A 254,101-nucleotide genomic window follows, 5' to 3' on the forward strand; every position below is an offset into this window, starting at 1 on the left:
GTCTTTGACGTAGGCCCTGTAGTAGTGTCGTGCGGTGAGGTTCATAGCTGGAGAGGCACAAAGTGCTCTGGAGTCAGATTTTAGAACCATAATAACCTGAAAAGAGTGTATTTTTTATTCTTTAATTGTTAGAATGCATATTAATACTGGCCACATTTCACATTCTATCGTCAGTCCTGTCAGCGTGATGAAACTTGTTGCAGAGAGTAGCTGTAAAAATGGCACAGTGTAGTAACACAATGATAACAAATTAAATATCCCTTTTATAGTCAGTGACTAATATAAAGTCATGTTATGTAATAGTTGCATTTACAAGTGGAGGGTTTGTCAGTAACATTTAATGCAGATGCACTAGCATCTGTAAATCTCCTTTAACACACAAATACCAGGAGCTGCTCTCTGTCATCACTCCACTCATGGTCTCTTGTTCTATCTATTAACCTTGAGGCTTTCACACAGGGCCGACTCAGCCAGCATCGCTTCATATCTCTATACCTTTTATCTCTGGTGACACACAGATTAAACTTTTCAATTGTATCGTCACACCACATCAGTAAAAATCATAGTCTTCATCTAACAGATCAGATTGAAGAAATTTATTTTACAAAATAATTAGGTTTTGTTGTCAGGCATTGATAGTCACTGAATAGTGATAGAATCCCCAGCTTTCACTGATGCCTCATGAACTGTAGTGATGCTGCAAATCCCAGACAAAACCAGAGGTCGACCACTGCCCAATCTTCTTAGCACCGGCTCCTTGTCCTTCTGTGGGTGGTGTGTCCACATGAGGACGATCCCATGTCAGACGGTGCCTGGTCAGGTCCTGTGGGAACAGGCCTGGCCACCAGGCGCTCGCATGCACAACTATTATCACCACAAGTATTTTAATGGCAGTGTAGTTGCACCAGAATGCTAGTGTCATGTGGAATAAGCGTGTACATACATACACTTTGCATTCAGTACAGACTATTTATTTATTAACTGTTATATTATATATGGTGAATTAATGTCAAGGACAAAAGATAGATAGTGGAAACACATTTAGAAAAAAAGAATATATTCTGACAGTTCAAGTAAGGATGAGAAAAAAACTAAGATACCCATTTATATTAAACATTAATATGAATTATTAATAAATTATATTTTTTTCTAAATATGCTCTTAAAATGCAAAAATAAATTCATATACTTTAAATAACTCATTCATGAATCTCTTACTTTACTTCAACAGTTTTAGCCTTTGTCTGATTGTTTTGATGTGTTGTTGCTGTGAGATGAGGTGACTGTGAATTTTGAATAACTATCTCATATTGACTGTTTGGAGCCACTGTGTGAGCTCAGATTAAAACATAACCTAAATTGATGCATTTCAAAAGCAAACCACAAACTGCGACATGTAGTGTGACAAACAGTCCAACAGTTCACATTGTCCAGACTTATGAAGCATCAAACATTGGAATTTGTGGTTGGTAGTGACTCATGTCTTTGTGCTGTACCCTCAACCTAGTAAACACAAAGAAACAGTTAGGATGAGAAACAAAGGTGAAATAAATAAGTGCACTATAACAAATTCCTCAACCTGTACTATTGTGCCTTTAATCCTTACCCTGTTTTACAGCCTGCTACTTTTTAGTAACCACAGAACTATAAATCACATCCACATCTGAGCATCGCATCTGGATGAGCAAAGACAGGGAGATTTGACTTATATACAAAATAATGACTATATATGACATTCAGGTTGTTTTGTTGGCCTGTATCTTTAACTCTACTATACATTTAATCCTTTTTACCTGCTCTGATGTTCCTTTGCCAGTGTTACTGTATATTACATCACTACCAGCCTGAGTGAAAGGAACAGAGTAAATGTGATGTGCAAAAATTTCAAACACATCACAAAGTGAACAATTACAATAGACACAATGTTTAACTGCATATCAACTGAAAAAATGTAAACATACGGTACAAATAACAATATAGTACACCCAGAAATATTAATAAAAAAATATAAAAAAAGACCTTCACAGAATTCTCAACAGAGAGACACAACTCCTGGCCGTTGGTTTGGGAGCTGGAGTCCAGAGTCTATCAGGCAGAGACATCCAGTGAACAATCTAGGTGAAATGTCAAATACATAAAACAAACGTAACATCAAACATAAGAAAATAATTGCAATAATTAATAATTAATTGGTCTTAGTCTAGTGTAATCCATCATTACTGTAGGTGTTCGAATGCTTGTTCCAGCAGTGAATGAGCTGCCAGTGGTTTTGTAATCGTCTTACCTGGTTTGCTGAGCACACGTCATGCGTGATTCACAGTATTTTTGCGGATAGTTTGAAAATCCCTTTGTGTACCAATGTTTTGTAAGGCAGGCACGGCTTGTCATCAGGCCCAAACCAGACCGAGGACAAGGAGAGGGAGGGGGTTGCCTGGCAGCGACCCAACAGCATTAGCTGCAAGTAGCATCTGTGGAGTCTGTGTAGATGGTAACAGACGCTCCTTCTGCTAGTTTACAGGCTTCACTCAACGACCAACTCTGCAGCCTGAGCAGAGTGGCGCTTCGGCCCTCAGACCAGCAGGGGGCACTCATATCTGGTTGTTTGGTTCTAGTACTGTCTTTGTCTCATTCTTGTTGTTCCAGCCCTGATGTCACTTGCTGCTTTGTTCCATGGTTTAATTGGGTTAATCATGTTGACCTGTGTTTTTTGAGTGCCTTATTTAAGCCCTTTGTTGTGTTCAGTCATTTGTCGGTTTGTTGTTGGTGGTACATGGATGTTGATGTTTCCAGTCACTCCTGTCTTGTGGTTCAGTCCTGTCCTGTGCAGTGCAGACTGCATGCCCAACTTGACTTTGGCCCAAAGCAGGATCTCTAGAGGCGAAGCCATCAACAAAAGGACATGATCACAGTCAGGTACTGGCACCTCACGGAGTGCAAACCTGGTTCAGAACTGAAACACAGTGAGGCTCGCCATCATCAGTGCCTGGAAGAAGAGTGGCTGGGTTTAGCACATCGCACCTATTGACAGTAATGTTTGTTTCAAGCAAGACCTCGTGCATCTAAGCCATCGAGCTGTAGAAATATGTGATGTTTTCTATTCCAAAAGGATGAAAGACACGGTTTGAGGAACCAACAAGGTGACGTCAGAGTAGCCAACAATTTCACGTGAAGCCAGCTTTTTCTGCTGCAGCCAACCTGATTTATCGACCACTGTTTGAGTGAAAGGTCGTGTAGGGTCACAACAGGTAGACCCAGTAGTAGGAGCCGACTGAAGAGCAAGCTTGAGGTCGGTGAATGTTGTTGAGCCTCAGACGTTCACGTGAGAGAAGAAGTGGACGATGGAGACGTCTGCATCAGAACCCTGAGTGGGGCCTCAAAGACTGTAAAGTTAGGAATGAAGTTCCTACAAAAAGAACAAAGACCTAGAAAAAATAAGCTGTTTATACGTGCACGGTTTAGACAAGTTTCAAATTGCTTTAACTCTGTTGGGTGAGATGGATTTACCATCAGCTGTATTTACAATGACCCAAAAAAATAACCTTTGTCTGCACAAACGGTAATTTAGACAGGCTCGCGTTGTGGCCTGTAGCATCCAATGTTTCAGTAACATAGTGGTGTCTGCAGTAACGCCATCTATGGCTTCCTTTCAGATGGTGTTGTTTATCTGGGGTCAAATTTAGGTGTGATGACAACCGGTTCACATCCTCTAATCAAACCTCCATCGTGTGTGTGCATGTGTGTTTGTTTGTGTGTCTGTGCGTGTGTGCGTGTTACAGGAAAGCAGGAACTTCCTGTGAGGCTGTGTTGACGAATAGCACCCCCCCCCCCCAGCAGAGGGATTATTTATAATAGTCGGCGTGAACTCAGGAAATCGGCTGAACCTATCAGTCTGCAACGTAATGCAGCAGTTGTCATTTAGCTGTTTGTTATCATTTTCAAAATCACTGAAATGTTTTGAGCAAAAAGAGAGTCTTCATTGCAAGCAGATAAGCACGTATCAGCTGTAAGTGTGTTCCTTCATTCAGTGCGTGAAAATGTGTGTGTGTGTTTGCGGTACCATCTTCTACACCACGTGAAAAGGAACCGTCACCTTCCCCAACCATCAGTCTAATGTGAGCGTAAAGATAGCGTAAAGATGAGCGTCCGAGCGGGTGGAGCCTGACGTAGCAGGGACAGTTGTTCTTCCAGTGCCCCTCATGACCACAGCAATGACCAACCAGTGTCTGTGACAGAGCACGTCTCCAAGGACAGCAGATGGAGCTCACTCTGCTGTTTCTCTCTCCTTGTTTTCCTTTGCTGAAGATTGTCATAAGCAGGTGTCTGTGTCAGACACACGCGCTTCCTCTTTCCATCCGATGATAGTTTCACGGCCTTCACGGTCTTTGACGTAGGCCCTGTAGTAGTGTCGTGCGGTGAGGTTCATAGCTGGAGAGGCACAAAGTGCTCTGGAGTCAGATTTTAGAACCATAATAACCTGAAAAGAGTGTATTTTTTATTCTTTAATTGTTAGAATGCATATTAATACTGGCCACATTTCACATTCTATCGTCAGTCCTGTCAGCGTGATGAAACTTGTTGCAGAGAGTAGCTGTAAAAATGGCACAGTGTAGTAACACAATGATAACAAATTAAATATCCCTTTTATAGTCAGTGACTAATATAAAGTCATGTTATGTAATAGTTGCATTTACAAGTGGAGGGTTTGTCAGTAACATTTAATGCAGATGCACTAGCATCTGTAAATCTCCTTTAACACACAAATACCAGGAGCTGCTCTCTGTCATCACTCCACTCATGGTCTCTTGTTCTATCTATTAACCTTGAGGCTTTCACACAGGGCCGACTCAGCCAGCATCGCTTCATATCTCTATACCTTTTATCTCTGGTGACACACAGATTAAACTTTTCAATTGTATCGTCACACCACATCAGTAAAAATCATAGTCTTCATCTAACAGATCAGATTGAAGAAATTTATTTTACAAAATAATTAGGTTTTGTTGTCAGGCATTGATAGTCACTGAATAGTGATAGAATCCCCAGCTTTCACTGATGCCTCATGAACTGTAGTGATGCTGCAAATCCCAGACAAAACCAGAGGTCGACCACTGCCCAATCTTCTTAGCACCGGCTCCTTGTCCTTCTGTGGGTGGTGTGTCCACATGAGGACGATCCCATGTCAGACGGTGCCTGGTCAGGTCCTGTGGGAACAGGCCTGGCCACCAGGCGCTCGCATGCACAACTATTATCACCACAAGTATTTTAATGGCAGTGTAGTTGCACCAGAATGCTAGTGTCATGTGGAATAAGCGTGTACATACATACACTTTGCATTCAGTACAGACTATTTATTTATTAACTGTTATATTATATATGGTGAATTAATGTCAAGGACAAAAGATAGATAGTGGAAACACATTTAGAAAAAAAGAATATATTCTGACAGTTCAAGTAAGGATGAGAAAAAAACTAAGATACCCATTTATATTAAACATTAATATGAATTATTAATAAATTATATTTTTTTCTAAATATGCTCTTAAAATGCAAAAATAAATTCATATACTTTAAATAACTCATTCATGAATCTCTTACTTTACTTCAACAGTTTTAGCCTTTGTCTGATTGTTTTGATGTGTTGTTGCTGTGAGATGAGGTGACTGTGAATTTTGAATAACTATCTCATATTGACTGTTTGGAGCCACTGTGTGAGCTCAGATTAAAACATAACCTAAATTGATGCATTTCAAAAGCAAACCACAAACTGCGACATGTAGTGTGACAAACAGTCCAACAGTTCACATTGTCCAGACTTATGAAGCATCAAACATTGGAATTTGTGGTTGGTAGTGACTCATGTCTTTGTGCTGTACCCTCAACCTAGTAAACACAAAGAAACAGTTAGGATGAGAAACAAAGGTGAAATAAATAAGTGCACTATAACAAATTCCTCAGCCTGTAATATTGTGCCTTTAGTCCTTACCATGTTTTACAGACTGCTACTTTTTAGTAACCACAGAACTATAAATCACATCCACATCTGAGCATGAAATCTGGATGAACAAAGACAGAGAGATTTGACTTATACACAAAATGAATGACTATATATGACATTCAGGTTGTTTTGTTGGTCTGTATCTTTAACTGTACTATACATTTAATCCTTTTTACCTGCTCTGATGTTCCTTTCGCGTTGCCAGTGTTACTGTATATTACATCAGCCTGAGTGAAAGGAACAGAGTAAATGTGATTTGCAAAACTCTCAAACACATTACAAAGTGAACAATTACAATAAACACAATGTTTACCGCATATCAACTGAAAACATAAAACCATAACCGTATTGTAGCATAAACATACGGTGCAAATAACAATACAGTACACACAGAAATATTAATAGAAAAATATAAAAAAAGACCTTCAAAGAAAACTTTAAGATTTATTGACACTACAGTATAATTATTACCTGCACTGAAGTTCTTCTCCTGTATGCAACATTACAGTACGTTACTTCATCTTCAGCCTGTTTTAAAGGAGTAAACAACTGTTAACAAACGTTCTTCACCTTTAGAATAATACATTATCGTCCAAAATGAGTTGATTTTAGTTTTATTTTCTAGCTCTGTGTGTGTGTGTGTGTGTGTGTGTGTGTGTGTGTGTGTGTGTGTGTGTGTGTGTGTGTGTGTGTGTGTGTGTGTGTGTGTTATTTTACCTTAACTGTAGCTGATGAATTTACTTTGCGTTGCTCTACAAGGTAAACAATTAAAGCTCATGTTACACACGGTCAGTGTTCAGTGAATCAACTCCTATAAACGAGTAAAGACTTACTGTGTGTCTTCAGTATAAACCAAATAATCAAAGTTATCATTACTATGAAGATTAACAAAGCCAGAGGGATGATGAGGTTCTTCAGGTCAACTTTATCACTGCTGTAAGATACAGTAGTGTGTGTTTTAGCTAGTCGTTATAAATGTACATTATCCTCTGTCTCTGAATGAACATATTTCATGTCTGACCTCTTCTTTTCAGGTCCACATGTGGTAAAGGTCTGGTTCTCTCTAACAGTGGTGTGATGAGTAGTAGTGGACTGATGAGTAGTGGGTGATAATGTGGCTATAAATAAAAAGGACAGTGGTTAGTAAAACAAGAGGACATCAATAAGTTTAATGTAGTTCACAGAGTTATACTGTACTTACTAGTGGAGGGTCTCTGTGTAACTGTTAGGTGCACTGGCATCTGTAAATCCCCTTTAACAAAGTAATACCAGCCCCTGCTCTCTGTCCTCAGTCCACTCATAGTCACAGTAAAATTATCATTGGAATTCTCAACAATGGCCAAATTTATTCCATCCATTGATTTTGATGTAACGATTGCACAAGACCTGCCCAGTCTGCACCACTTTAATTCTCCACGGTTTCTACTGTGAAACCATATTCTCATACTGTCTCCAATAAATCCTGTAATCTTCTGATGATCTGTATAGAGAGTGTGGGAGCCTTGAGGGGGAAATATATACAATTAAAGAAATGTAAAGAAAACCTTAATACCATTTCACTTCCTGTATTTTGTTTTAAAGGATCTTACCTGTGCTGACCACCACATGAAAGAACTCCCTGTGATCTTCTCCTTTATTGATCTCCACAGCGCACCAGTAATAACCAGTGTCATCATTCGTCAGATGATTTATTGTCACAGTGAAGATCTTCTTGGTTTTGTCATCAGAGATTGTAAACTTTCCTGAATCATCTGGGTGGTTTGTTTTGACTTTAGCAGAACAGGACACCCAATACGTTCCAGTACACAAGTACTTTACATGGTTTGTATATTTAGTATCATAATTACATGGGATAGTGATGGAACGTCCTGCTTTCACTGATACTTTGCTGATTGTAGTAATGCTGTAAATACCTGCAACATACAAAAATGTACTATATTAATGTAAATAACTACTCAGCCAACCTGAAATTTATATTTGTTAGATATACATATGATAGTAAGTGATCGGATTGTAAAAAAAAACTTGTGACTTACGTGTAAATCCAAAGATGATGAGAAGAAAGCTGAAAAAACGAGCCATGCCGCTGAGTGAACAGTCAAAGCAACGTGTTTTCCTACTTCCTAATTTTTTTGTTAATGTACACGTGGGTCAGTTCTTCCTCTTAAGTAAGGCAGTTGCATTACATTGGTTGGCTAATTCTGTAAATCTTGCATGAACCCAACAGCTAAATGGATTGTCTGTGTCAACAAAGAAAAGTTTAAAATGAAATAATAATGCAAATAAGAGAAAAAATCCCCATGAAATTCTCTAGTGATTTGTGGAAACACTCAAGGTGGCAGTATAGCACTATGAGAAACTGCTGTTCAGAGCATAAATCATTTCACACATACAACAATTACTACATACTAAAATTTAAGTTATAAGATAAGAAAAACCTTTAATAGTCCCGCAGTGGGGAAATTACTTCTCACAACAGCAGTACAGATAAGCGAAAATACAGCTACAGAACAGTTTGTGTTGTTGGTACAAAGCAGTACAGTACAGTTGGAGTATGAGGTCATTGCAGGGTTTTTGCACAGTAATGTGTATAAGTCTTGTACCAGTTATGCTTAAGAACACTCATACTAAATGAATTTGCATTGCTTTTATATGTCATACAGTATATATTCCTGTACTGGGCAATGATACATTGCACCATGTAGAGAAATGTAGTTGTACGTGTGATTGCACTTGCTTCCAGCTTGTGGTATATTGCAAGAAGACCAGTCACTGTAGAAAACAAGGCAGCTGACATAAAATGGCTAACATGTCAAACAATATGTCAAAAGTGGCAAGAATGAAGTAATTTGAGATCAGTTTGATTTTAAATGATTTAAACACAATTCGCGTAGTTTGGATTTCAAAAACACTGTTTGTAAATGTTTACTCAATCAACCCAATTTTTTAGTTTTCATCATTGATATGAAACTTTTTTTAAAAAAAAAAAAGCAAATGAAGTTTTTGCATTTGGCCTTGGCTTCTTTGATTTGATCAAATGACAGTAGCTCTGCCTTGAAAGCGCTGGTACTTAAAATGAATATAACAGTATGACATAACAACGTAGTAACTGCCAGGTACCAACAGCACTTTAACATTTACCATTTGTACACTTCATGAACCTCATAACCACAGAACACATTATGTCCACAACACTTTCAGTATTAGTCATATGGGTACGAAAGGAGGAACAGATGTCAAATAGTGAAGTGAAAACATTCCGCATTTTAAATATTGCAAAAAGCTTTGTAACAGTTGAGAATGGTTGAGCATCAGTATTTGTTTTTTTAATGTACTTTTACATATTTACATATTATCTTACATTTCAGCTGAATGCAATTATTACTGTCTCATAATAAAAGCAGTCCAGAAATACAATAGCTTGTTATTTAAATGCCGTAATTATAGATTGCCTGTATTATATTACCTGAAATATCCCTTTTGTAGTAAGTGACTGTAATGTAACAATATATTTACCATCATATATTACATAATACAGTAACATTGCATCTGTAAATTTCCTTTAACACACAAATGCCAGCAGCTGCTAATCAGTCCAACACAGAAACATTGTGGGCCTTTCACACAAGGCCCATCCAGCCTGGCTCTAGCATCAATCTTATCATCAGAGCACCTTGGCGAGAAGTGGGCTGCTGGAACAAGAAAGAAATGGCTGAGGTGCGAGAACAAGACCCTGTTGGAATGTTACTTGACTACTCAAGTAACCCTAGTCAGAGGGGTTACATGCAAAGACTGTGCAGTGAATGAGAACGGAGAAACCCACATTCAAGGCTGACGGCGACAACATCCACAAACGGCAACTGCTATCACAACTTGAGATTGACGAGATACAACACAAATGCTACGGCAAGGGGGAGCCAGGACGCCAGGTCAGAGGGGAGTTTTCACCATCTCCCCAACCGGAAATTGGGTACGAAGCCCCAATAAGCACAGATACGCTGAGCGAGGCAGCAACTGACCTGAAAGATAAGATCATGGCGAGATTGAACAGGCAACCCCGAACCCCACTACAACGGCTAAGCGAAGTACCATCAGAAAGTCTCATGGAAGATGTGAATGCAGCATTGAGAGCGATCCCTACCACAACAATCACAGAAACCAATGAGCTGATATACACTTCAGCATCAGTGATCCTAGAGGAGCTTGGCTATAAGAGCAACCATGGGAGCCATGAGAAACAATACCCACCATGGAAACGAAGGTTGGAGGCAAAAATCAAGGCAGCTCGGAGGGAAGTGAGCCAAATGACAGAGGCCGAGAGAGGTGCAATGAAAAGACCAATGCCCAGGAGGTACAGCCAGATGCCCATACCTGAAGCACTCGAAACTGCCAAGCAAAGGCTACAAGCCTTGGCCAGCCGCCTAAAGAGATGCACCAGAGATAACGAAGCCAGACGAATAAACCGGCTGTTCGCAACACAACCTGCGAAAGTGTACTCTCAATGGCAGGGTAATAACAACAGAGCAGACCCACCAAGGCTGGAAACTGAACAGTACTGGAAGGGTATATGGGAAAGGGAGGCATCACACAACAGTGATGCACAGTGGCTGGTGGATCTGAGGGAAGATCACAGCAACCTCCCTGAACAGAACCCAGTGACTATGACAGTGGCAGACATCCAACAAAGAGTCTCAGGTATGAAAAACTGGACAGCACCTGGCCCTGACATGATCCACGCCTACTGGCTAAAGAAGCTCACTGCAATCCATGAACCAGATCAAAAAAAAAAATGCAGATTTGAAAAGAACTGCATTATTTGAAAAGCAGCACTAATAATGTCAAATGATTGGCAGGTGGTTGCTGGATAAAACTCTGATTTTAATAAAGGGTCTGACATGTGACGTTATCTTTATGTCCAGGGCTCTGGACTGTCCTTCAAATCACATCAAATACCACAGTGTATCTACAAAAGGTGCTAATTCATGGCCTCATATAGTTGCAGTCAGAGCATTTTTTCTTCTTTCAGTCAGGTGGGTTGCCTCAATAGAAAACCAGACACCAAGACTGTAATAGTGAGACCAGACCAAAATAACATTCACAAGTATTAGTCTTCAATTAGGACATTATTTCACAGACCGGTCTCTTGTTGTTTTTGTCCACTGTTGATGACGTCATTGGGTAGCGACACACGGGTGGCGCGAATACAAAGTGAAAGATTCAGCCCGGATGAAGAGTCGTTAAACCTTTTCTTATTTCGGGCAACAGCGGTGAATAATTATCACCACCGGTCAGTCGGTGTTTGTTCTACTCTCGCTGACCCACTCGCCGCTTCGGTGATGGAGTACGGAAAGGAAAGAGTGGTGGCGCTGGTGGACATGGACTGTTTCTACGTGCAGGTGGAGCAGAGGCTGAACCCAGCTCTGAGGAACACGCCGTGTGTCGTGGCCCAGTACAAGACGTGGAAAGGAGGCGGGTGGGTTTTTACACCTTCAACTGTTAAGTCTATGAAAAGCCGGATCTCCCAGTTAGCTTACTGGTGTCCGTCTGTTAGCATCATAGCTGTGAGCTACGAGGCCAGAGCCCATGGTGTCACCAGGAATATGTGGGTGGACGACGCCAAGCAACGATGCCCGGATCTGCAGGTGGCACGAGTGCGAGAGTCTCACGGCAAGGCAGACCTGACGTAGTAAGTGCTGGTGATTCCCTGGCCTTTGGTGGATTAATGGTCATTATAAATGTTATGTTAGTTCCTCCACGCCTGTCTAGTTACAGGGAGGCGAGTGTGGAGGTGATTGAGGTGATGTCCCGCTTCGCTGTGATTGAGAGGGCCAGCATCGATGAAGCCTACATGGATCTGACTGCTGCAGTCCAGCAGCGGCTGAAAAGCATGACTGACGGACAAGTGGACCCCCACCTGCTGAGGACAACCTACGTTCAGGGGTATCCACAGACTGCACCGGAAGAAGAAGCGTCTGCAGAGGACCCTGTGTTGGATAAAGGTACGTAGACTGCAAAGCGGACTCTGATTCTTTGATTCGTTACTGTATGAGAACCTCAACATCTCTAACCTCTGGGATGTTTGGTTCTAGAGGAGCAGAGGTCCAGAGGTCTGCGGCAGTGGTTGGCGTCTTCATCTGTCTCCCTGTCAGGGAAACAGGGCTCTGCAGAACTACAGTTAACTGTAGGGGCACTCATTGTTGAGGAAATGAGGGCAGCCATTGAGAAACACACAGGTTTCCGTTGTTCAGCAGGAATATCACACAATAAGGTAGAATGAACTCAGTTTTATTACAGTAATTGTAACCCTTGTAATGATATTTGCTACATGTATGTGTATATGTTATGATATCTCCTCTTTTCAGGTATTGGCCAAACTAGCCTGTGGTCTGAACAAACCAAACCGACAAACTATTTTGCCTCTAGACTCTGCAACAGAGCTTTTTACCTCTCTACCCATCAGCAAGATGTTAGCATAAAATATTACTACTTACTCACAGATGGTTAACTACTAACTGTAATCTTGCTAATCTGCGCTTATGTTGTTTACTACATCCATACAGACGTAACCTTGGAGGCAAGCTGGGTGCCTCCATAGCAGAAACCCTGGGAATAGAAACAATGGGAGACCTGACTCGCTTCTCTCAAGCCCAACTAGGACAGCACTTTGGCGAGAAAACAGGGTAAAGATCTGTGTCATTACAAGTCAAACGGCATAACAAGACAAAGGTTTTAGTATTTAAATTCAAATTAAGCCATTTTTATTTATAATAATGTCAATAAATGATTAGTTAAAACAACATTTTCTATACAATATCTGAAAACAATATATTGTAATATTACATTTAAATTGTTATGGTGTTATTAGTGTTATTTTAACACAGCTGGCGACATTTATTAAGTGTTCGTTGATGGTAGTCGTCCAACTACACAGTTAATCAGCCAAAATAGACATCCCATTCTACTTGTGGCCTGAGGCTTTCACTGTGTGGGTACTATGATTTGAGTCTGTGACGTCACTGACACATTGTCGGCTTTTATGACACATTATGTTGAGTTAGAGGTCCACAATAGCACATCAGAAGCTGGGATGTCTGTATTTTTATAACATTATTTTACTATTAAATCTCCTTGCTTTGTAGCCAATGGCTTTACGACTTGTGTCGAGGGATTGAGTTTGAAGCAGTGAAACCCAGGCAGCTACCAAAGTCTATTGGCTGCAGTAAAAACTTTCCTGGAAAGACCTCTCTGGCTACAAAAGAACAGGTACCAACCATTTGTGTTTCTGTTGTGCTAATGAACCTCATTACATATCTGAGACGGCCTTTTTTTTAACCCAAACCAAGTGAAGATGCCTGATTCTTACATTGTATGGACTTTAGATGTGAAAACTGCTTGCATGAATGAACATTGACGGCAGGGCTCTTAATGTTTTCATGTGCAATTACCAATTTTTAGGTACAGTATTGGCTTAATCAGCTGGCCCTGGAGCTGGAGGAGAGACTGACCAAAGATAGAGACGCGGTAAGAAAAAGAGTTTGTGGTTGTGGCTGTGCAATTCTTTCCTTAGATTAATTTTAACCATTTCTCCTTCTCAGTTTCACTCTCATGTTCTATATGTAACTATGGCTTTCCCTTTTTATAAGGCATGTCATTTCCCACCACTTTACAGAATGGTCGAGTGGCTAAGCTGCTGACGGTTGGTGTGCGTCAGTTGGGAGACAAGAGGCCAAGCAGCTTCTCTCGCTGTTGTGCTCTATCACGCTATGAAGCAACTAAAATATCCAGCGATAGCTTTGCTATTATCAAGAGTCTCAACACTGCGGGAAGCCATCAGACAACATGGTAATTACAGTAATCATTAAAATAACCATAGTAACCATTGCATGAACATATCAATGTTGTGTGACTCTGCATCTTCTTTTAACCATGTCCCCAGGTCTCCACCCCTCACCCTCCTACACCTCTCAGCTAGCAAATTCAGTGACGCTCCATCAGCAGGGGGGATAGCTGGCTTCCTTTCCAGCGATGTCACCTCCACCCAGAGTGGTTTGTCCTCCACTCAGCCCCCATCTCAACTGAAAAATGACTCAATGTGCAAACAGTCTGACAATATTAAGTCTTTCTTTCAAAAGGCAGCTGAGAAACAAAAACAGAAAGTAACAAAAGCAGAAGAGGGGGATGAAGATGGAAACTCCACATCTTCCTCTCACAAAACCTCTGGACCCGACTTTAAGCTGGGGACAGTTTTTAGCCTACCTGCTGCTTCAGTTACACTTCCTCCTCAGTCTAAAAATGATTCCAGCAGCCCTTGTTCTGCCATTTCATCTTTCTTTCACAAGAAGACTCTTCAAAGAAGCATACAGGACTCAGCCTCAACACAGAGCAAGCCTGAAATGGCACCCGAGTCTATCAAAAATGATGACTGCGAAGAAACTGCTGCTCATGTGAAAGACCATACTTCTCAGCAGTTTGCCAGTGCACTGGATACAGATGCTGAGGTCAAACACCATTCTCCTAATGTGGCCAGAGACGACCTGATAAACTGTGAACGCTGCGGCCAGGAGGTGTCGGTCTGGGAAATGCCTGAGCACCACGACTACCACTTTGCCCTGGATCTCCAGAATTCATTCAGTTCATCTGCAGGTTCAGCAGCCACTTCTTCCTCGAGCACCTCCTCCTCTTCCTCTGCATGTCCTGTCAGAGACAGAGCAGCAGGCACATCCCAGTCCTCCCGGGGCAAAACAAAAACCAAAGGCCATTCAGGACCTCAGCCAAAAAGGCAACGCTCTCAAGGTGGAAGTACAGGCACCCTGGATTCTTTCTTCAAGAGACACTAATGATGTGCAGAATAACTGATATTTTTTAATTCTGAAGTAATAAATTACACATTTCTGATATTCATAATATATTACCATCTCACCAATCTGATTGTTTTATAAAAATAGAATATTCTACTGGTTTGAAATGATCAATCTTACTAAGCATTAAAGCAATGTTTATAGCAATTTTTTATAAAATAAAGTGAGATCGCTATAATAAAAATGTAGTGTGATTATTTTAAAATTTATAATTGATAGCAGTGGTAGATGCAATAACCTGTGCCAACAGATGTCACTACCGAGTTGAAAAAACATTTTCCATACCTGAAAACAATATGTTGTAATATTACATTCAAATTGTCATGGTGTTATTAGTGTTATTTCAACACTGCTTGCGACATTTATTAAGTGTTTGTTAATGGTAGTCGTCCAACTACACAGCTAATCAGCCAAAACAGACATCCCATTCTATTTGTGATAAGGCCTTAGGCTTTTACTGTGTGGGTACTTAATGTGTGGGTACTATGTTTGAGTCTCCGACGTCACTGACATATTATCGGCTTTTATGACACATTATGTGAAGTTAGAGGTCTGATCAGTCTGTCTGTATTATTCTACTGTGGTCAAACTATGCATTTGCATGTTGTGCAAAAGAAACAACACAGAGGAATAAGGACTATAATAGATTTGCGTAGTCTTACATCAGATAAGGACGAGGCATATCAAAGCCTTTTATAACTTATTTGTCTGTACTGAGTCAAGACTGACGTGAGGCAGTACAGTACACTCATTACCTAGGTGGAGTTAATATAAAAAAAAAATAGCAACAAAACCCCTTTTAAAGAGACAATAAAAGTTTATTCATATACATAATACGCATACTTGGAATTCATGAACCTAAATGGTGCTTTTAAACGTTTTTCATTGAGAACTATGTCAAGGACAAAAAAGAAAAATAGAGAAAAGACATTTGAAAAAAAAACACAAACACATATTCTGACAGTGCAAGTTCAGAGAGGTGGAGAATTTTTTTTTTAATATTTTATATTATTGTTTCTAAATATGCTCTTCAAATATTTGAGATACATATTTATGAATCGTTTCATTATCTTGGATGTTATATGTGATTACAGTTTAAGTCTGATTGTGTTGTTGCTGTGATACACAGAAAGGTGACTGTGATTTTTGAATAACTCTCTCATATTAACTGTTTAAAGCAATTGTGATCTCAAATTATAACATCCTAAATTGAATGCACCTGCATCTAGTTTTCATGCTATGCATTTAAAAAGCAAACCACAAACTGTGACATAGTGTCACAAAAACAACCCAACAGCTCACATTGCCTGGACTTAGAAGTCAAACATTCAAATTTGCGGTTGGTGGTGACTCATGTCTTTGTACTGTGGCATCTTGACTGTGTGCTTTAACCTAGTAAACACAAAGAAACAGGATGGGAAACAAAGGTGAAATAAATAAGTGCACTATAACTTAAATCCCTTAACCTGTAATATTGTGCCTTTAATCCTTACCCTGTTTCACAGTCTGCTACTTTTTAGTAACCACAGAACTATAAATCACATCCACATCTGTGCGTGACATCTGGATGAGCAAAGACAGAGATTTGATTTATACACAAAATTAATCAATATATATGGCATTCAGGTTGTTTTGTTCAGCTGCATCTTTTACTGTATTGATTAATACATTCAATCCTTTTTTCCGTACCTGCTGTAATATTTCTTTTGCATTACCAGCTTGACAATTTATTACATCACTGCCAGCCTGTGTGAAAGTACCAAAGTAAATGTGATTTACAAAAATAAAATATTGAATTCCCTTAGATGACAAACACATTACAAAGTGAACAATTACAACAAACACACACACACACACACACACACACACACACACACACACACACACACACACACACACACACACACACACACACACACACACCTAATCTAGAGTGCGTAATGCATGCTTTTGGACCGTGGGAGGAAGCTGGAGAACCCGAAGAGAACCCAGGACCTTCTCGCTGTGAGGGTTAGGGTTACTTCAGTATTGACACTGGTGGCTCAGTGGCTCAGGTAGATCCTGGAAGCGGGAGGTTGCCTGTTCAAACCCAGCTGATCCCACTAGGTGTGGCCTTGAGCAAGTCACATCACACTAGCTCCCCGAACGCACCACGTGTGGATACTCGCTGCTACGTCTTGTTTGTTTATGGTTTAAATGCAGAGAAAACAATTTCCCCAAGCGGATCAATAAAGTCTGACTTATCTCATCTTATTACTATAATTATTACCTGCACTGAAGTTCTTCTCCTGTATGTAACATCACAGTATGTTACTTCATCTTCAGCCTGTTTTAAAGGAGTAAACAATTGTTCACAAACCTTCTTTACCCATAAAGGATCACTTCAATTACAGTATGGAAAATCAATGATTTGCAGTTCAGTTCTAACTAAAATGAAACTAGATTGGTAACCACCAAATTAAAGTTATTTACCACTATAACTGTGGAATTATTAAAGTTTATCCTTATTCTATAAAATGAGTTGATTTCATTTTTTTTTCTATTTTCTGTGTATTATCTTACCCTAATTGTAGCTGATGAATTCCCTTTGCGTTGCTCTACAAGGTAAACAATTAAAACTCATGTTACACACGGTCAGTGTTCATTGAATCAACTCCTAGAGACGAGTAAAGACTTACTGTGTGTCTTCAGTATAAACCAAATGATCAAGGTCATCATTACTATGAAGATCAACAAAGCCAGAGGGATGATGAGCTTCTTCAGGTCAACTTTATCACTGCTGTAAGATACAGTAGTGTGTGCTAGTCGTTATAAATATATATTATCATCTGTCCGATAATGTTTTTTAACAATAGATAAATGCATGTCCGACCTCTTTTGTTCAGGTCTAAATGTGGTAAAGGTCTGGGTTTGTCTAGCAGTGGAGTGATAAGTAATAGTAGTGTGATGAGGAGAAGTAGTAGATAATTTGGCTATAAGTTGAAAATAGACAGTGGTTAGTAAAATAATACGGCATCAACTAGTTCTATTATAGTTCACAGAGTTATATTGTACTTACTAGTGGAGGGTCTCTCTGTAACAGTTAGGTGCACTGGCATCTGTAAATCCCCTTTAACAAAGTAATACCAGCCGCTGCTCTCTGTCCTCAGTCCGCTCATAGTCACAGTAAAATTATTATTGGGATTCTCGTTAATGGCCAAATGTGTTCCATCCATTGATTTTGATGTAACGGTTGCACAAGACCTGCCCAGTCTGCACCACTTTAATTCTCCACGGTTTCTACTGTGAAACCATATTCTCATACTGTCTCCAATAAATCCTGTAATCTTCTGATGATTTGTATAGAGAGCGGGGGTGCCTTGGGGGGAAATATATACAATTAAGGAATTTTAAAGAAAACCTTAATAACATTTCACTTCCTGTATATTGTTTTAAAGAATCCTACCTGTGTTGACCTCCAGATGAAATAACTCCCCAAAATCTCCTCCATTATCGATCTCCACAGCGCACCAGTAATAACCAGTATCATAATACATCAGATGATTTATTGTAACAGTGAAGATCCCCATGGTTTTGTGGTCAGAGATTGTAAACTTTCCTGAATGATGTGGGCAGTTTGTTTTAACTTCATACGAGCAGGTCTTCCAAGTCTTTCCTTTACACAAGTACTTTACATGGTTTGTATATTCATAATGATAATTACATGGCATAGTGAGGGAATGTCCTGCTTTCACTGATACTTTTCTGATTGTAGTAATGCTGTAAATACCTGCAACATACACAAATGTACAATGTTAATGTAAATAACTATTCAGCCATCCTGAAATTTATATTTGTTAGATATAAATATGAACTCTTTTTAAAGAAAATTAAAATGAGAAGCATTTGATCAGATTGTTAAAAAACAATCTGTGACTTACGTGTAAATCCAAAGATGATGAGAAGAAAGCTGTAATAACGAGCCATGTCGCTCAGTGAACAGTCAGAGCAATGTGTTTTCCTACTTCCTAATTATTCTTGTGTACACGTGGGTCTGTTCTTCCTCCTAAGTAAGAGAGTTGCATTACACTGGTTGGCGCGAAGCTGTAAATACTGCATAAAGTGCACAGCTACATGTAAATGTGGTTGTGCAAAAAACTTAAAAGTAGTGATTTGTGAAGATGTATAGCACTATGAGAAACTCCTTTAAGACAATCATTTAAGACATAATATCAAAGGGAAACTAGCTGAAATTTTAATTTCAAAAATTCTAAATAAACTGAAGGAATTTGCATTCATTTATATGTCATATATATTCCTGTACTGGACAATAATATGATGCACCATGTTGACCTAAGAAATGTAAGCGTCAAGATTCTCACCCGTGTGGTTGTACTTATTTCCAGCTTGTGGTATGTTGCATGAAGAACAGTCACTGTAGAAAACAAGACAGCTATGATGGCCAATGTGTCAGACAATAAGTCAGAAGCAAGAAGAATTAATTTATTTGAAATCAGTTTGGTTTGTTTTAAATGATTTAAACACATTTCACCTAGTTTGGATTTAAAAACCACTGTTTTAGCTTTTTTCAGGTTGGAACACTCATATAAGACTTTCTTTCAACTGCGCAACAAAAATAAAGTTTTTACTTCTACTGTAAAGTGTCTCGCTCAAGGACATGCCTGATGCCGAGGCAGGGATGGGACCTTTGTTTTCTGAGGCCGACGCTCTACCAACTGAGCTGCCAGGCCACAGAACAATAGATCAGATAATAAACCTGGGTAAGCGATGAGGAGGAGAAGCAAAATGGAGAAGTGAAAACATTCCACATTTTAAATATTGCAAATTACTTTGTAGTAGTTGTAATATCAGTATTTGTTTCTTTTATGTAATTTTATATACTGTATATTTACATATTTTCTTACATTTGAGCTGAAGTCAGTAATTGCTTTCTCATAAAATAAAACAATTCAAGAACAAGATATATATATTTTAAATACTGTAATAATGGATTACCTGTTTTGAGCCCAGAGTGATGATGAAACTCTTGAGGTAAACTGAAATCAATTAAATTGATACAGTAAAACACACACACATGAACTATCCATTCATCCATCTTCTACCGCTTATTCCCATAGAGGTTGCGGGGGGTGCTGGAGCCTATTCCAGCTAACTTAGGGCGACAGGCAGGGAACAGCCTGGACAGTTTGTCAGTGTATCGCAGGCCAACACATCTGCAAAACTCTTCCACAGCAAGCCTCAGTTCACGTTCTGCACCCACAAAGTGAGTACCATTATCAGAGCGCAGGTTGAACTTGACCACGCCTTGCAATGTGACAGCGTAAGACATGGTTAAAGGAATCAGTGTCCAGAGACACAGCAACTTCAATATGTACAGCTCCAATTGCTAAACATGTAAAGATAACTTCATATCGCTTGACAAGACTACAACGCTTGAAGTCAAAAGGGCCAAAATAGTCAACAACAAAACTGAAAGGTGACTTCTCAGAGGTCACTCTATTTTTTGTTGCTGCCCTACAACCCCATGAAGTCATCTACAAATCACAAACTTCATCACAGTCCTCCTTATCAAGGCACCAGCCCCAGGAATCCAGTATTTTCTTGTGTGTGTCCTGTCCAACAGCTCAACAAGCAGCACGTATTAAGCTAAATGTGGTATTGTAATGGACAATTTTGCTTTTACAAGAGGAGTATATAAAAATATATACTCCTATTAGTCCATCCTAAATACAGTATATGGGATGCTGCAGAGTCGGTGGCGGTCTGGGGCGGTGGTTTGGAGGAAACCACTTTATAAACTCCACATCTTCCTCTCACAAAACCTCTGGACCCGACTTTAAGCTGGGGACAGTTTTTAGCCTACCTGCTGCTTCAGTTACACTTCCTCCTCAGTCTAAAAATGATTCCAGCAGCCCTTGTTCTGCCATTTCATCTTTCTTTCACAAGAAGACTCTTCAAAGAAGCATACAGGACTCAGCCTCAACACAGAGCAAGCCTGAAATGGCACCCGAGTCTATCAAAAATGATGACTGCGAAGAAACTGCTGCTCATGTGAAAGACCATACATCTCAGCAGTTTGCCAGTGCACTGGATACAGATGCTGAGGTCAAACACCATTCTCCTAATGTGGCCAGAGACGACCTGATAAACTGTGAACGCTGCGGCCAGGAGGTGTCGGTCTGGGAAATGCCTGAGCACAACGACTACCACTTTGCCCTGGATCTCCAGAATTCACTCAGTTCATCTGCAGGTTCAGCAGCCACTTCTTCCTCGAGCACCTCCTCCTCTTCCTCTGCATGTCCTGTCAGAGACAGAGCAGCAGGCACATCCCAGTCCTCCCGGGGCAAAACAAAAACCAAAGGCCATTCAGGACCTCAGCCAAAAAGGCAACGCTCTCAAGGTGGAAGTACATGATTGTTTTATGAAAATAGAATATTCTACTGGTTTAAAATGATCAGTCTTACTAGGCATTATAGCAATGTTTTTTTTTAATAAATTAAAGTGAGATTGCTATAATAAAAATGTAGTGTCAAGTGATTATTTTAAAATTCATAATTAGTAGCACAGTGGTAGATGCAATAACCTGATGTGCCAACAGATGGCACTACTGAGTTGAAAAAACATTTTCAATACCTGTGAACAATTTGTTGTAATATTACATTTAAATTATCATGGTGTTATTTCAACACAGCTGGCGACGTTTATTAAGTGTTTGTTAATAAAGGTCATCCACCTACACAGCTAATCAGCCAAAACAGACATCACATTCTATTTGTGATAAGGCCTTAGGCTTTCACTGCGTGGGTACTATGATTTGAGTCTGTGACGTCAATAACATATTGTCGACTTTTATGACACATTATGTGGAGGTCCATAGTAGCACGTCAGAAGCTGGGATGTCTGTATTTTTCCCACTGTGGTGAAACTGTGTTTCTGTAGTGCAAAAGAAACACAGGAATTAGGACTATATTAGATTTGCATAGTCTTACATCAGCTGGGGAACAGATAAGGACGAGATACATCAAAGCCTTAATTGTATGTACTGAGTCAAGACCGACGTAAGGCAGTACAATAACATTGGTGGAGTTAAAATAAAAAAATAGCAGCAAAACCCCTGAGAGACAATAAAAGTTTATTCATGTACATAATACACATACTTGGATCTTTTCATAAATATTGCATTTCACCCAAACAATGATCAAAAAAGTTTTAATTAAAAGGAAAACGGGACTAAATGTGACTGCAGAAAATTTAGGGTGTGTTTTAAGAGAGTGAAAAAGTGAATAAACTTTAAAATCTGAAACTACTAGAAATCTATAAAATCCTTCTCAGATGCTTAAGAACTAATGCCTGATATAAATCTTCAAAAAGTCTAAAAAAATATTTTGGTTGAAAGGCATGAGCTTTCCTGTGCTTCAGCACACATAAACTGCACAACAACGACAACAACAACGTGGGTGCAACAAAAACGGGCTCACATCTGAGGTGTCCTTTGTGTCATAGACCGTGGGACAACAATCTATATAGAAATCATATCAAACATGCAGTAACCATACATAAGGCCAACAGCAGCCTTGAACAGAGTATTAACATTCATCTTCAAAGTCGCCTTCTGTTAAAATATTTCTAGTAAGTAGCACCAACCTTTTATCCAGATGTTAAATTTTGGGGTGTAATGAACACAACTCTAATTCCATTAGGCACTATATAAAACCCTATCAAAGTTAGTGACATCAGTAACTTCCGTGAGGAGACGACATCAAGTACCTCAGACACGATCACCTATAAACAAAGCTGTATAAGGAAACAGCTTCACATACTTTACATCTCTTTGGAAGAAACACTAATCTTTTTCTCCTCCAAGCCTGCAGAAACCTCCACTTGGAGGCCTGCTGTGAGAGTGGAATGCTGACTAATAATACATCTACTCCGACCTGAGTAACTAAAGCACTTGAAACATAGGCAGCAAGATCATCTCTGTGTTATTGCACCGTTGTGAGGCATTCTTTGTGAATAAAAGCATAAATCCCACAGAGAAACGTGACAATCACAACATGGACACACTTCAAGTTCTAACTTTGCATACCTCGCGTTTACCTTCATAAAGTGACCTTGTTAGTAAAAGCCTGAAGCGACACGATTTGGCTTCAGGACAGCACACAGGCTGTGTCTGAGAAGCAAAGGTGGATGTCATTGCTTGTACTATTATCTCATGGTTCACTGGTAAGAAAACATTATGATGTAAGACCATCTGAATAGAGTGAGATCTGAGGCTCATCCTCCTCAGTCAGGCACTGTGCTGGTAACATTGACAAGCTGCTCTGGGAAAAGGATAACTATGATACTGGTGAATAAGGATGTATCTAAATGTCAAAACCTTGTTGAAGTGTGTTAGGAGTGCGATTAGGTGTAAACTGTGAGCAGCACACTTACTGATCGCTTCGGTTGACAGCGCTTGTTCCTGTTAGTGCTATGAAAAGCAAAACTTGTTAAACCACAACACAAAAAAACAAATTCAATCATCAGCAGGTATTGAGGAAGTTGGTAACAACAAGGCTTCAGTGTGAAAAGAGTGTGTGATAAAATAGCATTTTCTAAAAGGGATTAACTGTGTAAGGATTGTAGAAGAGAGGCCTTTGGAGAAAGCAGGAGATTATAAAGCACCTTTTTGACAAAGGGGACGGTTTAAACATTTAGGCTTCCTCGTCTTCACTTTGGGATGGCAGGTACTGGGCAATGGGCTTCAACTTGGTGACGTGGCCGATTCCTTTGGTCACACCCTCTCTGAAGAGAACCTTAGCACCCACCTTCAGGTACTCTGGGTGCTTGATGAACTTGAAGAGAACGCCTGCTTTCTCCCCTGTCCTCAGCTCCTCCTGTGGGAAAGTGGTGTACCGGAACAATAGGAACATTAGGAGACAGGATTAAGAATAAACCAAGACAGCACATGCAGTAGGGAACACTCTGACATACAAAAAGCCTAGACTTTAGTAGCACCTCATTTTGAAAAGCACAGTTTAAATGTTTAACTGGATGAACTAACCTTCCCATAGACGGCCTCCACAGTGGCCGTCTGTCTCACGTTGCCAATGTGCACAGTAACTTGGAAGCCTTTGTGGAACGTCTTTGCGTGGAAGAGCAGCACTATCTCAGCCTCGAACATCCAGCAAATAGTCGGATCCATCTCTGGACTCACCATGACCATGCCCTGCAATCACAATGGAACTGCTATTATACACACATGAAAGAAAGCGAGTGACCTGACATAAATATCCAAAGCACAAACAATAACGCTGACTATAATATCTTGCTATTGTTCCCATATTATTTAAAAATCCAATATTCTTCTTAGTTACTGACCTTCCGTAGGAGAGACCGGTCAAAGTTACCCAAGGCAAGTGTGGCAGCCTGTCCAGCCCTGAGCACTCGGCATCCCGAGCGATTCCTCTGAATGCTCCCGACGGTCAGCTTGTGGAAGTGTCCTGAGTCTGTGGGCCCTACTACAAGCTGATCTCCCTCACGACAAATGCCACTGAAGAATAAAAGGAAAATAGTGAGTCAGAGAGAGGATGTGCTGAACACAACTGAAGAGTAAATAAAGCAAAAGAGAAAAAAGACAGCATTTCTATGGCCTCACCTGTACAGAGTACCTCCCACCACAGTCCCCACCTCTGGCACTGTGTAGATCTCATCCACCTGTAATGATAAATACTGCTGTTACTCACATCTCAGCACATGCAGGGGCATTTTAATGCCATAGTTTATGAATGGTATCAATGGACCTGTTAATACACATAGCCTGTTTCTGCCTGTGTCCAGTTTCCTTTTACACAAGATAAACAAAAGGAGCCAAGCAAACAAAAATGCATCACTACATGCTAGTTAAGAAACGACTTGTCCATTGAATGTGGGCGGAAAGAAAAGTAAACACAGAAAGAGGATGTCACTCTATACCAGTTTCTCTAAGAAAAAGGTTGCTATGCTACATGGGACTGTACACTTAGCGTTTTCTTATAACTACAGTAATTATCCTGCCAATATATAAAAACATCACTCAGAACAATGCTAAACGCGCTGGGCTGGATTAAGGTCAGGTTACATTACCACCAGAGACAAAACAGACAGTCTGGGTATGAGACAAGACAACATGAGGTAAAGTTTGTCAGTGACCAAATCTTATCAAGGAGGAAAATGAGCCAGAGATTAATTCAGCTTGGCTGAAGATTGAACTAAATGATTCTCAGTCCTACCTGAAACTCAGTTAGCTGCTGCATGAGCTCCTCCTGTTCCTTGCTGTTGCTGAGAGGAGGAATGATGTTGAAGAAAACCTTGAGTAAGTCTAGACTTTCACCCGACACACTGGACACAGTGAAGATGGGAGTGATGCTGGAGGAAAGATTACACGCACAAAGTGAGGACTCCAGCTGCTTTTTACTCTCTATTGCACAAACTGGCACATGTAACAATGTATGAGTGTTTCCTACTTGGGCGACTGGGCAAACTGTTGTGCTGCTGTGACCGCATCATCTGTACTGCCCACAACCATGGGCACCTTGTTGCAGCCGGGCTGCTTCAACACGCGCTCCAGCTGCCGCACTGTGCGCTCCACGGTGGCCCGCGTGCACAGGTCCACTTTGCTGATGACAATGAAGATTGGCACCTTCAGGGCCATGGCAAGACCAAGATGCTCGCGTGTTGTACCAGCTGGAAAACAGAAGGGGAAGAGGAAGTAGGAGATACCTCATACAAGGTGCATGTACTTCACATCACCTACAGTTACTTTGATCACATCGCTCATCTATAACTAAGGGTCAGGAGACTTATAGACAAGGTAACAGAGGTGTGAAAAATGTACCATTACCTTTAAAAAGGTTACATAAATAGAGAAAGTATGTCAGTACTTCAGAGGTAGCAGTGACCTTGAGGCATCCATGGTGATAAATACAAGCCCCATTTGGTCTGTACCACTTAGGAGTTCAACAGTGCTGACCCATAAACATTTACAGGCTGGCAGACACTGAAAATACCTTTTGCCCTCATCAGCTGATCAGTGGGTTGTTTTCCTGGTTGGGTGCTATTTTCAGTATATGTAACGTAACAGTGGATATCAAGTCACACAGTCCATAAGGCATTACAGGATGACCGCCAGACATTTTCCTTCTTGGCTTGTCACAGATACGAGCTAAGGAGAGCCCTATGCCTTACACAGATCCATTACGTTGTTTCATAATTAAAGCTGCAGCTCTTGAGTTGCAGACACCGTGTCCCTTTCAGTCTACTGCCCGTCTGAGACGGTACTCATCCTTGACCCCATTTACATAGCATCTCGTATGCACACAAGCATAAAATCACCTACAATAAAAGTGTTTAGATCCAAGCATAAATATATTGGAATACAGAATATTAAAGCAAAGGTTTTAGAAAACTTGACTGCAAGATGTGCTTTTTTCTGAATTTAAAGCCTTCAGCTGCTACAAATTGAGTGAAACAATAGAGTCCTTAAAGACATGTAATGGTATTTACTGCTTTTGCTGTCAACAGCACAACTGACATCTTTTAAAGAGAGTCTTAAGCTTAACTAACAATTCTAATCTAGAACCTCTGCTGTGCCTGTGAACCCCTCTCTCTCCCCACCAGTTCCCTGTGTCGCTCCACCAATATGTCAGGATGGCCGAGCGGTCTAAGGCGCTGCGTTCAGGTCGCAGTCTCCCCTGGAGGCGTGGGTTCGAATCCCACTTCTGACAAAACTTTTTTTTTTTTCGTATACCAAGCTGTTAAACAAAGCACTAAAACACACAGTAAAGTATAGTTGTCAGGAAGTTTCAAAAGCTAACTTAATTAGATTTGCTTAAAAAAAAAAACTACTGAATAATCAGACAAACCTTTTTCAGCAAACACAAACAACTGTAAGTATTTGGGGCATAACAATTGATGACTGTCAAATGGCATTTGTGCACCAACAGCTACGTTGGCATATAGTGTAGCCCACTAACCCATTTGCAGTTGTTTCCAGATCCACGTGTGATAAAGCACACAGCTGCTAACAGAGGACTGACATGAATAGATGGTGTCTAAAATATTTTAGAACTAGTAGGGGCAAGCATGGGGGTGGGGGGGAGGGAGTGGGTGGTTGGCTATGGTGGGAAAGGTTGTCAGTTACATAAGCACAGATATCAAATGTTTGCCAAGTGCTGGGTACAGTGTGGAGGTGCGGTGTATATAAACATGCTGTCTGATATATGCAAATCTTTGTTACCAGATTGTGTCCCTGTGACAGATTAGCTTCAAACTTGCTTTATCTCATTAGTCAAGTGCATGCAGAGGCACAAGTTCTCACAAAGGGGTTTTTATACTAACCAATGCCCGTATTTGCGCTGACGATCAGCATAGCGAAATCCGGACAGTAGCTGGTGAGACCAAAGATGGTGGTTTTTAGGTACTTGTGGTGACCGGCCAGATCGATGAATGTGATCATTTTAGAGGCACTCTCACAAATCTCCTCTGCTGTACGAGACTCACTGTAATTCACAACCTAAGAAAGAAGCAGCCATGTGTCAAGATGCACCACCCAAAGAAAAATTCAACAGCAAGAAGTAATTTTAAGATGTCTGGTGCTGGATCATTTCCCACCTCTCCTTTACTGTTGAAGCCAAGAATTTCAAAGCTAATGCTCGAAGTGCGACCAGTCTGGATCTCATGGAGATGCCTAAACAGGTTGAGCCTCGCTCTTCCTCGTCCATTGTCCAGCTCTCCCTGTGTCAAGACACCCAACAAAGTGGATTTCCCGGAATCCACATTTCCCAGTACTGCGACTCGTAGGTCTAAGAACTGCAGGAAACACACCAAACAAAATGTTAAATAAAAAATAGCAGAGGTTCGAAAAGGGAAAAGACAAACAACATCAAACAAAAGAACATATTTTCTCGCATCTTAACTAACCTGCTGGTCATCTGGCACCTTGCGAATAAGCACTTCAGCGATCTTGCGATGCACATCCGCATCATAATCCACCTCTCGCTCTCGTAGAACAGTTATGTCAGCCCCAACTCTAGTGACACAAAACCAATAATTAAGTCTATGGATTGCTCAAGAACAAAAGTGAAACTATACAATTACTTTAATAAAAGGAGAAAGCTATTTTAATAGAACCACCACACTAGGACATTATACATGTAGGCATTGGCTTGTCTAAAAACTAAACAAAGATGCTTTGTGGACTTACTTCTCTGCCAGTCTATGGAGTGTCTTCAGCGATGCCCTCATATCTTCCTCTGATAATCCCACCAGCATACCATTATCTTCAACACCTATTTGATAGACAGCTTCACCCCGACCCTCCTGGAGTCGCCATTTCATTTGCGTTGCTAGGTGCTCAAACCGGTATTGCGTGGGATTCACCAGCTTCAGCTGGACAAAGGAAGGATAACTTCAAAGCTTGTACAACAATATTTTGAAGCAAAAAAAAAAATCACAGGATCAGTATTTCTTGAGACAATAAAAATCTAAAGGTAAAGTATTTGCTTATATGACAGCGGAAGCAGCTGTCTACATACTAAAAAAGCTCCCACTAAACCACTGGTGTTGTATTTCAACAGTAGACCACATGACATTCGTCTTATATGTTCTGACATATCCTGAATGCATTGGTCACTGCTTATTTCAATGACTGACCTACACCTAGAGCATCCAAACTTTTGTTATGTAGCTCTGATGAGTTCAGATCTAAGTCATGGTTATTGCAAAGGTGCTACAACTGAATTCAATGGACTTGCAGCAACTAGTTCATTATTTAACCCAAATACCTTTGAAACTTAACAAAGCCCCTGGGCGACAGCTCATTTGCTTACCTTGTACTCTATATTTCCCTCTTCAGCCTAAAAGACAGGGAGAGAGAGAGAGAGAGAAAGAGAGAGAGAGAGAGACATAGACAAAAACATACCAATATGAGCGAGAACTCAAACAGCAGCTTTCAGACTATAGAGAAACGAGACAACAGGCTATTGATTTGTTGAAAGGCACAAAGGAAAGAGTGAATGAGAGGTCAGAATAATCTGCTACTGAGAGCAACTCAAACTAGCTAGCCTTAGCTTAGCCAGCCTTGATAGACATCTACATGAAGGGCAGGTGTGTGTAAAAAGGAAATGTTCACTTTAAGTTAACTGGTCAAAAGCAACAGCAGTTATGGTCCGTGTAGAAAATCAGCTGAGACAAGTGAAGCCATGGGATATGCTGAGACAGGTCCTGTTAACGTCACCAGTATCATTACAGTGGGAACAGCGTTCATCTATTTAAACCTGTCTGCGCTGATGTTAAAAAACAACACTTAGAACGCCTGCGCTAAGCGCTAATGCGTAACTAGGTAATAACACAGTCGTCGGCCAAACGAACGCCAGGGACTGGAATAGTAACATCTGCTAAAGCTAAGCTAGACGAGGGGAACCCGAGCGAACACCCGCCCCTCGTGAGATATTTACAAACACAGCTGTTTCACTTTTGCTAGCTAGCAAAACAGGCAGCTAGCGTCAGTGTCGCGACGGGTTAGGGAAAAATTTGAATACACATTTAATACGTCGCTATATAAAAAAACAGTGTGAATGAGAAATGCCAGACAAGCATAACCTTCTCATTCATTTCCCCGTTGGGTGCCGACAAGCTAGCGACGTGTCACTGCAGAGTCAAAGTCAGGGCAGCACAGCTAACCCCGACTACAGGAAATGCTACGAAACAGCTTCGCGTGTAAGAGCTGCAATTTTTAAATCATGCAATTAAATGCCCATTTGGCGTTAAGTTAGCTTCAGTATTGGTCACTAACACTAGCTGCGCGTTGGCAGCGGAGCATTATCGCAAGTTGTGCGCGTAGTCTTAGCCCCAGCCTTACCTCTGGAGGTAGATACGGGGTGTTATTGTTTGGCTTAAAGTTGCGGGAGAAGCGAGCCTTAGATTTCTTGTTGCTCTTTGCGCCCGCTTTTTTCGGGGTCACCCCGTGTCCACTTCTCGGCTTGGCGCTGGACGCAACACCTTGAGATGCCGAGCCGTGTCCATTTCCCGAGCCAAATAACTCTGAAACCCGCGTATCCATCAGCCGCTCAACTTCCAACTTGTTAGCTCACCACTACCAGGATGAATGTGGTCCGGTTTTATTAAAATACAGCTCGGTTCAAGCATGCAGGTGTTTCTGTTGGAGTGACACTATCCTGCTAGTGGTAGTCTACGGCCCTGACATAAAAACAAAGCGGTGTCCACCCCGCAAACTCTTCAAACAGAACAATAACAGCGCCCGACTCTGCTGTAGTTTTGAGTTTACAATCTGTCTACGTCACAGCTGAGTGCGCCTGAATTGTTTACCCGGGTAGCGCAAGTAGGCGGTTCACTTTGCCTTTTGGCTAGAACAAGTATTACGTATAATTTTTTTAAACCCCGCCCCTGTAGCTGGACCAGGTGTATAAAGCTTACACACAAACACGGCTTTCAGCGCTTTGCATCAGACGAAACTGCGAATCTTTGCGTCCAAGGCTTGTGAGAATGAAAAGCTTGTTTACAAAAGCTGATGCAACAACATGGACCGTGTCATAACTACAACTAGTAACTTTGTACAATACAATTTCACCTGATTGTTGCCATTTACAGATGGTAGATCCGTAAATATCCAAATAAAATAATCAATAATATTTAAACAAAAAAATCTATCATGTGAAAAATTTGGTGTTTATATTTAGTTTTGCGTTTTACTTCCCTCACTGTGTCACTTTTTATCCCCCCTTACAGGCCTTGCACTGAGTTTAGGTTTGTATTTATCTATGTATTGTGTTTATTATTTACTATGGTGATAATACTATGATGATATACTATATACTATAGTAGAGTTGGTGAAAACCCTAAAAATTAAACAATAGTGCAGCAGACACGTTTCCATGTGAAAACGGTGGTCTTTAGTTAAGGGTTGAAGGGTTGTTTGATACGTACATAATAACATACATTTATCTATTTTATACTATGTCATAAATTACAAAACACGCAAAGATTTTTTTGTATACATTGAATAGTCAGCAGAGCTCCACATACACAGCTCACAGGAACGTGGGAAGCATGTTTATGCAAAGGCTCTGAGATCTGAGTGAGTAAATACAGTCAGCCAGCTCCCCTGCAGGAAAAGAATCGTTCCAGAGTTTAGCATTTCTGAAAGTCATCACTGATTGGCCAGGCCAGCTCTGATGTAGAGGCTCAGCCCAGTCACTGCTGGCAGACAGAAGTGTTTTGGAATTTCCGTGGCATTAAGTTCTTACAAACCTTTCCGTTCACATTCCGACTTGCTTGTTCTGCTGTTTTTGTCAGCATGAAGTATCCAGTGGTGATTCTGCTCCTTGTTGGACTGCACCAAACCTCCGCGGGAGTACGTATGGATAAACTTGCAGACAGCAAGATGTGTGGAGATGCAGAATGCTCATGTAAGTGAAAACACAAACAGGAAACATGGCACTAACAACAATTATAGAGCAGCACAATGCATGTGTTTGATACGTTAGCATTTGTACCTATTTATTTTCTTCATCGGCTTCTGTTCCCTAGATGTTCTTTCCGTGGCCACAGCCTTGGATGACTTTATCGCTCCTGACTGCAGATTCATCAACATCAAGAAGGGACAGATGGTGTATGTGTATTCTAAGCTCGTACCAGAGGAGGGCGCCGGAGTCTTCTGGTCTGGAAGTGTAGGTGCACACGGCATTTGTGACATGTCACTGAGCAGTTTATAGCAGTGGACACCTGCAGCCAGTTAGGCACAAAGGATGTGCAGCAGCCGGGAGCACCAGGCACAGAGCGTCTGGCCTTGACAAGGACACAATGCCACAATAGACATATGGTTACACAAACAAGTTTTATTTGTACCTGGAATAAGCCAGTGTTGTAAATTATGTTCAGTAAGGAAGGTTAAACATAGACAGGATATAGTTCATAATGTGGAGAATGTGACTTTGTCAGAGGCTGTGTCATTTTTGTTGGCAGGTTTACAGTGATCACTATGTGGACCAGATGGGCATCATCGGATACTTCCCTGCATCTGTGGTGAAGGAGATGCTCAAGTTCACAGAAGATGCAGTGACTATTCCCACGGCAGTGAGTTTATTTGTGGGACATTGGTTGCTTTGAGCAGCCTGAGGAGTAAATAGTTATTTTGTTTTCTTTCAGGAAATGGACTTCTTCTGTGACTGAGGCGTGACACACTACTGTATAATCTCCTGCTTCTCAAGTCTTGCTTTTTAGTCACTCAGGCCTTTGCAAGGAAGACTGAAGTCCATACAATAGTCTGACAGTCAAACCTTTGGACCAGTTACTTTGATTAATAAATCTTTTCTTGTCAATTAATGTTGATGTTGTTGGTGTTTACTGTCTTTATTTATTTAATTTTTTTCTGATCTATTGTCAAGACACCTTTTAAAACATGTTTACTTTCACTGACATTTTTAATTCAAGGGGATTCGTTTCAGTTATTAAGTCTCCTTAATGTGCCAGAGCATCAACAAGATACAGAGGTAGATATAATATATCAAAAAACAAAGATGTTTAATGAAAGAAACATTCCTTAGCTTCATGCATATATTTGTGCAACCACTACACACAGCCAGTTTTTACTGGTTTATTCGTCCCTGACCTGCGGCATTCTGAGAAAGTCAGGTTTACGTGTTTAGCAAACAGGGCTGTGTCAGATTACGGTCCGTCTCTGAGCCCAGATTGCTCTAAACCTATTTAGACATTACCACAAAATGCCACTCTGCAGAAACATACCTGGGGCCTGTCTGAAGGTCTGGTGGATAAGCCAAAAGAAAAGAGAAAGAAAGAGATGAGAGGAGAGGAGCATTCCTAAATCATTTTACTTCAGAAAAAGAAAATGCCATCTCTGTCAGTGTGAGTCTATAATAGATGTGAAATTGCTTTCATTACACAGTATGTACAAGGAACTGGATGCTGAATGCAGTGGTAATTTTTAACAAAGCTCTTCATCTTTTCGGCTGATTGCCAATTGCAGTTGTACAGCGGTTACAAAAAGTATTCAGGCAACCACAGACTCTGCTCAACATTTATATTTAAATCCAGGAAATTGGCTTGTAAATACAATTTTGTTTGCCAAATAAAAAATATGCAGCGCAATTAAAGGCATAAGTGAATTGTCATGTCATGGTCTGTCGTTACCCTTCGAGCCATTGTTGAGACATGATTGGGTTTTGCAAGAACATTGTAGCAGAAGTTGAAATACTTGTGTTTTCTGACTCATCACTTTAGCAGCATATTATAACCGTAACTCAAGATGGCGTCTATGTTCGATGAAGGCCTGAATGAGAGATGCTTGGATTTGCAAAGCTCTGTTATAATGTAGGGTTCTTCACGTCACAAAAACAGCTTTTCTTTCCCTGAGCTCCAGGGATGAGAGATGGTTCCTAACAGCAGCTTTCTCACCCACAAAAACCTTCTTGGTTAAGGTTCAGACTGACGTGTGTATATATGTGTATGTTCTATGGATCTCATGCCACACATCACAGCTAGTGGGGAAACATGCGTCTTGTTGTGATACTGTGAAATAAATTCAGTCTAATAGCTCTGCAACAATAACTGTCTTGTCTGGCTTTGAAGTACTGTATACAGCCTAGATGTATTTTACAGCAGATTCGAATTGAGGTGAGGTGGGAATGAAAGAATATTGAGGTTATGGAAAATTTGAACAAACATATTGGTTCCTGGAAATGGGACGACTTATGCGGAATGTTTTTGATGGCCAAACAAGGGGCTTTGTCCTTTTGAGAGAAAGTATTTACCCGAGATAATGATGGACAGATAGGCTTCATGTATGGATGCATGACTGTGTGTGTGTGTGTGTGTGTGTGTGTGTGTGTGTGTGTGTGTGTGTGTGTGTGTGTGTGTGTGTGTGTGTGTGTGTGTGTGTGTGTGTGTGTGTGTGTGACTGAATAGGTAGTGTCCAAAAAGCTTGACTGGCGGGATTTTTTAGCACGGCTTTTCTTCGAGTGTTTCTGAAAATGTCAGCTCACTCTTGCTTTGAACTTAATCAATCAGTCAGCATGAATCAATCACACACGAAGCCTGAGGATCAGCAGGCTCCTTCTCACTTGATTAATATCCTCCTCTTATAAAAATGCATTTGTCAGAGTGGTTTTGTGTCAAGAAACCCCAACAACAAACACTGGTGTGCATTGGTGCCACGTTTTCAAGGATAAAGTAACAATCTGTTTGTCACTAATTGAGGAAAAACTGACATTCCACTATTTTCGTGCTGTATCTGTCTCACTCGCTTCTTCTTTCTCTGTGTGTGTTTTACTCTAATGTATGATTCATGTAATTGCATTGACTGTGATTCCACCCATTTTCTCTGCCAAACAGCCCCACAAAGAAACCTCTGATTTTTATTTCTTGTGTTGGAACAAGGTTCAGTGTAACTACTATTTGAGGGATGAGGGAAACTGAACGTTAGATACTTCTGGTGAACTCTTGGGTTGTTTCCTCTACAGTCCAACTGTTGCCTAGATTTCTGGCACGCCAGAATAAAACCCTCTGTGCAGTTCATCCCTCTTGCAACATTCCCCATCCAAGAGAACCAACTTCCCTCAATTATTTTTCCCCCCTGGTTACCGTAGTTACCAGAAAGATCAGGGAAAGGTTACTTCTGTTCGGGTGAGAGGACAGTGAATCATCATCTAAAAGATGCCTCCTGTAAAACGCTAATCAAGATGCTGCAGTTCAAAGGTCAGAACGTTGAAAGAAAAACAAAGGGAAATGAATCATAGCACCAGGATATTAGGTGCAGTCGTTAGACTACTTTTAATAAATGCAAAATGAAAAGACCTGTTTCTGAGAGTGCCCTGACAAATGTATTAGATGATAAATACAGTACATAATTAAAGGTCTAGCAAGTCCAACTCTAATAATAAAGTGTCAATATCCATAAAATGGTGTGACTGGAAGTGGAAAAGTGGAAATAAATCATCAAAACTTCAGAAATGAATGTTTATCTTATCAGTGGGACTGCTTTCAGCATTAATTAGCCATTTATTTTTAGTATGTTTGCTTGAAGCAAATATTTTACAGGCTATTATGATGTTAGCCAAAGGGTATCCATGACAAAAGTTCTGATCATGTACAATAAAACGCCTTGATTTAAATTTAAGAGCATGTGTCTAGATAACAGTGAAGCTGTTGTCTTTCTATCAGGAACAATTATTTAAGGCAGGGAAGCAAAATAGTACAAAGGTTACAGTGTGATTCTTTGCACCAAGAGGTCCAGAGTCATCAGTCATATAAATATGTGTGACTGTGAGAAGAAAAAATATTACATACAAATATTTATTTTAATAATTAAAAAGACTATTGTATTATTGTCCAAACTCAGCTGGTACGAAAATGCTTTATATAAATAATAAAATGATTAGGTTATAAAAATAATGCATGTGTTAATATAACATGGCTGGAGGAAATCATCTAACTGCATCTTTACTGCACAAAGAGAAACACAAACCCCATTACATGCGTGATTTGTTTGCATCATCGTGACTTTTATGTCTGAGTCACCGCTTTTCTTAACCTTGTTTTTAATATTTCCTCGTTACATAAAGGTAATTAGCTCATGTCATAGAGGCGCACGCTTTACTGCCTCAACATAACAATGAGGCAGAGGCCATTTTTATCACAAGTGGTCTCCCTGACACACTGTTTGCCGAAAACAAAAACAGCGGCCTATGATTTTGTCCGTCCTCTCTATTAGTGCTGTTGAAAGCTTTCATCAGAAATCAAGTGTAGTCTGCGTTCCAATGTTTTGCCGAGGTTTTCCTACAAACCTATGAGCTATGAATAGACCCAGTGTTTGTCATGACAACCAATTAGCCATTACAAAAGCAGTGAGGCTATAAGTGGTGGGACTACAATTCTGCTTCTACACATACAGTACGTGTGTGCGTGAACACACCACAGTGTTCTCCTGTGGAGATTTGCTGTGTTGTGCTACAGCAAATTGGTGAATTTTCATGATTTTTTTAAATCCAGACCTAAAATCGCAAATAATACTTTAATATGCTCCACAACTGTGGCAACCCAGCAGGGTTGTTAATTTACTGACTAATAAGCTGCATATTTACAATGTACAAGCATTGTTATGTTGTTATGAGTGCAGCTTAATATTAAAGAATGGCTGTTTAATCACCAGTTTTGGAGAATAACTATCAATAAACTATTATTCTTAGGTTGTTTTTTTAGCAGTTGTTCTTATGATTGTTGAGGGTCTCATTTCTTTGAAGTTCCATATCTCGGGCTTGCAGCCACCCTAAGCCCGTTTCCATAGAGTGACAGCAATGACGGCAATAGGAAAAACAAGCTGGTGTAACAGAACTGCTCATTACGGGGAAACTGTTGTACCATATTCCATTTGCTAAATGTCAAACAGTATCATACAAACAGCACGTGCACACATTGAGGGTATCACAGCATGTAGGTGGGACATTCGCTGTTCTTGGTATTAAACTACACACGGGGGTGAAACGACGCCCTGCTGTGCACAAAGCACCTGCCTCTGGGCTATGGCAGGTAGGCAGTCACTGAATACATGTTGGTTTGCAGCGCCTGTGGGCAGTTTATAGATGAACCCGGTTTGTTAAGCCTAATGGCCCTTGTATCGATTGTCTGGGGTATCCTCGCGAATCGCGAGGGCAGAATGAACAATGAGATTCTCATTGAGGATCTCTAAATGCATTTCAGCTTGTAGTTTTATTGACCCTCCTGGAGCAGCCGGAGCACGGTTTATTTACACACTTTGCTCAAAGCCTGTTTTTACAACAGCCTGATGGATCAGCGCGAGAGGTGTTGAGCCACGTATTGCGCGTCATCCACTCCACGGTCGACTGGTTATAATAGAAGCCAGAGCCTTTTAATAATATCTGACTGGGCGGTGGTTGGGGAAGTTGTGAAGTGAAAACTATTAAGCTGAATTCAAATGGCTTACCTTTACCCTGTTAAATAAATGAGGCTACACTGAATAAATTAATCAGAGCCGGGAAGGAAGTGCTAATTAGCGGCGCCAGCTTCACAGTCAGTGGGCAGACGGCAGGCTTATCGCTTAGCTGCTGTCGGCTCGCTGCTGTTGCAGCAGCGCAGAGGGACTGTGGCCGCGGCTAATCCCGGGCCGGATCAAGCGGCGCGGCTTCTCACATCTGTGTTAAGAGGCTGATGAATGCGCGTCCGCCAAAGCCGCCGCCGCCGCCGCAGCTTAACGGGAGGCATCAGCTTCTCCAGGTGACACGTGGAAAAGACGCCCGCTCGTATCCATCACGCACATGCGGCCTTGTTTCTGTGCAGACATTTCCCACGTGACTGTATTTAAATGTTAAACGCTTGTTGTCTGTGTCATTCCTTTTTCTCATTTCATTCCCATTTCATATTTGTGAGTGGCATTAATGAGTCATGTAGGGGCTTTGAGCATTGACAAATAGGCAGAGCGCATGATATGTTGCTAATCGCCTGTGGCACAGCCATGTTTACACTGTGCCTCCGTGTGGCCCATGAAAAATACTCACTGTTTGCTTTCTTAATGGACTGCGTTCGTTGACTGCTCGCGTACAGGGCAGCGCTGGAAAGAGGCTTGGAAACCTCTGAGATAGCATTACCATTAGCGCTAATGCTCTTTTAAAATGGAAACAGCGCCAGAGCCCGCTCGGAGACCGCGGCGTCTGCTGTGGAGTCTGCTTGCGTGATACGGCTCCATTGTCATCATATCCTGTCAAGGTCACTTGGCCTGTTCGCTTCCTACAGTCACAGACACAGTAGAAATTAACCTCTCAGCAGCACAAGCTCAAACTCTGTTTCCAGCGCGTCTCCGTTAATTAATATGTCTTTGACGAACTATATCATTGTTTTTTTTCTTCCTGTTGTGCCTCAAATGTCAGCCTGCGTCATCGGACTCTGTATGAAACATGCTCTTTTAAACACAGCATCACACGGCGCCACGGCCTCAGCCGAGTGCAGCTGATAATTGCTCAGGCATCAGATTGGAGGTGGCTGACTTCACTGATGACTTAATGAGCGCACCAAAAGAAAATGGAGAGGTTGGCAGTGCTGTGAACAGCTGAGGCCGGGGTCCAGAAATTAACTTTGAGGTAATGCTTGTCGCAGTGTCCAATCAAAACTATCAGCAGCCAATTTGTTTGAGGTGTTTGATTCTGTTTGATTCATTTATATCATAATGGGACAACACGCTGTAGCTGCTGATGATTATGCTGGGCTTCAAATACAACGTCATATACAGCATGATGATGGTTCAAACATAAAAGAGAAAATTCATGTAATTTAAACAAACCGGTGAAAGGAGGTCATGAAATGTGTCTTTGGATCCACGTATTATTATACAGACAGGCAGGATTTCTGGGAAATGATGAAAGATTTGATTTCTGTAAAAGTCAGATGAGTTTTATAATTAATCAAATAATCAGAGACTGAATGTATTCTCTCCTCTCATTTCTCTCTCTCTCTCTCTCTCTCTCTCTCTCTCTCTCTCTGACCCCCCCCCCCCCCCCCCCCTCTCTCTCAGTGAATGTGATTCATCTCTCATGGTAATTTTTATTCCCTCCTAGGTGGTGCATTCATTTGCGGCAGAATACTCACCTCAAATAAGTAATACACAGAGGGAAATAATTATTGTGATTATTCATAATCTTTGCCTGCACTGTTGTTTTTCTTTCCCAATTAAAGTCGATTTATATTCAGAATATGCTCTGCATATCCAAGCAGGCGCTAGCATCGCTCCCGCTGCCTTGATAACGTCTGCAGGCTGCAATGGCAAACTGTTGCTTTATAAACCATTAATACTACATGGCGAGAATTCACCCCAATCGAGGCTGAGCCTGGGCATCACATTTGTAAAAGGATTTGTAGAAGAAACTGGGCTCGACTGGGGAAAGGAAAATGGCAGCACAGTGATTTTTTTCCACTCTCTTATCTTTAGCACCGAACATCAGCCAGACATGGTTCAGAGAGGAGATAGCAGAGCATGTAGCACCTATACATTTTCCTTAGGGGTTGCTGTAGACTATAAGGTTTGAGATACATGTACTACATGGAACTGATGCCAGATGAATATCACGGGGCAGCTTCCCTGTCATTTTAATGTTATCTACAAACAACAGGGGAGGGATTATGAGGTACAGTACATGAGAAAATCCTTTTCTTGTGTTTGTAACCTGAGCCCCCACTGAAATCATTTTAAACTCCTTATGTCACATTGACTGTACAGATACAGTAGTGCGGTTCTATAAATAGACGTCTTGGCTCGTCCTAAGGTATGACAGTAGCAGACACTGTGCATGTAGGTACTGAGGTAGCATCATCGCACCAGAGCGTGAGCAAACCTCAAGCATTTCAAATTCAGGAGATGAGAGGGGAAAGGATGTAGAGGGGGGAAAAGGGGCAGACGGGTAAAAAAAAGGGACAAGAATCACCCAAAAAGGAGTGTGATGGGTTGAATCTGCCTCCACGCTGAGTCACGCGCCATGATGAATCACGCCGCCCTCCACCTGAGCTGGCCTCGCCGTCTGCCACGTCTCACAGCGCGTCAGCCTCAACGTGACCTTATTTTGTCCCTTTGCTCCCGCTATCTGCTCCGCCAGCCGGCCCGGAGGTAGCGATAGATCAGAGCGCGGTGTCACAGCGCAGCCCGCTCGTCAGAGCACGCATTCTGCAGCTTGGTCTGGAGGCCTGTGGATGGACCGCCAACTTCAGCCCGTGTCTCTTTGTGCTCAGCAGACCCGTGCTGGTTTCATTCACCCGTGTTCATTTGGCCGCCTGCGCTTGACTCTACGTCGAAGGCCAGCGTTAAAGTCAAGGTGAATGATGTGAAGCAGGTGACAGGAGGGTCTGATACTGTATGTCTACGAAGGCCAGCATCTCACTGTACTGTAACTTCAGCCGCCAACTTCACATGAGAGTGAAGGGTGAGAGGGTGAATGAAGCCATCAGAACCAGACAGATCCACGCTGCAATGGCTCATTCAGAGACAGCGCGGCCCATTTGAACTGAAGGAGCAGAAACGGCAGCTTGCATGTAACTACAGGGACGCATAGGAAAGTCCTATCACATTAGCCTGACAACAACACAAAGACCACTTCTCCTGTGAGAGCGAGCAGACAACACGGTCGGGCTAAAAGCCCGGCGGCCGAGGCTGCAGAGGCTTTGTCGTGGTTTCTACCATCAGCGTTTTGCTTTCTGACTGTGTGCATGCCCGATTATCCCAGTATCAGCTCGTAGCTGCCAGTCTAATCTCTCCTGCTGCTCTCGGCGAAGCGCGTCGCAGAAACACACTGACAGGAACCCTGAATCCACCTCAGCCTTGGGCGAGTATGAAATATTAAAGATCGGTGTTTTTCATCTCCTCCTCCAACACGGCTGCAGACAGCGTTTCACAGTTTTAGAGGCTGGCCCTGCAATATTGATATCTGATTACTGAAAACAGCACAAGCTTGGGATAAACTAGATCCGTGGTCAAATATTTAATAAACTATAAAAAAACAGTTTGATAGGATCAAGTAATAGCTTATTAATAAATACAATATATATAGAGCTGGTGTTGACGTGTTAAATAAATTCAGAATAGTTATTCAGTTATTCAGTTTATTGTTGAAAACATCTAAATATCAGTATGTTTTGATCTATAACACTGAGGATTTATTTTCTTTAAATTTCAGTCATACCTGCCTGAAAGTGAGGTGTCAGAGTCTGGGAGTGTTCCTTCACACACAGTGAGTGGCACACAAACACCCACTCTCCTCACAGAAATTGCTAGAGGCGTGCCAGAAAAGCCCCGTCAGTGTCACAAAGCAGCGGCCGGTGCAGTGTTTTTCCATCGGCCGCTGCTTTCAGACGTGTTGTGTGCAGACGTGAAAGATGACGCGGCAAATGCCAATGTCCAGTCAAAGCAGGAGTGCGGCGGAGTCACGAAGGTCCAGCGGCGAAGCCTGGCGTAATGGAGAAGGGACTGATGCTGGCTTGGCCGGGCTAAATAAATAATCCCTGGGCTGCAGGACGACAGGAGCGTGGGAGGAGAGGGCGGGAACGCCGATTAGCACAGCAGATCCACTCATAGAACCTTTTTCCAGGATTCTGCGATAACCTACCTGTGTATGATTGCTCTCATGTTGCTGCATTTACAGTATATAACACTGGATGTTACGATATGTGATTATGCTGGTGGAAGCTCATACATTACGCAGACTATTTTAAAGACAGTAAGTATTGACATGTTGAATCGTGACCAATGAGCTCGCTCCACATCTGCATGCAAGAGGGACCTTGAGTTTTGCTAACTGAAAAAACGGCTGACTCCCTAAATGCTAATGAGCAAAGAAGGACACAGGAGGCGTCTTCATCCCTTCTTAAGCCAGGGCTATAACCTGTCACATTAACCATCACGTCCTCGCGGATGGACCGAGGACAGCGGTAATGATCACTAGCTGTGCAGCTGTGAGCACACACGGTTCTCTGCATAAAGTAAATTAGCGCTGTCACACACGGGGGAACTCGCACGGATCTGTCCACGGGAGCCCTGTACTTCATTCACGCACCGAACAAGCAGCAAGGAAGCAGGGGTTCTTTAATGAGCGGTCCCAGTCAGAGCCGGACTCCCGTGTCCAGTAACAACCTGCTATTCACCTCCAAATGACCACTTCTAGTGCAGAGAGCCTGTTCTTACACTTCACTGTACAAAGAAGGTCAGCGTGGTCACCTTAAAGCGCTCACTGCTTTAAATGTCTTTGTATTGTATTTGATTCTAAGTGGACAGGGTCCAGCGTCAATACAAATCCTATCAGCTCCCAGGACCATGGGAGGAATTGTCCAAGGTGCTGAAAAGTGCCCCCCGGGCTCATCCGACGGAGGAAGCAGCGGGACACACCCGCCCGAGCCCATTGGTACGACGTCACGCGCAGAAAGCGCCCGAGCGAGGAAGGTAAATGAATTACAGATGAGGGGAGGAGGAGGAGACACAGAAAGCTGAGGATGCAGGTTTGGTCCACGGTACTCGAGCCCTCCAGTCGAGCCGCGCATTAGCAGAAGCGGTGCCGCACAGGCGAACTTCCAGCGGTCTCATCACCCGCCGACGAGGAGATGCGTCCGCAAAAGCCTTGATTCGACCTCTTTTCGCATCCCTCCTCCTCTTCCTCCGCTTCCTCCTCCTCTTCCTCCCACCACTAGCGAGGAGCATCCCGCACACCGAGCTCACTCCGACGGGCGGCCAGACGGGAGGATTGACACGAGCCAGACACGATGCGCGGTGGGACAGCCGCGGGATTTATAGTGGTGCTGAACGCGCTGGTGCTGGCGACGCGGGCTGCGGGGGGAGTCTTCACGGACCACCTTCTGGTCCAGTTGCACGAGGACGCACAGGATGAGGCGCACCAACTTGCAGCACAACATGGGTTCCAGAGTGCCCGAAAGGTAGGGATGCTCGGTGCAGTCCTCATGATTTGCCTCTACTAGAACATTTAGCGCCTATTTCGACAAAACCCAGCGTTATTAAGAGCGTTACTATTTATCTGTGAATTCAAAATTAGGACCTAAAAGGTATAAACATCTATGTTCAGACCATATATACATCCATCCTTTTGCCTCGGCTTATCAGGGGAGAGCCCCAGACTTCCCTCTCCCTGGACACTTCTTCCAGCTCTCATACAGAGAATACACATATAAAACAGCCCAGGGGCTTCTCAAGGTTTTGACTTCCTTATACTTTTTGTTAATTCGATGACGTCACACGCACTTAAATGTGCGCCTACCGGGTTGACAATTACCCTTAATCAACTGCAACTGCAACTCAGCGTTTGTCATTGATTTGACAAACATGTAATTTGGGAGCAACGAAGAAAAATGGACAGGGAGCCTTTAGAGAAAGATGGTCCGTTTTTTTTAAAACTACAACCTATTACATCATCAGGGGGTTCTCTCACAGCAAGAAGTTGTGGCATGATGTCATCCTGGAAAAGTGACAGGCTTCATTTTTTTAATTTTCCATTATTAGACTAATTCAGTTGGTGTAACATTTCTTATATTGTTACCTTTATTACGTCACATTTTTACAGCACTTCGCACCTTTTACTTTGTGTACGTGCACATGCAGCGCTTTAACAGGCACAGTCTTCCCCGCAGACGCGCACGCCGCCGCACGTCAGAGGATGGAGCAGGCGTCCACGGCAGCGCGCTGGCGATAATTCCCCCGCGCGCGTCGAGCTTGTCACACGTCAGAAATAAACGTGCGGTGAAATTGGCCGGGGCCTCTCGGCAGCGAGGCGTAGCGGCGGACGGGAGCGGGTCGGCGCTGCTCCGAATGAGGATTCTCTCTTTTGTTCTTGAAAAAAAAAAAAAATACAGGTTCAGTCTGTAACTCATCATGATGTGATGCCTGCGCGGTGGTCGTTCAGCATCGCCGCCTCTGTGATTGCCAGCTCCTTTCCTCTTAGGCACTAAGGCACTACACCCCCCCCCCCCCCCCCCCCCCATCGCCTCTCAGGTTATGTAATCGGCAGCTATATTTGTCTTGATGGGATACGCATCATTAAACAATGTCTGTGTCTGAATTATCTCTATTGTTGTTTAATTAACTAGCCTGGACGCGCATACAAATGTGAGCACGAAGTGACAGAAGGAGGGAAAGACCTCCAGTCAGTACATTCAGTAAATAACCTTGATGGCTACCAGAGCAGTGCAAGTGCAGCGCTGCATCGCAGACACCCGCTTGCACCCGCTTTTAAGGATAAGCAGGAGATTTAAAGAGCAGCGGAGAATCGCAATAATCCCCATCCTGCCGTAGGAATTTCATTTCCACATTAGATCTGACAGGCGCATTTGAAAGCACTTATTTTGAGGGTTGACCTGTACCCTGGCGGTTACGAAGGCATGAGGGGGTCTTTAATGTCTGCACGGCGCCAGAGGGAAAGCTCTGGATGATGCATCTCATTTTCATGCCCTTGAGATTTACTGTGGCTGATTCCAGCAAGCGACGAGTCTTAAAATAGACCTTTAGTGGAACCCAGGGGAAAAAAGGGAGCTTTTGTCCCTACCTGCTGTCCTTCCCCTCCATTTATGATCCACTGTGTTTTCATTCAGCCACATCTGATAGCTGCCCTCCTCCTCGTGCCTGTGTTTTCCCCCCGCTGACCGGCCTCCGTCTTTTGCTCTGGTCTCTTCTTCTAGCTGCCGTTTGGAGAGGGGCTCTTCCACTTCTACCCCCAGGACACTTCAAAGAGGCGGAGCAAGCGCAGCGTCCACAGCAGGGGGCGGCTCCAGAAGGACCCCAGGGTAAGCGCTCACTCTGGGAGAGCTGCATGTACAGTAGCAGGGCGACTCCATCAGAGGCATCGAACGCACCGCTTTATGAGGATGATGCTGAAGTCCAAGGCTGCTCCACTCAGTTTGACCATTTACTGCACCATGTTCTGTGGTAACATGATGACTGTAACTCACAGTAATGTCATGGCTTGCATGGATCAACAACTCCATCTTCTCCGTTTCCCATTTGCCACCGGCGCCATTCTACCGTAAATGCCTGAAACGTTTGGCGTTTTGAACAGTCGATTATCAAAAATGAAGTTCAGCGCCAGCAGTCGAAGCGCCCGGCGCCGGGCATCCGTGTGTGCGGCTCTGCCCACAGTCGGAGGCAGAGCGAGCGGAGGTCCCGCAGCAGACAATCAACTAACCCCTCTAATTGCTGCTGTGAGAGGTGCTAATGAAAACAAATAGGAGCCCACTCCAGCGAGCTAATGTGAGTGACACGAGGTCCACGTTCCAGATGCTGCGTTTTATCAGATGCACCACGTGGTCGCGCACACAACACTCCAGCCATTCACTATGGTGAGGTCAGCTCTGCATGAGTACAAGCTCCCAAATATCATTAAAATATGTTGGCATTTTAGGTTACTTAATCATCCAATAACCTTTAAATTAGCTTAAGAGAGTCTGTAGTGCAGGAAATGGATTTCTTGGTTCTTTGTGCGACTCACTAGTGGAACGCATTGACCCACTTTTGACTCACCCACCATCTTTTTCTCGTATCTGTTCTCTGCGTAAATCTCCGTTCGTGCTTGTCTTGTCTTCTTTACATCTTAAGTCCCACATTGATTTCAGATGAAATGTCTATTCATCCAAACACATGTATGTCCTCACACTCTTCATCCATCTATTACAGTCCTTCCTCCCAAATTGATTACATACAAATAATTGAGTAAACGCCTGTCTACTTAAGGCACTGAAAAGTAGGAGTAAACATACAGTATGCAGAAAGGTGAAGATGTAAGGTCTCTGTGAATGAGCGGCATCCTCTGACCTGAACACTTACTGGAGGAAGCCAGAGGAAGAAACGAGGACGAGGAGGCGACAGAGGCAGCACAGCCTTTGATTCGAAGTGAACTGGAGCGTTGTGAGCTGTGAGCAGGCAGTGATGGTGGAGCACGGGCCCTGTTTGATGTTGTGAGTGGGCAGTATGACATGCTGTCTCGAGGGAAATACCAGCTCTCCTACTAAGTGATGGAATAAATTGATGATGGATGTAGAGCAGGGGGGGGGGGGTGCAGGAGTGAGGTAGAAGCGCTGGCAATTCCTCCACGATTTGAAGGCAAACGTGACACGAAGCCGATTTGAAACCGCTTTGAAATCTCAGGACAGAGGGTAAATATGCAAATGGGACTGTGTTCGGGACACAAGGGACCTGCTGATGTGCTGATTTACAGTGCGCGCTCGCTCCTCGATTGCTTGGAGGGTGCCATAAAGGAAAGTGGAGGACGGATAGGCTGGGGCCCTGAAAGGCCGTCTTAAGTGCTGTTCTCTTCTCTTATCTGTGGTGGTAAACACACCAGACGATGCCTGGTTAAGCACAAGAGGAGCATTTGGGCCACAAGAATCCATTTTGCAACGGTGGCTTTGAAGCTGTGAGCAAAACAATCATTTCAGGTAGAAGCTTAAAATGAAATGAGTGATTTTATCAAAAAGGCGTTTAAGGTATTGATTTATCAAAGTCAACAATCCAACCCAGTTTGAGTTTCGTCATTTAATTGAGCTGTTCCCAGTGACTCGACCTTCCTTTGCCTCCTTTAATCCTACATGTCTCCAACGTGGTTATTCTGTGAAATTCGCCCAAACCCTCGCAGGAAATTGGATTCATTTTCAAATGGCTGAAGCGACGGCGGCTGATTACTGTTGTCATCACAACTGCTGACAGAGATGGAGGCTGTGAAATATGAGCGTGATTTTCAAATTATGATTTCGATGACAGCGCCGCTCCGATCAGGCGCCTAAATGTCAGACACTCATCTCCATTTTTTATTTGTTCTCTTATCTCCCAGTCCCTGGCAGCTTTAATCATTGGCGACGTACAGTCAGACGCAGCTGTTTCATCCATTTCATCGCCTTCCATAATTTAAAAGCTCAAATGTGTGTCTCTGGGCGCATTCGCCGCTGGGCTCTGTCGGCCTGGTGTGTTGTGAGGCAGGTGAGTACTGCAGCTGCACCGCCGCCGATGAGCCCAGAAAGAGCCGCTCGTCTGATTTACATGACGCGCGCCTTTCATCCCACACTCAGCACAGCTGGGCTTCGGCCGATCTGCTGAGCACAGCAGCGGCGCTAGCTTGGATTCCATCCGCCGCCAATCCATGAACGTTGCTTCCGTTTTCTCTGTTCGTGTCGGGGTTCTTAAAGCAGACCGTGACCCCGACCTTTTCCGCTCCCCGTCCTCAGGTGAAGAACGTCTTTGAGCAGGAGGGTTTCAGTCGCCAGAAGCGCGGCTACAGAAATATCAATGACATCGAAGTCAACATGAGTGACCCGCTATTCACCAAACAATGGTATCTGGTGAGTAATCAGCCGAGCAGCTGCCTGCGTGACGCCTGACCTTTAGCACCAGCCCACATTCTCCCACCGTAATTAGAGGCCAGGCATGTTCCCCACCACCTTCTGCATCCGCGTAGTCATTCATCTTTCAATTAGCACGGCCGGCTCCGCTCGTGCCACCTCGCCGCTGCTTTCCGCCTCCCTCGCTTGTTTACCCTAATCGGCGAGTGTGACTTTTACGCCACGGCGAGCTCGCCGTCATTCACCTGATTAATGTCTGATGAATGCGCCGTGCCGCTGACATTTACTTCCTCCTCCGCGCTCACACCCGGATGGGCCTCGTCCGTGTTGTGATGCGGTCTTGGCTGTTGCTGACTTATTAATGGCGGCTCACCTGGGTGCCATGAGTCACGGATGCTTTCCATGTTGTCTGAGTGATCAGATAAACACGGGCCAGGCAGATGGGACCCCTGGGCTGGATCTTAATGTGGCCGAGGCGTGGCAGCTGGGCTACACGGGCAAAGGAGTTACCATCGCCATTATGGACGACGGTGAGCACAACAATCAGATTGTGATGTTTAATGAATCTGTGTAAATAAACCATCTATCCGAATATATGAAAATAAACATATGTTATAGTACAACATAGAGCAAGGAAGACATTACCAGTGTAGCATCAGAATAAGATGTATTCATTTATATTAATATAAGAAAATATGGTAAAATATGATGCATAAATGATTCTCTGTTTGATGCCACTGTTCTATTAAGACCCTGGAGGTCATGCTGTTGTCTGGAGGAACCTTCCTCGTGCACTGATTGCTGTCAAAATCACATTTCAGGCATCGACTATCTGCATCCGGACCTGTCGTCCAATTACGTGAGTACCCTGAGTGTGATTCGGGTTCATGCCTTCCTTCACCTCTGTGCAGCGCCGTCGGACTGCAGGTGCTGCGTCTGATGGCGACAGGTGCTCTCGGCGCCGCCCGCTCTGCGGCCCGGTCTGCGGCCCGGTCTGCGGCCCGGTCTGCGGCCCGGTCTGCGGCCCGGTCCCCGTGCGTTCCTGGAGGACGCGTGTGCCGCCAGACGGCCGGCCAAGCTGCTTAATGTTAGCGCGCGCTGCACGGAGGCCGGCCGATCCGTCACAAGCAGAGATAATGCGAGGGTCGCTGGCAGCGCAGAATGCGCCGCTCTGACGCCACGACGCTGATGAAACCGTAGAGGAGAAAACGCCCGATGTGATCGGGAAGTTTGCAGTGATGCAACTGCATTTTTGTGTTGCAGAATCAAAGAACGTCCTTTCAGAGAGAACTCGGTTCATGACGCCTCCTTGGCTTCTGAAGCACATTTTTATGATCATCTCCACGCTTTGTTAATAAGAATTCCCTTTAGAATTTGCTCCAGTTCCTGCAGTTTTCTCGCTCGTGTGCCGTCGCCCCAGACGCCGTCGTGTCTTTGTGCGTCGTGTGTGTGTGGATCGTCTCCTCGCCGCCACGTTTGCCTGTGAACAGAGACGAGCCTTGGCCCAAAAATAACAGTCAGCCTCCGCCGGGTGATGCAGGAGCATGCTCCACCGGATTGATGGATCACGCTGTGCTCAGATCTAAAGCGTGTGAGTGCATGTGCGAGAGATGGGGACACTGGGGTTTTGTTGCCGTTGTCATGGAACCTCCAAGACGTCCTACGTAAAAGAGATAACAGTTTAGAGAAAATTATTTTATGATCATGAAATGATTTTGGGATGTAGCAGCGAAGGGAGGAGCGTGTTTGCTGTGGAGAACCAAATGTTCTCTTAAGTGAGGGCGTTGGATTATCAGCCTCTTTTTCAAGATTTCCCATTTGGTGCTGATGATCGCGCTGTAGCGGTTCATAAGATGCTGAATTAATTTGTGTGTCTAATTTAGCAGTTTATCTTTATGGTACGTTTACCTGCAAATGCCACAGTTAGAAAAATGAGTGTTTCATTAACAAATACACAGATACACATATTCTAGTTTTGTGGTAATTTGTCTTGCGCTTATTATTAAACCATTAAATTATATGCTCCATGAAGAACTCATTGAATGTTAGAGAGATCACTTTTGTGACTCAGTTTGAGTGTGTGTGCAGGGTCTCTCTTTGTCTTCCTTCCTGCCGGTCCTTCATCGATGCAGCTATCGTGTTTGACGACCCTGAGAACTCGGATTTGTGGGTAACGGCGGCATCGATCGGCGCCTGACCTTTGTCTTTTCCGTCTCAAAGAGAATTGCGGAGGTGTGTTATTGGGTTTTGCGTCCCTTCACCGCGTTACTCGGCTGCACGCCCCGGATCGTTACCATGACAACTTGTTATGATGTCACATTACCATGAAATTCATCTCATATGTTGCTCTGTCACACACACCAGCAGGGGAGATGAGGGAGAGGTGGCACCGCTGAAAAGACATTGGAGACTTTCTTATGGTATTGTTGGCGTTCGTCACATGCTGTGACGGGGTGTGGGCACACGGCATTTGTCCTTGTTTTAATAGCTTTAAAGTTGCTTTTAATGGGCGCTATAGGTTTTTTCATAATGCTTTAAAGCATCTTGTAAAGAACTTTGAAGCAAGGTCACGTTATATAGAAATTCAGCACTGGCTCTAATACTGTAGATTATGGATTAGGCCATCAGCACTCAACGGGCTATTGAAATCAGCCATGCTAATATGATGAATAGCGCTGAGAGGGATAGACCAGGACCCTTTGTCTGGGCTTTATCATAATAATAAGCCACATACAAAACGCTAACACAGGGTTCGCTCTGCATTTCAAACACTAGCCGTGAGGTGAAGGAGGTCCTCTGGTGGTAAATAGGCTCTATGGCTGAATATGTATATTTATATAGTCAAACAATTATTTATTGGCATCATATGCCGCTACCCTTAAATTACATTATCCTCTAAATGATGCCACAGTATATCAGGTCCAGAAAAAAAAAAAACAGTGCACGCCTGCTTTTAGAGCAACAGTTGTGAGTTATTGCACTTTCAAGTGCCATTAGCTCAGAGGAACGGTGCACAGACGGGAGTTGCCAGGGAAAGGTGAGGGGGCCGCGGCTGGGCTCCATCCATTATTCTGACCCTGCTTGCTCACAGGACACCAGACGAAGACCAGCGTCTGATTGATCGCAGAAATATGAGTTTGAGAAGCACAGCAGGTGATTCATGAGCAGCCCCCGTGTCATTTATTACCGGGGTGGTTTTCACTCCATTTAATGAAAAAGGGAGATGGAAACGCACACAAAGACACACACTCCTGTTCCTGACGTAAAAAAACACACCTTTGGAACAGCGTGTTCTTCATCATTAATGTTCTGAATGAAAACAGGGTTTAAGGCCACTTTGAGTTATTAACTAATTCACCGCTGAAATCCTGAGTATTTATTGTTTCTTTAACGTGTTTGTCTGATGGAGAGGAGCCGCCAACAGGCAGCAGTCGCGGGTTTTTCGCTGACGCATCTCAGCGATAATACGGCACAATAGCAGAGGTTTCTCTCCACAGCCACTCCAGCATTAAAGCTAGCTGCACAATAAGCTCAGTGTTTCTGCGCCGGGTCACTGAGCACTGTCTGTTTTGCTTTCTCTTTGTCATCTCTGAATCATCTCATGTAAATGCCAGCCAGCCGAGCTGTGAGGCCGGTGCGTGGAAGCAACCCCTAAGATTGATCTGCTGCGTTCGGGCCTATGACTAATGAACGCGGGCCGCGGCCACTCCGCACTCACGACCGCACAAATCACCTGTCGCTGGCGACGCAAAGTCACGGAAACACGAGGGAGCGGAAGAGAGCAGACTTCAGCAGGTCTGCGTCCAGCAAGACGTCGCTGCTGAATCTGCATAAATGCCTCCAAGTGGATGCGTTTGCTGGGCCTGAGCTAATAGTCCTTTTGTAATAGCTTCCATACTCGTTTTTGCAGAGTGAACAAACTTCATAAGCAGGAAAATGTGAATGAATGAATTTAAAAAGGTGATAATAGTCTCTGTTCAGTCTGGTGTAAATGCTAATCGTGACCTCGACTACTCCACGTAGCCGTGCGCTGGGCCCGAGTCGCTCCAGCAGAGCAGGCTGTCGTCAGCAGGTCACCCTGATCGTCCGCGTCCATCCGCTCCTTTCCCGCCCCGGTGTCGGCGCTTTTGTTTTCGCTAATGCATCCATTTGGTCCTCTCCAGAATGCCGATGCCAGCTATGACTTCAGCAGCAATGACCCGTTCCCATTTCCACGCTACACAGACGACTGGTTCAACAGGTAACGCTCACCCAGCCGCTCCACGTTTGTGTACACACACGTAGTGAGTGTGCGCGTGTGCAGCTCCCGGGGTCGGGAAGCTCTCCGCTATTGATTTGTGTCTCCACGTAGTTCCATTAAGACATAATGACGCAGTATAAACAGCACTGTTGTCCAACAGAACAAAGAAAACATGCTGCCTATTTGTACTGACCCACTTGGAGGAGGTGAGGTATATAAAGGAGGTATAGCACTAGTACTACACTGTGCATCCACAACTATTGCTTCATGTGTGTGTGTGGGAGTGAGGAGGGAGGATTTGGGTTTGTAAGTGCAGCAGTTGCTGACTGTCAGGCACAACTCGCCGGCTAATCAGCTGGTTGTTATAAATAGCCGGCTGTGTGTAGCAAAGCATGCTGGGAAGAGGGGTCGACTCGCTGCAGTGTCCCTGTGGGGAGCGGAGAAATAGACACGCATCACATGGTGCACACAAAACAATGATATGTGCAAACACATTCAGCTGGACTCAGATGGAGGAGGGATGGATGGAGGCGGGGTCACACGCTTAGCGAGCACTCGCTCTAATTTCAGACAGGAAAGGTGAAATATTGTCTTTCTCGTTTTATTGTGACACGCGCACGACACAAGCTGGTGTTGCATTCAATCATAGAATTATTACGGTGTGGATATGGTTTGTAAATTAAAGTGTCCCCTCTGCTTTGTGGCGTCATCAGCCACGGCACACGATGTGCTGGAGAGGTGTCTGCAGCAGCCAACAACAACATCTGCGGCGTGGGAGTCGCCTACAACTCCAAAGTGGCAGGTGTGTGTTCAGGCTGAGAGAGAAATAACAGTGAATATTAACTTATAGGTAATTATGGACGCAGGAGCGTACGTTTAGCAGCCACTTACTGCAGCTCAGAGACAACAGCATTATTCGCCCTCTGAGTGGCACGTGGAACCAACGCTGCCTTTCAGGTATTCGGATGCTGGATCAGCCCTTCATGACCGACATAATCGAGGCGTCGTCCATTAGCCACATGCCTCAGGTGATCGACATCTACAGCGCCAGCTGGGGACCCACGGACGACGGCAAGACGGTGGACGGGCCCCGGGAGCTCACGCTGCAGGCGATGGCTGACGGCGTCAACAAGGTACGACGGCAGCGCTGCATGAAGCGGCTGAAACAGCTGATTCTGCATTCTGTTTCATTCCCCGCTCAAGGACACTTGAGCTCAAAGGCCTGGGCTCAAATGTGGCCCTTCTGGTTAAAGGACAGTCCTGTTACACACACACACACACACACACACATTCACGGGCGCGCTCCGCCTCGCCGTTGCCACGCCAACGGTGCCGCTGCCAATTACCCGGCTGATTAATCACGGTGCCGCGGGCGCCGGCAGGTGTGGGCCGGGCTCAGGCGGCCGAGGTGGCCGAGTGCAATCTCGGATGGTGCAGAAGCAGCTAATCAAGCGGCCGCTCTGCAATCTGCAGCTCACGCGCTAACGACGGCTCGCTCATGATGTGCCAAAACCCCTAAAAAAAAAAAAAAAAAAAGAGTTGCATCTGTGCGGTTTGGAATCGAATGACTGTCACACTGTGCAAAATGAAAGCGCGTTGATTGGACTGCGCCGCATAAATTGGCACGGTGACGGCACGGGCGCCCCCCTCCCCCCCCCCACTCGAACCTTTGTCCTGCGGGTGAACGGCGTCTGACTGTGTCCGCGTCGTCCTAGGGCCGCGCGGGCAAAGGCAGCATCTACGTGTGGGCCTCGGGGGACGGCGGCAGCTACGACGACTGCAACTGCGACGGCTACGCCTCCAGCATGTGGACCATCTCCATCAACTCGGCCATCAACGACGGGCGCACGGCGCTGTACGACGAGAGCTGCTCCTCCACGCTGGCGTCCACGTTCAGCAACGGGCGCAAGCGGAACCCGGAGGCCGGAGTCGTGAGTGTGGCCCAATCGCATTCAGTCCAAACATCAGGGTTGTTGTGTCTAAAACGCTGTCTTTTCCAGACGTGTGAGGACTTTTAAAGCGACCCCTCCCTCATAGAATGAAGTGTAAATGGCTTTATTGACTTAACCCAGCCCTCGGTGTTTCATGGAGCTTTCAGGAGATTGGATGAAAGCTGAGAAGCTGTTACACTGTAATTGCTGGTTGCGTGTGAAAAAATAAAGGTTCCAGCGGAGACGGCTCCCCCCGGACCCGCCTCCCCGGCCCGCGTGGACCGCCGTGCGGCCATAAGTCACAGCGGATGTGCTTTCAAGACAAGACAGAGAAGAGATTGTTTGGAAGCCCCCGAAAAAACCGAGCGCATGAGTCACCGGCGCAAACAGACCACTCAGCACATACCGTCTTTGAATAACGGCCAACTGGAACCCGCGTCCTTTAACAGAGGACTGAGGCTTGACCTTGAGAGTCGGCTTCAGGATGACGAACGCTCCGTCATCCTCATTTCCTGTGGCGGCCGCGTTTGTGTTTATGATTATGCAAATCACCTTTGGCTGTTGACAGAGATCTTCCCCAGGATTTATCTAATTGCAGTCAATCTGTTATCATTTGTAATTAAGCACCAAATTAAATAAATAAGTGCCCAGTAAATAAACAAACACGACTTGACTGCTGACATGTTTATAAAACGAGCTCGTATTTAATATATTTAAGTTTCTTCATTTAATTCCAGTCTGTACTGGTCTGATTTGCTTTACCATTACAATCTCCTGTGGCACCTCATCATTACACTCCCCTCTTTGTTCTCCATTGCAGGCCACCACTGACCTGTATGGAAACTGCACGCTGCGTCACTCTGGAACCTCGGCAGCAGCTCCAGAGGCAGCTGGTGTTTTCGCGTTGGCTCTCGAGGCCAAGTATGTGCTCCACTTCCGCTCCTACTCACCTGCAACAGCTGTGAATATTGATTTAGCGTGGATGGGCTGCCTCCAGGAAACAATGTGCTCCCTCATCCCCCTCTCCGCCGACGGCCGCTCCGCTGGAAAATCACCAGATTCGATAAAGCACAGCTTCTTCGGCTTTAAACGGCCCTGAGCTTTTAAATAACAACCGCACCGAATACACGGTTAATCAGAAAACAATTGAGAACAAATCCTAATTCAATCTGCACAATTAGTCTAACATGCAATACAACTGCTTCTGAAAAGCCAGAGAAGCTCTCTTCTCTCACAGATGCTTGATTTTTCACATTAAAGCCAGCTGCCATCACCTCACACCAGCTAGTGGAGCTGAGCAAAGAAACGCTGTTTGCTTCGCACACACGATAATGATGTTGCTGTTGGGAGGAGCGGATACTCACCCTGTCCGGCGGCAAATAACCCACAAGGCTGTTAGGACGAGTGCACGGCCTTTTTACTGCCCAAACACACTTGAACCATGTGGAGTCAGTGAGTCAGCCCGAGCAAAGCTGTCACCACGCAGCCCGGGGAGTGGAGGGAGACGCGGACAAAGGCGGCCATCTGCCTGACAGCGGAGGCAGCGATATGCAGATAATAAAAACACGGCATTAATGCGAAAGCAGGAGTCACAAAGGCTTGGTCTTTCTCTGTGTTCCACCGCAGCCCCAACCTGACCTGGAGAGACATGCAGCACCTGTCCGTGCTGACCTCCAAGAGGAACCAGCTCCACGACGAGGTCCACCAGTGGCGGCGCAACGGCGTGGGCCTGGAGTTCAACCACCTGTTCGGCTACGGCGTGCTGGACGCGGGGAGCATGGTGAAAATGGCCAGGGAGTGGAGGACGGTGCCCGAACGCTTCCACTGCGTAGCCGGCTCCGTCCAGGAGAGCCAGTGAGTCCCGTTCATACCACAATATCGCGTTGACTCAACGTGCTCCACCGCATCGAACCGCCCCTTGAAAGACGCTCACAGGAAAACGCTGCCGCGGACGAGAGACACTCATGTAATTACTGACGATCCTAATAAGACCTAATTCAATCCACTCTCTGCCAAGGGAGCGTCCACTTTATGACCTTGTCATATTTAGATTAGTTGTTCTGAGGCTCCTGGAGATTTGTCAGTTTTCATTCATCCGCCTCTCATCTTTCATCATCTCATGCTCACGGCCCTCCCATGTTAAGTAGTGTGTCCTCCATCTTCTTCCTCCTCCTCCTCCATCCTTCTCCTCCTCCTCCATCCTCCTCTTCCTCCTCCTCCTCCATCCTCCTCTTCCTCCTCCATCCTCCTCCTCCTCCTCTTCCTCCTCCTCCTCCATCCTCCTCTTCCTCCTCCTCCATCCTCTTCCTCCTCCTCCTCCTCCTCCTCCATCCTTCTCCTCCTCCTCCATCCTCCTCTTCCTCCTCCTCCTCCATCCTTCTCTTCCTCCTCCATCCTCCTCTTCCTCCTCCTCCTCCATCCTCCTCTTCCTCCTCCTCCATCCTCTTCCTCCTCCTCCTCCCTCTTCCTCCTCCATCTTCCTCCTCCTCTTCCTCCTCCTCCTCCCTCTTCCTCCTCCATCTTCCTCCTCCTCTTCCTCTTCCTCTTCCTCCTCCTCTTCCTCTTCCTCCTCCTCCTCCTCCTCCTCCTCTTCCTCCTCCTCCTCCTCCTCCTCCTCCTCCTCCTCCTCCTCCTCCTCCTCCTCCTTGTGTCGCCTCCATCTACATCCTTGCCTTCGCTTTCTAGTCTTTTTCTGTCTCCACGCGTGTCTGTGCTCATGTGACGAAGGCCCCGTTAGCCACCCACCACTCGCGTCCTGAGGCTCTCGGCTCCTGCGTGTGACGCCTGGTGCTTTCCTGTGGCGAGTCCTCATTCTCGCTCCGATTTAGAACGTCAGAAATGGCCCGACGTGGCGTGAAATGGAACCACAGACCGGCTGCAGGGATTCCCGTTGTGGCTGTACGTATGTGGGTGTGGAGGGAACAAAAGGTGGCATCTGCACAGTATATTTGCTTCCCACCATCGGCCCCTCCAGTGTTTAGTCTGAACCGATCAGCGCTCCACAGATGACGCTGTGAACGCGTTCCTGTGTGGCCTCCAGTCGCTCGCTCACCGCGGGCGCGGAGGAGCCTCCATTGTTTCCGAGGGGGGAAAACGCCGTCCCTATTTTTAAAGCCGCGTGATGTTTTGCATCAGCAGCGTCTGCTGCCTCCATTGTGGCACGGATATAATTACATCAAGCCCACCTCTGATGATAGCGTTTCGCCAGAGAAAAGCTCACCAGCACTCGGCTCAGCACCGATTCCAGGGTGTGTTTCATCCTGACTCCTCCCGCTCTACAACCGTGCAGTAATTACCCTCACACAGTAACCGACGGGAACGTCGCACCTGCCGTGCACGGAACCATTTGCTTTTACTCCTCATCATAACTTCAAATGAGCTAATTATAATAGTCAAGCGCAAATTCCATTGCAATGGATTAGGAGCAAAATAAAAGTCAATTGCAAAGTTGTGCAATTATCGTGCCGTTTAGTGACGTCGTAAAACTATTTAATAAGTGCTTGTGTCAAACTTCTCAACGTGCACGTTGGGTGCAGCTCATGAGAGACCCACTGTGACTTTGACTGTTTTTCTGGGAATAGTAATTGGCTTCATCAGCCCCAGGGCTGCACTCACCTCTCTCTTTATTAATCATTTTTCAAACCGACTGCTGCTCCTCACAAACACCCCCCGCCCCCCGTCGCCTCCTCTCCCCGCGCGGCACCGCCCGTGACGCGGCCCCGGCCTCTAATAATGTTATTACTGTAAGTCTCCTCGCAGCCTTCGCTCAACCACACCTGCCCTGCTGTGTTCTCACGCCTTCCTTCCATCACCCAGAGAGGTGAGAACAGCAGCATGTTGGCACAAAGGCCGGGTTTACACAGTGTTCTGAACACACCTGCTAGGACAAAAAGAGAGAGAGAGAGAGAGAGAGCATAAATGAGATGTTTCAAAGCCCTCAGATTTAACGTAGTGCACAAAGACAATGTTGGATACTGTATTTGATAGATTCTCAGTATTATTAAACATTCCCTTGTCTAACCTTCATGTTGTGTTTCTGTCTTGCCAGTAAAATTCAGTCAGGCAATAAACTGGTCCTGGCCATCACCACGGAGGCCTGCCAGGGGAAGGACAACTTCGTCCGCTACCTGGAGCACGTCCAGGCGGTGGTCACCGTCAACGCCAGCCGCCGCGGCGACCTCAACGTCAACATGACCTCCCCCATGGGCACCAAGTCCATCCTGCTGAGCCGGAGGCCGCGCGACGACGACGCCAAGGTGGGCTTCGACAAGTGGCCGTTCATGACCACGCACACGTGGGGCGAGGACCCGCGCGGGACCTGGCTCCTGGAGGTGGGCTTCGAGGGCACCGAGCCCCACCGGGGGGTCCTGCGCGAGTGGACCCTCATGCTGCACGGAACACAAAGTGCCCCTTACATAGACCAGATAGTGCGCGATTATCAGTCTAAACTCGCCATGTCCAAAAAGGAGGAGCTGGAGGAGGAGCTGGACGAGGCCATAGACAGAAGCCTGAAGAGCTTGATGAGTAAAAACAACTAGAATCCCGTCTGCATGTTTCCTCTCTCTGCAAAACCGCTCTATCCTCTCAATCTATCGACACGGCGTCTCCCCGGCCTCATCCTCCTCTCTGTCTACCTCTCTCCCCCACTTCATCATGCTTTTGGTTATGAAGTGTTCCCAATAGCCCCCTCGCCTTCGATGAATGTTTCTCGTAGTCCGATCATGATGAACGTGTAATCTTCAGTAATCTGGCCTATACACAACGCTAACTACGTCAAATTGGATTTCTACTCAGAACTGTGCATACAGTAAGTTCTCCATGCTCTTGCTTTGACTGCCATGCGCCACTCTTCTGCCAACTGTTGTACAGTTTGTGACTGTAAATGATTTTCTGTGTCACTTTACTTAAATATCTTGCAAACAGAGCAGTGATACTTCTTTCTGTTTATATTTTTGTGACATGCACTGTTTATATAAACAACGGAAGGAATGTGTGATTCATTTCGCAGCCTGTGGTCCTCTGTTCATATTTCATAATCTTTGATGTATACTAAATAAATCTATTCAGCTGTTTATTAAAGCACTGGAGTGATTCGCAACGCATTACAATTACAGTATGTAGATCATATTCATCTAGATTATCTAAACAGACAGTAATCTGATAAAGCAAACACATAAAAGTATCGTGTGATGTTTGAATCTTTTTATTACTCAATATATCAAAGCAAATTAATACACAGCAAGATTCTGCTGGGGGCGGGCAGTGGGGTCCAATTAAACAATTGAGCTCAAGGGGCAAAGTTCAAGTTCTCGGACAGAGTTCGGGTGGCACAGCTTCTCAGGTCGTCGTTTGTTTGCTTTTTTAATTGGTGTGGCGGGGTCTCGTTTCTCACCGTCCCAAGTTTTCAGACAGTAAAGGACTCTTGTCGTGGGCGTCAAGTGGAACAACAGCACCCGCAAAACACATTCTGGACACAAAAGCGGTGACTGCAAGCAGATGGAGGAGCGGGAACGTGCGGTGGGTCTCAACAGCTCGGACCTCGAGCTCCGTGGGATTCTGCAGACTTGGCGCTAGTGCTTTTTCTTGCTGGACTTCTCGATCACGGTCTCCACCACCATTGAAGTCTCCTCGTAACCCTTCAGCCTGCGGCCGTCCGCGAACTTCTCCACGGACTCCACCACCTCCAGCTTCTCGTAGCTCACGGCGTCTGGGGAGAAGCTGCCGGAGCTGGAGCCGGAGCCGGAGCCGGAGCCGGAGCTGGAGCTGGTGCTGGTGCTGGCACCGCGGGGCGCGGGCTTCGGAGCGGGCCCACTGGGGCCGCTGTCGTCTCTGTGTTTCTTAGGGGGCTCAGCAGCCGGGGTGGGACCTTTTGGGCCAGAACCTGGACCGGAGGGTGGAGGCGCCGGGTCTTTGTGAGGCTGAGGCTCCATCTTACGCTTGCCTCTGCCTCCACCGTCCTTGCCAGCTCCACCCTTACCGTCATCCTTTCCCCCTCCTCCCGGCTTCGGGGGCACGGCGGGGCAGAAGGGCCTGGGGTCCACACTGGGCTGAGGAGGTGCAGGAGAGGGCGCGCTGGGTCCGTAGGGCTCATAGGGCGCCGCCATCCCATCTCTGATGGTGACGTAGATGTGGCCAGCGGACGGCGTGGAGGAGTGGAAGCAGGGATCCGGGTAGCTGCTGTCCCCTGTGACCAGAATGTACCGGCCCTTGGTGTAGAAGTCGGCGATCGGCTCCGGCTTCTTGTACTTCCTCATTCGGTCCCGCACGATGTTGCACAGCGTGTCGAAGGCTTTGCTGATCTGGGCTCCGTCCGGGACGTCCTGTGGTGACGCCCCGCAGAGAACGGGTCTCTGCTCTGTTCTGGCCACGCTCTTGCCTTGCACGTCCTCGGACTGGACCCCCTTGACGGGTTCCTCTGCAGCCGCTCCTGCAGCGCCATCACTTCTTTCCTCCGGCCCATTGTCTTTCATGTCTTTTGGGGTCAGCTCTTTCTTTTTCAGAACCTTCTTGGCCAGATTCTTCTGACGGGGCTTGATGCTGGTAATATCTTGGATAGCCTGGGTGATGTCTAGACAAAAAGAGGTCAACTTAAAACTGTCGAACTAAGTAGAGACCAGAATTATGCATAGATTGAATAGGAACAAGCTTTGGAGCTTAAGCTCCTCACCTTTTCCCTTGTTCGATGCTGTGTTTGTGTGAGTGTAGCGGAAATTAGTGCTGAACAGGGTGATGGGAGTGTCAATTATTGCTGAATTCAACCTGTAGGGAAGAGAGTAGGAAAATGTCATCTATGCAACGGTTAAACCAGGAAAACCATAAAGAATTGAAAAGGTCAGAGCAGGTGCTGTAGAGGAACGTTGTCAGCTGGTTGATTCAGCAGATCCAAAATCTGTGTTTCAGATGAGGCGGAGGTGCGTTACCTGTTGTCTTCGTTCTCAATGATCCTCTTGTACCTCTCCAGCTCATTCTGCAGGGAGGTCTGGTACATGGCCAGGTGGCGACATTCGCTGGTGAACTTCTCCAGGGACCGCTCGGCTTCTTCGATCTCCTTGCGCAGGGCCTCGATCTGCTCGTTGTGCATCTGGAACTCGTCGTCGTAGGTCTCCTGCGTGCTTTTGATTGCCTGCTCCAACATGGACGTCTGAAGGACAGGACGCAGGTATTTAGTGGGATGTGCATTAACAAAAACAGCATTAGGTTTACGTGTGTAGTGTATTAATATGAGCAAAACACTACTCTAATACAGTGAGATGGCGACGAAGCAGCACTGTTACTAACCAGTAATTATAAAACAGTCACGGGCGACACCTAGTGGTTAGTCAGAATTATGCAAGGAGCCTGAAAATATATAATTTTGTATTGTCTCTATTTATATATTATTATTTATATATAATTAAAGAGAGATTATATCATTATTTTATGTTGTATTATATATATAATTATTTTATGTTGTATTTCATATATATTTATTTTATGTTGTATTTCATATATAATTATTTTATGTTGTATTTCATATATAAATATTTTATGTTGTATTTTTAATAACAAATATATAAATTTTTGGCCTGTATTCTGTCCTGGGCTCAGACGCTTATGAAAACAGAAAGCAATTTTAAAAATCCTCATCGTGCTACAAATTGTGCAGCAGCTGAGCAGACTGCTGTACGTTACTGCTGTTACTATTTATAATGTCCTTAAATGATTTTGACCCAACGGAAGCGCTGCGGGTTCGTCCGACCTCCCGTCGTCATGGCGACCGCGTGACCCACCTCAGTCTGTAGCCGCTGCTTCTGGGCCTGCAGCTGGCAGAGGGCGCTCTTATATTCCTCCAGCTGACTCTGCAGCACTGGCACTTTCCTCTGAGCCAACAGCTTCTCCTGCTCCTGCACACAATTCAAACAAAATCGATGAAGACACGAAGAGAAGTGGTGTGTGTGTGTGTGTGTGTGTGTGTGTGTGTGTGTGTGTGTGTGTGTGTGTGTGTGTGTGTGTGCGTGTGTGTGTGTGTGTGTGTGTGTGTGTGTGTGTGTTTGGGTGTGTGTTTGGGTGTTTGGGTGTGTGTGTGTTCGCAGCCGTACAGTCTCACCTCACACACTCACGCAGCCAGCAGTCAATTCAAGCAAAGCTTCAATGACTGATTCTTAAATTCAAGGGCATTGTGCTGCTCGCGGCTCTTCATCCACTCTTTGGAAATTAACCTGTCATTTTAGGTTTTATTTTCTAACTTTCAAGGATTTTTGGACAGCATATCTTTTAAAATGAAGAACAACAATATTAGCTGTTTTAATGTTATATATTTATATGCTGATATAGATAAACTTAATTTGACTCTTAATGAGCTCGCTGCAGCTTGTGTGTTTGCCTAATTAATGATAAAGGGCTGGTCTGCAGGAAGTGCATCCAGCTGCTAGTGAGTCACCAACAACAGCACGATTTCACACCTTAGGCTTTTAAAGGATGTTAACAAAGAAATCTATATAAATCTAAGTGCAAAGCTATTAATGAAGTCTTTCAAACTTTTTCTGGTAGATGATTGGCATTTTGAAAGGAGATATTTGGACAAATATGCCACACTTTCTTCTTTGAATCTACCATAATTAATATTTATCATGTCCTGTATTTTCCTGTGTAATTAAAATACATCATTATTTTAAGCTGTATAATTTGTGAGTACTGCAGGATCGTAGGACTAGCACTTATCCCAGTATACTTATATTTTCATATATTTCATATTTATATATTGTGTTACAGTCAAAGTAAAAATATTTCCCTGTTTGAGTTTTTTGCACATGCACACAAATAATAACTAACCTCAACTTCTACAGACACGTAACCAGGCCTGACACATGCAAACACCATCGTCTCCCCCAGGGACTTCAGCACACACGCGCACATGCACGCGCACACACACTCACATTAGTGATCTCACCTCAGAGATTCCCACTGACACACTGGGAACCAAAGGAAGAGTCTGGTTGATTTGCTGCAAAATGTTTACGTAGGTCTGAATCTCAGCAAGGTTCTGCGTGGAAATAAAAAGCATGACAAGATGAAATTAAATCAAAATCTAGGAGGAACATTTACGCTTTTCATAGGGATTATGTGATGGGGTAAAGATATTAATACAATATTAAAAAATATTAAGATATTATAGCTTTGATTTCTCTTAAATGTACATACACAGCAAAGGGGGCTTCATTTGAAATCCATTTGCACATGTGTGAGCTCACGCTGCCTAATAAAGGCAGCATATACGTATCTCCAGTTCCTCGAAGGGACACTTCAAAGCACCGGACCTGAAGACTAATATTCCTGTGAGGCGTCTCCCTATTCTTTCCCACATAATACGGTAAAAGCAGCGCCCTCTCTGCTATCTCTATAGCGCAGAGTCACAGATTAATCCATCATCAAAAGCAGAACTGGGGGAAAATTTTTAAAAAGGGAGAAATTGCTCTGGCGAGTAAGTATGTTGAAAGGACGTGTGATGTATTACTGCATGTGCCTGTCTTTTTTTTTTTCTCAGCAGTTTTGCAGCCTTTGCTTTGCACCTTGGAGCCAGCGATGTCCCAGGTTTTGTCTCCCTGTGTGCCGGTGGCTGTGAGGAGCATGTTCCCCACCTCGCTTTCCTCACCCGTGTCACAAAAGATACAATTTTGCTCACGCCCCGGGTGGATAGCGCTCGATTCGACACCTGCATCGAGGGCTCGTGTCTTGTTTTTCACCCTGGTTGATGGCGTTCGAAGCGACACGCTGTCACACAGAGTTTGTAGGGATTTACTCCAATGTGGTAATCAGGTTCTGCTACTTCTACATCTCGTCTTTGATCTCGCTGTATTTCTATCCATTATGTTCACCTGTGAATGTGTCGTCAAAACGTGTTTCTTTTCTGGTTCCTTTATATCGGATTGTTTATCAGTAGCGTCACTGACCTTCTTGTGTCTCTCTCTGGTGGAGTTGATGTCGTCCTGCAGGAACTGTGACTGGATCTGGTACTCCAGGTTCCTCAGTAGCGCGCTGTCAGCCTCCTGCAGTAATGTGAGAAAGGCAACAAAAGCATTAAAAGTGCTGATTGAACTGTAATGAGTTCAGTAAAATCCAAAACCAAGATTGATTTGTCTGATATCGCTATATTATTTTTGTTATTTTGTTTTGCAATGAAATATCAACCATTCGGGTTAAATAGCCATGTAGTTACATCATTACAATAAGTACAGTAAAGTGTGTATATGTGTCTTCATTTCATCCATGCGGTACCTTGTTTAACTGCTCCAATGTTCCCCGCAGGTGTTCCTGATAGTCACATTCATTCCTATATCTGAACAAAAAAACAAATAAAATCATGAGGCAGGAAATAATGTGACATGAGAAGTCGTACCTTGTCTTGTTTTTAGGGTTGAAGGAACTTGGCTGAAGCCACCGAGTCTAAAGACATCAGCCAGCCTGAACTCTCTGATTCATCCCACCTCATTTAAAGTAATGAAGATGAATAGGAGTCTCTTTCAGCATTGAAAAGTAATTACATGGGATCATTTATTTAAAAAATAATCTCTGGAATGAATTTCTATCGGACAAATAGTCCCTATGAAAACAGGGAGTGTTCTGGAGCGTTCACGGACCTTACATGGAAATTCAGAGCCAGCAACAGAACCACGAGCAAATCCATCTGCAACTGTTTATAAATGCTGATAAAGAAGTGCATTTTTGTGTGTGTGTGTGTGTGTGTGTGTGTGTGGGATTTGGGTAAAGGGCTGATGTAGATTTCCCAGAACCCTAATATCATATTCTGTGTTTTACAGAAAAACATTTCAAGATTTGCCTCTTTCATCAAGCATGATGTTCCAGAAGAATTTCTATTGTTCGTGATAATCTACTAACTCAGTGCAGGTGCTGCTCCATGTTCACCACCAACCAAATGGAATAATAATGAGGGATGCTAATTCATTTACAGCCCAGCTCTACCCTGAGTGATGGATGAGGCTGAAGTTGAAATCCTGTTTGTCTTAAGACAATGCAAAAGATTATAGCAGTAAAACTGGACAGCTTCAGTCTGACAGTCTTGATCTGCCTTTTCTCCAACCCTTTCCAACTCAAACCCATCTTTAGCTTTCATTTTATCTCCCAACCCGTTCATTTGTATGGTTTCTACAATCGTTCCGGCTCTGCTGGGTTTCTGGCCCGCCCGCTGCCCGCTCCCTTACTTGCTGGTGAACTCGTCCAGCATGCGGCAGGCTTCCTTCAGCTCCCGCTCCAGCTTGGCGTGGTCGGAGGACAGCTCCCGGATGCGCTGCCTGTTGACCTCGATCTGCTCCGTGAAGGCCTCCTCCAGCCCGCTGGCCTCCTCCATGCGCTGCAGCGTCTCCAGCTGCTTGCGGAACACGGCGTTGCGCTGCTCCAGCACTCGGGCCCGGTTGATGTAGCGGGCGAAGCGGCCGTTGAGCTCCTGCAGGCTCTCCCAGCCCTGGATGGCCGAGGCGCCTGCGGAGTCCGAGTCGGCGGGTTCCTCCTCGAAGACATGGGAGCGCTCGTACTTTTCCTTGCGCACCTCGTGCCGGTAGCTGGTCTTGAACATGGTGCTGCGCTTCTCTCCCCTGGGCTGGTGGTATCCCCTGGAGTGGGTTCCCCTTCAGAACCTTTATTGTGTGAAAACTCGGGTGCTCACCCTCGGCTGTCTCATGCTAGACTAAACAGCGAGCAGCACTGGCCGGTAACCAAATAGCCCCCAAAGCCTCCCCCCGGGCCTGGCCGCCTGTGCCTTCCAGCCTGGGGCCTTCTGGGCCGCATTGTTGCCTTTGTGGAGGCGATTAGAAAAGCTCTGTTGATGACCAAGCAGAACCCCAAAAACAAACAACTGTGAAAGCACTGGGTTGACACGCGCCATTATTGCGGTTCTTAGTCAGCTGCTTTCTAGATCCCTGTTTGATACGGCGTATTGGACGGACGCCCATCACAGGACAGAGGGGAAACTTCGTGCAGTGCAGTTTGTGTGGACTGTGAGGATGGATTCTTCTAAGAGCATCTGTTTGTACACTGCTGTTTAAATATTCCTAAGATTTCAAATACATTCTGCAGAGCACCATTAATTACAGACAACGTTCATGCTCTGAACATGACATGGCTATGCTGAACTATGATCTGAATTCATTGAGAGCGTATGTTTGTGTTTTCTAGGGAAAATGATTCAGAAGCTACAATATTCAACAAGTGCTAAAAGTCAAAATAATATGCATAATTTCTTTAAACCTGTTCCCTGCTTCCATCCATAAATGAGAACATACAAGATGCTGTAGCGTTAGAAGAATGAGGAGGAGACGGAGGTGGTCTGTTTTACATGCGATCCTGTAGTGCATCAGCATCAGACAAAACGACCCTCTGGACAAATCCAGCAATCTGTCTGTGAAATGGCTGAATGGAGCACATGTCAAATAGCTTTACATCAGCATGTTGGCATATTTTGGTCCCAGGACAACCTGTGGCTTATGGGCGGACCATAAACAGTTCAGCTGCAGCGACAAAATGAAGCCACAAAACATAAATGTTAATAGACACAGTGAAGCTGATGGAAGCAAAATATGTTGTTTTCTTCATCCATTCAAATCTATTTACGATCAATACGAGAACAACCTCTGACTAAACCTGATGAAAAATGATGAATTAAACTATTAAATATAAAAGAATGGTCATTTATTATCTTTAATTACATACACAGGCAGCTGGAATAGTTTCCTACAGATGTTAAAGGTCACTTCCAACCTGCAGGCAGTTAGCAAAAGCTAATTTTGACGTGAACATCCTGCAACCTGCCGCCAGAGATAAAATAAATTAATAGATGATAAAGGAAAGCAGGGAACAAATGAGGATCGTGGACAACAAGGACTGTGTTGCAGAGTAGAGCCAGCGCAGCCTCTAAACAGACATAAACACATTTATATTGGCATGGGTTCGGTTTCGCTGCTGCTTATTCCCCCCAAAACACAGCCATCAATAAACCGCCTCGCGATCTGTCCATCTGCTCACACGCGCTGTAGGTTTCGGGTTTGGTGCGTGTTCTCCGGCGGAGGAGACGACGTCAGGATCTCTGCCACCTCGCCTTCATCTGTATTCATTGGTTACCAGTGGCAGTAAATCTGAAGCTCGGGCGAGATTAGAGAGCGGCGCAGAGTCGGAAACCAAAGCCCAGTGTTTATCCGGGGCTACAGGGGCAAACGCTAGCACAGCTGCTCATGTAGCCGCTTTTATTTAGTGGCCAATAAAAACTAATAGAAACATGCAACAGGAGTTCTTCCTCTCTCTCTCTCTCTCTCTCGGTCTGAAAGGAGACTTGTAAATATACTACATCTGTCTTACAGTACCTGTAGTTTGTACAAACTCAGAGTTTCAACATTCACTTGCTTGTCACCCAGAACAGCTATGATTCTAATAATGACGACGAATCACGAATCCTCTACGTGTTCAAAAAGCACAAGACGCAGCGTGATGAATAGTGCAGTTCAACCTGCTGCACTCCATGTGAGAGGACGTAAGTGATCTTGCAGCTATTGATGGACAATTGCAGGAGGCAATACAAAACCAGGAGGGCAGGCTTCCCATCACAATAAGCAATTGATCCCTAAAAGTCATCATCGCCGCCGCCTGTGTGTGTTTATCTGCTGTTCGGGGTGGCTGACCATGGAGATGCGCTGCTGGCAGTTTCCCACACCTCTGTCTGCAGCCCCCACGGAAAGAAGGAGAGGCATCGCAGGCGAATTCACAGCTTGGCTAATTAGACGCTTCAGATGCAACAGGAATCTAGCAGTTTGTCAAGATGCCGCTCATCCACCACAAAATGCCATTAGAATTTAAAGCATATTTCGGTGCAACTCTGCTAATTATTGTTTTCTCGGTGCAGTCAGTGTCAGTAATGGCCGCCGAAGAGAATAACAAAGGCCCGAGACGAGCAAAGAGGAGCACAAATAAAGAGAGAAACAAACAAGGAGGCGCTTACATGACAGGCTGCCTCACACTGATTATGACACAGGCCTGGAAATTAAAAGCCGGAGCACGAGAGACTAACGAGTATTGTTGTTTTTCAGACGAGCTTCTGTAGAAAATGCTGCACTACCAAGAAACTAGGCAGAAGTCATGTATCTGTTGTATGTATCTTACAAGCTGCTACCAGTTCCCTTATATTTTTTCTGCAGTGCTCCCGATTTCGTTTCTACCCGAGTCCCCGTGGGGTCAACAGCAACAACAGGAGCAACTCCGGTCAGGCATTTGTTCTTGTAGGAAAAACCACCCTAAAGTCCACTACTCGCTCAGCAGCACAGGTGCAGAGACGCCGGAGGACACAATAAAAAATTGAGTGGATTTAGTGGAAGCAACAGATGTACAACACTGCAGATGAATTATGGGATTTACATTAATCTATACAGTATTAACGCTGATGTCACCCATCTCTCGGTTTAAACGTAGCAGTGTAAATGATCAGTTTTAAGCTGTAGATCGGATCACCGACGAGCGGAAGTATCGCTTTTGTTGGTTAATCCTTATTTACTACAAACGTCAAATGCTCCTCGTGCTGCTACTGGTGCTTTAAGAGGATTATCGCACGCTTTCGGTGGGATTAAGTGAAGAATGTTCCCCCGCGGAGCGTCAGAAACAGGAGGCTGTAACGAAACCTACACCTCACCAGCTTCCGGTCTCGTCGCACCTGGCGAACGTGTACTAATCACTTTGCTAAACTTTCAGCCCCCGGGGACCGGGCTCGCGCGCACGCGGCCACGCGCGCGCCCCCTCTCGCGGCGTCTTCGAGGCGCGTGCGCCGCCTTTTTCCACCGTGCGTCACCGTCGGAATCGGATTCGTCGCCGGAGGCGGGAGAGAAGCACGCGCAACTTTTCTCTTTCTCCCAGAGATGCGCTCCGGAGCAGAGCGGACTGACGCAAACAATGTGCGGCGATGATGAGAGAGTCGAGCGTCTGCCTCCACTGGAAAAGTCGTCCATTAACTGAAGACTTTTGTTCCGTTTTGCGCCTGTGAAGGAGCCCCCCCCCCCCCCATTTCCTTGCTTGAAAAAGTCGGACAGAATCTAATACATCTGCAGGTAAGTGTGTTCTTTGGGATCTGTTTGTTCTGGGTTTTAATAATAGACGTCTTCCTGTTCCACTCACTGGATGTTTTCTTCTTTTTAATGCGCAAGCCAGAGCTTCCACCTCTGATTTATGTCTACGGACTCAGATGTCTCTCCAGGCTGGAGTGGTCTTATTTGTCCAGCTGAGACTCCCTGCAGCTTAATACAGACGAGTCTGGCGCTTATAAACAACCTCGCAGTCGTGAATCAAAGTGCATTTGGTTTATTTATTTATTTATTTGCTCTAGTAGGTTTCATTGTGAAACTGCTGTGACACCAGGCATTCTCTGCCTTTCAGGCTTTCCTGCCTGTCTCGTTTCTTTGTACCTGTTTAGAATGACGCCAGTGCCAATCACACACCATGTGTGGAATACAGGCACTTAGCACCACAACAGCTCTGTTTATTAGTGGGCAGTGTGTTTGCTTCGCAGGGAGGTTAAATACCGTGCACAATACAGTATGAATACAAATCTGCTTTTAATATATTTTGCATTTAATCCCTTTTTTTTCTGCTTATCTAAAATATTTCAGGGGGATTAAATGTGCTACGACGCTGATAGCACACATTTAATAGCTATCATTTGTGCCCGAGGCTTTCTGTGAAGTGCCAGGCTTCCAATATATCACTGTACTGCACGTAGAGGCTTTTGTTAGATGTGACATCACCCAGAAATATTTCACGTTAGAAAATATCCTAAAAATGTCAAACATGGCAGCTTGATTAGGCCTGAACCCCAGAGCTCATGCACAATGTTTTGATCACGCCATCTCTCTCACACGGGGACTTTCTGCCTGCAGGTCGACGGGACGTTCCCGTTCATCGCCCGTCGCCTTCACCGAAACCACCCGACGCCATGTGCAAAACGCCCTCGCCATTTTCCACCCCCCCGTCAGATCCGGCTACTCCCAAATACAGGCGTTTCTAGGGCGAAGTGGGAGCGCGTGCGGACATGGGCGACCCCAACATCAGCCGCATGGCGGCAGCGGACGCGGAGACGCGGGGGACCCCCGGCCCCGCGGACCACTACATCGACGGCTACGACACGGACTATGGCGTCCCCCCCGACGAGATCCCCGACACCACGCAGGGCCAGGCCTTCTTCGTGGCCACCATCGTCATCGGCGTGGTCCTCGTCTGCATCATGCTGGTGTGTGGGCTGGGCAACTTCATCTTCATCGCCACCCTGACGCGGTACAAGAAGCTCCGCAACCTCACCAACCTGCTGATCGCCAACCTGGCCGTCTCAGACTTCATCGTAGCCGTGGTCTGCTGCCCGTTCCTGGTCGACTACTACGTGGTGAAGCAGCTCTCCTGGGATCACGGGCTGCTGCTGTGCGCGTCCGTCAACTATCTGCGGACTGTGTCCCTGTACGTGTCCACGAATGCGCTGCTCGCCATCGCGGTCGACAGGTGAGTGCGTTATTGCTTTCACAAGTGGGTGGTGCAGTGAGAGTGTCCTTGCGAGCGTTCACAAGAAGAGACAGCTTCAGCATTTGAATCAGACAGATACGGCTTCAAAAAAGAAATACTTTGCTTCCACATTAGGTCTTTGGAACATTTCACAATCTCAGCGAAATATTCCACTTTTTCTAGCGGCATACCATTCTTGAAGAAAGAAAACAAAAATGAGAGCATTCATAAGGTTCTTCAAATGGGTTGCAGTCAATCTGAAATAAAGATCAAGCAAACAATAATTTAGTTTAGTTAGATCTACCGACATGTTCTACTCTCATAGGTGAATTGGAGATAATGTATGTTACACTCATCAATCAATTGCACATATTGCAACTGGGAAATAAGAGGATGGATTGGGTTTAATGTGTAACTCATCAGTGATGAAATATTTGCGATGAGATCATCAGTATTCCAGAGTCTGTGTAAAAACATGCTCTGATGTTGTTTTCAGCACTTAATTGGTCTGGAAGCTCACATATCGTCTTCATATCCTCACAGTTGTACCAGCTACATGTGTTTGGGTTGGAGAATAATTGAGGCTAATTAAAAGATGAGAGAGCAATGAAACGCACAGGTGACACGAAGACACAGGCGGTAATTAAACGGGTAGTTGCTCAAACGAGCAAAGATCAGCCTGTACAGTGTTTGTACAATTAAAGCGACGCGTCCTTCTGGCGACAGCCTTTAAGTCCACACAGCACAGGTGCAGCCGCTGCGCATCTTAATTGGCGCGGAGAGGAAGAGTCGGGTGCGCACAAAGCTAAGCTGAAGTCGCGTCAGACGGAGGACAACGGCCCCCGGAGCAGCAGGATCTGGAATGTGTCCCGCTTCCATTCAAGGAGGACAGGCCTGAAGTCAACGGGGCGCGGCCTTCAGTGAATCTGTTGTTTTCCTGCTTTGCTTGTAGGCGCTTTGTAGTGATCACAGTCACACGGCTGCACCGCTGATGGAAGCTTGATAAATTGTGCTAAAGACTTGGCCGTGCTTCGAATGGGCCTCGGGTAATTAGTGCTACATGGCAGCGCGTCTCCAGCCGACTGACTTGACCGGCACGTTGCGTGCACCTGTGCCCTGAATATTCAGGAGGCAGCGTCCACCTTCCGTCCGTCATTTGGAGACTTTGAGCATTTTCCTGCAGGACGATGGAGCCTCACTTACTTCAAGCTTCATGTTGCTCCTTCCTGTGCTACATCAGAGAAATCCCTCTTTTCTGGGGTTTCTGTCTGTTATTGGTCCGTTTTATCCACCTGAACCTATTTTTACACTTGCAAAGCTCCTTTTGGAAGAAGGATTAAGTCCTACTCCTTCATGGTTGCAATGGATTAACTTTATTTAATTAATCCAGAATATAGTTTCAGACTTAAGGAGGTTATTATTACCTGTAGATTTGTTCCTCTTACTGTAGTAAGAGTAGTACTAGTTTTTTTAGTGAGATGAGTAAGTTGTGAGAGGTGATGTTTTTCTGGTGCCTGAGCTGAACATTGAGGGCAGACAATTAAAAACTGTTGAATCCGTAATTACCCTGACGTTGCGTGAAACTTCTAGTGTTAACGACAACAGCACATAGAGAAGCCGCTGTCCTGCTGCTGCGCCTAATGGCTAATCATGAACCTCCTCGTGGGTGGTGCTGTGCATATAACTAACAGTGAAGTGTTCCAGGAGAGAGCAGATAGCGCTGCTGCATAAAGAATGATTACACTTCACTCTAATGAATTTCATGTGTAGGAAGTGATTTTCAGTTGACATTAAATAATGCAAAACCCTCTGAGGTTTTATTTTGAAGGGGAATTGGTGGCGTATCAGAATCAATTCACAGACAAAGTTTTATGTGCGCAACATAAACACATCAAACATCTTTACAGTCACTGTCATGATAATTATAGATTCAGGCTACAAAACTTTATTTTTCCACCCTGGATGTAAATATCAGTGAATCCACATTCAATAGTTCCACCTTCTGCAGGTTCATGCATTTCTCCGACCTGTCAGTCACGTCACTGAAATCATTTTAGTCACACTCCTTTCATATGATTGTGCCCTAAGAGGTGAAAAGCCTTTATACTTTGTGACTCCATAATTCTACCAGTATGAAAAATTCAGTCGCCTGAATAAAGAAGCGCTCTGTATTGAGCTTTAATCTTCCATGAGTGGCCGAGCTGCTCGCCGTCAGTGTTGAGCTCTCGCAGCACTTTGACGGTTGGGGGTGTGATTTGTGTTGCTGTTTTCCAGCCGCCTCAGTGCACGTGTGTGTGTGTGTGTGTGTTCCTCCAGGTACATGGCTATAGTCCATCCTCTGAGACCTCGTATGAAGTACCAAACCGCCTACGGCCTCATCACCGGCGTCTGGATCGTTCCCATTTTAATATCCATTCCATCCGCCTACTTTGCCTCCCAGACCACGTACCCTCACGGCGCCACGCCGACCGCTCACAAAGTCTTCTGTGCTCAGATCTGGCCTGTGGACCAGCAGGTCTATTACCGGTCCTACTTCCTGTTTGTTTTCGCCGTGGAGTTTGTGGGGCCCGTGGTCGTCATGGCGATGTGCTACACCCAGATCTCCCGCGAGCTTTGGTTCAAGAACGTGCCGGGCTTCCAGACGGAGCAGATAAGGAAGCGGCTGCGCTGCCGCCGCAAGACGGTGCTGGTGCTGATCGGGATCCTGACGGCGTACATCCTGTGCTGGGCGCCGTATTACGGCTTCACCATCCTGCGGGACTTCCACCCGACGCTCATCTCCCGCCAGAAGAACTCGCTGGTGGCCTTCTACATCATCGAGTGCATCGCCATGAGCAACAGCATGATCAACACCTTCTGCTTTGTCAGCGTCAAGAACAACACGGTGAAGTACTTGAAGAAGATCGTGCTGCTGCGGTGGAAGTCGACGTACACGCCTGGCAAGACGGTGGACGAGACGGAGGTGAGAACCTCCTCCCTGCCTGTGACGGAGGAGATCGAGTGCATTCACGTGCGGTGAATGGAGCGCTCGCTGAGATGGGGACTGTTGACGCGCAGCAGCTGATGGAGCGTTGGGGTTTGGTGAAGCACAGAGAAAAGGCCCAAACCTTTGGACAGGGAGTGCTCCTCACCACGACTTTCTATCTGAGGTGTTTCGTCCGTACTGCTGTGCATTCTGTGACTCAGAATACTCTGTATTATCTATATGTTTAAGAAGCTGCTGCCCGTTCTGATCAATGGTGTTGATTTGTATTGGCCACATTTTTTGTCAGTGAGGTGAAATGACTTGATATTACAACTAATTCTGGTCGCTGCTTGTGAAGTTTTGCACATCTTCTATTGTCTTTTATTCATGTTTTGCCTTTTATATTTAATGCTTTTGGTGGAGTATTGAGGAGGTTACCGTGTCGTCTGAATGTCAAAAACGAATACTTCCTCATGACTTTGCATGCTTAGATGAATACATTGAATGTGTGCATATTGTAATAAACAAGGAGCTACTGGACAGTGGCTGTTCTTCATTGAGCGCTTTCTCATTGTGCTGTACTAAAACTTAGGTTGCAGCGATGCTGTGATTTAGCAGCTTGTAGATCCTTGTAGCAGGTGTTAGTACCTCATCAGAACTTCATCATCCCGTCTCTTTCTGGAAGAACTTTGGCTTCATTACACACACGAGAGCTGGACTTTGACAAAGACATTAAAAACATTTTATGCTTTTAATTTTCAGACATTGATGCAAACTAACTGCAAATTAATTATGTTTTGGATCACTGACTTATTCTGATGAAGTCTTAGCTTTTGGGCATAGAGCAGTTTTTTTTATCCTGGAGTTTCAAACCAACTTTACTTTTTCAGGCTTCTTTAATTGTGCTGTTATGGACTATAACATTTAAGATCCTCAGTGAGGCCTGAACTGTCTGACATTTTTGTTTTTTTGTGTTTCTCTGAGCATTTCTCAACCTGACCTTGGGGTGAGTCTGTAACTCTGTTGAAATATTTCTACTGGTGAATTAACTTTAGCTGTAGAAAACATTGGCTTTTACAAGCGTCTGTGCAGCTGTTGATGATCAGTTAATCGTAGGGTAATAAATAGCAGCAGCTGCAACCTGCCACAGTCCTGTCAGTGACATTGAAAGACACTCAGATGAGAAGCCTAAGTTTTGTTCCTGCATCTTTCAGACTAGGGAGAAGCTGCCTGGATTTTTTGAGTCCTCATGAATAATGATGATAAATATTTGTGTATTTCCTTAAAGCACACTGATATTCACAAAGGGGGGGTGGATAGTTTTTTTTAGCAGTATACAGAGAATCAGCCAGTCCCATGATGTGTTGTCACTTTTAGTCCCATTGGTAAAGATGGCAAGTGTTTCCCTTTGTTCCATATTTCACGTTTCCCTCTGTGTCCTGACGCAAGTCGCTGCTGCTTCTTTTATGGCCTACGAGCACTTGCTGAAGCAACTTGAAGTGTTATTGGACACAGATCATGGTTTGCATGTATTGTTTCTTCAGTGTCTCTTCCAGGTGAAGCCTCCACTGGTTGATCATTTGAATGCGATTGATTTACATACAGCATCATATATTGCACACATAAATACAGAGTTAATGTGACACTTTATGCTCCATAGGTCTGGTAATATAGTGAATCAGTCAGAGTTTTGCAGTGTTACCAAACTGATTTGGAGTAAAATATCACACGGTGACATCACTCGAAGCTGTGGCATAAAGCACCATTTGGAAAAATGATGTTTACTTCTTTCCACTTCCTTTTGCTTTGCTGGTAAAATCATTGGGTGCCATTAGACTTCCATTATGAAAGGCATGCTGAGCACCTCGCTGCTTCGAATAGTTCTTTGCTAGAAACCCACAGCGGTGGGTTAAAAAGGCCATTCGCATTCTGATTCACATACAGTTTAACAAGCACTAAACCATTAGCCTGTAAAGCAGGACCTGTAGTAATGAGACATTACGATATGCTGCTGTTGTGGTTTTTCCACCATCAACGTCATTGCGCCGTGTGTCTCACTCATTGTCTCGCGTTCAGCTTAGTCATGTTTCCTTCGATTAGCTCGTTAGGTTACTGTTTAAAATGTTGACATCTTGGAAAGATTTTTGCCTTTTATGCAAATTCAGAGGCTGTTGTTTGACGCGGGGAAACGTTTACTTTGCCGCTACCAGGGTCCTGGCTTATTGCTGCCATTAGTCTCTATGTTCTGGGCCCGGTGGGTGAAGTGTCAGTAAGCGCAAGGGCTTTTTTCCCCCACATGAACCTTTCTTTCCCAGAACCTGCTATTACGGAGGACAAATAAATATTCTCAAACACATCATTTTTGCTGCCAATAAGCAGCTCAGCGTCTCACTGTTTGGTTCCAATGGGCTGTTTCTCGGCAAAGCGCAAGTGTTTACTCATAACCATTTCTCCTTGTGATCGTATTTCCCATTTGACTAGATTCAACATATTTTCCTCCACAGACGCTGAACACTTTCTCATACCCTGTTATTATTTTGTGTAAAGTGTAAAAAAAGCCTTTTATGTGATATGACCTGGGCTCCTGTTAAATAGATCTGGTATGTTCCTAATAGTATTTGAATAATAAAAAGGCAAAAACCTATAATAAATAAAAAAAAAATAACAAAACTATGTTTCTTGTAAATAGTAATAGTAATAAATATATGATGCAGATGTAAATTGCATGTTTATCATGCAAAACAGTCTAAATATGACATTTGTTTACTGATCATTTGTCAGAATAAACCATCAGTATCTAGCAGTGTGTTTATGGGAGCCATCGGATATTTATAGTGTTGACATATTTAGGATATAATTTATGCGCTTGCAGGTTTCAGGTTCTCTTTGGATCCTTTCACTGGAAGAGTCAACAACAAATGCTGGATATTGTGGCAGCAACATTGAATGGAGTCAACATGGAGGATGATGGATGATCTTCACTCAGACAAACCTGTACATTTTAATTTTTCCTTTAAAAACATGAAGATGAAATTGAAGATGCTTTTAATTTGAATTCTGTTACATATTGCTGGAATTAATTTGATCCTATAGAGACTTCGCTGCTGGAGAAATTCAATTTGCAGGTTGACGCACTCCGGCCATAAAGGGACACACCTGACTGGCGGAGATGTCTTGAAGCGATGGAGCAGTTGGAGCTTTTTCTGCTATTATGAAGTGATTCAGTCTTCCATGAAAACATACCTTGTGCTGTTATTGTTAACTTGCACTTTTAAGTCACTGCACAGCACTTTCCTGACTCTTTTTAATGGTGTAAGCAGCAGAAACCTTTTACGACTGTATACATTAACAGGCCTAAACTCACAGCTGTCACGATTCTTGGTTAATGAACTGTCCTCACAAACATAACCTTTAGGAAGTTTAATGAGCCTCTGAGTCCAAGTGGTGAGTCATCAAGTTGCAACATAAGAATCTGTTGCTTCTGACAACCTGACTCCTGTTATTTATTTTCTACTGAGCACAAAATAGTTTCTTGCAAACTGAAATTATCTGTTCGTAATCAATGCAGCTAACGGTTCTTTATTGTGCATTGAAACATACTATAGATTGGAAGAAACTCATAAAAGAGAGGACAATTATGTGATGTTTATGAAAAAATGATTCATTCTTGAACCAGAACCAGAACCTTACCAGTGATTCTCAACTGGAGGGTTGCAAGCCCGTTTTTATTGGGTCACTGGCACTGTAATGTTAACTGGCAAGAAGACCCACATACGCTAATTGAACATGACGAAAGGCAAGCATGACTCCCTAAAAACTGCTATTTAAGAAACTGATTTTTATTTGTATTTTACGTGGAAACACCAACTGACTGTTAAAATGTTGCTAAAATCTTCTGATAGTTGAGAAGTTTCCTGAATTTGGGTCGCAGCTTGTCAATAAGGGATGATGGTGGGTCCTGAAGCCGGACCAGTTGAGAACTACTGGTCTATACTGTACACAGCCTCTAATGAGCCCTAGACAAAAAAAGAGAAGGGAACTAAAAAAGTTTCTGGACCAACAAGACGTGTCTGATGCACGAGATGCACAGGCGGCAGCGCCAGAAACGTGTCCACAGGAGTTTGCATGGTGTGGGTGGTTCTAAGATATTAGCTGCGTTGTGCTTTTGATGTGTAAATTCAGAATCAAACTATCACGACTCTTCATCATTTTCCCAGTCTGGTGTTTCAAAGGCAACGTTTCCCTTGTGGAGGCTTTATGCTAACACAAGCAGGTGGTTTCCTGCACTACCCAAAACACATGACAGCTCTACTGATCTTCCCGTCAGAAGAAAAAATTAGGGTCTCCTTTAAAATGTCACTATATATAAATATATATATATATATATATATATATATATATATATATATATATATATATATATATATATATATATATATATATATATATATATACACACCTTCAGTGGTAAATGTCTGGGGAAGAAGAATGTTTGTGTATCACTACAGCTGGAGATAAAACACTACACCCTCACTTATTTCACCTTCCTGGTGGGATATTCTGTTAAAGTGTTTGTCACTTCATTAAAAATAAAAAATGACTTAAAACTGCATAAAATATCAAAGCTGGAAAGAGCAAAAAACATCCTCGGCAAACATGCAACTTTTGTGTTTTGCTAGAATGTTCAGGGAACAGGTGACAATTAAAAATGGAGGCGGTGCTGCCGAGGCCACCGTTAATTCAATGTATATGCCACATGGCCCCAAGCTTCGCAGGCAGCAGCCGTCCTCTGACAGCAAATCGTTGTCTGGTCATGAATAATGATCTGGTTCCAGGCTCAGTTTGGGCTCACTAGAGAACAATTCGATCAATACTGCCCCTTCACCAGCTTAAACAGCCATAAACTGTCCATTTGACCGCCGTGCTTTGTTACACCGCTCTTCAGCACTGAACTAGTACATGCTGTCGTTCTATTTAGGGAACAGTTGTTTATTACTCAATTTAAAGTAATGCAAAAAGATTTGTTTGCAGATGCTCAAAATATATGAAAATATATGTCTTTTAATGATGCGTTGCACCGGTCGTTTATTCAAACATTGACAGCGGTGGCACAAACGTGTGTCCGTGTTGCCATAAAACGAGTAATCAATGATGAAGACTTCTATTTCACTGGTTTCAGTAATAATTTCATTGTCAGGTCTCGATAGAATAGATCTGCTATGGTTTTACGGTTCCTCTGTGTTTTGATAAGAGGCCGCACAAGAAAGGGTTCCAGTTCCTCCCCACCTTTAAGAAAATGTAGAACTGTCCAATGTCAATGGAAAAAAGACTACACCAAATAAATTTCATACGCATATTGGTACAGCACATCTAATAATCATTAATTATTAATCAACAGAAGTTTGTTCTCTTCTCCACTTCCTTATTTCTCCTTAATGAGAAATAAAAGCCTAAAACAACATCATATACTGTACTTTTCAGACTGATTGCTGTGCTGGTTCAAGTCTGTGCCTCACAGGCTGCAGACGCTGAGTCTGGTTCACGCAGGTTGGGCAGATGGTCTTTAAGCGCGATAAGCTCTCAGTTGACTCCAGCAGGCGGACGCTGCACTGCGGCCGCAGTTCACAGCAGGGTGCACGTCCAATATGAAGAGCCATGTTATTCTGGAGCGGACTCGTATAAGGAAACTCCCAGAGGAGCCGCCGCTCGATAGCGAGGTAAACTCTGTCCGCGCTTATGAAAGAGGGCTCTTAAAGCGTCGCCGGCCGAGCTGCGATGAGTCAGGAGGAGCGTCTGTCTCCACGTGAACCCACACCAGCCTGAAAATGTCACCTTTCAATTCACACTGTCTCACTTTACGAGGCCCAGTCCTGCACTTACTCTATGTCTCTGTTCAATCTTTTGGGTGGAGCTATTCAATCTTACAGTAGATTACTGCCTCTGACTGACATCAACACCAGGTCGCCTTCAATGAAAAAGGACATTTTCAGAAATAGCTGCTTTCATGTCGACAGGATTTGAGAAGAGAACGTTCTCTAGTGTGTTATTCTGCTTATTGATTTTTCCACTTGTCAGCGGGGGGAAGTTTTATAGATTCTGCTTCCTCCTTCTCTTACTTAGTTTCTTAGCAAAGAGGGAGCCTTTAATCATCCATTCATTTAATTTGTGAGCGTTTGGTACATCTCCGCTTCCACCGCTTAATATCGTTTTAATCCACTTCATGGACAAAAGCTTCCTCAGATTCTTCATTATGACGGGATTATGGTTTGTCAACGTGTGAAATCAACATGTTTCCATCAAGAGGCGTTTAAATGCTTTCCCACAGGTCGTGTTATCGGCGCAGACAGGTTGTGTTCGCAGCACTGTGGGACGTCTGGGATGTTTTCATTCCTCGCTACAAGCACGGCTCCACACAGTGGCGGACACACCCGCTGTGTCGCGCTGCTGCTATTGGATCTGTCACCGCCCTTTGCTCACTCATTCGACAAGACAGACGGCTTTCTGCACAGTTCGTGGGCTCCACATTCACTTTTTGTATCTTTCTGACCAGAAGGGACATTTTTCCAGGCTATTTAAAGCTTCTCAGTGACACATGCTGCAAGAAGCTACACGTGGATTGGATTAGTTATACAGTGTGATAGGTGTGTGTGATAATCACTACTATATGTGTTTACTTGCTTCACATGGGCTTTAACAAACATTTAATAAACACTTTCTACGCTGTTCCTTATTAGCTGCATTGCACAGGTGCAGCTAATAAAGTGGTCAGTTGGTTTACTGTATATAGAAGGTGAAATGTGTGTGCACTCTAATCTGTGTTAAAGCAGTAAACTTCAGTGTGTACAACCGGCATCACTTTTAGCTTGATGTATAGTGCCCTCGTGTGTCAGGACTGCACACACACACACACGCGCGCACGCACGCGCGCACACACACACACACACACACACACACACACAAACACACACACTCTGTAATCTAAACCAACCGTTTCACAACCGCTACATATGAACATATGACCCATAATAGGACTTCTTCTCTTCACATCGCCATCGAGCAGACGCTCTGAAGCGCAGCTGCTGCTGTCACTGATAAATGGCGCTGGCTCTAGACGCAGCTGGCCTCCAAGCCGCAGAATGACATGAGACATGACAGCGACGCGACTCAGGAACGGGCGCGTGCGGAGGAAGCGAGTGCGTGTGTGTGATAGCTCAAGCCGCCGGGGAGGCGAGGCCGGAAGCAGCGACCGCAGTGGTCCGAGTAATGAGCCCTCACGTTATTTTATCATCTGAGCCGATGTTGTGAATTTGGAGAACAAACATTGGGCTATTATGAAACAGCTGCTTTAATACCTGATGCATATTATACTACACATGTACTTGGCTGGTTGGTTGTTGGTCAACATTTATGAGCATTTCTTAGGAAGATGTGTTAGAAATACTTAATATAAAAATGCATTTATTTTTCATTCTACCTCATTGATTACAGTCATGCGGGTTAATACAGTATTCAGGATAATACACATGGAGGCTTTACTGATATGTACATTTTGAACTAGGCTAACACTGATTAATAACTTAATGTCGCCGTTAGTAGTAACGTTCTGTTATTACCTTTATTGTTTGATTATCAGTCACACTTTTTTTCTTACAATAGAAAATAATCCCAAGTGCTGCTAAAAGCAACTGTTATTATTAAAATATGAATAGTTTTATTAGTTGTGTACTTTCCATAATAGTAATGATCCCATGTTCCACTCTTCACACAGCATATGTAACATTATCACCATCAGTCTTTTCCCTTCGGCCCCATAAAGGGTGTCACTGCTTTGCTCCTTCCGTTTTAACCTCGTACCTACTTACTGACTGTAGACAGGCGGCACCGCTGCTGCTGACATGTTACAATACGCTCAGATGTGCCTGGCGGTGACGCTAGCGCTACTCTGCCCTTTGTGCTATTTCCCAACCTTCGACACGGCCTGTATTGCTTTGATCCACTCCTTTCTTTCTTCACCCGTTGCAGCTTGGAGGAAGTAATGCGTCTCGTCTGAGGTTATGATCTCAAACAGGTTGCCGTCGATGTCATACTTCTTGGCTGAAACGTGAATTGGAATGAGTTGAACTTTCGTAACTTTACTGTACATGGAGGTTACGTGAGAGAAACCGCTGGAGCAAACTCAGTGTTTTGCTTCCTGGTCTGTTCCATTGAGCAACGTTAGTCTCACCATCGGGGACGTACTCCACCGCCGTGACCACAGACCCGCGGAGGTGGATGGAGCCCAGAGGTTCATCCCCCTGACACGACCAGGCGGAAGGATTCAGAGCGTTAGTCCTAGTCTCAGGTTATTATTATTATTATTATTATTATTATTGTTATTTTTACCTTTGAGGGGTCGTAATAATGCATGTAAGCAGGATCGTCTCTTAATATGAACTTCCGCACCTTCCAGTTCTTTCTCCTGTGCCCCTGCGATAAAAGAACAAAATCCGTCTCATGCAAATGTGGAGACGAGCTCCAACATGAGCAGCTGTGAAAAGTTTTTGAATCTATACTGTATTTACTGTGGGAAAAAAAAGTTGCTCATTTTCCACCACAGGATGTTATTTTCATGGTCGCGCAGGCGAACATGATGTTATCTTCACAGCAGGGCTTTTCTTTACACCTCGCACACATGCACACGCACCTGTTTGAGTAAACAGCCTTGCTTTAGAATGTTTCCTCTGAACTCTTCCTTCACCAGCACATCCTCGTCGCTGGAGTAGCCCTCGCAGAAGAAGCCGCTGTCGGCCTGTCACAGATCACATCGTCCTTTCATAATGGTGCTCGGACCCGCGTGGCCGCCGCGTTCCGGTACACTTACAAAGTAGTAGAGCGCGCTGGTGTCGTCGAGGAAGGCCGTCTGCTCCCCGCCCTCGGCGCCCTCCTTCGCCCGGTCCCCGGCTGGCTGCAGGAACCCCTCGTTCAGGAGCCCGGCCGCCAGCATGAGCGCCTCCGGCCTGTTTCTGGCCTTCTGCTGGGAAACCAGCCACTCCACCACCGTGGCACCTGCGCAGCATGGATGGGAGAGAGAGGGCTGTTAGGACCGTGTTAATGAGCAGAGAGAGAGGCAGCGCAGCCGCACCGGTGAAGCAGTGGTTGAAGATGCGGCTGTCCTGCTCCAGCTTCAACTCTCTCACGCCGTCATCCTGGTCCTTCATCAGCGTGTACAGCTCCCTGGGAAACACAATGCAAAAGCTGTATGACCCAGCTGATGTGACATGTACAGTAATCGTCTCTTCCGCTCTTCTTGTGTTTTTTCTTCCTCTGAGAGGATGCTGAGGGGCCTACGTCAGGTTGACTTTGTCCGGCAGGCGGATGGAGCGCCTCGTGGACTTCCTGGCGAACCGTTTCCCCCCCTGCAGGCAGCTGATGGCTCGCTTGATGTCCTTCACCCACACCTCCCTCTCCTCCACATGCGAGGCTTGGAAGAAATGGTCCTGCTTCTTCGCTGTGGTGATCTTAAAAACGAGCTAAGAGGAGCATCACCAGTCAGGATTTGATTGTTCTGTGTATGAAAATGCGACGCGAACGGGCGCTCCTGTATAATTCACTGTGTTAATGTGTTAATGGAAGTGACTCCCGCTCACCGTCCTCTTGCCAAAGTCCTGGCAGGGGCTGGTGAGCGTGGCTCCCTTCAGGGGGATCATGCCTTTGGGGGAGCTGTCGGTTTTCTTCTTGTAGAACTCCACCCCGTCCTCCGACAGCACCACCCACACCGCCTTCCAGGAGTTCAGCAACGTGCCCTGGATCAACAGCGGGTGGGAACAGGTGAGTCTGAGGTCGTTTCATACTCATTTAACATGTTTGGCAACTAGTTCATTTCCTTTGATTGTATTCTTCTAATTGTATTTGTATTTGACACAAGCCTGCTTCCATATGTGCTTCTGGCCTGTTTCAGATCCTGTGGTTTGTGAACGTGTGAAAAATGTGAAAAATGGAAAGCTTGGGTGACACGTGTGAACCTCACAATGAGGCAGAGGAACTGAGACGACTATTTAAACCTCTGGTAACGTGTATGGGAAGGAGGACTCCAGGCCGAGCATTTCCAATAAGCATTAAAATAGCTCAAATAATTTCAGTTTTGGTTTTGAACATATGCTGTGGAGGCTCCTCACTAACAGGAACAGAAACTACTTATTTAACCACTTTCTTGTTTTTGTTTTCTTTTAAACAGGAAACACGTCAAAGTCGGGATGAACTGCTTAAACAGTTCTGACGTCTTCTACTGAATATATGAATGATATACAGTAAATGACTAAGAGGACCGTTCATGCTTGTCTGTGCTTTCCTGTCAGACACTTCATTACAGATATGACCATATTTGGGCACGGAAAACATTGACTCACTTTTAATGAACCGCCTGCATCACACGTCTGGCTGCAAAGCTCTGAGACATCACCTCTGTGCATTCATACACAGTTATCACACCCTTCAGACAACCACGGTTTACAGGTTCAAACAGAGCGCACGCAGCACATGCAAATAGAGAAACGCTGTGTTCTTGAGAAAAGGCGTGAAACCGTCCCTTTGGTTTCTTAAAGCTACAGTTCACAGGGGCAGGATGAGGAACACGCTGTCAAGAATGTTTCAACACAATCCACCGACAAAAGAGAAATGAATGAAACTGAAACAAAGAACCTAATATCTTCTGTTCGACTGCATTGTGTGATTACATCACGTTTCATTGTGCTGTTTGTCTCAGGCATCATCTTTGTGCGCACGCGAGTCGACGCGTGTGGACTTGGACGTGTTCATTTGCGAGTCGAGGGATTTCTGGCTGTGTCGGTGGCGTTCGGCGGATTGTTTTGTCGCGACCAATGATGCTGTGAGTTGTTTTGATGCAGATTAAAGGCTCACACACACCCTGCGAAACATGTTCCACGTTTGAGTCCTAAACAGAAGCAGGAACTTGACTTTTGGCTGCAGTTGAAGTCAGAACACAAGCTTTTAAGCTAAACACCTGTTTACTTCGACTGTCAGTTAAAGTCTAAAATCACCTGTCAGTCATCTGTCAATCATCTGTTTCTTTTTATCTGCTCATGCTCTACAAATCTAAAGCCTGTATTTATGGTCTTCTTCTTAACATTATTGTGCCAGCACTTACCTTTTTGACCAGGTACCCCTCTCTGATCTGCTCTGGCTCCATGACTCCGCTTCCCGCTGTCGTCAGCTACAGCACTAGCTGCTTTTACTGAGTGTCAGAAGCGTTTTATACTCAGTCCTCCTCCACCGTCAGTTTCTGTGTGGAAACCACACACTCATACAGACAAGCAGGAAGTCGTGTTGGGTGTGAGAGCATAGTGGCCGGTCAACCAGCTTCCTCTTCTTTGCGGTAGCACTAGCCATTTTGGTGCCCCCCCCCCCTCCCCTTGCACAAGTTTATTTACACTTAGTTTCGTTTTTTACTCTTTATCATTTTTTGATGTTGTTAACATACTTCAAGTCAAGGCACTTACAATTGATCCCATACTCAGAAGCTGCTGTAACAAACCTCCTTTTAAGTTTATACACTTTTTTAAGTTCATATAATCAGACTGTGTTTTTCTAATTGTTTTAAAAACAGTATTGTTTTTTTGTGATTTGTAATTTTCTTTCATACGTTTTAATATAATATTTTATTTACATTACATCACATTACATAATTACATTATTGTTATGATTTAACTATTCTGTAGAATGACTATTACTTCAGCTATAAATATTACAGTTATGAGACACAGCTCCTAATTTTTTAATTTTATATCCATTGCTCTATTTTTAGCTGCAGTATGATGATGAGTGTCTATGTGTGTGTGTGTGTGTGTGTGTGTGTGTGTGTGTGTGTGTGTGTGTGTGTGTGTGTGTGTGTGTGTGTGTGTGTGTGTGCGTGACAGTAACTGAGGGACAGTCTTGTGTCTTTTTGGAAAAAGAAAGGTTCCTCTTTTTGCTACTGCCTCATTGAGACGTAGGGAGCGAGACGACTGGGAAACAGCCTCTTAAAAGGTTCTGCCTAAAACAGTCTGCTGTCTAAGTCATAAATATTAATATTACCAGTTTATCGTACATGAGACTTTTCACTAATGGCTTTTGTAATCAGAAATGACACACAGACTGTCATGTAACTCGCCCTGTGATGGAATTAACTCATTGCTTGTGACAATATTTGACAACACACACTTCCACACACTCTACTCACTGTTTGACATAAAACGAGGTTTTTATATCTGAGGTTGTCTGCTTCCGGTATCAGCTGTTTTTTTTGGACTGTGGCTGAACTGCTGCCTTTAATATTGTATCATACTTGATAAAATAGAGCATTGTGTACACTGTTCTTTTATTTGTGTCAATTCATCTTAACAAAGCAACATATGGTCAGTAACGTAAGACCATCATATGCTTTGAATCTTGTGACCGTTTGCTGCGTTTCTTGTTATGTAGAATCTCTGACCTCTGAGTCCTTTACCTTCTTCTTGACGCCATCTCAAGGCATTAAACCCGAAAGCCTTGTTTTCATTGCGATGTCGCTCACGTTCCTCTAGAGGGCCTCGTAAACACATGATAAATGTCTGGACCTCAGGAAAGCGCGTGCTTCATTTAGAAGCTGAATCTAAATGAGAATGAATAGAATAAATCATAATACATGGGAATGATCACTCAAAAAGTCAAATTAATAATCATCTAATGCAAAGAAGGTTTCAATGGTCTGCCATCTTTTTTTTGCTTTACATTAAGATGACACTATAAAAAGTCACCTCCTGACAATGAGATCATTGCAGTAAAAGGCGAGGAATCACAAGGACGTTCTCGATGAACACGGCATTTATCAACAGGGACGACGGCCTCACTGTTTGTCTGAGCTGAATGATGCTTTACACTTGACCACGCCATGAATAAACATCAAGGGGGTGATGTTTATGACTTTATTGATGAATCCCAGGGCACGTTCCTATTTATCATTCTCTCTCTGCATGCGGATCGAAAAAGAGGCTCGAAGGAAAAATTGTGAATGGAGAAAACCAGACTTAAAGAACAGGGCACCACAACATATAGAGAGCGATAATGACATAGATCGTTTATATTCCATACTAATACATGTACTGGAGTATGTTGTTTTAATAAAAACAGCGTTGTGTTAACTTCCAGTAAAAGAGGAAGGAAATGGATCGATCGGGCTCAGCTTGAAGAGGAGACACGTGTGATACTGTAACCGTGATGAAACTGAAGCAACGTCTTCTCCAAAAACACCTGCTTATTTTTAGGGATACAAATCGTTTCCACGCCTGAAATGACATGTGAGCAGGATTTGACATCTCACACAAGTGTTTTTAGTCACTAAAAACACTGTATAAGACACATAAAAAATGAAAATGCTTTTTTTCTGTCATCCTGTAGAGGAGTGATACAATTAATTTTGCATTTTCAGAAAGTAGCAGCTCGACAGTAAAAGAATGGTTCATATTTCTCCGTGTTATTGGATGAATATATTATTACCATTAACGTGTCACAATTTGTGTTTACAGCGTTAATAATATTGTGCATACATTCAAATGTGAATGCTAAACATGGGCTGGTAGCAGGTGAAGTGCAATTGAATACGTTCTCTTCCCGATCCAGCGGGTTTTTCATGGCGCCTCCGTATCATTTTCCAATCGAGCGCGCGGCTGACCGACAGCAGGTGCACGTGCGGACGGGAGATAAGCGCGGACCTGCTCGTCGGTGTCACCTTGCAGCCGGCGCTGGCTGCGTGAGTGCGTCGCACGCGTGGCTGGGACGGCGCCCCCCCCCCCCCCCCCTCCTCCTCCATGCGTGACGGCGGCACAGAGGGATCGATCAGCCCAAACATTGAGACGAAGTGCGGCTTTAACTCCTACAGGTGATCGACCCCACGCATTTGCGTGGACGGAGCAGCTAGAACAGAGCTTCCACCACTGCTGCCACAGTTAAACAGCGCGAGATGAGTTTCATGTCTCCCTCCTCTCCTCCCTCATATCGAACCCAGCCATAAATACTGCATGTGTTGTTTCTGCAGCGGCGCCCTCCTCCTCCTCCTCCTCCTCCTCCTCCACCGTAGCTCTTCCTTTGCAGCCCAGGGTTTGAAACGGCTTCATCCCAGTCACAGGCATCATCAGTAATTCTGCTAAAGAGTCCACTGAGCTTTAAACTGGGGGGTGGGGGGGGGCAGCTGATGGCTTTTCCACAGCTCAGCCGATCTGTTTACTTCCTTCCGTCCCTGCAGTGCTCCCATCCTTCCTCACGCGACCTGCTGCAGCGCTCTTCATCACCTGGTACAGTTCGGACCACGGTCCAAACCACACTTTATCTGCCCGTTCAACATAACGAAGAGTCTCGAGCAGTGTTTATTACTATCAACTTTTGCTCATGTGCTATTTTGTGTGACGTGAATGAGTTGTGCTATCGATACTGTACGCCTGCCAAGTTCCAACTTTCCTAAAATAAGCGTCTCACTCATACATTCATGAATCACACAGAAATGTAAATCGAGCCTTTGGACTCGTTGGCCCGGTGCTAATAGATGGCACCGGCTCCCTCTGGGCTTGGCAGCATACGTCTCTTTCAACTCATCCCACTGAACCCGTCCTTTACCCACACATCAGATCTCCTGATGAGGAAATGAATCACCCATGATTCATTGGGAAGTCCACCTTCCTGATCACTACTAGGCGTGACTTTCCTAGTAAACAATGATCAGCGAAGAAAAAAAATGCGTGTAACAACACAAATCCCAGAATTGCTTCAACAAAAAGAAAAGTAATATCAAGCCTTTATATTAACACCGCTGCCACATCACAGTTTAATTCAAGCGTCTCTTTGTCTCTGCAAGCAGCTCCACGTCTCTCTGATGTACAGAAGTGAAATAAATCTTCATCGCTGTGAATCTTTAATGTAATTACCTCTTGATCTAATCATCAGAGTGTAAAATAAAATGAGCGCGAGAGAGACGAGGGCGCAGAGACACCAAGTGCACACCCTGAATTGACAACTAAGTGAAACGAATGAACTGCTGGAGAGGACGGCCCACTGTGCTCGGAACCAGAACCCGGAGGCTGTGGAGGGAGGCTCCTCCATCTGCCAATTAAATGAAGGGGGAATTAATGGATAAACTGTTTCGTTGGGGTCAGGAAGGAGCGAAGGCGCCGCGAGGCCCCCGGGGAACTACACGGCGCCGAGGCCACAGTCGCCGCCGTGTCACTAAAAGCCTGGAGCAGCCTGATGTATTCTGATCATCTTTTCCGTCATCTCTGCTGAGCTCAAACAGTGCAGTTCTCAAGCATCGCTTGTGCTGATGCCGTTTGCTTCCTCACAGATAAGTCTTATCCGTCGCCTCGCACCTGCTTCACCTCTGGCTGCGCCGGCCCAGCAGCGCCCTGGACGAACGGTCCCGACGTCGTCGCAATATCTGGATGTGCGACCGGCGGAGCAGTCGCACAGCAGCAGCCCCAAATTCAGAGTGAAAAGCCTGGAGTAGCTCCGTGTGCATTGTCTAAACCTTTTAAAAGGTATTGATTTTAGCAACAGCCCAAAGCCACTTAGGTGATTTCTTCTCAACATCAGGCCGAGGAGCTGAGCATACGGCCTCTTCTGACTCTGGCCTGAAGACGAAGGTTTCCATTTCTCGCCTGTTCTTTATTTTATTATTTGTATCTGATCTGCATTATATTCACAACCACCTGTGGAAAACACCTTGAGCTCCCTTCATGCCCGTGCCTCCAGGCCGGACCATTGTGCTCACGTCATTCTTGCACAAATGCTCGATTGTCTTTATTTTCTCCTAACCCTGGGATGAATGACTGCTCCAGCTGTGCGCTGCATCGCCTCAGGCTTGGATCTCACTTTCTCAAAAAAAAAAAAAACTGATCACAGTCGGCCCCGGCGTTTCCTTCCGTTGCACATCGTATAGTAAAGCTGCCATCGTAAAATAAATTGCCGTGAGTAGTCACTTCATTTTCTTTTCCGCCATCAAAGATCAATACACGCCCAAACGCTTTAGATCTGCGTCGTTGTCAGTTGTTTTGGTTGCATGAGGCTGCACTAGTGAGGTGGCGGGGAAATAATGGTTTTTGATGGGACGAGCTGGCTCGCTGCAGCTCTGGGGGGGGGCGGAGGGCGGCAGGGAGTGAAGAGATGCCAAACAACAGACTGCGGCATAAATCAACTTTCTCTGGAGACAATGGAGCTCATGGCACACGCACATACAGCACGCAGTGTGTTTCATTGTTGTGCTGATGCATCAGTATCGCAGGTTAACGGCTGTGGAAGTGAAGGGAAACCAGGGTCGATTCTAGGAGAAATCCTGCTACTGTGCGTTAATATTATAATTTTACAGTATTTGAGTCTAAATAAATCCGCTGCTCAGACTGTTACCTGCTTGTGTGTCTGTGTTCATTCTGGCTCCGTGACCCGTGGGGTCTGTGAGTCTTCTTTAGTCCGAGGCAGAAAAAGAAAAGGAAGCGTTCCACTAATCAGCGCTTTGTGGATGAAAACCGCTGCAGCGCGTGAAGGATGGAGGTCAGCGCCGGCTCCGAGGTTGACGCCCCGCAGTACTTCAGCAGCGGGTCTTTGTGGAAGCCGCATCGATCGCCTGGACTCCTCGGACTATACGTTATGAAGATTGGTCTCCTCACTCAGCGTTATGGCAGCTCTTCCTCCGTCCTCCCCGGGAGCGGCTCCCGCGCGGCGGAGGCCGTCGACCCGTGGGAGCGGCTCGGGTCGCGGGCCTCTTCGGCCGCTTAAATCAGACAGCGCCGGTCGGCGGCCAACAAAAGCTGCAGCGCCAGTGTTACTGCACCACATCACAGCGGTGACAGCTCGTAACAGCAACCGCTGCTCCCCGTCACCGGTGAATCACAGCCTTTTGTACGTCACGGACAAAAATGTCTTGATCTTCCGCCTCTGACAGATAATGTCAGATAATAAATAATGTTGCAAATGCTGGACCTAATTCCTAACATACACGTTTAGCGGCTTTAACCTCATCTGTGCGGCCACTTTGACGCGATCCCCATCACTCACGGCTGTGAAGCCTGTTTACGGGACACGGAATCAAATCACGGCCGAGCACCACCTGCCACTGAAACAGCACAGTGTGTGTCGCGGTGCACGTCAAAGTGAGGCCTTCGATGTCTGATGTCGAACCACCAACAATGTTCAAATATTAAACTTTTGGGACGCTTGACAGTTTCAGACATTTTATAATTAATATTTTTAATCACAGCGAGTTCTTCCTGGACACACTGAGTAATTGTGTCTCATTTTGTTCTGTGCTGCAAGATTTGTGTCATATTCGCAGTGTCTATTACGGGAATGAATTATGAAATATTACAAGCAGTTAATTACAACGTGTCCCCAATTGGAGAGACAGGGAAACATTATGTAGTTATTATGGCCTCCACAGCTTCTCAGGCACACAACAGCCAAGTTGATGTAATATTGTTACTTCCAAGCAATATTCTTGGCACCTGCACAGTAAAACATGCACATGCACAGTAATGCACTATAACTCCTATTGTCTGTTTTAAATTGAATTTGAATAAATGCTACCTTTAAAATGTGCCTGCCCGTGAACACTCATTGGCTCTGTAACTGTGGTGGCATTGGTTCTGAGCACTGCTGAGTGCACATAACAAAAGATAAGGTTACAGCATGTGGGATACGGAGAATTTGCATCGGTAGGAAAAAAATGAGAGCTAATGTAGATGGATGTACAGCACTGACAGAACGTTATGAATCATTCAGGATGTCAAGAAATGCTTCTGCATAGTAAAAAAAAGACCCAGATTGTATCTTTATCTGCATAACAACGAAGGACAGTGACGGCGTGCAGACAAAAACGCAATGTTTCTTTGATATAACCCACATGTTTTATTCATGGGGAGCTTAGTGAGAGATTTGTGGCTCGGCCAAGTGCTGAGCTGAGCCATTTAGTGTTAATTTGCCTCGAAATATGTTATTGTTCGGTGCTTCAACAATAGTTTTTGCGCGTTTGGCTAATCCGTTGGCCAATAGATCTGTCAGACAACCACCAACGGATCATAATGGGATTAAAGCTGGTGAGGAAGCTGCTGATCGAAGAGTTATTGGGATGAAGCTCAGATGATTCCAACCTACCTGGAACTCAGTGGTGCACATTAAAGGAGCCTTTTAATGAGAAGTGACCTGTGTGGCATGATGAGGTTTGTTTAGTCATTTAGTCTGAGCACAGAAGATGCTGTAACGTCCAGCTCCCATTTTTTAATCCCACCTGAAACTCACATTTCTCCTCCACTCGAGCGCAGCATCCATCTTTGTCCGCACATTTTCAGTCATACTGTCGCAGTGACCACCGCTGAAGGGGTCTTTGCCTTCCTCCGGCTGCTAGATTGAGTGAGAATCTCCTGGCACCTCCGGGTTCACAGATGGGAACGCGCTCGCTCAGAACGTTTGTTCAGACGAAAGTTTAAAATGAATCATGCTGACGGCGTCTGCACGAAGCCTCGGCCGCTTCCTGGAGTTTATTTCCGAAATATTCTACGTGATCAGCTCTATTCTAATGTTTCTTGCAGGTTGTTTATCAAAAAGTAAGATGTGCAGAACTATATAATAGTAAATTCCAGACTGTGTTTCAACACATCAATTCTCTTCATACATTCACATTAAATTCCAACATAGACAGTTATTCCACAACCTCTTTTTACTATAACGGATGTTTGACCTTCTTGATGCTTATGATTATGTGACCATGAAAAGAAGCTGCTTTCTTCTTCCTGGGTTTTAAAGTAATTAAAATAGCGTTTGGTATTTTAGACGGATGCTCCATCCTGGACCTTTCATTTCCCTCCATGTCCTTGACGTTCTCACGTTGCTTCCTTGACCGTTTGCTATATGTTATCTCTCGTTTTAACACAATAAATGCTTTTTAGTTACTGACATCCTACATTTGCTCACACCTCTGTATAAAGGAAATAAATCTTCTTTTGATGTTTTCATTGTATGAAATCGTGACGGCAAGTTTTGAGTTATTTACATTTGATGTGCAGGACACCGTTCAAAACCAATCGACTCTTTTACGAGGTTACAAGATTTTATACTGGAGCATTTTTCATACGAAGCATTTGATTAACAAATTAAACGGCTCATTTAATAAACAAACTAGAGAAAGTGTTGTTTTTCTCATCATCATTTTCTGAATATGAACAAAGACAAATACCTTTGTGACTTTCTTTACAAGGCAAACTAAGACAATGAACAATAAAAACGAGATACAGAGGAAATAGAAGTCGGCTCCACTGAACCTGTTTCTAAGGTTCAGTCGAGTAATGTTGGTGATGTAACGGATTCATGTGTGTAAAAAGAAGCAGCCTTGTAAAGGTGCGACCTGTCATCTTTCACATAAAGTGACAAACTAAGTGTTTGAACATATTATTTAGGCTGTTATTGTTCCAGGAAGCAGCTTCTTCCAGCTCTGGCTCTGATGCCATAAACCTTTCCCATAGCCCTATAATGGTTGGATCGCTCATACAGTAAGTGTAGCATCACACCAGTATTAGAAAGGGCTTTTTTAGTTCTAATTTAAAATCTGATTTACTTTACAACACGGCCAAATCTCCTGGCTCGCTCTAAGAGGAGGAACCGTTGACAAAGGTGAGTGTTAAAGATGCTGCGGTGTCTGCATACACTGACTTGAAAGTTTGTTACTTACGGAGCGGAGCTTACATGGGATCAGTCTGGGATGAGATCTGGAGAGAATTTACCACAGACGCTTTATGTTCAGTAGCGCACCGCTTACATCTAATTCTGGACAGACACAGTTTCCAGGGCATTTATTTGATTTTGAGACATGGGGAAATGCCAAATTTGCAAACATGTCCCTTTAAAAATGTACTGTAGGCGAGCGCTCGGCTGCCTTTCCATATTGTTCCTATAGCAGCATTATATCTTTTTGTGCTGTAGATGCTGTACAAACAGGATCTGATGCAACCTCTGTCTCATTAGCTACAATTTGCCGTTTCGATGCAGGAGCGTGCAAATTCGCCTGCATGAAAACTGCATACTAACCGAATATAAGATGAAGATTTCCATAATCCAATTGACTCAGTGAGTCAGTGTGATGTCCTTGACTAGATGCTGTGTGTGAGGCTCTGCTTCCCCACTGCAACAACAACCACAATACAAATGCAAAGTGCATGTTTTATATTATTCTTCTAAAATAATGAAATAAAATCCTGATAATAATAAAATGTTTTGGTGTGGCAATATTTCTCTTCGCCATAAAGTGACAGAAGTACATTTTAAAAATGGTATTTTAGAAAAAAGGGACTAAAAAGCGACAGAGGGGTTTTTGTTTGGACCTTTCACTTTAGTCGATGGACCACAAGACTGGAAAATAACCCACAGTTATGACAACCGGAACCTAATTAAATCATTACCAACAGGTGCGCACGCGCATGTGGCGGTTACATTGAAGAAAACAGTCTGGGACTGGAAACGCATACAGTAAGACTGGGAATAAAACCGTCTGCGGAGGACGCTTGGTTCCCAAATTACGCACCAGTTGATTTCCCTTTCTCTCCCGTCAGATTAGAAAACTGTGCGTAAATGATGTCAGGGACTGAAGTCCCAACGTCTGGGAATCCCTGCGCGTTAGGAAAACGCACCAGGACATCTTTGGGTGGCGCCAGAGCGCATGTAAAGGCGAAGCGGGCGAAAAAGTAACGCAACTCACGGGTTAATCTGCCCGGAGAATCACTCCACGGCTCCGGCCGTGTCCACATCCAGCTGCGCAGCAGGCGATGCGTGCGTCTCGTCAGCGGCTGCTCGGACTAGTCACCTGTCAGGAGCGGCAGCCGGACGACACCGCTGAGGACCGCGCCGACCTCCACCACAAATAGTTTGATGCGCGGAGCCTCCGGTGAAATGGACGGAGACAACTTTGGCTGACCGGTTTGCGCAAGAGGGGAAAAAGTGAGCCGCACGCAGAAACTGGCAGATTATACACGAAGTCCCTGAGCTCCTGAGAGGCTTCGACCCCTCTCGCTTTGAAGATTAAGGGGTTGACGACGTCTGAAGGACACTAAGAACAGGATTAGACATTGTGCAGTTTAACCTACTTCTCGCTACTCCCGCACATTGTCCTGTGAATCTTTGCGCAATGACCTTTGGTGCACTTGGAATACAGCGGATGCGCCCGTGAGGTAAGAACAATGTGATTAGCGCTGAATTTCTCGGGTGGCTTTTTTGGGGGGGGGGGGTGAATCCTATATGTGAAGTTGCCAAATCGGCTCTGAACACACAACAGTTGTTATTTGGGGAATGACATTCTCAGCGGGAGCCTGTTACGCGCAGGTCTCGCCGCTGTCCCCTGGAAAAATCTCGACAACGACACGTTTGGCAGATGTAATTTTAGCGGAGGCTCGTTCCTCACGTTCTCGCCGCCTCGTGAGAACGGCGTCTGACACGCTTAACGCGACGCACTCGAGCGCTCCGGAGCGCCAGCTCCTTATGCACGAGGGCTGATGTAATCTGCGGAACGGGCACCAATAGGGAGATCAATACTGAAAGACTCTCTCGGTCTCTATTGCTGCATGTTTGATCCACTAACAAGGTCAGAGCCGCTGTTAAACGCCCCGCATCGCTCACGCATCGCTCGGCGTGAGCTCCCTTCCCTCGGAGTGGCACTATTTAGGGAGCACATGTGATTTCTATCGTCTAGGACGCAGCCGTCACATTTAGGTCCGTGCACGACGGGAGCCAGAACAGACATCTCTCACATCTCACTCGGACTGTGGGGCAGCTTGTCTGCATCAGAATATGATGATGATGATGATGATGATGAAGTCTGCATCAGATTTAAAGCATGCATTTCATCAAAGGAAAGTCCTACTGTAGATTCTTAAAGTTGCATTTGTGGATATGATTTGACAACATAGAAATACACCCATGCACTGTTAAATCATAATAAACATAAAGGCCGCTGGACTAGTACCATGTTTGTTACTGTAATTTGACCCTCTCTGCACAGCACATCCCCATTCTGCCGTAGAGTTGCAGGTATTTACCCAGCAGGATATGATTCATGAGATGAACTATTGATATGTTGTCACTTAGTATGTGCGTGCTGTTGCTTATAATGTGCATCAAGGACACATGAGCCCGATTCCCTGTCACTGAAGGATGTAACGTTCTCTCTCTCTCCTCCTGTGTGATGTTGCATTATTTTGTGATGCGGCAGCGACAGGGTTGGTCTCTTAGGTCATATTTACTAAAACATGCAGCCATATTATGGCTTGAGTAACATTATTTTAGTCTTTACTGCTGTATTCTTTTAAAGGAAGTAGGAGGTGCAGTACTGTACACTGTATGTGGTTCGGCCTGGATCTGTTGACGGGGCAGATGTCCCGCCCACGAGTGGCTCTGATTGCACAGACCCTGCAAACGGCGTCGAGGACCAAAGTGTTCCCGCTGGTGAGACGGACTTGAGCAGCTTTACAGCGTGAAACCCGGCAGAAGTTCCCATCTGATGTTAGCCGGCGCCGCTCCTGGCCCGCCGCAGTCAATCGGAGTGCAGCGCCGAGGCACTCGGGGACTACCTGACGCGCTGGAGGAGTCCTCATAAAGAGCCTTGCTGCAGGATGTATTCATAAGTCTAGACGTGGGCCATTTCTTTCCAGAGGCTCACGTCTTGGAAATGAACGATGAAGACTAGTGCCTCGGGCCAGCTTGACTCCATTGATATTCTGCCTGTGTCTTACTCCATAGGCAGCCCATTGTCATGGCTCACTCAGTGGGATAGCATCTGATGATTGAGGAGTATGGAGGAGTTGAAAGCCAGCTCAGAGAGAAACTATAGCTTCATCTATTAAAGATTAAAGATGCGCTTTGACAGTAATGGCTGGCAGTGTGTATGTTGTGAATATTATATGAGGCTTTATTTATTTGTTTGCCACTTGCTCCTACACCCATTTTCACAGATGTGCAGTGAGATGCATGTTTACCACGAGGCCCGATTATCTCCGCGGCTTTTCCGTTTCTCCTTAATTGGACCCGACGCGAGGGATTTCCGAGCAGCGCAGGTGCATCTCCGAATGCGAAGGGCGCTGCGTCTCTAACGTCAGGTGCCACGGTGCCACGCTGTGTGGCCGCTCCGCCTCTGGAAGATTCACGGCCAGCTAAGCAGAAAGATTTATCTGTCATGAGTGTGTGAAATTGCAATGCTCTGCAGTATCCTGTCCAGGGCCGGCGAGGGAGACTGATGCTCCCCTGCTTTGGGGGAAATAAGGAAGAAACAGAGAGGACGCGTGCGGGGGGGAAAAAGGAGCGAGTGCTAATCGCTGCCTGCGGTCTGTGTCAGGTAGAAGTGATCAAGGCTGTAGTTTTCCTTTGTTGTTCGTCATTTATCCTGGAGCTGAGAGGAAATGAGCAGAGCAGGAATTCTTCTGTGACTGGAACAACATGAGGCGACGTGGACGCTGGACACCGATGGCTGCAGACGTTCCACACATCCTCCTGTATTTCTCAGCTAAAGCTACATCCACTTGAACATTTCCTCTGGTTTCATCATAAACAATTAAGCAGTGCTGCCTTTTTTTTAGTTGGGTCATTTAAACTTTAAATTGATGATTTGATAAACCGAAAGACGTGTTGTACTTGTCCATCATTTAAAATCCTTTTAATGCGACTTATCCAGTGAGTTAATATTGGGCACCATCTCTCTCGACCAGCTGCGTATTTAAGGAGTGTATCATTTACATTTTTGCTCAAAGAACCAGAAACAGCTTGAGGTACGAGAAGAAAGTGTTAAATAGAATAATTTGAGTGAGAAAGTTTGCAAGTGTCCATATGTTTGCTGATTAAGTTTCCATTAGCATAAATTAATATTTGCCCAGCTTCAAATAAACAGTGCTGTAGAAAAAGCAAATGGGGAGTAAGGATATAAATTACCATTTTATGACGATAGCTTGACTAAATATTGGCTGCACCGTTTGTAGGTGTGAACAGATAACGCTGGTCATGATTTAATTTCACACTTGAGTAAGAATATTTATCTATGGCTGGCGAGCTAGGCTATGGGAGATGCTCTGTAGCTTTACTGGGAGTTAATTGCAAAGATCCTTTCAGACTGGAGTCCTGTGTGTATTTTATGATTGCTGGATTATTGGACTATTGTTTCTAGAGTTCCAGTTTAGCGCTGAGCTCTGCTTTGGCCTCCACTAACTGAGGAAACGTGGCTCTCGAGCTGCTGGATGCACCGCTCTGCTCTCCTGGCTAGTTGCTAACGCATCCTTTGTGTTGGGCAGGTTGTTCGCAGCGGGTTATCACACCTTTCTACAGTGGCTTAAAACAAAGCTGATGAAATACAATGAAAACATCTTGCTGGTTGTGAAATGCACCTGAAGGCCCCGAGGAGCTGACGGGAAGGGCGCAGGGCGATGATCCATGGGCGACTGTCATTGGAAGTGCCTCCGCCCCTTTGCACGAGGCTCGTTTGATCGTTACTATGACGACATGAGACAATCAAAGTTGCCGTGTGGGAGGTTATTACTTCGAGGTTTTACTTCAAACAACCTTTGCACAGATGCGCTCCATGTGCTTCTGCTGTCTTTTTTATCATTCAGTCACTGGGATTTAAGCTGAATGAGTAGATGAACCCATAGCAAATACTACAAATTCACCAGACAAAGTTTATTAAAACAAAATCTAATATTTGGGAACATGTTCTTTGCTGCAGTGGCCTTTCACTTATCTGTGGTTACAAAAGCTGACTCCACATTCAACATGTTTACGGCCAGCAGCTGTGAGTTTAGGGCTCTAGAGGATCTATGCGGTCAGAGGACGGCGGGTTGGAGCCTGTTGGCGACAATGTAACCGTGTTAAATGTTATTGGCTCTGCTTGTGCAGAAAGAGATTGAGGTGGCAGCTCTTCAGGAACCTGGATACCATGTACGTATTGTGAATGTCAGCAAATGCGCTGGCCAAATGCTGCAATCACGCAGCTGGTGTCTGTGATGCTGGGCTGGACGCTTGTCAGCGCGGCCGGTCGCAGCCTCGCGCGATGCCAGCTCTAATGCGGGAGTGGACAAACGTCCGTCACCATGATTAGAAAACACTCAAACCACCGGCTGGTGTAAAGGCCCACCACGTCGCCGGTTTGACCAAAGTTCTGCTGCGGTAAAATAACGTGCTGTACCTGCAAGAGTCCGTGGTACAATAATCAAACTTCATTAATTAGCGAGATTAAAACTCATGGAGTAATTACTTTGGTTCCACTCTGGCTATTTTTCATGGTTAATGCATTGTTTGCATCATTTTTCTTTTTAAATTTGTGTCCACATCAGCAGTAGCTTGGGTGCTGAAAAATGCATTTGGCTTGATACCATTTAAAAAATATATATTTGTTTTTGTTTATTTATCATTCTTCGAAACTTGATGTGTACATTGTTATGCATTTATTTAACCTTGGTGCCACTGCATGTTTTTTTCCTCTTGAATTATATTGGAAGGAGAAGACAGGTTGCAAAGCAGAGGCCAAAGGGAAATGATAGCAGAAAATGATGTGTTGGCTCAGAGAGTTTTAGCTTTCTTGGTGAATAATGATTTTGGGCCCCGTCATTAAAATTTGATTTTTTTCCTCCGCTTTTGTTCTCAGTATTCTGTACATATTGTTTTAAGCAGAGGACTCTCTATTTAAAGGATTTTTATGTTTAACATCAGGCTTTGACGGATGGGTCCCTTTGACCACCATCAGTTTGAATGCTGATGTATACAGTACTGTAAATTTCATACCTGCAAAATTTATCACAACCTTCCCACGAACAAAAGGTGGAAGAAACTCCATTTACACAAGATTCAATGCATAAGCAGAGGAGATCATAAAGCTTTGAGTAATTTCCATGTGTTTCTAGGCAGGAATATATAAACCTTCCTCATTCCTCCAGTGACACTGTCTATTTGGACTCCCATTCACTTTCAGCCCAGGACCGTTGAGCATTTCCTCCCCAAAACTTTTGCCCTGCGGCGTTATTATTTTAAACAAGGTTTCCTGGCAATGTGTTCCACTGAATATGAATGGAGGCATACTCGTGATGGATGTGGCCTGAAAAACATAAACCCATACGTACATCACGGATTTGACGTCTGCCTATAATCAGGTCAGATGAAATGGAGCTTGACGTGATCAAATCCAGTGCAGAGGCTCATTTGTAACACACACGTGCTGCACAGGAGCGGTCACACTCTTTAGGACACATCACAGCTGTCATTTTGAGAAACACTTAAGGAAACCTGTGCAGCCATAATACGTCGGTCCTTGGGGATAAAAATGGCTGATTACTTCACTTGTACTAATCTTTATGATTTACTGCCATTGATCATGATAGAACCAAAGTGCTTGATGTGAAATAAAGCACTGAAGATGCAGATATCGGTGAGATTCTAGGAAGTTTAAAGGCGTCTAATGTGAAGGAGTAACACTTGTCCTGGTTTATTGCTTCAACAAGGTGCTGAGCTCCTGCCGCTCTGTCTGTGAACCCACTTTTGGAGCGTCATTTAGGAAGTGAGGCAGCGACGAGTGGTCCGGCAAGTCAATTAGAGGGGCCTCCACCTAATTAACCCCGCTCTGTGACAGCAAATGCCTTGTGGCGAGAGCTCCCAGCGCTGAACACCACCAAACCTGCGACTGCGCCGGAAAGAGCGGCGCCGCCACCGGCTGCGATCGCGTGTGCATGAAGCTGCCAGAAACGGAACATGTCATTAGGTACTTATTCCCGGAGAGGCTCTGCAGGAATGTTGTAGATTTGTGAGAGTCTTGAGTTGACAAATTGTCAAAAAATAGGTTGGACCACTTTTTCTGCTGTGTCCGACTTCGCATTGATGTGAGAAGCCTGGAGGACGGCCTGCAGCTTCCTGACAGGCGGCGGTCGGACGGCGGGTTTCTGTCTTCAGGCCGCGCTTGGCTTCTGGCACAGGTGGCAGGTTTTTGTTTCTGCATCACACAAATAGGAGCCGTCCAATCAGGGCCGTGACGCGACCCGTGAGACGCAGCTCGTCTTAAGGTGGAGTGAGAAACATGAGGACGACACCGTCCTCAGGTTGAGATTAGTTCTCCTTTTAAGTACATGTCAAAGTTTCCACTTGGATCCAGTTCATCTTTGAAGCGCCACCGTGGAGCATATGATCTATTTAAGGGAAAACATTACTCCACCGTTCTTATTCTATTTTCCTGTCTGCCTCAGATAATCACTGCTCCCTGGTCCAAGCTCCTTTTTTCTCCTTATTTTGACATTTAATATCAAATATTTCACTAATCCAGCCCAGCAAGGAGCTACGAGGACTGTTTGAACATGACAGGCTCAAGGGGATGAGGAGGGATGGGCTTTTAATGAAGAGGACAAGGTTTTAGCTGGGGAAAATGAACACCAGCAAAGAGTGGGAATTACTTTTCTGTGGCTTTGAAGTTAATGTGAGAGAGTCAATTAAATGGGGAAAAAAAACTCCTATTTCTTTCCTGCACTTTGCTCTGCTTAGCAGAAATCCTTAACCTTTTGCATAAAGATCCTCGCCACGCGCCTCGAATGTCAGCACTTCTGCATCTTGTTTCACACTTCACCAGATGAGGAATTTGGTGTTTTTTGCTGCATGTGGCTTATGACACTCTTGGCTGACAGCAGCGTATAAATGCACATGGTCAAGGCCCATTACCTCCCCAGTGAGTGGTAGTACATTCAATAGAGAAAATTACTTCTAGGTTCAGTGAAATAAGTGATTTTTCTTTTACTCCGCGTGAGGATAAACACTTTTCTTGCCACGCGGGTTGGAAATTTGTCTTGCCTGAACTGTCTATTAGGGTTTCTTCACAAAAGGTAAAAACATGATGGGTGGGGGCACCGTGAACTTTCCGGCACATGATATGCACATTTACGGGGAGCATATTATTCTGCTGAGAGCTGACATCGTAGGTTATATGTGGGATAATGTGTTTCAAAATGACAATATTTGCTCCCACTCGCCGATTCAGCAGAAAAGCCTGACACATTTTTGGATCACTCAAGCCTTGGCACTAAATTTAATGCACAACAAAAACTGATTTGGTTAAAATCACTGTCTTTCCATTAATATTGCAGGCGACACGAAATGGACTCACTCGAGGTTGCTAATGTTTTAGTAAGTGTGTGTGCAGTCAGGTTCCGCTGAGCGGCAGGTAAGAGATTATGTTCAAAGTCTTAACTAAATTACAATCATTAGCATTGCACAACAATAATGTAACCAGTATTGTGTGACCTGAGTTAACCTGGGCTTATTTCTTTTGTTCTCTAGAGCTAAGAAGATAACACATATTATATATAGACGTTAGAGCACGTCACCTTATTTCTAGAGGTTTGTTTTACTATAATGTCAGTAGGTATTTGGGTCACGGTCTTCCACTGTGCTTCTCCAGTCAGTTTCTGTCCTACAGTACAAACACCAACGCGGAAAATAGTGTTGCACCTAAAATTAGGTTGATTCCTGCAGCTTTTGTGCTTCAGTGAGTCATTCTAACATTAATAACCTCCTGGCACTTGACAGCAGTGATTAGTAAAATGTACAGGATGAGCAGTGGGCACATTGAGCATGAGGTAAAACTGAATATCATCTGAAAAATAATCTATTATGGGGAGAAATGTCCTGGAAAAAAGCAATATTTTTAGTAATAATTTGTACTATTGTAACATTATTTTCTTTTGCGTTGTAGTTGAGTAGAGTTTTGAGGTAGCGTCCTTTCGAGTAGGTGTCCTTTTGCGTCTTACCCTGATGTTCTGATGTTATCGCGGCTGGTGCCTTGTTTATTGCTTCGTCGTTCTGGTCCTTTCTGTTCTGAGGGCGGCATCCATTAGAGACGACGCCAAATCAAACCTTCTGCCACAATGGCTCTGCTCGTGTCTAATCCTCCCCTCCTTGTACCTCCCTTTATGAATTCTCCCGACAGCTTCGATGGCACCATACGGTGGAGGACTATTTATACACCAAATTCTCATTTGCATCCAAAAGCCAGTTGGGGAGCACAATTACTATTCTCATAACCCCACTACAGGGGCGTTGTACAAATATTCCCCCAAGTTTGCCCGTGTTATTTCCGAGGAGGAGCGCCCTCGCGTCCCATCGTTCTCCATTTTGACACGGATGAAGTCAAGACTCCTATTGTTAGAACTGAACTTTGTGGCCTTATTTCTGCACTTCCATTTATGCCGAATGCTGATTAAACTGTCTAAACTCCTTTAAAAAAAGCTTTTTGAGATGACTGTCGGTCTTGCCGTGTGAATTTGGAATGACTCTGCCGGGCACGTTGATGGATGAGCAGCCCATGGTGGGGAAAAAAGGAGCAGGCACAGTCGTCATTCTTACAGACTGTCAACCTGCCAGCACTCGGCTGAAACCTCAAATGATTGCATAGAGACTTGAACGCAGCCACACAAGCCCACTGATAGTGTATATCCAGCCCTGTACATACTGCAGATGGAATCATTAATAATCTAATGCTGGTAGAAACTGCACATGCTGCAGAAGGCCATGTGCAGTTTTATGCCAGAGTGAATTAGTCTGAAGTCCTTATTAATTAATCCCACAATTTGTGTTGTTAAATAGAAAAAATCTTTTATTCCAGTAAAATTTAGTAATTTTTTTTCTTTTAATTGAACTGAGCCATCGACTCCAACTTGTCCTCACTTATGGCATCTCAGTGGAGACAAAAGTCCAATGTACCACCTGCTTCATGTTGCGCCGTGTGCAGCCTTTATCAAAGCAACATGCATGATCACAGCGCTCGTCTCGGACATAAATAATAGAGGACTCTTTATTGGCCTCCGCTGGATTGTGCAGAAGCCATATGCGCCTTGTGATCCAAGCAAATTAGCTGTGATCGAGCTGTGTGCTGATCGAATTTTAATTGAAGCCCTGTCTTCGTGGCTTTGGAGGTTTTTCTCCTTTTTTTTTTTAAAGGTCCACATTTTATTTGTGTGTAATTAAAATGGCTCATGACAAAACTAAAGCATAGAGGTCATTTTATTTAAAATGACACTGTGATCATTAACTTTGTCTGCTCTTGTCAGCCATTTTTCAGTCTTGTTGTTGTCTGGACTTCATTTAATATATTGCTTGTCTGCTCCATTACATATAATCAGTATAAATTATTAGTATCGACTCACAGTTAATCTTGTGTGTTTCCATTTAGCAGCAGTTTCTTTTATTGTTGAGTTGAGCTAAATTGCTGATGTCACCAACTTATACTGCCTGTTTTACCTTTTGGAGTTTAGATCATAGACGTCGGATATACCGGTGACCTATTTATGTTCTTTTGGTTTTCCTGGAATTGATTTTCAGTTGCAGGACCAAGAAAGAATCTGGGCCACCTTTGGAAAGGCCACTGGTGGCTTCAGCGAATCGATGGCCTGCACCTTCTCTTACTGGAAGTGGTTTTGCAGAAAGGGCTCAACTCCGCACGATTTAACATACTGTGCACCTCCCTTAAATGTAAAAACATGTTAAACAAAGCCCTGCTCCCACGCACCAAGCATGTGTTGTTTTAGTGTTCACAGCAGCGACCAGCAGCCTTGTCTGTTTTATTTAGTAGTGGGTCAAACCGAGGTCACGCTAGTCAGATAATGGGAACGCCTCAATACTCCTCTTCCTACTCGGATTGGCCCAAAAACCTTAATGCTCCATGACTATCATTCCCTATGAAGTAAGACCAGTGGTAATTACTACTGGCATAATCACTGTCCAGTAAATTATCATCTTGATCCTCTAGTTATGGAAAATTCCTTATTATTCGAGTCGAATGGGCTGACGTGTAATTCAACAACCATTCATCTGTTCGTGAAAGGGACATTCGTTCCAGTCCAGTAATTAAATAAATTGTACCCCATGTAAATCGATCTGAAGCTATCGCGGCTACATCACAGGTGATCCATGAGTAAGAATAACAATAATCTGATAGAACCTGCGTTTCAGGTCAATACTGTACAGAAGTACATGTGATAAATATTTCAGTCTGAACTGAAGCAGGCCAGTCGACGCTGCCGTCCCTGGAGCACGGTCATTACTGTGGCTAAAAAGAATCCAGGTCCCAGGCTGATCTTTTATTGGTCTCCACTTAAAGCTAAGACAAAACTAATGGAACAGGGGGGGAAAAAACGCACGGCAGCACCGAGAGCGTGCAGCTGGGCCAGGGATGGAGACCTCAGAGTGCTCCTAATGTTCCTGGGCTCTTCAATTGAGACAGATGAGGTGCACCTGGGGGGGAAAGGGCGGAAAAGTTTAAACAAACCCTCGGAGGAGCCGCGGAGGAAGCTCCTACTGTAACACTCATTCATCTTTGGAGTCGCTCTCTCTCGGCTTACAACTCAGGTCATTCCTCAAAGCTCCTTCATATGCTGGTGCGAGACACCACAACAGGCAAGAGTTTGGGTAAAAGAGCTCCGCGAGAAATTCTAATGAACCCACCCAAGGTACCGGCTCATGTTTCCCTACTAGGTTTGATGTTATGTGACTAAGTACATGTCAGCGACAAATCTGAAAGTAACTAAATGATTATTTTCCTCACATTTCGCATAATGGACTAGGGAGTGAAGCAACAAGCTGGAAGGAGATGTCTCGGGATGGAACAGCAGCGAGTTCCTAAAACCAGACGTAGCATAATGTGCGTTCGGGACTCGGGAAAACATCCATCCATCACTGCCGCGCCGCGATCCGATAAAACTAAGTTGCATCACTTTAACATCGTCTATTCGGTTTAACAACATCTGCTGTAATCTCCGCGTCTGGAAGACGTCCCCTCGCTATCGCGTCCTCTGTCTTTGCATCTCGCTGTCGCCACTGTTCACAGTCTGTCCACAATTCTGTCCAAAGTGGCAGTTTGAGTGCGCCTGTTTTCATGCTGCAGAGCCTTGGTGGCTTTTACTGTCCATTACAGCGCATCAGCCATTACATGTGTTAATAATAAGGAATGTCTCCGCTTAATGGTTATCAGCGCAGGTCCAGAGGTGTCAGACCCTCGGTGCCAGCATGAATTCATAAAGGCGGCTGCTTTTAGCACCTTGTGCCGATGCGGCCGATGAATGAGCCCATGGAGTCAGATGGCGCGCGGCCGTGGGAGCGAGCGGCGAGATTATTTTAAGAAATGCTTGATTATGATTCCTGCCAGCGCTGTAGATGCCACTCGATTTTTCTTCCTTTCAACTATTGCACGGCCACAAACACCACTCTACTACTGATGCTCAAATATTTAGTCCTCCCCTCTCCTCCATCCCCCTGCAGATGCAGCTCAGTCCTGGGGCTGAGCTTGGCCGGAACCCTTGCGCGCCCCTATTCTGCTATGCACAGCTAGCCTGACCTTCCAAAACACTGTATTAACCCCGTATTAATAAATCTTTGTCATGCAGAACGGCTTGACCTACCAGCTCGCTCTTGAGCAGCAGAAATAATGCAGTTACAGCTTAATAACGGCCCCCTGCGTGTAAAAGACCCTCTTCCTGGCCGGGTTTGGGTTTGACACACAGGACTGATTGGGCAGTTAGAGGTATGAGGTGAGACGGCTGTACGGATCCAGCTCATGGATTGAAAAGTACTCGTGTTCTCTGAGCAACTGGCTCTGGCAGTGACATGCATAATTACGCTGAGTGAATTAATATTGAATCTTGATATTAAATGAATGCAGGACAGGCCATACTTAAAGTAATTACACTAAAGTGTATAACAAAGTATTGTGCCTGAGGATGTAAACACTCGCTGCCAACTTTCACTCGTCCTCGTACACAAGGAAACGGGAAACTTTGTTCTTTAAGTGCATTTCTTTTTCATCCGTTTCTGCTTTATCACTGCGTCATGTTTGCAGAGCGACAAGGTCTTTAACCGAAGACAGATGCAGATTAATGGCAGCATTTATATGAATTCTGCCATCACCGTTTATCAGCAAGCTGTTTGCGGTGGTATTTCTTTGAAAACGTGGCCAGACACTAAGAAGCACAGAAAGAAGAGCCACATAATCATCCCTCATTTCCTTAACACTTAACATCCGTCGCTGTCTGTGTGTGAGACAAGGTCCTTCACCGCAATCCATGAAGTGTGATTGAGAAAAACGGACCGCTGACACAAATGGCTAGTATCAGCTGATCTCTTCCATTCAAAACTACATGAAAATGAAGAGGGTTGAATAGAATCTACATGTCTGGCTTGTAATCATATCTATTTTTAAGGAGAAACGAAAGTTAATTCCCAGAGGGGGGCGGTTGTGTGGGATCGCTCCGAAGGGGAATATAAAGAAACCCGTTATAGTTCGGCTGCTGCATCGTGGCTCCGTCTCTCTTTGCTAGTTGTTCCATCTTACGACGGCAGGATTAACCCCGAGCTCCAACACCTCCCGCTTCCATGAGCTCCGTGCTTGGCTGCGTGCTTCCAGTCATGCTTTATGAAAGTCAAACTGGCAGATTTCCCTCATAATGTTAACGCGATCTTCTTGTTCCGTGGCCCTTCGCATCCGAGTAAAGTTCCCTGTGGCTGCAGCAGTAAAAGCCCAGAGGCTTCGTCATGTCCACGTAGGTGCGTGTCGGGACTTAAAACCTCTCATTTAACCAGCATCCACTTGGCCAAACAGCTCAGGTTTGCCATCGTCAAACCAAAGATTTCTAAATCACAACCTCATCTGTCAGATGTCTCCACTCCAACTTCTGTGTGGGATTGATGTGACGCTGTGAGCAGTAAAGATTTCATGGCTGATGACCTCGAAGCTCGCCAGGTTGAAGAGCTCTCGCTCTCCCCCGAAACCTGTTCTGAACACGTTTTTAGAAGAGGCCGGTTCAGCATCACTCACCTTGGCAGAGACGCAGGCATTGTTGCTGACGTCTGTCTTCATCTCCAGCTGAACTATGACTGTAGTTTTTACCAGGCAGACCTTGTTTTTAAAGGAGGCAGCATCACGTCTTGTATTTATCTGCTTTTGTCCTCCAGCCACATCTCTTTGGCTTAAAGTGGTGGAGAGGCAGGCGTCTACACGCAGGCAGCAGCTGCCTTGCAATGCACTAGCATTAAAAGCCTGGTTAGGACCGGCAGAGGACTCTATCTGGGAAAATCTGGGTTCTCCTGTTCCCTTCCTAGATCCCAGAAACTAGGTTTCCTGTTTGCATGAAAGTAAAGTCAGCTTGCTGAATAAAAGCAGTGTAACCTACTGTAAAAAGCCTATTTCTGTGGTTTTATTTTGTACATTTTATATACAACCCAGTTTTCAGTGCAACGATGATCTGTTGGCTCTTAGACATGGTTGTGAAATGTCAAAGGCGGCCGTGGTGATGAATATACCAGCGCCACAGGGAGAAGCCATGTTGAAGCGGAGAGAAAACCCTCCATATGGCTCAAACAGAAATGCTGTGCTCTTTAGATATTACCAGTTTATGCAGAAGGCGGCCAACAGCACCAAATGGGATTTCAACGCGGTAAAAATAACTGGGGAACGTAAGGAACCAGTTAATGCTTAATCAGGCTTTTCACCTGGTCTTTAAATGAATCATAAGCAGTAGTTGTGCGTCGGTAGACGTGTATGTGCGACTCTGTGCCTCATACAGTGCTTCCTCTGCCCTTTTTTCCAAGTTTCCTTTCACACAACGTCCCATTTTTCCCCTCTCCGCGTTTTGCTGCCCTGCTCTCTCTCTCTGTTCCCTTTGAAGTGCTAAACAATGAGCGGGCTGAACTCCCTGTTAAGCTCATAGGGAGATCCAGGCTGAACGTGCACGGTGCGGCGCGGCACACTCTGGTCCCGGGGACCACGTGCACGAGGCATCGGAAGCCTGGTCGGCGCGTGGGGACGGTGGCGGTGGATCCTGCAGCCGACTCCAGCGCCGCGGATCACCGGCCCCTCGCGCTCTGTTCGACCAGCATTTGTTTGAGGCCACGTCAAGGCAAGATGCAGGTCGTCTGGTGACCGTGAACGCACAGCGCGACCCGGTTGGCGGTACTTTAATTAAAAGCATTAGTCCATTCCTTTGTCTGTCCTCTTCTTCATTACAGGAGGCCACAGACGCATGCGGCGCCTAATGCTATTCATTGTTTAAAGATGCGGTGAAAAATTCAATATGCTAAATCATCTGCTGGAGAATCTCAAACACAAGTTCATCCACTCCCACGTTTCCTTGAAGCTGTATCTTAGTTAGTCACATTAGTCTGTGTGCACCGCGCAGATATCTGATACAGCCTCTCTCTCCTCCCATTTCCTCTGTCTGAGTCTCTGGCGCTCTCTCATTCAAACACACTAATGCCAACACTGCATCGGGTTCTTTTATGTAGCCCTCGGTGGATTCCCTGAGTCAATCTGTCTTAGAACAAGCTCTATAATTCAGCCCTCCTTAACAAGCTCTAATGCGAGATAATGTGTCTCTCCTCTTCATAAAGGAATGTCTGGTGCCAGCCACACATTCACATATACAGTAATGGCCACTTGACACCTTGCATTCATCTTCATGAATTAAAAATTGTATTAGGTTGTCATGTGTATAGAATGAGCGTATGGATTGCATTTGCCTTTCCTGTTCCATCTTTTCATCACTTTGAAAAGCTCGTGTTTAGAAGATCACTTTGCTCGAACTGTGCAGATTCATCAAATGCTGCTATAATTAGTTTGATCACGGAGGTGGACTTGTGTCAAGTTAGCAAACCAATTTGATAATTGTTGAGCCTCTCGAGACCAGTTTAATGGTCGGCCTCGCTGAGTATTGCAGTAACCTGTGCAATGTGTACATGACAATATTTGCAGCACAGAAATGAATCTGTTTTGCAGTAGATTCTTCTCCGTAACTTCATTCTGGGAAAGCGACGTTGGAAGAAACCAGTGCAGCTGAACTAATGGGCCTGTGCTGTATTTACACCTGTGAAACACGCCGGTGCTAATACTAAATTGCCACTTCAGCTACAGCGCTAATGTTGCTATGAGTAGATGTTTCAGAGACTTGCCAAGTGTTTTCTAACACTCTGGGCAGCTGCCTCCACCTGCTAATGCTTCACTGAGCAAATGGGAGTTCTAGTCGTCATATGAAAATGTCATTTAAAAAAAACAAGTAAAGTTTTTAATTTTTCCATTTATATACGTGAAAGCAAGGGTCGGCAGCAGAGCGGTGCAACTTGGGTCACAGTTCAGCAAATTGTACTTGGCATGATGACGTCAGTAGCCCTGCAACTCAAATAAGTGGTTTACGAGGCCTTGCATGGGAAAATCAAAACATTGGTGAACGGGTCGATAACGGGTCTGCAGTGAAATGTAGTGCTATGAGCAGTGATGGCATGAATAGGGATCATGGTTGTCAGCCCCCTCCCCCGTACAAAGGAGGGGGGAGTGGCTCAGTGTAATGGCCACGGGGGGAAAAAGGCTCTCCTGTAGTGTGACATTGATCAGTCTCTGGCACAATGTGCTTCTCTGTGCAGCCAGCACATTGTGTAGCTAGTGGGAGGGATTGTGCATCATTAAGAGGAGATTATAACGCATTCTTCTCCCAGCTTCAACACGAGTGTCCAGACTTTGAACAGGGCCAATCCTCCTGTTTGTCAGATGTCCTCAAAAGACTCCAAAGAACCTCCGAGCATTGCGCTGCACGTGGTAGTAGACCGAATGGCTGGTTCTGGCCCTCTGTTTTTTTTTTTGGGGGGGGGTGTTGTGTTGATCATCTGGATCTGTCTCAGATTTCTTGCCTCACTGATGAAGTCAGAAACAAACATGAGCACTTGCTCGGCAGTTGTTGTACCTATCACTGAACCGCATAATGGACCAGCCATTCTGCCAGACAGGCCCGGTAGGCAGCCCGGACCCACCTGGAGGAGTTCCTCACCCCCTCGTTGGGGGTGAGGAATGAAAAGGCGCCTGATTTCCTCTTAACGCTGTGTCCAGGCTGACACACACTGACGCACACTGGGTCCAGTGAACCCCGTATTCCTGCAACTCTCTGCAGCGGCGACTCCACAAATTGGGAGAAGTGTTAACACATTAATCAGGTCCGTCCTGTTACAGATGTGGCAAACGTGGATGCACAACAGCACTAGATTTGTTTGTAACAGTTGGATTTCTCCTTCCTCTTCGAGCTATTTCCTTTAGACCATTCCAGACCCACATCACAGGCCACGGGCCTTTTAAGCCATCAAGCATCCAGCTCCAGGTCACAGCTCACCCTGAGCCTGGTTTGTCCTCACCTTTGCGCTTCCTGGCTTCTCGTTATAATTCTATAGCTCTCTTACTACAACATTGTGGTTATTTTTATAGCCTCTGCCATATTCAGTCTGTGCATTTTATATGTTCTGCTCAGCGGGTCAATTATACTGTGATTTTCTTGCAGCAGACCGGAGTGGGCCATGTCAGACACGAGCTGTACTGAATCCGACAGGATGGACCGTGGAGGTTTTAAAAGCATTGCTTTGCTATGTTTTATTGATGTCACTAAGATGATTCATCCTGGCATTTGCTGACGCTCTGTGTCTCGGGCAAATCTCTTGTCATCTTAAAACTGCCGGTCCAGCCGGTAAATATTTAAGAGGGTCCCCGCCATTAGTGTTGACCACTGCTTCGATCAGGAACCGAGGCTCCGCTGAAACTGAGCCATTAGGGATTAGTCGAGTCTAACCTTTCCCTCAAAGCTCAGTCAGGATGTGGAATCCAACACAAATGCACTGGCACAGCACCAATGCATAATATAGTTAATGGTTCATGGTTAATGGTTCAGATTCTTATTGGATTTCACATTGCTAGCAACCATTTCATACTGAAAAGGCTCATTTTATTCCGTCACACATGCTGGTAAATGGTGTCTGCACCAGGCTCCACTGTTTGCTGCGTTCCGACAGTCCCCTGACCCATGATTGATTCATGTTCATTATTCTCTCCACAGAACGTCTAAATTAAACTGTTCAGATTTGGCATCTTGCTTATTTCGCCGCCACGAAGGCAAAACCAGCAGCACATATTGAGTCAATATCTGTTCCCTGATTTGGGGCGAGAGAGGCATTTAGAGGACAAAGCGCTTGATTCAGCGGGAGCCGGCGCACAAGGAAACGTTGTGTTCAGTGAATAAATTAATTAAAAGGAGACCTTGTCTCGGTTGTGTTGACGCGTGCAACGGAAAACTAAATGTTGCCCATGCCTCGAAAGAACACAAATCAACTGATTTAGCACAAAGATGTAGAGATCCACACTCTGATGATGATTGATCCAATTAGTAATGGAAAAGATAAGAATCTAATCTTCAGGTTAGATGGTATTTGTAGAACATCCAACTATAATTGATGCATGTGTTTTAAGGTGCAACTACGTGTGTGTGAGTGTGTGTGTGTGTGTGTGTGTGTGTGTGTGTGTGTGTGTGTGTGTGTGTGTGTGTGTGTGTGTGTGTGTGTGTGTGTGTGTGTGTGTGTGTGTGTGTGTGTGAATCTCTCTCTCTCTCTTTGTGCCACACCTTTCTCAGTTTCACTTTCTTTGTTGTGTAAATAGAAGAATCTGCTTTTGAGTTTAGCTCTTTTTGCTCCTCCGCTTCTGAAGTTAACGGGCCCAGTAGAGAACGAGTGTGTACACAGATTTGTAATCCAAATGCTGAGTGACAGCTTCCGCGTGTGTGTGTGCGCGCGAGTGCTAAACAACGAGGAGGAGGAGGGAGACGAGACGAGGGTTGTGAATCAAAAAGCAGTGGCGTCGGCGTGTGTAGCCGACGCCGGGCGAGTGGCTGGAGTCTGAACCGTCGAAGAATGATCTCACTACAATGCAGTACTCACTGCACTGCATCAACAAAGGTACTGCCGTATTTAGTTGAACGCACCTGTGACTCCATCTTTATCCTGTTTGTCTCTGTCAGAACACACAGCCCACAGTGGGAAAAGCCACGGTGCAGCTTCACTGTAACACTAAGATAATCTCCCTCGTCACTCAAGTCCCAAACCTCGGCGTCTCTGTGACAAAGCGCTAATCACTGCACCATTTGCTGTGCCTCGCATTCCTTAATGGGATGTTAAAAACTACCGCGTGTTTATGACTGTTGTCGCACTCGTCTCAATTTAATGTGGACGCTTCCAGAAGGCAGCGCGGGCGTTGCTCCGCGTGCATGTACTGGCACCGTGCCGCCTGAACCACAGTGACCTACAAGTCTCAAATCTACCAGATGAAATTACCCACAATGCCCTTTGTTCACCTGTTCGTACCTGTACAGTGTATTTGGTAAATGTGCGTTCGCTTCAAAGTCCTGTGATCGTGAAGAAGCTCTGCACCTTGAGTTGAAGTCAGTCTGAAGTCGCGGCAGTGAGTTACGTATATATGTGATCATATATGATCATATATGATATATGATCCACATATCATTGAACTTGCTGTAGCTTTTTCTGCTGCGTTTCAGTCAGACCCAAGCTCGTGTTCCACAGTGGAAAGCGAATTTGCAATATTATATATGTAGAATCTGTCAGTGGAATTACGTCTGCAGGTTTCCAGGCAAAGGAAGTGGCTTGTTAGTCATCCTTTGTCGCAACGCCAAGTTCATATCATCTTTGTGAATTAATGATGGCCGAGGTCAGACGTAACAATGGAAGCTGTCAGACAGAATATACCGGAAGAGCGTCAGCAGGCCTGTAAATAAAAGGATGAGCACACGGATGAGCCACCATCACTGCGGAGCTCTGGAAGTTAACGTGATTTTAATATACACATGTTTGCATTGTGTCTAGTTGATGGTACAGTATATTGAGGAAAGCCAGTGTGTGACAAGCTGTACAATGAAGTCCTTGCTGCCAAGTCCAGAGCTGTGATTAGGCCACGCTTCTTCTGTATTTCATTTGTTGTCCTCCTGACAGCTGTCTGTCTCCGTCCTGATCTGCCGCCTGTGTATTATACCCACTCCACCTTCAATTCCAATCTCTGTCACATCACCTCCGTCTGATTGCCTCTTTGAAAGGCCTTTCATAAATGTCAAAAATTACACAGCTATCACAGAAACGCAAGTGTGCGCACCTACACACACTCGCACACACGCCGCACGTAACTAACAACGGAAATGAACTTGCAGCTGCTACTCGGGGTGTTTGCAGGTGGAAATGACGGACTGATTTTTATGGATGAGGTGTGTACTTTATAGAGGCACAGCCATTATGCTGGTGGAAGTAAAATGGACCGAATCGAGTCCAGATAGGGGAAAGCGTAGGCTAAGCACATTGGACTGGAGTCACTTCATGTGGAGCTTTACCTTGAATTGTGAGGGACTGTTTGGCTAAACCGTCTTTCTACCTCATGAACACTAACAGTGAGGTAGATTTTCTTCATGTGCTACAACAGGTCAAGGGTATTTTCTTAGTGATATTATTTTTTTTTTTGCTTTCATTCTCCCTTTCTCTTGATAACTGCTGGTACTTTTCTATCTTAGCCTCATCTCAGTCCTCTCTGCCGATAACATCTCGGTTCTTATCTAAAGTGCCAGACGCAAAGTAGGGAAGAGAGAAGGAGAGACGATCTGTAAAAGTGGATGAGATATATGAACACTAGATTGTGCTTGGTTTACTCATTTTTAATTCACTTATTTATATGGTGTCAAATCATAACATAGTTATCTCCAGGCACTTTACAAGGTACAATTTTGGACCTTACACAACTAAACCCAGCAGGAATCCCTCATACAGCTAGCCTTTAATTGTAATTTATTACAATTTGACAGCTTATCACAGGCACAAGCTCTGAACCATCTCTAACTATAAGCTTTATCAAAAAGGAAGGTTTTAAGCCTGATCTTAAAGGTGGAGCTGGTTCCACAGGAGAGGAGCCTGGTAGCTAAAGGCTAAAGGCTCTGCCTCCATTTAAAGAATCTAGGAACCGCCAGTAGACCAGGGCTCTGAGAATAGGGAGCATAAGGAGCTAGGAGGTCTTTAAGATAAGAAGGAGCTTTACCATTAAGTGCTTTGTAGGTGAGTAGGAGAGTTTTAAATTCTATCCTAGAGTTAACCTCACAAACACCATAAGCAGTGCTTTGTGATTTACATACAGTAACAGTTGCATGTTTAGTAAAATAATGTTTTTAATAAATTTTCCATTTTAGTTTAGCTCGAGTTTTAAGGCACACAAAGTTCTCTAAAGGGTTGTGTTGGGGCTTTTTGTGTCTGCATTACTTTGGACAAACAGCGACGCATCTCCATTGTCTTGTCTTGGGTTTATATTGATTTCCACTGAGTGATAAAATATACCATCCTGGCTGCAGCACAAAGCCTGACACCAATCGGCGTCCTCCAAAAGCACAGACTCGGCTCTTAATTGATCCTGGTTTGCACAAACTGTCAAGCTGTGAGGGATAATAAGCACTTCAATCGTTTCCCCCCCAGTTTAAAAGTTGAAAGTCTCTGCTGGCCAGTTGAACGAGTCAACTGCTCTTCAAGGTACTAATGGACTCTCTAGAGGTCCGGGTAGCCCCTGGTTGTAAAAGTAATAACCTGTGGTATCTGTCAAAGAGCCCTCTCCCCAAGGTTGCTCCGGTCTACTCCGAAGAGGAGAAGAAAAGCCATGGGGAGGGGGGGGGTATTTTCATTAGAGCCCTCAGTGTTGGTTTGTACAGCCTCTGGGATTTCTAGTAACCGATCTGGTCCCCGTGAGTTCCAATTATCAGCCCCCTTTAGCTCGAATGCCCGCGTGAGCAGCCCAGAGACATTATTTCTCATAATGCTGTCACGCAGCTGTACAGCAACTCAAATAAACTATAGTGAAAGTTTAGAAGTCTAATGACGTGGTTGTTTCAGTCTCAGGTGCACCCACTTCATCCATCTAGTAGAGAGGTGATAGAAGCTGTATTAATAGATTAATACTTCATGTGCGTAGAGGTTGTCAGGCATTTCTAAACTAACTTTTCTACAGCCGCTTTTTGGAGCGTTTCCCCATTTTTGGTTCTTTCTCGCCATTTTCCTGGGTCACTTTTTAGCCACAGCAGGATGCGGTTTTCAACCAAGAAGCTTTGAAACACCTGCTGTGCTCTACCTGTCCACTTAGCGAAAACCTGGTTAACAAAATGGAACAGTTACTTTCCTCAGGAGGTAGTTGAAGGGGAAGTGGAGCTAAATCCGAGCTAAAAGGAGAGTGGACGCTGGATTTAACACTTTGCTGCTCTTCCTGCTCCTGAACGAATAAATCGGTTAATCCATCTGTACTGTTTGAAACCAGGAGCACGTTTGTGCCAGACGAATCAAGATGCTGCATGTGATAGTAGTTGTGCTCATGATGTTTTTGTCTGATTGTAATCATTGACCAAATGCACCTTGTGACTCCCTCTTGTGTTGCTGAAATAGGTTTAGTTTCTATATTTGCAGACAAACTAAAGTTTTTTTTTCAAGGATCCATATCTGTTTCCTCTTCAGCTCATATTCACACAACAGGACATAGTAATCTGCGTCATACAGGGTATATGTGTTGGTCTTACCTGTCCTGGCAGCGTTTCACTTCTTCACTAGTTTTGTCATGCATGGATGCACAAATGACACACACACATAAACACACTCACACACACGTCTAACCTTTGCTCTAATCTGAACCAAAACTCACTTCTAACCTCTACCGCCCTAAAATCACATCTCAACCCTCAAACAGGCCTTCAATGAACTGAGGACTGCCCAAAATGTCCTCATTTTGTCAAAATACGTTTTACACACACACACACACACACACACACACACACACACACACACACACACACACACACACACACACACACACACACACGTAAACTCTTGTTGGAATTCACTATCTCAGCTGCTCTGACCTCTCAGCATCACACAAGCCTTCGGTGCCAAACCATGTCCCTTGACACTTACTCGACTCCCTTCAGCGTTTCTATTCACACAGAGCCATCTTCAATTTTCATAGCGGGTCGGACGGCGGCTAATGCAAAGCCTGCAGTAAGAATAAGCCAAAGTTGAACTTAGTCACAAACACCCTAAGCAGTGCTGTGTCTGTTTTGGTTGTTTTGTTGTTGCTGTTTTTATGTGTTTGTTTGTTTCCTTTCCAAATGATAGCTTACTCAGCCTTGGAGACCTTCTGAACCCACCACTTCTCAAATACTAGTATTGACTTAAATTAATCACATATAATATGTACTTGTTTCCAAACATTAACATCTGCAGCTTGTTATAGAGGTTTATAATGGTAGATTATAAGGCTGACTTCAGCACAAATGCAACGCGGGCTCTCTTTCAGAACCATGGACAGCACCAAACAGTTTATTCTGCGTGGGAGGATGTAGGCTTTCCAAATCAGTGTAACCATGGGCGCCTAACAATCCCGCAAACACAAGCTCACCTTTTGAAGTACTGTATGCAGAAGTATTTTATTTTTGTGGAAATGGGGGTCAGAGAGCTGGTGTTTCTTTACACTGCAGGATCCACAGGACTGAGACCACAGTTCTGAAGTCACGCCTCTACATCGTTTTCTTTCTCTTTCTAAGACTTTAAGTAAAAATGTTGGTGTTTTCTTCAAATTTGCAGAGGTGGTGCTCTATTAGAGACCAAAATGTAGTTACATGCCTTCAGTACTGGAGGCATGTAACTTTGAAGGTACAGTACTTCGAAGGTTTATAATAACATACAGTTGCAGTTCCAAATTGTTCAGCGATTGTAATGCTAAGATTCCAGTCTCAGTTGTTTTGCTCTGTTTCTGTTTTACTGCTGACATACTGTAGGTGCACACTCTCCTCTATACACATGTACACACCCCCGTGGGGTTTGCCTACAGGGGGCTCACAGGCAGGAATGAACAGCTGATTGTATACACACAGTCCAGGGAAATAATGCTTCAACAAGAAGAATTGTTCAGTTTGTCCTATGAGTGAAAAGCAATACGAAAGACGAAGCGTGCATTTTCTGTGCTTGCCCTTTTATGCTTCTCTCGCACTGAGCTTGTAGTATCACTGGTGTTGCTTTGATGAGTTTGTTAATCTGTCCACTTTAAAGAGCTGCAGAAATATCAAAGAGATTTTAGAAACGACAGCACCCAAGGAATTCAGCTTTCCTAGAAGCACCTCTGAATGATTTATCGCACCTTTTGATTTAAAGGGTGCAACAAGAAGCACGCACCACTTTAAGAGTGACGCATCGTTCCCTCACACTTCCTTCCTGTCCGTATTGACTCAGTGTTTTGAAAACTTCATCATGTTCAGATGTGATGCAACTAATTGCCAGCGGGCCGATATCAAAGTCTGAAACCAACCTGATAATTCCATTCAGATGTTTTAATAATCTCGCAACCAATTTAATAGATGAGCACAATTAGGTTGATGAGTGATGGAAGCAAAAAAGATTTTTCTATACCTACTCGCGTTATTATTGCTCTCTGTGCCTTGTGGATTCAAACTCCCTGTAGTGACAATCTGTTGAGTTTTAAAGAAATGCCTGAAGTTGCCACGTTAATGCAACATCACTAATAGGATTTTTTTCCCCTGAAGAAGACTTGGTGCTTGATGATTTAACCCTCAGCTGAATACAAATAAGCAGTGTACATCATTTATAACAGGACCCTCGGGCGATCCCTGGTTGCTCAGGAAAAAGGAAACACATTAATACAACTCTCTGAAGAATACATGACACCTCAAAGCCAATTTAAGACCTTCTGGTGAAAACTGTTTTGTGTCTGCATAATGAGCCCTTTGGATGTTTTAGTTAAGGTGCTTGCTTGAATCAGGCTGATACTATTTAGTACAAATTAAAAAAATAAATCTGTACTAATTTACATGTAAACAGTACGAGGATGACATATGTTGCTGAAGAGTGATTCAGTTCATAGAATGGAGGTTGAAAATCCTGTTAATTGCTAGTTATGAAACCTTGTGAGACATAAGCCTGCAGTTATTATTACACTACACATTTAGTTCGAGCTCCGACGGGGGCTGATTAGTAGAACTGCTACTCAAAGCCTTCCTCATGCCAAGAACATGCTAGTTATCGTGGACATTCTGTAGTGACGTACAGTAGTTGGCTCCTCAAGCAGTTTCAGGCACCCAGTAGTTATTTTTATTCATCTGATTTTGACATTTGTGTGACTAATAGACTAAATGCGTAATTATCGCGTCTCTCGTTTTCATAATGATTCCGATGTAGCATTAGAAAAATGTGCCCCGTGTCTTTAGAAATCACCCAGCTACTGTGGAGGGAAAGGAGAAAAAACACCTCCAATCTTCCTAAAAGGTAGTCGCAACAGCTCTGGTCCTGAATCATACATGGTGAGAAGACTCCGAGCACCCATCTAATTAAGACTGTGAGACACCTCCTAAAGCTCCAGATGCTTAGATTCTGTTTTCAAAGGTCACATCCGAGCATCATTCTTTACTGGATGCAGTGCCTGTTAGTAGCGCAACCTCAAAAATCCGTGGCAGCCTGTAGAATCCTTACAGTCTCAGAAACCAAAGACATGAAATATTTAATTGTTAAATCTTTCTAGATTAAAGTAAGAAAGAAAAATTGAAAATTGGAGGCAGCAACAAGTCGCAAACACTGAGTGAACAAAAGGCTGGGAAAGTAATTTGTAGCAACAAAGAGCTGAAGGACAGTTTCAAAGTAATCCGGTTAATTGGCAACAGGTCCGTAACATGATTGTGTAAGAAAAGAACATCTGTGACGGAAGGAATGACGGGCAGAGGTTGATCTAGTCAACAACAGGCGAACCTTTTCAGACGGATAACACAGAAATGAATAACGGCCAAGATTTTGTGGATTTGGAATTTCTCCGTGGGCAACAGGCGCTCAGCACTGGATGTTCTTGACATCGGCGCCCAGATGGCCCAGCGCTGCATGGGCGCTGAGTCCCTCCATGTAAAGTGGAGGGAGGGACCTTCTGGCCTGTTACATGTATCACGGCTCTGTTCAAAAGCCTGCATCCCTAATGCCATGGGGCTGCGCATCGGGGCCTATGGAATGGGCGGCTCGCACATCTGGAAACATCTTCAGAGCAGCATATGCTACTGCGGCGTCCAGATGACGGGCTTCTCCAAAAAAAAGGCCTTGCATATTTCAGCAGGATTACGCCTTTTATGGTGAACCCCATCTGTGAGAACAGGGGGCCATTGTGCTGAGCTGGCCGACATGCCGTCCAGACCAATTAAATATGTTGGCGCATCGCAGCAAAGTAAAGTAAACTCAAAAGGTGAGCGCATAGAATCCAACGTGCTGCTCCCAAAACTCCAGCATCCAGTTTCACACTTGTTGAAAGAAAAGGGGACTCCACACTTGGTCTATTGTGTATAATAATAATAATAATAGTAATGAATATTATTATTATTTATTATTGTTATTATGGCCCCTGGGACATGTGCTCTACACTATTTTATACTTTTTTGCATGTGATTTGAGATGGAGTCCAGTTTGCTGTAGTTAAAACAATTACCCATCACCTACGAGTTGTAAAGATCCCATCAAACTGCGCGTTTGCGTGGAGGTTGGGGGATTTGTGCGTCGTCAGAGGAGTTACCTGAATAATTCACCGCTGTTAACGTGCAGGGCCTCCAGCTGCGTCTCCCGTGTGCAGTTGTTTACCGAATATGTCCTACAACCTTTGCTGGGACTTATTCGCCGTGGCAGCTAATTACAGAATATTGATGGGAGGCTTTTTGTTGTGGGTGAAGCTGCGGGGAAGAAAAGGCCAGCGATTGTTGCAGTGAATCATAGCCAGGCGCCTCTGGTGGCGTTGTCTCCGCTCCACTCCAACCGGTGCAGACGGACCGGACTAATGGATTTAACTCCGAAATAATTGACAACTGACAGTAAACGGCTTTTGTTGACCTTCACTCCACAATGATAGGCCCACTGTGGCCAGGGTGGCACTGCAGTTATCGCACGGTAATAAGTTATGGATTGGGTTGACCTTCATGGGTGGCTCCTGCGACTTTCGTCTTCCTGGTTATCTTACTGTAACCTAAAAGTACGGCGCATATCGAATATTCCCTCTCCCGGGACGTGCGCGTGCGGTGTGTTGCGTCAGGTGGGGGGGGGGCGGGGCCACGGCGCCTCAGCCGGCTCACCTTTACTGACCGATGTAATGAGATTACCTAGTTCACACGTCATGACCCAAGTGAGAGGGTAGAGAGAGAGGGAGAGAGAGAGAGAGAGAGAGAGAGAGAGAGAGAGAGACTCGAGCAGGACCGCTGCTGCTGCTGCATGCAGTCTGCTCGCATTAGCCCCAGGATACGCTCCTCCGGTGAAGTGCTGCGTCGGGCTAAAGACGCCGGGACAGCGGAGCGCCGATGAGCCCATGTGAGGACGCTGGAGGAGTCCTGCCAGCCGGTATCTGTGGCTCCCGCGCCCGGAACAAGGGGGGGGGTTTATTCGTTGACCACTTCTGGAGCCGAAACATGGTAAGACGCCGCCTCGCGTCCGCTGCCTCCGTGGTTTACGCGCGGGGCGTCGTGTCACGCGCACGCGGCCCAGCTCGTGCGGTCGCCGCGCGAGCGCGGGACGCGGACGCGGTCGCAGCCCGTGGGGCTGCGTGGCGGTGCCAATATTTGCGCGGTGTCATGTCGATTCCCCGCCGCGACGCGAGTTAATCCGCTGGCGAGTCGCGGCCGCTCGCCTCGCCTCGACTCGGCGCGGATCCGCGGCGCTAATCTCCCGCAGGGTGAAGTTTTCAAAGTGTGACCGGACCTCGGTAACGAGTCGTCTGCATTTCCCGTTAGTTGACTTGTGTGCCTCGTCTCGTGCGTGTGGAGAAACGCACGTTGTAGAGATACAAGTAACTTCTGCAGCTACCGGAGGCGACGCACGCCACTTAATTCACTGTCCGGTGACACGGTATCACATTCAACTACGTCATGAGCTTGAATAGATACTGACATCTTTATCTGTCTGTTGACACGTATCCTTTTCCAGGTGACTGGCCTGAACAGCACTGTAGAAACAGATAATAATTTTATTTACAGTAAATATAGTAGATTTCCAGCTGTGGGGGCCCCACAGGTGGAGTTGAAGCATGCCGTCATTAAGTTCATGCGTGATCATGAATTTTTAACAATGCCACTAATTGTAATGGGACCTTGAAGAGTGTCCCTAATATAAACTGGCTTATCTCCACAAACCGTGGCAGCAGGTAAACGGCTGCAGTCCAGGGTCTTATGTTCCCGTTGGATAAAATAAAACATCGAACTGATGAAGTTCTACAGGTTCCGGGTGATAAATTTGACACCTGCTTCTCAGGCTTCCGTGGGTTCAGGTGAGCTGTGATCTGATCTGATCTGGGCTCTGGCCGGAACGGAGCCGTCGCGTGCGGACGCTCTGGGTTTCATTGACTTTAATGGCGGCGGTGACGCCTGCTCTCCGTTGGTGGTGCCAGACGTGTCCCGTGGCTTTGCATTCATGAAATGCACCTCATCGGCGGCATTACTCACCTGCGCCTCGCTCTCCGGGCTGAGTCAGATGTTTGCAGTGAGGACACGGCTCCCGAGCTCGTACCCACACCTTCAGCTTGATTTATTTAAAACGGCAGTGATGTGTTTCATGTGGTTTGAGCAAACGCCAGGAAAATGAAACCTACAAACTCATTGTTTATTTTCCTATAAACTTTGACATTTACTGGAGCAGCTGATAAAATAATAATGTCCAATCTGACTTATACTGCTCAAATAAAGGACACCTATCTAGATTTTGCTCTTAAAGTAAATGTGCATAATGTTCTTGTTTCATGATGTTTGCCAGTGGAGGTTGGACTTCATGCTCATTTTGAACATGGCCACCGAAACAAGAACGAGGTGAACTTTCTTTTGTTTTGCTGGAGCATGTGTTTACTGTCCATTATTCACACTGTATATTAAGGGAATTCAGCGCTGCAGCTTTGGTGGTTGCTGCTTGATTGATGTGAAGCCTTTACCACTAGAACGAGCTCCAGGACTGGTCAAAGGCGTATATACCATTTTTATTGTCATGATGGAAGCGAGGCAGCTCGGGGCAGTTTTAACTATTAATGGAGTGAACTAAAAAGTACATAAAAATGCTGTAGTAACCGAAGCCAACCAGAGGAGATAAATTAGATAGTGGTGAATTATTTGTAAAGGACGACCTGCAGGGTGTTGTGCCCATAGGTGGAAGTGAACCGACAACCTCACTGGCTGCTTCTTTTGACACATTATTGTTATTATTATTTTTACATCAGGCGTTCCACACCTGAAGGCACATCGTGCTCTGGTTGCTTGCTGGAGAGCAGTCTGCATTCATTTAGTCCTCATCTCCTTATTATAGCGACTCGCACCAGGCAGATGTGTGTATGTGTTGTGATTAAACAGTAATTAACAAGGACTGCAACACTCCCATGACTAACTAATGAGCTAATCTTAGCGGTTTCATCAGCGTTTTGCAGGAAAATATCACCCTTGTGCTGTAACAAGTAGAACAATAATTTAAAGTGAAAGGTCTAAGTTGTACTGGATCTGCCTTGTCATTACACTTGGTGCTTATTAGGAATCGCGTAACCCATTCAGATGGTGTAAACGAGGTGTTACTACAGAAAAGATCCTTATTTTGCCATGCAGCGAACTTGGATTGGAGCACATTCTGGTCTATAGCCTCCTAACGTGTAAAACACAAACCGCTGCATTTTACGAAAGAAGCAGCCTTTAAGCTCATGGAAGTAATTAGATGAATAGTTGCAGCCGGGCACAGAGTTGGATTTTGTGTCAGGATACAGTACAAGGTTGTACAGTGTGAAGAAATAGGGTACGTTAAAATGCATTTCATCATAGAATAAAGGAAATCATCCCCACAGTGCATTGCTATCATAACTTACTCATCATTCAGCAAATATGACTTCATTCATATGCACAATGGACACCTTAGGGTAACCATTTTAATAATATTTGATAGGAGACTCCAGGGTAGTGATGCCTGAAATGATTTGAGCCCAAGTGCATAGTCAGAGGAGAGCAATGGGGAAACATGAGCATTTGTGAAATTCTTTTTCTCTTTCGTTTCACCTTTTTTTTTTTCTCCTGGTGTTTCAGTGATGCAGATTCGTCAGAGATGCTGGTGGGTTGCAGACGGTGCGATGATTCACTGCCTTCCCCCCGTGTCGTTCTATGTGGGGAGGTTCTGCACAGCGAGTACACCATTATAAGATCAGCACCTCCAGTGTCTGAAATTGGAGCGAGAGTAAACTCTGAAATTCATCTCCACCTCCTGTAGCGAAATAAAATGTGCAAAAAGGAACGGTTACGAGTTTCAGCTGTAACGTCAGCTGATGGCACTTCTAGAATAAGTCAAACACCCCGGCGCGGTCCCAAGGTTGGACCCATGATCAGTGCCCAGTCTACGGTCCTGACTCATAGTGGGTCATAGCAGCTGCTTTGTCTGTGGCTCACAGGACATTTCAGTCCCTTCTACTCGTCAGGTGTTTGTGTAGCTGTGACCCAACAGCTTCTGATGAGACTGGATACTAGTTGGGTCCATGTCCGCATCAGCACAAAGAAAAGAACCGTCCTCTCTCTGGCTGCTGCTGTGGACGTTTCATTTGCACATACAGTGGATTCCATCTTGTCTCTCGCGGCAACAGGTTGCTGCCCGTGCGTCTGGACTCGGCAGCAGAGCGTCGTGCAGCTGAATTAGATCTTTGATGAAAAACGCCACAGTTAATGCACCGCTTGGGTGAACAGGCCATTTGCGTGCACACGGATAAAAATCTTGACTAACAGCTAACATCTGATACCGCGTAATACCAGCACCAGTATAAGGTCACTTAAGTTAATTAGCATGGAGGTGCGTGAGGCGTTGACAGTCAGGCCTGTGGAGCCTCTTATTGTTCTTTAATTAAGCTTAGACAACACATCACATACTCTACCTGGGTAGCCGGCGCCTGCTACTGTGTGTTTTTCTTGTCTTCATCTAGAGGAAGTGGCTGTTCACTGCGAGCTCAGTCTGGCTTTAGCAAGGAATAGACACGTCTTGGCCTCGAATAATTATTGAGTTTGTATCGAAAAGTTAACTCAAAGAGGAAGAGAAGAGTTCGATTGAATTTGGGGCAGTTGCATTATTTATGTGTTTATTGTGGCTTTAGTGAGGCTGGGTGTGTTCCAGCTGTTGACTAGTGGGTGGCTGGCATAACATCTGTGGTGCCTGTCACCACTGCAGAGATTCCCGTGAGCCACGCTCTAAACCTTGCGATGTTTTGGAGTGTGGACGGTGTTTAAAAAGTTACTCTCTCAGTTCATCACCATTAAAGGCTAGTACATGACACTTAAATTGAAGCGAGAGCATTAAGTGCATTTATACCCATCAATAGCGGCGTGACAAATACGCAAACATGCATATGCTTAGTGTGTTTTATCGTTTTAATATTGGGGGACGGTGCGAGAGATGCTATTAATCTCAAACCGAACGCCTGTAAAGTTGTAGAAATGCAGATTCAGGCAAAGCGGAACAAACCAGTTATTTATTCTAACGGCAGCATAAGGTGCAGAATAAGTGATAATACCACAGGGTGAGGTAATCAGTCCAATCAGATGGATGCGGTCGAGGCTGTTGGCGGCTGCTGCCAGACATCATGGTGATATACAAAGCGCTCAGCTGTTTTAGTGCGTTGCTGTGTTTTAATGACACTGCTGATGTCAAAGACGCCCTTCAGTGTTGGCTTTAACTACTTTAGCTCACAGAGTCACACTGACATGTGTTTGTGTTGGGGTTCCTCACATGGTTGTGTTGGCTCACGCGCGGATCAATTTCAATACAAATGAGTGCACTTTGTCTTTTGGGTCGGCTATTACGGCTTCCCTTTGAAGCAGGCTCTGCGACTTGGAGGTGAGTGGATTGCATTGTGTGGGGGCCAACGGGCCCCTGGAGCAGGCTTTTAAGGGACGCGTGTGCAGGCTTTGTTTATCGTGTGTGTGTGTGTGTGTGAGAGAGAGAGACTTTTACACACAAGGCGAGAGTTGGATGATGGTTTTTACAGGTCTACTGTACGTTGCAGGCGAAGGACTAATCACTAATTACTTTCTCTCAGCATGTGTCATGCATATTGTGCTCTTTTTTTTATTATTAGTGCAATTGAATTTGTTCCCGATACAGCGGCGGCGCTCTGTCTGTCTCGTTATTGTGAAGAATGTGGCCGCTGTAATAATCACATTCTTGGTTCTTCCTTTGCATTTTCCGAGCGTCTTAGTCATTCCATTAGGAGTGAAAGCCGCAACACGCACCGTGTGATTATCGCAGCCGCGCGGTAATGAGCGGGGGAAAGGGTCGCCTGCTGAGGTGAAGGATTTTCAAAAAGTCAAACATCCTTTTCATCGGGAATCAGCTGCATGCGTCGGGGACCTTCTTGGCTAAATGGTTCCTATTGTGCGGATCGCGGCGCCTTGCGACACGGTTGATGCTGAACAACGCAGAGGCCAGGGCACCCACACGGACGGAGCTCAGCGAGGGTTTAGAGGTTTGGGATTTGGTCATGAGATGACTAAGGCAGAGGGATTAGAATGTCTGAGATCTGCGCCTCCCTGGCTCTGACTTGGAGAAAATGAGCGGTTTAGAGGACCACCAGGCTCTGTTGACACTAGATGCAGACTGGATGCATTATCTATCTATTTTCTGCATGTACCATAGTGCACTTCCAGCTTGCTTTTACTTACTGTATTTATTTATATACTGTATATGTTCCAGTAAAACCAGACAACGATTGATAATTGGCCGGTGTAATTATGGTCTGGGTTGGATGTTTGAGGCTTTTACATCTTTCACTTCTCTCTGGTCATAACAGCTACACAGATCTCTGGTTGGACCTCATTTCATCTGCATATCTTGGGTGAATTTACTGTAGACAAGTTGATTAGACGGGTACGTGGGATTATACAGAGCTGCTTGATACTGTTCATCATTATCACTACTACTAACTTTACTTCTTGAGAAATCCATTTAAGATGCAGCAGCCAAGACAAACTCTGGAGCCCGTTTCTTAGAACCAGGATTTTTTAGGCTTGTGTATTGCATAAACAAGTGCATAGGGTTTATCATCCCAGACCACCACAATAATCATGAGAGCACTCGAGGCCCACATTAAATCTTTCATTTGCTGGCAGCAGCTCTGCAAAAGCACATAATGGTGTTTGTACATTTTCCCAACAGGGTCAGTCTTCCCATCTGAAATACTCGGGTGAAACATCCCAGCTTTTATGTCCGTATTTACCATCTGCACTGGTCCGCTCGGCACCTCCGACACAGGTGGGATGAGGGGAAAAAAAAAAAAAGCGGTTACATAACCGAACAACAATAACATCATCTGCATAATAGCTTTTCATTTTTGTGTCAAGTGCTCGGTGAGATCGACGCTCGTAGCCGCAGCTCCTCATCCGCAGCCGCATGCCTACAGTACAATGAGCAGTCACTTAGGAATCACTCATAACACAGTTACATCACTGCAGGGGGATGCACCTGCAGCGTGCCAGACTCTGGCATCTTACCTTCAAGCGCGCTCTGTAATTACTTGTTAGGGGGAACTTTGTGTGACAAACTGTTTTATCAAAGATGAATGGAAGACTGTGGCGACGACAGGCTTCAGACACGAGCAGCATGTTCAAAACGTCAGTGGTCGGTAAACAACATTTTGGGAACGTCTCATTTGTAATATTGCATTGGAGAAATGTGAGCGGGCTATAATGCGGGAAGCAATCACTCAAAAGCCTGAATCAGTGTGATGTCTGTTGGGGAAAAGTCAAGTTTATTTCTTGAAATAGATTATTGATTTATGCCATGAGATAAACCATCAAATATGCACTGTTTTGCTGGGGGACGTATAAAAAATGTTATTTATTTGGCGTTCGCGCTTAAATAGTCGTATATCACGTCATGGAAAATGGAAAACTAATGAGGCGTAAAGGCCATATTTCATTTCACTGTGGCTTTAAGAACAAGCGTGCACTCCGTTCGAAGGGAACTTAGGCATTATTATATGCACTTTACTCATGTCGGCTTCAATTTAAACGCTCCGTTTTTATTTCCAACTTCTACTGCAGGTTGTTGTTGTGCTTGTCTTTGTGATCTTTTCCTAATTGCCCTACCCTGATCACCCACTGAAATGCTTTGGAGGCTCCTGGTCTGGTGACGGCGGGCGCGTTAGATAAACAGAAGGCGAGGCGAGGGCTCGTGCCTGATCCTTCTCTGTTCTGGTATCTGAGCGCTATCTCTCACTGGGTGAAGGCTTTGTGCAGGCCAGCCTGTTTTCTGCCTCTAATTATTCCCATCATTAGAACACTTAGGCTCCCTTTGCTGCCACTGATTACATCCCCCAGTGGGTAATGTTTAGTTCTGTGCACCTAACCAAATGTCAGTTTGCTTCTTGTTCACACTGAGAGCATCCGTGCTCTTTGACTGAGTCACGCTAGTATCAGGTTTGCTTACATGTTACGGTTTTAAGTTGCTGGGGTCATTTGAGTTGAACAGTGGGTGTTATGTTACTACTGCATGCTATGTGAGGCTGTTGCTGAGTCGGGATCAACTCAAAGTCTCTGGTTATATACGATGACCTGCTGAAACATTTAATGGATACTTTGTGTTTGGGCCAAATGAACCACCCACCGATTTACCAGAATTAAAGTCCAAGTCATGGCTAGACAAAGCTGCACTATCAATTCAATATGCCCGTGACTGTGCTGGTATGAATTATCATTTTAAAACTGAAACAGTTGAGTACATTGGGACCGGAATTTAAAAGTTGACTATGGAAACCTCTGGTGCGTTCAGGTTACCCATAATTGATGGGAAACACTGAACATAATTGGTAAGAGCTTGGCCAGTAGAGCATATGTTGGAGTACGGCTGTGCTATTAGGCTTTTATGTGACTAAATGACAAAGTGGTGGCTCCTCTGGCCAGAAAATATATAATTACACATTAGTAAACTGCACAGTCACATCGGGATGTTGCTGTGATCTAGAAACTCTTTGCTCTGTTTGTCATAATCATGTTTAAACGTGTACCATCAGAAATGGAGCATGAACAGTTGATTGATTTAATTAGGTCTCTTTAGAAGTTAATGTGTTGAAATTAAAGCATTTTCTTAAATTACCATCTCCTGCATTAAAAAGCCCAAAGCTGTTAAACAAACCACCACATAATAAAAGCTTTAGTCACAGGAATATGGGTTTTGAATACGAAATTGATCCTTTTCACGTTTTTAGGTAACTTTGTCAGAGTCTGACATTAATTTTGCATGTATGAATGCATTGGTGACAGGAAAATGTACCAGAAGGGGTTGACAGGAGATTTAAAAAAAACAGAAAAATCCCCTCTGACTGTAATTGTTCTGTGAATATTACCTGTGACAAAGTGGTAGCCTTTCCTCCAGAGTATCTGGTCAAGATACTGGAAGGGTAGTTTGGTAATGATGTTGTTGTTGTTTTAAATTATGCTCATCATTTTGTTTATTTCCTCGGCCCCTTCCTGTTTGCTTCAAGCTGTTACCCTCATGTCTGTTGTTTTGGTGTTCATCTTTCCAACCGTTTTAATTAATCGGTGTTGGCAATGCATTTTCAGGCCAGTTTGTTTTAATCTGTTGATGCTTGTTTACCTGTAGAAGAACACAACATTGTTGTCGGCAGGTGTTTTAAATTTTCATATGACAGGGCAGTCTGCTAGGATTATAATGTTAATGTAATATTTAGTGAAAATGGTTAAAAAAAAACTAGTGTTGGCTGGTATCTAATTTATGAGCAAATGGCTTCTTGGCATCTTCAAGGCACTTAGAGTTTTGCATAACTTTTAGTGCTTTATTTTTATTTTGCTCTCTTAATCAATTGGACGATGAGGCCCAGTGCGGCGCAGTCACTGAGGGTGTAATGTACTGCTTCCATTACAGAGTTTATCATTTTCATTACCTGCACTGAAGGGAGGAGGTTGGATACAGTGTGAGGCTGAGGAGGGCGTCTCATGGAGGCTCAAGTGAGTTGGTTCACGAGGCACTTTGCTGCTAAATGTTCTGTATGTGTGCTAATTACCAGCTGCTTGACACAGCCTGGAGAAGCTCATTGTACAGTCGCACTGTAAGACTTCAACACAGAATGTGTAACTGCAGAATCGGGTTGACTTTTTCATTATAAATGCATAAAAAATCTATTCTAGTATCTATCAGAACCAGTGTTGGCATCTTTTACAGTAAGACTTCAGAATCCAGTTATTCTATATTCTCAAGTGTTGTTTTAATGATATTGCTTTGCTTTTGTCTTGGTGCCAACACAAGTGGTCTTCATACTTTTTGCTAATGTATGACATTAAAGGTCAGATGACTTTAGTTAAACTATGTTTACAGCAAAGCCTACAATTTTTCAAATCTTGCAATCAGTTATTTTCTCGCAAGAGTTTATTATGGTAATATTGAATACTGAATTTGTTTATAAACATAAAACACTATGTCTCACCTCTTTTATTTATTCATGGTGATCCAAAGCCAGTGTTTATTTTCTTGCATGGGAATGAAACTGGTCCATTCTTATCAAGATGACATCCCGAGGTACAGTGTTCCACAAGATGGGACCTTAAGACTCAGTAGCCTTTTTTTGGACTTGTGCCTCACATTCTTTTCAGTTCTGTAAAATATAGAGGACGCGTAAGGTTATTTCTTTTCCTTTTCAAATATACTTTGTATGAGAAAGAATTTTTGATATAACTGTCCCATTTGTGGCGTATTTGGCCTTAAAGTGAGGATAGTTGATTTCTGGTTTGACAGTGAAACTGCTGGATAGGAGATGAAGGAGCATTGCAGGAAGACCAAGAAGCTGCTGCACTTATAAAGATCTTCATGCTCACTGTCTTTAAAATCCATATCTGTGATGGCTTCAGTCTCCTCTCTCACCTCGAGTTAAACACCATCTGCATTTCCTAATTTAGCCCCGCTCCTCTAATCACTAACATGTACTGTATGGTGGCAGAACTAATGTACAGAAACACTGGCGAGTATTTCATTTGTAAAGCACTTTAACATGTATCTCTACGTGATGCGACGGATCAGTTCAGAGCCATTTTTCTCCTCTACGCTGGGTCACTTTCCTTGTTCATTAAGTTTGGAGGAACATCGTTGTTAGCCTATGTAAATGAGATACAGCGTTCCCATGTCAACCAGGAGGAGATTTGGAGAAAGCTGTGGCAAGAAATGACTTCTCTCTTTGGGGTGGCTGGTTGTGCAGGTCTGAGTTTTCTCATGTGAAAGGGATCAAAGCAATCACACTCAGCCCTCTTAAGGAAGATAGATGTATGAATGTGGGAAATCAAATCCGCTTCAAAAGGGAACACCACTGGGAGCCGGAGAGATGAGACAGCGGCGAGAGAATAGGAAACCGGTGTGAAATCGCTCTTGTTGTTGCACTGTAACAGAGGAGAACACAGCTGTCTCCAGCTGTCCGCGGAGTGTTCATGCAAGACGTCTGTTTGGGTGCGTCGGCCCCGGCTCTGTTTGGGTCTGTATCACTGTGTCAGGGCTAATACGAACTGTACAACGCGCTAAAGAGCGAAAGCAGGCTCGGAAACGATAAAGTGCTGATGGTGTACGTTGGAGATGGAGCGTGATTATGTAAAACACGCTTTGATATGATAGCGTTGATGCTGCCGAGGCCTCTCCCTTCCCACAGCATATGCTATCAAAGCTGATTTCACAGCTTATCGCCTGCTCTGAGAATAAACCTTGTGAGGAAGGTGTGACGTTGAATCGCTGAGACAGACAGGAGCTTAAAAACAGTCTCTTCCTCGTAGTGACACTTGTCTTCCTCTGGCTCTGAGTGGAGGCTGACTTCTACGGATTTGTGTGTGTAATTTCCTCTCGAGAGTGAACAAGTTTATTTGCGTTGATTCTGTGGGTTCGAGTCTGAGTTTGAGTTTGCTCTGAGTATGTACGGTAGTACTGATGGTATTGGTGATACAAGTTTGAGCTAAAGTATGTTTTATTTGTGTTTTGCCATTATGTTCCCGGGGAAAGGAAAAAAAACTTATACGTATACATTTTTTTGTTCTCTTAAGATGAACAGATTATTGTGAAGAGAAGCAAGGCCACCGCCAACTGGTGCTGCAGCAGGTGTGTCGGCTACATAGGTGAAGGGGAATTGGGTTGTAAATGGGAAACTATTGCATGAATGTCTGATAATATTGTAAGAAATATCAGTGTGCAATGAAAAGCATTAAAGCTCTGTGAACTACAGTAACTGCCTGGGTTTTACTTGCCAACTGTGGCCGTGCTTAACGAGACCCGCTAACGACCCGCAAAACACCCACCCCCCACCCCGAACCAAAGGTGCAGATGCCAGCACGGGTTTCCAGCACAGCCTTTGCTTCCTTACTAGTCTCAAAAGGATGGTGATGGGAGAAAAAACTTCATTATTTAACTTGATTATAAAACTGCAGCAGGGCTAAGTGAATGTTGCTTCAGGGGCCGTTTCTTGTCACGCACAAGGAAAATGTCAGTTTATGTTTGTCATTTTCTTTTAACCAGGGGCTTCCGTGTTGTAGTGGAGGACCAGCTGAGTTATTTTTTAATGTCTAAAGACTTAATGAACATTGACAGCATTTTTGGTTATTTGCATTATAATTCAACATTAATTAACATCAATAATGATAATCGGGAAAGAAATGTGAAAACGTTTTGGTAATTGCACATTGTCAAGTTTATTACTTTTTTGGAATTTATTGATTGTAATAATAATAATAATAATAATAATAATCCAGTGGATTATGTCCATTACTGCAAGCAGACAATTACAGAGTTGTGAGAACCACTGGCTTTAATGCATGGTGTGTGTTTGTGCCTGCGCGGTCACTGCTGTGTGTCTGGGAGGGTTAGAGGGCTTAGTGAGGCATGAATGAAAAACCTCCTGAGTTCATTTCCACTCTCGTTGTCCAGGTGGGCAGACAGTGAGGCCTGACAGAAGATGCGGCGGGGGTGGTGGCTCATCAGATGGCTGGGGACAGGACTGGCAATCCTCTCCTTGCTCAGCCACAGCTGGGGCCAGGACACAGGAGGTAAGAGCTGCGAACGCCCTCAGGTCCCCCCTTCCTCAGCAAACTGTAACGGCACCGCCACAAAGATGGCTTTTATTGATGCGAGAACATTATTTTCCAGTGTAATCCAGGCTGCCTTGACTTGCCTAATGTACTTTGTATTCATCTCATCCATGGTGTCTGTAAAGTCAGATTTCTGCAAATGTTTGAATATTTGCTGAGCAAATGATTATTATTTAGGCTAGCTGTAGTACAATGAGTTGAATTCACTGACGCCATGGAGAACCACAGACTCTCAGGTGAGCTCTCAACGTCATGCATAATTCTTCTGTGTAAATAACGTTGCTTTCACAGTATTCTCACGAGCCTCCCTCGTCAAATTTACATATTTATTCAAAAGTCATTATTTAAACAGTGCGTGTAAATCCTCCTCTTATTCCTGCGCCGTTCACCGATTGTGTTAAGAGGATTCTCCTTGTAGTGTCATGTTTAAGTTCCCTAAGTTACAGAGGGGATCTTGGCATTTATCGCCTCAGCTCGCTGACGTGGTGAATTCCGGCGGCATGCGGCTGTCGGGTCTTTAGAGACGGTTCTGGGGCGAAGCTGCACGTGCACAATGTTCCGATCCTGCAAATGATTCAGGTCTATTTTACAATGCTGCACTTCATTCCAACTCTGTTCCCTTCTCTGTCTCCATCGCTCTCCTGCTTCCTTGACACGCTCACTAATTTAAAGCATTTTTAGATAAGGATATAAACTCCGCTCGCTGTGTTATGATTTCATTTTACTACTGAAATGACTTTCTTTACGACCGGCCGAGCCTTCATGGGGAACGGGTGTCTTGTGGTTTCCCCTCCGGATGGAGCCTCGCTCCCTGACAACATTAATAGATAAGCGTTGTGAGGGAGCGTTGTGGAGTCGGGGAGCCACTGACCCAAAACACGCTGTGGAACGTGCGAGCGGCCCCATGGACTGTGGGTTTGTGGGTAATATCTGTGAAGGCTGATGGGATTCATTTTAATTTGTGGATGCTTCATGTGGCATCATTGGATAAACCGGACAAATTTGCATCGTGAGATCAAATTAATCTGCTTCAACAACGTTCAACAACATGCTGATGTTGCTCAAATGACAGCGTTCACCTGCTTTATTGCAGTGGTGGGAGGCAGGTAGGTGCCTCCTGCACTGGGATGTGTGGAGAGCAGGGTTCTGTTCTGCTCCCCGGACAAAGGGAGGAGAGAAGAGTGGGGCAAAGAGGAGCACATTGGACTGGTGATAGTGAGATTTGTGCAGATGTCAAACATGTCAAGGCTCACAGAGGTTGTACGCACTCCTTCCTTTTGCGTTAAATTACATAACCCTTCGAGTCAGACAGGCTGCTTTGTGCTGATGATGTGATTTGACTGGTTTATAACAGAAATAATAACGGAGGCAGGTAGAAATTAGTGACGGCTGCCCTGCCCTACAGATGAGCTCTGATTGGATCAGCGTCTGCCAGCAAGTGACCCAGGCTGTCACCATAGTAATGAGGATGCAGACCGTGAGACGGAGTAAATCAAAGTTGCTGTGGTGTGAAGTAGGGGGAGGGGGTGGGGGTGGGGGGTTGTTCTCGCCTCTCGTCTCCAGTCAGTGTCAACCAGACATGATATTGGTTTAAGCAGGGATGTTTTTTTTTCCCTTCTTCACCTCCATCAACACAGCATCCCTCATCTGCTCACTCACAAATCTCCCTGTTCTGCCCACATCAAGGCCATTTTAAATTCATTTTAAATTTACCTTAAAAAGAACAGTTCCTCTAACCGTGCAATCATTTAGAAAATTCATTAATGGTTTGCTTTTTGTTTTTCTCCTCCCACCTTGTTTTTGTTTCATGCACTTAACTGATTTACCTTTTTTCCTGTTTTGTTTGCAATCGTCTCCTTGCTGTGCCATCCATCGATGCTTCTCCCTCCCTTGTATCATCCCACTCTGACTCCACTGTGCTGTTAACCTAATGGGCTGGACAGAAAATAAATGTTCACTGCGTACGTGCACCTAGTGGATGTCCAATGTGTGAGAGGAGATGGGCTCACACAGTCTAACAAATGGTAATGAAGGGTCAAACATCCAGAGTGCAGCACCAGATGCACACTGAGGCATCTATACTTCCAAATCCCTCAGTCACTTAATCCAGATGTTAGACAAATGCATCTATGCAACACACTATTGATGGGGGGGGGGGGCTTGTTCAAATGCCTGTGGGCAAATGACATCACTCTGCCTTTCTCTCTCACACTATTCCTGCTTTTCATCCCATCTGCACATGAATTCTGACCCACAATTGTTTGTCTATTTTTGGGATTGACTGATTAAGGGCCAGATGTGCAGACTGTGTGTGTGTGTGGGGGGGGTGATGGGATGGAGGGTCTTTAATCTGCCCAGCAGTAGGCTGTAATCAGGCTTGTACAGTAAGAGACGAGGGGGCACTTTTTGTGAGACCTTCCCCCGTGTTGCTCAGTGTCTGTACCAACGGGTCCTGCTGAACAGTTCACTGGGAGCTGGATTCCAACAGTGTGCGGTTAATCTCAGAGAGACAATGAGGGAGCTTCTGCAAGTGATTACACATCTGTGAAGTAACCCCCACCCCCACGCCTCTGCCCTCCGTTATCAGCCACCAATGATTTACATGATGCTGCAGAAATTCATTTCCACCTATCTGTCTGATGCTCTTCATCTCTGCACACAACTGCAGCTCTCGTTGGCTCTTTCTTTCTTTCATTGCCCGTTTCCTTTTTGTTTCCCCCATTGTAATGTATTCTTCTCCATTTGTGGCCCTTTTTATAAATAAATACATGAACACAATTGCAGCAAGAAGCCTCTTTGAGAGACCCACTCTGCTAATGACTTGAAAGGAGAGCGAGAGATTTGGAACGAAAAAAGATGGAATGAGACGGAGCCATGATTGTGTTCCTTGTGCCAAACTTAGGCAAACGGCAAAAAAACAAGCAAAGGAAAAAAAACGCTGTTTATCTCTATCGATTCAGTTTTTCCTTAGTCGTGAGGAAACAATGACTCGTAGGAAGTCAGGAGGCAGGAAATGTGCAGTATGTACTGTAAGGACAGCGTGTGTGTGTGTGTGCGTGCGTGCGTGCGTGCGCGCGCTTGTACTTCCGCGTGCTTGTACTTCCATTGAAGTGAGGCTCTCCATTGACATAATGCCTTCCCTAGCCCCTTACCCTGACCATAACAACTAAGAGCAGACGTCTAACTCTTGTTTTAATCCTAACCAAAACTCAATTCAATTGTAACCTCAGCCCAAAATCATCATTTTAAAATCATTCCTGCTGTGGTCTGATTTAAAGTAATTACAAAGCTTTAAGTGTTTCTTCGTGTTTTTTTTAAATTTCATTATAATACCAAGGTTATTTATTTAAGGTTTTATCAAATGTAACTTTAATTACTGTAAAAATACACATGAAGCATCAATGCAGCTGTGACCTTAAGTTAGAAACACTGAATAGTTTCTGTAGCTGGTATGAAGGATTTGTAACAAACAAATAAACCTCTATGAAATACCTTTATCATAGTGGATGATTTTGTAGCTATGTTGTTAGTGGCTTAATGCTTCTGGTAGGGTCTCTCATGGCTAACAGGTTCTATGTCATGGACCAGTCAAAGAGTGGTTCACAATACCCCCTATGGGCAAGGACCGAGACCTCGCCCAGTATGGCGCAGCCGCGCCCCCCCCCCCTGCAGTCAGGCCCGGGGTTGAAGCTATTGTGCAAGCGCCTCGTGGCCTGGCCCACTCCACGGGCCCTGGCTGGGCATACTGTAGCTCAAAGAAGCAACGTGGGAACTTCTTTATGTGGCCCCACCACCCACAGGAGGAGCTGGAGTTGGAAAGCACTCCAATGGAGTGCTCCATCATTTTGCTGGGGGATTTCAACGTCCACTTGGGCAATGACAGTGACACCTGGAGAGGCGTGATCGGGAGGAACAGCGTCTCTGATCTGAACCCGAGTGGCGTTATATTATTTTACTTCTGTGTTAGGCACAGTTTGGTCGCAACAAACACTATGTCCAGGGTGTTCATCAGTCCTCGTGGCACCAGGACACACCCTAGGCTGGAGGTCAATGAAACACAGCCGTTTGGAGCTGTGGTCTAGTCCTATAAGGGCCTGGATGACTTGTGGGACTCCTAAGGCAGCTGATAGGTACTAACGGGCCAAGCGTGCTGCAATCTGGGCTGTTGTAGAGGCAAAAACCCGGGCCTGGGAGGTGTTTGGGGAGGCCATAGAGAAAGACTATCATTTGGCAACAGATTCTCGAAAACCATTCAACACCTTAGGAGGAGGAGCAGTGCTTCACTAAAACTTCGAGTGGAGACAGGCAGCTGTTATCGGATGATGGAAGGAGTACTTTGAGTCAGCACAAAATGTTTCAGAGGGATTGAGGAGATCCTCTGAGAGGTGGACTTGCCCATAACCTAGGCTGAGGTCAAGTAGTTAATTCACAAGCTCCTCGTTGGCAGGGCACTGAGGGTGGATGAGATCTGTCATGAGTCTTGATGTTGTGGAGCTGTCAAGGGTGACAACATTGCATTGATGATGGGGACAAACCAGGGTGGTTGTCCCTCTTCATTAAAAGGGGTACAGGAGACAATGTTCCAACTACATGGGGATTACACTTATCTCCCTGGGAAAAGTCTATACCAGGGTACTGGAGAGGAGAATTCGGTCGATAGTCAAACCTCAGATACAGGAGGAGAATTGTGGTTTTCAAACTGGTCGTGGAATGCTGCACCAGCTCTACACCCTTTAATAGGGTGCTTGAGGGTTTGTGGAAGTTTGCCCAACCAGTCTATATGTTTTATGTGGACTTAGAGAAGGCATTCATTTGTGTCCACCGTATTCTGTGGGGGGTACTCGGACGGTATGGCGTTCGTGATTCTTTGAGGGCTGTCTGGTCTCTGTACAACCGGAGCAGGATCTTGATTCGCATATCATGGTCATCATACTGTAAGTCAGACCTGTTCCCAGTGCTTGTTGGACGGACCCTTAGAGGGTGAGGAGCTCGGTCACCCGGGTGGAGCTCGGAGTAGAGTCGCTGCTCCTCCACATCGAGGGGAGCCTGCTGAAGCGGTTGAAGATCGATGGATGAATGGCATCCGATGTTTCCACATCTAAATATTTAGTGACTGGAATTATCAGTTGGGTTTTCATTAATGCCATCAACAAGTATAAATTTGTTTTTTATGAACAATAGACTAGCTGTGATGTTTAGACACAATGCTTCTAATTAAAGGGTAGACCCACTGTAAGGTTTTGTCAGTTTAATTTGCCCTTGAATTTGGTTTGCGCATTTCAGTAACTGAATGAAAATTGATTGCTCCACAACGGTAATAATGTTCTGTAAATGATTGTAGTGTTTGAGTGGAGCTGCCCTCATTCTGAATGGCTAATGCTACTGCTTAGAATGCAACAAAGTGCACATGTGGTGCATTCAGGACTAAAACCTTTAATTAGTGATGTTCTGTGTAATTTAGTCATTTTTAATAAAAATACAGTGAGTCTATAGCTGCTCAGTATTTTTCCAGCCTCTGCAAACTACACATGCAGCATATAGGGAAATAAAATGAAAATTAAATCAAATATTGTAATGTAGACAACAAGAATAATTTGTCTGGAAATTGAATTTGCTGATGGAGTTTATTGCAACAGTTCTTGCTGTACAGTGGATGATAATGTGGCATCACTGACGGGTGACCCCTGTGGACGACTGCTCCCATCCACCTCATAACGCAGACCTGTGCCTTTGTGTTGAGCTCCTGTCTGGCAACGTGTGCCGCTGGACGGCCGCCCTTTGTTTGTCTCCTCGTCCTTCGCCAGGCCCCATTGGACGGCTGCCAGAATGTCCCTCTGCCTCACTGGACATGGTTCGGTGAAAAATAAAGAATCCAACAGGGAAACGGTGTCCGTGTTTGCTCTGCCTCCACCCGGCTCCGGCCTGGCCTGGCCTGGGCCATCTGCCACTATGAGGTTTGCCTTGAGTTTGAGGCCTCCAAACATTCCTCCCTCAGGTGAATCAGTGGAACTGTGGCTGGAAAACAAATGATTGTCCTGGAAGAATTGTTTTACTAAAGCCCTGTGTGAGACCCGTCCTTATCGTCACATACAATTCTATATTTATATTAGGGCAGAAGCATTTATTATGGCGAGGACATACAGCATGAGACGCTTTATGAGGAGATGTATTTTTTGTTGGGTTGGCAGTCTGCCATCGATCTCAAGGATGGGAAATGAGTCTCTACTTTCCTCTTCATTGCGTCTCAAGAGTGTTTTTCTCCCAACCTTGGGTTTGACAGAAGGGAAACATGTTCTGTAAACATGAAACGTCTTTCATATTTATCTATAAGATTACTGCAGCCCCAGATGTGTGGTAAATGTGCGGTAGTTTGATCAAGACTCTGCCTCCTGCACCGCTCTGCTCATAAGGTCATCAGTCCTTTTAAAGTCCGTTTCTTTTTTTTTTTTTTTTTTAAACATCACTCTGAGGAAGCAGCAGTTTGATTTATTGGTCGCTAAAAAGGTGCTTTTGCAGATGAAGCCACCAGAAAGAGCAGACTATTGAGTCGAGTGGCAGGTAAAAATGCCTTTTGAAACTAAATGTCAGTGAGCAGAATTTATCTTGCCACCGCCTTGTTGCTTCTGTAATGTAGCCGTCGGCGGGCTCCCTTGTAATGGCCTGGCTGGAAGGTTGTGTCTTTCAAACTAAATTCAGATAGCGGGATGAGAGAAGAACTTGCAGAGAAAAGGACCGTAGAAATATAGTATCTTGCATTTGTAAAAGCATATTCCCATTAACTGGTAACAACCAAAATCCTTTTATTCGCTGTATGATAAAATCTGATCTGCTCTCTATCCTTTTGTCAAATGTCTAAATCAGACTACGCTTGCTTCCCTCCTCTTTGTCTAGCAGATCCCTGCATCAGATGAGCCGTAATGATTCTGTAATTGAAGTTTTACGGCTTCATGACAAAATTGTTAGGTTGATTAGTGAGAAGATCGCTATGAGCGAGAGCAAATTACCCCAAGGTCAAAACGAGACGATTTTGATTGACTTTAGATTAGGTCTCTGAAGTGTACACAGCCCTAATTACTTATTAGTGATTTAATATTGCTCATTGCGTTTGTTATGATTTCACTTCCTCTATTTCCCAGACTCTACTGTACCTGCAGCAGATACTCACCAGACTGGAAATAATTCCGTATTTCAAATAGAGTCCACAACTTCTATCTATCTAGTTTTACAAAAAGGGTTGTTTTCAAAGGAAATTTAATTAAGTGCTCACGTTCCCTTGGCAACGTAGTAACATTGACTTCACATTCAACATAAATGTTGCATGACATTGACAAACCCTACAGTGGGAACATCACTGGTAATTTTGTAACAGAAACTTGAGGTGTGTCTTTTTTCATCATAGGCTGCATGTAGCCCTCGATCAGACTTAATTTAGTGGTTTGTGTTTATTCTACATTTGAGTTGAAAAAATGTGGACTTTTTTATTGGCTGCCGTATGACATGATCATCTCTAAAATCTGGTTTATAACAAAACCGAGGTCTGTAGCTCTTAGACATAAAGTTAAAGTGAGGCACATACTTCCTTTTCCTAAATCGTATTACTGTTAGCAAACGCACACAAGCTCAGGCACGGACAGACTTCTGCAGCCGCAAGTTCCATGATCCACTCTGTCCCGGAGCCACTGTACTACTGTATATGTGATGAGCTCTTACTCTCCTCGACTGCTCGACAGCACCTTTACACAACTGCATTTATATTCTGTAAAAGAGAGACATAATAGTCACTTGTGTCACTCTTTTGCCTTTTGTTGGTGTTATTGAATCAATAGGTCAGATGGTACATGGCACATCAAGTGTACAGTATTTCAGCACATCAAGATCAAATCAAATTTGCATGTTGGACTACTGTAATTAGTTTTCACAGTTATTCACATTTTATATCCTAGCAGACCTTCTGTGGCTCATCCCAGACGTTTTTTCTGGTTGGGCCGTGTTCCCAAACCCCTCGATTCAGCTTCCCCCCAACCTGAGCTCTACGGTTTTCACATGTGGTGCTTGAGCTGGCCAAGCCATCTTAAAGAGGATTCCAGCAGATGCCTCATTTTCCAAATAATTCTTGGGGGAACTGAACAATGGTTGTGGCCAATTCCATGTGAGGGTTTTTTTTGAGGGTATTCATGCATCCATAGATCGTTTTCTATGTCTGGCTTCACTCTGTTAGGCAGGCGTCCATCGTCTTTTCATCATCTTAGCTATGCTGTTCTTCAGCTGCATCAACCCACAGCAGCCTTTGGTCCACATTGACCCACTGCCGAGGTTTTTTTTCTGGTTTGCCAGCTTTAGTGCGTGTTGTTTTTCTTCTCGACAACTCTTTAAATGAGGCTTTTTTGGATTTTACCCCATGGAAGTGTGACTTTTATAACACCTGTACGTTTTCTATGGAAAGTTGCCATTTTTAGTTCTATTTAACACTAGAAATTAAAGAAAAAACAACGCGTACAATCTTAAAACGTTTCTTTGCTGGATATGAGTTTATTTGGACGGTGCTTTAACACCTACGAAAGGCGACCTTTGAAATGTTGAGGTGCTCAGTGATTTGTTAGTTGTTTATTTATTAATTTATTTTTTAAACGTTCAAGTTTAGAAATCAAGCAATGTCTTGGCGTTCCAGACTTTTTCTGGCAGTGTATGTTGGTCAGCTGTTGGTGTTTCTAAAAGCAGAGCTGCTGTGCACAGTCCACCTAAAAATGTCTGCTCTACAGAGTTTGGAGAACAATCCTCTTGCTGAATACAATACCTTCTGGTTGTGCTATTTATTTTCTCGTATTTTCTAGTCTCTGTCAGATTGGAGTGTGGTTTTTCAATCATGCATGGTTTTATTTGGAGTGTTGGCATTTGCAGGTTAGACATGCTGCATCATTATTTTAAAAGCTCCAGTGTGTTCAGGACTAGACACTGTGTGAGACTGTTCGTCCCATTATTGCAGAAAACCCTTGGCAGTAAAACATTTTCTGTATTCTCTCATTATTTTGGAAGGCTTTCTGAACTGGAGGAAAGCTCTGTGTAGAGTGGCATTAGGAAATGTCTCCAACTGAAAAGCATAAATACGATAAGAGCTACAGTATACGAAAATTTTACTTTGTGGTAAATGACAGACTGACTTTTCCATTATTTACCAGGTTTGATGTATGCGTCTGTCCCACCTGCTCTGTGCAATAGGGGCCACGTAGCACCGAGAATGGACAGGCTGCTCACTCCTTGAGCTTGTTTCTTCTTCACACCCCTCCACTACCACTTAAAGCTACACACCAGCACAAACGCACACATTGGAGCCTCAATACACACACACGCAAAACTAACAACAGACTGTCTGTGATCCATTAAAAGTCTCCTCAAAATGAAAGCAAGGATCTTTTATTCCACATGTGCACACTCTTTCTACCTCACGCGCAGTATTCTGTCAGGGAAAATTTGCATATTTATTTTGATGCTCCTTGTTTATGACTGCGATGGTGAGGTGTGACCCACTTGCTCTGTTCATTTTGTCGCTTTTAAAGGCAACTCTCATCGTGCTCTTTCACCAGCAGACGGAGGTTTTTGTAATTGCTATGAAAACCACGGATCTTTGACAATGAACATTGAGGAACAGAAATAGCTGTTGGACCCGATTCAATGACTACAGTATATTAGATGTCTATAATAAATGTATTCACAGCTAAATGGTTAGAAATGAAACCATAAAACATTGTTTACCTTTTAACCTTCTTAACGATGGATGGATGGATATTCACTACAGCGCAAAATTGTCTTGTAAAAAACATGAAATGCAAGCATCTCACATGTAGCCCCAGGTTTTCATTGCCATTTGATTGCTCAGTATTGCAACGACTGTCTGCACTTTTGAAAACGGCGATAATTAAAAATGCAGCAACATCGTATCCAACTTGTTTGAATCTCCGATTAATATGCAGGTTTTAAACCCCATATTAGCAGAGGCTCATGGGCTTGCATATTTAATAAGAATACTATCCGCTCCTGCACCTGGCAACAGGTGGTTCGTTGCAGAGAAGAAGACACAAGGCGGGTGTGAAACCCTAGAGTGGTGTCACTGACCGCTCTAGGTTTTTTTTTTCATGGCCATCTCTGATTACATGTAATCTTATATTACGCCATCAACAGCAACGTACGTGTGATTCAGTGCCTTCAAAAGACAAAGCGAGAGCAAGTTGAATAAAAAGCCCAGGGAGGAAATAATTGTGCCTTAAATAACTTGCGGACGGACTCCAGTGCTGGTTGATGCTGTTTGCTTTCCCCACAACACAAGGTGCCACTTAATAAAAAGAAAGTGCCTCACACCTTAGATCGGTTAATATTTTTAATGCAGCCCTCACCTCCTGGCAGGAAGAAGAGATTGGTTGGCCATATTTGTATTTGTGTGGGGTTCTCTAACATCCACCATTTCTCCAGCGGAGGCTTCTAAGAGATATATCCTCAGCGGAACTGCTCCTTTCTTCCTTTGACTAATGGCTGTTCTTTTTTATAACGATCTTTCTCTCCCCCTCTAACATCAGACTTGCTCTTCAACCAACTGTTTCACACTTTTCTTTTTCCCCTCCATGCTTCTGTGCTCTGCCTCCCTCTGGCTCCACTAACCCCTGACCCCTTCAGACTGGCAGTACGAGGGTAAGAGGGCAAACATTCGTTGTCTTCCTGTCTCTTCCACCGTTTCGCTCCACAGTTTCCTGGTACTTAACTTTCCTCACATCATCTGCGGAGCTTGTCGCCTTGTTGCTCCTATTTCACTGCACTAGACACCTCCCTCACCCCTGTCTCCTCCTCTCCACCTTTCCTGCTGCTCCATCTGGTGCTGTCTGTCAAGCTGCCATTATTTGTGTCCCATGTGCTCATAGCATCTAGCTGCTGTGACCTCCATCTGTGAAGCCAGTCTTGTCAGAGCTCTGCTTATGATGTTGCCACATGCTTTGACCAACCTGTTTGTCTGATGTCAATATCGCACGGTTTCTTCCCGCTGATGCGTATGTGGTAGCAGTCATTGATGCTGCCTGCAATAAATGTCAGCTTCATGACAGCTTATGTCACAGTTTTGAGGTTTATCTTGTGTTGCAGGCTTCAGTCAAGTACCGTATGCTAATCATTCAGTCAAGTACTATTAGTGATAAAGAACAGACTCAAAAATAAACTGAGTGATTATTACACACAATTATTTCAACCTGAACCTTGTTGAGGTTGAGCATGTTGTAATTACTTTGCAGGTTAGGTGAAGGGATTTGCCTCTAGTGGGTCACAAGATAAATCTGGGATCAGGAGGGGATTTATGTGATAGAAAATAGAAAAAAACTACATTCTGCTAAACACAATAGAATTTATTGGCAGACCTTACTGTAAGCGTCACAAGTACGGGATGAGTCTACCTGCTTTTTTGTCAAAAGCCCAAGCTGATTTTTTCTTTTACTTTAAAAGGTTTGGATATTTAATAGAAAACAGCTGAGTGTAATATGTTGTGGTCTGGAATCGAATTGTAACATACTGTAAATTCAATATATCTTTTACAACATCAGTTCACAACAAACACTGATCATGTTTTTGAAATGTAATGTTTTAGATGTTACAGAAAACAGAATGAGGTTGTTCTATACAAAATTGCACCTTTATGCAGCACCAGGCAACATTGGAGAGGACTAACTGGCCTCCAGCAGAACCAGGGTTGGACCGGTCGGGTGAAATGACACCTGTGTTGTACTGTAGCTCACTATTGGACTGAAAGTAGTGTCTGTAGTATTTTTACATCATTTATGTATAGTATCAACTTATTTAGCTTATCTAACTGTCATAAGCTGCCATGAAGTGTGACCACTTGGACTATACCTCAGCGATTAAAGTCTTTAACATTGGTTTTCTCCTTGTGTATGTGCAGATTGTAAGCTGTACAGGCCAGGACCCCCTGCAACCATTGTGACCATCGACGAGGAAAGCCCCAACGGTGCGTAGCCAACTCGCCGCTTTCTTATCGCCGCTTCATGTTCACGCCGTCTCCCACTGACGTAAATGCTGGTGCAGTAGCATGGATTACTTTGTTCTGCAGGAACTGTTGTTTGCCACACATTAATACTTTCCCTGTGGGAGCGACCAGCATTCCAGCGTAGTGGAGTAGAGCCTCTCAGCGGAGTCACATGGGGCGGGATGGTTGTTGGAGACGTTTTGTCAGATTTAGTGGATTGTCGTTTCCGTTTCTATTAAACATAAATAAACTCTAGTTGTTCTTGCTTTGTGTATTTGCTCTACTCTCCAGGGGCAGAGTGGAGTGTTAGTGTGTGTGAATGCAGATGGTGTTTGGCATACAGATATGATGCGGGGCTCCATTAATGAGTCGTCTCCTCCCTGCACAGTTGTGGTGTAGTTTTCCTCTCCCTTTGTCCTCCTCTGGCTTCTCCCTCATCTACTCTCTCTCTGTTCCATGCACTTCCCTTCACGTTGCAGCGAGTTTGCACCCTTTTTTTTCCCCCACCTGCGTTTGCGTGACTTCTGCTTGGGGGAGGAGCTATATGTTCATTGAGGGGATGAGAAATGCATCTCCCTAAATGGAGCAGGTGCGCGTTTGTCTCGCCGCGTTCTCCCTGCAGATATTAGCACTGCAGGTTAACAGGCTTTAATGAGTAGCTGTCCCTGCAGATAGGATCCGGAGCCTGTTCATAAACAGAGAGCTACTTCCCAGATGCTCCTCTTCCTCGCCTATACGTGCTCTGGGCACCGCTTCGTGGGTGGCTGCACACACAGCGAGCACTAACCTTGTGTGCATGGCTAAATCTCAGGGGTCTGATTGCGTGGCTCCGTGTCATACGAGGATGCCATTCATCAGTGCAATAGCTACCAATTCAGCTTGTCACACCGTGTCACCTACTCCTTGTGCGCGCAGCTGTGATTTGCGGCTTTGATCGATTGCCGGGGCAATGTGTGAGATGAAGGTAGCCAAGCCTGCATCCCCAAAGCCGGCTCTCACCCCCACATGTGGCGATGCCCTGTGTGAGGGATTTTCACTAATCCCCCTCATAAAGCGCTCATTTACCTGGGATGTGGGTCTCCTCTGGCCGCGCCGTCCCCTTATTTATCGCCCGGTGATGAAACGGCGCCGAGCCTATCGCCGCCATAATGGAATGTAAAACAGGGGACCCGCCGTTATTGACCAAAGCAATTATCCTCCTTAATGCGTTTCGTCTCTTCTCTTCTGTCACACCGAAACCATACGAATGGCACGTTATGAGATTCCATCTTTTCTGCACGTTTGCCTTTTTATATATTCGTTCCTGTCAGTGAATGGGAACGCAAACAACATACTCACCTGTCTGTCTTTGTTTGGTTGAGGTCAGAAAACAGTTTCAGTTTTCAGACCAATGACCGTTCTTTTCAAAAGCCAAAAATGGAAAAACTAAGAGGTGAAGCAGGTGGGCAACACGTTTAATGAAGGCAGCGCTGTTTGGCCCGGGAGGGAATTACGTTTGGTTATGTTTTTTTGTGGCTTTGTGAAAGAAGCCAATTTTCTTGATTTCATATTTTAAAACTTGCTATATTTTGTTGTCGGGTTAAAAACCAGTGGTCGCGAGGGGATGGCAGCCCAGTTGTTGAAATGAAGCGTAACATGTTTAATTTATCCAAGCTGCTGCTTGTGCAGACCCACTGACAGGTGCCAGACACTACACAGAGTCCCGCTCGCTTTGAGCGCACATCTCTGCCGGGAGGACACAGCTTGTTTTCTATAGGCTCCTCTGCTTATTCAGGCTGTGAGCCAAATCCAAAAGCAGTTAATGCGACTGAGGAGATTTCTATCTCCTAGGACGGGGCAGCTGGAAATGAGGAGAGGGCAGAGGAGTCACACTGTCTCATTGACAGGAGGTTCGCTACGGCGGCAGTGGATCGTGTGAGTCGGTGGGTCTGTAAATGAGGATGCAGCTACTCCTTTCGATTCAGGATTTGTATCAACTGTTCGTCCTGTTGGGTGAAGTCTGCGTTCTGAACCAGCGATGCTGTCCTGGGTGGCTTATTCTCCACCTGCGTCTCTGATTAGCTCGTTATGAGCCTCTCCACACTCCACATTAAAAAGTCTATGATGATATTTTGCCCTATTATGAAAATGAAGCCGGTGTGTAGTGCATGATTTTCCCGCTGTAGATTTCGGTTATTCGATTATAATTTTAGCCAGTTTGTTTTACAGGTTGCACAGGCAACGTCTAATGTCTAAAGATGATCCATGAAAGGAATAAAAGTCTGTATTTGAATGAGATGATAATGAAAACGGAGGTTTTATCTGAGAGCTGGGCCGTCAATGGGCTCTCTAACACGGAGCTTGCTGCCCTTTTATCACTTCATGCCTTTTGGTTCTAACCCAGAACAGTGCACTCATTTGGAAGGAAACAATGCTCTCGTTCCACTTTCTCTAAACTTGTGCCAAAGAAGTTTGTCAAAAGCAAAAAGCAGCTCTGCAGTATTTTCCATCTTGACTCCTGGATTTTGCCGTCTTACATGTCCGTCTGCCTGGTTCTGTGTGGTGCAGGCGGGGGAGCAGGGCCTGTGTCCACTGCTGCTTTGCCGAATTTAAAGTGTGTTAGCAGGTTTAAACAATTAATGAGATGAGCAAGACTCTGAGCGCTTTTCTCAGGTGCTTCGGACTCATTAGCTTCTCTCCTTCAAGTTATTTTTTCTCTCCACCAAACTTGTCATTACTTTACCTCTTCATTACTTTATTTCTTAATGGTGTCATGCTCCACTGTATAGTCTGTGCTAGCCTTTCCGCTTTCCTCTCGTTCCAGACACAACATATTAATTATCGTTCCCAGAGAAACCTTTGGGCTCGTCTTTGAATTCATTCATTTTAATCTATTCGTTTCACTTAGAGGAGGAACACAATTACTCTAAGCTCATCCCGACGGTGATAAGGCTCCAGACACCGTCCAAGCGTGCAGCCTCCATTCCTCGCTGTGAGGAATGTTCAAACTCATACACGGATTTGAAAACAATAGTAGTTGTCAGCAGGGGAGCAAATTGATGAATGGGTTTCTCTGAATCATACCGGTCATTTCTTTTCCCCAAATTGTGTGGAGGGGAAATAAAAGAAGAAGAAAAGAAGTGATGGCACCTCGGCTGAAGGGAAGAACAATGGATGACGTCCCATGAAACGCAGCCGGTCAAACTGATGAACACCGCCGTTGTAGCTGCCTTTGAGCTGATGCCCAGTGTAACCACAGTATATGTGTGTAGACGTAATTACTTCGACTCAAAGTCTACATTTAGGATGTACTTACAACTCTTTGCTGCACTTTATCGATCTGCCAGAGCCACACTTTTCAAATGGAGCATGAACTAGTCTGATCAACACAAACGTAGCAGAAACTAAAAGTCTGCTCGCTAATTAATTTTCTCCTGCTGTCTGTGTTGACGTCTTCCTCGCAACTGCAGACAGCTTAGCGACCGTTCCCCCAACACGCACTCCGGTGCTCAGATCTCTTTAAACAGCCATTTTCAGCCTGTTCTTTTAGTGTGTTTTTGCTAGAATATAAAATGGTGTGAGCCTGTCAAGTCTTTGAGTCATGACACCATAATAAACGGCAGTGAGCCGGTCCTGACCTCAGGATATAAACATTCAGAGGTCCAACATCTAAGGCAGCGCATTCATTTTAAAAATTGACTTCCATGTTAAAAATCACACACCTCACACCTTTAATTTTGCTGATCAGCACTGCAGGCATTTCTTTTTGGCTTCATAATTGCAACTTAGCAAGACAGGAAACATCTGTGAGAGTTACCCAAGTGGCCAATTGGATTTTTTCTGGATCTGTGAATCTGTTTCTGCGGTTTCACACAGTGTGTGTGTGTGTGTGTGTGTGTGTGTGTGTGTGTGTGTGTGTGTGTGTGTGTGTGTGTGTGTGTGTGTGTGTCTGTGTGTCTGTGTGTCTGTGTGTCTGTCTGTCTGTCTGTCTGTCTGTGTGTGTGTGTGTGTGTGTGTGTGTGTGTGTTGCATAAATTGCTGTGAATTCAACTTTTGCTCAGTTTTATCTCAACACTAGTGCTGTTCTTTCCTTTACTACCTGTCTCACACACGTTCAGTACAGTCGTCTCCCTTCAGTTGTATAATGACATCCAGTTGTGAGGATTGCTCGGTCATCAATATATAATTGGAGTGTAGCTGAGAGGCGGGATTAGTGCACAACACCTGCTCCTTGTGGATTAGAGTACAAAACAGGAAGGCATGAGGCTCAGCCCCACACTATCTACAGATTATTGTCTACCTCTGTACAAAACTGTGCTGCTGCTTTATTATTCAGGTCAAACGCACCTTGTGATAAACTGATGCAGGAGGTCTTGGCTCATCAGATTTGCCTGTAGCCTCCCCGTCTACTTCCCCCTAATTAAAGCGCTTGTCATGTCAATGCTATTGTTTTCCATTCAAAGTAAAGAACACATTATTGTGTTGTGGAATTAAATACAGCAATTACAGTACATTGTCAAGCAATGTAATTACCCTCAATTGATATAATATATGTAATCATTTTGTCCTCAAACTCCGAGATAAATAATCAGTCAAGTTTCTTTATCCAACCTTTTGTTTACTTCAGCTTGATCAAAGAAAATTGGAAAGCAGCGTGTGTTAAATTCACCCAAAGAATTTAGTTTCCTCTCACTATTTTTAAAGGTGAAAGAAACAAATTGCTTTTTTATGAGTGTGGGTCCTGGTGAGCGCGTGCAACCCTCGCTGCATTATTCAGCTGCTTTTCCACACTATGGTGGAATTGTCATCTTAGATTAATAGTGTCATCATAGATTGCATTTTTTTATTCACATATCTCTAAGGAAATCCCAGATTTCTTTGACTGCAGTATCTCTCCTCGTCTACATACAGTACGTGAAGAGACTGTAGAGCAGAACTAGTTAGTGGTTAGTTTTCCTCACTACTATACAGACAAATAGGACATCACTGCAGTAGATTTAAAAAAAAGTAGCTTCTTTGCTTCTGCATAGGCAAAACCCTCAAACAGACTGTGTTCTGGGTGTAATTTCACTTTCAGCATCCCTCCTGTAAAGCTGCCGCGCCAGCGCTGTAATGATGGCGCCGTGTGCAGAGAGCTCCCAAAGCTGCTTCACTGAAGCAATGACGCCGGGTCTGTGGGCACCATAACAATTGTTTGGGCAGTTTGAATGATGGTGCCATTTTCTGGCTCATAACTGTTATCACTACAGTGAAATAAAGCTTATTCAAAACCCCATTAAGTCTTTGGAGTCACACGTGGCTCCCTATCAACACATCAAGGTGATGGCCCCTTGTTGTCAAACATCATTTGTGTATTATCTACAGTTTATTAATATTTAAATGTGCTGTATATCAAATAGGCCTCATGGGCTTTATTTAGGGATATTTGCTTGTCTGATGGTAATGGAGTTCTTTATTGTGGTGGGACACATGCATTACCGCAAGCTTGTGTACGTCACCTATTCAGGTAGTATGAGCAAAGTAAAATATTTAAAATAAAACAAAGCTTTTGGTAAATGATTACATTTTTAATTGAGTTAAACATCTGAAAGCTGTATTGTTGATTTCACAATTTGATTTTTGGTAATAAGACACAGAGCGTTCATTAATTTCCAGCACACTGCGATGAGACGGTGGATTACTTTAATCCTCACATTAATCTGAACAGAGCGGGCATTAACATGATTGGTCATTTATAATTCATGTTTAGGCCTCACAAGCTCTAAATATGACGACCTCTCCATTACTTTTATAATTACCTCATGGTTATTAGATTGTGATGTCATACTGTGGTTTTCAACCTTGGCTAAAACATTGCATCATAAATCCATCCAGTTTATGTTAAGATCCAAACATACAGTAAGTGTGTGTTCGTATTAGTGTAGCATGTTGTCGAGCGTATTCACTCTTGCACCTCTTGAGCTCACAGGGTCGCTGAATATAGAGGAATTGAGTAATCCCCAGGTCAGAAATGAAGCACACAGGCTGGAAATAGCTGCCAAAAATACGAGAGAGTGAGATTTAAGGCGGCTGCAGTGACTCCTTCCATCTGTAGGTGGGCATTTCCTTTCCAAATGGCCGAGTTTACATCCACACATGAAGCCTGTTTGTTTGGAGAAATCATGTTAGGGCAGTAAATTGGACGCTCCATGCTCTGCAGTAACCTGGTTAGTATTAGGCTGTTTGGTCAATAATGAGATTTCTCCCCCGCATTCCTCCGAAAATCAGTAAAACTGCCTGATATGAGTGTACAGTTCACTCAGCCATTCATGTGACAAAAGAAAAATAAACCTACCAAGCATGTTCTGCTGTAGAGTATAGTTATAGTATAGTTTTCAGTCTTACCCCAAATAATAAAATCATGTGAATAATCCAGTTTCGCCGCTCATGGATGGAAGCATGTCCAAACGAGGCTGCGCTGGAACTTTGAACTAATCAGTGTGTTCACTTTTTTTTTTTTTTGTGAATGCACAATTAGTGGTGAGTTCATTGACTTGATTGAATCATAGCAGAAATATGCATCATCTAATCTTGGCTCATTACAAGCAGGACGCAACAGATTTGAATTGTTAAATTTGAAATTTTAGAAGCTTGAAAGATATTTTATCTTTAAGACTTGAAGTGCTCTGCTGCTTATACCTACTACTGCGCTGTGATTAAAGCTGATGTGATGCGACCGTTAACCCAAAGGCCTGTGACCAACATTTTGGTAATGGTGGCCAGCCGTCGTTCATACCAGAGGCATCTAAAGGTTTGTAGAAATCCAGCTGGTGGATCCCCGTTTTGCCTGCATCTGTGGTACAATATATCTATTATTATAATTATTCTGCCCACAAGCTGGGGTTTGTTAGAACCATTGTCCAGCTGATGTACTGTAATGCTTTTAATAATCTGCTCCATGCAACCCAACAGCAGCGCAGTGGGACCAGGACTGCCAATACTGATAAGGGTTTTGTTACCAAAGCCGATATACTGTACAGTACATAGAATAGACTGCAATAAAGTTATATTTACTTCACTACTTATTATTTTTTATGTTTGTTAAGCTCTCTCGTTCAACACTTGGTCCTTCTTCAAAACAGCAGTGATTCTCTACTGGCCATCACTCAGTTCCCACGTGAGCATTTAACACTGACATTACGCCATAATTTAAATTTACAGTTATGATGAAGATCGATCATTTAACAGCTGTTTTTCCAGGGCGGTTAGGGGCCATGTGACCATGTGATGTAACTGGTTTGTTCTTTCATTTGCTCACGCTCCCCTAACACCTTTGTATTCGCCAGTGATATTAAGTTTTTATGTAAGATGTGCTATTACTGTACAGCCCATTGGCTTGGGCCAATTTGCCTCCTTCACTTGACAGTCAAAAGCAATACTATAATTACACCATGTGACATGAACTAATCCTGTCAATGCAGCACATGCGGGTGAGGCTCCAAATTTAATAACGATGTGTTCTTTGCCTGTGTATTAGTTAATTTAATAACAGTGTGGCCTCTGTTCCATGTTTGATTCAGACTAAATCATTTAGGAGAATCTAATTGAAAAATTGAAGAGTGTGTTTTCATTTTTTTGTTCATTTGTCATGTGTTTGCACAGTACACACATTTCAGATTGTTAAATAAACATTACCTTGTCATTTTATATCCTTCTGGTCTTTAATCTTTCATGTGAACTCCACTGTGTGCTTGTAAGGTTTAAATACGTAGTTTGAAAAGAGTGATGTTTAGTCACTTTTGATTTGACTTTCCTTAACTGCATAATTGCATGATAGTGACTATTATGCATGATTTTAGTCAGGAAATTATTTGTATTTGAGTTATTTTGGGGGATCTGCAGAGGAAAATTAGCTGCCTTCCTGCCGAAGAGAGGTCGGAAAAAAGTCAAGTTTAACCCAGATCTGGAGGGGGTCGCATTCACAAAATGGTGTACAGCGCCTCATATAAGCTCAGCATGCAAACACTTATGACTAACACCTCACACAGTGTGAAGAGGAAGTAAAAAACACTTAACAAGCGGCTACAGTGACACTGCTTCTGAGAACTTTTTGGGATCTCCGTCTACTGAATGAAGCAGCTGCTGCTTTTCTGTTTTGGTTCTTGTTTACTTTGGCAGAAACAGACAGATGTTTTTTTTTTTTTCCTGTCAAGTTGTATGACGAGTAATTAGAGGTTATTAGGCGTTTGGAGAGCTAAGGAGGCATTGATATTACATCCTTCCTCATTTGGTAATAGCTGTAATAGACGTACTGTATTTTAGATGAGGTTGGGCACTGGATGTCTTGACAGCTGGTGCACATGTTTGCACTGTATGTGTTTAGAGAGCGTGTGCTTGAGTGACACGAGGGGTCTGCGTGTTGGAGCAATTATACATGATGGGTGAAAAGTAAACCTAAATAATCCATCCATCCATCCTTCCATCTGTCAATGTATTATCTTAACCACGTTTTCTGGTAAGGAGCAGGGAGGTGCTGGAGCCCGTCCCAGCTGTCATTGGGTGAAAGGCAGTCTGCACCCTGGACAGACCGCCTGAACTTATTACCTGAGTGAATATGTTGTGTTTTACTGTGACATAAAGTTTAAGAGAAACTCCTGAGCTTTATGAGACAAGCTGACCAGACTTTAAATTTAAACTGCATCTCCACTGTGCTTCCACTGCCACTCACTGTGAGCACTCAAGGAGTTTTTGTTTTAGGCATGTCAGGCACTGTTGCTCAGACAGCATTGATGGCTGACAGCTGCAGGGGCTCCAGTCTTAACTGCACAGGAAAGCTACTGGAATCTCTTTCACCACTATTATCTGCTTTAAGTCACTTTGGATGGAGATCAATGGTAAATTACTGAACATTCATAAAATATATACTGAAGAAATGACAAATGTATAGTATTCCACATGTACAGTATTATATATTTAGGGAACCTTGGTGTGGCAGTCTGTAAAAGATGATTAAAAAAGCTACATTAAATACAATGTATGTGTTCCATATTCTTCTTTATTTTAGAAAAACTGTGTTTGGGAAGAAGCTGATTTAGTTTTGAAAGTATTTTAGGAAGATGGCACTGAAGATGAGAGTCTTCAGTGGATGCTGGATTCATGATTTTCAAATATAGTTTTTTTTTTATCATAAAACAAAGATATTTTTATTTGGTTTACTTTTTAAAAGTTTGGTCTAGGGGAGGTGGAAGCATTTGTAGGCGGTCAAACCTCCAGCTCCACGGAGAGCTCACACAAACAAGTTCATCACCACGTTCAGTGTCTGAGTCTGTTCTGCTTGTAGACATTCAAACAGGTGCTTCTTGTCTTTAAAAGTAAAACCTTCAAAAGCAATTCTAATTTAAATAACCTTCAACTGATGCCAGAATATTATGCTCTTATTTTTTTTTTTCAACATTTGCAAAAGGTTGGAGATTGAAGTAATCCAGTGGAGGCTTCAGGCAAGCAACTCCTCACTCTGTAATCTTTTGTTGGATGATGTAAGTTTAGTTGAATGAAGCAATTTGTTCACACTTAAATCGGTGAAGCTGGGAAAGTTTGCTGTGAGGATCTTTAGGGTTTTTTTTTTTTTTTTTTTTTTTGGCATTGAGCAGCAGTAATGCACGTCCACGCTGTGCTTTTGTACTTTGAACCTACTGGGAATTGCAATCATACATTGCAGCCTTGTTGATGACCAGTAAATCTTAATCCATCTCAAGTTTTTGGATTGTCTTCAACCTGGAGCCCAATGAGAAACAGGCTCCCACATTTATCTGGTGCCATCATGTTTGGATGCCAACATTATTGATATGTGGGATAAAAGTGAGTCCTCTGTGTTTTCTCTGTGGAGTTGGTTCACTGTGAAGCCCAGATCAGAGCCGCCTGTGACCGGAGATGCCTCTGACTGAGTCACAACCTACTAGAGGGAAGGTTGATTCTATTTATTTAGAAGCAGACTGCATATACTGTACAGCGTGGGGGGAACTCTGGGTACCGCTCCTGTGTATGTCTGACAGATGCTTGACTGATGAGGGGAACAACTTCGCTGTGTTACCGGGACGGAGAAATGAAGTGCCCAGAACAGTGGGTTTATTGGCTGTCACAGCAGAAAAGCTGAAGTTCAATTAACTTGAGAAAGAAAGGAGGCTCGCTGCGCCCTCCCTTGTAATAATATCAGCGTTGTAATTTACGACTCGAGAGTTTCAAAAAGATGTAGCTCACCACTCATGTTGCCGAGGCAGATATATTTATGAAAATCAGTGTTTTAGATTAATGAGCCAGCAACAGGGGGGTCTTTTGACTTTTAAATTAAATTCTTTGGAGATTCATTTTTCAGATGCAGTTTAGCCCAAGTGAGACAGATAATTATAGGTCCTTGTGATCACGGCACACAAATGCATCAAACCCTGACTGCTGCAAACAGGGAGCTCGGTTATTAATAGTAGCATAAAATCCTGGAGTGGGTATTATAATTATAATGCAAACGCTTTCATCACACCTCCATCTGGGCTCCTCCCTGAGTGTCTGCGGCTCTGAGTGCCTCTGCAAAATGGATAAACCTGCTTTATCAAAGAATAAAGTACAAGATGTTAAGGGCACTAATTAAAAATCCCATTAAAGTACCATCACCCTCTCAGGCTTTACAACTGGTAGATTTACGAAGCATGTCAAGAACTCTTTACTGTCCCTGCAGTATTTCATTATCTACATATGGTTACGTCTAATAAGCTGAAACCAAGCTTTCATAAATTCATTGTGTTGACATAGCAAATGTCTCACAGCATCAGCTTCAGCTAACGGGCCGATAAGAGTGAACCTGAAATGAAAACCTTGATTTTATGCAGTTACTATAAATCCCATGGTTTTTAGCCAGGCTTTTATATAAACAAAGTTATTAAAGAGTACTGAGTTTGAGGATGTCTGTCTAAGGCTTTGAAAAATGTTGACATGCATAACAACTTGTTAGTTTTCTAATAATATTTTATTCCTTTAAATATATTAATTTTCTGCTTCCTGCAAACAGGTCAAGGTTTCAGTGTCGCTCCTACGTTTTGTATTTTCAATATGTGGCTCCAAATAAAATAAAGCGAGATGGCAGATGGTGGTGGGATTAGACACAGGCAGCATTAGCTACTATCACTAGCTTACTTGCCTGGTGTTCACTGCTCATCTCTATTTGTCTTTGCTTTTACTGTGTGTGCGTTCCCTCATTTGTAAGATTATTCTAATGCCGTCTGCCAGAATTACAATTAACATCTGAGCTGAAATCCGTTTCTGAGCCCAAGTTCAGTTTCGATCCAATTTAAAACACCTTCTTCCCCCTGAGCTTTCCTCTGTTCAGCATGATTTTAGTGAACCGCCACTAATTTTGTCATAGGAGTGGAGCGATCCTCAGATATTACTGCCCTTGGGGGGTTTCCTCAGAGGGTTTTCTGTGGTTTAAACACTGGCTGATTAAAGCTGTGGAGCATAACCAGTATGTCAGTGGCCTTAAGGATCATAATTATCAATTTTTAGAACTTTGCCTATATTACTTCGGCTACAGAGACCAGAGGCAGTATTCTAGCATTGTTGTTCTGGGGTCCGAGTCCATTTGAAAAGTCAAGTTGCACAAAAAGCAACAAAAAGTCAAACATTACCTTGTCATGAAATAATTTAAGTACTGCACCCAAGGGCCATTATATGAAGTATTGTACTCCTTTGTTTCTAGTTCCTTTTCATTTTAGCTGATTGAAGTGATGTGACCTTCACCAGTGTTTTCATTTTGCCATGCTGAAATAATAATTACTTATTTTCCTTGACTCAGACTCTCAGACACTGTACTACAGTAATTAAACATTAGCAGTGAATTAACTGGATCATGGTTGTGTGTTAAATGAAGACATTTTTGCTTTCAGGTACAGTTTTGGTGGAAAACATGCAGATTACCGGCCGAGCCAGAGGCCCCAACAGAACCATCTCGCTGACGTTGTTAGACAACTACGACTACTGGGTGATACTGGATCCAGTGCAACAGAGGCTTTTCCTGAACAGTACCGGGCGTGTTCTGGACAGAGATGTGAGTAAAAGTAAAAGTCACATTTGGAATGTGGACGTTTAAAGTGGATTTGTTTTGCATCGTTTGTGTACGAATGGTTAATTGTGATTGCGAGATCACAGGAGCAAGTGCTGTAGATTACCCAGCATCTGTTTGTGCTAATCATAAAGCATTTGTTTTAATTGGGCCTCTCTGAATTTAAGAATGGCTCGTTATAGTCATTTTTAAGATCCGTGGGAGTCCATTAAAATAATTAAGGAATAAAGCAAGAAGAAAAACTGACTTCATTACAGCATGTACATTAGTGCATCAGTAAGTCACCAGTTTTATTCCTTCAAGATAAAAAACACTGATTTATACGATCAATTTGTATGTTTGTGTATCATTGCTGTAATATGATGCATTTTATGTCAACTCATTAGTATTTTTGATATGAAATATGAATAGTTTATGTAATATAAAATTATTTTAATAGTAAAAACCATGATTTTTAGTTCCTATAAAAGTCCCACCACACAGTCTCACATATACAGTGACACATAATTCTGTACTCCTACATCATTTCCCCAGTTTATAAATACAATTTTAAATTCATGATGTTCCTCACTCGTGTTTACCTACTGTATGAGAGGGAAGCGATGGCAGATGTGATGCAGTTGCTTCCAATTTTTGTCATAATCTACCGCTAGCACTAAATATAGTACGTGAATACATGAATGCAGACGCGGCTGTCTGCCTCTGTATGTCATGTGTACAGTCCAGTGAGCCTGCTGGGCCAACACGAGTCTGGAGGGGGACGGTATAGAATGTGATGTGTGCAGTGCAGCGGGGGTCAGCGTGGGGTGTTAAATGCTCCGACGGGTGGGAGGAAGGAGCGTTAAGAGTGTAGTTGGGTTAACTTAAGGGTATAGAGAGCTGGAGAGCTGGGATCTAATGGGGATCCGTCAGATATATGGCCAATTAACAGGAGGAAGGACGTCAGCAGAGGCGCATATAGAGCGAGGAGCTGTAGAGCCAGATCAGCCCTGTGTTTGACTTCACACGGTGTCTGAGCTGCTGCTGCAGAACGTGGCCCAGAGAGCACGGCTCTTCACTCGGTCCAACACTAATATTTGAATATTGTGCAGGGCTGATAGAGTATACAGTCCCAGCCATGGTTTGTTTACACCATCACCCAGAAGCGTTTGGATCTGAATAAGAGTCCTGCAAGGCATCGCTCAGGCCATTCAGGCGAGATGAACCACATGCTAAACTGTAGTTCACCAAGTGAATTGTTTCCATCTGAATACTGATGGACTCTGTAAAAGTACAGTTGTGCGAAAAAACTCTTGTCCTCGTTTTGCTCCATTCGAGGGCAGTGAGAGTTCCAGAAACCAGTGAAGGTCGCCCGGGCTCTAAACTGATCATGTTTATTCAACTCTGCATGACTCATAACTTGTTGTGACCCCAGTCAGCTGTTTTGAATGTGTGCTGGAACAACGGGAAAACACAGGCACTGACGAACTCTGCCTTCCTCCATCAGCCGCCAAACTCCACCACCAGCATTGTGGTTCAGGTCCAGTGCACGAACGAGATTGTGGGCACGGTGATTTTACACGAGGTGCGGATCGTCGTGAGGGACGTCAACGACAACACGCCGCGCTTTCAGCAGCCGCGCTACTACGTGGCCGTGAACGAGGTGAGAGCGCCACACGTGTCAGAACACGCGGGTCTGGTTTAAATGTGGATGCTACACTTTCCCATTAGCTGGCTCTTCATTAGGTTCCATCTTGGTGACAATTGGCTGCAGCCGCAAGGGACGACATCGTTGTGGCTTTTTTTTATGAAGTGCTAAAGTTGGAAATGTTGAGCTCTGGTGCAGAGATTGCATCTGAGCCCAGTGGTGCAAATAGAAATGAAATAATGTCTTTTCTTTCTATAGGAGGTCCTGTTCCTCATATTTGTATGTTTAATATGTGAAGGTTAGAATTAATGCGATTCCCTCCTGAGATCTAGGCAACACGACTGTTGACTCACACTTTGTCCATCCCATTGTTAAAACTTGCTGTCACACCGTGTTATGGTTTCCATATGCAGCCGCCCAACAGTATAGTGAGTCATTGTACATCGCTGTCGACTCCTCCTGAACAAGCTCTCCCGCCCACTGCCTGATCCTGTGGACTTTGCTGAGGGCTCTGGGGAACAGCAGCGGTTCTCACACCTACTTTGTGTTATTCTGCTAGTATGAGACTTCAAGCTGCTGCTGACTGCAGCATTTGCTATTTTTGATATAAATGTTGTTGCGTTAAGAGTAATGGCTGAATGCACGGCTCTCAGCTTTGAGCAGATGTGCTTAAACAGGTCTGTTGACTTTTTGTTCTCTCTCTCTCTCTCTCTCTCTCTCTCTCTCTCTCTCTCTCTCTCTCTCTCCCCCTCTCTCTCTCTTTCTCTCTCTCTCTCTCTCTGTCTCTCTCTCTCTCATGTTTTCCTGCAGCTCACACCAGTTGGAACAACTATTTTCTCTGGCTTCTCAGGAAATAATGGAGCTACAGACATTGATGACGGGCCCAATGGACACATAGAATACAGCATCATTTACAACCCCAATGACCCGGTACGTGGACAGTCATTGCCTGAAACGCCCCCCGTGTTGTAAATTTCCCTCTGGGTTGTGACTTTCTGCTGAAACGCCCCTTTCCTTCTGTCTTATCATATCGACTCGCTCTGTTTTTCAGATGTCGAACGCAACAGTGAGTGTTGCAAACACCCTTTCAGGATACATTACGCTGGCAGAGAGGCTGAACTATGAGGAAAGAACGCGCTACCTGGTTTTGGTGCAGGCCAATGTAAGTAGGGAATGAGCACAGTCTGTGGATGTGCTTTGTATTCTGTGTGTCTGTGCTTTTAATGTATGTTTATGTTAAACACAGTCAGTAGTTTGCTGTTAAACCCATTCTCCTTTTCCTGCTTTTTAGTAGATTTTAACATGGTCAGGTATCCCAACATGCCAAGTCGTCCTACAAACAAGTTGAACCGAACTAATACGAGCTCAGTTTGACTTGGAGGATTTATTTACACGTTTTCCTTCATGTTTTCATAGAGTAACATGATTAGAAAGGCCCCCTATTGCAGAACATTTCATACTGTGAAGACTGAAAGTCTTCATGAATTTACATAGGCTCTGCTCTATCAATGCTTGAATCAATTACCCAAATAAGCAGTTATTGTTTCACCCGGTTACATCAATTGGAAGAGGTAAAGTGGTGCATGACAGTTAATCATTTCAGTCAAACCACCCCCTGCTTTCTCCATTTCCTGCATGAGGGAGCAAAAGACTCACCCCTTTAGCCCGGCAGGAGCTCCTTCAGCGAGATTTCATTCTCCCTCCACAGAGGACGTCAGAGCGGTGACATGGTATTTACGAGAACCATGTGCTGTTTGTGTCAAGAGTTCAGCCACACTGACAACGCAAATCTTTTAAGTGTCGTGCTGCTTCTCGGGACGGCACAGCGAGGGGGGAATCTTTAAGGATGTCCGCTGTCAAGATGTGTTCTATCGCCGAGAACTATTCCCTTAAGATAAACCTTTAGTAAAATGCACAGTGGAGGACGAGAGCTGTTCGGTCGAGTTTGAGGTTGTCACAGTTGGACGCACTCTGGACTGCATCAATAGGTTTCTTCCAAGTGGGATCTTTTGAACTCTATGTCTACAGTAGTTGATAAAGTCTGCCATGAATTTGAATTTATTGTGTAGTGATTCATAAATCAGGCGGTTGGATGGTACTGTATCGCACATTGCCCTATTGTTTGAGTGATTGATTTAGCAGCTATTTTTTTTATTGTACTCTACATAGTGTTTCAATAAAACAATGCTTTCAGCGTAAAAGGAGTTTTGTTCCAGAAGCGTCTCCCTGGAGCCAAACAAGCGAATTATAAAAACATTAATACGTGTCTGCGAGCTTCCACAACCACTCACGCTGTATATTAAACACTCAGGAACAGCGGCTGAGGCCGGTCATAGTTTTAACCTATTCATTTATGTCTGAGTGCCACGTGGCCCTGTTTACAATGCACCGGATTCCCTGTGCGTGTGATCCTGCCAGTGAGAGCAGCTGATTTCCCCCGCAGGACCGCGCTCCGTATCCCCCCAACAGACGGACGGCCACCACCACGCTGACGCTGGACGTTCTGGACGGAGACGACCTGGGCCCCATGTTCCTGCCGTGTGTGCTGGTCAACAACACGCGCGACTGCACCCCCGTCACCTATCGAGCAGCTATCCCCGAGTTAACCGATCCGGTAAGAAGGTGGACCCTGAATTCATATACATTTGTGCTACAGGTGTGCACTGAAGTTAAGCTGTTACAAAAATCGCCTGTTTTGTCTGCTTCTGCCCTGCTTCGCTTCCCCGGAAGCCGAGTGGGCGCCGTTGTTTTGTCTCAGCGTGGCAATTCTAGCCGCATTTTCTGGTCCGTTGGACCAGTAATTAGAGATGAAGGCTGAGTTGACCCGGGATGACAGCTAAACACCAGTGGAATTCATAGACGCAAGGAAACGGGAGAGGGAGGTGGTTGAGACTCAGATGAAAAGAACAAGCAATAGCATCAGTAACGATTATGAGCCCTCACAGTTTATCTTTTTTTTCAGACTTCTGTGCAGGGACATAATTGAATAACTTAGATTGTAACTTAAATGAATTGAAATAGTTTAGAGTAGACCAACAATTACTCCGTTCGCACGAGTCTCCTGTGTTGCCGTGGAGCTGCAGATAAGCGGTCCTCTGGCCGCCTTTGCAACTTTAACTCGTTCATGTAAAACGCTGAGCTGGTTAAGCTTTAGTCCTGCTTTCAACCTGATAACATGGTCATGACCCGTGGTCTAGACCAGCCTTTAGGGGATCGGATTGAACGCCGTTGAATGGGATTGGGCCGCACAGGCTCAGGTTTGATTGGATTTGCTGACTGTTTGCCTGGTTTGAGTTTGGTCCGAGCATCCGTTTGTGGTCTGAGCAGGAAGCTTTGCACCTGAGTAAAGCACATGTCTGTTTGCTCTGCTGTTACATAACTGGTCTACAGGCAAATGGGAGCTACGGTCTACACAGGAAGGCACCAATGGAGAGATGTTGAGCAAAACAAAAGTTTGACTCTGAGGTGTCCAGTTGAGGAGCGGAGCAGTACAGGTGCATGCAAATGTGTGGCTGTGGATGAGGGACAGCTGCTGTAATCACCCAGTTGTTTGTCCAGACTGCTCCTTTCGGAGTTCGCCCATGCGATGTATAATTTATGATAAAAGGTTTCAGACTGCTAAGTATGCAGGTCCTGGGAGCATCAGCTACACAAACCCAAACCTTTTTCATCAGTGTGAGAAACCTTTTTTTCTCCTCTCTCCTCCCTGTCTCGCCGCCTTCCCCCCTCCGAGCACGGCAGGGTTTCAACCTCGCAAAGCTTCACGCCACGATGGTCTGAGATCGCACAATTACCCTCCGCTGCATATATCAGGACGCGATTAAACATTACTTACATAATTTCTTTCCAAGATGTTGTCGATGCGTTCAGTCCGTCGGGTGACATTTATTCTCCTCCCTTCACTTTAACACTAGACATAATTTTAGGCCTGTCTTACATTAACTGTGCTTTTCAGTCTCTTTGCTGCTGATATTTTATTTTCCTCATTCTGCAGTGCAACCATTATGCTAACATATCTGTCCATGGGGAGATTTGTCTACTCATAATTGATGAGTGTATTGTAATTAATCACAATGGCTAGACAGGCATTATTAAGTTGATCAGTATTTATTTTTTTTACCCTGGGGGGATATAATGTGGGCTCTGGAGTCCCAGGATAATGACTGCTGGAGGAGGGTATTATAGCTAATAATCATTGTGCAGAGCTAGGGGGATTTGATTTAGCGCACCTCCAGACATTGTAAAAGTGAGAGGGCGAGTTGGGGAGGGCTGTAAGGATTACTCCAGAGCAGAGGGATATAAATATACCTCCTGGTGGAGGGCTTCTTCCTGCCAGAGAGCTGTTACCCATGGGCCTGTGTTTGCTGTGAAACTTTGGTGGGGGCCTCTTAGCGTGCTCAGGCAAATGATATCAACCATATGGAGGCATTAGGAGACGTTGTCTTAAATGTGACGTGCAAGACATATTCCCACTTAGCCATATGCTGGTGCTGGAGTGTAGAGGTAGCGTCGGGTAATTAGTGCTGATGTCTGCATGGGCATGAGCACGAAGAGTGGCCTACAGCACCACAGACGGATTATCCTTGATGTGCAACTGTACAGAGGTATTTAGAAGCACGATAACGGAATGGTCTAGCACAGGCTTATTAATTAAGTACTGTTATGCTTCTAGGATACATGTGTCCCTAGGTGCAGAAATGAAAAAAATGTGTGTGTTTTTGGATAATTTTGGTGACCAGAGGTGTAAAAACAGGACACAGAGGCGTCACTACAGCCATGTGGAGGGGAGTCTGCGGCCCAGCACCAGTATGAGGGCGTTTCAGTGTCCATGAGAGTCAGTGGGAAGCTTCAAAACCACAGAGCAGAGAGCGCGGCGTCGTCTCTGCAGAAGCTTGTTCATGTAAAAAAGCAAAAGTCACACCGACGAGTTAAAGAGTTCTCAGTCTATTAATATATTACACACACTGTTTTCGGAACAGATCATATTTTCTGATGACACTGGAAACACTGGAGCGTTTCCATGCAGGTCTTGGCCACAACTACACGGTCAACGGGATCTAAATAGATTTGCATCTGATTTCCCTGCGCTGTTGTTGACTGACTCCCTCGCTTTGCACTGCAGAACAAACTGAACCCGCTGAACGTGACGCCCCCCATCCGAGCCGTGGACATGGACCGAAACATCCAGCCGCCGTCCGACAGGCCCGGCATCCTTTACTACATCCTGGTTGGTACGTTCGTCACGTACCGCCGTTGATTTGACACGTTTGACTCTCCTCCGCTCCAGCGATTTGACTTCTGAATCTTGAATAATGCCGTAAAATGTATTAAATCCACACCTGTAATTGTTTCCTTCTCCTGCGCAGGTCAACCTATGACATATGCAGAATTCTTCTCCATGAACACCTCCACTGCAGAGATGCGTGTTCTCAAACCTATTAGCAGGGATTTCTATCAGAGGTTCACGCTCATCATTAAGGTAAAACCCGCTTTTGACTCTTGCCTCTGAATGTTGCATCATCAGAATCTGGTTTGGTTTCTAAGTGTTAAGTGCCTGCATCACTGGTGTAAACTATAACAAGACGTTAATATATTGGTGCCATTAACTCCCAGATGGCAGTGTCCTGCAGGGAATCTAAATATGCATAAATAACAAATATTCATCCATCCACTGAATTGGATGGATCCCTAATTACTGTGGTTCAACTTAAAATACTGTAAATAATTGTTCCCATTTCTACTTCATATTAATCAAAGGATTATTTAACATTGTCCCTTTTCTTGTGATTTTGTGTAGTGGTGCAACATCCCCATAACTTTTGCATCATTACTTGCTCCTCCTCCTGTAGATAACCTCAGTCCTGAAGACCATTAACCTTACCTTCAGCCGCGTTAGAGATGGGGATGAAAAAGACATTATGATTTATGGACCTAGCAGGAGGATGGAGCTGCTACACTCTCATGAATCCTAATTTAGAGCAGAGTCAGGTATTGTCTCAGTGGTGCCGGTGCAGAGCAGCAGAGCAGATGAACTTTCCGTCCACCCATCACTAACCTCCAGGCACCTCTGAGCGCCGCGCAACCTGCTGCTTACTGCGATAGCTGAGGAGCTAAGAGATGAGAGGGTGAGCTGTTTTCCGCAAAGAGGAAGGTGAGATTGATCATACGAGGTGCATTTTGCATGCGTTGGAGAGAAACGTGTGTTGCAGGAGGATGGGAGGCGGTTCAAAGGCAAAGGAAAAGACCAAGGTGGATACAGGTGTGCGTGTGTTTGCGCGCGTGTGTGTGTTTAATGTATGGTAGGAGACTTATCTACCTGAGTCATAGAGAGGTGGAGAGACTGTCGCTTCAGGACTCAGGGGAAGGTAACTGAGAATTGTGCTCTGAAGCTGCACATACTGTCGTGTACATAGCTAATGCTTTAGGAAATAAAAATAGGCAAACGGTGGGATAAGCTGCAGCATCCCCAGCATATTTTAGGAAGCACATCTGTTGTTCTTCAAAAGTCATCACTGATCCTGATGCAGCCGCATCCGCCAAGATGACCAGAATGAAATGAAGACGGATGATAAAGACCGACAGAGATGAAGAGAAAGTCAGGATATATAGGAAGAGGCAAAACAAAGAGAGGCGCCGTGGCATGCTGAGGATGATGGAGTCAGGACGGGATAATCAAGACGGAGCGACAGCGAGGCTCGTGCAGGCCTGTGTTGTGTGTTGGCAGCTTGTTTAACGCCACCTCGCAGAAACAGGGACAGCACTAAAGAGCTAAATCTCCAGGGAGCACTGTAATCCCATGCTGCTCTTTGTCACACGCAGGAAAATGTGTGCGTAAAAGTGCAGTGAAGAGAGGGAGAGCAGCCAGAAACCCACACAGTGCCTGTCAGCGGGAGCCGCCTTCCTCCAGGTGCCGAGTGACCAGATCGGATCTCGGGGTCAGGCCGGCGTTGGCGTTTATTTTATCTGATAAACGGTGGAAAAGTTAGAAGACACTCAGACTGTTGTGCGATTGTGATCACAATAACAGCAGGCGTGTACAGTACTGGACCAGGAGACTTTCCTGGTCCCTTTTATTCATGTTCAGCAGCAGAACTGTTTTCCTATTAGTCTCCATATCTGCATATCCTCGCTACAGTCGACACACACAAGCCCACTGAAATTGAGCCAACGTGCAGAATTTGTTCCAGGTCATGGCTCAAACTGATATTGCCTCACTCCCCCTCTCCATCTGTATTTTGAGAGCCTTAAGCGTCCCAGTGTGGGAGGCAATAGATGTCATATGTGCTGAGGAGGGGAACCATCGCAGTGGCAGCCTGACTGGACCCCATTCGTTATGTTCGGTGTCACTTGGCCGCGGTGGTCGCATGTAAACGCTCGCTAAGGTATATCTTTAAATAGTTGGTTTTATCGAGTTGAATAGCTGAGACAACGCAATTTGTGTCAATGTGCTGCGTTACCCGGCAACTGGGCTGGAACATTGAAGGGGAAGGATTGTTTACATTGCGGCGATTGTGTCATACAGTTGGGCACAGGTTCCTGCGCGTGACACAAATACAAACTGATTTTGGATGCAGCTGCATGAGCGTTTGACTAATGTGTTTTCGGGGGAAGCAGCTCCGGAGGCTCGTGTGTGCGCTGCACTCTAACATGAATGGTTTGTCATATTTGTGGCGTTAGGCGCGTTTTTGCTGGTTATTTCTACCACGGACTCGGTTGGCGGTGTCCGTCCAGCCTCTTTGGACCATTGGTCGCTCATTTGATGAAGTAGCAAGAGACGCTAATTGCTGTCTCCCTCCTGCAAAATGGTGGTATTTGTGTTAAGTGCCCTGGTAATTACTGAGACCTAATCCTAAGTGGACCACTGATTAAATTTAGCCAGTGTAGCTTTTTTTGTAATTGAAATGACACTCAGGAATTATCCCTTTCAGTCGGCACAGAGTCTGCGGAGGAGTAGGAGTTGGGCCGCGTGTCTCCGGTGCCACGTCCACGTTGTCATCGTGACCTCGTATCAATAAATTCCCAGCGGACGGCGTTGTAGTGTTGTGTCCTGTAGTCGAGACTGACCGCGGCTGCGTTTGTTGTCGCCTCCAGGCTGAACAGGACAACGGTCACCCCCTCCCGGCCTTCGCTAACCTTATCATCGAAATCCTGGACGAGAACAACCAGGCGCCGTACTTCCAGTTCGCCACCTATCAGGGCTACGTGAGCGAGGCCTCCCCTGTGGGCACCACCATCTCTGCCAGCGCCAACCTCACGTCCCCGCTGGAGATCATCGCTCTGGATAACGACATCGAGGAGGTAGAGGGAGGGCAGCCCTGCATTGTTCACATGTCCACCCATGCTTGTTTATTTCTGTTCGTGGCGCGTACCCACTGTCTAATGGCTGATCCAGATGTGTTTTTTTACCTTTGTAGCTGGCTCCTGGTGCTAAACCTGTAGGTAAAGGTGGTGCGTTCACATGCAGTGGCACATGGAGTGAACTGTAGGGATGTCCCGACCAATAAATGTCTGAGATAATTATAAAAATGAACAATAAACCCAACACCAACATTTGTTTCCCTGCATTCCACAGTTGCCCTGTGCAGCAGCAAGTCAACAGTACAAGTCTATCGTTAGAGCCAGTTCAGAAATTTTGTGCCTTAACAGCTCTGCATTAAACATTTATCACAGCTTCAGCTGGTTCCTACAATATTTGCTTTAGTGAGTGTTGACGTCTTTATAAAACTTGCAACTTCCCTTTCCTCCGCTATGCAGAGAGTCAAACCGCTTCCACGGCTGCCGCACCTGCAGCGCAGCCACTTGTATTAAACAAAGGGATCGGATGTGTTTATGCTATTTATGGCAAATTGCGATCCACTGGAAAAAGCCTCTGCCAGCTTGATTTGTATTCCGCAAATTGACTCGGGACACCCCTACTGTTAAAGCATGCATATTGTTAAAAGCGTAAACAAACTGAGAGCACTCATCATGGCTGGAGACAATCTCACTGTGTAATTAGCAATTTTGAAACTATTCGAAAGATAAACAACTTGTTTGTCTGCAACACCTTAACATATGTCTTTCTGGTACTTCAGAATTTGAAATAAATACTGATCGGGTCTCTAGAAATGATGGGTGTGTGTAGATAAATCAAGCAAAAATCAGAGTGGAGTGTTTTGTGTTGTTTTTCTTGTGGTTTGGGGTGGTTTGAACATTCGCTTCATCCAGAACACACACACACACACACACACACACACACACACACACACACACACACACACACACACACACACACAGAACAAATCTCCTGTAGGTTCATCTTTCGACATTTCTCTTTACTCTGTCTTTGGAAAAGCTTAACTAATCAAAATGGAGTCGAAACAGAGATAACAAAATCAATAAGGCACCCAATCCTGATGTTTACCAAACTCTCCTAAGAGGACTCCTTGATGGACATAAATCGAAGGCAACTCACAGTAACGCAGCTCAGTGGACTCCAGGTGCATTTGCACAGACTAACCAGAACGGCTCTTTTTGGGCTTATTTAGTGTCTGGGCTGCCCACTCCCTGTGAAAGCAATGGTTTCAATCGGTTAAATACACTTCCCTAGAAGGATCTGAGGCCAGCATCGGGTCTGGTGCTTCAGCAGCAGTTGTTTCCGATCCTTCAGGTTCTAACTGCAGCTTCCTTCTCCGCCGATTTCCCGGCGACAGGAGACAGATGACTTTCTCAACTCTTCAGCTCCAAACGCACTGTTTGATGGCTTTCCTCAGCTCCGCAGCTGCGCCTCGGAGGGGAAGTGATGAAACACTCGCATTGCCATGGTAACGTGGTTCTTTTTGTACATCTCTCTTTCGAAAGACGAAAGACCCCATGCTGAGGATCACCTTGAACGACCACACGACGATATTCAGCGCGACCCCGACTGGGATAATCCGCTACCTGAGCCTCCTCAAACCGGTTGACCGGGAGCAGAAGACCTTCTACACCTTCACGGTAGGTCACATGCCAAGTGTAGCTTTTTCAAGACCTGTGACCCACATTTCCTATAGCTCGTACATATAAATAGAAGCCAGGTTAGCTCGCTGCAGACACAAAGCTGACCTGACACTTTAAGAGCATCGCGACCTTCATTGTTGGTCAACCAGCAGTGTCCTGGCTGTTACTATGGAGAATCAACCAACAGAGGGTTTTGTTCTGGTGCAGCCCACATGCTCGGCAGCGTCTGGGAATTAGAGCGGCTCCCTCCATCCGGGGAGATTCCGTTGGATTTACCCGACAGTGAGCTCACAGTGCGGAGAGCTCTGTGGGAGTGGTTCCCTGAAGAGGGCAGGCGTTTCTGAACAGAGATGATTGGATTCAGTGCTCTTCTAGTGTACAGTGCTACGAGTGGTCGGGCCCGTAGTGGTGTTTGGGGAATCGGCACTTCAAGAAAGGAAGACGTGTTTATTGCTAGGGTGCACATTTACCCCTTTTGTCCGACGAGGGAGCAGGTTTATTTATGGAGCATCTCTCTTTTCCGTTCTACTGTTTCGAGTTACGAGGAGCTCCAATGATGTTTTTGCGTCTCCTATTTAAGTGCTAAAGAAGCTCAGGATCCACCCTGACTGCACATTACAGAGAAAACCAACAGTGTGAACACAGCAGTTTTGGATTTCACGGTGCCTTCAGCTGCTGAAGAAGCGTCACCGCATCCAAAATAAGACGTGAAGGATTATTTGCCTTCCTCGGCTATCCTCGGCATCGTTGTCTGAATCACTAAACCTTTATTCGCATTAGTTTCCACCCAGAATAGGAAAGATAGCGCCTAATGCCTGCGGAATATTTTAGTGCTTGTTGCTGAATCTGTTTCACAGGGCCCGGCTGTGAATTAAACGCCTTAAAGGCAGCTTATGTATTTTTGATGACCTGAGTCTCTTTACATACTCCACTTATCGCTACATTAGTAAAATATCACCTGTTTGCTCGCAGGCACGGATGCTTTCATCACGCACAATAATCAACTTGGATGATGTTTAATGTAGTTCTTGCACTAGGCTCCCAAGCAGGCTATATGCGTTCTCTGTGCAGCATGTGGTGAAAGGAATTGATTGATTGTACAGGAGTCATGATGTTTTTGTCTGTATGTACCTGTAGAATCAGGTCCACATCTTATAGTTTTGAAGTTATAAACGTGTCGAAGCATCTGTAAAAATAAGCACAAGCTTGTTGTGAAATAATGTTAGCTTGCTGCGTTATCAGATGTTACATGTGAATGCTACGACGTGTTGCTAAAAGCCAGTAACATCATGTTTACTAGATAGCAGCACGCAGGCTTTGAAGCTTGTGCTTTGGCCTTAACGATGTTATTTTGCAGATCATTATTCAGAGAAGTCATGTCCTGAACACTAGCATCAAATTGATTGTTTAATTACTCTGCGTATCCTAAACTGGAAGGAGAGAAAGCACAAAGATCCAATTTAGATAAATATCGTGCTTCTTAGATTGTTTTGTTTTTGTTCTTTGTGTGTGTGTGTGTGTGTGTGTGTGTGTGTGTGTGTGTGTGTGTGTGTGTGTGTGTGTGTGTGAGGGGGAAGGAGGTGGTGGATAAGGAGCCGGGTGCCGTCGCTTACATCTGCTTTGTGTGTCTGCGCTTCAAAACTCGCAATTGCTTCTAAGGATGTGTTGGTACAGTACATACGGTGGTGATGACTCAGTGAATCGGAACGTGCTCCGTTGGCTCCAGGAAAAAATAACATTGGCATCTTTCTCCTGGCTGGGGAACAGAAACTCTTTGATAGGAGAGAAAATCGCTGGTGCTGTACATGTTATCTTGCTTCTCCGTGCAGCACCATCACCCTGAATGTTTAGCTGGTAGTAAAGGCACCCTGCTGAGGTACAGTGTAACCGGCAACGTGTCATTTCTGGATCGGCACCGAGTTGGAATTTCCTCCACGGGAACATGCGTCTCTTCCCTCTGTCGCTGCCGATATTTGGATCCCTTTACTTTTTCTCGTTCTACTTCCTCATTTGCCACAAACTGTTTGAATAATGCACCTTCTCTAAAGGAGCAGCGTAACTGATTGAACAGTTGTGGTCGAACAACGAACAAAACAAACTCGCCCCTCTGTGTTTTACTCCAGCAGGTAAATGTGTGTTCGCTTTCCAAGGCTTAAATACACCTTTGCTGCGTTTACAGATGGAGGCGTCGGACGGCGTCCAGCAGAGCAGCCCAGTAACTGTCAACATCCTGGTCATCGACGCCAATGACAACACGCCCACGTTCGCCAAGGTCTCCTACAGCGTGGAAGTCTTCACAGACATGCAGCCCGGGCAGTTGGTGCTACAGGTAATCAATCCCTCCTCTCTCCTGCTGCAGCGTGTTGCTCCGTCTGAACATCTCCCGCACGCGTTCTTTCATGCTCCCAGCAAACGACCACGGCGACCTGGTTCGTCGCGTTGACAGGCCCTGGAACAGTTCCCTTCGCCTCGTCTGTAGCAGTGACAGACAAGTCTGTGAGAGTGGGGTTTTACCTCTGACTTCAGTGGACAGGCTGCAGAAAGCTTTTATCCAGCAGATCAGCTGCTGTGGTGATGACATTGAATTCACTGTGGCACGCATCGCTGATGACCATTATTCAGCCGGACATAAACAGATTTGTGTGTCCTCAAACAGGATTTCTTGGTTAATACATCATTATGTTGGTTATTATAATGGATTTGGACCCGTTTTGATGTTATCATTGCCCTTCTTCTATTACAGGGGTCGTCTTCCTCCTCTCTTGGTTCTCTTTTACCAAATAGCTTTATCCCACAAACACGAGAGTGTTGTGAGCACACAAACAAGCACATAACATTTAGATTTCTTCTTCAAAACGTAAAGCCCCTAATCCCATTCCGCTTCATCCGTTTATGCGGATAGTTCTATTATTTTATTGTCTCTCATTTGGCATTCAGCACATGATCTTTTCGTCTTCCAGTTGATCTATCCTCGCAGAGCAGCCCCTGCAAAAAAAAAAAAAAAAAAGATGTCAGACACTGAAAAGGTCAAGTTTAATCTTTCTTAAAAACCAGCCGATTCACCCTTCGTGAAATGAGGCCAGGGGTCACGCAGTGTCTGCTATGACCGCTTAACCGATTTTTCTAACCCGTTTACGAGAGCCGTCGGCCCCCTGAGGATGCCGCCGCTTTGGCTTTTACTCCAGCATCAGGAGCATTAAAAAGGAGGTCTGGCTAGCTCGGATTAAAGTTTCAAGGCCTGAAGGATATGAAGCCAAATATACCATCAGGCTTTTATAATTACTGGAAGCAAGATGCCCTGAATCATTGGCTTAAAGGGAAGGGAAGCTGGAGCAAGCCAGAACATTTAAAGGATATTCATACGGATATTATACCAACTCGTTATTTGTCCTCTCCCACCTCTCTTTCCCAGTTATCAGCAGCGGATGCGGATGAAGGACTGAACGGTATTGTGACCTATGAGATATTGACTGGCGACCATGGAGATTTCGTCATAAATAACCGCACTGGACACATCACTGTGGCACCCGGTGTGACATTAATGGTGGGCCAGTCCTACGCGCTGACAGTCAGGGCCTCTGACAACGCGCCGCCGATGCAGAGGAGGTAAAGTAGGATGGAGCCTGTGCTGTGGGAGTTCTGTTATGAGAGATTGCGTAACAAAGGTCACAAATTCCCATAATTACACAAAGCATAATGAAAACTTAACCTCATGTCGGGCCGCGTTCATGTCGGTGCACTTCCGACACCGGCTCGATGAATAAATAATCGATCCAGCCCGGTTTCACCAACTCATCAGTAAGCCGCCAATGCGACGCTCGCGTGCTCGTCGAGAGCGTGGCGCTGACGTGGGCTTCTCCTCCTGCCAGGAGCTCCATCACGACGGTGTACATTGAGGTTTTGCCGCCCAACAACCAGAGCCCGCCGCGCTTCCCCCTCCTCACCTACAACCTGGAAATCAGCGAGGCCATGAGGACCGGCGCGATCCTGCTCAATCTGCAGGTTAGGCTCAGGCTTGTATCACAAAACTCAACTTAAAGTTGGCATAAACTGCCATATTGATGTTTAGTACATCGTTGCACTTGTGAAGCACTTTCCTCCCCTCTCTCTCTCCAGCCCACTCGTGTCCGGCTGACTGTCTGCTCCGCTGCTGTATCTCTTAACCTTTATCTTCAGTGGTACAATGTGACCTTCAGGTTCCTGTGTTGTGTGTTTCTTTTTCTCTCCCCAGGCCACGGACAGAGAAAATGACCCGATCACGTACCGCATTGTGAGTGGGGATTCCCAGAAGGTCTTCAACCTCTCTGAAACGTAGGTTCAGTAAAAGCTGCAATAACACATGAACACACAGTAACAATACAGACGTGTTTGGATATTTGCCCATAATTTCCTAGGAGGACGTGGCAGCATGTGACCATCATTAGCTTTTCCCTGGTGATGCTGTATATCTGAGATGAAGTGATGACATAAGGAAGGATGTAATGACCAGGGAACAGATGTGCGGTTGTAACAGCAGACAGGTTTATTACAAGGATATGTTTTCAGGTCTTCAGAGCAGCTTTGCACGCTCTTGGCATTCTCTTAGTCACCTGGAACGGTTTTCCATCAATCTTGAAGGGAGTTCCCAGGAGTGATGAACACTTGTTGGCTGCTTCTCCCTCAATATCCGGTCCAACTCATCCCGAACCGTCGTAAATGGATTTAGATCCAGTGATTGTGGAGGCCGGGTCAGTTGACGCAGCGCTCTATCAATCTTCCTCCTGGACAAATGGCTCTTACGTAACCTGGAGGTGTGTTTGAGGGCATTGTCCTCACAGAACAAAAGATGGTCCCACTGAGGACAAAGCAGCTGGGTGAAGTGCGTCCCTTTATTTTCTCTGCGACAAACTCAGGGCATTGAGACCCCGAGAATCACGTGTTGACAGTTTTCAGATTGACTCGCCTTCATATCTTACTGTACTGATGGACTGTGCCTCGTGTGCTTCCTGCCACATATGGATTTGTACAGTAGTTGTAGTTGCACTAATAGAGCTATTGACTATGGAACCACTCTTCTCCGCATAAGTCAACTGATAATCTAAAGCACATTAACAAGGCAGGAAATTATCTCCTGACAAGGCAGTGGAACAAAACAGAGCATGTACCTCCAGACTTGTGCATGTTTAGAACAACCTGACGGGTGCACTGTTCACTTTTAAGTAGATATTTTTCCTAACAGAAGCGCTGTGATTTCTCTCGTGATGCCTGGGGTTCGGTTCCGTCCCTGCTGTGTGAGAGCCCAGGCCATAACGCACCAAATATTTTTTTTTTTTTGTGAGGGAGCAAAAGGCACACAAACACCTTACCTTGCCCCTAACGAGCAGCATCAGCATCTGAAATCCTACCTCACTCCGGCATCTTAAGCACGGAAATAAAATATTGAAGCGGTCAGGGCTTTTTACTATCCCTTAAACAAGGGAGCAAAAAATGAGGGAAGAGACGTGGGGAGACTGAAAATGCAGGGCCCTGCCAGGCACGTTTCCCTCTAATTGATTAAAGCCTCTTTTGTCTGCATCCTCACTCTTTCAGCTGGGCAAGGACAAGCTGTTTTGCAGCACTACACATCTCCGGCTTCGGTTTCCTCGTAATCGCCTCCACAGTGTTAAAACTGTTTGTTTTATGTTGGTGTATTTACTTTATGGCCCCAGAGTGTCACTATAAGGAAAAGAAACAGATATATAAAGATCAACAAAACAGGAGACTATGCTCCCAAACAGGACTGAAAAAAAGGGTGTCCTTTGTGCAGCAGAAATATTAAAATCCTGCATTGAGCTCTCACAAACCTAGAGACTGTAACTTTAAAGCAGGTGCCGGTGGTGCACGTGAGGATTAGCTGGTGCGCCTGATGAGCATGCAACGCACAGCGCCACACTTCACACTCTCATTTATCAATCCTTCACAACTCCAGTGCGATTCAGGAGAGAGACGTCTGCATTGCTGCATGCGCAGACCGGATCTACATATGGGGCTTGTTCAATCCAGCTATCATGAGTAATGGTCCTCTCCAGTCTGTAACTCCCTATAAATGGGACAGGTTCCCCTGAGGGAGGTGGAGGCGCTTCACATTCATTCACCATTATAGTAGTGAGCAGGATCAGTGGCTGAGAACCTGTCAGGCACCAGGTGCTTGATAAGTAGGTACTTATGTACTAGAAATAACATGGATGCACCTGATGATCCTTGAAATACTGCATATGACGAAATGATCAAGGTATTAATGTGTTCATGCAGGTAAGTACTAAAAGTACTAAAGAGTTGTTGTTCCTGTGTGAATGTTCACTGCTGCACCAGTGCAATGCCACATGCTTCCGTCCACTGTTCTGCCTTCTCGCCTGATAACTCCATCACTTCTGAAGCCGGGGCTTATTTATTGCAACATCTCGGTGTCGCGGGAACTCGCCCAGAGGCTACGCCAACTCTGACACCTGGGCTTTTTCCTCCGTGCGTACGTGCATTCCAGCGCGCCCCGACCAAAAGTCCGGCTTCAAAGAGGAAAATGGAGCTGAAATTGAAAAGTAGTTCAGGAGAGGAGACACGTTTTTGCTGTAGCCTGAAACGCAGCACTGAGCTGCAGGCCGGAGTAATGCTTAAATGAATACACATGCGCATGGAATAAATACACTTTTGCAAAAGGTGTAACATAGAAATATGAATGTTTGCGTCTCTGGATGCTCGAGCCCACGTCTTATCTACCTGCACTTGACCTCTGGTACAACTTTCTTACCACCGGGAACTAATGTCCTTTCCATCAATTCCACCTGACCATGTACAGACATAATCTGAGCACGAGGGAATATCAACTGGGATGGATAAGGCCCCGAGCCTCAGCACTCTGCCACCCTAGACGGTGCTGTTAACAGTAGCCCGTCTGTCTGACAACATCTTTTCATTTGTAGTGACTGGGGAGAGGAGGCAGGACGTTATCACACATGATCAGTGAACCGCTCAGACCCAGTCGCTCAAGTGGAGTTCAGCACTCTAGCAGGAAGGGATAAACTCCCCGGGCTGGAGGAGTGACATTAATCATTCTAATCTTTGTCATCATCAACATTAAGATCATCATCATTATACCAGTAATTATGACAATTATCACTGTACATCTTCATTATCGAGCACGCATCAAACCTTCCTGCACCTTCTACTTCGCGGCGCGCTGAGCAGAGAGGGCTGTTTTCTACTCCTGCGCGTACGCATAAATAAACATGAGCCCAGCAGCCGCTGAAGGATGGTGTGCTGCATTTTTATGCTGTTTTGAAATAGTCTTTGCCCTCTTGAACCACCAATCATCAGACGCTTTGGATGTGGAGCCACGTGTCCGCCGGGGGGCAAAGTGTTTGGGGGGAGGGGGGAGGGGAATAAACAATAGTAATTGAAATTCCGTTAATTTGCGCGACATGTTTGAGGACGAAGCTCTGTGGTTTGACAGTTATGGGCGGCAGCTGCAGGGCGAAAGTAGCGGGCCGGTTCTGCTTGGGCTGTTTGGCCACGGGAGCTTTAAATTAGAAATGTGAAGGAGCAAGGGGACAGCAGGGAATTGCGATGGGCATTAATCTAGCGGTGCGTACAGATGCATTCGTCTTTTCCTCCCGTTTGCACTTGTGGCGGAGCCCCTCCTGAGCCGGGCGGCGGGAATTATCTCTGTGTGTGTGTGTGTGTGTGTGTGTGTGTGTGTGTGTGTGTGTGTGTGTGTGTGTGTGTGTGTGTGTGTGTGTGTGTGTGTGTGTGTGTGTGTGTGTGTGTGTGTGTGTGTGTGTGTGTGCTCTTTGACTCGCGTGTCTGGCTCGCCTGTGTGTGCAAACAAAGATAATTCAGTGCTCTGAGTGGGAATGCATCCACTTTGTGTTTGGGATGACGCGGCGCCAAATTATACCTTGTGAACAAGCAGGAGGGCTGCTAACCCAAAATATGAATCTTTTAGTGCGTCGGCCGTGTACTTTGTCTAGAGCCCAGATTAAAAATCCCACAGGTTTCCCACTGTAAACTCTGAAGCAATCAAAAGTATTGATCAAATCTCAAGTGTTATTTCTACTTTTACACTGACAAGCTTTTGGTGCCTTGCTGCTCTTTTTATGAAACGCGGCTTCTCTCTCTCACGTGTCTCTGCAGGATTGGCCTTCTGCTTCTGGGCAAACCTCTGGACAGAGAGACCACCGATCAGTATCGCCTGATTGTCACTGCTTCTGACGGCCATATTGAAGGGGTGAGACGCAACCTTCTATTAAACTGCCTGCTTAATTTTACAGGGTTTGATGGCAAAAAAAAATCACTTCATACAAGATTCATAGTTTATAAATGTGGCCCATTGGCACAAATTCAGAGGAAAGTTGATGTTCATTCACTGCATCCACGCGTATTTGAGCAGGACCTCATTGTATGTGTTATCTCACGACTGTCTTTGTAACGTCGCCTAGAGATAGAGCGGAGCAGACGCGATAACTGGAAGAGAGTTGGCTGCTCCTCCTCGCACCTAGAGCTGATAATCATATAAACAGGCTTAATTGAATTAGACGTCACCTTCGTTGGCTTTGCTCGTGCAGCCGTCTCTGTTCCAGGCAGAGGTGAAGCGCGCTCTGCTTTTTAAGATGCCGTGCGCGATAGCTAACGGACATTACCTGACGAGCTGTCAAAAGAATGACGTGGTCTGACCCCCCTCGCCCCCCTCCCCCCCGGCACCTGCATCGCATCCAGGACTCCTCTTACCGGAGCAGGAGTCAAGTGGAGCCGCATGAGGTGCACATATGCTTGTAATTGGCCCAGACCTGCAGAAGTACAGAGAGGTCGAACTGCGAGGAAAGAGTGAATAAATGTCAGCTAGGGCTTCACCCGACACAGTGAGGCAACAGGTGCCCGCCGTGCTAACACCGAAGGACAGGTCTGGTGTGTGCCTGTGCAAACCGAGCGACTTAAGTAAATTAGCAGCTGATTCGTGTGGGCTAAATGCTGCCCCAACGGGGAAAAAGGTGAATGGGGGGGAGAGGCTGGAGGTGAGGAAGCCTCCGAGAATCAGATTGAGGAGGGCTGGAAAAGGGGAAGGATTCAAAATAGGGCAGTGAGAGGCAAGCTAGGCAGAGAAAAGCAGGGGGACACCAGGGATTTGGATGTGTAATTAGTGCAGAACTTTGGTAACCATGGGAACATGACTTAAGGAGTAAAAGCAAGACATGCTTTCCCCTTGGTGCTGCTCCATCCGCACACGCTCACAAACACGCACTCAGAATACTTGTTGAATGTGGACTCATGCATGTAAAAGAATAGTTTTGATCTGTGCGACCAATTCCAAATGTGTATTATCGACAGCACGGGCGTTAATTGCGATCAAATCCTAGCCGCTCACGTAGGGATGCTGGATTCCGCTCCCGGAGAAGGTGGTTCCCAACAGCCCGATGGCATCAGTCGCCGCAACTTTCTGTTAGATGCCACTTTAAAGGAAGCGCCACGGAGCCCTGTCTTTGTCTCTGATAAATAAATAATAGTGGCATGCTCATTAATCACACTCATGGCCATAGAGTTCTGGCTTTGATAAGAACTCCCACGCTAGGATGGGGATGATAATTAGGCTTCAGGTCTTCTGTGAAATGACAAATCACCACATCCCATCTTCGCACCGACAGCGATCTGCCGCTTCGCGCCGCACGTGGCCGTCGTAGCGGTGAACGTGGTGATTGTCAGCACGGTTCGCACGCGAGAGGCCCCGATGATGTACATCTCCCGATCTTGACTAAAGGCAACAGCGATGGCGAGGGGGTTCCCAGTGGACGGCGAGATGAAGGTGACATTAACTAGGTCGCTCGCGTTCGTGTCGCGCCGCTGAACGTCTCATCTGCCTGAGCGACTTCAAACAGCTGTCTTCTGGGAAGTTCTGGGGTTTTTTTCATGCAAGGGCCAACTCCCCCCACCCCATCACACCCCACCCCACCCCAGAGGAGGCCATTTACTCCATTATTTGCATAGAGCCTCATCCCACCGCACGAAGACATTCAGCCATTTTTTCGTGTTGATTTATAGCGGGGCTGTCAGTGTGTGGACTGTGTCATTGTGTGAAGGTGAGCAGTTTTACAGTGGTACACAGCGGCCATGCTAATGAGCCGACTCTGGAGGGAATTTGACCTGCCCACTTTGATATCAGCAGAATACCAGAACGTTGTCCAAAAACATGCAAACACGATGTGCTTTGTAGATTATGTAATGCCAGTGTTGTGTTGAATCTATGTGCATGTCAGTAATCATTTGTTCTCCTCGGTGGAAGTAAACGCAGCGTCAGCATAACTGACCGTAAATCTGCCCGCGCAGTTTTAGATAAGGAACCGATTAAAGGCGTGACAAGGAAGCGTTTCCACTTCTTGGTGTTCTCCACATCTATCTGCCATGTTTTCTTTCTGTAATAACTAAAAGGTTTGAAAGCAGCTTGAAGGACAACTTGACATTTGACGGAGCTGCTTCTCCAAAGGATGCGTGAAGGGGCCCGCATGGATTTTGACGGTTTTCTTTACACTGGAAATGATTTATGAGCGTAATGGTGCGTTTTGCTGTAAGGTATTAGAGCTAAAGTAAACAGCCTGACCTAAATAAATTCTAGTTTTCCGCGTTCATCAACACTTTTCTTGAGAGAAAACGACTTTGTGCGTTAATGTCATAAAAACACAGCTGTAAACTGTGCTGTTTGTCTTGAGCACATTTCTTGTTGTCTTTCATATGCTTTTATGTATATATATGATTGGAGAAACTTTGCTTTTCAGACGTCCACCACTACTGTGATTGTAGTCGTCACCGACGTCAACGATAACGACCCCATGTTCAACCTCACCATGCCCACTAATTTCACCGTCCGAGAGGAACAGGCCAATTTGTTTGTTGGCCAAGTCACGGTAAGTGCAATGTTTGAGTTGATGGTAAATATTCTATTAGTATGTTGCAGCCGTTTGTTTCCACATGTGTTATATGAACCACAGCCGTTGCTGTACCTCGGTTTTTCAGTGTTATTGTGCCTTATTACGGACATTTTCCCGCGTGGTTAATCTTGTTGGGCAGATTTTACCTGAAGCTTTATCCCCGTTGTCTGGCACGGTTCAGCTCCACTGAGCAGCCAGGTTTTGCTAATTAACTTTGCAGATTAATTGGCCTGATGTGTGTCAGTGTATTAATCATGCAATTATCACAGGAGACATGCTGTATCATTATGCACGAACAGGACACGGGTGCAAAACATGTGATCCTGAATTCACTGCCTATGTTCCCTATAAAGTTTCGCTCCCCGATTTAAACCTCCAGAATTTACTGCCAAGTGTTTTGAAGCATTGCTTTGACACTCACAGTGGGGTTCACAGTTAAGTTAGAGTCAGGATTCAGAAGTCGGATATTTGAGAGGATATGCGTGGGTTTGGGGCTCTATTAAAATATCAGACGCTGCATCTTGAATGTATAGAAAGAGTTTGGTCTGACTCGTGACGATCTCCCAGCAGTGCTTTGTGATAAAGATTCACTACGCCATAAAAACTATAATTAAGGTTTTATTTTTTAAAGTATAAAAAGTTATACAGTAACAGACCTCGTCAACACAATAATCACAAGATTGTGTTTGGAAGTAAATCTTCATAATGATGGTACAGTAGCCTCATTTGTCGGCTCCTATGACATATACTTTTAAAATCCCATATTCACAAGCATCTTAATAATGCACTACCATAAAATGTTGTGAGTTCCTGAACTGTGAAATTAGACAAAAGGACGTGTGAAGGGACTCTGGTGTTTCCATGACTTAAAGCCACCGTCAGTCTCCCTCCTAAGTGCTTCTTTAGAAATGCAGCCAACAGCGTGAGCGGGTTTGGACCACCTTACCGTCCCTCGCTCTCCTGCCTCAGCGCCTTTTTTTTACCTGGCCTTTTGCCATCTTGATCTGAAGCTGGGCCTTAAAGCGTTCAGCTCATCACAAACCTACTTTTCATGCGCAGAAGCATGGAGAGGCACCGCTTTGCCTGTTTTATCTGATAAAGGGGAGAGATGGACATTGTTTTTTGGAGGGAATGTTTTATTAGGTCTCAAGGAATTAACTTGATACAGATCTGCACAAATCATCACAGAATAGATCAGATCATGTGACAGATCCATTTCCATCCTTTTTTTTATTGCATCTTTACAATTTTGTACAATATTTTTCAGAAATGGACAGTTATAGTTATTTTAGTCATCATCTAAAAAATGTAAGAGATGAATTTCTAAAATATTTCATATTTTAACTTACAAAAATTACATTTTGTATTAAAGTGCTTTTGAAGAGCTCATGCCAGTCGTGCGCTATTTCAAGACGTTGTAGCTTTTCGAGCGCAACAAGCAGTTCATGGTTGTTTGAAGTATTGCTGTAATGGGTTCTGAAGTGTTATTGTCTTTCAGAGTTATTTTATTTTTGGTTCCAGGCCATGTGTGAGAGAGCGGCCGCTCAGCTCTGGGCCCCGGCTCTGGCCTATTTCAGCGATTTAATCATGTGGCATTTGAATTCAAGGTGTCAAAGTGCATGTAATACATAGGAAAATGTCACTTTCTGAGATTTTTTCACACCTTTAGTCAAGCAGAATATTAAATATAGACATGAACAGATGTTACAATGGGAGTTTTCTGAATTTGGGAAACAAAGTATTTAGTGGTTTAACAAATAAATCAGTTTAAAGTGGAAATAAAAGGAGCCTGATACACCTGACCATTTTCCAAATTCACGATTCAATGGTTGAAAACAGGCAAAGCTCTGAAGCTGAAGCATCATCACTCAGCATAGACCACTTAAGGATTTCGCCAGGTTTCATCACCCGTCCTGATAGGCTGACAAATGCTCTGTAACAGCCGGCGCTCTATCCGTGGGCCTAAACAACATCTTCTGATGTGGATGCGTTTAAGAGCTCCTCGTGCAAGTACATGCCCAAAACAAGTTTTTCTGACTGAAGAAATGTTGTTCGTATCAGGCCGCAGCCTACAGCTGACTGTCACAGCACGCCTGCACAGTCACCTGACAGCCAAACCAGCCAAAGGATGCAGTGCAAACTGCTCATAGGAAGCGAGGCTCTAAATGTGTGCCTACTTAATCAATTCGCACACAAATCAATTTGTTGTCCCTGCAATGCTTTAAATGTGCAGGTAGGGCATAATAACACCGCTAACAACAGGGAAGAGGGCTGCGCTGCAAACGTACAGTATAATGCTGTGAAGTAGCTTAGCGCCGGCCCTGAAGCATTTTGGATTAGCATAATTGGAAGTGGTTCACACCTGTTCTTAATAAACACACACGCGCGTCGGCTGGAAATGATTCGCGGGGTTATCGCGATTGACAACGTTGCCAGCTGTGCTAATAGTCGTCTGTCCTGTGACTGACAAATCCTACACAGCACACGTTCATTATGCGCGAGCGTGGCTGGGAGCTGTAATCGGGGGATGCAGATGACCAGAGCGGAACGCGATCAGCATCCGCGTCAGACACATCATGTAGGCATCAGGCACAATTGTGGCTAATGAGGCTCTGAGCATAATGTGATTTATTCAGGATTATTTTTGCTTTATTTTAATCCTATATAAAGTTGTTATTTTGGTTTTGTTCTAGTAATACAAAAAAATACGGACTTTTGTATTTCAAGTTAAAAAAACTCGCCCACCTGCTCAAGCTTCTTCTTGTGCTGCAACCACTTGCACCTGGAGGATGTTCCAGCGCTCCCACAGCAAATACAGCCACTACTGTACACAGCGCTGTGTCACAATAAGTGGCCTCAACCTGAAGACAGTGATTGAAAAACCATGTCCACGTTTCCCAGATGATCTTCAACACGAAGGCGCTTTAGCTGTAATTTAGGTACAAGCGGTCCGGTCCTTTGGGTGAGGCACTACCCCAAACCCGAAGGCTAAAGAGCCCTACAGTAGCGCCTGCATTCGCGTCTGACAGCCTCTGCTGCAGGACCCAGGTTGATGCATTGTAATAGATCTGTACGACTTGTACTCCAGGGACCCCAGACACATGCAAATTAGTTATTTGACTTTGTCTGTGAATTAATTGGATTACACCAAGGCAACGGGCCTTCTATTTACTGTTCTTATGTAATTACTGCAGAAACCAAATGATCCATATGCGCGTATTGACATGATGTCAAAACAGAGGGGTCTGGTTTGCAAAAGCCTGAAGCTGAGGCGTGATCTTTAGCCTCGGCTTTGCACATCCACCAGTCTTTAACCGAGGGCAGCTTCCCTCTGTCCGTCCTGCGTCTGCCTCTTCTGTTCCTCTCCCTCGATTTCGCTGTCTGTCCCCACTTGCACCGAGGTTCACACATTATTACCAAACAGACAGATGAAATGTGGCTTGATCTCCGTGTGCGCCTCCCTCTCTGGGCTCTTTGTTGTAATTCAGAGGGAAAAAATACAAAGAATTACCACCGGGCTGGAGACGGTAAGAAGCAAACACATGACCTGACATATTCTCAGGGGAATTAAAATTGGAAAAACCAATAACCTTTTGTTCCGTGTCCCCAAAGGATCATCAGATCAGCACAGAACAGCACCATGTGTCTGTCTTAAGCTCACTGTTTTATTTGTTTGTACTTTTCAGCTTCGAGTCCTCTTTTAAACACTACATGCTACAAAAAAATACATTTTAGCCCTTTTGAACATATGACACCAGTGACAAACACAGAACTCAGTGTATAGAAGATCAGACGAGAGTCGTGCATGTAGGAGTTGTTTCAGCCTGCTCTTACATGGCTTTGTAACCAGAGCCTGTGTAAATATGACGGGCGTTGAGATGAAGCCGGGCTCTAATGGATCGTGTAACGGATCATGTCTAACTCACGGCAGCTGCTGTTCCCCCAAAGTTTTTAATTCGCATGCTCTGTATCTGTGAATATTTATCTCCCTGCGCTGATATTGATGTATGCAAATGGATTCTTGGTGTTTGAGAGGTTGCCGGTTATTCAGCCTTTCTGGGGGGAACTGGACTTTACATATTCATATACATATACATATTCAAGTCCCCCAGTCCAGTGTAAGATAATGGCCATAGTGCATTCTGTAACATTACGACCACCTTATTTAATATTGCCATGTTGTCTTATATGCCACTGCCCAAGGATAACAAAGCCCTATGATCACGTCTGTGTCTCCAGGCCACAGATCCAGATGCAGGCGCCAACGGCCAGATCCGCTACCGGATCGTGAATCATCCCAACTTGTTCCTAATCACTGGAAATGGCAGCATCTACACAAAAGTGCCTCTGGATCGGGAGCTCAGGAGCCAGTATGACCTGGTGGTAGAGGCCTCGGATGGGGCGGTGGACCCGCGTCGGACCACTTTGACCCTCTTAATCCAGGTCATGGACATCGATGACAACAGCCCGGTGTTTTCTCAGCAGACCTATGTTGTGAACGTACCTGAGAACAGCCCTGTGGGACTCGTGATTCTGAAGCTAAGTGTGAGTACTCCTCTACTTTGTCTTCTCTGTTTCCTTTGCAGCTGCAGTCAATGCATGACGGGTGTTTGTAACAACAGACATTTAGCATCCCTTAGCTCATGCTTGGAGATGGAAACCTTTACACAGTCAGATACAAGCGCAGCCTTGTATACGCCGCAAAGAGCTTCTCTTTTCTCCCATCGTGACAGCTCTCTGGGCATTTTTAGACTCAAACAGAGTAAGACGTAAAGCTGGATTTTCCAAGTCATAAGTAGGCTTTAGTAGAGCCTCGTTCTGCATCTCGCATGAGGAACATTAATATAACTCTCGAATGTAGATTTTTTTTTTCTTCAAACCTTCACGTCAAGGGGGCGAGTAATTCCTGGCTCGCAGGCTTCACAGTGAGTGAGAGGGTTAAACCACTAGTGATGGTGAGGAGGCGTGAGTGACAGCAGCACAGCGATACGATTCATCTCGCGTACAATAACATCGCATCTGTGAATGAATGGCAAAGGTGACACAATATAAAATGTGAAGACGTAGCTCAGATCCATGGATCGAAGCCTCCCGCTTGTATTTAGACTTCTGCACGTCACTTCCTTCACACTTCAGTCTCCGAGATGAAACCTACTGACTTTGGCGAGTCAGAGTAGTACATCTGTGCTGTAGATTATTCCCAGTCAAAGAGTCTTTGACTTGTACTTTACCAGCAGCAAGTCAACATTTTCACTTGAGTCAAATTAAATATTCTCGCATGTGCAAAAGACGTTTTTGATGTGCACTCTGTTAATGCAAACATAAGGCAAATACTGAATTGAATTATCCCCAGTATGGTGGAAGATGCACGTTATACTTGAGTAAATATGATTTATATTTACATCAGTCTTTATTTAATTCATTTGGGACCATATGCTCTATATATTTTATAGGAACCTAGTAATGTTTGCTATATGTAACCCAGGCAGCATTAAATGAGATAATTCAAATGCCAACATCAAATGTGTTGTTCACACATGGATCACATTATACTGGAGGTCTGCAGGAGGTGACGGTTTTTCTCACTAGCCCCTCTTCTCCTCCACCCCCTGACAGGCAACGGACCCGGACCTCTACTCCAATGTCACGTATCGGATCAAGACTGAATCGGCCAGACAGCTGTTCTCTCTGAACGCTGTCACGGGGGAATTAGCTGTGCTGCAAAGCCTGGACTTTGAGGGCCTGGCAGCTATGGGCATGGGCCCTTCATACACTTTCCTGGTGGAAGCTGTGGACCAAGGAGAGGTCATGCCCCCAGGGCAGGCCAACGTCACGGTCCGCATCACGGTGAGCGCCCACTCAGAACCCCCCGGGCGGGTTTTTCTTGCTCTGTCTCCGCGCGGGGTCCCTCAGGATGTGCGGGGGGTTGCGCGCTAAGTCATTAGCGGAGTCTTACCGTTGCGTTAGCTCGCCTCAGTGTCGCGCCACTCAGAATCGGCGCTGAGCGATCTCTATTGTTCACGGCGTTTCGGCCTCCTGGCCCGCCGGTCCGGGCAGCATCACCGGGACAAAGGGAAATGATGGATAGGTGTTTCTGCTTTGCCTCAGCGCTTTCCACGGCGGAATGACTCATTAGCTTTGTGACAGCAATTAAGTCAGGTTTTTCAGGCGCTTGTGTTCCCTTTCCAACCTTTCACGAGATTAACAGCTAAATTCCAGCGAAAGGATTAGACGCTCGCGTCACGATGCTGCCCGCGTGTGCGAGGGTGTGTAATGCGACTGTGCGTCCGCTCAGTGAGGAAGTGTGTGTTGCAAATGCAGGCTTTTATCTCTGTATATATTCTGTCTATAGTGACAATCTGCTGAATGAAGTTTTCTATATTACGCTGAATGGGAGGAAGTGTTTGAGCTTATTCAAACAGGTGGAGGGTTCTTCCTCCACTGAGGTTGCAGCGTCGGGAATGTCGCCTGTTTCATGGGACGAGCCGTCGCGCGGCCACTGGTATCAAACCGATGTTTTCTGAAATGGCAGGCACGAATTAGAATGAGCCTAATGGATTCACGCAGGCTTCCCAGGGACTTGATGTGGAGCTGATTCCACCACTTCCTCATATACCGCCTCCAAAGGGTTATTTGAAGTCACTCGCGTTTGATTCCCTCTCGTACTGTTTTGTTGTTGTTCCTTTCGACGGATGCATTGCGGTGATGGATCGAGTGTCCTCCGCATCTTGCAGTTCTGAATGAGACTCCCAGACTTTTTCTTCTGCTCTATGTATAGAGGGACGCTGTGTGTGTGTGTGTGTGTGTGTGTGTGTGTGTGTGTGTGTGTGTGTGTGTGTGTGTGTGTGTGTGTGTGTGTGTGTGTGTGTGTGTGTGTGTGTGTGTGTGTGTGTGTGTGTGTGTGTGTGTGTGTGTGCGTGCAGGGACGGCGATGCTGTATGTTGGACACATGTTGCCCACGCGCATCGTGTGCACAGCTTTGTGAGCACTTGCAGCGCAAGGATCGAGCTTTGTTGTTCAAAGCAGGAGCTGGATCATAGATTTTCTGTGGGGAAACACGCAACCTGTGTATAGATCAAAGGGAAGCAGCCCCTCCACCACTGAGTTTATAGAACACATACCGTTGCCTATGGCTCAGTCGAAATAGTGGAAAGTAAAAGGGAGGAGTCGGGAGAAAGACGGATCGGGCTTCAGCGGCTCTGCCACAGCTGCTCCGCTGTGTCTGGGAGGTGGGTGAATGGCTCAGTGAGTCGTCGTTGGCACGCAGCAAAGCAAGGGTTGCACACTTAACAAGATTCCACTTCTTTCTAAGTGGGACTCTGCTGCGCATTGTTTTCAGGGAGATGGTGATTAAACGAAGGCATGAAATTAAGGCGAGGATCAGTGAACCCCATCAAAGCACTTTCATTTGTAAAGTAATGAAACAAAGCCTCAGGTCACTGTGTCTCCATCTGTCTTGTAATTGATGATATAAGTTTTTTTTGTTGTTATTTCTTATTTTATCCGTTTAGTATTTCAGGTTTTCTCGCATGTTGTCATTTCGCTCTTTGTTGTTTGGCTCAGGAAGCAAGACGTATAATTAACACCGGCCCAACTGACCATTACTGAAGTGCCTGCAGTGACACGTAAAATGTTCATTATGTGGACATACTGTAGTCACAACAGTAGGAGATGCTGAGATGCACCAACCCGAGTGTGGAAATCTCCTGGGCCTCCTTGTCTTTGTGGTGTGTTTGCACCATCGGCTAAAGCAGGATGCCCGTTGAGGGGTTGTTTTCCTTTTCAGCCGAGCACAGTCCTCTCGCTCTTCAAGACTGTTCTGGAGCTCAGTAACGGCTCACCGGCGATTAAAACGGCTCGTGGAGAACAAAGGTCCCATGGAAGTGGGCGCGATATGCGGCGGATGCGAGCGCTCAGATGTGTGGTTCTTAAAGGACAAAGAGGGAACATGCTGGTCGACTCTAGAGGAAATGGGCTGAATCCACAATCGCTCGCGAGGAGAGATGGAAATCAACCCGAGCAGCAGCTGCACTGCTGCATTATTAGCGGTGCATCCTGCAGACAGCATCAGCACATGTTGCAGTGTAATAGATGCTCAGTGCTGGGGCCGTGTGTCCTCTGTGCTACATCTTACTGCAGTTCAGACGGTCTCAAACCTCTTACTAATATAAAAATGCATCATCATGCAACATCTCCTTGTTTTGTTTGTAGGACATGAATGACTTCTCCCCAGTCTTCACTCAAGACCTGTATAAGGGCATGGTGGCTCCCAATGCGGAGAAAGGAACAGTCATAGCAACGGTGTTGGCTCACGACCAGGACCCACCGGTGAGTACCACACTCCAGGCTCGTCACCCAGTTGAATGTTGGCATTTAACACGAAGCAGTCGCAGGATGCTCTGACCACTGCCATCGTCTCATTTTTTGGCATCTCCTCTTGTACGAGTCGTCCTCCATTTGTCGCGCGGTGTCTTTTACCTCACCGTATCAGAGCGCGCTCTCCTGGGACGGCTGCCGCGGAGCATCCGCTCTTCCTCCCGTTTTGTTGGGAGGATCTGGAAACCGTGGAGCAGAGTTGCACCATGTGGAAGAGGAGCTAACATGTTCAGACTTAAAAACTAGATATGACTAGATATGAGCAGTGGTAATGACACATGGATGGGTAGCATTGTAGTTTAGCATTTAGTGAAATGCCTCAGACTTGCATCCTTTATTGGCAGTACGTCTACCTTTAATAGTGTATTACACTATTTTCTGAGTCAGCAGGCCTTATTTTCACCAAACTGCTTTTTGTCTTTATGCACTGAGACATATTTTTTAAAAACTGAAGACAGGATTCTGCAGTGACCTCGTGTCCTGTAAGGTTCCATCCAGTCCTGAATGAGTTGGCGCAGCGGCATTCAAATGCTGACGGATACAGATGCTTGTCAGCTGTGGGTGGTAGAGCATCTCCACCTACTGTACTGTATCTGTGCCTTCAGCTCTACAACCACTGATTCTAATGTGAACTTGGGCCTCTTTCACTTTGAGATTCCTTTTACGAGCCCTGGCGCTCAAATAATAGGTAGGAAATCACTGTTTGAGCGCGTTTGAGTGGAAGCGAGTGAGACATGGGAGTGACTCAGCACAGGATTGACAGACAGATGGATTAGGTTTTCTAACCGGAGCACACTAACCCAGTTTGTTATTGACTTGGATTTGGGAGCTGGAAGCCTTTTATTGACGGGATGCCCATCACAGACACCTTTTGGTGTGAGCGAGTTTAGTTTAGTGCTCGCTAAACACACACTCAAATGTGTGCGTGTGTGTGTTTTCTTTCATGTTTTTGCTATCAAGGTGAGGACATGTGACAACGTGGGGACACTTGGCAGGTCCCCACCAGTCTGAAGGCTTTTTTTAATGGTCAAGATGTGATTTTAAGACTGAGGTTAGAATTGAGTTAGATATAAAACGTAGAGGTAAAACGTGTGTGTATGTGTGTGTGTGTACACAGCCATTTGCTCCCTTTTAATACACAGGCCTGTAAAAACGAGCAGACGGCAAGAAGCGAGAGGAAGAGCTCGCTTGTGTCGGCGAGTTATGAAGGTTCACATCAGTTCTGATCAGTTTTAGAAGCTTCAACCCATGGAAACACAAGGTTTCAGTAACGGACACAATGTCAAGAAATGTATTCATGGCCTGAAATAAAAGGCTTCTTTTTCTCAGGTAACATCCCATCACAGCATGCTGTAGACTCCAGGAACAGTATTGTTCCTGACGTACAGTAGTCTGGCTGTCCGACACAGCTTGAGCCTCGCTGGCGTCACAGCCGTTCACTGTTTCCCAGCGTTTCTCAGCTTGTTGCGTGAAAACGGAAAAAAAAATGCATTTAAATTGAATCTTCCAGTTAGTTTGTGCTCTGCGCTCTTGCAGTGAGAAACAATTATTTTGATGCTGAGCCGTGAAGTAAGGTGTGTACGTGTTCTGTGCTAATGTGCATTGTTAATGACACAATGAGTTCACTGCAGCGTTGTGGACATAAAACATTAATAATTTGTTTGTGGAGTGACAGACAGCGAAATGTTGTAAAGCTGAAACTACACGACCTGATCCTCTTCATCTGTGAAGACAATGTGTCTGAAATCAGCATCACGGAGACACAACTTGTGGTTTTGAATGAAAGATGTGTAATATGTGAGTCAGTTTATGTTTTTGTTCATTTTAGCATAAAGCTGCGTTAGACGTATGGGCAAACAAACTGACACTTTGTGTTCCCCTGCTTCCTCTGAGCTCAGTGTACTTTTTATGCTTTTTTCTAAACATAGTGGACATTTTTCCATTTTCTGTTGGGAAAGAATTTGAAGAGCTTTTAGTGATGAAGCTCTTTAGTTTTAGGGATAGTTTTATGCTCTTTTAGAGACGCATTTGTTTGAGTAAGGCTCCCGTGGGACCACTGCTTCTACAGGATTTGTCTCTCCTGAGCCAGACCTCACCTCTTTCCCCGGGGAGCGAAATCAGTGCAGGCGGGAGAGCAGAACTTCAAAAACGCATTAAAAAATCAAGCTAAATTTTTATGTCCCAAACGGGTGAAGCTGGAAAAGAGGAACTATAGAGATGATTAATAATCAGGAGCCTTGATTAATCTTAATGAAAGGGTCATTTTAGAGTCCAGGCTCTTGCTAATGAATTTAAGTGCGTTACTCTGGGGGACTGCAGGGGTTAGTTTAATAAAAAGGCTTTTGCTTTTAATTCCAAATGAAATGAGGAGGTTTGAATCGATGGATATCACTGGGTTTGTACTGGGCCGATGAGGAGCAGACTAATGGGGGCTGCGACAAGCTGAACACATGCCAGTAAGACGTGAGGCATTAAAGGAGTGCACCAAGCACCGCATGCTGGTAGAGGCACACTATTAAAATACCCATAGGATCTTAATGCATTTTGCAGGCGTGCAGCAGATTCATGAGCCTCCCGTTCGACTCTCTCCTCCCTCCAGGGAACCCCGGCCAGTTTCGTGCGCTACCGAGTGGACCAGGAGCGCTCGCCGTACAGCGGCAGCATCTTTGACGTGGAGACGACGTCGGGGAGAGTCGTCACTAAAGTCAACCTTAACGAGGAGCCCAGCGTCACCTTCAAGGTGGGTGACGGAGGATGCTCCCGTCATGATCACTACTGACGCGAGATGCAGGATTTCTACGGTTGCTGCTCTGCCTCGTGTGTGACGATTGCAGCTCAGACGCGCGACTGCTGACTCTTAACAGATTAAACACTGTTTGTTGTTTTATCTCAGTCATCTTGTCACGTCTTTTTTTTTAGATATTGGCTTTTCTTATGCAATAGACTAAACAAAGCTATTTTACCAACATAAGGTGACCTTCAGAGCCATATTTGGGGCTGTAAATAGGAGCAGGTGCTGCAGGATATTGGGTCCTAATGAGTCTGTTGCTAACACACACGTGGTCCGTTTCCCTTTTCATTTTGTGTTTGTTTCATCTGTTTATTCCCTGTCTGTCCTCAAGCTTCCTCTCCTTCCCCCCAGTCTCCCTCCCTCCCTCCCTCCCTCCCTCCCAAGCGTCATTCTTCAGTCTATGAATGTAGATCAATACATTCATACTCACTCTCTGGATGCTCCGCAGCCTTTATCCACCCCCCCCCCCCAGTCTGTCTTAATTTGGATGCTGCACAAGTCTACAAAAAATACACCGCATCCACAAAATGGGAATTTCTGTGGCAGTGACTGGCAGCATGATGAAAAGATGTAATCTCTGTGTGCATGTGTCTGTGTTTGTGTTCTCTCTCTCGTCCACTGCAGCTGTATGTGATCGCTTATGATGACGGGGAGCCAGTGAAGACTAACAGCACTCTGGTGGAGATCACTGTCCTTCAGCCGTCGCGCATCCCCATCTTCACCGAGGAGGAGTACAGGTGAGTCTGCAGCTGCCGCAGCCTCTGGTGGGAGCTGAGAAATGTGCTGGGAACAGTGGACAAGGCCTATGAACATACAGCAAAGTTTCCACTGTTGAGGTTTTCATGACTGTGGTGTCATTTATTGTGCATTTATCATTCAGTATTATTTTATTTTTCATTTGTGTATTCACCAGATCCGCTCCTGACTCTTATTGATTTTCTTTACTGTACATAGATGCAGATCACCGCTGTTGTCTCTCTCTGAGGGTAAATCACAGCTTCTCCGGGTTCATAAGAGACTTGACTTTTGAGGAGATTAAGCATCAGACTGTTTAAACGGAGGCGATGAAGGCAGGATTTAGGACCTGATCTACTGTTTTATAAACTGACTGTGATATACAGCAGCTGCTGGGGGGGCGTTTGTTTAAACTGATGATGAAATGATTTCTATTTAAAACCCTGAACCCTGTTTTTTAACAGTGCAGGTCCAGGCTGCTTCGCAAATGTACTAGTAGTAGTTCTAACAGTGTTGAGGAGCTTCTCACCAGACTGATGCTCCAGTGCCTGACGTTACCTGGCACAGTTCGGTCTCTGGGAGTTTAAAGCGGAGCTCGTTTTAAGTGGATTGATTCGGTCGCGTGCATGTCGGTCAAGGCAGGGAGTCCTGGCAGACGTCTTCTGTCTTAGAGTTTGATGCAGAAGACTAGGAATGCCTGTCAACAGCTCAGCTGGGGTTTGCCTGTTTGTGTGTGCGGCTACGCCTCCTCCAAACGCGTGTGCGTTTGCCCATACAGATAGGCGCGTGTGCGTTGAATGCATCCTCCTCCTCCTCCCTAATCTGGCACTCTGCGCGTCTGCTCACGTTCCCCTCATTGCTCGGCTTTATTCAGCGGCACAGCGACGCGCGGGCCATAGAAAGCCCATTGATTCGGGCTTTTGAATGAGCGTTCTGTCCACCGGGCGCGCTGCACCGCGGCCGCGGGCCTCGCCGGGGCCCCGCGCCGACAACGCTAACCGCACGCGGCGGCAGGTTGGCGGTAAGTGATGAGCCGTGGAGGCATTAGCCAGGTGCTCCAGCCTCTCCTGCTGGACGGGGTCCTCCCCAGCTGAGGGCGTCCAATCTGCTCGCCCCGTGATGGACGGCCTCCTCGCTCTCCGCTCCTCCATCGCCTCCCATCGCTCTCTCCCCGAGGAACCGTCTGAGCACAAATCACTCTCTAAACGTCCACATAAGATCTCGTCTGTCTCGGTGAAGGCGGTTAGTTATAGCAGCAATCAGGTAAGCTATGCCTACAGCTCCAGAGCACACAATTAAAACAACTCTGCAGGGCTTTGGCTGACTTAATGATTTCTGTTCCTGCTTTATGGTTTGTCCCCTCCATCTGTCTGAGGGAAATTAGGGGCTCCCAGTCATTGTTGGCTCAAATAAATGGCTCATACCATAGTTGCTACTGTAGCAGCATGTTGCCACTTCTTTCTCAGAAAATTGGGCATAAATTATTTACATATTTCACACTCGTTTGGATGGATCTCAAATTATTTTCAAATCTGCCTTGCGTTTCTTTTTTTTTTGTATGAAATGAATAATGACTCTAAATGTGAAATGTTTGGGATTGATTTTTTTTTCCTGCTCGCTCCAGCTAAGATAACTGCGCTATCATGTCTGCCTATCGATACTAAAGCTGCCAATCCTGTGTCATTACCGGCACACGCCGCAGCCTCTCGCATTATCCAGGCTGTAACTACTGCTAGGGCTCAAACCCGAGCCGCTCCAATCAGCTCGGCCGTTAGGAGCTACATCTTCAGCCATGTGATAAGTGATCTCCTTGCACCTATAGCTCATGGGGAGGGATTTGCCAGGATTTCCCGCAGTACGTATGTGGAGAGCTGAAATACCTGATTTGATTCATAGGCTCAGCTGCCAGTTCTGTGGAGGACCCAATGAACCTGATGCAACTTCAAGCTAGTTTCCAAAACTTCATCTCAGAATAAAATTTTTCTTTTCATTTTACTTTTTTTTCCGTATTAATTAATTAGAGCTAATTCCAATGAGCAAATATTTGATCAGTGCGTGCGTGCATGCGTGCGTGCGTGCGTGCGTGCGTGCAAGTGTCTAATGTGGTCTTCTCTTGTACTGAGCCGCTCCTGCTGCCTGACGGCTGCAGCCTGTGGTCTGGGCACTATTACCCCGCAGCACTTCCTCATCTGCTTCAAATCGTGTCTGACTCCTGCCTCCCCACCTGCGAGTGTGTCATTTTGCTCTCCTTGTCCTCCTCCTCTCGACCTCCCGAGCTCCCGCGTCCCCTGCGATGTTGCTCTCAGCTTCTGGGTCTCTGTCAGTTCCATTCCTCCTCTGCCTTCCCCCGCTCCTTGCTGTTTAGTCACTAGCCCTTAATTTTCTCTTCAGGAAAGGAATGGATGTCTTACTCTGTGGCTTTGAGAATTTCGGGAGTCACATAAGGAAAATATACATGAATCAAATTTCCAGTTTAGTTTTCTGTTCAGTTTAATTATAGTCGCTAGTTATGCATCGATGTTCTTTCCTGTTTTTTTTTTTGTTTTTTTTGCTCTGAATCCAGTAATTAATGACACCCATGCCTGTGTTTACATGTTTACTGTACAGCCATGCTGATGTATTATTCTGTAGAACCTACTGTACCGTAGGTGTTTGCATGTTTATCCATGCAGGTGAACTGCATACTCTCATCTTCATACATCCACAGCGTGTTTTAATTATTGGCCCTTCTGCTGATTGAGCAGAAGATCATTAGGAAGTAAAATGTCACAACGTTATTTACTCCGTGTACAGCAATTGACTGTAGTTGCAGGCAGCAGATGTTGTGCCATACCTGTCCCATTAATATGCACTCTGGCAATTCTGAGAAGAGCAGTGGATTATGGAGCAGTGCTCCTAGTTGCTGTGTCCCATTAGCATAGTAAATAGTGTCAACATCACAATAAATATTACAACCACCACCAACATGTTTTCACCAATTATGCTCGTCACTGCAATAATTATCCAGTTAATAACAGGATGCTTTATATACATGTGAATATGCGACACATACGTCTAATCAAATCGAGAGGTTTCCTTGGTTGTAGCTTATATTTAGGCAATTTGGTGCCTTTTGTATGAAAGAATATAGGCCAGACATTTCACTTCTTCCATGGCGTCTGCTCAGTTTTCTGAATGTCTGACTCTGATAACCATCGATTTTCCGTCCTCAATTTAATGTTCTCCGCCGTCTGTGTAATATGTATAATACCTAATGTCACACTGGCTTCAACTTGAGCATTCAGCAAATTACAGACACAACCAAAGCATTGGTGCTCTCATTTTAGAGGAATTAAAAGGAACAAGAGCAGCGCTCGGTGACCCCCATCAACCGCTGCTGACGACTGGAGGAAAATGGCACTTATTAATTTAGAGAAAACAACCCCATTCATGTTCCATTTCCAGTTCGGCCGAGGCTTTAATACTGACATCATTAGGCAGATGACAGGCGTTGATACAGACGTGAGTGTTAGAGGTGGTCACAAGCCACACATGCAGGGGGTTCACTGCCGGGCGTATAAAGGGGGCGTTGGACCCCCTGCGAGCTCTCCCACACGCCGTCATCACGCCTCACGGTGGATTTACATTTTTAAAAAGCTGCCTCAATCCTCTCTGTTTCTATCCAGCCATGATTCCACGCTGCTTTTCCCGTTTCCTTCCTTCCCCTCCTCGGAATCGCAGCTAGAAGGTGCGGCGCTCTTTCAGGCCTCTGAAGGGCATGATTGATTTTTAGCTGCAGGTTTGAATCTGCTGCCCTGAGCCTTGAACCTCTAAGCACCAGGAGCGCGCTGACCTTTCACTTGTCTCGGCTAAGTAGGCAGGCATCACTTGGCTGTCTAACAAACGCCGAGTCATTGCACACATCCCAAATATCAGTTAAAGGTCGATGCTGAAAGCAGGGAAGGACAAGCCGTGTGACCTGTCATTAAGGGATCACACTAACTTTCCTCATAAGCATTAATAGCCTAAATATATGTTGTCATTTAATAGTTATGGAGTTTCTTAAAAGTAAAATCATAATAAGGAGCTGCCATTTAAGTTTTATTATTTATCTAAATACTGACAACTTCATTCAAACATGAACATTTTTAACAGCTGACAAGAAAAAATAGCACAGCATTTCTTGGTCGTCTGTTAAGATATAAATCATAAATTGTGCTGCAGACATGAATAATGACAACACTGAGATCGCTGACTCACAAAGAGATAAACTCCAAATAATTTAAATGTATGGTATTAAAGGTTAATAATGTTCAATGAAGCGTGAAACCATTTTATGGCTGTAAATGTAAATACTGTAACAACTATAAATGCGACCTAACAACTAAATGAAGGTGGAACGTAGAGTAAAAACATTGTATCGAAGCCTATTAATATAATGAAAATAGCCTAAAACCCAACTAATGCTCTTTATGTTCACATAACCATCGCTGTAATAACACAAACATCCTGTTTTCATCCATTCTGTATCATCTGATTAGGGCGTTAGACTCAGTACGAGGTTCTATTGTCCTCATGCTTTGCCTCTTTTGTGCATGTGGCTCCCATGTGTTTATGTCGTAAAACGGATCCGTTTGGCTTCAGCGCCTACCGTACGCGGCGCGACCTCACACGGCGCCCGGTCCGGCTTGGAGGAGCGCTTCTCTACCAGCGTCCAAGGCTCTCGCTGGCTGGGTCTCCTCTGGTGTGCTAAATGACCCAGTGGGTGAAATGTGAAGTGATGTCCTGTGGGCTGACGCGTCTATGCTGGCACGTCGTACTGGCTGCGCAGTAAATGTGGGTCTCAGCTTTGCTTATGTTTTCCATCTTGCCCTCCAGAAAGCATTTTTGATTGAGGCCCTTTCTTGCTTCAGGAACGGGGGGGAATCTCCCTGCGAATACGAAAGAAACTCTGGGTCTGGTGTGGCAAGATAAGTGATCAGAGGAATAGCTCAGGGAGAAACACGATCACACGAAGGGTTGTAAACATTTTCTCCCCACCTTTGTTAGAACATGACTTCCACGCAAGGGCTCGCTTCAGCATTACATCACGTCAGAAGTGCTCGTATTAAAGAATGTTCTTCCAAATCTTCTTAACAAGTGTGGGTCAGCAAATCCTAAATACCACGCGTTAATATCTGCCACTGTTGATTTTGGCTCATTATCACAAATGTAGGAATTTAAAGAAGCTTTTGAGTACAGTCGCTCAAAATAATGTGTTAGAAGCCACAATGCTTCTTGTACAGTCTATTGTAATTAGGGCAACACGAATAATTTACAATATTATTTTTAATGACCATGTTTTAATACCTTCTATTACACTGGCACTGAGATGACAGGGTGATTATGGTCTTTATTGATGGAGCACCTTCTGTAGTGAGCAGTAATTGCTCCATATTGCCATACTTGAGTTTTTTATTCTAATAGCTCAGGCCAGACCTTAGAAAAGGTCACCGTCACTGCTAAGTTGGAGGAATAAGAACGATAGTCGAGGAGGACGGAAAAGTGGTTTACACAAAGCTCCGAAGATGTGGTCGTGATGTGCTCGCAGCACAGATTTGATCCACCTCATTAAAGCTGGAGACTGGGACGAAATACAGCTGAATATTAGTTTTCATTTGTGAACATGCTTCTAATGCCTCAAGATATCAAACTTTTAGTTTACAGTATTTTGAAAAAAATATCTAGAAAAAATTGTATTCATATTAAAAAAATGTACAAAGTGAGATCTGAGGACTATTGTATAAAAGGCTTATTACATATATTTATATATATTTTTATTTTCACACGTAACTTTATTGCCTTCTTTGTGTAGTAACTGTGATCAATACAAACATCTATTTACTGTAGATCCTTCTATTTTATGTGTCATGCTCTAATGCAACAAGACCTCTAGTGATGGAAAACTTACTTTTCTCTATCACTACTGTAGATGGGAACTATGGATTTATACTGGGCATCCTCCTGATGTGTTGCTGGGTGTAATCTGCACTTTCTGTCATTGATTAACCTTTTCTACTACTATGACTGCGGTGGACGTTCAGAGTTTTTTTTTTTCCTTTCACTGTGGCAAAAGTATATTGCATATTCCAGGTTGAGAATTGACTCCTGGCAAATGAAATAGCTTTGTAACACCTTGGCTTTCAGACCCGGCACTATTTTCCAAAGCCCTTTGAATATCTCGAGTGGTTTCAGGATCTTGTAATAGCTGTTTTTATGTCTCTCTCTCGTTCTCCCCCCCGCACTTCTCCATCCCTCTTCAGTCCTGCCAAACATAACCTGTAATCTGTAAAGTTCACGTCTCAGTCAATAACGCGTTGTAGCCCTAACTCTAAAATAAAATTGCATTAAATGAGTGGCGAGGCACTCTTTATCTCACCATGAACTTTGATTTGAGTAGACTGCACTGCTGAGGCAAATGCAGAAGGTATAGAATGATATCCAGGGTTATTTTTCAACTGAGAAGTATAAAAAGCGATTGATTCACCTGCTTGATTGCTGTTCACCTGCTGATCGAGGCTTAGGTCATTACATGCAAAACTAAGGAAATGAAACGTTACTATAAGACATGTAGAACATGCATAACATGTAGAACAAGTCTGTTTCTGTGGTTGTTTGATACAGAGCTGAGACTCAGTCACTCACCAGGAAGCAGGAGCTAACAGGCTAACACCAAGACAACCTTAACTAGCCAACTCCAGGTGTTATGATGACGTTGGCGAGCGGACGCGTCACTCATATAAATGACATATAAATGATAAATGACTCATGGCGGCTTCGGTGCAGCTCTGCGTCCGTGTTGCCCCTGGGGGGGGGGCACAGGTGAAGTTGTTCCCCGCATCTAATGCTGCCTGTTCGCTCGCGGATGCGACGCACGGATCGGGAGGAGCGGGCGAGACGGAGAGCAAGGCGACGTGGCGGCGGCTGCCCCCGTGGCGCATGACAAGGCTTATACGCCTCTGCTTTGTCTCGTAAGCATCGCTGTGCCGTTGGCCTTGGGGCAGAGCGCTTGCTGACACCTGTGTGCAGCCCACATTTCTCAGTGGCGCGTCATGCCCTCGCTCTCATGTTGACATCAGGACTCCGTGTGACTGCCTGTAGACGTGTCGGTGTCTTTCCCGCCGTCTTATCCCTTTGTCTCTATCTGTTTCTCTCTGGATGGGACTTTTCCTTATCTGAATATGAAAGCGAGCGTGGCTGTAGCACAACTCAGTGGCACATGGTATTTATTAACTTGTATACAGAACTTATCTTCCCTCTGTACAGTTTAGTTTTCAGTTTCTATCTGCCTGCTCCCGTCTCCTGCTATAATAAGACGTGTTTTGTGCTCACACGTTATGCACCTACATTTCTGTTCTACTACATCTAACATTTGTCATCTTGTTTACTCGTGTGAACGCCTTTCTGCTAATCTTCTCACTTCGTACACCTTGGTATTTCTCGGCGCCTTGCAACCCTCCAGCAGAGAAGTGATAACATGTCAGCGCTGCCTCTTTCTGGCAATCACGCCACGCAGCCTCAGCCTCCCCGTACTCCAGTTACGCTCAAGATAGCAACATGGAGGGGAACACATGAATGGGTCGGAACCCGGTTCTCCGGGACTCCACCGAAGATGCTATAGCCGAGCGCTGACATTGGTGCAGGATGGACTCAGGGTAACATGATGCATTTATGCAAATCTCAAGCAAAAAGCACCCGTGCAAATAAATGTGCTCTTAAAGGTCAGAATATATATTGAGGCCCATTGTGCAATTTGAACCGTGCACCGAATGTGCACTGCTACCGATAGTGTAGCATCAGCTACTGTATTTGTCATTGATTTAACCTTGATCTCTTCTTCTGCTTCCATTCATGCTGAGAAATCTTTCGCTTCAGCATTGGTTTAAGTGTAGGAATCAGATTTACGCTCAACAGCTGCTTAGTGCGTGTAAAAATCAATGTGTGCCAGTGACGTTGTCACTTCTGGGCCCGTTGATGGCCACGACAGACATTAGGTTGCTGAAAAGTGTATTAAAAGTGAGGGCGCATACATTTGGCGCCGGCCGTTGTGTCACCCTCGGTTTCAGTGACTAATAGAGTCGTGTCAAGCTGTGCTGCACCTCGGCGTGCTCGCATTGTTCAAGGGCTCGCCTTTGTGTTGTTGTTGTTTTTTTTTTGTCAGCCGGCTCCTGAGCCAAACAGGTAATCTACTTATGTGGCGGCCACATTAATAAATTGGTTCCCATCGCTGTAGAGCATGGTGCAGCTTCATGCTCCTGATTGCTCCTGAGATGGCAATTACTCAGTGACAGCCCAACAGTGCAGCGGGCGAAGTCATTTAGCATTAGCCACATAACATAACGCGTTACGCACGTGAGCTTCATGGAACGCTTTGTGATCAGAACCCTGTGCAGCCATTCGGTTGCGGCATGCAATCAACAATGCCCTCTCCCTGGAGGAAGGCTAAATCATCCTCTGTCCAGGAGAATGGCGCATATTTTCCAGAATTATACCAGAAACGCCCTCTGGGGACGGTTTGTCTGCAGACATATAACTGTACTGTCTCAGATGGATAGAAAGGTCTGCACAGAGCTTAACACACATTCCACAGTGACTCTTACGCGGCAGCTGCCTGCTGACCAGAAAGTTCCCAGGTGTGTTGTTTTGCTGCAGTGTGCAGTGGAGACCGGCGTCATTTATTGTCTCAGCGTCCTTCAGTGAATATACTCGTCTTTCCCTGTGTGAATGAAGTTCCTTCTCCTTATCTTTACCCTGAGAAAGTGCTTCAATCCGCTGTGCGGAGGCTCTCGGATGCTGCAGTCTCACAATGAGGAGTTGCTCAATAAAAGAGCAGTCAACTTTTAAGGGGAACCTGACATGCTACTGTATGTTTAGGTTTAGTCTCTTGTTGTAAGATGTGTTGGAGCAAAGACTAGAGGAAATGTGTTAATAAAGCACAAATACACTGTAATAATTCAATGATAATCTGATTATTACTTCAGCAAAGGAACCATGCTTTACCTCGAAGGTGCAACAGACGTCATTGCACCGCGCACGCACACACGCCTCGGAGGCAGAGACGAGAGAACGAGCGATAAAGCAGTCGCAGCATCACAAGAGGGTGTCACAGCGAGATGACGTTATCGCATTAAATCAGCCCTCGCGCACACACCGGCACGACAGGGCTCCCTGCTATTTATTGCAGCTGCAATTTCTGTGAAGAGTGGTGACAATCATATCTGCTGGATATGATTACACACTCGTACGTCTGATAGTCGGGCGTAGTCATTAGCGGCACGTCTCACTTCAGGGGAAAAAAAACACTCAGATCCGTTCACGGAGCAATTTGTTTTTCATCTACTATCAGATGTTTTGTTGCACTGCCATTTTTTTGTGTCTGACGTTTACATTATCTGAAATTAATAAATGAAAGGAATTAAATTATCCACTCTAGTGCGAAGCACTTTGTCTTGATCAGGAGGCCAAACACGCTTCCTCCACTCTCCCCTGTGAAAACACCAGCAGATTCCCTTCATTTAGGAGTTCTGCAGTGAGGCCTCAAGGCTTTTCATTTCCACGTTTGCTTTTGCAGTTGTGTAGTTGTTTGTGACGTCTGTGTAATTTGTGTTCCTTTTGGTTTTGTCTTATTCATATATTTAATCTAGTACATTGTGCTTCTTTGGAGGAAATGATGTATATATTGAAAATGTGATGCAAATAAACAGAGAAAAGAAAAGCTACAGATGAAGTTTTTCATGCATTGTGTGAAAATTCACTGATTTAAATAAATTCCACCGTCTTCCTTTTGAAACGATGCCATTTTATAGAAAACGCATGCAGCTGTGCCGCAGCGTTGCGATAACCTTTGTGTTGATCTTAACCCTTTCACGCCACACCTGCACTACAGGCATGTCTGCCACTGTGTTGATCCCTCAGGCTTTAATACCATTTGTCTTATGATTTGTGTTCGGTGTCTTTTCAGGTTTTCTCCCGTCAGTGAGTTGGCTCCAATTGGCACACCAGTGGGGAAAATCTTCGCTGCCGCAATCAATCAAACAATCTACTACTCGATCGTGGGAGGAAATGAACTGGGTATGGAGTCAGTGGATGAACGTGTGTTACCTTGCAATGCATTGTACCCCCCACCCTCCTCATCCTCTGACACACTGACAAACAGGACTCTGTGTACAAAGTGCTCTTGTCTTTCTTTTAATTTCTTTTTTGACATACAAACAGCGTGTCTATTTCTCCAACGCTGTTTAGTTTGACAGCGGCAGATGAGCATGAACAATGTTTTATTTTCAGTAAAAACGCCAAACAGTCCCATTTTACTGTCATCGTTTTATCCAAGCTGATATTAAATCTCCCTCTCCAGCTGCGGGAGCCGTGTTACAGCCGCAGGCGCTGTTTGTCCCGTCTCCGTCCAGAATTAGAGGAGACAGTTTTAGTATGTACTCGCAGCTATAGACTCCTGCTCGGAGTGCGAAGAGCATAATTACACCTCTGGAAGGAGAAAGCGCCAGACAGGTGTGAGGTCAGCTGAGGAGGAGGCGAACCTGTGAGCTGGTGAAAGGAAGCTGTCAGTCAGCGGCTCCTCCTCATCTAAACAACTGTATGACTCCTATCTACCTCTGGCTGCGCTCTGATCTGTGGGCTTCGTGGTGTCATAGTTCTGTAATATTGCTTCTGTCAGTGCTTCAAGCAAACAGTGATGCAGCTGCAAACAAAACATCATTTATGAAGCCTATTTTCCGATTTTTAATGTAGTTCTGTCCACTTTCCTTGTTGTATGTATTGAGTATCTGAATTTTCTGGTTCACAGCAGTGCTTGTTTGTATGTTTTAGGTCATTTTGCTGTGAACAGTGCGACTGGTGTCATCTCCACAGCTCAGAACCTGGATTATGAAACCGTGACCAGCTACATCCTGAGGGTCCAGGCAGACTCCATGCTGGTCGTCATGTCCAACCTACGCGTGCCCTCGAAAAGTAAGTAGAACCGCCTGTCAGAATATTTAATACAGCTAAATGGTAAATTATATCGGAGCATGTTTGCATTTGCGTAACATTTACTGTAGTCACATATTCTACACAGGCAGGTAATAAAGTGCAGTCTAGCACCAGAGTTCGTGATTTATAACAGTATTATGCACATTTTCATACTCCTTTCAGCACAAAGCTTTTTAAAGTGGCAGTAAATGTTCTGCATGTTTTTCTGTCCAGCTCATTATGTCTCATTTTCCGAGAAGCGGTGTGGTCGCTGTAACATTTGAAATGACTCAGAGCGTTTAAAATGTGGCTAATATGTGAACGAACCGCGTTCACCTGCAGAGAAACTGCTCTTGTTCTGGAAAGTTGTGGATATTGACGGATTTAGTTTGAGTTTTCTGTTCACGCGCGCTCAAAACGTGGGAGAAAAGACAGGAGGAACAGAAGCGATGTGGCCGTAGAGGTCAAGAAGCCACCGGCGAATTCTGTGAATCACCCTCAACTTCCACTATGGAAATGCAGTCAATAGGAAACAAAAGGTTAAACATGCTCCATTAATGAATAAACATTATACAGAATTTAAATTTTACCATTTAAAACAGTCTTTACTGTCGTACGTCAACCCACTGTGATGTCTGAGGAAATGCTGGTAAATGTGTTTTAGAAATGTTGAAGCAGCCAGAAGATGAAAAGCATGTGGTCACGCATAAACAGATCTGACCTTTTCGTTAGATGCTAAAAGCCTTAAAAAGTCAGAGCAGGTCTCTCTTTGGAGTTAGACGCCGATCTTACGCTCAAATCGTCGCTGCCTCACCTGGAGCGTCTGGTCAGAGATGAACGGTACGTGTCGGACACTTCAATCATGTTCACGCGAGTCGCTTTAAATCTCTGTGTAAAAGTTTGCTGCAAAGGTCTAATGAGCAGAAATTGCCCATTTGTTATAATTTAGGCAGAGCGGCCTCCGAACCGTGGGAGGGGGACAAAACATTAATCACGGGGAGTTTCTCCCAGCAGCTCGTCGGCGGTGCCGTCCTCGGGTTTGTTCAGTGACAGCGGAGCGAAGGCCTCCTCCCGTCTGCATTCCTCAGCCTCCCTCTTCGGCTCCATCTTCTCAGCGACTGTTGTTGTCTGGCGATGAGTCACGTTCACGCTGCGGGAACGAACGCCAGTGAAAGAGAGGGTCACGCTCGTTTTAATCATGATGGCCATAAAGTAGGAATGATCATAAGTTCCCCTTTGAGAAGTTCCATTAACGCCTCACGCTGTCAGGATGCGATGTGGAGAAGAAGAACTCGTTGATGGAACCGCATCCAGCTCCTTCGCGGACGGCTTCACTCACGTGTTTTGTGTCATGACGGATGCTGGACTCTCGATCCATTACACCTACCAATGAAAACGCGTTCATCTCCACCTGCCTCTGTCCCTCCGTTCCTCACATGCTATTGACAGCAGCCACAAGTAGTCCCACTCGCATCCATTATCTGAGCCATGCAAAGCAGAGGAAGGAGCCTCCCTGGCATCCTCACGCTGACATCCTCCTTTGGCAAAGTGTCGGAGAACCATTCCTCTTCTCACTTGGCTCACTTGTGTTATTGTAATGCAGATCAGAGCTCCATGACAGCGAACATCTCTCTACTCATTAACAAGTCTTTACAGAGTTTAAATTATCAGAGCATTACTGGGCCGATTTGTCAGATAGATTGTCTGGGCTCCGGTGCGACCCATGCGCCGCGTGCGTGCGTGCGCGCGCACACATAGGCCACGTGCACGCACATTTGCATACGCAGACTTCCAGGCACATGTATAATAAGACTGGGTTCAAGTGAGCGTGGCTTTTGAATGATTATGCGCCTGCTCTGTCTTAGCAGGGATCCCTGCGCTTTAATGGACCTGATGCTTTTCATGCGTCTTTACAGGTTTGGTGTTTTTTTTCTGTTTTCGTGTCCTGATGCTGTGACTGCGGCCACTTGCCACGTTTGAGCGAAGTATGACTAACCGCGCAGACCTCTTCTGCATCCCCTCGAGTCGGCCCTCTGCGCCTCACGCTGCGGCTTTTGTGCCTGTAATTTGATGTGCTGTGTTTTTGTTTGCACAATTCCCCCGGCGCGTTCTCGGCTCCGCTGCCACGCGACTTTCGATTTGTGTGCGCCGCCAGAAGAAAAATGGTCCTTGACGCTGTATATTTTTTTAGTTTTTCCAAATTGCAGAGTTGGGATGGTGTGATGCTGTATTTATTCATGCTGTTTATTGAATAGGTGTAACTGACAAATTAGTGGGAGGAATGTGCTCACTCATAAGTGTGTTTTTTTTTTCCTTGAAGAGAAAATACATTTTTAAAATGCTTCACAAAATGAAATTAACAAGCACATTTTCACCGTTCCAAGAATATGTTGACTTTAGGACTCTTAAAGTCAAGCGTCTGCTACAGTCTGGTACATGACGATATTGTCATGTACCAGATTATGGTGAAGCTTAATTTAATTAACAAATGACATGTGAAAGACATCACTTACAGTAAAATACTGGCCAGGACACAAAGTCACGTCTTTGTCATCAATAACTGATTAATGAGCAGATCCCAAAGTGGCTCTGATGCTGTCGTGGTCCACTCATTAATGGAATCTGAGTAAAAGTTCAAGCAAATTCTGAGCATTCGCTAAAATCAAAACAGAATTAACCTTCTCATAATTGACTGGGCTTCATCAACATGGATCCTTAAACGGTTTCATTTGAACTAGTGGCGTTACGACTAATGTTTCTCATTCCAGCCTGCAAATAGAAGCATTCTTCAAATATGTTAAAGACTGTTGCTAAATAAATGAAGAGCACTTTTCTAAAACTGTCTCTTTCCTGTTTTGGTCAAAATAAAATCGAGCAAACGGGGCTTCTGCTTCAAATGAATGAACTGCTTTCAATCAGATTTCAAAAACTGGGTAAATCTGACATCTCAATTTGAAACTGTATATTTATTTATATATTTTTTTCCTAAATTGCCCCCAACCTCTTGGTTATTACATTTATTATTTATACAGAATGTTTCAAATTGGTGACGTTCAGCCAGTAGACTCATATTTGAAGCTTTGTTGGAATACTGTCATTTTTCGATGACTTAATTTCCAAACTGTTCCGGGAAATGACTTCAAGCTCTCTTTTGAAGTTGTGCACCAGCTGAGGACCATGAAAAATGATGGTGACATGACAGTTCGGAGTCTAAATTATGCTGCGTATGACCAGGGCCAGTTCAGAGATGACATTATGTAACTAGTGATGTTTATTCACTACATATTTACCAAGTAGTTGCTTCAGTTGCTTTTGGAGTGGGTCATGTTATGCTAGCTGTTTATTTATGTTCAAAATGAATGAGAATCTTATGCCGTTTGCTATTTGCAGCTAACTCAGCTAAGGTCTTCATTGACGTCCAGGATGAGAATGACCATCGTCCTGTCTTCTCCAGGAAGCAGTATATAGGCGGCGTGACGGAGGACACCAAGATCTTCAGCTCCGTGCTTAAGATAGTGGTAAGACAACTTTGCATCAGTTAAACGGGAACGGGCCGAAGCTGAGGTGCTCCTGCTTTCTCAACACTGGCCCTGCGGCCGCGGCGGACGGCGTTATCTGATCCTCACGATGCGGCAGAGCTTCATCTCTCGCCCTATCGCTCGCTGCATCGCGGCCTCTATTTCGCTCTCCCAGCCGTCTGCCTTGTCCAGGTTGGACGGGAGCGCGAGCTCAGCGGTGTAATCCCAGTATGTTCACAGCAGCATGGCCGATTAGGATTTGATATCCTTTATATTACACAGACTAGTTACAAACACTGGAGACACCAGTGCTTTACGAAGGAAAATGTCCAGAACAGTCAGTGTCTAATGTTGTATTATTGTTGTCCACATTTCTCATTAGCAGTTACTCTGATCTTGATGACAAGGCCGCTTGGATCACACATATCTGTTTCAGCGTCAGTAAGGATGTGTTAAGTTTGACTGGCTGACTGGAATCAATAATGTGACAGTGGAATGAGGTGTTTTAATTTTCAGGTGTGTGTGTGTGTGTGTGTGTGTGTGTGTGTGTGTGTGTGTGTGTGTGTGTGTGTGTGTGTGTGTGTGTGTGTGTGTGTGTGTGTGTGTGTGTGTGTGTGTGTGTGTTGGGGAGGTCTAAGCTGTGTTGTTGATCTGATGCTATCAGAGCTAATAAACAGGATTTCGTTGCAGTTTAGCTGAAGGAAATTGATTGATATCTACCCCTTAATGGGAGACGGTCGGCCTTGTAGGACAGCAAGTCGGTTCCATCTTCTACAGCGCAGTGTTTTATGGATTTTTAGAAACACATTTCCTGATATTTCAGAGGAGGAAGGAAACTTCATTGAGAGAAACTTTCTCTTTAAATTAAACTGAGACCTAGTCAGAAACTCGGGAGCTATAGAGAGTACGAAGAATAGGACACAGACCAGTGGCATCTGGGGAATATTAAAAAAGAAGGTTTAATATCTGGCAGCCAAGTAAAAGTGCAAAGGTCATAAAATAAGTTTCATACAAAGTACCTTAAGCCTTCAGGCAGATGTGAGAAATCAGCCAGAGTCATCGAATGATACAGAAAAGAGAGCTTATAGGCCCCGAATGTGTTGATGTCTAAAAGTAAAAAGACAGGAGCACCAGGGGCAGTCAGGAAAAAAAGAAATCATATTATTGATGGCTTCAAATAAAACCCAGGGGTTGCTTTTACTACGGGGAATGAGCTTATCTTTAATCTGGTTGTAATAACTTTGAAGAAACATCGAGATCTTTTAGGAAACGTAAACATCCCCCTAGAACCCAAATGTGTGAATCATCCTAATGCGTTTTTACAAGTCAGATGGTTGTAGCTGCGGAGCTGCAGACATGGCACATACAAATCAAAGCAGCCATGTCGTCCGAGCCCCAAATGTCAGATGTACAGTAATATTTGAACTTTGAATTTGAAAGCGAACATAAAGTTAATAATGTCCTTTGTGGGTTTAAACATCAGAAAAAAGTTTGATACCGCAATAAGAAAGGATTTTTATGAATAAGGCTCAAACCCAGCTGATGTGTTGTGTGATATGAGAGGGTGATTTTCCCGGCTGTCGCCATGCATCATTAACTGAACAGTAATTTGTCCCATTATAGAGGCTTGAGGCGTCTGATGGGTGCATTTCACCATCATTGTGTGTTTGCAAGTTGTGTTTTTTGTTCTCGCTACAACCGTGATTTTGGCTTCTGTTGGTCCTGAAGTTTCCTGTTTGTCAAACACACAATATAAGTATGTGTAGTTGCCAAAAGTGATAATGTTGAAAGAGCGCATTCACCTTTGTTGACATCATGTACGATGAAAAGTACAGCTTTTCTGATGCCGCTCCTCTAAACATATGAACCCATGTCACGTTTGCTCCCTGTCTATTCTTTACCGCTGAATAGGCCAAGGCTCCTCTGGAGTGCCACTGGTTTGAAGTGTTTGCACTTGACTTAATGAGTTATGAATCTGAGTCCCCGCTTTCCCTGGACGTAATCATTAGACATATCAACATTTGGCATATTCAGACACTTGTGACCTTCTGCCGGTTCCCACTTCAAGTCACGAACGCAGCCACGTACAGTACAGTCACAAGTCATAACCGGCTGACATTTTTATGCAAGTGCCTGTGGCCGTGCTTCATTTGCTTCTAGAGTGTAATTTTCAATGGTCTGGAAAAGTTAAGTGGAAAATATTTCATTAACAAGTACAAGTGAGCTGTTTAGATGAGAAGTCTGATTAGATGATTGCAGCCTGCAGTGTGCTGTAGATGCTTGACCCTGTTTTTTAATCAGCGGCTTGTAGCCAAGATGGCCGACACCACATCCTCACCTGATGCTCCTTGATTGCTCTGTTTCTTATTTTAAACAAATTGAAAATAAAATAATAAAAACTGACCCAAAGCAAGTGTTTGACTCTTTAGTCCGTTCTCCATCAGGGTGTTGGCAAATATCAAAGCAGTCAGAGGCCTTGGTGTTTTTGAGGGTAATGGCTGTATTAAAAAAAAAATCTTCTATCGTCCGGACGTTAATAAAATGACACGTGCTCTTGTATCATCGCATCTTTTGCAACCTGACACCTGCGACTGAGTAGCTGCTGCTCCGCGTTTAATTCAAAGAAAACTTCTGCTTTAGTCTTTCTTCTCCGGCTTCTTGTCAGAGTTTGAATGAAGCTTAAAGTTTAATGACTACATTTAAAGCGCCAAAATCAAACTTGTGTGATGATCTGAGATCTCAGATTTACACATTAGTCTTTTTAAGCAACAAGAGACATAGAATTTTCCGACACCATATTTGCTTCTGATGGGTTTTTAATGTCAACCAAATGGCTCCATATATTCTTCGCTGTCTTGTGGCAGTTCAAAAATAAACCTTGTGCAGTGATGCGTTACCCTCCAGTGTCCTTAACAACTTAAGGATTTACACTACATAAATGGTTCGGGTGCATGAATTTGGTAAAATTGTCCTAACCCAATGAGGATATCACATTCACTTTGATTTATACAGGCCTGTCATTGGGACCTTGCGTCCTCTTACCCTCCTCTGCCAATAGCAGGAGGAAAAAACAGAGATTGCTGCTATCTATCAGTGTCACTCGCTAAAGACAAGAGCCCTGAGAATTGATGCCAGTGGCCAGTCAGAACCTGCGCCTCAGAGGTCGCTGGGAGAATTGTGGGGTTTAGGCTTTTTCCTGTTCTGAGTAGCTTCCGGCAGATTATAATCCTAATAACTGACACAGTAAGTTGTACTTGAGACTGAAAGGGGCGTTCTTGTCAGTTTATAATAATGAATAACAAATACATAATTATGACTCTGGAAGAACCCAACTTGAGAACATCAGGCTTCTATTTTCCTCAGAGAACATGGATGAATCTTTTTTGCGCCGAAGCTGCTGCATGTGTAAATGAGGAATAATTGCAGGCATGTTTACCACTGCAGCTTAAAAGGTGATGATGTGTTATGTGCACAGCTTGATTCTGCCACTTATTTTCCCTCTCGTCAGCTACTTTTACACCTGCATGAAATACGATTATAAGCACAAAATCCAGCGCTTGTTGCAGTTTGCTGCGATCACTGCGTAGTTAATTAAAATGTGCCAAACTGCCGCTGTCTCTTTTTACTCATATAAAACAAAGTCTAATGATATACACTTCACATTTGAGTAACCGTAATTTATCAGCTGATCTTGTTCATAGATTTGTTGGCTCCAGATGGGAAGTTGACTGTGTCGTCTTGTAGGCCACTGACCAGGACACTGGGAATTACAGCGCCATGGCGTACAGGCTCATCATCCCCCCGACCGCGGAGGGTCAGGACAGCTTCGTTATCGAGACCTACACGGGCGTCCTCAAGTCGGCCATCATGTTTCGAAACATGCGCAGGTCCTACTTCCAGTTTCAGGTTATTGCCACTGACAACTACGGAAAGGGGCTCACCAACAGCGCTGACGTGGTGGTAAGTACCCGGATGCCTCACACATCGCTAATCTATGAACTGTACGGCTGCGTTCTGGAGCCGCACTCGTATCAGGGAGCATGTGCTGTAACGCCCTCGACTCTGCTGCACCGATTTGGGCCATTGCTCCATTTTATCTCTCAAGTCCACTCGCTGTGGTACAGCTTCATTTGTTTTACACACTCCTTTTACGATTAGACGGGCTCTAAACAGCAAAGTTAAATCAATTTCAACATATAAAAAAAGGATATAAAAGACGTCTGGGACTGTATGTCAAAGTCCTTGTACCCTCTCGCTCTTTTCAGAATCGTTCATCATCAGCCAAACCGGTGCTTGTTGTTTACTCAGTACAACGTGTTTTGGTTCTGATCTATTAAATCATTCGCAGCAGGCGCAGGACACGCGACATGTGGCCTCGGCCGCTTGCTGATCGTCCAATTAGACTTTTTCTCCAAGTCTTGCGTATCGGCTCCTTTACATGATGTATGTCTGCGTGTTGCAAGGATGTTTGTCTAAATGTGTTTTTCTCCTGTGTGTGCATTCCCTTTTTGTCTTGATAATTTCCTGCTGTGTTGGGCTTCCTGGTGCCCCCCCCCCCACACACACACACCTCAACCCCCCACCCCCCCAGTCCAGTACTTATCTTTCTCGACTGTGGGGAAGGCTTATTTTTTTGTCTCCGTAAAAGCTGGCTGGCTAACAAGCCCCTAACGAGACAGAAGGAAGGTCTGGGACATTGCCTGGATATGAAAGAGCAGCGAGTGCTTAACCATGGTGCTCGTTAATTTTCAAGGGGAAACCTAATTTCACAGAAGCCGCACGGGAGATTTGGCTTCAGAGCGCGGAGGCTGTTACCTATGCACTTAACTGTGGCGTGAGAATTAGGCTCTGTTAAGTTTGCTGCATGGCACCAATACAAGCAGGCAATTAGAGCGTCTCATCTGGTCCATCGAAAGAAGCATTTGAATGCATCACCCAATCTCACAGTGGGATATGAGAATAACCGGCATAATGACTATTTATCTTTGCTTTCTACCGGCTGTTTTTATGTCATGGACGTTGGTGTCTCCAACTTTCACTCAGGTTTCTGTTGTCAACGCGCTGGACATGCAAGTCGTTGTTTCCACCGTCCCGCCCAATTTAGTGGAGGAGAATAAGGAGCAGCTCATTAGGTAAGACAACTTTTGGGGCAAAAACTGTTGAATGGGGAATAAAATTGTATCCGACATTTGGAAACGCTTGTGTTTTTCAATAATGATCAATCAGTTGTGATCATGTGTTACGCAATGATTTACAGTAATTGAGTCTTTTCTCTAGCGTCTGTTTTTATAGTTCAACTTAATTAATGGAAAAGAGTCGTGAAATGTCTTCACAGCTCTCGGGGCACAGTGTTTAGCCTAATTAGTAAATCTGAAAGGCAAATGGGTGGTAATAGTTGTTTTTCAAGAGCTTTCTGTGTCTCTGCCCACACTAGCGCCTCGGCTCTTCAGGCTAAAAACACACACATTAGTCATGTTCAGCTCATCGCAGAGGCCTGTAATTTAGCGGCCTTCGTACCTGAGCGTTCGCCTCGGCAGAGGCGTCGCTGCCATTCATTTACGTTGTGGAATTCTGGACGTCGGAGATCTTCATTTGCCAAGAACCCAGGCTGCTTCCCGACGGGTCGGTCGTCGCTTTGCCAAAGTGCCGCGCTTAAGACTGGTGGCTCCCATTAGAGAGGGGCTGGAAATAGGCTGACCTATTATGAACCTGGATTATGGCCACAGTTTTATTATTTACACGCGTTTCGTTTTCGCTCTGTGTTAATTGCAGCATTTTGGAGCACCACATTCAGGACCAGATTCCAGGTGCCAAGGTGATTATCGAGTCCATTGGGCCGCGTCGCTATGGCGACGGCTATGAGCTGGAGGACTACAGTAAGTCGGACCTGATGGTGTACGCCATTGACCCGGCCACGAACAGGGCGATTTCAACCAAGGAGCTCTTTAAGTGAGTATGTGACTATTATTACAAGAAGCCCAGTCCACTGTTTGATTTTAAAACGTCCCCTGTGCTGCACGATTCCCCCGCCGTCGCTCCAACCTCTGTCCGCGCTGTAGTGAGTCAGCACATGTCTCTCTGGCTGACTCCTCTCGGCTTTCTCTCAGCCTCCGTAGTCTTTCCACCGATTTCGCCAGCTCTACTTTCTTTCCGAGACCCGCAGCTCCACCAGCTCTGTCGTTTGCCATGGGAAGGGAGCAGATTAAAGGGGGAGAAACGGGGGATGCGTTGAGGTTAGAGGCAGACGACGTGAGAAGAGGGAGAGTCTTATTCGGCCCATCATGGCACTGCCTCAAGGACCGCTTCAAGAACCATAAGACATGCCAGTAATACAGTGTAATCCTTTTGTTGACAGACAGACAGACAGACAGACAGAGAGAGAGAGAGAGAGATTCTGTGCTCAGGGTACGTCTGAGACCAGGCACTAAAACACAGTTTGATGATGTTTTCAGGGTATTAATGCAGTGGGGCAAGTGTGTACAATACGCCCTGTCATCTGACCAGAAGAAAACACGACTTTGGACTTAGCCATCACCTTTTTCATGTCTGTCGACCCGTTCTCGTCAAGGCACTCAGGCATCCGGCCCAAAGCAGCCGACTCCGCCACAACACGATCTACAGATCAATATGAAACAGTGGTCCCGCTCCCCCTCTGCCTCCTGCTTACCTTCCGCCGTCGTCTGTCTTTATTAATCCGCATCCCTGGTAAACGGCCAAGTCTGGCACCGCGTCTGCGTGTGGCCCCGTTTCTTCGGAATGAGATTTACAACTGTGTTTCAATTGGAAATCCTCCACTTGAATAACATTTGCATGTGCCGCGGTGCTCTGCAAACGTTGTCCTTGACCGTGACAGTGGCGCTGCAGCCTGAGTGTGTGATGGAGGTGACAGCCACGAGGCCGGTGTGATGGAAACGGTTCTATTTAACAGAACCAGGGATCGCCGCCTTTTTCTCAAGCGCCTTCTTATGAGTAAGCTGAGATCATTTGAAGAGTGTTGCTACATTACTGCATTAAGTATTTCCTTCCTCAGCCGTCGTAAAGAAATCACTGAGACCAGAGCGGAGGCTTGTTATGCATGCAGTGCATGGCTGAATGTTGTGGGGTAATTGCATGGTATACAGTGTGCTGTCAGTTCACTGGGAGATAAGGAGAAAGACAACATAGTAAACAACACTGAGTGGATTCCTGCATTATGGAGTGTCCTTATGCCACCTTGAATGCAGCTCTCCCCACCATTCCAGCTCTCTAGAGGACAGAATGGCAGCGAGGCCGGTTACTGACTTTCATCCACGCCCATTTACTCACCTACACGAAAACAAAAATGACTGTAATTGGATGTGACTCCTCGCTCACTTGTTTGTGATGCACAAAGTTGGAGAGCTGATTTGTAACAAAGTCGCAGTGGAACAGCGGAGCGTGGATTCGTCGTCCGCCGGTGCTCTACACTAGAGTCCTCGTCCGCTTTTCCCGGAGGACGGTATTTGAAACGCTGAACCTGACTCAGCACATTTTGGACTTTCCATGCGAAGAGTGAGAGCGAGCGAGAGGCAGGACAGCTGAACAATGAGCTAAAAGTTGCTCTAAGCGGAGCTGCAGTTTAATGGGGATGATGCCTTGTTTTCCATTGTGAGCATGTGGCTCCGTTCACCAAACATTATCCTGTTCTGGTTATACAAATAATCTCAGATTCCTAGATGGGAACGTGCTGCAGATCAATAAGGAGTTCCAGCCGTACCTGGGCGAGGGCGGCCGCATACTGGAGATCCGCTCCCCAGACGTGGTGGCCAGCGTGAAGAAGGCGTCTCAGGCCGTGGGCTACACGGAGGGCGCCCTCCTGGCCCTGGCCATCATCATCATCCTCTGCTGCATCCCCGCCATCCTCATCGTCATGGTGACGTACAAACAGTGAGTACTCTCGCCTCAGTGGCCGTCGCCGCCTTCTGTGATCGATTAATCATCTTTAAATGGTTGTCGTAGGATTAAGCAGGAAATATATTTTAATTAGGCACATCATTATCTTGGGAGCTCTCGTGTTCCACTTTGTGTTTTTTGCTAAAGGGTTTGCTCTTCACTGACAAAGATGATGGTTTTTGTTTGAATGTTTCCTTGTTTACATCCTGTACGTTGTGACCTTTTAGAATAGAAACCACAAGGAGCGTTAGTGAAAAGCGTATTTGCCAAATATTTAAGATAAAACAAGGTCTCTTTGCTTGGCTGGCTCGCTCTCTCCCTCCCTCCCTCTCTCTCTCTATTAGACATGCTGACTGCGCACTCTGCTGGGCTAATCTTCCTGCTCATGCTCTGTGAAAGCAGATTAATTAACATCCATTTGTGACAAATATCTACAGCCAATTGTGACCGTCACAGTGCGTCTTCAATGCTTCACGCCACTTACTCATCTCTTACTCGATACAATACAGTAAACAATGCTCTCTCTGTCTCCCTCCCTCACTCCCTCACTCACTCCCTCCCTCACTCACTCAGGCACGCTGCACTTAACAGAGCGTGCGATGCTCTTTCTTGTTTAAAGCGCGGTTCCGGGTGGCGCTTAGTTTCCTCTCTGATCGCTGCGAGGCCGCCACGAGTGCTGATGTTTGGGAAGTGTTTACCCAGGACAGATGGATGGAGTGTTTGTCCTCATGCAAATGCACAGAGCAAACACATAGCGAAAAGCTGTTGATGGTGACATTAGATGTAACACAAACTGTCATAGCAGATGGCGCTTTGTTTGTAGTGACACAACTCCGGTAAAATGTAATGATTTAGGACATTATTTTCTCATTTCAGTCTGGTAACCATTGCTTAAGTTGTGTGGTTTGTATTTGTAGGAAAGGTTATCATTTATGTGGATTAATTGAGGTTTGTTGTGCATAAATAATCTGTAATTTCGCATGTAGCCCTGCAGACACTGCTGCAGGCTTTAGTGCTTCCTGCTTTGCATGGATATTTGAGAAAACACACAGAATGTTTGTGCTGTTTCTGCTCGTTTTAATTAAAACAGGTAAACAATAACTTATAGACATCTTCTCCTTGCTGATGCATCCTTTAATGTAACTAATGTAATTTTTTTATCTCCTCTCTCTCTCTCGCTCGCGCCTGCTCTCCACCGCATCAATCTGCCATCGCCAGGTTCAAAGAGTAAGTAATTTTTCCTCACGTTGTGAAAATGATTGCTCGTTCGTAGAAGTTGAAGTGTGCTGTGCTTCTTTCCTTTAATTTTCTCGCTCCTTCAGGATTCTTTGGTTATTTAAAAAGGTGACATGAAGGAACCGTGACTCATCCGCTACTGTAGGCGCCGGTCAACAGGCTCATTATCTGCCCCGTGTCCTCGGACCGGCCGCAGCGGCGTCCTTTAGTTCTGCCACTAGTTGCACGGTTCTCTGCATGGTTCTCCCTGCATCTCATGTAGTGACGGTGCGTGTTCACGCTTCACACAGGCGACAGGCAGAATGTGCCAAAACGGCCCGCATTCAGATGGCGCTGCCACCGGGAGGGAAGGCGCCTCCAGCTGGAGCTCCCACTGCTAACCTGTACGAAGAGCTGGGCGACAGCAGCATGTGAGTGCATCATGAACCCTCACTGTTCCCTCACCACCATAAACTCGGCAGGTTCCTTTCTTTTTGAATTGCAGATCCACCCTCCTACAAAGGCGCCACTGCCTCATGTATTTTTCCACTTTTTTTACATTTGGTCTGGGATTCTCTCCTATAATGACTAGTAGCAGCTCTGCTTGTTGGACTTAAAACTCCACCTGCTGCTTTATGAATATTTGTAGGTGCATCTGCGGGTCTCTGTGCTCTTTAGCTTCCTTTCCCCTTTAAAAGTCTTCAATCCACACCGCGTGGGGCCGTTTGTGTTTCTAATCTGCATGTACGTTTGGGCGAGACCCTCTTTGAAGGTAAGATTGTGTTTTAATTCACAAAATGTCACATTTTCCTGTAAAAAAAAGCCTCAGATCCACAATCAGGCCTGTTCTTTTGAAGTAATTTCATCTTAAATGACTTTAACCTTTCTTTGATTGCGTGCCACACTGAATTTGTCCTGCGCTTGCCTACTGTCTTTGTGTTTTGCCATCAGCATAATCAGATTTCACATTTCGCGTTAAGATTCCCGGACGTGCCGTGAATTCCTGACGCCGGCGGCGTGAGCGGGGTTGAATGGGAAAACGGCGCCCCGCTGGGTTCTGTCGTTTTGATTTACAGCGTCTCCAGTCGGCGCCACCGACGTCACGCTTACTTTGTTCAAAGAGGAAGGGGCCGAAATAGAAATCTAATGACGAGCTCGTGAAGGGCTTTTGCAATGTTTACAACAGATGTTGACCAACACTCAGCAACAAACAGAGGCTTTTGATTCCGTAGCAGGAGAAAGGCTCTCGCGGGGATTGTCTTGTAGCCGAGCGCCGTTTGTTTCTCCGGCTGCGCCAGGATCCAGAAAAGTGGCTCCTGTGAACAATCCTACACAAACGCTTTTAATCTTTACAAGTACGGGACAGGATTTGCTCTGTAGAGAGCTGCAGCATGTTGTCATTGTTGTTCACCCCCCCCCCCCCCCCCCCCCCCCCCAACCCCCCCCCCCCCCCCCACCTTATTCACGTCTGCCGTTCTTGGTTAACTTTTCCAACGTTGCTGCTTCAGTCCTCTGACCGTCTGTCTGTGTCCTGTCTCCTCCCGTCTCTGTGGATTCAGACTGCAGTAAGTGATCTTCGAACATATGAAGCACTTGATTGTGATGAGCATCCTTTATGAGCATAGCACCCAAGCAGTGGCCCTGTTTCCCTCTTGCTCAGTCCTTTTGACTGTAGATATGATTTTGATATGTGCCCATGCTTTGACCCCATTGCCCACTGGCCCTGATGTTGGTTGCATGTAGACAGGATCGTCCCTGTAGCCTCCTCTCAGACTCCCCTTCTGTTGAGTCCCGTCATTTATATCCACAAACCAGAAGCTGTTTTTGCTTTTGCATCACTTTTCTGTCTCTTGTTCCGACTGTCTTCACCTGTTTCAAGTCTTTGTTTCCCCTCTTCACCTCCACCTTTTACCGGGGCAGGGCTAAAAAGTCCGTCCTGGAGGAGGTCAACCATCAGAGGAGCCTCGGCAGCTTCGCCTGTCGCGCCATCGCAGCCCGTGGCAACGGCGCGCTGCCCGTTGGGCCGCCCAAGTCCGAGAGCAACGTGACCTTCCTCTCCGACCGCAACCCCCTCACCACCCACAACCCCGTGTACGACGGCGGCAGCCACCCCGGCAGTCCCGAGGTCTTTGTGCCGGAAAAAGGCCCCGATGACAAGCGGTTCTCCTTTTCACCTTCCCACTCAGCAGGGTCCGGCGGCGCCGGGTCCGTGCCCGCTTACGAGGCCGATTGGGAGCTGCAGATGCTCCGGTCGGCCATGAGAGGCGGAGCAGGAGAGGCGGACGCGGCCCCCCTGAGCGGCGCCGGGGAGCCTAAGCTGTCAGTGCGTGAGCAGGCCAAGCAGTTTGAGCAGCAGGCCCTGCAGGAGCTCACGCCCAGGCAGAGGGGGGACTCTCTGGGCCCCTTCGCCTCCATCCTTGTCAGGGATAGAGACGGCGACGACGTACTGGAGCTGACCCCAGGAGGCCTGCTCTCCATCATGGACTACCCCTACAGCCCTACGTCCGTGGGCAGGGACGTGCCCCCCAGCATCATCATTACTCAGGGAGGCGAGTCGTGGCCGCTGACGAGCCAGAGACCAACTCCACCTGTCCTCAGGAAGTTCAGCTCCAGCATCTCCAGCTACATGACAGTGCAGCCGTGTCAGATCACTGTGGAGATCATACCAGACCCACCGGAAAATCCACCGCCGCCGCCACCTCCTCAGCAGCCGCCTCCCCCTCCCCCTCCCACATCTCCTCCTCCCACATCCCCCCCCCGTATCCCACCTTCACCCCCCCGCCTTCATAAACCTCAATACACCCCTCCGTGCTCTCCTCCCTCTGTGAGTAAACAACCTGCTCCTCCACCTCCTCCACCTCCGCCCCCTCCTCTTCCTCCTCCGCCGCCGCCACCACCTCCTCTTCCTCCCCCTCCATCGCCTGATGCCGTTCCATCGCACCCAGGTGTCCAGTTCATTTCAACCTCTTTGCCTCCAGTGTCCTCGCTTCGCCCGGTTTCAGAGAGAAAACGCCCCCCTCCTCTTTCCCCATCGCAAAGTGAAGTGGGGAAGAAGAAGGAGCTCAAGGGGATCCTGAAAAACATCCAGAATCTCGCCGACATAGAGAAGTCGGTTGCCAACCTGTACAGCCAAGTAGACAAAACCTGCAAGGTGCCCAGGTTCAGCAGGAAACCGCAAGTGGCTGAGGAATCAGAGGGTGCTAAAAGTCTGCAAAGCTCGGAGCAATGCGATGAGCAGAGCGTGCCAAAAAGAGACGACTCCAGCTCTGCAGCCCAAAACGACTCAACAAGTACCAACTGCACCCAGAACGGAACAGGCGATCGGAACGCGGCGGCGGAGGTTCAGCAGAGAAGCCGCTTGAACTCCAACAGCTCCGTCGAGCTCGGCGAACAATTCCAGTCCACCGTGTTCTGACTGGTCTCTGCCTCTGTCCTCTCATTGCTTCCCATTTATACATCTTCATGCCTGTTGTTTTCAGCTTCTAAATACTTTTTTATTATGCTGCACAGTTGGCCGTATTTTTAATAGCTTTAGCCACTGTGTGGGTTCCGCAGACACGAAATGCTTTTTCTACTTGATACTTTGTTTGGAAAACAAATTTTTAGTGCCACCTGCCAAGAAATGTATTCAGCTTTGCCACGGGGCCTGTACAATATGCTTTTGGACTTGCATTAGATAATAAGAGACTCCTTGTGCTGTTTCATGCTGTAAATAGCACTCCAGCTCAGTTTAGATCCATGGTTTAATGATTTTGGACTCGAGTGTAAAATATACCCCACAGTGTAATAAATAGTGATGTCATCATGTTAAAGATGGCATTACTTGAGTTCATAATCCTAAAATTAAAATTTCATGAGCAAACCTACCTGTAATTAAATTATCTTAAACACCAAATGTGTAAATCCTGCAACCCTAGGGTCTGTTTTCCAAACTATTTGCTGGCTGTGTATTGCTAATATGGAATTAGTTATTTTACTTTTCCTCAGAGATAAGAACATGGAAATTTAAGGCTCTGGTTCTGTACAGAATACAAATTAGAAATTATAATACTGGATACTTTTTCAAATGAGGGGAAATTACCATAACTTTTAAGAATGTCCCAAAGCTATGGAAATTCTGTGAAATAAGATTTTTAGGATGATCACACATTTTTTTGAAACACACTCGGCAATGTTTAAATTATTAAATATTACTTTAAAACATGACATTATTTTGTGTGAAATTACCACGGACAAGATCTAAACTGTACATACATGCTGAAGCAACACTGGGATAAATGAATAACTGAACAATATGTAATGCATCCCATCAACAGGCCATGATATAAATTGCCGTGGTTCTCCGCTAGGCTTGTGCTGAGCAAAGACAGCGAACCTCAGGGGGACCTGTCGCTTCACACGTCTGCAGAGATCCTCCCAGCATGATAAAGTAGTCACTGTGATCTGTGGCTGCACACTGGAAAAGGCTAATTAGAGAACCAATCAATCGTTAACTAGGGCCGCTGCCTGTGGGACTGTCAGCCACTCTTATCCTCTCCTTCCCTTTTTCGGTCCCGCTGACCTTCTGTCTGTCCCATTTGTCTGTGTTTCTTGCTCAATCTCACTTGCTCTGCCCCTGTAGTTAGTTCGCATACTTTCCAATCTGCAGCCTTTTTGTGCTAATCTCTCTTTGCGCGTCTTGGGAGATGCCGTTAGCCACTTAACACTTACTGCAGTGCAGCCTCTCTCGTCCTCACTTCTTCTCTGTGCTTATGGGTTCTTTTTCTCTCGGTCTCTCTCCCATACACCCTTCATGTGTTTGTTTCGCTCCCAGTGCCCTCAGGCGAGTGGTCCAAGCACACCACCCTTTCACAGCAATGCAGTGTTTGATTCATTACACATTCCCCTGTTGGGCAGATCGAAACCCCACTAATTCTGTATTCCATGTTCACTACATGGGGTAATCTCTTTTGTGAAGAGGCTAGCAGCTCGCATGCTGTTTCTTTCAACACAAGGAGCAGGAAGCTTTAATGGATGCTATTCTTTATGTTTTATTTAAAATGGGTTAGGTCAGACCATTTGGGGTCCTGGGGAACAAATATCCCCAGAAACGAGGACACAGTGCTACAGTACGTACCAAAACAGAATTCAGATATAATAGCAAAAATAATAATACAATTAGATTAAGGCTTCAATACCAGACTAATTAGAAGTTACTAAATATTTGATTAAAATCACTGTAATTAGTGTGTTTGAATAGAGAACCTCAACTAGATTCGTCCATTTAAACTCAAGCTGGTCAGAGGGATTGTTTCATTTAACATCTGCTGAGCATAATCCTTCACGTGAATTGAACACAGTGAACATTTAGCTTAAACTGGCAGCCGGTTAGTTTAGCACACCAAGAATCCGGCCCAAAGAAATGGATGTTATATGTGAGGTTGTGGGCCAAGAAATGAGGCAGTACATACAGTAAGCCCCGATAGCCCCACAACACGTCATATTTAAACTCCAGTGTTTGTATGGATCAAACAAACAAGATGTGAGACATCAGTAGCAATGAAGTTACTGTAGCTGCTCTGTTTCCATTGGACTGAGCCCGACTACTTGTTTTCCTGTCTCCAGTCTGTGTGCAGCTAATCTGACTGTGGCTTCATTGCCATCAAATAAAGATGAGTGGAAGTTGATGTTGTTGCGTTTGACAGGAGAGAGACGCCTCAGTCATTCTAAGGGTTTAACTGATTTCTATTAAAGTTGTAAAGTTAGTCGTTTACCGGCCACGGGCCACGACCCAACTGCTTCTTTTCCACCTTACCTCATCTCCTGTCTGGCCCCAGGCCTCATCCTGTGCAAACGCAGCGCGTCTGCCTTCCACCGGGTCGTTGCGTTGTGACGTTTGGAGCAGCAATGGATCGGCAGCAGCCGGGCCAACAGGCCATCCATCAGGTCCCACGGCCGTCACCCAGCTGCCTGGGAGGTGTGACCATACGGCTCTGCCCCGTCCTACGGTCCCTGCCCATAATAACAGATTACCGCTCTCCAGAGGAAGCTCACATCATTGCTAAGCTATATATCTGAGCGAGAGGCTTGTCATCATTTATGTGCCTCGAGGGGTTACAGTTGTCTGCTTGTGAACCTGGAGGCTTCAGACGGGCTGCTCCGTTACTTGTCGCTTCTCATTGCTGTGTAGCGACGGCGCTGCACACGTTCCACCGTCCTCGGGAACCGCTCTGTTTTTCACGCCTTTGATAGAGATTCCTGAGATTAACTTACTTTAATGCGAAAACCGTGACGATGTGTTGAATGACTGATGTGACGTGATTATGATGTGATAACCACGGGCAATTTTATTAGCTTTCTGCGAGTCGGGGCGTCCTCCCTGAATCGCATTGTCCTCCTCTGTCTGAGAGAAGATGCTCCAGATACGTTTGTGTTAACACTGACTTTTTTCCAGGTTCAATCTTCCCAGTCTCTTTTAATATTTGCTTTTTTTGTACCTTATTTTGTCCTGAGATAACGAGGGGGGAAATCACAACCCCCTCCAGTGCGAAAACATTCTGCCCTAAACAGTGTCTGCAAGTCTTTAATGTAAATACACCGTAAGTAAAGCTGCTCTTTCCTCACTGGTCAGCAGAATGTAGACGCGCCAGTCCTGTAGACTTAACATTTTATCCATCAAGGAGCACTTGAAATCTTGATGCCAATCAATATTCATTGTTTGTCTTCTCCTTCCCGCGGCGCACAGGAGGCGAGGCCACGGCAGACAGGTGAGCATTCCTGCCGTCGTGCATTTTCTTATCTCATTGTGGCGCCCGGGAACGCCGCCGCTCTCGAGGCAGCTTATATCTTATTATTCTAATCTGCACTTGAATCGCTTGATGAGATTGAGATGAGATCCCAGCGAAGGGACGTGTGACGCAGACGTTGATTTAAAAGTCCTTTGTGTTCTCCAGTGTTCATGTCAAATCACAGATAAGCACTCGGGTGTTTTTTCCTCCTCTCTATTGAAAACAACTAATGATAATAATCAGGGAAACACAAAGTGTGTTTGACATTCAACACTTTTATTTTGTCACCTTCAAGTGATGTGTGAGCTGTCAGCAGGATGTTTTTGTCTGTTGCTGCAGTTTTTCCGTTGCTTGGTTAACCCCTTACCTCTTTTCCTTGCTTTGTTCCCATCAATATTTTAACAGACGTTTCACCTTCCTCCTCCGCGGTGCAGACCTTAGACTCTGCAGTAAACATAAGAGCCGCCTGCATGGCTTTATATCTGAAACCTTCAGAGAGAGTTATTCCTTATGTTTGTCTCCTGACCATGCCTCCTCTTTCATTCCCTTACGCTCCTCCTGTACTAATCTTTGGCAGCAACAGCAACTGCTGAGGCCATCTCTTCTGAGACCTGAGGTAGAAACACTCCTGCTTTTCTTACTTTACAGGGATTCTAGTCATTCTGCTGTATGTTTTCCCCGTATGCTGCCTCTGCTGCTCTTCTGATGCCGTCCCTCACTCTCTCGAGTTGTGCTGAGTAATTTCTCCTTCTGTTCTCCGAATGCAGGAACTCTCCATGGAGTCCGGTATCGACCCAGGCCAAGACTACTATGCGCAGGACTACTATAATTATGACCAAGGGTGAGCATGCAGCGCCGCTCCTACTCTAATCTATGGAATCTCATTGCTAATCTTATTTATTGTGACGTTGGTTTCCCTCCTAGAGCAGGGTCCCCTGAGGGATAGGGAGCGTCTCAACGCCACCCAGAATAAAATGATTATCGTAACAAACACTGCCCCCTTCAGCATTACATGGCGCCTGAGCCCTTATCTTGTCCTCTTTCATCAACTAAGATCAATTATGCTTCCTGTTGAACACCTGAGTGTCTGAAAGTGTTTTTTTTCCATGGTTTAATGGACACAAGGTGTTATGGCTAGCCTGTTACATCGACCATATGGTGTAAAGAGTAAAAACATGGAACTCGGAGGTGGAACAGCTGCTGAGAAATTGTTATTCATTAGGCACGACTGCTCTGTGGCAGGTAGATTTCCACCACTCTTGGGAGCTGGGGCTTTAGTTTTTCTGGCGGGTGGAGAGACGTTTTTACGACTCGCATGTTTAGATTGCTGAAAGAGAAGCCGGCGAGTTAAAAACAGGCCCCTGTTGTAAACGCCCTTGCATTCACGCAGTCTCCTTTACATTTAATCTCCGCTGACTCTAATTACAGTGTGTAAATCACAATGGGCTTCATTTGCAACAAGCTTTAATCATATTTTAACGATATGTCAAAAGTTCACTGTTAAAACCGCCATTGCCAATGAGCGTTCCATCACTATGATCTGATGCCTTTGATCTGTGCCTGCTTCTACCAAGGGGCACACTTTAAAAGCGGTTAAGCTTTTAATCCAGCAATCACTAGACCGTGTGGTCCTCAGAGCCTCCCTCGCATGTTCGGAAAGTGGCAGTGACACGAATTGCCATCGACCTCTTTCCTTTAGGCTCCTCTCTAATTTAGAATTACACCGTAAGAAGAATGATTCACACGTTCACCGTCAATGGTGTAAGCAGAATTGAGTCAGACTCTGTGGCAGCTGATGAAAATTAAACCGCATCATGCCACCGATGTACACAGACCTGCCCAGGAATAAAGGAATCACAGCTTACAGGCATCTCAGCATGTCTTTGTGTTCTGGTGATTATTAGACCCCCTTTGACAGAGATGGGTAAATATGTAATCCATTATATTTATTCACCTCGTATTCTAGAGGAGCTAATTTGTCTTCTGCTTGTTTGTTTCCTGCATAATGCCCTTTCCAAACGAAGATGATTTCTAGGAACCTACAGCAAATTGCCATTATCTGGATAAATATTTTGCCGGATCTACAGCAAACAGCACAAATACTGGCAACGAACTGGGTCACGCTTCTCTCTCTCACCAGAACTGCAGATATTTGTTTGTCCTGCAGTGACATTAAAGCACAGACCTGCTGGATATGACTCATTTACCCAAACACAATAAAGTGAATGTGATGTTGATTTTAAAGAAACTTCTTGCTGCCATTGTCAAGTTAAAGCTTATTGGAAACAAGTTGTGGTAAATCTAATTATGTTTTGTGTGAATGTGTTTCTTAGGTATGACATTCCTCACTACGGCAGCCGGAGGAGGCTGATATCTCCCATGTATGATGAATATGGAGAGGTGATTATGGAGGATGATGGTTATTACTATAGTCCACATGGCCCTGAGGTATGTCTTTAAAACCATATTAACATGATGAGGATTGCTTTTATAGGTTGTGCGTCCAGTGTGTGCTTGATAATGTACTAACATTCCATTACATTGGTTTTGTCATCACAAAAATGGCTAAAATAAATGTGACTGCCTTAGGGTCGCGGCCGAGGCAGGGGCCGTGGTGGCAGAGGTAGAGGTGCTCCCAAGAGGGTTGCATTTAGTGACTTGCCACCAGAGGAAGGAACTGAAGAAAGTGCGCCAGCACCAGAGGGCGAGCCTTCAATGGCTGCCAAGAAGCTCAAGTCTGTCATGAAACTCAGCAAACTCCTGGCAGCCAGCAAGGGAGGCAAACAACCATCTGATGCCGCTCCCTCCGGCCTATCTCAATGGAAGAAAGCCAAGATGCTCAAGATGTTTGGCATCGGAAAGAAAGACAAGGACTATGCCAAACTGATGTCAGCTCGCCGTATTGACAGCCAAGACAGTTTGACTGACGGACCGGCGCTCATGGGGCCAATAGACAGCAAGTCTGATACCCGCAGCCGACTTGGCAAAGTTTTGAAGAAAATTAACTTGGCTAACAAGTTAAAGGTCCGGAGAAAGTCACAGAGTTCCGTAAGTTTGGCATCAGGAACTGGAAGTGAGCGAGATGAGGAGGCCTCACAGGTGGCCAGCGAGGATGAAAGGAAGTCTAAAGTGTCTATTAGCGTGACAGAAAGTGAGCCAGAAGCAGGTACTACTGGAAGCAAAGACTCCGATGATGAATCCTCAGAGAAAAGCAGTATGGACAAAGATTATCTTAAAGTGGATTTAGACCGGGATGATGCCAATGAAAGCACCGTGGACTCGGAGGAAGAGCCCGATGAAGAGCCAGAGGATTCTGACGAGGAAAGCAAGTCAAAGTCTGAAGAAGAAACGGAGAAAGAATCTGTGAGTGAGAAAGAGTCTGGGACTGAAAGGGAATCTGAGTCGGAGAAAGAGTCATTGTCAGAAAAGTCCTCATCTACAGAGAAAGAGTCAGAAACGGAGAAAGAGTCAGAAACAGAGAAAGAGTCTGAGGAAGAGTCTGACTCTGACAAAGAGTCAGAGTCAGAAAAAGAAACGGAATCAGCTACAGGAACGGCAACAGAGAAGGGTTCAGAAACTGAGGGAGACTCTGATGAAGAGTCAGAGGAGGAAGAGGCATCCAGAAGCACTAGAGAAAGTGGGTCTTCTGCCCGGTCTTCCATGAGGTCATCAGGTAGTGAGGCCAGCAAGGGGAGCAGCGGCTCAGCTGTGAGTGGCAGTGGGAGCAAAAGGAGTGGGAGTGGAAGTGGTGGTAGCAGTGCCGTATCTGGGTCCAGCGTTAGCTCCTCTCAGAGAAGCAGATCCTCAAAGAGTGCAGTGACGTCAGAGAAGTCCAGTGGAGAAGTTAGCGAGGCCGAGTCAGGGACGGGGACCGCCAGCGAGTCAGAGTCGGCATCAGTGTCGGGAAGCGAAGGCTCTTTGTCCCGTGAATCCAGCCATAAAAAGTCTGGGTCACGGTCGAGTGGAGGGGCTTCGTCCGGCAGTCGCAGGACAAGTGAAAGCAGGAGTTCGGCCGTATCGCGCTCTACCGGTAGCCGGCGTTCCCAGAATTCCACAGGGAGCCGTGGATCGGAGGGCAGCGTCACAGAGGAGAGTGGGGAGGAGTCTGGTGACGAGAGCATGGATTCAGCCAGTGAGCTCGGCAGCGAGGCCTCGTCCAGACGGTCCAGTCTATCGTCAGGAGACCCCGGGCCCTCCGCCCCATACGCCCGGCCCCCGTTTGCCTCCGACGTCAAGAGCATGAGTGAGATGTCCGAGGAGACGTACGGAGGACTGTCCCCGATCACCGAGGTGGACGAGGACGCCATCTCTGACAACTCCTCAGCCATTGGCTCCAGATCGGGGACCGGCAGTGCATCAAGGGGCTCCAGAAGGACGGGAACCACTTCAGAATCCGACGGACAGTCATCCGCTCTGTAGAACGATCGTTTGTCCGCTGTGAAGTAAGAGAGAATCGAATTACCTGCATGGGAGTGGAGATATTGCTTGTTTTGAACTTCCAACTTTCCTCCTTTCCCCTTTAGCGAAGGAAAACTTGAAAAGAAACTTCGCCAGAGCCGTTTCCTGCTTCAGAAATGATTGGCTCCACTCTTGTTTGTTCCGTTTGATGCTCTGAGTGTGACGCTTTCACCTGTTGCGTAACATGACGCACACGTTTGCATGTACTTTCACCGACTGTTTGACCCAGAGTGACGTCTTTGTGCCCTCCACATGTGTGCTGTGTTTTCACTTTGACCCTTTCTTTCCTGCACAGGCTGGAAGGAAAAAGCGCATTAAGCTCGTGGTCAGTCGGGAGAATGAGACCAGCTCCACCGGAGAGGAGAGCACCACAGAGACCCATAGGAACCGAGTCCCCAACAGCCACAGCAACATCAACGGGAACATCTACCTCGCGCAGAATGGCACCATTGTCCGGACTAGGCGCCCACCTCTCCCTAATAACCTGAAGGTGGGCTCCCCAGGCCGGCTGGGCAAGCATTTTAAAAAACTAGACAGGCTGGGTGTGACTCACGAGGAGCCCCCGCCCGTCATCAGCACCGACGGGTCAGGAGCCGAGACGGAGAACGGAACGGGCACGTGCGTTCCCTGTAACGTGGACGTCAACCTCAACAGCCGCTCCTCCTGTGGCTCTCTGGGGTCCGCCATCACGGAGCTCAAGAGCTTTGGGTCTAAAACAAATATTGCCAAGACCCTGATTGACAAAAACAGCATCAGCCAGTGCGTCAATGAGGACCACGAGACTTGTGTGGACAACCACAAGAACAGTAGGGAGACGCTGGAGTCCCACAGCGACCACACCATATCAGACGAGGAGGAGCTGTGGATGGGGCCCTGGAACAGCCTCCACATACCAATGACAAAACTCTGACTGGCCATGCAGAAAATTAATTTCCCTTAATTTATTTTATTGTCTCTGTCGTGTTGTTTTTGTTTAGAAAATAATCATAAAGAAATGATTGTGTGCCTCGACTGGAGAAGTGCTGATCACCGTCCATATCACGCGTTTGCACTTATAGTCAAATATCACTTCAGTTTTGTTTTACCACCTACAGGGCTATTACAGACGGGAACCCAGAGCTGCTAGGCAGTGAGTGCCTGAACGCAACATCACATGTATGTGAACCATGTTCCACTGTAACGTTAACTCTTTATTTAACACAGAAGACAAACCTCTTTCACCGCGTGGTTGCGTTTGGTTTTTCTTTTTATTGCTGAGAAGCATAAACAGATTGTGATTCATTTTACTATAAGAATATTTACAGAGATGGAGTATATGAAGGAATTTGGATTATTATTACAAAGTAAAAAACTTATTTTGCTAATAGTATTTTACTTGCAAATTAAAATTGTCATTGGTTATTTTTTGTTGTGATCTCTTGACAATGTTTAAAAAAAAATCATAAAATATATAAAATTATTTTTGTCTATTTTGTATCTAACAGAGATGGAGAATCTAACCTATGACATTAAAGACGTAATGTGCACATGACTGTCATTGCTGTATTTCAACAGTGTAAAATGACGGCGTCACCATACGTGTTTTCTATTGACATTTGCAATCAGAATGTTTTCAATCTCTTTACATGATGCAGATTCACAGACGGTTTATTACAGTAAGGGACACATCAGGAGACGCACTGGAGGAAGAGACTACCAAAAATGTATCACTTTTCACAATAAAGCTCAAATATATATTATGTATTGTAAAGTACTGTATGATTGGAGGCTTGGACTATTTCTGCTGCTTCACCTCGGTCACTGCGGGGCTTCGGCTGAGAGGATAACTCAAGGTCTTGAAGTCCACCTTTGTGTGGCCTTTCTGAAATGTGCAGAATGTTTGGGATTATAAAGGTAGAGTCTTTGAGTTGCATAATGCGGATGAAAGTTGAATGTAAGGAAGCAGCCGGCAGCCGAATGCAGCGGTAAGCTCATAAAAATACAACGTGTGCAGAGTGAAGTGTGTCAGGATGAGGCCTGCTCTGTGCAGTGGGCTTTGACTTGAAAGAGCAGCGGTGACGGGTCAGCGAACGCGGGGGACGGGGTGGAAAAGCACAGGCAGCTTCTCTGGGAGGCAAAAAAAGGCCTCGGCGCAAACAACGCTGGTAATTAAACATGGCACGATGCGAAGCCGATCACAGGTGCGTTTCCTTCGTTGGCTTCTCGCTTATCGCGGATTGACACATCTGAGACGCCCGCAATGACATTTACAAAAAGTGTCCTGCAGTCAATCAAGCTGTGAGAATGCCAATCAAGTTCACAGGCGCCTTTGTAGGGGGAAGTCGACAAAGGAGCGGCAGCTGAATGCCAGAGCGAGCGAGCTTGAAACGCGCCTCATAAAATAGGTCAGAAGGGAACCTTGTTCCCACCATAACAAGATTGGTATCCTGAAGGATCAAAATAAACCTGCGCGCCGCGCCGGTGGGGAAGGAAATGAGCAGAACAGCGGGCGAATGGGCAAAGAGCAGCCTCTTTTAATTACCGGCAGGGCTTTTAAGGAGCTGAGCGTCTTTCTAGTGTTCGGTGCCTGTCAGGAACCACCTGCTGCACCGGGTTCCGTGCAGGTGGGACGCAGCAGCGCGCCTCCCTTTGCTTAGCAGGCGCATGTTGAATGTTCTATTTATCATGGATCTTACTGAAGAATGTGAAAACGTGCCCCAGGATTAGTCAAACACGACTCGGCTCCAGAGGAGCCGCAATCCTCTGATGGAGCGACTTAGCGTTTGTTTATGAATCCGTCACGCGCTCGGCTTGTAGACAATGGGAAAACTCGATGCCTCGCAACTCTACAAATATCGGTTGCAAAAAGAAATGAAACCGAATGCGTCCTCCGTGTAGCTGTAGCTGCTGCCGCAGTCACAATGAGAGGGGTGTCTGACGCCTCCAGGCCTCAACTGCCACACTGGGGTTGCGTTAGTTTGACCAGGGCTCCGTTCACTCATCGCTGGAACATCAGGGGTAGTTTTATCGCACAGATGTCCACGTCAGCCACGCTTCACAGAGATCCCTGCATCTGGAAAGGTTTTATGAAGCGTCATTATAGGAGTTAGTGGCGCAGCCAGCAAACCTCTGTCCGCTAGCTTGACGCTTGTTCTAATTGGCCTGCTGAGGATTTGTTTCTGGCCCTTCAGTTGGATTGGAGCGTCCGGATTTGCCCCGTTCCTTTGTGAAGGACGCGCTGTAGTACGACTGCAGCGCACGGAGCTCCTGACTGAGCCCACGTCACCATTGAGCGTTAGGGAAGCGAGAAGCAGGAGGAACTTCAGGAAAATGCATCAATATTAAATCACATTTTAATCAAATATTCATAAGGAAAGAAAATGGGAACATAAGTTCAATAAGAATAGAAACTCTCAGGGTTTTTTTCTTCACATATACAATTGTCAGCCTGGTATATGCAGTAATAACTTGGTGAAGTAATGATCCGCTGCTGGAATAGTAAGAAGACATTTCCCATCGCGGCCCCTCTGATATCACACATCGTGTTTTGGACAGTCTGCTCAACACGAGGTCAGAAAATGTGCTCGTGCCGCGGCGTCAGAGCGCTGTTTAAGGAGCCGCTGACTTTTATTCATGTCCAAAAACTTTATCCGCGTGGAAAGATGCGATTCAAGTTATAAATCATCCTCTGCACTACAATGGGGCAAAAAAACTGCTGAGAAAACAAAACGGTCACATCAATTATTGTGAGGCGGCAACTCTCAAACACTGCTGATTCAAAAAAAAAAAACAGAAAACCGTACAAACCCAGCAAATGCTCTATATAAATAACACTGCACTCATAATTGTCTAAAATGACAAATGGGTCCTCATAAAGAATCCGGAGTTTTTTCATTATAATGCTCACATTGCATACAGCACTAAAATTAGCATTCACTGTGTAGGCGCTTGTGTTTTCCACCTTTATTCTCCAGTGTGTGCGATAGCAAATAGAGCCGACGCACCAGCATCACACGGAGGTGAAAAGGAGACGTTTGATAGTTAGAGAACCTCAGGACTATGACATGCGCTTGCAAATTAGATTTCCTCTGCACACCATCACCTCTGCCCAGGTGATGGTAAGCACTGTTCTCATTCCAAGTCCAGCAGCGCACCTCCTGAGTTTCACCTATTAGCATAGCCTATATAGGATATCCTGGCCTACAGCAGGCAATATGCTAATCTAGCCATGACTCATTGTAAAGCAGATTATCACAAATCCCCAACGGAGGCAGGAGGAAACTCCTCATAATACCTATCCGTCACCATTGCTTATTGCATGCTCAGGCCTGGAGGGCAGCGCTCTTCATTTCCGCACAAACCACAACACCGCCGGTTGTTGAAATAATCCGTTTGACTGCTTTAGTTTTCCAAATTAAAGGTGGTGCGATTGTTCAACTTTGCAGAATCACGCCCACGAAGCGGCGACAGTTTTGGAAACAGGTGTGAGGGCCCCAGATTTTCTTTTTTTTTTTTTTTGCCGAGCCCAGATTACAAAGGGAACGAGCTGTTTCTGCGATTACAGCTTGTGTCCTTATTATTTTTGTTCACTCTGATTCTTACTCATTAAACTAGAGCAGGTCTGCCTCTTAGCTGGCTGCTCCAGGAGAACTAGAGAGAGTGAGCGTTTGAGGGGCGTGGCCTTTTTTATTAACAACCTGAATTCATTATTATTATATTATTGATTTATTAATACATTTGTGTTGTACACGCCTAGAAACAGGCTTGTTCCCGGTTTTATGCTGCCTGATGAGTGGGAAATTCTACTTTACTGTATAATAGTAGTTTTATGCCCTTAACTTTAGTGCTGACACAGATTAAAAGCTCGATACTTCATTACTCTCGCTGACAGGTGATGCTATTGCGGTAGGTTTGCTCTTTCCTGATCAATGTTAAATTCATCAAAACGTCCCCGTGGGCATAACTGGATTATCTCCACTTAAATCCAATTCATAAACATTCGGTGAACTCTCTTCAGGGCAGCCGGGGGCCACTCATTTTCCCATCTTTTCCGTTTTGCTCTGCAGGTCAGCCACCTGTTAAGATTATGCTTAACCCGGCTTCTTCCCAGTGCAGCACATCGCTGCTTGCTAATTAGATTCCTCTGGAGTGCGGTGGAGTTTAAACTCTGATGGGAGCGATAGCAAGAGGAGCCAACCGAGCGGAACTTTGAGAATCCCTGCGTGACCCCGCGGAAGCATCCAAAACGGTTAATCCCACAGAGAGCAGCGCCAGAAAGAACATCCTCAACTGTGTTCGTAATGGAGCAAAGTATTTGCAGTAATATAATGAATCACTCCCATGCCGGCCTTGCGTTATATATTGTCCATTTTTAGCGTGGCAGCGTTAGCAGTAGCCAATATATATGCACAGTCTCTCATTTATTTAGCTCTTCCTGAAGTTACGTTATTAAATCTTCATCATGAGGCGTTCATGGTCCCATTTTGTCTCCCTGCCATCACTCATCCAAATTGTGTTTGCAGTTCATTTGATATTCACGTAATAAAAAAGGGGAACGGGAAAGAGGCGATAATGAATATGACACAGAAACATTGGGCCATTTGCTTCCAAACACTGTCACTGTTACATAAAGCCGCTTCTAGCTGTCGTCTTACAAGCTTTTAACTCTGATGCATTTGAGGAAGGAATGTTAAGCCGTGTAGGTTGCATAGGTTTTAGTAGTAGAATGAATCAAAAAACAAATTAAATCACAGATAAGTAAAGAAAACATAACACTGTGTCTGCTATGGAAGCATTCAATGACCCTTTACGTTGCATGTAAGCAGAGGTTGTACCACATGTGGCCACAAGATGGCGCCTAAACGTCACGCTCAGCTGTGGCGTCTACGTCAGCTCGTCAGAGCAGCGTTCAAGCGAAGTGATGAAAAAAGCGTATGAAGAGGTGGCACTTGTGGAAATTAAAGGTAATATATTTCACTTTCACTTTCTTTAGACATCGTGGGCCCCGCAGCAGCTCATCGTTTGTGGGTTTACTGCTCCACTCTGAGCACATGCTGTGAAGAGTTGAACATCTGGACTGAAACAGTGAAATCGAAAATATTTAGATGTTTGATTACAAGTCAAATATTTAAAGCTTTTCTCATTGTTGGTCGTTGTCTCTTTTATTCAGTCCTTTAATTAAAATTAAATGTTTGTGCTATATAAACAATTTTAATACTGTTTATATCAAAAACCATTTTATGATGCCCTCTGTTTACATTTCTTTCAATCGGATTAAGTTTTATTCCTTTCTGGCATGTGGAGGACAACAGATTACTCCTATTTTAGGAGAGCAGCGCTCAAGAAGAGGGCAGATTCAAGTCCATCATCATCTCCTCATTTCCTGCAGCTATTTAGGACTGTGCCTCTCCAAAATAGGCGCCCGATGACCGCAGGTTTGAAGCTGTCTGGGGACCAGCTTTCAAACTAATTTGAGCATATTAGGATGTCTCGCAGTGTTTTTGTTTTGACATTTCTATACCTTCGGTGACCCGTGTGTGTGCAAAGCGTGTGCCGTCGGACTTAATGTCGTCTCAGATGTTTGTAGGTTTCCATAACTATATATTGTACATCTTGAGTGCTTTATAATTTCCGTGCTGCACATTGTTATTTTGGAAATGTACTGAAAACCCAAAGTAAGGTTTAACTGACAGACAGGTCACACACGCACGCACGCACACACACACACACACACACACACACACACACACACACACACACACACACACACACACACACACACACACACAGCATCCCGCCCTTAAAGGTTATATTCTGTCCGAAATTTTGGGTGTGTAGCAAAATACATGCTCCACACTGTCTGGCTCTCCTAATGAAGGGGTTTATGACTGGTAGTGCTGTGTTTGTGCCGTGTATCATGAATTGCTCTATCACTGGATCCAAGGTCGGCCTCGTATCTCACCCCGCCAACGCTGGGAGCCTCCGTCACCGTGTTATTCTTTGAGGGAGATTTAGATCGGTCAGACTGGCGTAGAAATAGAAATCTGCTCCTGTTGTTTATTGTATAAATGGCAAAAAAGCCTCCTGTGTTATTCTGAGTCAGACGCAGCTGTGCGTGGCCAGACTTGTCACACTGCGAGCTTTCAGCACCCACAGTGTTAATGTATAATGTCAACGCAGTAGGGAGCCTTGTTAAAAAGCAATTAAGCCAAAATGATTTAAACATTGTGTGGTTTGGCCGCTGGCGAGGCTCGAGGTACACAGTGTTGTTGTCTTAAAACGAGAATTTCACTGTCTGCTCACACTGAAAACCGCTATTTGTGTGAGTGTAGCTCTAACCACACTTTCCCACACCCGCCAAACCATACCAGACCACAGACTTCAGATGAGTATGTGCACCACACACACACACACACACACACACACACACACACACACACACACACACACACAGTATTCGCATAGAGTAATTGAGGGGTTTGACTAGTTTTGGTGCATTAAAACAGTAGCTGTTTTAAATGACAGGGGCTGAGACGTACTTGCATTGATGTCTGCGAGGCTGCTAAAGATGGCTGATTACTCCAAGAGGACGTGGCATTCACTAACTCTTATTATATCGCTCTTTATTCATTGAAGCTCCACTGAGTCACGCCGCCGAGCCTGTTCCTGACTGTAATGCCCTCCTAATCCACGGCTTTCTCGCTCGCTACAGCCGCTTCGGCAGCGATTTCGGGCACAAGCCTTTCTGCAAACACCGTTGTGCTTGTTTTCGATGATCAAAACATCACCGCCTACAGTTGAGTCCAGCTATTAAATAGTTCGCCCTGTTTCCAAAGCAACAGCTCATCCCATGTTCCATGTGATAATTTGCTATTATATGTGTGTCTCCCCGTAAATCTACCAGAGTTACGTAAGCACCTTCAGCCTGAGTTCCAGTGGCCGTTGTCTTAGACAAAGATTAGTGCTAGGCCCTAATCAGACGCGCTTTAGCTGTTGGCAGATTGTTAGCTTGCACTATGTGTGCAAATGTGCTCATCACAGCCAGACTGCTTGGATGTGGTTTGGAACATCTGTGTGGTCCCCACTCCAGAAGAAGACAGACAGAGGAGAGACCGAGTGCGAAGGGGAGGGAGGGGGGAGGGTTGGGGAGGGGGGTGAGACCCCAGGGCTGCTGAAAAAGAAAGCCCTCAGTTTTTCCATCACTGCTGTCGCCACCGCCGCGGCGGTGGTGCTGCCTCTGAGCAGAGCCAGGGGACAGTGTGAGGCAGATGCAAAGTGTGTGTGTGCGTGTGTGTCTGTGTGTGTGTGGGGGGGGGATATGGAGGGGCGAAAGCAAGACGGGGACAAAGGGACTGTGTGGGGAGCCGTCAGTCTAGTCGGTGACTTATGAAGCTGAAGGTTGGGTCTGGCAACGGTGGAGCCGCTGGCGGGGGCGGGCGAGCGAGCGAGAGAGAGAGGCGCAGAAAGGAGCCCGGGTCCAAGGCTGCGGTCGACTCCCCCGCCACCAGCGGCAGCAGCACTGCGGCCCGGCTCCCTGCCTGCATGCGTGTGGTGTTTATTTACGAGCCTGTTTAACCGCGGCGCGGTCCCTGCGGTGGCCTGACACAAGATGACAGCAGCCTAAATGTCTTGCCCTTTAAATCCAGCCCCATAGTCACTTAGTGCTGTGGAGACAGGCCCTGGGATCGGCGCCTGGGGTCTTTTCATAGGGGCCCTGTGAGTAACACATCAGCTCACACATCTACGGGCCACCGTCCAGAGCCTTATTACTACCTGCTTCTGCGGCCGTGGCGCCACTGATTCAGCCGTGGGACAATGCGCGCAGACACCGTCCTCCTGCAGCCGCTCGAACAATGATCCGGGACGTGAATGTCTTTTTAATATGTGTCTGGATGGCAGCTTATATGTGGAGTTTAAAAAAAAAAAACACGGTTAAATGGGATGTTTGGGACGTCTGCGCTCCAAACCTAATTTAAAACCTACAATTCGATTTCTCCAGGAGAAAAATTGCATGTTGTTGTTGTTGTTGTCTTTCTTCTTGTTGTTGTTATTTGACAGTTGCTTGCCCAGACTGGAACACAAATAGTTAATTGCCCGTCGTTTGGCTCTGCGGCGAGTTCAACCGACGCGAATTATATGCAACATAGACGCAAACAGGCACCGCGTGAAATCGCGGCGTCCCGAGCTGCTCTCAGTCTGTGTGGCCTCGTCGGCCGACGCAATCAGACGCTTTCTGGGAGGAAGAGGAGATTAGCATCCAAAACCTAGCGCCTCGCTCGACTCGTGTGAAAACGGACATGTTTATTGTTAGCGGGAGTCTGTCTGTCAATAATCCACGGCAGATCTGGGTTAAAGTCATTCTGATCACACCTCTGGGATCTGGGAGAGGAAACGGGCGAAGGGAAACAAGGCCGCCGCAAATCCCATGGGAATCTGACTCCGCAGCGGAATCTCCTCCTGTATCACCTGTGGGCCGCGCTCGCGCTTGTTTCCCTAACCTCCACTTATTGCTTAATGCAGGACACACACACGCACACACACACACACACACACACACACACACACACACACACACACACACACACACACACACACACACACACACACACAAAGGGCTTTGAGCTTCAATCTGCATGCTTCGGTCCTGTGCAAACACAGATCAGACCATAGTCACTGGGCCGTGTCTCTGGCACTCATCAGGCTGTTTGTACTGCAATTTCCTCCCTGCTCTTATCCATGTTTTGTCCACTGTCATTCCAGTGGGATTATGGGATGCTTTCATCATGCAGGAACATCAACTGAAGCGGGGGGGGGTATGTTAAGGAGGTATGTTGTTTTGCTTCTCTCATCACACATAGTGTTATCATCACATGCCGTAATGAATGCTGCAGTCTGGAGTCGTCCTTGGGGCTAATTATTATTTTGTAGTTGCTCCCCTGTCCATCTAAACAAACAGAGTCTTTATTCCCTGCACCTCCTCCGGCCACCGGCGCATGCTGCGTGCATGGTTTTTAGAGCCGATCCCGTCTGACACCGGGCAGGAGGCGGCCAACGACTGGGTTTATTAGTAGTAGGAACCCAGCGGATCGGAACCCGCATCGGTTCTGTTGCGTTAATGACCTCGCTGGTGGGTTATCGCTGCAATTTGAGACCAGTTGACTTTTTAATCGAGTCACATCAGGTTCCAGTCGATTCAGAATTGATTTCAGGTTGTTTTTTTTGCTTTTCCTAAGGTTAGTTTTAAAGCCTATATCCTGAGGCACATATTTAATAACCACTGGACTGAAAAGCGTATTAAAACACTTCCTGTGACATTTTTAATGTTTATAAGATATGCAGAGTTTCTAAGTGTTTGTCTCTAATTGTTTTCCTGCACTTCTGTAAGTTTCTAAACAAGTCATCACAGTAGATTAAGGCCCCGTCTAGACTCGATCTGGGGTCAGTTTGGTGTTTTCTCTGCGTATTAGTCGAGGCTTTGCTGAGGTTCAGATTATCCTAAGCCGCTGCTTCAAGCCTTTGGCCACTTGTGTGTCTAACCTGCGGGGGGACAGTTTTGTTGATTCGCCCTTTGATGAGGTGTCCTCCGTCTCCAATACTGATGAGCTGTCAGCCGTCTCCGCTGCCAGGCCTTTCTGCTGTGGTCTGGCTTCGCCGCCTCCCTTGTATCCAAGAGCCTCATTCATCCCAAGGCAAACAGACACCGTCATTACAATTAAGCAGCGCTATTAAAGGGACAGGCTACTGGCAGATTAAGAAAGCAGAGGTTGTTGTTGCAAGCATTTACTTCATTAACTGCCGAGTTAGTTCAGTTCAGTCTGTTGTCCATGAGGCTAAATATACTCCCTGTTTGCATCAGGGGAGTCGGGCACAAAGTCACGCTCCTGGAAAAACAGTTTGGAGTCTGAATGCGTCTTCATAGGTTTATAATTGCGCCGCTTTCGTTTCAAGGCCCAATGAAAACAGGCCCGATGAGACCGAAGAGTGTGGACTCAGACTCGGCTCTTGAGGGGCCTTCAGACCTGGAGGATTAAGATCTCGGGGGGAGGTTCGTTTCAATGACTGATAGTACAAAGTGAGAGAGGGAGCGCGGCAGGGCAGGGCAGGAGTCTCTGTGGCGGAGCAGCAGCAGCTTTACTCTTCAATCAGCGAGATGAAAATTGCCACTCCTGTCAAAGTAGAGGTGTTTACTGAAAGGAGAGAGAGAGAGAGAGAGAGAGAGAGAGAGAGCGAGAGAGAGAGAGAGAGAGAGAGAGAGAGAGAGAGAGAGAGAGAGAGAGAGAGAGAGAGAGAGAGAATGTTATGCAACCTGCACGGTCCAATCAGTGTGTGTGTCTCAATAAGTGCTTGGGTGATAATTTGCTAAGAGGAAAGACTGGTCTCTCACTGATACATATTGATGATAAAGAAGCCAAAGTGCACGGCTCAGGTCAGCACAATGTATTCTGGGTAATAAAGCAAGGCAGCAAATCACTCAGACCGTTACACAGCTTTGGAGGAGACACATCTGAAGCTCCACAAAGGTGTCACCAGTGACACCAGCTAAAGTAGCCGCTAGCCACACTGGGTGCGGTTTGGTGCCACGGTGGTCTCACTGGTGATTTACGATAGAACAGGGCCCTGAAGGCAACATCGCGTTTTATGTGCCTGGATTTGTTGTGAGTAGTATGTATTTTCAAACAGGCGTCATCAGTCAGCGTTTTCGTGTCACGAGGCAGCGGCGCTGAGTCGAATGCACATCCCTTTGGCTTCTTTAGGGACAGCAGCCCTTTTGTTTTTTCGCATTCTGATATCTTCATAAATCAGACTAATCATAAGGTTCGCGGTTCACCCCGGCCTTGTTTGTGTCTTTGTTAATGCCGTGCACATGTGACCAGAGCCACGCTTGCGTACACGGGCGGGCGCCCGCGCCGTCCCACAGCCGTAGCGGCGGTCAGATGTCTGCATACATTCAAAAGCATGCCAGACGTTGTTTGGATGTTTGGATGCGGCTTCGGGCCTGAAGCGGCGCCCGCTGGGACGGAAAATAGCTTCTAAAGATAAACGCACTTGTATCACGTCCAAGTTCATGTCTGTTTGAACCCTTTGCGTGGTTTTACCTTTGATCACCTGACGTCTCCTCTTGAAGTATTCGCCCACTGTATTAATGCTGCTCCTCCAGACTGTTTCTTACATTAGGCATATGGGACTTAATGGAAGCGCTCCTCAGCATCACCTGTACCGCAGCAACAATATTTTAGCAGAGCTCAAGCTGCTTGGGGCCAAACACAGCTGGGCACCACATGCCTCATATCCTCCATGCATTCCATGAACCCCTCACAGACAAGACGCCGTTCCTGTCTTCGTTTCTGATGCTCATCTGTTTGCGTCCTTTTCTCCGATGGAGCCGATGGACGCTGAAATGCTCCTGGTCTTAATGCGACGTTAAGGTTGAACTCCAAGGTTTGTACGCTGCTGCGAGTCAGCTTTTAAACTAAGAGGGGGATTTACATAGAAGGCAGAGGCAGAGTACTCGTAGGACATGGGCCTTTTGGTAATTTTGTCAGACTTATTAGAGGCAGTTTGCCTCATTAGTCTGAACGTCCCAGTCTGCTCCTTGCACACTGTGCCTCCATTAGTCTTCTTGGAATATCCATGTACTCAGGACAGGCTCATAATTAGTCTGCATGCGCACACAGAAGCAAGGAGCCAAAATATGAAATCCAGTAGGTAGAGCCATTTGAAAAGCGTGGAAACCACCAGCCCACTCCCTAATATATAGCTAGTGTTTCCTTCAGGCGCAGCGCCCTGGGAACGCAGGCGACAGCAGCACGACTGGCTGTCTGTCAAAGTTTCCAGCAGTCGGTTGTAGTCGCCGGTGAGCGCGGATCTGGTTGTGATTACTATAACGGAGCCAGTAAATCATGACGCAGCATGAGACTAATTTGCGGTGGAAAACAGGAGACCAGGTTCCTTCTTTATGGAGTTATAGTGAACTGCGAAAGACGCGTTAACACGTACAGAGGAATGTCTCAGTGGCACAGAATCACAGCAGAGGCCGCACAAGCACAGCGCCAATATTTTTGGGTGGGTGCTGTATTAGAAGATGAGGATGAGGTGATTTAGACGGTTTCACGTCACTGTGAGGGAGAAGTTCAGCTTCAGCCGCATGTGAGGCTGATCCTTGATTTGATATTAGATGAGACTTTTAACACTAGTGACCTGCTACCTTTCACTATCGCACCTCAGTAACAGTGTGTGTGTGTGTGTGTGTGTGTGTGTGTGTGTGTGTGTTTGTGTGTGTGTGTGTGTGTGTGTGTGTGTGTGTGTGTGTGTGTGTGTGTGTGTGTGTGTGTGTGTGTGTGTGTGTGTGTGTGTGTGTGTGTGGTGCAGAAAGCCCTGACTCATTACCTGACTCAGTCTCTTTAACCGTCTCACACCCGACGGGGAAAAATTTGAAAAATGCACAGCTCCCTTCTGTTTAAGCAGGAGTCGATCTGTCTCAGTGTCTCAGACGCAGATCTAACAGCATTCAAGTCAGAATTTTCCACTGTTCACTGAGGCCCAGTGAGTCAGCATCAATAAAACGTTTAGTCCTCCGAGCCAGAACCTAACTGTCAGACATGAGGCTGATATCGCCTTCTTCTGGACTTGTTCTGTTTGTTACAAAACCAAACATGTATTTTGCTTTAAAACCATCAAATATTAGACACGGCCCAAAGCTGCCTGCTTCCAGAGAGACGCTTCAGGGTTGAGACGTAACTAATAGTCATTGCAGGAACGCCATCATTTTTAAAGTCTCCCATAGAACACAAACAATGTTTAGAGAAGTCCTCAGGCTGCCCCTTAATTTTTGTCTGTTGAGATGTTTTTGCTTCTCGGCTTTAACTCCTTTCTGTCTGCCTCTCTGGGTCAAACGCTTCACAGCAGTTCTGCGGTGGCTCCACTAATGGCGCTGTAATTTCGCACGGCTTTGAAGTCGTCCCCGACCGTTGTGTTACCTGAAGTCTGCGCTTCTCTGAGGTTTGGGGATGAGGCGGGCTCGCTACCCTCTGCAGCCTAATTAAATGTAATTGCTCCATTTTGTAGTGGTGCCCGTGTGGAGAGGGGAAGCCTTGTAATAAGGGAGATTGCGTGAAGGGTCCAAGGATCACAGACGCCAAAGAGGAGCCACGAGGAGACGATCTGAGGCGCTTCCCCCTCCGTCGCCTCCTCTGTCCTGAGCAGACCTAGTCATTACCCCCTCCACTCTTCTCACTCTGGCTCCTCCGCCGCTCTCTCGCCCGCTCTCGCTCGCCCACCGTCACTCGTTGCCCCGCTGCGACCGCGCGCTTTCATGTTGGACGCTGCTTGAAGACGAACCCGGCGCGTGCACGGGGAGCGTCTGGCGTGATCTCTATGGTGGCGTCACAGCTGTGGGTGCAAAGGGTGGAATTCGTGGAATCCTTCAGGCACCTCCGTGACTCCATAACTGAGTCAGACGCCGAAATGGGCTGTTTAGACCCCGCGAACTCACCAGTGGAGCGTCGGGAGACTCATTCTTTCCGGGAAAGAGGAGAGGGGGAAAAAAATGAGGAAATTACAGAGCAGGAGAGAGACGACATGACACAGAGAACGAGGCAGCGCCAGCTTGACCGTGACCCCGAGAGATGTCAGGATAACAGGGGACGTGTGATGATGAGTGTGCTGTAGGTGCAGAGGTGGCTGAGATGGAGGGATAAGCATCGTTCACCCTCCCCGTTGACTCGGATGATGACATTCCTTCCTGCTGCCTTTGCGCCAAATGTTTTCCCTGCATCGGGGCGTCCGCCAATCAGCCTCCTCGGGCTTCCTCCTCGTCCACCTCCTCCGCCCGTCCTCTCCACTCAGTGGTGCCAGTGCGTCTGCCACACAGCCCGTTAAGGCTAATGCGACACAGGCCCCGGATCACGTTTCAGTCCCACACGAGCAACCCCCTACTTCATCTGCCCTCATCCTCATCCTCCACCCCGCCCCCTGTTTCCTCTCCTCCGCGCTGACCGAGCCTGGCGCAGGAGGTGCACATTTGATCGGCGAGCGCCGATCAATAAAAGCGCCGGATCCCGAAGCCTTCATTTGGTGTTTTATGATCCAGGAAAGTGTCCGCTAAATGATTTCTCTGCTTGTTAAAATAGGCCCGTGAAGCTGGAAATGGATGGCGGCAGCCAAGTTTCTGCTCAGATGTGTGTGTGTGTGTGTGTGTGTGTGTGTGTGTGTGTGTGTGTGTGTGTGTGTGTGTGTGTGTGTGTGTGTCTGCTTCCCTGACAGTGAGAGTGAGGGTCTCTCGAGGAGCGATGATAAAAGCTGAGGAGGGGAACATCAAAAGTGCGCCGAGGAGCGAGTGTGGTGGGATCGCACACAGCGCCGGGCCTGCTGTCTCTCCCATGACCTCCCTGTCATGTGGCTTCCATGAGAACCAAACACGCAGCCACAGTTGTTTCCATACAAAACCAAGCAGCTTTTGTGATCCCGCCGCTTTTTTTTTCCGCTTTCAACTCCCGCACAGCTAATCGCTTGGCTGTTTCTGCACAGCCACTTTTCTTTTTTTTTGTTTTCGCTCTTCATCTTATCACGTGCCAACGTTCCAGCATCGCACGGTGGCAGATTCGATCGTTGACGTTTTGAAGGAATCCCTGCCAGTAAGTGTGAGCCCGCCTCTGGCTGCTGGAACATACCTGAACATCATTGTTCTGTATGTGTGCTCCTGCCCCATAAATCTGCCAACCTGATCACACTCCCGTTCTAAACTGGGGGCATAGCCAATTAACGAAGCCTACACAGTAATTAGCTGTCTGCATGTTGAATAACTCCTCTCTCCCAGTTCCCATTAGTGGCTTATAGCTGCAGAGGTTCGTAATTATACCATGAATTGTATATGTGCTTGATTCGTAATTATACCATCTATATAATTATAGATGCATGCTTCCTCTGCTACCTGTTTTGACACATATTTGGAGAGCTCTTCTGATCACAGCTATTGGTGCGTAACTGTTGAGCCAGGGATTTCAGTAGATCTTCTGGCAAATGCTTTTGCTGTTTCCAAACACTGTGTAAAAACTGTTTTGGTGCTAAAAGGTAGAAACGCTCCCAATTCTTTTCTGTAACAACACCGCAATGAAGCCAAATGCTACTCGCTCACGACAGGCTGGTTTCATTCATTTTTTTTATTATTTTGAGGTTGATAGAACTAAAGCTATGGACACAAAACTGTATTTTTAAACCACGCGCTGCTCTACGATTACTGACGTTTCCACTCCGCGCTCAAAGCCTCGTAGGTGCCCTGGAATTAATGTAATTGTTTGAAGTGTAAAGTATAAAATCAGCATCACATGGCATTCGTTTATGAGCTTATCGAATCCAGATGGAGCCATATTTTACCCAGCATGATTCAAATATCCATCTCCTTGAGTCTGCTTGCAATTAAACCATTGAGTGAACGTTCAACAGCCTGAGAAAAATCTGGTCTGGAGGAATCAGTGGGACAAAAAGCAGGGTGAGCTGTTAACACCGGGAAGGACCACCCTGATTTTGACTGTTAATGACATTATACGTCCGTCAGGGCTCAGGATCCGACATCAAAGCGGAGGAGACAATACGACTGAGGCTGCTTTTTTTCCCCCTGTGTGAGAAAATCTGGAGTGTTTTGAGTGCTGTACAGCTAATCTCTTCTTTGGATACACAACAGTGATGACACTCCTCTGGAGGTTAGACAGTAGGAAACATCAGGTGGAAGACAGAGGCAGGACCAGTCAGCGGTGCATTGTGGGAAATTACACATGTTTCTTAAGATGGAGATAAACAAGAAGCGCGGCTGTCAGAGTCTGTCCTCGGGCTACACGCAGTTGTAATTTCAAGCCCATTAAGATGCATTAGTGTTAATTTGTTTAAAGACAAGGAGCTGTTGTGTTGAGAAGAAGGCCTATTGTGCTGAGAGCAGGGCGTGGACGCTGCCTGTGAGATTTATCTGTTGCTGGAAGGACACATCACTTCTTAATCAGAGGAAAAACATTTGTATGCGGGTGATTAAATGAAATAAAGACCACAGAAGCAATTATTAAAAATGTGTAAAGAAACATCATAATCCAGCTAAAATGATAAAACAAAATACACTCAGAATAAATGTGTTTCAGCTGATCCTAGTTCTGTTGTGTGTCATTCTCTGAAGCTTAAGACATGCAAAACACATATAACAAATAATTGTGGTCCCATTGCTTTGAAAGATATTCTGAAAGATTGACAGAGAAAACTTTCCTGTTTCTATTAATTAAATCAGTGAAATGGGTCGGAAAAGATGAAAAAGGTCCATTTGAGAACATTTGGACACGCTGAGCCTCCCCAGAGGGAAATCGCTGAGTGCTGGATAAGCTTCGTCGGGGTCATAGGGGCAAAATCTGAATGAAAAAAAAAATTAAATACGTATCGGCCTCTCTCATTAGAGTGCAGTGCACCGTGGGGACTTCCTGAGTTAATAACTGGGATGGAGTTTGCATTACTTTGTGTCTCAGCAGCAGGAGAGGAACACAACCCTTTAATACAGCGGCTTCAATTACACCACATCAGGAAAGCGATGTCCCCTTAGATCCCATTAACAAAAATAATACTCCGCAACTGAGGCGTGTGTGTCCGGTTCGCGTGTACGCGCTCGACACATAAAGGAAGAACTTTAATTAGTCGGGATTTGTTTTGTCAATGTTTTATAAAATCCCCAAAATGGCCAGACTGGTCCTTTAGTCGACGCTGGAAGGACTGGTGTGTGTAAGAGCTCTGTAACAGTGGAGCCACATCTGTTAAATTGCTGCAGTTGATAATAATCACAACTACCGGCAAATTGCTGCATCTTATCGCGGGCATTTAACAAAATACGGAACTTCTAAAATACCCTCTGGCTGTCGTCCCCTCTTCCTGAAAACCTCCCCTTCTTTCTCCCTCGCTCGGACGTACGTGGCCTCATGTCAGGGGATGTCTCGGTGCCCATTGAAGGAAGCGATTTTGGCAAATTCCGAAACCATTGACTTGCTTCATATCCTGTCAGATAAGTGATCACAAAGAGCCCCCCCCCCCCCCCCCCCCCCCCCCCCCCCCCCCCCCCCTTAAGCTCCCGGAACATTTCTAACATCTCCACATCCTCCGCTCTTCCTCTCGCCTCCCTCCTACTCCTCTTGTTAGTTGATAAAGAGGGTTGTAATGTCAGGAAGGACACACATTCCTCCCGATGCACTCACAGATCTCTGAGGATCAGGGGTGAGCGTCCTCGTGTGACAGATCAGAGGAGCAGAGATGAGAGGAACAGCGATACACAACACTGTGGAGCGGAGAAGGGGCTCAATTAGGAGCTTCAAGTGGTGAAGCGAGAGCAGAGGAGCTCGACACACAAAGTCTAGAGTTGAATCAGAAACTTTTAAGTGCCTGTCATCCAACCGCAGCTAAGAGAAAACAAGTTTACCTTAGTTTGAGCATAAATAAACCCTTTTTATTATTACAATTATTATTTTAGCTTCACTCCCCTGTGGAAAGAGTGCCGCTCCGCCTGCCAAGGCCCGCGCTGCGCTGACGGTAACCTCCTCCGCACAACATCCAAAGTGCGCCAAATTAAAACGCACGTTTACGCGGGAGCACCGCGGGCGACAACAGGAGCAGGTTTTCTAGGTTCATCGGTTTAATCGGGAATTACTTGCAAAAAAAAAAATGGGGGAAAAAAAAAAGAAAGAAAGAAAAACCATCCATGTCTCCAGCGAGCAAATGTTGCTAAACCTCCCTTGTGGCAACATTTGGACGTCTTGCAAGTTGAATGGCCAATAAAAGGCAGGCTTGGTGCAGAGCCCCGGGCCATTAGCAGAGCGCTCAGGCCCTTGGCTCGGTACACAGGCGTTAATTGCCTCACTGCCTGTAACTTTTTTTTTTGCAGTCCTCTTTTCAAATGTTGTTTTTGTAAACAAGGGTGTTTGGAAAGGATTGTAAACACCTGCGTGCTGGGAAATATCTGCACGGTCCGGACACTTGGACGTTGGTGACTTAAGGCTCTTAGATGGAACGCTGCCCACATGTGATCTGCGTTATCCATTTGAAGATCTTTTATCGCTTTACTCCCTTTAATCTTTAAGCTGTGCCCGGGCTTCCTACTCATCTTCTAGACTAAATCTGAAACTGATCTGGAAACTGTCTCCAGATGCTCCAGTTGTTGTCACTGGCTCCATTAGTCTAAGCACTAAGCAGCTGACCAATGGAACTCTCAAATCTGAATACTGTAACTTATATTCTGTTTTCCCTGCAAACATAAACCGCCAGCTGCTTCACGCTCTGCAACATTTCACAGTCTATAACTACCTTGTTTTTATTCACATTTTATTTGCTCATTTTCAATTTGTCAACATGGACTATTTCTATTCTGCTGCCGAGCTGACTCGGCAGAACGAGGCTGCTATATGTAGGACTTGCAAAAACAGTGTTTCATATGAAACCTTCTCAGTTTGGCTCCTATCAAAATGGTTGAGATGCTTGTGGCTTCGTGATTAAGCTGCTGCAAACCGCACAGCCCAGGGAGAATAAACCCAACATTTAAACCAAAACCCAGATACAGGCAGCCTGGGCAACAACAGTGGCATATTAGTAATTACTGCAAGACAAAATGTCCATCATTTGTGCGTAACCCACATTCAGGCAATTCAGCTTTTTGGCACATGGAATTAAGTCTGGGAGACGTGAGGAGGTCTGGGGTAGTATTATGCACTCATTTGACAGCATGAATTGTCTGGAGGAATTGTAACGACTTGCTGTAACGCTGGCTTGTGTGATTAATGTGCAGCTTTTCTATTATATCTTCTTCCTGTATGTCTCCGTCTCTGTCTCTAATTTATGGTCAAATACATATCACCTGGTCGCCAGACTTCAAAGAGGGCAACAGTTGGATATCTGCAGCACCACTACTTACCAAGTCCCTGCGATTCCCCTTCTGACCAGTGGGACCTTGTCAAGGAGAGAAAATAGCCCATCTGTCCAGCAAATGCTTCCATATGGACACAAAGAGCTGGCCACATTCTTGTGGAAATGAAAGCTGCTCCTTTAATCTAAGAGACATAATCAATAAATGATAAGGCCTGTAGCCGCGGGACAAAGCGGTAGTTTAAAGATAACTTAAGATTAGCGATGGGACAAAATGGGGTTGTGGGGGGTGATGCTGAATGAAAACATTATGCAGGGAGGACTGGAGTCCACTGCTTGGTAATCATGGGTTCCTATCAGCTCCTCAGATCACTTCCTGCAAGCTTGGCTCAGTCGTATTCAAGTGATCATTGTTTTATCTGGAAGGAATGCTAATTAGAGCTGCCGAGGAGCCGACCCTTGCCAACATCACTGAAATACGCTGTGGTCAGTTTCAAATGGGACAATAGATACTTTCACAACAACTGTTATGCGAGGGAGACATCGGCGTACCGAGTCAGAATGCAGTCTCAGATTAGCAAATATTTACTGAGGACAGAAAATGCCTAAAAGGCAGCTGCCATGGTTAATGACTCAATAAAGAGAAGTGCTAACACGTACGTTTAAGTGATGGGGTGAGACCGAGGCCTCTGAGCGCGACTCAAGCTCGGCTCAAGGAATGTGCTGAGGTAGAACGCGGCCAAAGCGACGAGCAGCTTCAATCAGTGCGTCAACCCAAATTTCAAAAATAACACCATGGATGGAGGGAGGTTTTAGGCTTGGCTTTTATTTTATGGTCGCTATAGGCTTAAAGACCAGAATTACGCTGAAGTGCCAGAAGAATTTGTTCATCTCTAGAGATGTTTCTAATGATATGGAGTGACCCAGACGACTGCTGCTGGTCTTAAAGTCCCTTAAAATAGAGATGCTTATTTGCGAGCCCACATTCGGGCCATGAGCACAGAGCATGGCAAACTGTGACACTAGGCAAGGAGAGGCTTAGAAGTAAAACATATGGAAATGCAGGAGCCTTACCTTGGACTTCAACATTATCTTGATGCTAAAGTTTGACCTTTGCTCAAGGCATTTTCTTGATGATTGAACTTAATGTACCTAAAAAATAAATACGCAGCGATGATTTGTAAGCTGTGCTTTGCATCAGCAGGGTTTTTTGCATGCGGATCCCTTTGACGTCGGCCTTTAAAACAAAGTCATTATGCACAACGGACGCGGGTCTTTGTCTCTGGCTCTGGCTGACAGTTAGTGCCGGATGCGTCTGTGTGATTTGTATCTTCCCTTTTTTAATGTCTGCTGTGAGAGTGACAGTAATATGATGTTTCCCACCCACACAGAGGAACACACACACACACACACACGCTCAGCGACCTCAACATGGCTCCTAGCTGCAGCTATTTCATTTTCTTAGCCACAACATAGACAATGAGTTTGTCGCGCTATCATTGTTTGTAGAACCAGGCAGTGGGAAATGAAGCAGCTTTGAGTCGGGACCGTCATTTGTGAATCAATCCAGCTGCTTTTGTTCATCTGGAGAAGTGAACTTGACTACTTTTACTCATTTACATTCACGGGCTGCTGCTTTTTGTCTGCTCATTTAAGGCTCCTCAGATGTTGGTGTGAACAAATCAACATTTAGATAGTGTACTAATATGCCACTGAGAAGACCCTCTGAAGATACCTACCTTTGATATGGCCCCCCGTGTCTCACACTGTCCCCAGCTTAGCCCCACCAGCAGGGGCAAGACAATCCAATCCATTTGCCCCCTGGGGAGATCAAAGCCCCCCCCTCCTCTTCATTCTATTAGCATGGGCTCCACCTTTGCAAAGTCCTTATACAAATGAGATTGTGCATCGGCTATCTTTTTTTTTTGGTGGAGTGTTTTTGAAAGGAGGGGAAACAAGCAGAGACATTAAAGACTATGGGTGGGTCACCAGGGGGGTCAAGCTGGCATGGGAGGTGACAAGTCACCAAAAAAACTCTGATTAAGCCCTAATGGCTGCTAATAGCACAATGTTTGAAGTCTTGGTCTGTCGGGATGTGTCTCCGTTGATTCAGGCTTTTGATGTAGTGCTCACTTCTCTCGCAGAGAAACCCGTCTCCTTTTCAGGATGTTATATGGAATGAACCAGGGGCTCAGAGACGCATATTTCCCGTTCCCCATAAAACGCAGTCTGCGATACTGCATACTGGATTAGCTATGGTCACCAGTAAAGCCTGCTGATGTCATGCACATACAGGAATTTGCCAATCGCTGGTTACACGGTCTCTGTTCCAATCTTTAGGGTACTTTTTCAAAGTGTAAGGTTTTGTGGTCGCCTCTACTCAACTGGCTGTGTTAATTAACTGCGACTCCATCGGTCTGCCATCTTTCACTCTTATATAACTGGATATAGCTTTGCTTTCTACTGAATAGCGACTCAGTCCGTGCTAGTTTTCCACCAGCTCCCTCGCTCTGCAATATTTTTTTGAGTTCTTCTAAAACTTCGTGAATAATGAGTAAATTATATGTGTGAAGCTGTTTTGCGCAATGTGGTTGTGGCAGAGGCAGACTTTACATAGCAGCCAGAAGCTGAGCCAGCTCTGGACCCGGACCTTGTCCTGGCTCCAGCCTCAGGCCGCCAGCAGCAAGCTTCTGGACCAACCATAATGAAAAGTAGGCATTTTTATCCCAGCTGTAACTCCCCTCAAGTGCATCTGTTCACCCCCTCCCCTCGTCTGGCAGCGCAGGCAGACGTTGCATATTGGGATAATATCTGTGTAAACAATGGGTATATTGTTTGTTTGCGCTGAATTGGTTGCAGCTGTGTAAGCGGTGGGATGTGGAGCTACTGGACGCAGTGGCAGAACACACCTGGAAGGATGCAGGTGGTGGAGGATGAGCCCAAGGGGCCCTCGAGTCCTGACGCTGCTTAGGAAGCCAGTAGCCGAGGGAAAAGAGTTATGTACATGGGTCCAGGAGTCAGCAGTGCACAGCGAAACAAAGCATTGTGGTCCAGCATCAATTTACTTGGTTTATTGTAACAGGCACTAAAATAACACAAAACAATGACTTGCTCCTGTTTTTGTCCGACAATTGGGCTTTTACAGCTAAAGTCAGACAGCTCAAACATCGGCATCATGAGAAAAAGGCCCAGAATCGCATAGGACGGAAGGTGGAAGATGACACCAGTTTATTTGGGGACTTCACTGTCGACCTCTGTACCTGTGTGGACTTTGTGTTCACGTTGTCTCTGTGGGTTTTTCTGAATGGAGAAGTCCACTTCCTTCGAGCCTCTAAACGCTTGGATCTCAGACTAGTAGGTGCCCTTGTTTCTTTGTGGGCGTAAGTGTGACTCTGTCTGTGTCCCGTCTAGGGTTCGTCTCTTCCCCAAGGCAGAGGCCTGTGAAATGTAATATGCAAAACGCACATGAGGTGAGCGAGAACAATTGTCACCGGTGACTTAATCTGCAGCGCAACACGAGATCCAATCAAATTAAAATACGTCAACGCCTCACTATGTGAAAATCCCTGTTTCCCCTGTTGTGTTGACATCAGCCGTGAGCTAAATCAATGGACCAAACCTGTTCTCCACCTGCATTCACACACTCGGGGCATTGTGTTCAAAGACTTGTCCTTTGTTTAATTATTATTTCCCAAGTAGAGAGATTTCCCCTCGTTGCTCAATCGAGCAGCCCGCCGTGCCACAAAGATGAATAGCCGGCATTGTGCTGCTTTTCTATGAAATGATCAGCGCCAGCAGCCAAAGGTTTGACACCTGACTGTGAAATTCTGTTTACATAGGTTTTTAATCTGAACGCTCATTCCAGAGGTATGCCACCGCTTTCATCTGACAAAACATGCCTCTGTGTACACAGCCACGTTTCTGTAGCCTTTCATCTCTGACGCTTCACTCATGGGGTTGTTAACTGAGAGATGTCTGTCAAGGGTGTTTGGCAGCGGCGTTAGAATAACAATGGCAGCTCAGGCAGAGAAAAACTTTATTGTTACACTTAGATCGTGAAGGGAGATGCGGGAAATTAAGACACTTGTATAAACATGAAACTTCTAGGTTTTACGGCCCGTTACCTGTTTTCATAATACAATTGACTTGATGAGTATCAATCTAGCAACGCTGTAATTGAGTTGACTTTAAGTATGTGTTAGGAAAATAAAACGTGCAAAATATCACCGTGGTGAAAGAGAAACATTAATCAATATTCCATTTAACGTTAGCGTGTGTGCGTGCTGTTGGGGAGAGGCTCGTCTGCGCTTACGTGCTTCCAGTCGCTGAACGTGCACAGTAGCGTGACGGCGTGTGCCGGTGGGAAAGCTGATTCATTCTTGTGGTATGACAACACTACACGTCAGGGTACAGTTGCGTGGACGGGCGCGCTGTTACTACTCAGACCCAACACGCCCCGAGATTCGCCCATATATGGGCGTGTAGATGTTTGTATATGTTGAGTAGTGGCGTGTAGAGGCCTGACTGCAAGCGTGTGTTGTCCTGGATGCTTGTGCTTTTTATCTCGGAAGTCCACACACACGCACACACACACACACACACACACACACACACACACGCACAGGCCTGACCTAAGCCAGGGCACATGCCTGTGGCCTGTGTTAGTCTGTGGCCGGTGCAATGATGACAGGCACACACACACACACACACACACACACACACACACACACACACACACACACACACACACACACACACACACACACACATTCCAGGACATCCACAAACTTGAGGCTGCGTGGTACATTGTACTGCTGACAATGCTCCCATTTCTCCCTAATTACGCCGAAGAATGGAACGCTCCGCTCTGCACAGTAAGTGGAGCGTGTCTCTCTGAATGTGTACCTGCCTCCTTGTAAAGGCATCTTTAGTCAGCAGTAATAGAAAAACAAACTGTGCACATTCTTTATTTGAGCAGCAACACCACAGCGTGCAAACACCTGGAATGTAGCTTCGCTGTGAGTACAGGCCTCACGCACGCACGCAGGCCGGCCGGCGACTGTGGGTTCATATGTCACCGTGTTGTTTTTACTGTATGCGCTGCTCCAGCGGGTGCTTTGATGCTCGGGCACCCCGGCATGAAGCGGTGTTCAGGTTTTTAAAAGCCACCGCGTTTTCTGTCGTCGCACTTGAAACGAGCAGCCGAAGAGGTTATCTGGCTCTGTCAGGCATCACGAGTGTCTTTCCACCCCTTTTGATCTCGCACGAGAATCAAGCAGAAAGTACAATCATTTCTTTGCCATCTTGTGATCTAAACAGGTGTAATTACAGACATCAAGGTGTATTTGGGTGGATTCATAGCCTACATATTAGAGCACACCAGTTGCACAACTGCCAGGAATCGGGGAGTGCTGCGCAACCGGGGAGATGGAGAGTTGGAGCTCCTTTTTTTTATAAATCAAGTTGCATCACAAGAACCGAGCGCACTGTGGTCTGCCGCGTTTCAGGAATCCTTGTGTAGATTGAGTAAGTTGTAAGTAAGTAATTAGAGGCTTGAGCTTGAGCAACTAGCTATCTGCTCTGCTGCACATGAAGGCAACAAGCTATAATTAGAAACTAGCCAGCAACACCAAAGGGTTAGCTGGACACACACACACACACACACACACACACACACACACACACACACACACACACACACACACGCTGTCATTACCGCTTCACAGTTATCGTTTGATACATCAGCATCCTTCCGTGATTCTAATATCACAGCTCCCGTGGGTCATCGGCTGCGGCTCCAGTGAGAACCCCCTGCAAGTTGCTCGTGTCTCTATAAATATGTTCTAGGTGCGTGTGTCCCTGCACATATTTTTTTCGCAATTGTGTGCAAAGGGCTCGAGGAGCCAAACATTTAAACCATCTACTTGGTCTCAGCCGCTGATTTGTGAGACTGGGCTGCGAGTTCAGCACCACAGAGTGATTGTTGCTTTCCAAATGTTTCCCGCTGTTCCAGCCATTTTCGCATCAAATAAATTAGACCCTAACTGCTGCAGGAGAATTTATACCAGTAAACGGCGTTTTTCTTCAGTGATCTGTGTCAGTTTGTAACAAAATACGGCCGGAAAAAAAGTGTAAGGATATCACACGATGTTTAATAAAACAAATATATTCAAATTTCTATATATAACATTTTCTTATAAAACAATATATAACACATTTACAATGCATGCAGCACCATGTCTTAATAATACTGGTGTTGACAGAATTGAATAGCCCAATTAAGTGCCACCTCCAGGATAATATTTACAATACAGTAATTTACTGCAATAACTGAGGCTTGAAGTTCCATAAAAAGAGAAACAAAACAGATCTGCCATTGCCAATGACATAAATCAATCTTCCCAAGACTTCTGAAATGTCACTTTCTAGGTTCTGACTCCTCGTTTGCTGAGACATTGGATCAGTCCGTCTTGCACTGCTGCATCCCTGTGGGTGTATCACTTTTCCAAGAACCGTGTGTATCCTTCCGGGCGATGTGTTTGTATCAGCAACTTTGGCAGGAAAGAGTGTCTTAGGTGTTGGGTGTCTTCTGTGTGTGTGGGTGTCAGCATCTTTGGCGTACGCAAGTGTTTATCAGTGACTGTGACTGATTTCAGGGTTTGCTGAGTGTGTGTCTCTGTGTGGGCATGCGTGTGTGTGTGTGTGTGTGTGCGCGCGTCCAAGCATTGGTATCAGCGTCTCTGACAGGTGTGTAGGTTCCGGGCTGCAGTCCTGCTGACGCCCTGCTCCCGCTCTCCTTTGTCTGGTCGGCAGGTCAGGCCGTCGCCGCAGTCGCAGCGCTGGAACAGCTCCAGGCCGTGGGTGCCTTTCCTGCGGTGGCGGGTGCACACCTGGCCCTCTGTCAGCACAGGCTTACAGATGCGAGACCAGAAGTGTCTGGCGCAGCACAGGCCCTCGGAGCAGTCCGCGGATCTCAGACAAGTGTCCCCTTCCTGACCTACGGAGGAGTGAGCACACAGTGTCCATCAGACTGCACCACCGCCGCTCAAATCTGACAACGAGGGATGATTGTCAGCAGGATTTACCTTTCACGGCTTGGGGCTGGTGGCTGTGGCCGGTGGGCGGCTTCTTGGCGTGATGCTCCAACGTGGCGTTGTGCTTTTGCAAGCCGGTTGCGATGGATGCATCTGTGCCGTCGATGTCATTTGCCTGACAAACACCTTTAAAGGTAGAAAGGAGCTTTGAGTCAGCCACGTTGTGTTGCGTTAGAATTGATGGATATCGCTGGACAGTGGGACAAGCTGCCTCTGCTCACCGTTACTGCACCGGTTCCCGACGCAACACATGGAGTCCCTTGTGCAACGCTTCCGGTTCTTACGGCACGGCTGGCAGGCGCTTCGGACGTCGTTGCAGAATTCGTCACCTCCGCAGTCTTCATCATCCGCGCAGACGCTCCACTGCTATAATAAAGTAAAAACAAAAGCAATGTCGTATGTAGGTTTCGTTTTAAAGCTCGTCATAACGAAACTCGTGCCGTTGCGCACGGACTCCACTTTTACGCACGGAGGAGTCGCTTACCTGCAAGGTGTCTACCGGTGATTTGTGGCCCGAGCTACCGGAGGGAGAGGTCCTCGGACTCGGACTGACCGTGTCCGAGCCCTTGGCACCCGAAGCACCGGGTAGGTTTTTGATGGCGTTGGGGTTTATCGGGACCGTCGCCGCGTAAACGTCTCCAAGGTATCCAAACAGCGTCAGATACACAGCCAAGAAGCGCCGCGCCGAGGGTACCTGCATGATTCTCCTCTGAGGTTCTCTGCTGTTTTGCAGACACACGGAAAAAAAAATCCCGAAAGACAAAGTCCAACGCGGCCTTAAATCCTGAATCCCAAAGAGAGTTTCGGCACGATGCTCCGCCGTCTCGTGTCCCACAGCTCTGGGATGATCTCTTTATACATGTGGACCTGTTTGTCTTCCCGCCCCTTGCTGTGCACAACAAAGCCGGAGGGGTGGAATTTCAAAGAGAGCCCCACTGTACGGAAATGGCCATCTATTCCCCCTGCACAGGACCGCGTCTCACAGTGTTTGTGTAATGGTAATGACCCGCAAACTCATTTTTACCGGCGGCGACCTTTTTCAGTATAAACTTTTAATCAAAATGTTAATAGAAACAGATCTAAATAAACCGTGCACTGCTGCTGTTAAAGAGTCAAATGGCACAGAGCAAGGAATAAAAAACTCATCTAAAAGTTGCTCCATTACGCTGAAATGTAATTATTCCAATATGATTTTAGTGGCGTGGTTTCAGGCTGTTTAATTCGTTAATGACCACACATTTAAATACATTTTATTTTGCTTACTAATATACGTATAAATTAAACAAACAATTCTTCATCGCAGCACATTTTATTATTTAATGACGCACTGCAGCGTTAAGGTTGTAGTAAAAATGTAATGTTTGTTACTTTCTCTGTAAAAGTTATGTTTCAGATTCTTTCTTCGCATTCAAGTCGTCCGACTGCGTGAAGACAGCGGCCGAGCTTCCTCGCCTCGATTAACAACTTCATTTGATCCTCCTGATTGCAAGGCGCGCATTTACGCCCCAACGTGTGCTTGGTTGCACCAGCGGCGGACATCAATGTGTAGGATATGCAGACCATTAAGGGGTGTGAAAAGTTTACCGAATTAATGGACTTCCGTGGCGAGGCCTTTCAGGCTTGACTGGCACTTTGGAGATTAAAGGCGGCTCTGATGTGTCCCGCTCCCTGACCCCTCGGGCTCCTCCACAGGAAGAAACGTCAACACTATAGGGAGCGAGACGCATATTGCAATGTTTGCATTTGAGCTGAAGTCTGAAAAACGATACCTGATTAAACAAATCTCTCCTCTCACAGAGACATGTTGGCTTCTTGGACCTGTCTGAAGGCAAAACGCGCGTTTGATATATGCGCTGACGCCAGGTTAAAGTTGCAGCGCGTAAATAAGAAAAGCCCGCAGGTGTGATGTATCCGTGCGCACATGGTAATATCTTGGCACTTGGACGTCATCTGCTGGTCAGTCTAGTTCGGGTGTGAGGACGCGTGTGCGTCGTCGTGAGTGCGTGCATGCGCGAGGGTCTGATTGTGTGTGAGATGTGCCGTATAGAAACCGGACAAACACATTGTATCACTTTACGCGTTTGAATTGCTGTATATCTTTTGAAGTAGCGCTTTTATCTCCACTTTACTAAATGTCAGTGCTGGTAAGGTGAGCTCCTTTGATGCACTTTGATCCTCTTTGATCTCGCTGAAGTGTCACCCTGTTGTTATGGGTGAAGCCATTTCCCTGTCCCCCCAAACAGATCTGTTGTGCGAATAACACCGAGACTAGAGACGCTGAATCATCTGCACTTACCGCTAAGTGGATGACATTAGCCGTAGGACTGATTATTAAATTCCGAGCTGCTATAATCTGTTGAGATCACCCGGTGTTTTAAGGCAGATGCGTCACCTGCAGCTCCCTCTTG

The 254,101-nt window shown here is 45.3% G+C and overlaps 11 protein-coding genes, 4 long non-coding RNA genes and 1 other non-coding gene across 25 annotated transcripts; 8 read left to right on the plus strand and 8 right to left on the minus strand.

Moving 5' to 3' along the window:
• Positions 1-578: 578 nt before the first annotated feature.
• Positions 579-1,678, minus strand: LOC129602995 (uncharacterized). Its single transcript, XR_008692515.1, has 2 exons — positions 1,606-1,678; positions 579-864 (listed from the first exon to the last, which is right to left on the minus strand). It is a non-coding gene; the product is annotated as an uncharacterized LOC129602995 (long non-coding RNA).
• Positions 1,679-1,735: 57 nt separating this feature from the next.
• On the minus strand, positions 1,736-18,421 carry LOC121202763 (uncharacterized). Its single transcript, XM_055502549.1, has 7 exons — positions 18,298-18,421; positions 17,911-18,210; positions 7,016-7,112; positions 6,828-6,928; positions 6,712-6,746; positions 6,466-6,522; positions 1,736-1,843 (listed from the first exon to the last, which is right to left on the minus strand). The coding sequence occupies exons 1-7, from the start codon at positions 18,419-18,421 to the stop codon at positions 1,736-1,738; spliced, it is 822 nt and encodes a 273-aa protein (XP_055358524.1).
• Positions 5,519-6,219, minus strand: LOC121202765 (uncharacterized). Its single transcript, XR_005898663.2, has 3 exons — positions 6,171-6,219; positions 5,983-6,052; positions 5,519-5,879 (listed from the first exon to the last, which is right to left on the minus strand). It is a non-coding gene; the product is annotated as an uncharacterized LOC121202765 (long non-coding RNA).
• On the plus strand, positions 11,210-15,027 carry polh (polymerase (DNA directed), eta). 2 transcript variants are annotated; one of them, XM_029175860.3, is made up of 10 exons: positions 11,210-11,467; positions 11,546-11,680; positions 11,761-11,993; positions 12,084-12,262; positions 12,357-12,460; positions 12,555-12,674; positions 13,134-13,257; positions 13,450-13,515; positions 13,664-13,836; positions 13,931-15,026. In XM_029175860.3, exons 1-10 carry the CDS (start codon positions 11,331-11,333, stop codon positions 14,829-14,831), a joined length of 2,172 nt encoding a protein of 723 aa, XP_029031693.1. In that variant the 5' UTR covers positions 11,210-11,330; the 3' UTR covers positions 14,832-15,026. The 2 variants fall into 2 exon arrangements, with proteins under 2 accessions (XP_029031693.1, XP_029031694.1); XM_029175861.3 differs by lacking the exon at positions 11,210-11,467 and having other exon boundaries at positions 11,545-11,680; positions 11,742-11,993; positions 13,931-15,027.
• Positions 15,346-16,654, minus strand: LOC121202766 (uncharacterized). Its single transcript, XR_005898664.1, has 3 exons — positions 16,542-16,654; positions 16,346-16,415; positions 15,346-16,244 (listed from the first exon to the last, which is right to left on the minus strand). It is a non-coding gene; the product is annotated as an uncharacterized LOC121202766 (long non-coding RNA).
• A 2,167-nt stretch (positions 18,422-20,588) lies between the features above and the next one.
• LOC129603039 (DNA polymerase eta-like) lies at positions 20,589-21,341 on the plus strand. The gene has a single exon (XM_055502550.1). It carries the CDS (start codon positions 20,589-20,591, stop codon positions 21,264-21,266), a length of 678 nt encoding a protein of 225 aa, XP_055358525.1. The 3' UTR covers positions 21,267-21,341.
• A 626-nt stretch (positions 21,342-21,967) lies between these two features.
• Positions 21,968-30,173, minus strand: gtpbp2a (GTP binding protein 2a). Its single transcript, XM_029175863.3, has 12 exons — positions 29,731-30,173; positions 28,700-28,726; positions 28,075-28,259; positions 27,792-27,900; positions 27,483-27,680; positions 27,210-27,384; positions 25,337-25,556; positions 25,103-25,238; positions 24,490-24,548; positions 24,213-24,384; positions 23,896-24,060; positions 21,968-23,728 (listed from the first exon to the last, which is right to left on the minus strand). The coding sequence occupies exons 1-12, from the start codon at positions 29,929-29,931 to the stop codon at positions 23,546-23,548; spliced, it is 1,830 nt and encodes a 609-aa protein (XP_029031696.1). The 5' UTR covers positions 29,932-30,173; the 3' UTR covers positions 21,968-23,545.
• Positions 26,514-26,596, plus strand: trnal-cag (transfer RNA leucine (anticodon CAG)). Its single transcript has one exon. It is a non-coding gene; the product is annotated as a tRNA-Leu (tRNA).
• On the plus strand, positions 28,951-32,213 carry LOC114870789 (otoraplin-like). Of its 2 annotated transcripts, none has more exons than XM_029175864.1 (5): positions 28,951-28,976; positions 31,185-31,297; positions 31,419-31,558; positions 31,854-31,964; positions 32,037-32,213. In XM_029175864.1, exons 1-5 carry the CDS (start codon positions 28,966-28,968, stop codon positions 32,058-32,060), a joined length of 399 nt encoding a protein of 132 aa, XP_029031697.1. In that variant the 5' UTR covers positions 28,951-28,965; the 3' UTR covers positions 32,061-32,213. The 2 variants fall into 2 exon arrangements, with proteins under 2 accessions (XP_029031697.1, XP_029031698.1); XM_029175865.2 differs by lacking the exon at positions 28,951-28,976 and adding an exon at positions 29,182-29,313.
• Positions 32,214-41,851: 9,638 nt separating this feature from the next.
• On the plus strand, positions 41,852-57,974 carry pcsk2 (proprotein convertase subtilisin/kexin type 2). The gene is made up of 12 exons (XM_029175830.2): positions 41,852-42,323; positions 44,076-44,180; positions 46,611-46,724; positions 47,146-47,254; positions 47,546-47,583; positions 50,888-50,964; positions 51,678-51,766; positions 51,922-52,097; positions 52,680-52,895; positions 53,716-53,816; positions 54,522-54,749; positions 56,944-57,974. The coding sequence occupies exons 1-12, from the start codon at positions 42,153-42,155 to the stop codon at positions 57,431-57,433; spliced, it is 1,914 nt and encodes a 637-aa protein (XP_029031663.1). The 5' UTR covers positions 41,852-42,152; the 3' UTR covers positions 57,434-57,974.
• Positions 57,975-58,082: 108 nt separating this feature from the next.
• LOC114870765 (filensin) lies at positions 58,083-64,643 on the minus strand. The gene is made up of 8 exons (XM_029175829.3): positions 64,094-64,643; positions 63,150-63,210; positions 62,825-62,920; positions 61,825-61,917; positions 60,665-60,778; positions 59,816-60,036; positions 59,563-59,654; positions 58,083-59,463 (listed from the first exon to the last, which is right to left on the minus strand). The coding sequence occupies exons 1-8, from the start codon at positions 64,462-64,464 to the stop codon at positions 58,466-58,468; spliced, it is 2,046 nt and encodes a 681-aa protein (XP_029031662.1). The 5' UTR covers positions 64,465-64,643; the 3' UTR covers positions 58,083-58,465.
• Positions 64,644-67,390: 2,747 nt separating this feature from the next.
• prokr1b (prokineticin receptor 1b) lies at positions 67,391-75,175 on the plus strand. Its single transcript, XM_029127752.3, has 3 exons — positions 67,391-67,972; positions 68,798-69,410; positions 71,727-75,175. The coding sequence occupies exons 2-3, from the start codon at positions 68,950-68,952 to the stop codon at positions 72,427-72,429; spliced, it is 1,164 nt and encodes a 387-aa protein (XP_028983585.1). The 5' UTR covers positions 67,391-67,972; positions 68,798-68,949; the 3' UTR covers positions 72,430-75,175.
• A 4,641-nt stretch (positions 75,176-79,816) lies between these two features.
• plek (pleckstrin) lies at positions 79,817-83,657 on the minus strand. The gene is made up of 9 exons (XM_029127740.3): positions 83,519-83,657; positions 82,002-82,157; positions 81,703-81,884; positions 81,497-81,588; positions 81,236-81,420; positions 81,059-81,163; positions 80,758-80,841; positions 80,600-80,669; positions 79,817-80,469 (listed from the first exon to the last, which is right to left on the minus strand). Exons 1-9 carry the CDS (start codon positions 83,558-83,560, stop codon positions 80,330-80,332), a joined length of 1,056 nt encoding a protein of 351 aa, XP_028983573.1. The 5' UTR covers positions 83,561-83,657; the 3' UTR covers positions 79,817-80,329.
• LOC129603053 (uncharacterized) lies at positions 80,464-84,715 on the plus strand. Its single transcript, XR_008692611.1, has 3 exons — positions 80,464-80,716; positions 81,116-82,182; positions 82,313-84,715. It is a non-coding gene; the product is annotated as an uncharacterized LOC129603053 (long non-coding RNA).
• Positions 84,716-92,829: 8,114 nt separating this feature from the next.
• On the plus strand, positions 92,830-225,183 carry pcdh15a (protocadherin-related 15a). Of its 8 annotated transcripts, XM_029175151.3 has the most exons (39): positions 92,830-93,581; positions 131,218-131,336; positions 142,044-142,058; positions 143,311-143,376; positions 155,286-155,446; positions 156,948-157,103; positions 157,899-158,018; positions 158,140-158,250; positions 159,532-159,702; positions 162,211-162,319; positions 162,455-162,567; positions 165,180-165,386; positions 166,929-167,063; positions 169,246-169,395; positions 170,479-170,672; positions 170,936-171,068; positions 171,298-171,377; positions 175,212-175,305; positions 177,842-177,970; positions 182,234-182,539; positions 183,611-183,841; positions 186,206-186,322; positions 188,970-189,110; positions 189,786-189,898; positions 199,876-199,985; positions 200,739-200,879; positions 204,270-204,397; positions 208,142-208,357; positions 209,441-209,529; positions 210,170-210,346; positions 212,084-212,302; positions 213,527-213,535; positions 213,835-213,954; positions 220,248-220,269; positions 220,868-220,906; positions 221,058-221,131; positions 222,624-222,738; positions 222,880-224,732; positions 225,044-225,183. In XM_029175151.3, the coding sequence occupies exons 2-38, from the start codon at positions 131,246-131,248 to the stop codon at positions 224,707-224,709; spliced, it is 6,432 nt and encodes a 2,143-aa protein (XP_029030984.1). In that variant the 5' UTR covers positions 92,830-93,581; positions 131,218-131,245; the 3' UTR covers positions 224,710-224,732; positions 225,044-225,183. The 8 variants fall into 8 exon arrangements, with proteins under 8 accessions (XP_029030984.1, XP_055358405.1, XP_055358409.1 ...); XM_055502432.1 differs by lacking the exons at positions 92,830-93,581; positions 213,835-213,954; positions 220,248-220,269; ... (3 more) ...; positions 222,880-224,732; positions 225,044-225,183 and adding exons at positions 119,484-119,726; positions 130,341-130,412; positions 165,503-165,523 and having other exon boundaries at positions 213,527-213,764; XM_055502430.1 differs by lacking the exons at positions 213,835-213,954; positions 220,248-220,269; positions 220,868-220,906; ... (2 more) ...; positions 222,880-224,732; positions 225,044-225,183 and adding an exon at positions 165,503-165,523 and having other exon boundaries at positions 92,834-93,581; positions 213,527-213,764.
• Positions 225,184-250,731: 25,548 nt separating this feature from the next.
• On the minus strand, positions 250,732-252,576 carry LOC114870804 (dickkopf-related protein 1-like). Its single transcript, XM_029175891.3, has 4 exons — positions 252,178-252,576; positions 251,915-252,059; positions 251,685-251,819; positions 250,732-251,596 (listed from the first exon to the last, which is right to left on the minus strand). The coding sequence occupies exons 1-4, from the start codon at positions 252,391-252,393 to the stop codon at positions 251,331-251,333; spliced, it is 762 nt and encodes a 253-aa protein (XP_029031724.1). The 5' UTR covers positions 252,394-252,576; the 3' UTR covers positions 250,732-251,330.
• Positions 252,577-254,101: the final 1,525 nt, after the last annotated feature.

Source organism: Betta splendens, chromosome 15 (genome assembly GCF_900634795.4).
Source record: "Betta splendens chromosome 15, fBetSpl5.4, whole genome shotgun sequence".
Lineage (NCBI taxonomy): Eukaryota > Metazoa > Chordata > Actinopteri > Anabantiformes > Osphronemidae > Betta > Betta splendens.

Coding starts and splice junctions, on each gene's coding strand:
- polh (XM_029175860.3), top strand. CDS start 11,331: ATGGAGTACGGAAAGGAAAGAGTGGTGGCGCTGGTGGACATGGACTGT. Junction 12,675..13,133: donor CACTTTGGCGAGAAAACAGG/GTAAAGATCTGT, acceptor CTTGCTTTGTAG/CCAATGGCTTTACGACTTGT. Junction 13,516..13,663: donor TGACCAAAGATAGAGACGCG/GTAAGAAAAAGA, acceptor ACCACTTTACAG/AATGGTCGAGTGGCTAAGCT.
- LOC121202763 (XM_055502549.1), bottom strand. CDS start 18,421: ATGGGGATCTTCACTGTTACAATAAATCATCTGATGTATTATGATACT. Junction 7,113..17,910: donor TACAGAGAGACCCTCCACTA/GTAAGTACAATA, acceptor TTTTATTTATAG/CCACATTATCACCCACTACT. Junction 1,844..6,465: donor GGAGAAGAACTTCAGTGCAG/GTAATAATTATA, acceptor CCTTTCACTCAG/GCTGGTAGTGATGTAATATA.
- LOC129603039 (XM_055502550.1), top strand. CDS start 20,589: ATGGGATGCTGCAGAGTCGGTGGCGGTCTGGGGCGGTGGTTTGGAGGA.
- LOC114870789 (XM_029175864.1), top strand. Junction 31,559..31,853: donor GAGTCTTCTGGTCTGGAAGT/GTAGGTGCACAC, acceptor TTTTGTTGGCAG/GTTTACAGTGATCACTATGT. Junction 31,965..32,036: donor CAGTGACTATTCCCACGGCA/GTGAGTTTATTT, acceptor GTTTTCTTTCAG/GAAATGGACTTCTTCTGTGA.
- gtpbp2a (XM_029175863.3), bottom strand. CDS start 29,931: ATGGATACGCGGGTTTCAGAGTTATTTGGCTCGGGAAATGGACACGGC. Junction 28,727..29,730: donor CCCCGTATCTACCTCCAGAG/GTAAGGCTGGGG, acceptor CCTGTCTTTTAG/GCTGAAGAGGGAAATATAGA. Junction 27,901..28,074: donor CTCCATAGACTGGCAGAGAA/GTAAGTCCACAA, acceptor TTGTGTCACTAG/AGTTGGGGCTGACATAACTG.
- pcsk2 (XM_029175830.2), top strand. CDS start 42,153: ATGCGCGGTGGGACAGCCGCGGGATTTATAGTGGTGCTGAACGCGCTG. Junction 47,255..47,545: donor CATCGCCATTATGGACGACG/GTGAGCACAACA, acceptor ATCACATTTCAG/GCATCGACTATCTGCATCCG. Junction 53,817..54,521: donor GCGTTGGCTCTCGAGGCCAA/GTATGTGCTCCA, acceptor GTTCCACCGCAG/CCCCAACCTGACCTGGAGAG.
- LOC114870765 (XM_029175829.3), bottom strand. CDS start 64,464: ATGTTCAAGACCAGCTACCGGCACGAGGTGCGCAAGGAAAAGTACGAG. Junction 61,918..62,824: donor CCAGAGAGAGACACAAGAAG/GTCAGTGACGCT, acceptor ATTTCCACGCAG/AACCTTGCTGAGATTCAGAC. Junction 59,464..59,562: donor AGCATCGAACAAGGGAAAAG/GTGAGGAGCTTA, acceptor CTTTTTGTCTAG/ACATCACCCAGGCTATCCAA.
- prokr1b (XM_029127752.3), top strand. CDS start 68,950: ATGGGCGACCCCAACATCAGCCGCATGGCGGCAGCGGACGCGGAGACG. Junction 69,411..71,726: donor CTCGCCATCGCGGTCGACAG/GTGAGTGCGTTA, acceptor GTGTTCCTCCAG/GTACATGGCTATAGTCCATC.
- plek (XM_029127740.3), bottom strand. CDS start 83,560: ATGGAGCCAGAGCAGATCAGAGAGGGGTACCTGGTCAAAAAG. Junction 81,885..82,001: donor AGGACTTTGGCAAGAGGACG/GTGAGCGGGAGT, acceptor TGCTCCTCTTAG/CTCGTTTTTAAGATCACCAC. Junction 80,842..81,058: donor AAGGCTGTTTACTCAAACAG/GTGCGTGTGCAT, acceptor CTTTTATCGCAG/GGGCACAGGAGAAAGAACTG.
- pcdh15a (XM_029175151.3), top strand. CDS start 131,246: ATGCGGCGGGGGTGGTGGCTCATCAGATGGCTGGGGACAGGACTGGCA. Junction 175,306..177,841: donor CTGACGGCCATATTGAAGGG/GTGAGACGCAAC, acceptor TTTGCTTTTCAG/ACGTCCACCACTACTGTGAT. Junction 209,530..210,169: donor AATAAGGAGCAGCTCATTAG/GTAAGACAACTT, acceptor TGTTAATTGCAG/CATTTTGGAGCACCACATTC.
- LOC114870804 (XM_029175891.3), bottom strand. CDS start 252,393: ATGCAGGTACCCTCGGCGCGGCGCTTCTTGGCTGTGTATCTGACGCTG. Junction 251,820..251,914: donor CGGGAACCGGTGCAGTAACG/GTGAGCAGAGGC, acceptor CTACCTTTAAAG/GTGTTTGTCAGGCAAATGAC. Junction 251,597..251,684: donor CCAGCCCCAAGCCGTGAAAG/GTAAATCCTGCT, acceptor ACTCCTCCGTAG/GTCAGGAAGGGGACACTTGT.